The 259,679-nt window shown below is 40.5% G+C and overlaps 14 protein-coding genes and 1 long non-coding RNA gene across 25 annotated transcripts; 9 read left to right on the top strand and 6 right to left on the bottom strand.

Moving 5' to 3' along the window:
- The first annotated feature begins 17,143 nt into the window (after positions 1 to 17,143).
- si:ch1073-15f19.2 (T-cell surface protein tactile) lies at positions 17,144 to 25,016 on the top strand. The gene is given in 9 exon segments (XM_051400596.1): positions 17,144 to 17,408; positions 17,638 to 17,979; positions 18,239 to 18,580; positions 21,050 to 21,162; positions 21,337 to 21,493; positions 23,191 to 23,625; positions 24,275 to 24,383; positions 24,594 to 24,711; positions 24,713 to 25,016. Coding segments are annotated over 9 exon segments (1,725 nt in total). The 5' UTR covers positions 17,144 to 17,326; the 3' UTR covers positions 24,740 to 25,016.
- A 1,200-nt stretch (positions 25,017 to 26,216) lies between these two features.
- Positions 26,217 to 32,007, top strand: LOC127363748 (uncharacterized). 2 transcript variants are annotated; one of them, XM_051400594.1, is made up of 6 exons: positions 26,217 to 26,337; positions 27,292 to 27,399; positions 27,540 to 27,582; positions 27,753 to 27,877; positions 28,610 to 28,668; positions 29,354 to 32,007. In XM_051400594.1, exons 1-6 carry the CDS (start codon positions 26,331 to 26,333, stop codon positions 29,855 to 29,857), a joined length of 846 nt encoding a protein of 281 aa, XP_051256554.1. In that variant the 5' UTR covers positions 26,217 to 26,330; the 3' UTR covers positions 29,858 to 32,007. The 2 variants fall into 2 exon arrangements, with proteins under 2 accessions (XP_051256554.1, XP_051256553.1); XM_051400593.1 differs by having other exon boundaries at positions 29,351 to 32,007.
- Positions 32,008 to 33,427: 1,420 nt separating this feature from the next.
- timm10b (translocase of inner mitochondrial membrane 10 homolog B (yeast)) lies at positions 33,428 to 35,720 on the top strand. Its single transcript, XM_051400595.1, has 3 exons — positions 33,428 to 33,739; positions 33,833 to 33,928; positions 34,289 to 35,720. The coding sequence occupies exons 1-3, from the start codon at positions 33,713 to 33,715 to the stop codon at positions 34,940 to 34,942; spliced, it is 777 nt and encodes a 258-aa protein (XP_051256555.1). The 5' UTR covers positions 33,428 to 33,712; the 3' UTR covers positions 34,943 to 35,720.
- A 1,381-nt stretch (positions 35,721 to 37,101) lies between these two features.
- Positions 37,102 to 44,285, top strand: ilk (integrin-linked kinase). 2 transcript variants are annotated; one of them, XM_051400591.1, is made up of 13 exons: positions 37,102 to 37,270; positions 37,867 to 38,054; positions 40,097 to 40,262; positions 40,380 to 40,475; positions 40,671 to 40,767; positions 40,895 to 40,978; positions 41,070 to 41,155; positions 41,228 to 41,337; positions 42,555 to 42,682; positions 42,841 to 42,962; positions 43,118 to 43,217; positions 43,462 to 43,592; positions 43,750 to 44,285. In XM_051400591.1, the coding sequence occupies exons 2-13, from the start codon at positions 37,966 to 37,968 to the stop codon at positions 43,897 to 43,899; spliced, it is 1,359 nt and encodes a 452-aa protein (XP_051256551.1). In that variant the 5' UTR covers positions 37,102 to 37,270; positions 37,867 to 37,965; the 3' UTR covers positions 43,900 to 44,285. The 2 variants fall into 2 exon arrangements, with proteins under 2 accessions (XP_051256551.1, XP_051256552.1); XM_051400592.1 differs by having other exon boundaries at positions 37,118 to 37,270; positions 37,920 to 38,054.
- A 734-nt stretch (positions 44,286 to 45,019) lies between these two features.
- smpd1 (sphingomyelin phosphodiesterase 1) lies at positions 45,020 to 50,819 on the top strand. The gene is made up of 9 exons (XM_051400889.1): positions 45,020 to 45,212; positions 45,386 to 45,649; positions 46,507 to 46,827; positions 47,176 to 47,456; positions 47,799 to 47,972; positions 48,297 to 48,468; positions 48,667 to 48,743; positions 49,137 to 49,282; positions 49,364 to 50,819. The coding sequence occupies exons 2-9, from the start codon at positions 45,431 to 45,433 to the stop codon at positions 49,780 to 49,782; spliced, it is 1,809 nt and encodes a 602-aa protein (XP_051256849.1). The 5' UTR covers positions 45,020 to 45,212; positions 45,386 to 45,430; the 3' UTR covers positions 49,783 to 50,819.
- A 596-nt stretch (positions 50,820 to 51,415) lies between these two features.
- Positions 51,416 to 57,666, bottom strand: tpte (transmembrane phosphatase with tensin homology). Of its 2 annotated transcripts, none has more exons than XM_051400890.1 (19): positions 57,517 to 57,666; positions 56,909 to 56,999; positions 56,737 to 56,817; positions 56,597 to 56,644; positions 56,322 to 56,483; positions 55,512 to 55,631; positions 54,542 to 54,641; positions 54,375 to 54,438; positions 54,177 to 54,241; positions 53,939 to 53,999; positions 53,766 to 53,847; positions 53,310 to 53,398; positions 53,095 to 53,156; positions 52,911 to 52,991; positions 52,454 to 52,559; positions 52,255 to 52,352; positions 52,072 to 52,167; positions 51,897 to 51,967; positions 51,416 to 51,813 (listed from the first exon to the last, which is right to left on the bottom strand). In XM_051400890.1, the coding sequence occupies exons 2-19, from the start codon at positions 56,953 to 56,955 to the stop codon at positions 51,711 to 51,713; spliced, it is 1,536 nt and encodes a 511-aa protein (XP_051256850.1). In that variant the 5' UTR covers positions 56,956 to 56,999; positions 57,517 to 57,666; the 3' UTR covers positions 51,416 to 51,710. The 2 variants fall into 2 exon arrangements, with proteins under 2 accessions (XP_051256850.1, XP_051256852.1); XM_051400892.1 differs by having other exon boundaries at positions 57,370 to 57,517.
- Positions 56,643 to 61,588, top strand: fgl1b (fibrinogen like 1B). 2 transcript variants are annotated; one of them, XM_051400894.1, is made up of 9 exons: positions 56,643 to 56,663; positions 59,214 to 59,312; positions 59,544 to 59,811; positions 60,037 to 60,196; positions 60,327 to 60,424; positions 60,574 to 60,662; positions 60,751 to 60,876; positions 60,996 to 61,060; positions 61,231 to 61,588. In XM_051400894.1, exons 2-9 carry the CDS (start codon positions 59,250 to 59,252, stop codon positions 61,409 to 61,411), a joined length of 1,050 nt encoding a protein of 349 aa, XP_051256854.1. In that variant the 5' UTR covers positions 56,643 to 56,663; positions 59,214 to 59,249; the 3' UTR covers positions 61,412 to 61,588. The 2 variants fall into 2 exon arrangements, with proteins under 2 accessions (XP_051256854.1, XP_051256853.1); XM_051400893.1 differs by lacking the exon at positions 56,643 to 56,663 and adding an exon at positions 58,880 to 59,139.
- On the bottom strand, positions 61,454 to 67,742 carry LOC127363929 (thrombospondin type-1 domain-containing protein 1). The gene is made up of 8 exons (XM_051400888.1): positions 67,625 to 67,742; positions 66,848 to 66,964; positions 65,629 to 66,023; positions 64,879 to 65,539; positions 64,075 to 64,236; positions 63,573 to 63,984; positions 62,938 to 63,478; positions 61,454 to 62,838 (listed from the first exon to the last, which is right to left on the bottom strand). The coding sequence occupies exons 2-8, from the start codon at positions 66,897 to 66,899 to the stop codon at positions 62,200 to 62,202; spliced, it is 2,862 nt and encodes a 953-aa protein (XP_051256848.1). The 5' UTR covers positions 66,900 to 66,964; positions 67,625 to 67,742; the 3' UTR covers positions 61,454 to 62,199.
- Positions 67,743 to 70,110: 2,368 nt separating this feature from the next.
- On the bottom strand, positions 70,111 to 75,797 carry vps36 (vacuolar protein sorting 36 homolog). Of its 3 annotated transcripts, none has more exons than XM_051401229.1 (14): positions 75,692 to 75,797; positions 74,887 to 74,955; positions 74,710 to 74,780; positions 74,150 to 74,264; positions 73,946 to 74,035; positions 73,345 to 73,431; positions 72,613 to 72,645; positions 72,396 to 72,473; positions 72,133 to 72,267; positions 71,742 to 71,807; positions 71,586 to 71,650; positions 71,075 to 71,159; positions 70,889 to 70,965; positions 70,111 to 70,680 (listed from the first exon to the last, which is right to left on the bottom strand). In XM_051401229.1, the coding sequence occupies exons 3-14, from the start codon at positions 74,763 to 74,765 to the stop codon at positions 70,599 to 70,601; spliced, it is 969 nt and encodes a 322-aa protein (XP_051257189.1). In that variant the 5' UTR covers positions 74,766 to 74,780; positions 74,887 to 74,955; positions 75,692 to 75,797; the 3' UTR covers positions 70,111 to 70,598. The 3 variants fall into 3 exon arrangements, with proteins under 3 accessions (XP_051257189.1, XP_051257188.1, XP_051257187.1); XM_051401228.1 differs by lacking the exon at positions 75,692 to 75,797 and adding an exon at positions 75,449 to 75,471; XM_051401227.1 differs by lacking the exon at positions 75,692 to 75,797 and adding an exon at positions 75,193 to 75,424.
- Positions 75,798 to 75,836: 39 nt separating this feature from the next.
- proser1 (proline and serine rich 1) lies at positions 75,837 to 86,170 on the top strand. Of its 2 annotated transcripts, XM_051401225.1 has the most exons (12): positions 75,837 to 76,214; positions 76,294 to 76,359; positions 78,644 to 78,712; positions 78,866 to 78,960; positions 79,127 to 79,220; positions 79,481 to 79,591; positions 80,045 to 80,146; positions 80,767 to 80,845; positions 81,120 to 81,212; positions 82,377 to 83,739; positions 84,748 to 84,892; positions 85,026 to 86,170. In XM_051401225.1, exons 1-12 carry the CDS (start codon positions 76,170 to 76,172, stop codon positions 85,149 to 85,151), a joined length of 2,388 nt encoding a protein of 795 aa, XP_051257185.1. In that variant the 5' UTR covers positions 75,837 to 76,169; the 3' UTR covers positions 85,152 to 86,170. The 2 variants fall into 2 exon arrangements, with proteins under 2 accessions (XP_051257185.1, XP_051257186.1); XM_051401226.1 differs by lacking the exon at positions 81,120 to 81,212.
- Positions 86,171 to 87,497: 1,327 nt separating this feature from the next.
- Positions 87,498 to 90,974, top strand: stoml3b (stomatin (EPB72)-like 3b). Its single transcript, XM_051400788.1, has 7 exons — positions 87,498 to 87,664; positions 89,230 to 89,333; positions 89,427 to 89,499; positions 89,600 to 89,682; positions 89,795 to 89,998; positions 90,134 to 90,268; positions 90,438 to 90,974. Exons 1-7 carry the CDS (start codon positions 87,601 to 87,603, stop codon positions 90,624 to 90,626), a joined length of 852 nt encoding a protein of 283 aa, XP_051256748.1. The 5' UTR covers positions 87,498 to 87,600; the 3' UTR covers positions 90,627 to 90,974.
- A 622-nt stretch (positions 90,975 to 91,596) lies between these two features.
- On the bottom strand, positions 91,597 to 137,308 carry mtus2a (microtubule associated tumor suppressor candidate 2a). Of its 2 annotated transcripts, none has more exons than XM_051400783.1 (16): positions 136,999 to 137,308; positions 122,493 to 124,821; positions 120,975 to 121,230; positions 117,346 to 117,591; positions 104,907 to 105,071; positions 100,981 to 101,079; positions 98,233 to 98,420; positions 98,010 to 98,135; positions 97,254 to 97,320; positions 96,613 to 96,827; positions 96,414 to 96,519; positions 96,237 to 96,310; positions 96,044 to 96,142; positions 95,730 to 95,849; positions 95,488 to 95,588; positions 91,597 to 95,358 (listed from the first exon to the last, which is right to left on the bottom strand). In XM_051400783.1, exons 2-16 carry the CDS (start codon positions 124,563 to 124,565, stop codon positions 94,929 to 94,931), a joined length of 4,365 nt encoding a protein of 1,454 aa, XP_051256743.1. In that variant the 5' UTR covers positions 124,566 to 124,821; positions 136,999 to 137,308; the 3' UTR covers positions 91,597 to 94,928. The 2 variants fall into 2 exon arrangements, with proteins under 2 accessions (XP_051256743.1, XP_051256744.1); XM_051400784.1 differs by having other exon boundaries at positions 95,488 to 95,585; positions 136,999 to 137,307.
- An 826-nt stretch (positions 137,309 to 138,134) lies between these two features.
- Positions 138,135 to 156,711, bottom strand: slc7a1a (solute carrier family 7 member 1a). 3 transcript variants are annotated; one of them, XM_051400785.1, is made up of 13 exons: positions 156,515 to 156,711; positions 148,581 to 148,861; positions 148,310 to 148,492; positions 148,011 to 148,169; positions 147,644 to 147,821; positions 147,277 to 147,410; positions 145,352 to 145,574; positions 144,579 to 144,718; positions 143,071 to 143,173; positions 142,471 to 142,685; positions 142,146 to 142,297; positions 141,892 to 142,000; positions 138,135 to 141,301 (listed from the first exon to the last, which is right to left on the bottom strand). In XM_051400785.1, exons 2-13 carry the CDS (start codon positions 148,765 to 148,767, stop codon positions 141,132 to 141,134), a joined length of 1,953 nt encoding a protein of 650 aa, XP_051256745.1. In that variant the 5' UTR covers positions 148,768 to 148,861; positions 156,515 to 156,711; the 3' UTR covers positions 138,135 to 141,131. The 3 variants fall into 3 exon arrangements, with proteins under 3 accessions (XP_051256745.1, XP_051256747.1, XP_051256746.1); XM_051400787.1 differs by lacking the exon at positions 144,579 to 144,718 and adding an exon at positions 143,733 to 143,869 and having other exon boundaries at positions 156,515 to 156,710; XM_051400786.1 differs by lacking the exon at positions 156,515 to 156,711 and adding an exon at positions 152,157 to 152,261.
- A 271-nt stretch (positions 156,712 to 156,982) lies between these two features.
- paxbp1 (PAX3 and PAX7 binding protein 1) lies at positions 156,983 to 167,079 on the bottom strand. The gene is made up of 18 exons (XM_051401373.1): positions 166,632 to 167,079; positions 166,273 to 166,395; positions 165,411 to 165,623; positions 164,948 to 165,169; positions 164,748 to 164,848; positions 164,007 to 164,230; positions 163,444 to 163,633; positions 162,169 to 162,292; positions 161,480 to 161,582; positions 161,019 to 161,134; positions 160,686 to 160,885; positions 160,438 to 160,585; positions 160,218 to 160,339; positions 160,031 to 160,107; positions 159,872 to 159,938; positions 159,377 to 159,523; positions 157,950 to 158,104; positions 156,983 to 157,790 (listed from the first exon to the last, which is right to left on the bottom strand). Exons 1-18 carry the CDS (start codon positions 166,942 to 166,944, stop codon positions 157,670 to 157,672), a joined length of 2,766 nt encoding a protein of 921 aa, XP_051257333.1. The 5' UTR covers positions 166,945 to 167,079; the 3' UTR covers positions 156,983 to 157,669.
- A 22,392-nt stretch (positions 167,080 to 189,471) lies between these two features.
- On the top strand, positions 189,472 to 192,270 carry LOC127364498 (uncharacterized). Its single transcript, XR_007885031.1, has 2 exons — positions 189,472 to 189,589; positions 190,538 to 192,270. It is a non-coding gene; the product is annotated as an uncharacterized LOC127364498 (long non-coding RNA).
- The last annotated feature ends 67,409 nt before the right edge of the window (positions 192,271 to 259,679 follow it).

Raw genomic sequence — 259,679 nt, 5'->3', positions numbered from 1 at the left:
TGTAATATGAGTTTGGAGGTTGTTTGAAATCTAAGAATTCATTACCTCGGGCCCATGACCATGTTTGTATCAAAATCTGGCTATTCCTTTAGACCAAAGTTTGTAAGAGTAAGTTTTCCCAGGTAACAGTAAATGAAACATCAGGGGTTCACTAAAATTGTGCTGAATCAACCTCGGGGATTTTTGCTGAATCTATCTTTGGGAACAATGGGAGGCATTATGCAGCAGTGAAATCGACATATTTAGTCCAGTGTTAGGGTATGATTTTATGGGGCCCCTATTTTCCTCTTTTATTATGAATTTAATATTATTGTTTCCCACGACTCACCTCTAGGGTGCTCTTCCAGTGGAAAAAAGGTGATAAAAGTGTAATCTAGGGTGTGCTTCCAATGATGTCCTATAGAGCAGTGATTCCCAATCAGGGCTCCCTCTGCTGATGCCAGGGGTTATGTGGAGAGATCGTGGAGAAGCTCAACTAATTGATTCAAAAATACATCCGCATATTTGAGTCAGCTATAATGATTCATTTAGGTGTTACTGAAATTAAAAAAGTTAGCAAGTGAGTAGAAGAGAAACTGTTAACGTAAAGTAATGGATAAATGGATATCCAGCTTTTGCCACTCAATGTGGTTATAGGAAGAATGCAAACTTGACCAAACTGAACTAAACATTAACAGCTCAATTGTAAGAAAATATTGTAACATCCTCTTTTTTATTTATTTAACTATTTCATATGATTAATAGTTAAATAACATCCATCTTAAAATGATTTTAAATGTGCACATTTGGAACATAAATGGCCGTGTTGATGAAAGGGTACTTGAGAGCTTGCTGACTGGCCTTTTTTGTTATTATTATTGCCAGTATTGTACAGATGTATATTTACGACTCACATTTCCACCCCTTTCCTCTTGGAATTTAATGTGTTCTACATATAATGTGTACAATATAAGGAACAAGCCTCTTATATCATGAATCAGAAATAGCTCTGCAGCTGGCTGTGACCGACATTTAACAGCCATGGGGGAAAATTTACACACGTATGCATGCTCACTGTACATAAACATACAAAAAGACAAGAAATACAATACCGGGATGCATACGTGTGTCCCGGTATTGTATTTCTTGTAATGGTGTCACTGTCAATGTGGTCTAGCTCAAATTCAGTCTCAGCTATAATCTTCAGAATACATTTCAGTTCTGTTCAACAAACTATACTATGAAAATGGCAAAATAATAATTCACTGATGACCCTCTTTTGTGTAAGATACAGTAACACTAATTGAAAACCAGAGTCAATTACTTGCTGACCTAAATTCTAACAAATGCATGGTCTTATCGTCCATCCAAGCTTCGGTGAAAAAGAGAAAGATATGAGAAAAAGACATCAACAATAGTGGCCAGATTGCCAAATTGGGTATTCATGGTCTCCAGAGGATGAATTCAAATGCTTTTGGTTGACACCGTAACTCTTGTGGCACCATCTGGACAAATTCATGTAGACAAGAAATATCAAAATATAGCTGGCATAAAATCTGAGTAAAGGCATTGTGGAAACTCAGCAATCAGTTGGTCTGTTGTGTACTCATGATATTGAAAACCTAATCTCCAGATTTTCAGGACATTTATTGTTGACATACGGTGGGCTCAGGCATTGAATCCTAATACATGTCTTTCCTCTGCTGCAACATTCAACCCAAAGTGTATGATATTCAACATATATATACATATATATATATATATATGTCTATATATAGACAGAACAAAATTTTTTTTTCTTCCTAAAGTAGTATTATATTCCTTGAAATGACAAGTATTCAAAACTGTAATTAGGTGTTTGGACAAAAGCAGCTTTTTATTCCTTGCCCCTGACTACTACAATCGTTGTCTGAGCCATCCATGACAGTCGGAGGGCAGTTCTGATTTTTCCAATAGCATTCAGGTGTTTCTTAGCCATATCTGATCTGGGTGTTTTCAGGGAGAATAGCAAGAGACAGAGGGCTACATAAATGCCCACACATGAAACTGGAACATGTGTAACTTAATTAAAAGTGTTGAAAATGTCATTCAGTGTCTCTGTTTTTAAAAAGTCAGTAATTAAGAACATTGATTAAATTCTGGCCATCTCCTACAAGACCACATACCGCATTTAAAACATTTGCCAGTTTAACTGTGGAATCTAATTAAAATGAATGACTTGTGGATCAAGTCCAACTCCGTCTGCCATGCTGCATTCACAATAACGGAAATAGAGGATGAGGAGATTGGGCGGATCAAGTGAAGAGGGAAGAGAGAGAAGGGCCTTTGAACAAGTGAAAGAGATGCGTGTGTTGGACCATATCAAAGCTCTTGGTTTATGTGTCTGTCTGGCTCTCTTGTATTTCACTCACTTCACTTTGGTATAATATTCTGTCGCTGTTTCCTCGCCTGTGTCAGTCAGACAGTTAAGCAATTCAGTATGAAATTATACCTTATATTGCAACAATAAAATCTTTTTTTAGACAAAATCTTACCAAATAACTCTATTAGGAGTTTCTTAATGTGAAAATATGTGGTGACATCTGAGTTGGAGAGCAGACAGGTACATGTAAGCAAACAATTTAAGGAAGAGAATTGCAGGAGAGGAATTGGGATGAAATAGACTGTGAAAAAAATCAACATTTCATCTGAAAAACCCCCAAAACAGGAGAGTGAGAATGACAGAATATGTGCGTGTGTGAGTGTGAGTGTGTGTGAGAGAGAGAGAGAGAGAGAGAGAGAGAGAGAGAGAGAGAGAGAGAGAGAGAGAGAGAGAGAGAAACAAGTACAAATACAAGTGGCAGAAAAATCAGGCATCATAGCTCACCCTCTGATCTAAGGGAGGGTCACTGTGACACTGAACATCAACTAACCTCTGCTAATGTGCAGAGTCTCCTAGTGGATTTCTAACAACATAAAAAAGAGACAGCTGGCTTGTCTCCAAACTGCTTATCATTCTGATTCTAACAAGAAAGTTAAGAACTGTGCAATCGATGAGGACATTATCATTTTTACAGCTCAGACCAGAGTACATCTTCTCCTCAATAGATTCAATCTTTATCTTTGTTTTGTTAAAATCTTGACTCCTCATTATTTGAACTCTGTAACTGAATCTGTTGCATAATATAAAGGGTTTCTATGTGTATAATTGATGTAGCGAGACATGATAGAAGCGCCGACCTGTTATTTAACTACATTAGATATATGCATCTTTATTAATCAGGAAGTGCAAACATTTATAGCTTGTGGCTTCAATGCTCGAGGCATGAAACAGTAACTGTGATGTGTTTTCACACCTTATAGCTACAGCAGCAGAACAGGAAGTGGGCTTTACTGTTGACCATAGCTGGGAGGAGGTGTTCCACACTATCAGCCTCTATTTGATGCTGTCTCGCAGCTTGTTCTGAGGGCTGACTAATCATGTTTATTTTTTGCACTCTCAGTAATATCCATAAATTGGTAGTTAAGGGCTTGCAGATGTCAGGGATACGTATGAAAAAGGCTAAAATACGTGCAAGGTACTGCTCTGTGTCTGCGGTAATTGGCAGCCGCCATACTTTAGGTGGCGCTGCTTCCTAGGCCCCTGAATGTATCTCATGTTTCTCACTGTAGACACAACCTCCTAATGTGTCAGAGTTTGTGCCCTCCAGTATTTATGCTCCAAACAGAATGTGAACATAAATAAAAGTAATAAAGCATGAGTGTTTTCACATAAAGGTGACAGAAAAAGAGAGTCACTTCTGTGGAAAGCAGAGTCAAGCAAGGTAAGGGTATAATCAAATCTTGAGTACATGAGAAGTGAAGTACACTGAGCTGAAAAGAGTTTTCTGTTCAGGAACTAACTTGAGCAGTAACATAGCAGTCGCAGAGGAACCACAGATAGAAACAGAGCTGAGCGAAGCAGATCAACAATCATCCCAGCTACACAGTTCATTAAGACTTGTTGTGTTGCACACAGTTAGCCCAGTACTTCATTGAGGGGGACAGCTAGATCATGCCCTTGTGGAATAGCATCACTGAGTGCATTTGGGACTGCAGTGCAACAGCAAGCTCCTGTCACAATAAGACATGTCACATGATGCTTCCAGGGACTACAAAACCAAAACACAACTGCACATTACGGGGTCTCTGCAGAGGCTTGAGGTTGACAATGTAAAGGAGACTTCTCTGTGGATCCAAATGAGACTACATAGTCAATTGTGTCAGACTGAATGCAGTTGAGCTCTCAAAGTCCGACTGGATATAAATATATTTAGGAATCGACCCCATCTCATAGAAATAATGTTTACTGTAAATGCAGCTAGTTTATTTTGCTAGGAACGTTTCAAGCAACTATTAACATTATGTTCCATAGTAATGTTTTCTTTTGCATGAAGTTGCAATTCAGGAAGGGACTATTTTGGGACTTCCTTATTATGTTAATAAAAAAAACTAATTCAGGTGGCATCACATTTCTTTCATGCATGGAAAAAAGGAAATTGCTGTTAGGAATATATTTAGAAGTTGTTATTTTTCCTATTTTGAGCAGTGTTTGTTTTGGTTATTTTTCACTTTTTTTGCTGTAAAGACTGTTTTAGGGGTTACCTAGTTGGTTGTTTACCAGCGTTACCTACTTTCGAATGCTTATATGACAAAACTGTCCCATATTTCTCTCATCATTTGTCGTTTCATATTTTGTTTCATGTACAAAAACAACTGCAAGAGGTCGCTTGTCAGGAAAACACAGACACAGTTTAAGCTATAGTTTTTGTGATGGGGACAGACGGGAAATTGCATTGCTTTATCATTTGTTGAAGGTTTCATGAACGTTGCAAATATTCCTCTGCCTGGACCATCATCTTGTCCTGTAATTATAAAAAGCAAGAGGGCAGATGATTAGGGAGTGAAAGCAACCTTGAAACATTCGTCCATACCTTTTTAATCAAGGCAAGAGAGGGAGGAGGTCTGGGGACGTCATTGTTTTTAAATCACTCGTAGTAGGTATTTTTTATATGCAATCTTTCTTTTTTATGTGTGAATACACTCTCCTTTTGTCCAAATGCTGCATTGGCATAGAGCCTACAGTTCAAATGGAGCAGCCAGCCAACCAGCTGGGTGTCAGGATGCACATACCATGACCATGCTATTTCTCAGTATGTGAATACTGGAACTGCTGTTGCTGCTGTGCTCTACAAGCTAACTAACTGGCTGTTTGCCTGAGCAAGAACAGTGGTAGTTGCATAAGCAGGCTTGATGTGGGTAGAGGAGCCAGACACAGATCCTGCTTTGTAATACTGAGATGTCTAATGTGTAATCGTCTTTGACATCCCATTTGCTGCCTCTGCTGGCTTTCTGAAGATGAAGAGCACTCCTATTTAACTTGTTTGTATTTGTGACATTGTGTAGATCTGCATGCAGAAGGTTATATAATCATCAACACATGAGATGTGTTCTGTTGTGTTTATGTGTATTGGTGTGCACCATTCTAAATATCATAAATGACAAGGAAGAGAAGTGAATAACATTGGTAAAGAAAATGCGCCATAATTGACTTTGCGGCAGCTCAGTCATTACAAATTTGCTGAAACTTATCAGACACAACAAGAACAAGAATCTAATAAAAGAAGAACAGGATCACATCAAGGTTTGTGAGCAAATCACTTATTTTTCCACTCCTTTGCCATCTCCTTCTCAACCTAAAAAGGACCTCACTGGTGGTTTTGGCCAATTAAAACTGTACATGCATTACATTACTGCCAGCTATTTTTCCAACATTTACTACACTACAATTTACACTTCAATTTTTAGATTGATTTCCTACTCTCTCCTCTCCTGGAAGGAAAATCAGGTCAGTGACCCTTTCCTGGTGGAGATTGTTTTCCTATAGAGTGGTTAGCAGTCTGAGAGTACACAAACCATGTAAAGTAGCAATTACCAAACATGAGAGAAATGATGCTGTCACAGTCTAAAAAGCATAAAGGCGCAAATCCTCTCAGCCTTGCTCACTTTCTTTCTGGTCCATGCACAGTAAACTGTAATTGTGTAATGCACAGGCAAATTTGAAGTCTTCTGCCTGAAGCTCCTCAGTGATGTGGCATGTGTGCAGGAACCTACAGTGAGAAGAACATCCTCTCTGGTAAACAAAGTCACAAGGGATACAGTGTCATTACAGCAACATCTTGGCCCTGATGAAGGCAGGATCCTTGGCAGTGCACTCCTTGGCCGGAATGGAGGTGGAATAGAGCATTATGCACACATACCTTTCATGTCTCTTCTGATAGAAGTGTTTTTGTGGCCCTTTTATCAACCACCCATGAGCAAATGGTCCCTTTGAGAACACTTACACAAAGGTCCAGCGAGCAAAGCAATACCAGGCATGAAATTTAGCTATCCAAACGGTAAAGGGACTGTTCTTATAAAGCACCTTTCTAGTCTCTCTGGCCACTCAAAGCCCTTTACACTACATGTTATATTCACCCAGTCACACACTGAAGAAGCAGCATTGGGAGCTGTTTGGGGTTCAGTATCTTGCACAAGGACACTTCGACATGTAGCTGGAAGAGCCGCACATGGATCCAGGAGTCTTTGACACAGAAGATCAAGAACTGAACACTGCCACTTTAGTGGAGAGGTTATTGCGGAAGAGCAGGAAATTCAAATTTTGAGACACTATGTGACATTTCTTGATGTATTTATCTTCAAATGTATTTTTAAAGGGTAATTAGGTGCACTTTATGAAGCATTCTAGTATTTTAGTCAGTGCCAAAGCTCTAGGGATGGCAATGTCTGTCTTTCTTGGGGCTTTTCCGCCACATTGCTCTTTATTGGTTTTCCATTGTGGAAATTACCTGTTACCTTGTATTTTTTTTTTCTTTTTTGTATAACCTCAAGGTTACAAGCGAGCTGAGTGGAAACTAAAAGGTGATTTGAAAACATCACAGATTGGTCAGAGGGAATTGTCACTCACGCAACATGAGACATCCAGTACAAACCCAGCCAAGCCACCATCAATAGCAACCAACTGACAAAGTGCAGACATATCACCACCCCTTTGTATCCTCTGTTATACGAGTTTTTGTGTGTATAGTCAGTGTGCGGTTGAGCAAGAGAGGAAGAGAAAGCAGCAGAGAGTTACGATGAATGCGAGCTGAGCAAAGCAAAAGGTAAGCAGTAAAGCTGCCAATCTGGCAGTAAATGTACAGTGTAAGTTACAGCTTGTCAGTGAATAAAGGCTGCAGCGGCTCAAGACCACAGTAAAGCTCCCGTGTGTTGTTTCGACGATCAACTCAGCCTACGTTGATGGGCATCTCTCTGCGGTGGAAAACAAAGTTGAGGTACCTTCTTTTCACCTCTTTGGGCCAAACTGATCTATCTCAACAAATTAGATATATTTCCTTGAAATTCATTTTCACTTTTCCTCTAGTGTCAATCCATTTTTGGTTCAGTATAAAATGTCTCAGCTATTGGATGGATTGCCATGGAATTTCTCCTCTTCAGGATGAATTGTAATAACGCTGGTAATCCCTTAAAGTTCCTTCTAATGCCATCATCAGGTCAAAATTATTATTAATTTGTCCAATACTCAACCAGAATACCTGCAAACCTAATTATTCCCACCAGCATCAGCTATCAATTGTCTTATGATGCTAAACTAAAGTGGTGAATATGGTAAATATCTGCTAAACATTGACACATTGTGACTGTAAGGCTGTTTTGGTCTAGATTTTTCATTTATGCCTACTTTCTAGGGGTGTGCATCTAGATACATAGGCTATGATACGATTCAGGAACAATGCATTTTAATATGGACCAATACAGTTCAATTTGATGCAATACAATGCAGTCTGATACAATTCTTAACATTTGTTCCCACTCTTGTCGCAACCTTTCACCTTTTCACGAAGGAGGAGTGTTTGCAGCAAAGCTTCAGTCAACCAGTTCATAACTTTAGAATCAGACCATCGACCAGTTCATGGTACATTTAGATTGATCGAGGGGTCTGCGTACTGATGAAGTCGCATCTTACGTTAAAACCGATTTCCTACATGTATCGGTAAATCTTTACACGCTCACTACTTACAGCAGTGAAGAAGGTTTGTTTCTGCCTTTCACTCTAATTATCATGTTGCTTTCTGAGGTTGTGTGAGATGTCACTGGCTTTCCAGCATAATTGGTGATTAAGAATATCTTTATGCAAGAGTAAGAACATGGGTCATATTTGAGCTGGTTTTGGAATCAGGACAGCATGCAAAGAATATACATATATAATAATCAGGTAGCGTAATACTGTGACTTTTTACATTAACATTAACAGACAGCTTGATATTTAAAATCAAACTTAATGGAATCTGTGATCATGATGAGATGCTAATTGCTGCTCTTAAAACTGCTCATATTATGAGCGGTTGTGAAGACTGGTATTACAAGAGCCGATCTGTCAGTCAGAGGGAGCTGAAGTGGAGATAATCATGTCGACTAATAGGAGGGGATGGTTGAAGAAGTGAAAGTGAAATTAGCCACAGGATAATGAGTCATGTCTCAATGTGACTCCGTTACGCCATGCCGGCACAGTAGCACCTTATGTCACTCCAAACACTGCTGCCTAGTTTGCATCTCTCTGCTTACTTCCGTAAGTCAGAGTGGACCACAGAAACCTCTGAGTGCTTTGTCAGCAGTTTTTCCATAAAACAAGGAAGCTATGATTTGTTACGTGGTCATAACAACTGACCTTCATCGCTCTCAGAAAGTGACACACTGATTATATGCTTTTCTTACACTGGGCACATCATCAATTGTGTATATTTGATGGCTATAAAATGCAGCAATATAACTGAGTAGAAAAGGGGGTGAGCAGAATAAGCTTGACCCACAGCTGCTGACCTAAGGTCATGTGAGCAATGTGATCTGAGCCGATTTGTTATGGTTTAATTTTATTTGGGAGGATCAAATTGGCACCAATCTTCAGCAAAAACCTAAAATTATTATTATTAAAAAAAAAGATCCCTGGCTCCTCCTGCCACATGTCAAAGTATCCTTGAGCAAGAAACTGAACCCCAAATTGCTCCCAATGCTGTGTGTCATCGGTGTGTGGATTTGAATTAATGAGCTAGTCTCTGTTCGATGGGCTTTGCCATCACGGTGTGAATGTGTGTGAAAGAGTGAATGTGGCATGCAGTGTAAAAGCCATTTATAAGTGTGTATGATATCCATGTGGGAGGATGTTGTAGGTAATGGCCTTTACTTAAGCAGCATTTTGAAGCCATTTGCTCTTATCTTTCATTGCTGAACTGCTTTACAAACTGTATTACTTTAGTAAAATTGGGTGCGCAGAATGTGACAAAAAACAAACAACACGGATTTCTGTGTTTAAAGCTCACATCATAATGCTTAGATGAGTGTGTGTGATCTGGTTACCTGATAACACATGTGATGTAGCAGTGGAATGGATTAAGAGAACAATTCCATCACAGACTACTGTTTTCTTTACAAAAATGACACATTTCTTGACAGTGGCCTATTATTACAAGACTGTCTGTAAAGAGCTGTTGTTGTTGTTGTCATGTTGCTGTTTTGTTCAGTGTAAAAAGAACCACTGCTCTCTTCCATTATAACACTTTGCTAAAACACATGCTGCTGCTAATGCCACTACGCACCGAATACCAACTGGGACACATCAAGAGACAATCAAATATAAGTAGTGCACAGTAGGAGCCAATATGGCTGTCCAAATATTGCCTCTATGATTATATTGAATTGGACTGGATGGAAGGAAAAAAACTGGAGGAGAGTTGTTTACTTGTCCCCTGCCCTAAAATAAGGTAGTACGCACACAAAAGCACACAGACATGTACTGTGCACACACATTTCTGAGCAAGATTACAGTTTTCTTTGTCACCATTCCAGTCAAATGATGGGCATAAATGCACCCTACTCTGCTAATCTTGACCCACAGTGAACGCGCTCAGGTTCCCTAGACAGGTTGTCAAATTCTTAAACCCTCTCAAATGTTATTATAGATATTAGCAGACAAAATACTTCAGTGAAAACTGTCAGACACAAGCTGCGTGTGTGTGTGTGTGTGTGTGGGTGCAATTGCATGAGGAACCATGCCTTAGCATGCGGAAGTGTTACTAGCTTGATAGAATGACCTAGGGGCTTCTTCCAAGAAGTTATGTGTAACTTTGTTGAGAAAAACTCAGAAAAGATCTTTTTACATCAGTTCAAATGTTCTATATTCAAGGTCCAGGGCTTTACTGACATGTTTTGTTTCCCCCCAGAAAAAACTACTGCATGTGCAGACATGGGACAAAAAAAAAAAAAAAATATATATATTATATATATATATATATTAGGCACAATTTGCTACAAAACAATAAAAGTATGTTTCTTACAAGTACATTTGTACTGTACTTGTCCTGACTTTTCTCAAATATTTTACAGCATGTGTCACAAGCTGATAGAAAAGTGGCAATTCTCTCAGCAAGATGACATAATCAAATGAGCGCCAGTAAACCTCCAAATAATGAAAAAAAACATGATGGAAATGTGACATTTCTGTTTGTTTCATATATTAATTTCATGAACATTACAGACTCCTCATCCCTCCACACAGATCTGATGTTTTAATAGATTTTTGGTCTCTTCAGTGGAGCAGAGGGTTCAATACATGCAAGTCACATTTCCACTTAGGTTTATTATGTGCAAATTGAAAATGCGCATAAAAATGTGTGCATGGAAACCCATCCAGTGTGACAGCATTTCTTAGGAGTTGTGATTCTGACCACTCTGAATGTAAGTCCAATATTCACTCACCTTTTAGCTGTGTTTTTTTCCACCAACTCACATAACATTACCTGGGTCTTTAGCTTCCTTACTTTATTTACTGGCTAATCACTACCTTTGTTTGTCTGCTGTTGTGTACTGAGCAGGCAGTGTAAACTGGATTTAACTGATTGTGTACACTGGAGATTTTTCTGTCAAAAACAGCTTCCTGTTGCTGCTGGAAATGAATTTAATGAGCGTGGTGTGATTGAATTATGCAGTAAATCTTCTGTCGGTAAAATCGAAGCAATGAGCTAAAAGAGCCTCTGTAGAGTCGCAGAGTTGAGAAATAAGGTTTGTGGATTCAACACAACTGTATGAATGACTTATTCACATTACACATTAGTGGTCGACCAATATGGGGTTTTCAATGGCTGATACTGATATTTAGAGAGCTGCGCTGCCAATGGCCAATGTCCACACCAAGAAGACTAGTGTACAATTCTTTTTTATAGCAAATTCAGGCATATGTTTACAGCAGGATGCTTAAAAGTTATAGTACAGTGCATAAAACTAACTCAGTCTATACAAAGCATATTCAACACTAATCAGTGGACGATATTCAAGAGAGAGACAGAAACAGACTCCTGAAGGGAAAGACATTGAAAAGTACAAGTTGGAGTATAGGGTAGAACACGGGATGGAGCAAGAGTATACCATAATGGGAATAAGCTAACAGTTGGAGCCTGAGGTTTTCATCTGTTGGGTTAGTTCTTCTTCAGTGGACTAAATCAGATCCCCAGGGGACTTGTATTCAAGCAAGAAGCCCTAAGACATCAGGGTAGAGATTCTGTACTAAAGCAAAAAATTAAGAAACTCCATTACTTCCAACCCAACAAATTTGCAAAACCTATTTGTGCTGTCAGAGACATCAGTGTAATTGCATGAGACAGTAAAAAGGGAAGTATGTCTCCCAACCCGTGTGATTCAGAGGAAAAAATGAGAATTAAGATTATATTAATTAAAATTTAACGGCTTTCACATAGAGGAAATCTGACTTGAAGTCATTGTTTTAGTGGCTTCATAAGCTCAAAAAACAATTTTAGATATAACAAATAAACTCCTCTTCACCACTGGAGGAAAGTGGCTGGATGCCATTTCTTTTGTCATGCAGAATTGCAAGTGGGAAAAAAAAACATTTTTAAAATCCTACATTGCCATCACATCCACTTTTATTCACCCTCTATGCTTTGTTTGATAGAGATATTTTATTCATATCCAGGGGATAATTGGGGATTATCGGCTCTAAGCTGGCATTTTGATGGCTTTTAAAGAACACTGATTTGCTCTGAGACAACCAATAGTGCATTTCTAACTATAGTTTTATTATGAGCTTTTCTGGAAGAGAGGGAACCATTGTGAAAACATGAGAGTTGTAATAAAGGGAATGACCTGAAACTAAAACTAAGTTGCACACCCAATTAAATCCATCTATTTAAACAGCCATTGTCTTAAAAGTGGCAGAGATTTTGCTGCAGTTTGTCATCAGTGACTCAAAGGTCTACAGGTGTCAGACCAAGGGGTGAAAGGAGCTCATATGATTGGCCATAATATCCCCCAACAGACCAATAGATGATGTATTGTACTGTATAATGTATTATCCAGCACCATACAGTATTAGGTTCAATATTTTTAGTCTCACTGAATAATTAGAGGCTGACTAAATATTCAGAAAAGTGCAACCATGCGTAAAATAGTTTGACTAGCATGTCCCCTCATTGGTTATAATTAGTTCAGTTGTTATGTTATTGTTCAGCTCATTGCAGTTTCCTGTGTTGCTTCTCATTGTGTCGTTCTTTTTACGAGGTGAGTGTGTGTGTGATTGAGTAATGAATAAATTGTAACATTTCTGTTTTTCCCACCTTACACCCCCATACACTATTCACCATTTAAACCACTAATTCTGTAGCCCATTGTGTATAGTCCTGACAAGCTATTAAACTCATTTTTATCCACCACAATGGCTCTCTCAATTTCTCCCTCCCTCCCTCACTCAGGCTCCCACTCCCGACAGTCTCCAAAATGTCATACTTTCATAAAGTTGTTCGGAGTTTTAAGTTGCTCAGTCATGGTTGTGCTTGTTATTTGTACCTATCCATTTATTCTTCAAAAGAAAAACTGAACTTTTTCCCAAATATTGGAGGTCATGAGGAAAACAGGAGACACATGAAAAGAACAATTGATGAAAGGGGAAAGAGGTAAAGACAGTCATCATAAATGTGTCATTTTCTGGATGGGTCAATGCCTGTCCGCAAAATAAGGGCAGCAATAAAAGACTGATGACGTGATGTTGGTCTTTCTGTCAGTCTATTCATGGTTCCTTGAACATGATTTTGGTAACCTCCCTACAATTTTGTGTAGCATCGCTGGTCAACCTGTCAACTTCACCCTACCTGAGGGTAATTCTTATGCACTGGGCTAACTTAGTAGTGAAATTAAAACATTCCCCATTGTTTCTGGGGTCCCCATGATGCTGCTTGTTAGCATGATGATGTTAGCATTTAACTCACCGCACCATTTTGCTATATACAGTATAGCCTCAAAGCATGGGTGTAGGATCTTAGTGTTGTTCAGTAACAGTTTAAAACATCACCATTACATGAATGAATGAGAGCCACTATATCCTCCACCGTATAGATTGAAGACAAAGGGTGCTGCGATTACATGATGAGAACCTCTGCGATGACTGCATCCAGAAAACCACTCAAGGAGGTGGTGGCTCAGTTATGGTATGGGCCGGTATTTATCATGGAGGAAAAACGCCATTGGTAGTGCTGGATGGAAACATCAACGCCGTTGTGTACCGGGACGTCCTGGAGAACCATTGCCTCCCACATGCAAGAAGGATCTATGGGAACAACTTTAGGCTGCAAGACGACAACGCAGGAGCACATAGGGCAGCTGTAGTGACAGAATTTCTTGATGCAGAGGAGGTGCCATGGCCTGCTTGCTCCCCGATATGAACCCTATCGAGCATGCCTGCGATGTCTTAGGCTGAGCCCTTAATGAGAGGGACAATATTCCTCAGAGTCGACAGGAATTAGCCCCGGGATCTGACCCATTGATGACATCAACAAGCTTGTGGACAGTATGCCACGATGTCTTAACGCATTGATCCATGTCAGGGGTGGCCATACTACATATTAGTGACTGAGTGACATTTAAAAGAGTAATATTGGACATTCTTATGCATGAAATACCCTCAAATATGTGTTTCCTGTTAAATTGATCGAGGTTGAAAAAGCCCCTTAACCCTTTTGTTCAATACCCCCAATTTTGTTTAAGCCTGAAAGCACAGTTTGCAAAGGTTGATTGTGGTTTAATTTTCACTGTGGTGTGTTTGGAAGAGATTGATCAATAAAGTTTTGAGAAGATATACACTTTATCTACCAAGAATAAATCACATTGTCACAATCATTTCATGAGAAGAGGTAAAAAATATTTTATTCCAACCTTATGGACAACAGTGTATATATAAGTTACACATAATTTACACCAGATCATGTGTGAACCATGATCAGTATCAGATATGATGTTTAAAATTGGAACAAGTTACACTCACTGTTATATTTAGCAGTAGAACATTAAAAGTCTCTCAGTTTCTATCTGGTTTGTAGTCAGACAATCTGTACAACATGCCCAGATTTTAATAATACATTGCCTCTAAAAATCAAACTCGTTCACAGAAGTAGCACTGTGCTCACAGCTAAACTGAGCAGTGAATGTGGCTAAGTGAGGGGTGCAGCATGTGTAAATGAATATTAACACCGGTCACATACCCCCTTGAGGTCAGCAGACACGCAAAATACACCTCACACACACACACACACACACACACACACACACACAGATAGAAATAACACACAGAGTTCACAATTAGTGTTCTCGTGCAATGTGCTGCTGCAAAAGTGCAATTCGCTGCAGGTCACAGGGGTATCCAGGAGCCCTAGAGACCCTCAGAGCAAGGCGTAACCTCAGTGTGTAACTATTAATGTGTGCAGGGGGTGCATGGGGTGCAGGGCACAGGACTTTCTGTCCTTCTCATTACATGAAAAAAAGCAGAAGAAAAGTAGAGCCTTTCAAAGTCAGTAAATCACTTCATTTTTTTTTTAATGTTTTTGTCTGGAACATTGTGAAGTGATGACAAACTAAAATACTGCTTATCAGCCAAACGCCTCACATTTTGTTCTCATCGTTCTTCTTGGACCACTGAATGAAGTCGTCACAGTGATGTTACATTCTGACAGAAATCCTTGAGACTTCCATGACACCCCCGGGGAAGTGATGCTGCCCTTATCAAGTGGAGTAATGCAGCAAGGTCCCCTTACACTTGATAAAACACTGACAGAATACTGATAGACATCTCCCTTTGGATAGCAGTCACTCTTCTAAGCCCTAATTTAAGTTCTAAAGGTCATACACAGAATATGACTGTAAAATTATCAATCATCTAAATGCATTGAGGGGTCTACAGGGAGTATTAATAATAAATGAAAGCGGATAGCTCATAATATGTGAAGGAGAGAGGAAAAGACAGAAAGCTGTTTGGATAACATGATTTTGTGATACTAATAATAGTTAATATCGCTTTCTTTCTGATTAGCTAATGAAATTAGATACCAAGACATTGCCACCCTAACCGCTGGAAATTGCCACCAATTCATATCAACAGGTTTATTCCGAATCCCTGAATGTTTTTTTTTGATAAGACATTTGCCTTATAATCAGCATTTTCTTATGCTATCAGTATGCACAAAGATTTAGCCTTTGGTTAGAAGATTCAAACAGATTTCCCAGTTTGTTCTTATGATCTGTGTTAATTAAGTGTAGTCATATGAGGCCATCCCTCTCAAAGCTGCAGACAGATTCAATTCTTTGAAGAATGAAATCATGCAATAGAAATCCAGTGTTGTGGCATAATGTCTTACAGGAATAATATTGCTTGTCTCTAAAGAATAGGGTAAACAAATTATTTAATTAGAGTAATAAAATTACATTTCCAGAATTGCCCATTATTTCCTTTTATCTCTTTATCCCAGCAGCAAGTGTGACAAGCTAAGTTCCACTCTGAGACATTAACAAGCACCGGAGGAGAAACAAGTCTGTAATGTGAAGGCCAAACAATACAAAGTAATCAACTTATCAAATTTTTAAGTCATATTATCTTTATAAGTGAGTAAAATAACGCTATAATGCATGATCTTCCTTCTGTTTAGTGGCTCACCATGAAAAGAAGACAAACAGAATATTGACCAACAGATGGAGCTAAAAGGAATGTTTGCTCATAAAGACACTGTATTACATCAAACTTTGAGTTAATTACAAAATGTAGTCCACATATACACTTGCATAAACTCAATTTAACCTCAAGTGATGTATAATTGTTAAACCTGAACATGTTTGGACTTCCAAAGAACATTAATTCATCTTTTAGTCCTGACTGTGTTTGTGTGCTCCCTTGGTATCTTTCTTCCTGGATGATTTAGATCATCAGTGATGTAATCTAAAACCAAATGAGTCAGTTCTCCACAACCTGACAATACGAATAAATAATAATTTCTGTAAATAAATCACTGTGTCTGTTGCAAATGGAGGTTTTCACCACAATGCTATAGCACTAGGGATGGGCGATACCACACTTTTAGGATTCGATACAATACCCATACTTTTTCTTGCAATTTTTTCTGCACACCGATACTGATCATTTCCTATTGGCAATTTTTTTTCAGTCAAAATATTATTACACTTAAGGCAAATCACATGACAAATACTGGCCATGTATCCCAAATGTATTATGTGCAATACATAATAAAACAAAAAGTTAAATAACATAACGTAAATATGAATGAAATAAATTAAATATGAACAAAAACATGCACACTTTCCTCACTTATTTCTAAAAAAAACAAAAAACTGTATGTTGAAGTAAATATGTAACAGTGTACCCTTTCACTGAAGTAACAAAAAGCAGAAACAAGAGAGGTGTTTGACATTAACTTTGTAAAGCACAAAACAGATGACAGAACAGTAATAACAGAGTTAGTAGAAATTTGTTACATTTATTTATTTATTTTTAAGTATTTTGGGGGGCTTTTTATTGCCTTTATGATAGTGACAGCTGAAGACCGGGCCGGCTGAGTCGCACGTTTGACGCTCATATTGTTCCCTTGTCACGTGACACGGGCCAGCTCAATACGTCGCCAGGTACGGGGGTGACTCGGCACATAGTAATTGAAGTAAGCTATGCAAAACAGCTGAAAGTGATGCATGCACCCCGGTTCTTATTTGTTAGTTGACATCGATATTTGTTTAAGGAAATCGATGCCACACGAGTAGCGTGTGAGTATCGATATATCGATACCACAGGATCGATACGCCCATCCCTATCGTATGTATCTGTGTGGCTTCCTGTAGAGATAGGTCATCCACCTCACGGTTATGCCCGACTCTTTAACCTCAGTCAACAGTCTCTACTGTTTCTGTCGTTGGTGAATCCTGATTGATCGTAATGAGTTTGGGGAGCTCAGACATGACTGGAAGTGCATTGGGAACTGTCTTTTCCCTCCTGCTCCTTGCCTCTAATATACAAGGTAATCCTGGACCACATGTTCTGTTGCTCATATTATATAGCTGCAAAGATATTCGCCATGGGTTTGAAATGTGTATCGGCTTCTGGTGTGACAAGCTGCCTCAGTATAATGCTCTGATGTTATCTGCCTGCATCCCAGTGGACTGCAGTCTGTAATATCAACTTAAAAGTATAGGTTATTTTGTCTCCTCACTTTTCTTGTTTCCAATGTTATCTGATGTGCTTGACAGGTCGCTGGGAAGTTGAGGTGTTCCATAATGAAAAGATGGAGGCAGTAGAGGGCCAGGACGTTACCTTACCCTGTACTGTAAAAAACAGTGCTGGTATGCAGATTGTCTCTATTGAATGGAGTAAGAGTAATAACAACAACAACGAAAAGCTGGTTGTGTTTAATCCAATCTTCGGAGTCCACACATTTTGGCCTAATGTCACCATCCAAATTGAGAACAAGTCAATGGGCTCCAATCTAAAACTTTCTGGGGTGACAAAATGGGACAGTGGTATCTATATTTGTGACCTTTCAATGTTTCCTATGGGTTTCATCAGGAGAGAAACAGAGCTAACGGTCAAAGGTAAGACGAAGGCAGATACATGCCAAGCCGTACTCACATACCTCAAACAGACTCAAACAGTATTCACAAGATTTAATATTTGAATGATAATGCAGTAACTTTCTATCTAATTATCCATTGCATATATTTAATGTTACTCCTGATTACATCAGAACGCTGCTCCTCTGCCAATCTCAGCGGTTATTTACTTCTGAGCAAATGTATGTAATAATTGCAAGAACACTTTTCTTGTTTCCAATGTTATCTGATTGCTTGACAGGTCGCTGGGATGTTGAGGTGTTCCATAATGAAAAGATGGAGGCAGTAGAGGGCCAGGACGTTACCTTACCCTGTACTGTAAAAAACAGTACTGATAGCCAGATTGTCGGTATTGAATGGAGTAAGAGTAATAACAACAGCAACGAAAAGCTGGTTGTGTTTAATCCAATCTTCGGAGTCCACACATTTTGGCCTAATGTCACCATCCAAATTGAGAACAAGTCAATGGGCTCCAATCTAAAACTTTCTGGGGTGACAAAATGGGACAGTGGTATCTATATTTGTGACCTTACAACATTTCCTATAAGTTCCATCAGGAGAGAAACAGAGCTAACGATCAAAGGTAAGACAAAGGCAAACACATGCAAAGCCGTACTCACATACCTCAAACAGACTCTGCAGTATTCACAAGATTTAATATTTGAATGATAATGCAGTAACTTTCTATCTAATTATCCATTGCATATATTTAATGTTACTCCTGATTACATCAGAACGCTGCTCCTCTGCCAATCTCAGTGGTTATTTACTTCTGAGCAAATGTATGTAATAATTGCAAGAACACTTCTGCAGTAAGAGCTTACTTTCAGTTCATTTTCATCCAGCGGACACTCCAGGAAGTTACTACTACTGGGGAAGAAACAGTTCCAGCATTTAACTCCCCATGAAACCACAACTTGTTGGTTTCTTATTTTGGTTTGTTCGGATTAAACAATCAAGGTATAAGATGTAAATTAGGGACCTTTAGAGGTTGGTGGGCAGATTTTGATAACTTTAGAACCAGGGTAACTGTTTGCCCCTAATTCTAAGCTAACTGGCAACATTTTTACCGTACAGATATGAGTGGCATTGATTTTCTCATTTAACTCAAGCAAGAAAGCGATTAAGTATATTTACCAACAGGTGAAAATATGCTATTAACTTGAATGCTGTTAACATGTACAAACAGATTTTCTATATCAGATATTTCTTATGTTACAAGTATGCGCTATGGAGCTCCGAGAAATGATGTTTCTGATACTGCAGATACAAAATCAAAACAGTACTGTGCATTGTTGGTGACAGGATGTTTAATATAGATTTCCCTGCTTTGCTTCTTTCAGATGTTGCAGAATATTGACCAACAGATGGAGCTAAAAGGAACAATTGCTCATAAAGACACTGTATTACATCAAACTTTGAGTTAATTACAAAATGTAGTCCACATATACACTTGCATAAACTCAATTTAACCTCAAGTGACGTATAATCGTTAAACCTGAACATGTGAAGACTTAATTAATAAAAGTTAAGTTTGTTCCAAAGAACATTAATTAATCTTTTAGTCTTGATTGTGTTTGTGTGCTCCCTTGGTATCTTTCTTCCTGGATGATTTAGATCATCAGTGATGTAATCTAAAACCAAATGAGTCAGTTCTCCACAGCCTGACAATAAGAATAAATAATGTCTGTAAATAAAGCACTGTGTCTGTTGCAAATCTGCTTTGCACCAGAGGTTTCCACCACAACGCTTCAGCACTACACAAATGACTCACTCGTACGACTCTGTGTGGCTTCCTGTAAAGATAGGTCATCCTGTTCTCTGTCTCACGTCTGTGCCCGACTCTTTAACCTCAGTCTACAGTCTCTACTGTTTCTGTCGTTGCTGAATCCCTCAATGGCTTCAGCCTGATTGATCGTAATGAGTTTGGGGAGCTCAGACATGACTGGAAGTGCATTGGGAACTGTCTTTTCCCTCCTGCTCCTTGCCTCTAATATACAAGGTAATCCTGGACCACATGTTCTGTTGCTCATATTATATAGCTGCAAAGATATTCGCCATGGGTTTGAAATGTGTATCGGCTTCTGGTGTGACAAGCTGCCTCAGTATAATGCTCTGATGTTATCTGCCTGCATCCCAGTGGACTGCAGTCTGTAATATCAACTTAAAAGTATAGGTTATTTTGTCTCCTCACTTTTCTTGTTTCCAATGTTATCTGATGTGCTTGACAGGTCGCTGGGAAGTTGAGGTGTTCCATAATGAAAAGATGGAGGCAGTAGAGGGCCAGGACGTTACCTTACCCTGTACTGTAAAAAACAGTACTGGTATCCAGATTGTCTCTATTGAATGGAGTAAGAGTAATAACAACAACAACGAAAAGCTGGTTGTGTTTAATCCAATCTTCGGAGTCCACACATTTTGGCCTAATGTCACCATCCAAATTGAGAACAAGTCAATGGGCTCCAATCTAAAACTTTCTGGGGTGACAAAATGGGACAGTGGTATCTATATTTGTGACCTTTCAATGTTTCCTATGGGTTCCATCAAGAGAGAAACAGAGCTAACGGTCAAAGGTAAGACAAAGGCAGATACATGCAAAGCCGTACTCACATACCTCAAACAGACTCTGCAGTATTCACAAGATTTAATATTTGAATGATAATGCAGTAACTTTCTATCTAATTATCCATTGCATATATTTAATGTTACTCCTGATTACATCAGAACGCTGCTCCTCTGCCAATCTCAGTGGTTATTTACTTCTGAGCAAATGTATGTAATAATTGCAAGAACACTTCTGCAGTAAGAGCTTACTTTCAGTTTATTTTCATGCCTCTGGCCTATTGTTTTTCCCTCATCAGTCGTATAGTTGTCGTGGGCACAATACACCTTTACATTCTTTTCAGCTGCAAGTGACCTGAAGGTATATTATGATCCAGACAGAGGCAGAGGACAGTTACAGAAGGTGTTGTTTATGTGTACTGCATCAGACTTTATATTTATTATTTTTGTGTTGTCAATCCAAAATAATCTCATATTTTTTCTCTATTAGATGCTGATGTTAAATTAATGTGTGATAACAATAGCACAGTTGAGGTCCATGCTGGAGGAAATGTGACCATTCACTGCACAGCGTCCCCTAATGCACAGTTCTGGTGGATCAAGGTAACGGGAAATCAGTTAATCAGCCCATTTCTGCCATTCCAGTGAATTTCACTTTATTCAATGTACGTCAAGATGATCTGATTACCTCTGACATCAAAACCTACAACACAAAAACATCTTTTCAGTGTGACAGGTATTCATACTCTATGCTTCATAATCTTGTTTTGCGGCCAGAACAAGATGCTGGTGTCAGAGAATGAATATCTGGAGCTCTTGTGGGTGACTGATGCTCACGCGGGGGTTTACACACTGACTGTCGAAACAGGAAGCAAATATCTGCACACAGAGTTTATCATCACAGTGGTAACAGCAACCACAAGCTTAAAGACAGGTGAGCTTCATTTCTTTTCTGCTATTTTTCTCTTTGTGTCGTATTCAATTTCAGCATTTCCTCAGGGCTGGATTAACAATCTAGCAGAGGGCCCAAGAGACTGAATGACTTAATAAACTGCACTGGACCAGAGAGCTGATACTTGACTTTTGTTATTATAGTTCAGCTCATTCAATTTTAATTTTAATTAGCTGAAAGGAAAGGGAGAGATTCAAAGGATTTTGAAGCTGCCAGCCATGTTATGAGAACATACCAGTAACTGTGAATAAAATGAGAACTACAGAACTTTTAGAGTGAAACTCTCAATTATTTGGTGCAAATCAATTCCCCCGTGTGATTTAGGGTTAATACTGAACTAAGTTGAACTAAAACAGCATTCAGTTTCCAATTGTAAAACAACCAAACTGCATGTCGTCGTCCCCCCACTGGGGATATGGTTTAGTATAACACTGTGATGGGCTCTGCTTAAGCAGGAAAGTAATGTCTACTTCTCATCCTGTATACGTGTGTCTCATGAGAATTTGAATACGAAACAAAAGAGAGAGCACAAGCCACACAGACGTGAGAAGTTCACTTCCTGCTCTCTCTACTTTCAAACCACATGAGCAAACACACTCAACAGAGCCTCAGCAGCGTCTCTAAATAATGACATGGGGTGAGAGCACAATCTATTGGACACACTGGAGTAGTACAGCCCAAATGAAGGGTTGAAATGATGCTAGTAAATAAGAACAATTTGGCACAATTTCAATCTCAGCTGTGTCTCAAAGGGGATGTCAGCTGAGATAAAAAAAAATTGATCTGTACAGGTGTCTTTATGGGGCTATGCAAGGTAGCAGAGAAGAATTGACACAAAATGGATTAACTGAACTCATTACTTAGGAATACATATACAACGTACCATTGAATTTGCAATTCATGCCCACTCCGTTGCCTCAGGAATCGGTGCCTACAGCTTCACGGTCCAGGTTCTTGAATGAGCTCTTTGACTTACTTTACCTATTGATTATGCACAAAGTGCACATAAATAACAACCCTGTCACTGTTTTAATGAAGTATCACTGCGCTGGGTATTTTAAAGTTCTTTGGTGAATAACTGATTCTGACTTTCTACTCTTTTTTTTAGTTTTCCAATGTGAAGCTCGTTAAAGGAACAGTTCCACATTTTGTGTAAAAAGACAACTTGCTATTTCTTAGCTGGGAGCAGTTGCCAGGCAACCAGCGGACACTCCAGGAAGTTACTACTCCTGGGGAGGAAATAGTTTTAGCATTTAACTCCCCATGAAACCACAACTTGTTGGTTTCTTATTTTGGTTTGTTCGGATTAAACAATCAAGGTATAAGATGTAAATTAAGAACCTTTAGAGGTTTGTGGGCAGATTTAAAAAAAACTTTAATTCTAAACTGGCTACTGGTTCCTGCTACATTTTTACCGTACAAGCATTGATTTTCTCATTTAACTCAAGCAAGAAAGTGATTAAGTATATTTCCCAACAGGTCAAACTATGCTATTAACTTGAATGCGGTTAACATGTACAAACAGATTTTCCATATCAGATATTTCTTATGTAACAAGTGTGCGCTATTGAGCTCCGAGAAATGATGTTTCTGATACTGCAGATACAAAATCAAAACAGCACTGTGCATTGTTGGTGACAGGATGTTTAACATAGATTTCTCTGCTTTGCTTCTTTCAGATTTTGCGACAGTGTCACCACAGCCTAATGTTACTCAGGACGGTTTGACCGAATCAGCAGACAGTGGCCTTACCACATCACAGAGCAATGGGCTTTCAACCATTGACACCAACGTAACCTGGACCATGAGTACGGACACTGACGTAACAGATGGAGAGCATAAAGTCTCTTATACAAGTCATACACATATCAGTGACACATCATCCCCTGCCACGCACACTGACCCCTATCACTTCAACTACTCCACTGATCAGGAGATAAACACATCCACCACTTCTGACCAAGCAGTGGCCAGCAATCTATCCACAACACATAGTTATGGTAGTACATTGTCCACATCCACGCAGGAGACGTTGCTTCCAGGAGTCAATTCTTCAACTAGCCCAGATGAATCCAGCACCCTGAGAAACATTACAGAAAACTCTGACAACTGTGGTGCAAACAGAACTGGAAATATACTAGTCACTGAGGATGGAGGTAATAATTGCTTAATATTTCACAGTTAATTGGTCCATGTTGGCAATACCCTCCCATGAATGCTACTTTTCAAGGATAGAATCTGTGATCGAAAAATGATCAACAATGTGTTATACTGTGCATCTCCAGTCTTGAGTGTCAGAGTCCCAGAATCATCCAACATCCCTTTGTTTGCCTGAAATTGGCTTTTTAGAGCTCTTAGATTGTTTTGGGCACATAATTTGTTCTTCTGCCAACGTGGTTAGCATTGTTTGTGGTTTACGAGGTGAGCCAAAGTAACAAAGCTAAATGCTCAACAGGCAAGGCCCATTAAAAAGTACAGATGAATATTAGCCATAGTTTATTTGCCTTCCCCATCTGCATCTTCATCACTTATGGAGGCTAACTTCTGGGGTTGGAGTCTGACCAGCGGAGAGGGAGGACTGCAGGACACACATTTCTGCCTCAAGGCAAAAGGTTTCATATTGTAGCTTTACATTTATTATCAATATTTGTTGGAGTCTGCTAGGTTTCACCAGAGCAAGCTGGTCAATATCTTACAAGCACATGTTTAGCTGCTGTTGTTCTCCAAAATGACACTTTCTCCCTCTCTGAATATGCTTCCTAGATACTGATCGTGTACGGAGTCATCTTTTGTTGGTGTTAACCCTCATTCCACTGCTGGTATTGATCGCTGTGTTTGGCTTCCTCTACAGGAAACGAATTATAAAGGAGAGGTAAAATTCTTGTTACCTATCCATTCAAGCATCCTCTACACCTGCTTGCATTTATTCAGGGTCATGCACTGGGTGACCCTGAAAGACATGAAAAATCAATGGATCCAATAGATGAACATGACCTATAACAACTCCATGCTTCTTGGACGGAGCTAACTTTCTAGTTATGCCACCAGTCAATATCTGTGCTCTCTCTCTCTCTCTCTGTAGGATGGATCTACCGCCTCCGTTCAAACCCCCTCCTCCTCCAGTCAAGTATACATCTGCAAGACACTGTGAGATTTCAACACAGCCTTTCCCCACTTCAAGGTGTAACTCTATATCAGAACCGATATGACGCAAAAGTTTGTATATGATGTTTGATATATTGCACAATGACAGTTGATAAATTGCATGCAGTAATTGTGGGGGTGCAGTGTAAGCTGTATCCAGTTTTGATTACATGTAGAATTACAAAATGTATTTTCCATAGTAGTTGCAGGCAAAGGTACAAATGTGGGTTGTGTGTGTATCTGCGTTGGGTGGGGCCTTTGGTATTGTGTATAAAATGTGTTTATGGTTCTTATTTTTTGTATCAAATGTATTAAAATTAAAGCAATGCAATAATAATAATAAATAAATAAATAAATAAAAGCTGGTTTAATTTCACTCTGAAATGACTGTGAACACTACAGGTGCTTGTGTTAATTACTTTTTCTTCTCACATTCTTGCAATATTATATTCACTGTATCTTTCTAATACATTCATTTGGATTTCCCAGCTATTGTATCTTATGCAGCAGTAAACAAGCACTCTATTTGCATATAAACAGAGCTGTATATGGCTGATCTATGTACTGCGTTATTTACAGATCTGCCTTTCATCTGTGATTTAGGATTTCCTGCCCAGGAGCCCAATGACTTCTTATAACATCACTATAACACAGCTGTTTAGTGCTGATGTTGTGAACTGAGTGGTGGGTCTATATCAAAGACCAGTGTTGTCCACATGTACCACAGAGTGACACTTGAGTTTACAAAGCGGGGCCTAAGCCACAAACCACAGGGGCCAAATGGCTAACAAATGCAACAACCACTAGATACCATCATACACACACAGAAGAAATTAGTGTTAATATAAATAAAATATAGCTTTGCATGTTTTTGAGTAACTACTGTTTTTATTCTTATTTTGTAGTCCTGTGTTGATTATCTCTTTGATGATTTCGGCTACTTTAAAAATTGCAGACCACACTTAGTGGACTCTCATTTTGTTTCTCTGTAACCCTTTTTTTTATCCCCCACTGTACATACACACATTCACACACACTTGCGCATTTAGCTGTACTTAGAATCCTTCACAAGTGCATTTTGTCATCTGATTTTCCGACCACAGTAGCAAAACCACAACGTAATGTGCGTATGCACAATATAGATTCTTGTTATACATGGAGCTAGCAAAATAGTCATACAGCATTTGTGGTTTATACTTTAGTGTTGGTTTTAGGTCAAGCTCATTATCAGGTTTAGTAAATTAAAAGGTAAAAAAAGTTAATTTGAAATCAAAATTCTCCTGAAAATGTTTTGTCTTTTTAGAGTGAAATGGTTTTTTTGCTGGTTTATTTGTTTCTGTGCTGACGTTTTAAAGTTCACACATTTTTAAATAAATACTAAGGTTGCTAACAAATGTTTATAAACCATTGTCATCTTTAGATAGTAAAATGGTGATCTAAGTGACATTGTAATGTATCTCCCAATGGTATTGAGACTACGTGCCTCAGAATGAGGTTACATTGTTTCCTGTTTGTAACTGAAGAGCAGCCAGTTTTCAAAGCACAGTGATAAGAGAGAGGTAACTAGGCGAGGTAAAAATAGACTACAGTGTAGCACACCTCACTGACTAAACACTGTGATGCCCTGTAGCCTGAGAGCAGACAGACAACACGTTTTGTTCAAGACGGCTGGAATATGGGAGGTAGGATCCTAACAACTTTCAGAACTTTTTAAATTATATTTAGATTTCCAAACTTGTATCTAACATTGCTACATTGTACATGTTCATGTAAATATTTAATGTTTCCGTTGTTTTTACCACAAAAACTGAAAAAGTTGAATCATTCCTAAAGCATAATTTTACAGAATACGGCAGAACTAAAGGTGAAAGTAAAGATTATAGATTATAACATCAACCCAATGAGCTGATAATTGTGTATGTATAACGGTACACCGCTGTTGTTTATTGCAGTTCAGTATCCACACAGAACCTAGTTTTGTTGTTGTCATAGTACGTACGTGAATCATGTGCAGCACACTTCCGAAAACATTTTTTAACCAAATTATTTATTTGACTTAAAAAGTCAAGAAGTTAAGATATGTAAAACTGTAGTTACAGCAGGAAGAATTAATTTCCTGTGAAATGTGTCAGTATTGTTAAGTTGAAATTGGTACAGTACGCATTTACATATAACCAAGCAAAAAATTACGGTTTAACCTCTAGACTATTTTTTTTGGAAAAGCCACACTCAGATGTTCCATTTGCAGTAGCACATGGTTTATACACTTGTAGAATTCACTAATAATTTTAGAATGGCCGTAACATGCATAACATGGTTACAACCTTCTCAGTTTTTCCTCAGTTTTCTTCTCTTAACTAACCTTAACAGGAATTGACAGTTAGGCTACTGCTGAAGAACTTTAATGCATGTTGTTTGTCACCGGCACAAAAGTGATGACACATCCTAAAAAGGTTTCATCTATTCTGTTTGTTATTGAGATGAGATAGAGGGAAATTCCAAACAATATTAGTAATAGCTGATAAAAAGTCTGAAATTCTACACACTGATTTAGAAATCTCATCACTTTTTGATTCACCACGGAGAGAAGTTTGAAGGTTTGCGTTGTTAATGGTCAGTTTGTGTTTGTTTTTTAGAGTGTAAACTTGAACTGATTGGTCTGGCGCTGTTATCTCCGGCCCTGTTGATCTCTTTGTGTCTCAATATCATCTTCTGGATCCGACGAAGAGCCATTTTGTGTGGAGGTATAATTATATGTAAAGTAATTTTTTCTGGCATATTGTTTTGCTTTTCTAAATGTGGCCACCGTTGATTATAAACCTCTCTCAGCTTTTACAAGGACAACAGGGTATTCTATAAATTGTTAAATATTTTATTTATACAGACAGAGATGACTGCTGCAATCCACACATTTATGAAGGAGAAAGGTATGCTTTTTATTTATTTTCTTAAATGCGTGTCCATGTCAGCCCATCATTATTTAGCCCAATACATCTTATTTTGTAATAGGTAATAATTGGTATTCCAATATTTCCACAAATGACATCTGATCGTTAAAAAATAAACTGTGGAATTGTGCGTCTATATCTTGTTTTAGCCTGTCACAGGATGCAGGGCATTATTTTCATAACCTCAATCATCATGAGGAGCAGGAAAATCCCCACAATCATCATGAGCAACAGGAAAATCCAATCTATGGCAACATCAACACAGACAGACGAGGTGAGCGCAGGCCTGCTTTCTGTCACCTTGAAAAAAATGAATACCGGGAAATGATTGCATATTTAAGTGTATCGCTCAGTCTATCACAAAAAAAAATATTTTTGAGCCATGCATAGTCTGTCTACACATTTTATTTTTTTTGAAAATAATTATAATATAACTGTTTCCTTTTTTCTGTATTTGTAGACAGTATATTTTCTTCAACCACCATGTGGCCACATTTTAGGAGCATTAAAGTTGTGTATTAAAACAAGCTGAAACTTCATTTGGATCACGCCAGTTATAATTTAAATAAATGCATACATAAATGCATTTAGATAAAACTGTACAGATTTCCTTTTTACCCACTGTTTAAATCCTTTTAGATCTTCCATATTTAGATGCATTGTTTATAGTTAATTTGTCAGTAGAGCTAGATGAGCTTTTAAAAATCTAGATTTTTGTTTTCCTTCATTTATGTGATTCATGGGGCGCCCGGTAGCTTACCCGGTTGAGCGCTCCCCATGTACTAAGGCTGAGTCCTTACTGCAGTGGCCCAAGTTCGATTCCAACCTGCAAACCCTTTGCTGCATGACCCCCCCCCCCCACTCTCTCTCTTTCTCTCTCTCCACTTTCCTAAAAAAAAAAAAACTTTCCTAAAATAACGGTATAAAAAGCCCAAAATATGCAAATGATGTGTGTCAACTGTAGAATGTACAATAAATGACCAAATCATGTGTTTTACTTGCTCAGGTTCGCTAGAAGTTTGTTACGAGATGATGACCATGCAACACACAAGAGATCGTATGAAGGTAATTGCTGTGACTGTATGTTCAGAATAGTAATCTCTCTGGAGGATCATTACATGTAGGGACTGACAGCATTATCGCAGCATGAAAACAAAAAGGAAAAAACTTTAACGTTTTCCTGTGCGATGTGGTGAAGGGTTCATTTTTCACATGCTTGATGTCACTGATTTCCACTGACATGTGCATTTTGCCTGGGGTGCATGCTAGAGATCATGAAATTGTTAAGCCTCTCTAAAGCTTTGTCTCTCCAATACAAAAGATGAAATATAGTGAATGTAACACGCACTAAAGGTAACAAGCAAAAATGCATTTGTGAGTTGTTTACAAAGTATAATCACAATCTAAACAATCACAATTTGTTATCATATCTGATATTGTGTATTTGTTGCTGAATCTAAATATTTGATAAGAAGCATTTCATTTAAACACAGACATGTAGTTTAAACCCATGCTGACATATTTGCTTTCAAAACGGAAGGCAGCTTGTCACTATAGACATTGTGGTCAATGCAACTCTGAACCAGTGAACACAATTAAGCACACAATGTTCTAAAAATAAACCCGATGTACAGAAATACATGAGAAGATACTGCCACAAGATTCCACCTTGAATATAGTAGTGCTGAAGCATTTTTGTCTAACAGCATTTTACAAACCAACACGTTTTGTCTCCACTGTCTGAAAGCAGTCATTAGAGCCTGACCTGAATTATGCCTCGCTGGATCTGAAGGTGGCAAATAAACACAAGAAGAAGCACCGCCATCAGCAGGGCCACACTCAGGGACGAAACAAACCGCACGATCAGCTGCCAGTCGACCTCACGCCCCCTGGGAATGCTTTCTTGGAGGTGGAAGCGGATATGGATGCTCAACTTCCTTCCAGAGACACCAGCACCATGGTCTCACACAGTAGCATCTACCTGAACAGCCAACAGATAGCCCAAGAGACAGAGGTGATGGAAAGAGAAAGGGGCATAGACATGGAGAGGGAGAATGTGGGTTGGGAGGGAAAGAGAAGGCGGGAGGATGGCGGGAGTAGAAAATGGACAGGAGAGCAAGAGAGTGAGGAAAGAAGAGACAGACAAGATTGTAATGGAAGTATATGTACACAGCTTTCAGAGGTAGAGGCTATTCAAAGTGGCACAGATCATTTCATCAGCAGCTTTAGCCATGATAGTGTCCAACAAGATTAGGCATACATCATACTAAGACTGTTCATTTCAAGCTGTTCAGAACTGAATAGGCCACCTGAAAAAGCCAATAACAGCCATTACTGTGTCTGCCAGAATGAAAATATCCTCTTCAATACTCAACAAGCTTCATGCAGTTAAGCAATTTCCTCTCTGGTGCGAGCAAACTACCTCTAGAACTCTTGGGCAACTGGGAAACAAAGGTGTGTACCTTTCTGTGCAGAGGATGTAATAAACGTAGAGGATGCAAATAGAAAAGGAAACTCTGTGTTTGACATTTAGAGGTCAAGAGTCACGTGGAAATTTTCTAATTTGTTGCGAAAGACAAGGAAAACATCAAAACATCAGAGGACACGGAAGATCTTGCACTGTTGTGATGTCTCATAATCAGACATCAACAGATGTCTCACAGAAAGGTGTGAAGGGGGGAAAAAAAAAAATCTTTACATTTGTTTTCCATGCTGTAGGCGTTGGCCAAGTCTTGAGAGGTGACACTTTTCTTGAATAAATGTACTTCCTTAAGCAATAAGCAAATCTGCTTTTCAGCCATGTTATGACTGAAGATATAATTAACATGAAGATCAAATTAAAGCCAAGAAAGTAAAAAAGAGGGGAAACCTACAAGTAATGTAATTTTTGTTTCCCTGTGGGCATATTGTTATGTAAATGTCACCCACAAAGGATTTTCCACGTCAGAGTTATGATAATGGTCATTAGCTCTATAATCTATTGCATTTATGGGCTAAAGCACCATCTGCTTAAATGATTATTCCCCTCTTTTTAATCCCCTCTTGGGAAGGATAATTTACTGCCCTGCTTTCTGCTGCGGGAACCGAGCTTTGAAATGAACTTAGCAGTCGGAGGCCTGCAGCCACAAACCGTCTGTTGACAGTTTTTCAATAGCTGACCATGGCCTACTTCCCTTCTATGGATTAATATTTGGCCTCAGGCGTTCTGGATCTAACTGTTGCAGATATACAGTACAGTGAAAGCAACAGAAAAGGACACACACAAATAACAGAGCAATATTAGTCAAATCTTTGTATGAAAAAACCTGGAAATATTTTTCTTTCAAAATATATAGTGTATCCATAGAGATCGACCCTTTGTCACTGTGAAGCTATAATTAATAGGATGTTATAAGTAAATTAATATCAGCTAGATTCTAAAAGCATAGGTATAAGTGATTGACACCATTGCCAAGAATCCTTACACTTTGTATCAGTCTCTGCATTACATTTTACACCGTATGCCCATCAGCTGAATTTCAGGATGTTTCCTTGGCTTGCTTTGGGTGACATAATGACAGGTACTCTTTTTTTATCTGGCTCAACCAGAGCAAAGGTTTTTAAGGTGTCTTGCAATAGCAGATGGTGGAATGATGAAAAGGAAAACTGTGTGTGTGTGTGTGTGTGTGTGTGTGTGTGTGTGTGTGTGTGTGTGTGTGTGTGTGTGTGTGTGTGTGTGTGTGTGTGTGTGTGTCTTTGTGTGTCAGGAAGGAGTTACACAGAAATGATGCTACGGTAAAACTGTGATATCTTAAAAGATGGCTTCACAATTTTGGATGGCTGTCTCAAACAACAGTCTGATGCCCATATGAACATTGAAACAGGTTTTTACATACTGGAATTATTCATCTGTCCTGTTTATAAAAATCCCTTCCAAATGTGCTTTCAATAGAACAAATCAAGTCCTCCAAAGTTAGTCTTTTTAAGGTATAGCTCGCTCTTTATGTTTCCTTGGACAGTGTTTCATAGCTGAGCTGCAGTGGAGGGATACTAACACAAAAGGGGAACTCTGTACTAAAAATACTTTCTCTAAGTTAGACTGCTGAATCTTCATTTTAGCTTCAGATAAACTTTGGAATCAATTTTCACACTTCCATTGCCTCCCATCACTTACACTGAAAATGTATGAGGAAGGGATCTTATGAACAGGAGGAATGAATTGTTTGACTTGACTTGTGGCTCAGAAAGAATATTTTAATGTGCTGAGGTAGATGAATCAAGTGCTAAAGCTACACTTTTATGCCTCTATACGTTGTGTATTATTCAACTGTAGATTTGATGAATTAAACTATTTTTTTTCACCTTATAACAATGATCTCTTAAAATAATTGTTATTCACAGTTTGCATTAAATATCCATGCTACATCCTCTTTCTCCTTGCAGCCTAGCACGTGTGTATGTATGTTAGCTATGTAAAGTTTATTAGGATTGGCTATTGGCTTGCAGGCCCTCTAGTGGCCAGAAGGAATAGTGTTATTTTTTTAATTTTTTTTATTTTAATAATTGTATTTTGGGCCCATAGGGTGTCGCAGTAATTGGTGTTACTGTAACCATAACACCTGTCTGAACTATATGTGTGTTTCCTGATCTGCCACCCCAAAGGTTAATAAGATTAAGTTCAGGGGCAATATAAGTTGCTTGACATAAAAGTCGCAAGCTTTGCATCGACCCAACATCCTTCCTTTCTGGGCCCACTGGCAACATAAAATCATGAAGTCTGTTTGGAAGTTATTGTTTTCAAGTCTTAATATCATACAAAGCAGTCCATTGGGACTTTTTCCATCAATACAACATCACAGTGTTTGTGCCTTTGATACTGAGACAGATTATCATTTTCTTGTCTGCAAGAGGTCACGTGAGGAGAACATAAATTACCAATGTTGTCATCTTCTTCTACATATATGCCTAAATAACCCAGGTTTATTTAAAAAAAAAAAACCATTTCAGGTGTGTACTCTCTACTTTGTTCTACTGGTCACTCACCTGTTGGCTCCAGGAAGATGATAGCAAACTAGCTGTTCGGCTCTTTGACTGAATGTGACAACAGCAGCCGCCAGGGTTATCAAATGCTAGCAAAATACTTGTTTTATATTAATAAATAATGTAAGTTTGTAATTCTACTTGGAAAATGGACGGCAACACTCAAAAGTGCATGTCAACTTTTCAACCATTGATGCTTATGGGACACATGCTAGTTCGGTGAGGAGGTGGGTCTCCTTGTAACATCTTCTATCTCCTTTTTTTACTAAGAATTCAACTATTAGGATGAATATGGACGTATTATCAGGACAATGACATACCGGCTATTGCCACACAGTCCACATTTGGGAAAATACAATTTTTTTTCCAGAAATATCTTCAAAACAGTGGTTAGAGCTGTAAAAGTGTAATTATAATGTGATATAAATAATATAATATTTGTATATATCTTTCAGGAAAAAAGGAATAGGTAGCCTATCTAAAGATACCCAATGTAACCGCAACTAACTCCTCTCCTTCTTTTGGGTTGCAACCATCACTTATAAGGTGCATACCGCCACCTAGTGTAGCGGAGTATGTGGCATGAGTTATGGTTATACGAGACAATTTTACAGAATAATAATTAAAAACTAAATTAAATATATATATATATCCTTCAAATATTCCACAACAGCTTTCTGTGGTGTCCTTTAACCCCTCTGCTGTTCTGCAACTATCAACACCAGTGACAATAACACATACGAAAAGACGGCCAGATTTTGAAACCGGAAATGGAAGTTGCTTTTTCCTTTTTTTTTTTTTTTTTAATACGACCGAGTGAAGCGTCTTCCAGGGCGGAGACGATCTTCGCTACCAACATGGCAGCGCGCATGTGAATGTCATGCGATCTCAGTCCATTACGTGTATCCGCATGTGTTTGCGTGCTATCAGTGATAACGTTAAAGCTGACATGTACATGAAGCTTTGATCCACCTCAGACAGCAGACAGCTGAGCATCGGGGGAACCATCACTTACTCGGCCAACATCAGCTGACCGGCTCTTGATGTTAGCATTTTAGCTAAGCAGTAATCAACTACAGACGGACTCACGATGGATCCCGACCAACAACTGAGGAATGTAAGTCACACTCATATGATTTGGCAGCTACATGTGGCTTTACTTGCAAAATGCTTGATGCTGAGTTTGAGGGGTTAATTCTGTCTCTTGCAGCTGCGGGATTTCCTTCTGGTTTACAACCGCATGACTGAAATTTGCTTCCAGCGATGCAGCAGCAACTTCAACTACAGGAACCTCACCATGGACGAGGTAAGACTACTGGAAAGATCTGAAATACCGTGAGAAATACCGCGATAATAGAAATACCGTGGCAACTAGAAGCGTAGACACATCTACATACAGTTGCAACTCTGAGTGTGATTGTTCTGCAGTGTGTCGGTGTCTTTTCTTAAGCATATAAGGACATGGTTATAAGTATGCAGACACATGCACATTAAACATATATATGTTTGTGTTGAATATCTAGAATATCATTGCAGGCTGTAGTTTTTTAAGTTCCTCATTGACTGAAACCAAACCCTGACCGTTTGTGGATGGCGGAGCTGGACTTTTTAGCCATATCCTGTAGTTATCTGCTCATTGCCTCTCTGATTGCTGTTGTCTGTCTAGGAACGCTGTGTGGACAGCTGTGCGGGGAAGCTGATTCGCTCTAACCACCGCCTGATGGGCACCTACGTGCAACTCATGCCTCGAATGGTGCAGCGTCGGATGGAGGAGATGGAGAGCAAGGCTGCAGAAAACGCCAAGGCAGCGGAGGCGGCTGCTTCTGCGTACGTGGAGCCTCCCGCCGCCGAAGCCTCAGTGGCGTCTCAGACCCCCGTCTTCTCATCTCTGCCCCCACAAGTACCTCCGCTGTTAACTCCCTTGGTGACTGATGTTGGACCAGAGGCCCACGGTTCAGTCTCAAAGCCAGCAGGATTAGATATTCCAGTTGAGCTCAACGCTGCTGTGTCCACAACAGCTGCAGAGGTCAAATTATCAGCTGCCACAGCGCTTACACCTGCAGCTGAGGCTGTAAGGCCCTCAGTGTTTAATGATGCTGGCAACGGACCATCTTATACAGCAGGCTTTTCTCAACCACCGATAGCTGGTGCACAAATTGCGTTTGAGAACTCAGCACCTGTGTTTATGCCATCTAACCCAGCATCCATGTCAGCAGACGTGCCTGTGTCTACAGTAGCCGCACCTACAGTGTCTAAATCCACAGAGAGCCCGTCAGGCCGAGAGAGAGCCCCAGAGGTTCCCCCGCCGTCAGGCCAGTAATGATTGCCAGTCTGGGTCTGTCTAAGGTGGGCAAACTGTTAGATATGTCCCTGACTCCCACCAAAAACAACCAACTCAACACTGGCAGTCCCAGATGTGAAATTCTCTGTATTGCTGATGAGTTGATGAATAAATGATCAATATAGTGATATAGATTATAAAATAACATAAAGGACTATTCATATGTATCATCATGTATTATAACCTTTTCTGGCCACAGTCTCTCCAATGTGAGCATTTGTTGTTTCTTCTGTTTTCATATTGTAAACCTGTCTGAGGTTTCTTACTATTTTACAAATTTAGCAACTTGAAGACGTCACTTCAGACTCGTAACTCTTGCAGGCATCACTCAATTATGAAAATAATCTGAAATTTAGCTTTAGTGCCCTGACATCTCCTATGATGAGAATAGCAATTATTCGCTAACTATTTGTTATGATAATAACAAAACCAAATATGCAGACATTAAATTGGTGTAACTGTTATTGTTTGTTATTAAGTTGTTATAACTGTGTGTGTGTGTGTGTGATGGCAGTGATATTGCCGGTGAAAGTGAAGATTTCTGCACACTTAGATCCATGCAGTGATATCTAAGATCTTTAAGGATCAATCCTCGGCCTGCAGCTTTAGGACTACAGTTTCATGAGCCAGGAGGGCTACCTACACACACTCAGTCCCGATAATAATTGTTTTGTAAGGTGACACAGTGAATGCAGAAATTGACAACAATAAAAATTAGAGTATTCATTACTATTCTTTGAATGCTCCATTGACAACCTCTTGTATTTGTTGTTTGAAAACATGAATGGTCCTCCTGCCACCGGATGTCCTAAGGCAGCAGTGGGTTGGGGCGTATGCAGTGTTGTGGGTGGGTGTGAATTCTGTTTGTGACCTTTGTCTCACATCACCTCTCTCCTCCCATAATTTCCTGTCTTTGCACTAAACACACTCAGCTGTGATAAGCAATCTCAAAACAGCTTTCCCAGTGGCTTTTCTTCTCAACCACAACGTTTGTGACGTTCTTCAGCATAGCAATCTGCCAACACCTGTGGCAGTTAAGGATTGTAGAAGAAAATAAAGGTTTCTTGAGGTTAAGTATGACTAATTATGTTATGGTTAGTTTAAAATGTCAATGTTCCTGTTATGTGGTCATACAATAGTCAGGCTGTAGCATTCTTAAATAAACAAGTGTAAGGGATCCTCATCAAACACGTACTATCTTCTTATATTAACTAATTGATCATATGAATGCATTCTCTCTCATGGCAAATTACTTTGAAAGATGAAAGATTAATAAACAGTGGTGGAAGAAATGTTTACTTTACTTAACCTTTACCTAAGTAGCTACCCCATGCTACACAACAAGCACAAGTCCTGCAATGAAAACCTTATTTAAGTAAAAGTGTGTAAGTATTATCAGCAAAATGTACCCAAATTATCAAAAGTAAATACTATTTTTGCAGAGGTCCTTATCAGTGTTTTATATGTATGATTTTTTTAGTAATATTACTGCTGCATTAATATGTATGCTGCATTTCATTGCTGTAGTTGTTTAATGTTGAGCTAATTCGAAGCCCTTTATTTACTGTTGTGTAGTTTAATCTACAGCAATGTATTGTATAAGATCATTGTGTGTGTGACATTGCTGCCTCCTGTGGGAACCGTGTATCTGTAAAATGAGCTCAGAAAAGCAGTTTCTGAGTGCAGCTGTTTGACGATGCATGTTCTGGCTAATACAAGAATATAAAGCTGTGGGACACTCTATAGCTCACCTGGTAGAGCTGCTCCAGGTACCAAAGCTGAGTCCTTGCTGCAGCGGCCATGGGTTCGAGACTGACCTGTGGCCCCTTGCTGTGTGTTAGCCCCTCTCTCTATTTCCCATCAATTCTCAACGGTCCCCCTAAACAAACATATGTAATCTGAAAAGTGACTAGAAACTAAAGCTGTCTGACAAATGTAGTAAAGTAAAAGTACAGCACTTGAGTAAATCCATGAAGTTACGTTGCGCTATTTTATATAAATACAATTTAAAAACTGCCCATATCCCCTGTGCCACGGTGCCACCTCACCTGACCTCGTCATTTTCGTTGTAAGCGTCAGTGCAATAGCTCCAGCAAGGGGCGCTGTTTTGTGAGTGTCCCGGGACAGTGCTGCCAGTAGCAGAGCTCCTCTAACTTCTCACCAGTAGCCCACATCAGCTCGGAGGAGCGGGGCGTGGACTCAGACCGACTATTCTCTGCTCTTAACTTGGAGGAGACGGCCGACTTTCGGTGGGGGAAAAAAAAAAGAAAAAAGAAACAAGACGAGAAATCGATCGATTAGCAGCTGGTAAGCGGCTTTTTGAGACCGTTTTGTATGTTTAACAGTGTTGTTTCCATTGTGGCTGGGGAGTTCTTGTTGTGGATGTCCAACTTCACTTTGACTTTTTTTTAACAATAGATTTGATCCAATAGGCCAGCCCATCCGATTCAACGCAGGAAGATAAAGCCAAAGGGAAATGGGGGAATGTGGAGCTATTTGTGTACTTTAATTTTATTTAGACTCTGGCCGGCTGTTTGTGTGTCTTTGTGCAGCACATTGTGTACATTGTGTACAGTATTTCTCAAACTAAGGGCTTAAAGATTGGTCTACAGTTAAAATGAATGTTTAGGAATATACTTCTACCATAAAAGAAGTCCTGAGGGAATAGTGTTTTTCACATCACACATTCATTTCTCATTATGGACATTTACCTTTTACCCTGTTTCTGTTTCTAAATTATAATCCTTTTTCTTTCTATTACTCTTTTTACTTCGTGTGTTTATTTATTAACACACCTTAATCTGTTTTATCATTTTGTTTAGGTATTTGAACATCAGTTTTATTTCACGTATCCTTTTCTTACTCTTAGTTTTCATCTTTTTTTTATCTAATTCTGCCTCCAGTGTTTCCTCACTGCAACTTGATGAGATAGGCTACATGTTCCTGATCTCAACAGAGACTGAAAGAGCAACCAGTCTAGAGAGGCAGCCCTCAGTATAACCATGGATGACATCTTCACACAGTGTCGAGAAGGGAACTCTGTGGCCGTTCGTCTGTGGTTGGACAACACAGAGAATGACCTCAACTTGGGGTGAGCGGATATATCTGCACACACTTTCGCTCAGATACATAAAGCTTTGAAGGGGACTGCCTTTATCTTCTGTGCAATAACAAATTGAGTACGGCCTTCTAATGATTGGAATGAACCTTGTAGCGAGTGTACCACATTTGGTATAGGAGGTGATTCTGCTGCTCTGTGTGTGTGTGTCTGCATACAAAGCAATCCTTGGCACATTAGAGGTGGTCAAATAGTTTCCATATTGTGCTCTCCCTGCAACTCCACATGTTGCTGAGCATGACCCAGCTTTGGTAATTCCAGTCCAGTTTAAGCTTTTTTCCCCCATTTTCTTCTTGGATTTCTCTCTTTATGATGTCATCCCCCAAAATTGTGTGTGTGTGTGTGTGTGTGTGTGTGTGTGTGTGTGTGTGTGTGTGTGTATAAAAGCAGTGGGTGATTTAGGGAGGTTGTGCAGTGACATAAATGACTCAGACTTCAGAATATAGTCTACAACTCATCCTCCACTAGACTGAAAAGCACAGACTGACTTTAGGTTATAGTAGTGAGACTGACAGACAATTTAATCAATAGCACATGTGATAATCACAGTTAAACTGAATATTTGGGGATCTATACTGTTGGTCAGCCAAAAGATGTCACCCTGTTCTCTGGGAACAATTTGTGACATGTTAATGCTGATGTTTTTAATTAAAAAAATAACAAATGTATCTAAAATATAAGCAGTAGATGAGTTTATAATGGTCATGAGTCGCATCCCTGTTAGATTCCTAGAGGACATACAGATGACTTCAGCCGGTTTACATAGTTTCCTTGCTAGAAAGGAGCCAGAAGACCTCACTGCTAAAGACCTTGGTTATCTCATTCTTGGGCCAGGCCATATATGTGCAGTTTGTTGACGTTGACTTTGAGGGCTGCAGAGCTGCTGGCCAACCACGCAACAGACAAGGCCATTTCCTCTGTTCAACTCCATACAGGGCCAGGCCCTCGCTGACAGAGCTTCTCAGGCAGCTAGCTGCAGCCCTGCATAAACATCTGAGAGACCAGTCATTAAGCTGGAGGCCTTTTTTCTTTTGGCTGTTACTCTGAAGAAGCTCAACTGTGTGTGAACCAGCTTTGTTTTTTTCTTATAAAGTGACATATGTTGTTGGGAAAATGTGTTGTTAATGTGAACTGAAATACTTTTCACCCTCCCATTTTTTTAAATGCAAAAATTAAGCGAGACTTACATTAAATGCAATTACAGATCTCCCCCAGGGCCCCGGGTGTGTTTGAGTGAGTGACACAGGAAGAGACAAGGGAAAACAGTGAGAGAGACTTGAAGAGAATGTGTAGCTGAGGATTCCACTGTGTATTTTCCGCTCTGTCATTCCTGAGTCGTCCCCCCCCCCCGTTACTTTTTATAGTACACAGGGCTGGTCAAACTATGAACTGTCTGTCCACATTGCTGGGCCAGAATTGACAGAGAATGTGATTAACTGTTATTTCACCTCAGTGTAAGCTAGTACTGCAGCTATTTCCTACAGGCTATACAAGCCCTCCTGAGGTTTATTGTTAAATGGAGTGCAGAGTTTGTGGCTTTGCATGGAGTTGCGAGAAGCCCTGGCAGCTGCCTTTGGGTAAAGGGAGTTGCTCGGGTGAAGGGGCCAGTCACACGTAGGTGATAGGTTGGCTCCTGGTAACAGCAGCAGTGCTATGTGTGCTGTCTGTGTGTTTTGCGTCTTCGCGTATGTTAGCAGGCATTCCAGCTTGTGCAGACATATTTATCACTAGGTCAGCCGTCATATGGGTTTAGGCTGCCGACAGCACGGGGAAGCATGTGCTTAAGTCTAAATAAAGACTGGTAGGTAGCGGGTGTAAGAACCTGGGTGGCTATGTGTCAAAGAGAAAATCACATAGAAAGTGTTTTGTCAGCTGGTGTATGCTCAGAGTTGTTAGGAGCGCATCAGCACCCTCCTACACATGCTTCAAGGGAACAAGTATGTCTTTATCTGATAAAAAAACATTCTAATTAGACTTTTTAGTTATCACAGCTTAAATATGTATTGTTGTTTTAGTGACGACCACGGCTTCAGCCCCCTCCACTGGGCATGCAGGGAAGGGAGGAGCGGTGTTGTTGACATGCTCATCATGAGAGGCGCACGTATTAATGTGATGAACCGCGGAGATGATACCCCACTGCATCTTGCCTCCAGTCATGGGCATAGAGACATTGTGGCTAAGGTACACACACTCAGATATAATGTGGCTACAACTGGACCTGTTCCATGCGTTGTTTACACTGAATACTTGTTTACTTTTGTTATTCAATTCTGACACGTTCTGACTTGTGAATGCTAGCTGATTCAGTGCAAAGCAGACCCCAATACAGTCAACGAGCATGGAAACACACCACTCCATTACGCCTGCTTCTGGGGCCAAGACGAAGTGGCAGAGGTACAGTACAATACACCCACAGACACTCCACTTCTTCTGGCACAATGTGTTGGCTGAAAATACCTCTTCTGGGGAGAAACTGCCTCTACAGTGCTTTTTTTGTTAAGCACCGGAGAGCCAACTGCTCCAAGTGTCTGTGCTTTTAAATTTGCTTAAAATCTAATCTGTGCATAACCTAGTTTCACCCTTCCTTAGGACTTGGTGACCAGTGGTGCTCAGGTGTGTGTATGTAACAGATATGGACAGACACCCCTGGACAAGGCCAAGCCTCACCTAAGACAGCTGCTTCAAGGTCAGAGGTCATTTGTGGACATTTACCACACTAACAGGTTATTTCCTATGTAAAGAAAATCATTATGTTTGCAAAATAAAAAGGCACCACCAATTTATTTTTGCGTTGTTGCTTTTTTTTTTTATAGAAAAGGCAGAGAAAATGGGCCAGAGTATGACCAAAGTCCCCTATAAGGAAACTTTCTGGAAAGGCACCATGCGTACACGACCTCGTGAGTTCATTTCATAAAAAGAGTTCATTTCATCATATCAAAATCATCAATCCGGACGTTTGTTTGATTATTCATGTTTTGGCTCTTTCAGGTAATGGTACCCTCAACAAGCAGGCTGGTATTGATTACAAGCAGCTTTCGCTTCTGGCAAAGATCAATGAGAACCAGTCTGGAGAGGTCAGTTGCACTTAATACTTCATATTTTTTCAGCTCTCCAGACGTTTAATAGACTATGTGCTGTGTCTGCAGTTATGGCAGGGTCGGTGGCAAGGGGATGAGATTATAGTGAAGGTGCTGCAGGTGAGAGACTGGACCACCAGGAAGAGCAGAGACTTCAACGAGGAGCACCCGAAACTCAGGTAATCCACACAACACTGAAAAAGTAACAACAGTATTTCTAGTGGTGTCTGGTCAGATTTCATTTAGTTAATTGGTCTCTGAGCTATTGGATTGGTAAAGGCAGTGCTAACGTGAGGATGGATGTGATTGATTGGTTGGCGATTGAGGTCAGTGGTTGCAGAAAACTTCTGGTGCAGGGATTCTTGTGCAACAGTAAGATGAGTTTTTATTTTTAGAGGTCATGGAAATGGGTTTTGGTTAGTGTGGTGGTGAAGTAGTTGTTGGCAGCTTTTTACTAAGTGATGTGTTCCGTTCTACAATATGAAAAACTAATTCCACAAACCTCCCTCCATCACAGTAAACATGAAATCCATTATAAAGAGAAATTTGAAGTATGTACGGATTTCGAGAGGATTTCGGTGAGCCAGTACAAACGTGTTAAGACAGGTTGAGCAGGGCCCCTGAAGAGGACCTCTGCATTCAGAATATGTCATTACTGACATATTTATGGCTGTTTATCCTAAGGGAACAACTCAAAAGCAGGAATTTACACAGAAATAACCTACATAGATCTAATTAATCAAAATAAATCAGAGAATAAAATTACATAATACCAAAAAGTGTAAATCAAGCAAGCAAAATCCAACATTAATGAAGGCATATTTGTATGTTCCCTAACCTTTATTATTACCACCAACTTCAGACACTCAGGTGACAGAAAAACTCACAACAAAACCATAATAGGACAAAAGTGAGGAAAACCTTTGAGCAGGCCAATTTAAAGAATGTGAGTGAGTGTGTGCAATTGGAAGAGCTTGGCAGCCTGCTTTCATGTTGGCTTCAGTTCTTGCCCTATTTCAAAGAACTGAAGCACACATAAAAGTACTTGGGACAAGTATGCTGAAAAATTCTGAGGCAACTTATCATCTGGCATGTACTGCAAAAATGAAAAGAGCTTCGGATAATGAAATAGTAAAAACTATAGCTCAGCTTAACCTTTAAAGGGCCACAGATGATGCAGTTGTGTATAAGAACATGGATTTGTGAGGTGTTTTCTTCAGGCAGAACAAGCTTTTAGGACATTCCCAACTGTGAATTTAGTAATTCCTTATCATCTGAGAAAAGAAAAGACCTCCCTGTTCAAAGAATATATCATTATTTATTTTTTATCCTTCTTTTAAAAAAAAAAAAAAAAAGGGCATTTAGACACCTCTCTCTTTCTGTCGTGTCTCCATAGGATCTTTTCTCATCCAAACATTCTGCCTGTTCTTGGGGCCTGTCAGTCACCTCCATCCCCTCAGCCCATCATCATTACCCACTACATGCCATACGGATCCCTGTTCAACATACTCCACCAGGGCACTAGTAAGTCATTTAGGTTTATGTACATGTATAAGATGGAAAGCCCCGAAGCACTATGTCTGAGGATTGCTTCTGTACCTGTAGATGGAGGACATCGCACAGACATCATTACTTTTGCCTCCTTGTCTCCTATTCTCCTCTTTCTTCTTACGCTTCCTCAGCTCTGGTGGTCGACCAAAGCCAAGCGGTGAAGTTTGCGTTGGACATTGCCAGTGGCATGGCTTTCCTCCATACCTTGGAACCAATGGTTTCACGGCTTTACCTCAACAGTAAGCATGTCATGGTAAGACACTGTTCTACTCTCTTTGACCACTAGTGTATAAGAAACCACAATTATAAACTAAAAGAGTCTATTGTCACCACTATGATCGCACAAAATTAGGGTGATGCTGTGACTCACTGACCCCCCAGATGCTTGATGATGTGATTAATTTGTAGATTGATGAGGACATGACAGCCAGAGTAAGCATGGCGGATGCTAAGTTCTCCTTCCAGTGTCCTGGTCGTATGTACTCTCCAGCATGGATGGCCCCTGAAGGTATTTGTTCCTTTTTTCACTCCTTGTTATGCTCCATTCCGCTGCCTACTTCCTCCTCCCATAATGCCTCTTTATACTTTATGAGTCATTCAGCAAGGAACACACTGTACTGTATAATTTAATCCCAGTTTAGTGGTAGTCATACTGTTTATCTGCTATGTTGCCCATGGCACAGAATACAAACAAACCCCATGAGTAATCTGGTGTTGTTAACGGTTTTTCCTTGTCCCTGTTTTGCTGCCAGCCCTGCAGAAGAGGCCTGAAGACATCAACCGAAGATCTGCCGACATGTGGAGCTTCGCTGTGTTACTGTGGGAGCTGGTTACCAGAGAGGTCCCCTTTGCTGACCTCTCACAAATGGAGATAGGCATGAAGGTAAGTATTTATCTACCCACAGGCTTATACTGTAGGTTCACGTCCGCATCCCTGTATCTCTTGGAAATGTGGCACCACGCCTCTAAGACATACAGAGGCTTTGACAGGTTTCTATAGCAACCTCTACCAACCAATATATTGCTCCCTCCACGCTCAGGTGGCTCTCGAAGGTCTTCGGCCAACCATTCCACCAGGGATATCGCCTCATATTTGTAAGCTGATGAGGCTGTGTATGAACGAAGACCCGGCCAAGAGACCTAAGTTCGACATGATCGTCCCCATCCTGGAGAAGATGCAAGACAAGTGAACGCCTTCTCAGCAATAGTCCTGTTACTATGTTTGTTTGTTTTTTAATCATCAAACCACTCTGTATCTTCACTTCAATCATGTATCTGCTAAACCACTGTAAATAATGTCAGAGACCACTTCAGCTACACAATTCAAACAATAAGTATTATATTGCTTTTCTTGTATAATTTAAATTTGAGGTATAAATGTTCTTTTGCCTGACTGTGTTGCTCTTTTATTATGGCTGAAACTTCACTGAAATATTGGCAAAACTTTTGAATCCAGTATGGATTATGTTCAGTGATGAGTCAGACAGAAACCCATCCAAAGAAATGTGTACAGAAACAATGCTTTTATACACACTAGCGATTACAGATGCAATAAATGTTTTATATTTATGACAAACCCTTGGTTTTTTTTTTTTATTCCATCTTCCTTTAATGTTCACATTAGTTTACCAAACAGTCCTAGAATGAGGTCTGCTTGCTGATGAGAGTATTCAACCAAATGCTGTGGCTTTCTTTAGCAGACTAGTTGTCATGGAGATGATCCAGATGTGAGTTAGTTGTTGCCCCAGCTCTCGACTGATGAAGGCCACAAGATGGGGCTGAAAGCTCCAGCAAGATGTTTTATTTTTTTTTAGCTACTACTGTCAATAGCGACCCCTGTAGCTCAGCTCACATGCCATGGTTTCAGATTTCTGCATGAACATGTATAATTTAATATCTTTGCAACTTAAATTCATTAGTAAGAGTCAGCTATGTATAAACTTGTTTAACTATACAGTCTGTGATTATAACAGGACATTTCTCTGATGGATTTATATTAATCTGGGTGTTTATGGGAGTGGGCATAACTTTATCATGGTTCATTTGACTGAGCAGCATTAAGGTAGTCCCTGCTGTGAAACCATGAGAGCAGAAGTACCATGGTCACAATCATAGACTGGCAACATGGGAAAACAAAACAAAAAAACACCTCTAAAGTCAATGCATTCTCCTTGTGCAATCACCACTCGACTAAGTGATAGACAGCTGCAGTTTGAGTAACAATCATTGAAGGTATATATACAGGGTTACAACTTGCTCGCAAGAAAGAAAGAAAGAAAGAAAGGGGGGGAAAGCTCTGGCACGTGACGAGTCAGCTGACTTTTTGTTCACACCATAACAAGCTGTGAACTGCAGACCGACGAGCACTCAGACGGAAGGGCTCGTCGACCTTGTTTCACTACACTTTGTGGAAGTTGAAGCAGGACTGCGTTGAAGCCCCTGATCCGCCTGTGTTCACCACACCCGGAAGACGACGACGACCCTCCGGACTGCATCTTTAGAGGTACCGCGCCTAAGAGAAGCTAGCTAGCCATTTTGTTAGCCGGCTGTTGTCTGGTTTAAAGTCGAAGTTTGTTCCCTCTTGCTGAAATGTGTTTGTGGGTGTGAGGCATTTATTCTGAAGTTGAACAGCACTGAGTGTTACTTCCTTGTCTGTTTGTTCGTGTCCCCTCACAGAGGCTGCCATTAAACAGTCCTCGGAGGACACCTGCTGCCAGAACAATGAGGCTCCCCATCCTCCTGCCCTCCCTTGGGCTGATAACCTGCACTCTGGTTCTGATGTGGCCGCTGTTAGGGTCCTGCCACCCAGCACAGACCCCAGAGCAGCCCAAGCTGGTGTTCATGAAGCATTTCAGTCGTCCAGGGGTCGGATTCAACTGGAGAAATATCACCTGTCCCCTCTGCAAAGCTGTCTTCACCATCCTCGATATCGCCCTTCTGGTAATGTTTGAAACTGTCAGGCTAGAGAGGATACTGGTGCAGTGTCCCCTAAACTGTACATTATATAGAGATCCACGTTTTAAATGATTAAGTTGAGACAAGCTGTAACCAACCAGTTGGACCACATTTCAGTCCAGGAAGGAACTGGTTATAAGCAGAACAGAAATATAATTAGTGGACAAACAGGGGAAATGAAGTCTCCACAGACTACAGCCACAACACAGCCTTTTAAAATTAAACTGTTTAAACACAAACTAAAAATTTTAACCTTCATGAGTGTCTTCTCTCAATTTGAAAATGTTGAATTTAAAATGTGTTTGAAATTGTGATACGGGTACAGTTAGGTTACTGGTAAGTTTACTCAAGTTTGCAAAAACAATTTGAGGCATGTGACACTAAGGCCCAGTTCTTGTTCTGCCCCTTGACAACTTCTTCTCTATTTTTAAATGTCCTGGTGTTTATAGCTGAATTGGCACAAAAACATGCTCGAGACATGTTCATCTCTTTTTTGTTTGACCTCAGTTGCTCTTGCCATCCAATAGCTACAGCTGTTGACTTCATAAATACGTTTTCTAAACTGGCCAGATTTACTTTTATTGTTCAAATCCAAAATGAAAATGTCACACTTCAGTGCTGCACCCACCCAAGACTGTGTGACTTGTGCATAACAAGTGTTATATTATCTAGTAAGTTTAAAATCTTAGACAGATTTCCGATAGATTTCAGTCTCACTGGTTTTTCAGGAAGTTTGAGGTTGTGACAGTCATTGAAGCATCATGCCTAAAGCCTCTGAAGGTCAATCTTTACATTGAATTGTATTTATTCTAATCCTGTTATGTCTTTGTTGTCTCTCCTAGAGTGATGCAAATGAGGAGCGAGTGGCACGTGCAGTACGTGAGGCGTGTATCCGTCTCCATCTGGCTGATGAGCAGGTGTGTCGAGATATAACGGAGTTGTTCAGGGATGACTTCATCCGAGCTCTGCAGGAGTCCTTGCTGTGGCCCACTGAAGCGTGTGCCCTGCTGGTGGGCGCTTCTTGCGGCAAATTTGACATCTACGCTCCCTGGAACATCACCTTGCCAAAGATCCCTAAGCCCCCTGTTACACCACCCTCTCCTCCCAAACCCGGTTCTCCGCAGAGCAGGGTCCTGTTTCTAACAGATATCCACTGGGACCAGGTATGTGTGTGCCGTTGCAGAACTGAACCAAAATAATCACCCTGCAGCAAGTTCTGGTACCCAGTTTGATGTGAGAAAATCTAACTATATCCCTCTCTTTTTCAGTTTTTGTAGTGCCTCAAAGTTTTGTCTATCAAAATTTCATATTGACAGTGGACAGTGTTCCAGTTCAAGGATTGCAATCTCGTGTTGAGGTCATGCCCTCCACACAAGGTTGAAGTTAATGATTTATTTAAAAGATGTTCTAGTTTCCACAGGAAATTTGGAATGACTAAGCAGAAAAAAGTACGATGCTGCTTTTAAACTGCTTTTTTAACTGCTTTTAAAAATGATTTTCTCCCCCAACAGGAGTATGTAGCCGGCAGTGCCGCCGACTGCAAGGACCCCTTGTGTTGTCGCAAAGACTCGAACTCTCCCAGTTGGAGGCGGCGGGAGGCTGGGTACTGGGGAACCTACAGTAAGTGTGACCTGCCTCTCCGGACAGTGGAGAACCTCCTGGAAAATGCAGCCAAAGCTGGACCATGGGACTGGGTCTACTGGACCGGAGACATACCAGCACACAATGTTTGGTCTCAGACCAGGAAACAACAGCTGTCAGAGCTTACAGTAATCTCCAGGCTCATTCACAAGTAATTTTTCTTTTTAACTTTGAGTTTGTTTTGACATAAAGATAAAACCATAATTGCTCCTTTGACACATAAAAGTGTGGATGCATAGTCTAGCTATTATTTTACCAGCAACCACTTAGCTGTCAGAGTAGTTGCAGTAGAATAGCTTGACAGCTGCTATTGGATCTGAATAATGCAGTTGCTCTAATTTAAGCTCAAATTGACCTTGTACTCTGACCAAAGCAGTAGGAAAAACACCCTGAGTGTTATCAACATGGTAGGAGTCAGATGTTTGTCATGTGTTACCTGGATATGGTCCAAACAGCTATTGACTCTCACCTCTTCCTCCTGTCTTCTGTCCAGACACCTGGGACCTAATGTGACAGTTTACCCTGCTGTGGGGAACCACGAGAGTACGCCAGTGAACAGCTTCCCACCACCCTTTGTTCATGGCAACCGATCCTGCGCCTGGCTGTACGATACAATGGCAGAGGAATGGGCACCATGGTTACCAGAGCAAGCTTTGAAGACTTTGAGGTTCTTGATATTGATGTTTTTTATTATATCTGAATGTGTATTTTGTGTTGACATTGTTTTGCAGGTCAGGCCAAACTGTAGATAAGATACCAGTGCTATTGTTAAATAAAAGTTAAGCAAAGAGTTTGTTTTAGATCTTAAAGTAGGAACTGTGTTTGTGCTTGCAGTTTCACCTTGTATTTCACATCCCTCTGTTTGTGAACAGAAGTGGTCACATTTGCCATAAGACTGTTCCCCATGTAGAGTTTGGACATTTTGATGGGTACCTCAGAGCTGAATTTCACTTTCTTAAATCTTCAACTATGTCTTTGGGTGTAATTTCAGATATGGAGGATTCTACACAATGGAAATTCAGCCTGGCCTAAGGTTGGTATCCCTCAACATGAACTTCTGTGCTCGAGAAAACTTCTGGCTGATGGTGAACTCTACCGATCCTGCTAACCAGCTACAGTGGCTGGTCCATATTCTTCAGGCCAGCGAGGACAAGGGAGAAAAGGTGAGTACAGCAGTTAAAATAAAAGATGACCGAAGACGTTGGGTCCAGTTAACGTCCCACCTTAGCCCTTTGCTTTTTGCTAAATCTGGATAATGACTATGGCTTTCTTATGTTACTTCTCTCTAGCAACTGGTACTGAGCATAAGGCAGCAATAAAAAAAATATATTTTGATTGGTGTCATTTCCTCCTTTATTTAGGTACATATCATTGGTCACATTCCACCTGGCCTATGTCTTGGCAGCTGGAGCTGGAACTACTATCACATTGTCAACAGGTAGCTACACTCATCATTTAAACCAGGCCTGCCCAAAGTGGGGCCTGCAGGGCAAAGTCAGCCCACCAGATGTTTCTAATGGCTGTTTATGCTGTTTCTCTGCTCTTTAAATATGTAGGATCCCTAATTATTAAACAAGATTCATAATATGAATCTAGTGTGTGGCTGACTTATTATTGGCAACACTTGTGTTTTCCTTTTTTATTTTTTATTTTTTTTGCAGGGTCAGATTGATGTTGTGTCTGCTCTAGTTAATGAATATGCAGACTGTTGTTGCTTTATGTGTCAGCCTGAGTTTTTGCAATCTACCAACTGGGGGAGCAATATGACCAGTTATAAAATGTTCTGTTTTTTTTTTTTTTTTTAAAACGTCCTCTGTTTTGTTTTTCCCAGATATGAAAGTACAATTACTGGACAGTTTTTTGGCCATACACATCTGGATGAGTTCCAAATGTTTTATGATGAGGCAACCATGGCCCGTCCACTGGGAGTGGCTTTCATTGCGCCCAGTGTTACTACTTATGTTAATCTTAACCCAGGTGAGTTCATAAACTTGGTCTCCCAGCAATTCAGAAGCAACACACATCTTCAATAAAAATTCACTATTTTTCTCTTTCCAGGTTACCGTGTCTACTATGTGGATGGGAATTACCAAGGCAGCTCTCGGCTGGTGCTCGACCACGAAACCTACGTGCTCAATCTCACAGAGGTCAACCACAGTCCAGGAGTGTCAAGTAAGCCAGAACAGAACCCCAAATGGACACTGTTATACCGTGCCACCAAGGCCTATGGTCTTACCAGTCTGTTCCCTTCTGACTGTGACGGGCTGATGCGGACCTTTGTCAATGATGACCGGGTCTTCCAGAAGTTCTGGTACTTCAGACATAAGGGACACGTGTCGGAGCCCTGCAAGGAGACGTGCAAAACCACAGTGCTCTGCTTTCTGCGAAGCGGGCGGTATGACGAGCTGGAGCAGTGCGACCTCCTCAATGGTTTTGGAGGTAACTTGGCCCGGGCGGCCAGAAAAACCCTTTGTTGACCTGAAGTGTGGACTGAGTTTCTGGGTGTGGGGGTGTGGGGTGGGAGAAAAGCAATATGACCAAATCTGAAATTGAGCCGAAAAGTTTATTTTTCCTGTTGCTGTTTGCACAGCATGTATCGTATTTGTTCGTTAACAGGAAGTCACTTGAGCTATTGCTCGCTACTTGGACAGTCTATGTAGATTGTGTAAACCTGCATTAAGACTGAAGAGTTCTCAGTTATGCCTTGTGTTATCATGTCATGTTTTACAAAGACATCTGATTGTGATTTGCAACACACCTTGGGTTTGTCAACTGCTGTTTTGCAATGATAGTTGTGTAAAGACTGCTCGACATTGTCCTGAAAGATGTTTTTGCAGTTTGTCGTACTGGGTGCCTTTTATCCGGGAGAATAATGTTAAACGTATCCATCCTTAACAGCAGTGTTTTAAAGCTGCTTCCATTCTGTTTTACTGCAGAATAGCTTGCACCCAATATCAAATTGCTGTTGTCTTATTGTCTGTCCTTTTGACCTGTCCCACAATGCAGTGAGAATATAACATTTGCTGGGATTTACAAATTCTAAAACGATTCAACAGGCCATTTACTTTATTGAATCTGGTGGATTAATGGACCTCACCCATCACTTCTCAGGTTGGAGCTTTGTTGAGTTGCTACACGGCACACAGGATCTTAACTCAATAATTTCAACAGCGCCTCGTCAGCTCCATTGTGGGGATTTAGGTCAGTTTGTAAAGTATCTGCTTTGATGCACTGCATCATCTGCCTCAGCAAATGGATCTTCAATCATGAACAGTATTTCTAACTGAGAGTTCACTTGTGTCTGCACTTTAATTCTTTCCTTGCTAGCTAACGTTTTAGGTTTAATAGAGAACATGTTTGATAGACCCAAAGTGTGACATAAGAAGGTTTTCAGATGTTGGTCTATGCAACCTGCGGCGTAACATTGGCATGACAATTAATGCAACTTGTAAAATGAAAAAATAATTTAAAGATTGTATAAATTATGGATAAAAAAATAAAAATCTGATATTTATGTCCACTTGTTCTGTTTGCTGCGAGTGAAAAATATTGACTGAATATTGGTCTTTCTCTAAAGTATTTTATTCTACAATAAATTGAATTAACTGTGTAGCAACAAGGGACTGCAAACAACTTTGTGTTGTATCATACATTTCCTTGATCCTTTAAAAATGTACTTTTAAGTGCTTTTCATGTTGGATTATGAATTAATAGTTACCTGCTTTCTAATCTCAACTGGCAAATAGCAATAAATCCTTAAGTCAAAGTGATCCCTCACAGAAATGTATGCCTAATAAACATATGTAGCATATTTACAGACAAAGAAGCCACTACTTTTTTTTTTTTTTTTTTTAAATTATGAACAAAGCCAGTAAAACTAACTTAACCTCAAGGTGGAGCTCTGTGACACCTGTTCTACGAGCACATTTGGATGTTTTTGTTTCTCATGCGTCATCCTGTGTTCTGGTAAACTGCTCTGTGGTTTCTGCTGTTGCCTCAGAGTACATTCCTGTCCGATTACCTTCACTAGCAAACCACTTGTAGTAGCTAGACACAGTACATTAGAAAAATAGCATTATAATTTCATCTGGTGCAAAGTTTTTCTGACGCTTTTCCAGATTTCTACACTTTATTTTAGGACACTCAAAAGAGTCACGGTGCATACATACATATATCAACTGATTCCCTGGAAGACAAGTTAGTTCATGGTATTTCTTCACATATCCCTCATAAATTTCAGTTTAAGTGCCAAGACTCGTCAGAGCAACACTGCAGTCTACATGATTTGACTGAGTGGAGGAGCCCACTGCATACAACATTTTATGCCTCATTTTTCTTGAGTTAGTGTTCAATCTACCATCCATCATTAAAAGTACAACTGTAACAACCCGTTGTATCCTGTTTATTATGGTTCTGAGAAGAACATAGTGACACCAAAGTCCTCCTTGTACAGGTCCCAGGTCTTCGGTTTGTGTGGGTTGTCCAGCTCTTCCCTGGGTAGAAACAGCCTGTGGAGGGTTTGGAGGTCAGGACTGATGTCAAAGCAGAGATAGAGAAAACAATTGCATCAAAGCAAGCAGCAGAAACATACTTGTTATCCTCTATAAAGGAGGTATTGAACCAGAAGTAGAAGGGAACATCTTCGTATCCTTTTGGAAGACCCTAAGGGGAAAAGATGAAAACAACAGAGCATGAATCATAGGACAGGTTAGACACCAGCTTTCCTTGCATATGTAGCTAAAAAGGTGTAAAATGCAAGCACTCACAGCGCTCGATTCAAACATGACCTTCACATCCCCCTCAACCACAGGCCCATTCTGTAGACTGATGACAGCTGCGTTGCTGCCCACATCGGGGAATACCTCAAAAACACCAGAGATGTGTTAGTCAGCCGCTCATTAAATGAATCCGCACCGATGGGGAGCGTGTGCCGAGGGTGTGACACTTACTGTGCAGTTCTCCTGTTTGGCACAAACGCATTGAAATACCAGCTCTTTCTTCACAATTATCTTCACCTTGAGATCGCTGCCATCACCTTTACCCACACCTGGGTAAGAGCAATAAGAAAAGAGCAGATAATAGGCACAAAGGGATTTGTAAGAGATGAAGTTCTGTATTAGATCGACCTGCTGGTTTGCTGGGTTTTACCTGCTATGGAGTGGATGCGGATGCTCTTGATCCCGAGGCTTTTAGGAGGAGGCAGCTGTCTGTCGAACTTGGTCTTCATGATCTCGTAGTACCCCACGTACCGGCTCTGTGGTTCACACAGACAGAACAGCGTATAAGCAGTATGTGTAGAATGGGTATATGAAACATACTGTATGTACATGTATATAAATAAATATATATTGTGTATAAATAAATATATATTGTATATATGGTAACTTTCTTATTCTCGATGTTAAAAAAGAAAAAGATATGCAGTAATATAAAAATATTCCATGCTCCACTGCCACAGCTTAATTTTTTAACCACTGGGAGGCACCAGTCAGACTTTTTCCAAATTCTACACAAAGAGGCTTTAAGTCTAATCCACATTTCTAAATAAATGCCTCTATTAAAAACGTGTCTTTGTAAGTTTGGCCCCTGAGTGGCTTGTTCTTACCTGAGAAGGAGTCTCCACTCCCTGGAACTTGGAGCTTCGACTCTTGTCAGTCCTCCTCTCACCGAAATACTCCAAACTGTCCTGGTGGTCAAACAAATGAACGTAAGCAAGTAGTCTTGTTTCAAAATGTTTCACCAATTCATTAACCACTGCTTGAATTAATCTCAGACTTAAAGGGACGTACCTGTGCACTCTCAAACTGATCACTGTCAATAAACCAGGTGCACACCATAGTACCTGTGCGGCCTGTAAAACACAGAATGGAATATTGAATAAAGTATTTGAGTTTATGAGAGTTTTAGTTGACATTTTCAACAACTGCACACCAAACTAACGTCCTTGTTTCATTCTCATTTAGTGAATAATTTGAGTTGAACAAGTTGAGATCTTTGGCATCACCTTTCCCTCCTTTACAGTGAATTGCAATGATGTTTTTGGAATCAGCAGACATCCACTCCCTCACGCTCGCTGTGTATTTCAGCATGTCCCTGAGACAGATACACACACACAATGATAAAGATGAGCTGAGACAAGCTGGCAAAATATTATACACCCTGTAACGGCGGTAAGTGATACATCTCGTTTTTTTGTATTTGCTTAGAGAAATATTTGCCGTCAGTCCACATGCCTTGAAAAATGGTGCAAATGTGGTGAAGTTTATCTTAAAATAAGATAAGATAAACTTCACTAACACTACACAGAGGAATTTACAGTCATTATGGTTATGTCAGTGATGTATTTGTTTAACAAGAAAAGGCCTTTGTGTGGCTGTAATCCAAAGTGCATCAGTGTAATAACAAGCAAAACGTAGAGGTGAAACAAAAATGACACATGACTACAGAAAGTGCTACTCACTCCAGGGAGGGGACGTTGTGGTCATCAATGAACACCCGTTCAACCCTGTAGTGGAAGAACTGCGGGTCGTAGCCTTTCTCACCTGGAAGCAAAAGATGATATTTGACGTGGTTTATGTAGTTCTACATTAAAAAGGAATGCAGCACATGTGATGAGAGGTGGTGCCAACTTACTGCACAAGTTGTAAACTTTATAGTGGCCTTCGTGTTTAGTGTCCAGGAACCTCGCCACTTCCTGCACACAGACAGACAGTGTGTGTATACTTAGAGGCGTGTGCGTCTACTGTATTTTGTTTTTAGTTCCTCGTAACAACCTATCAATGGATTTATTTTTAAATTGGTGAGTGTAATTAGATTTAATCCATGTAAAGCGAGTGATAGAAGTGCACTTTAAGGTTTGTGTCAGACTTACCTTGATGGGATTCCTGTAGAATGACTGCTTCCCAGAGGAGGGGAAAGACATGGCGATGACACGGTCTAGAAAAGTGGATAAAGATTGCAAACAAATGTGCAACTTCTTAAAGGGCTGAATTTCTAGTCATTCATTCAATATATATTTTCTGACATGCATGTATGGCCTTTCTTGCGTTATACAGCGTGCAACAACTACCTGTGACATAGGTAAGGTCGAGGTCAAATCCATCTTTTTGATAACGCCGCTTGTTCTCAGAAACCTGAGAAAAGTAAGAAATAAATGATCAGGAGGTTGTAGACAACCTTAATTCTACACAGTTGCACTCCTCCGGTGAACTTTACTACATTAGGTGATGACCATACCATCCTCCTGGTGACCTTCTCCAGCTCTTTCCTTTGAGATGCCAATCTGAAAACCCTCACCAGGATTATTATTCTCAGGAAACGAAAGAACGTCACCACCCTGATGAAGAACAAATGGAAAAATGTATACTTATAAATCAATGAACAAACATTAACATCTTGATGGCATTGACTTTAATTTACCTATAATAAAAGGTATTTCTCAAATATGATAAAACATTAAAAAGGTCAATGGCACTCTACGTACTGTAGGGTGACGTTGGGATTAGGGATTATTACTATAGTATTTTAAGATATCAGTATATTCTCAATATGACTCTAGAATGAAAAATGTTCACCGAGTTAATTGTTGATTGTTCAGCCTGAGGTTAAAACTGAAATATTTAATTAAATACTCCTTAAAATTGTGTTCTTGATATTAAAACTGAAGCAACAGCGTCATTATTGCTGTGCCATTTGCAAAACATTTACAGTAAACAGAGCTCCCAAAGGAAAAGGCATATTCTTTTTTTTTTTTTTTTTTTTTACAGTGTTTTGCAGCATTTAAAAGGGTCCCCAAATTTTTGGAGTGCTACTGTACAGCCGGATTCTCCATCCAAGCAGAGCCACACCTTTTTTTTAAATTAAATAATAAAAAAAGGACCTATGAAAGCCATGCACACCTAAAGAGGTGTTTTCAATTACGCTGGCTGATTAGACCTCAGGTGGATCTAATCCGGGAATTACATGGTGTCTAACTCTATGGACTAATAAGAATGACACAGGTGTAAATTTTCCCACCCTAACAGGTGCAACAACACTAACAGCAGAGAGTGTTAATTAATCACACTTTGTACACAATCCTGAGAGGAAGTCTAATCAGGCAACAGAAGTAAAAACAGCTGTGTGGTGTGTCTAACACAACTGTATGAGCCATGTTTGTGTTAACATTACATGTCCGTTAGCTGGGAATGCTGGGGAAAGCGGGTACCTGGGGATGAGGCTGGCTCCTGACAGGTCACTGAAGGTGTAGATCATGGTGACCACCAGCGTGATTACCACAACACAGGCGTCTATGATGTTCAGTTTGGAGCTGAAGTACACTTTGAACCTAGAAGGTGGTTAGTTAAAACCCAACATGAGACGATTCACACGGTGCGGGGAAAACTGCTCAGATCATGCAACTAACAGAATGTGCTTATTAGAGAGTATTTATTCAGTGACACTGCACTAGTGCTCTGAAACGTTATGTTTCCCAAGAACCAATCCAGTACATGCCATACATTTCCTGTCCAGCTTCCTCTTCATAATTTCCTGTTTAACAGCCAATCACACTGGATTTCTGCTGACACAGCACTCTGGGATTGTTTGCATCACTCTTTTAAACTTTTCACACTCACAAGCAAGCAGTTGTTGCAGTGGTAACTGGAGATGTGGGTAAACTACCTTCAAATATTGGGAGCCGTTTACAATACAGGGCAAGAATTATTAGGAATACCACATATGAGTGCCTGAAATAATGCCCTTCTAACACAGTGTTAGCAAATAACATAACAAGCTCTGCAAAGATAAGATTTATCGGAAGGCTGTAAGAAATATATGGGGAAACATTTGTTTGCACAAGTGTAGATTGCATATATAACAATAAGCACAAAGAGTACAAAGACTGGGAGAGGAATTCAAATATAAGGCTACCATGTATGACTTCCTAATCAGGACAGGGGTGCTGACTATCATGAAGACAATGAAAAAGAAGTCTGTGGCAACACTGCTGCCTGCAAAGCCTTCCTTTCTCACTCACCCCTCCACATAGACCCGCAAGAGAACATCAAGGAGGAAGAAGAAGGAGATGGTGAGGGACACAGCCTCTAAAGCGTTTCCGACCTCTCTGCTCTTCTCCGACAGGGAGAGGTCCACAATCACCAGCACAAAGTCCACTAGGATCAGGATCACTCCGAAAATACTGGATGAAAAGACAGACGGCATCATTTATCACTACCAGGCAAAGGGAATAACCATTATTGGCAATCATCACTCCAGATGATCTCTCCAAAAGAGCACCCAAATCACACTCACCGAAATCCAAAGGACGTAACAAAAGGTGTTATCTTCTTCCGGATATTGCTGCAAAGGATGAAAGAATGTAATGCTTGCAAGTACATGAAGTGTTTTATATATATATAAAACTGTCTGGAGTGCAGGGTGTATTAACTTACTGATACATCGTGTCTGGTACGACACTCTCCTCCTTTCCATCGTCAATCTCCACTTTGGCATCTTCCATCTTTGCAATGTTTCTAATAGATATTAAAGTTTAAATCTTCACTAAAACTAGGCTAAAAGAAAAAAAAGCATGCACAGACAGAATAAAGGTTCAATCTTCCTCACCCATTTACACCTGAATCTGACCCTGGGTTGAAGTAGACAGAGGACATGGCGTGTGTGTCTTCCTCCTCGCTTTGTTCTGAACTTGTAGTCTCTGCATTGGAAGAACAAAGAGTGTAACAAGATTTCTTTTTAAAACTCCCTTGTTCAGCATGTTGCTCCAAAAAGATAGTGTAAAAAAAATGCAAAAAAAAGAAGAGGAAAGACAAGCTAGAGGACAAAAAGATGTCCTGTCCTGAAACACATTATCTCTTGACAGTTACAGTCTTTCACATAAATCCATTCTTTGGAAGAAAGAAACACTTTTATCAGTAAACATGCAATCAGCATCCAGGAGTTCATTAGTGCTTCCTACAACTAACTCCATAGCAACCAGACGTTGATGCAAAAGAAAAACGTAGGAGTTAGGAGCAAGACATTAGCGACCTTGTACAGAAAGTGAGGCAACCAGGATTTATTATTACCTCTACAGAATAAATGAAAACAACCAGCAAGACCACCAACAGCCCCGCTTCCCTCCCCTCTCTCCTCGGACTGTTTGTTTACCCGCTGACACCAAATTAGCTCCTCAAAAAAAAAAAGCACCAGCAAAAGTCACACCGCCTGCTTACCGTTAGGACTGTCATTCGTGAAATTAAACGGGAGTTTGTCTTGTGACTTCTTGTTAACACAAAGGAAGACGGTTCAAAGGTTAACCGGGTAACATTTTTTTCTGTCCATCCACTATCCCTCATTGGTTTCTTTTTTTTTTTTTTTTTTTTTTTTTTGCAAACGTAGCGGTTTCAGACTTCCTGGACCTCTGTGTTTAAAAAAAAAAAAAAAAAAATGGCCAGCCCTTTTCTCCTCGTTACTCTTGACTCATCTTTCCTTCTCAAACCACTTTCACACCACAGCCTGACTATAACCTTCCTCTCAAGATTACAGAGGCTTTTATTTTTTTTAAAACTAGGCTTACTTAGTATTTGCTTAAAAGGTGGTTGAGTTGAGCCAACAGGCTGCGACCGTCCTCTCACATCTCCCTCCTCTCTGTAACATCTGGTTTTAATTGAACGCGCATTCCCAAACGCAAAGTCCCGGTTTGAAAAGGTCTGCAATAACTGTGAGGAATAACGTTATCATGACATAAAGTGACAGCATTGTGTTGAACCTAGGGAAAGGATACAATAAAGCTGAGAGCACTGCAGACTGAGGCATAAAAATACCAGACTATAACACCAGTAATAAACTTTATTTACATAGCTCTTCTCACTGTTTTTAAAAACAACGTTATGGTAGAGAATCAAAGACATCAATATAATACAGCCAAAACTGATTCTAAACATAATATGTAACATCATAATATTTAATAAATATATCTTAAATGTATATGGCAATAAAAATATTAACTACTACTTGAAACATATTTTAAGCACTCACCAAAAGTTAACACCAGAGGGAGCTACAGCACACACAATGTCTCTATCAATGTGGGGATTTGCTTGTCTCTTTTGACTGTTGGTTGGATAAAATGACCAATTTCAAGTCATATTGGGCAGTATTAATTATTAAGTATTAATCTACCTGCTCCCTTGTACTCCTACTTGGTTGCTGTTGTTTTAGATGCTTGTTTTTGAGATGTTTTAGGGTTTGCCTTGCAGGGTTGTTTTGCATTTGCACTCTCTTGGCATTTGGACTAGTGTACAGTATATACTGTTAACTACAAGAACATCCACTTTCTTTAAGCTGTCGTTCTTTATTGTATTTTCTGCATCACTTGGAATTTTTTCCCACTATATTTTCTTAGTTTATGTCTGAATTTTAAAGAGTGGTTTACCCACATGTTCAACTGAACTCTCTGTATGAGGGTAAAGTTGATTTCAATGAAGACTCAATGTCCTTTGGAAGTACAATAATAAAACATAAATCAAGACTTCAAGGAAAAGAATAAACAAAGTTTTAGAATGATTAAATTCGCCAAAAATGGGGGAGGGGGATAAGAAGGAATGGAGTCCTCTCTATCCATGAGGTCAGTTGCAGGTCTGGGATCAGCTACTCTTTCCAAATACTAAAATGCTCGATCGAGAAAGGAAAAGGACAAACTGTCTTGAGTTCAGTGTTTGGCATGGTTGGTCGAGTCTGGATCGTCTAATGTGGACCATGCAGAACCGGCCCTGCCTATAAATAATACTGACAAATCTTTAGAGGAAAAGAACACTGAGGTTGGACAAAACAAGGGGAGGCGTTGTGAAATGAAGGTAGGCTTGCGGTGCAGAGATTTTTAAAAGTGAACTCTTCGATCTTTAAAATATATTGTTTTTATAATTTTTAGACTGATATTGCAGCGTGGGACTTCTTCCTAAAACTCATGCCAGTGTTGCTGTTGTTGGCTCTGGTGTGCCCAACCATGGCCTCTTCTACACAGTTGTCAGTATGTAGCTTTTCCTAGTCTTTAAAGGCTTCAGGATATCTGTCTTTGTTTTTGGAAATTGAAAATATATGGTTAAAAAAGAACTGTCATTCCTAGAAAGTCCAGAGTTCCTATAAATACAATCTGTTTCATAGCTGCCTGGAGATGCATCCCTATGCTTTTGCTGGCCCCTCTTTTGGTACCAGTAAAGTAGAAATGACATGTGACACTTAATTATTTTTCCTCATTTAGGCAACGGACTCATGCGGGCCAGAGGTTGCAGCTCTGAAGCGCAGCATAAGAAAACTGGAGAACAAACTCTTGATTGGGACTTGGCAGGTTGAGCACTTGCAGAGACACAAATACTTTCTGCCATTTCAACCTGTTGTGTCTAATATTAAACCTGAAACTGACACAGACCCCGGTGTAAACCACAACAGCAGTGGGACATTAGATAGCTCTGATGTGACAGTGATGGAACCACTTCCACCAGCAGGCAATTTAATTGTCCATGACAAAGGTAAAAAAAAGCTCACATAAAGTGTTTGGGTGTTTATTTTTTAAATAAAATTAGTTTGGGATGAAGCAGTGCGGGAAATAATTCTGAAAAATTAAATAATATTCACTGAGATTTGCACATTGTTTATGTAGATTATAGATCTTTATATAGGCAACATATGATGAGTTACAATGATAAGGATGATAATCAGCAATCTATAAGGCCTTTTCAATACCATCTTCCTAGACTGTTCTGAGCTGTTTGACAGATTGAGACCACCAAGTGGTTTCTACCGCATCAGACCCAAATCTCACCAGGAACCATTTCTGGTCTACTGTGACATGGAGGATGGAGGAGGATGGACAGTGTTTCAGAAACGTCGGCACGGAAAAGTTGACTTCAACAGGTACTTAAGCGGAGAAAGTATGTCACTTACAATGATAAATTATAAAATGAGTGCCAGTATCCTTGCACATTATAATGCAGTGGTTGATAGAGGTACAAGGTCAAATATCTGCCTAATTCTCTAATTTTAGAGACTGGGTGGACTACAGAGATGGCTTTGGTGACTTCAAACTGTGGAATGATGAGTTTTGGTTAGGGAATGAGCACATTTATTCTCTACTCTCAGAAGGTCAGAAATGATTCAAATCCCAGAATTCCTGTTTCATATCTCCTTTTATAAGCAGTGTCTTATTTTTGAATAGTCTTTTCTTACAGTAACTGTTCTTCCTGGTTGGCTGCTTTTTTCTCATTTTTTGCCTATACATCTTTACCCTGAAGGTAACAATCTGGTGAAGATAGATCTAATGGACTGGGATGGACAGAGAAATTATGCATTTTATGAGAACTTCAGGATCACTAATGAGGCCGTAAGTTAAACAACTTCACATTTCTGTTTCTTGATCTCAGAAGTAACGATTACTTTACTAACATTACTTGCTTTAATGCCTATTCCAGGATAAGTATCGTCTCCAGTATGAGCTGTATAGTGGGAAAGCTGGAGATGCTCTGACTGGTGGTGGGGGGATGGTGGAGCACTGGTCTACTTGCCTCAGTGGCATGCAGTTCAGCACCAGAGATCAGGTTGGTAATATGTCCCTTTTTACCATTCGAAGCATTTTTATGGTGCCAATAACTGTAAGATTACTGACAATGTGCAGACGATGACTGATAACACTCATGATGGGCATGGTGATTGACAGGACAATGACCGCTACCTTCAGGGCAGCTGTGCTCAAGAGAATAAGGCAGGATGGTGGTTCAACAGGTGAGACCTTTCCAATAAATCCAAGTGTGTATTACAGTTGTTGTTGCAATTCTGTCAGCTTCCTTCTGTTGGATTGTTGCACATGCATAAGATAAAGTGTGAATCACCTTAAATTGTCTTTTGGAAAATGCTTCCCTCTTGACATTGTGTACTATTACTTCTATCTACAGGTGTCATGCAGCCAACCTAAATGGGAAGTTCTACCGCACAGGGAAGTACAAGGGCCAGTATGATGACGGTGTGGTGTGGGGGACCTGGAAAGGCCTTTGGTACTCCCTTAGACACACCACCATGAAGGTGCGGCCTCTGGTTTTCTTGGACGTCACGGGCAGTGGAGCGGGGGAAATTTAAAAACACCAGGCTTCAAATTCCGTTGTTAATGAGGACAAAGACTTTAAACTCTTTGTATTTTAATTTCTCCCTTTGCTTCATTATTTGAAACTATTATCAAATGGTGATAATACAGTATCTTCTGTTTCCACTATAAAGTGTATGATATTACTCAATAAAAACAAACACAGCATCTCAGCCACAATGCCTCACTGATGTTCATATTTGACTGCTCTCAAACATAATTACAACTGTATACTATTGCTCCAACCTGTGCATTTTGCAGAAAATACATGAAAAATGTCAGACATTGCTTACATCATACATACAAATTGTCCCTAAATAGCGAGAGGGGTTCTCAGCATTGTACAGATTGACTTCACAGCATTATAAAAACAGCCCATTCACTAGTGCAGAAATGCACACTGTCATTAGGGCTTGTGTTTAACGGTGACGTAAGTACAAGGCTGTGTGGTAAAAATTACTTATTATAGTAGATAATGGACCAGTAGCTGATATACAAAGAAACCCAGTCATATTCAATTATAATGCCGATAAAAATTGAAATATTAATACAAATACAATAAAAATGCAATAGAAAACGTTTCGTTGAGACAGAAACTCTTTTAAAATATATTTTAAGAAAAAACATTTGCTCTCAAGCTCCCTAAATCTTCAAAATACAATACAATCTTCATCACTGATATGTGTGTCTGTGTTATGATGATGAGGTTAAAGTCACAGATGCAGCAGAGGAGATTTACTGTAGGTTGAGGAGGTACTGCTGTAGTGCAGCAAGCCTGTGTGATCTACTCCTCCTCTCCTACATATGTTGAGGACAGATCTAGGTCCAGCATCCTCTGCTCGGCCTCACTCAGCCTGTAGGGTGAGCTGCCACTGCTGCTGTAGTCTCCGGACATCGGCAGAGAGCGGCACCGACCTTTCCTCTGCTCCGCAGATGATACGCTAAAGGTGGAGCTGCGCTGCCGCCCCCTGACCCCAGAGTAGGACTGAGCCTCCTTTAATTTCCGGGCCAGGATGTTCCTCTGGATAGGCGATGGGCCACGGCGGTTCCAGTTCTGCTCGGCCCGCTCTGCACGATCGGCACTCAGGCTGGCGAACCCCATGGCTGGACCCCCAATCCCTGAGACTCCCTCTCCACCTCCTGTCTCACCACTCGTTTGCCTTTGCCCAGTGCCACTGAGGTCTCCCTTGGCGTGTTTTGCATATGCTGAAATGTTGTTTGTGTTGGTTCCTGTGTGTTTGAGTTCACCGGTGTGAGAGGGAACAGCTGTCTCTATCCAGGGCTTCCTTTGGTCATTTCTCTGAGTTCTGGATTTAGCCCACTCTGGGGCCCCATGCTCTGGAATGGGGTAAGAGTGGTATGGCTGCCTCTCCCATCCTCCTTTGGTCCAACAACTTCCTTCAGGAAGGGTGCGAGATCCCACCTGAAAAGAACAACGCATGATCTTTGTTGATTAAACAGACCTACGCAAATATGAGCTACAACAGATCAATAAACACATAAATAAAGCTGGATAGGTGACCTGGGTCATGCTCCTTTCTCTGAACTGTCTGGAGTATGCAGAGGATGGAGGCTGGGGTTTAGTGTCATTAAAACTGGAGGTGCGGCGGAAATTTGGATTCTTATGACAGGAGTTTCCCATTCCCGAATCTCCTCCTCCTCTGAGACCTGCTAACCCGCTCCTTTCCACCATCTCCACCCAGTCAGCCGTGCGGTCACGCCATTTTGAGCTGCCCGCACTTGCATGAGCAGAGACGAGAGGACCTAAAACCAGCTCCACTCTGGGGCTCAGTCTGTTCGGCGTGATCCTAGAAGTCTGCGCTGCTGGCTCAGACAAGGGAGCCGCAATATGAAAATTGTTGTGGTTGGTGTCGTCCTTGAGACCCAAAGGGAGTGCAGGATGAGCGAATCCAGTTGGTGTGGGGATGGGGGAGTTGGTGGGAGAAGCAGATGTCTCTAACAGGGTATCATGGACTGGGCTAGAAGAGACATGGTACAGCTGTGTGGCCTCCTTTAACCCTATCTTCTTCATTTCTTTCAACTGCTGCTGAGCCAGTCGGTACCTGGACAGACAGTTACAATTCAATTTCTAAGACTGGGGAGTGATAGAATAAGTTTGACAATAATGTGGGAAAGAAAACAATATTCTCAACATACCCAAATATTGTTGGCAGCATTTTCTGACCTGTGGGGGACAGTCTTTCTGGGTCCTGTGAGACAGGTATAGGCAAGGACTGTGAGAGAGGCTGACTGCCCAAGACAGGAGTGTCTTTCTGGGCTACGGCCACACCCAGTGGGCCATGGCCGTCTGAGAGGCTTGGTCTCTGCAGGCTGTGGCCGCAAATGGAGGCCTCATCAGAGAGCTTGCGTCCTCCAGGGGAATGCATTGAGCCTCTGCGGACAGTGCTGCATTGAGGTGTCTGGCAAAGCTTTCTCCACACAGTCACCACAACAGTAGCCAGAATCACAGCCAGGCAAAGGGAGATACCAACCACCACAACCATGTTACCACCTAGGGGTGCAACTCCAACTTGTACAGGGGGGAGGGATGGGGAAGGTGCAGCCAACACTGAGGAAAAGAGGGAGAGAATTATGTTAAAAGTGAAATTCAGCAGAAATAAAGGTACAGAGAAAAGTGAAAAAAAAGGAGGAGACTTACTGACACAATCCTCCAGTGAGCAGAGGGACTGTTCCTTCACCATGCCAGTGCACTGCTTCCCTCCCACACCTGAGGGCAGCATACACTCACGCACACGTTCCCTAACCCCCTCTCCACAGCTCACACTGCACACGCTCCATGGCTGCCACGGGCCCCATGACTCTGCAGAAAAACAAAACAACATTTTTAATTAAAAAAGAAAGAAGTATAACAAATATGACCCTTCCTCATGCAGCTGCAAGCAACTTTCTACAATAAGAATGTGACATTTGTGACTGATTTACTCCCATGTATGAATAATTATAACTGACTATTCTTAATGTGACAACAGGACCAACATTAACATGTGTTGTAAGGAATGTACGAGGGTTAATATAGTGGCCTGGCCTGGCCTGTCGATGCCTATTTTCTGTTTTGTGGCGATATGCTCTGTTGGCAATGATTTCATAGCTTTATTAATAACCTACAATAACAATTTTAGTGTAGTAGCTCTATATCTGAATATACGGACAATGTGTGATGTTGTCATGGCATTGAGACACACAAGGTCATCTTCCACCTCACTATCAAAAAAGAGAAAGATGACTATTTCAGTCTTGAATGCCCAAAAATTTGACTGAAAATACTGATGGAAAACTGACTGATTCTGGACATAGAACAGTGAACCATATGACTGTGTCATCTTTTTTATGTTCACTCTCTACAGGATACTGTATATTGCTATTTATAAATCGGAATGACTTCCGAAATAAATGTATTCTTGACAGCTGCCAAATGTGAATGGGTTGATCTATTAAATCTCACCTGCACTCCTGTGAACCACCAAACAGGTTTGTGCAGGACTAGGGGAGCGACTGAAGTTGAAAACAAAGCGAAAGCAGTACTTATTCCTCCCTGGGTAGAATACAGAGCAGTTGAATTCTGTCTCATTCTCTCCCTGCGTCAGCCAGTTGAAGGCCAACGGAGGAGAAGAGGGCCCCTCTGGTCCAAACCCCATCAGTGTTGTTCCACCTGCTCCCATCTCAGAGGAAACAGCAACCCCTCTTCCAACACCTGCTTCCTTATACAGCAACACTTTCCCATTGATGTGAGCACATGGTGGGGTTATCAGTTTAACAGTCATAGTCCCTTCACAACCACTCTTGTAAGCATTGCTGTTCTCCACCAGCAGCTTATAGGAGAAGATACGGGACAGATAGAGCGCTCCAGAGCTCTTCACATCCTGTGTTGCATGCGGAGACCGCAGAGCCACTCGTATGAAGTCTCTTTCTGTGAAGGGGAAGGCGCAGGACAGCTCAACACTCTGAGAACGGAGGGGTTTGATCGGGTGTCGTGTGCGAGCTCGGACCTTGTCGATGCTGTTTCGCCCTATCTGGTTGTACTCCATGTAGCTGACCTCTAGGAAGAGGGCAGAGTCAATGCCACTGGAGCAAGCCTGAAAGTGTTCATTAGTGGATATCCCAACCTGCAGAGAGACAGAAGAAGAAATCAATGTTAATCGCTCTGGTTGTCATCAAACTTAGTCTGTAAAGTTTGAAATCTTGTTTGTCTTGCCTGAAAAGATCCCGAGTGGTTTCCAGCCCGCTCCACAGCAATGTGAAAGGTAGGCCACTGCACCTGCAGTTCTGAACTCCACCACCAGGCAGTGCTCTCCGTGCTACTCTCATCTGTGCCATTAACATGAGAAACAGCAGAGATGCTGGTCTGCCTCAGCAGGAACCGGAAAGTTCCTGCGTACAGGAAGCAAGAGCAGTTGAACTCCACCCTACCGGCCGATTGGTTGCTGGGGAGAGTCCTGGTCAGAAGGGTGGTGTTGGTTTCCGTGTTGACCAGAGAGAGGCTAGTGCTGCGGATGGTGCTGCTGTTAGATTTAGTGCTGAAGTCCACAAATACACTGGCGTTGCTAAGGGCAACGTGGAAGGAGGGCCAGATATTGAGCCCTGCAAAAGCTGCGGGAAAGAATGCAGAGAAGTGAGATAGGGCAAAGAGAAAGAACATTTTACCTATTTTTATACATCTTCACCTATTTTTATTTCTATATCTACAATCTGCTCTTTCAATTTTTCTTGATGTGACTTGGCAAGCTGTCGGTTACTGTGCCCATAGGGCGCGTTTCTGGTTCTATTTACCGCAGTGATTCAATAACCTGACATTTTCTAGAACTGATATATCCTGATCTGTTTAGGTGTCCACAGTTATATGTAAAGATGTCTAATTCAAGTTTGGACTGTACGGAAAATCAAATGGGAACTCCTATTGTATGGGACATCAAGGTCAATTTTAATGACGGACTGTGTGCAACTAAATAATAAGTTCAGTTTTCAATACTGTGGACCAACATAAACAAATGATAAGCATCAGTAGTATTAAGGCACATATTTCATAATATGTTTAAACAATTAGTAGTTAACTGGTTAGCAGCACCTATATTATTATTAGCACAATATCAGTACATGGCAGATATGTTGCAGCACAGGTAGCATATATTTTAAGAGCTATCGTGCTGTACAGTGTGTAAATCCTGTTGCGCGAACCTCACATCCTCACAAAGCAAAGTGAGTGTGGGAAGAGGAAGAGTGACCCTCCATTACTCCCTTCACTCCTCTGCTCTTTCCTTCAGCTCAGCTTCCTTCCCTCTCCCATTTGAATACAGCTGTACAGCCCATTTGGGTTATGTTAAGTGTCAGCATGATCAGTTGAATTAAAAATCAGTGATCATGCCAACCTTTTCAGACATGTAGTTATGTTATTAAGATGGTTTCGTGACACCCACCATATCCCATGAGCGCCAGCAGGAAGGGCAGCAGTGAGAAAGCCTGTGGCATTCCGATGTCCGTGCCTCTGTTTTCTCCAACACCACATGACCGTCCTCTTCCACCACTTCTGACCTCTACAAATCAGAAGGAAAAAAAAAATTAAAAATAAAATAAAATAATCCACAAGAAGGAAGCAGGTAACAAATTGAGCTGAAAGGTGTCATGAGACAGAGATCTGAGGTATGAAAAACAGGAAGGCTAGAACTATGACAATGAGTTTTCTGGATTTACAGAGGCGTCTTCCTCTTCCTTCCATCTTCACAATGGGTATGAAGAGGGCTGCCCAAGTGCAGCAGCTAGAGGGGGGCTTTACCCGTAACAAATATGAATGGAGTAAAGCCGAATCGTTGTTGTTTGTAAATGTTTTGCACTGATTGTTTTTCTGTAATTTCTTTACAAACACACCTCACTTTCTTAGAAACAAATCCTAAAATGTAGGCACCATTTTACACCTCCATTCAAATTCTACTATTGGAGGTTGTTTTGCACCAGCCATGGATAAAGCACAATTAATACAATTAATACATACACTTATTATACAAAAACAAAAAAGTTAGGTTAATATTTACGCTCAGCTGAAGACATCTGAGTGTAAAGAGTCCACTCCAAACCAAATAACTGGCATAGCATGAATATTTTTTCTCCATCATACTCAACTCAAAATCTGGATTATCCTCAGTTAGCATACCCCAACCTTTAACCTGACTTTGGAAAATAAAACTTTTTGTACTCACATCTCTTGTTGTTCTCAGCACAGCATTATTCCTTTCCCAGTTTTCCAACACAGCGACCGCAGTAACGGCCCCAGCGTGCGTTGGTAGCACATTTCTTCTGACTGTTAAACTGCTGATCATCATCTCAGTGACCCCCCCGCCCCCCCGAGAGCGCGCGCCGGTGTACAGAGCGCGTGAAAGAGATCCGCTCACGGCCGCGCGCAGGACGCAGTGGATGTTATGAGTGTTGTTCCTGCCAAAATGTAGAGACACACAGTGAAGACAACACAGCGTACTGTGACGCAACGGTACACAAACCAATAAGCTGCTTTCTTTCTTTAAAAAAAAAAAATCAGATTAATGATATAATTGAGGAAATATTTATCATACATTTAAGTATTATGATAGATTCTACTTCTATTCATTTCAGAAGCAAATTTTGTACTTTTTTACTTCACTACATATATTTGATAGCTTTAGTTACTTAGCAGATTTGGATTATTAATTCAAAATATAAATCAACTAATGAAACATATGATTATAATTTTAAGCTACCCAGATATAGCCACACAAGCTGCAATATTAAAGTGATCTAAACATCAATGCATCACCAATCATAATCCAGTAATAGGCTATAGGCCTATATATTATCTGAAATGGGTCATTCTGCATAATAACTATACCTTCGTATTCGTACCGTATTTTGATGCTAATACTTTACTTAAGTAAGAGTATAAAGGCAAGACCTTTACTTGTAAAAGAGTATTTTTTACACTGAAGTATTGTTACTTATGCTTAAGTAAAATATCTGAATATTTCTTCCACTGCCCTTTACATTCCTCTCTGGGAGGATTAACAGGCAAAATGAAGCAAAACTATTCACTGGTTTGGAAGTGTCTCTCACAACTTGCTTCTGGACGCCTGTGATAAAATTGAGATTCATAATAATTAAAAGAAATATTGGTTCTTAAAAAAACAGAAGTGCCTATGCAGTACTTTTACATTCAGGTTAATTTGTACAAGATTAAGTTTAATTGACTAACAAGTAAATGGCATTATTTAAAGCTAAGTTATATACAATATAAAGTAAATCATTCAAGAGATTGTTATCAGTTTGAACAGGCACAAAAGACTTCAGCACAGGTGCCTGAGGAAAGTGACTAAATGGAGAAATATGTGAGATCCAACAGATGGCTCCACACCTTTAAGTGGCAGTTACACATAAATCTTTTCTTGGGAAGGGATGTTAAAAGATTACATTTAAAAAGAAACTCTTGATATTCAGACAAAAAAAACCACTGTGTGTCCTAATTGGCCCAGGAGGCAGGGTAAAAAAAAAAAAAAAACATTTTATACAATGCAGTCACGGTAGTAAACTATTCATCTCACACAATCACATTACCTTCCCCCCACATAAAAAGACTGACAACTCATTCTTCTATAAACCACTGATGGAAAAAAAAACCAAAAAAAAAAACATTACACTCAAGCTATTCAAGATAGGGATTAACTTAAAATGCACCATTGAGTAAATCAGTCCATTTTAGCATGCAAGAACAGGAGCTATTTTGTATAGGAAAAAAAAACATTCACCAAAAGTTCAGTGTTGTGCATGAACCCATCATTATTAGACTTAGATTTCACTTTATTGATCCCTTTGGGATGACTCCCTCAAGGAAATTGGATTATTATGGTCAGACCTGCCTCAGTTCAGCTCTCAAGACTTCATGAAGCAACTGAGTTCATTTATTATCAATAAGTGAACCACATGGATGGCAGGGTAATCTAATCAGCTGTAGAGCACGGCAGACCTTCGTTTTCCCTCCAGGGAGAGAGCCAGCAGAAAACAGGAAGCTTCTCTGGAGATGAAACACCCTGTAACTGCTCAGCTCAGATCACAATGGAAACAAAGAACTTTTTTATTCTGTGCGTAAAAAAGCCCTACAGGGACTCACATGAGATTAAAATAAAAAGTACATTGTACAGCACAACACTCCCAGCAGCGAGTATAACATCTAGACACGAAGCTACTTAGACTAATATGCTCATATTTCACACATTTGGTACTACTTCTGCAGTTACTTTTTATGTGATATACTGTGAGTAGATATGGTGATGTGGATTTACAAGCACTTCACTGTGCCAATTAATACAGTCCTCACCTTTCACTTTGGCTTCAAAACAGTCACAACTGGAATTTCTATAACACAACCTCTGCAATGAAGGGATTAATTGCCTGAAGAATGACATTTGGCAATGTGCCCTATATTTTATACGCTGTGAACCAAACTCAGATATGCGGTATTTTATTTTATCTTGGTCTTTTTTTTTTTTAAATCTGTCCCAGACACAGGCTATCACATTCAAAGACAGTTTGACTGAAGATTGGACAAAAATCTCATTTTGATAGACAGGGCTAAGAGAGCAAAACAAGATAAAAAGGTAATGCATTTAATTAATCTGTCCATGATCTCTCCCTCCTCAGAAGATAAGACACCATGACAAGCTTCTTTCCTTAATCATTTATTACATAAATGTATTTTTTACTTAAGAAAACATGGTCAGTAGCTTTGGGCTTTCCATAACCGTCCACTTGGAAAAAGAAACTCTATCCCATTAAGTCAGTTTTCCCAAAGCCACTTATTACCTTACACACATGATGATCACTATACCGAGAAGTGAACACTTTGCTGCATGTACAGTATTCTGAACAGTTTTGTCTGTTTTAGCTTCTTTGTTTCTCTTAGACCTAGATAGGAAATAGTTGGTGGCACCTACAGTGGATTTGCAGAGATCTACCACCAACAGAATAATCATAACCAGATCGGATAGGTACACTACTGTACTCAAAGTACAGCAGACAGTGCGCTGTTGTACATCAGTATGTATGTGTAGTGGTAAGAGGATTGTTTTTAATGCATCCCTCTATCAGTAGAGACAATGTAGAACAGTAAAGTTTTTTTTTGTATCTCAACAATAATGACTGTAAACAGGTTTAAAAGAGGTTTGGGTAGAATCTCAAACCCTCCACGGAGTCGTCTCTACACAGGTGGCCCATCTTCTCAGCCAGCAGCAACCTGGAGAAGAAGAAGGAACAGAAAAGAGGAGAAAAAGAAATTAAGAAGAAACACAGCAATAAAATAAGAAAGACAACTGGGAATATTCTAATTGTTGTAAAAATATTGTATAGTAATATCATAAATATTGTGTGGTAAAACTGAATGACATGATGTGTCTTGGTAAAATGGTTTACTGTCGTTCATCTGAATCTATGAGATAACTTACCGCTCTTTAGACAGAAGAACAGAGAGACCCAGGAGCTTCGCAAACTCCTCTGCTGTCAAAGAGCCTTTATCTGACACCTGCAGAAGAAGAAGAATAAGATCAAAACTTTCTGTTTGAAACATATGTATCCCAGCATGATCTTAACCATGTCACTGTCAGTATAATGTTTGTAATGGTAACGCTTACACTGTCCAGCGCTGAGGCTATCATTTCCTCTTCGCTGTGAGATTGCAGCTGGACCACCATCACACCACTGTCAAACACACGCAGCCTACAAACAGGGCAAGACAGATGAAGGAAACTGTGTGTGTGTGTGTGTGTGTGTGTGTGTGTGTGTGTGTGTGTCTGCGTCAGGTCTATACGTTTATGCTGAAGAGATCTTTTATTAAGCTATAATAGGGAGATGGCTAAAGAACAGCAACCAGTTTGAGTGTAATAGGACCAGCGTGGTACGGAAACAGGTCAGTATTTCTTTTTGAAACCCTGGGAAGTGACAGGAAATGACAGTCGTAGAGGGCTGGAAACGACTTCCAACAACAGGAAGCTGGGCAGGAAGAGCCTGGCCTCTGTGAAGCAGGCGCCACCCCTGCCCTATATATTCCTTTAATAAACACATAGCATGGCCTATACACAGATGAAAGTATGAAAGCCCGCACAAAAACAACAGAATTCGAAGACAAACAAAACTCAAACTCACCTCAATGGGAGCTTCAACGACTCAAACATCTTGCATGCATTTACCAAATCTTCTGGAGATAAAAGCTGTGGAAAAATAGGAGCTTTAGTATGTGACGGCTACCAATGACATTTGTCGGTACCATGAACGTTGTGTGCACACTTCTGTGAGCATTACCTCCATCCCTCTAGCACGGTTGACGAGACAGTACACCTCAGTGAGAGCCATCATACCCCCACGCTCCTAAGAGAGTAGGGAAGGATAAGAGAAACAGAGTAAGTAAGAGATTAAAATGGAAAAGTTAGTGCCAGTTAATGGCTATTTCTCTATTTTTATTATTGATCTATTTTTGTATTTCTACATAGTCATTTATTTATTTATTTATATATTTCTTCATTTAATCATTTATATATGTATTTCTGTATTTCCATATTTATTTATGTTTGTATTTTTGTGTCTGAATGTTGATTGTGTGGGTGGTCCCAACATCAGTCTGAAGCAGGATTGGTCAGGGAGAGACTAGTGACTTTAAAAAAAAAAAACATGACACGCAAAAAGCCAAACCTACCTCTAGAGGGGCCTGTAGCATATCTCCCAGTTGCTTAGCCAGCTGCAGATGGTAATGTGTACCTGATCCATGCGTTTCCCTGGTAACAGGGTTGGCGATACCCATGCTTAGTAGGTAGGACTTAAACCGGATGGTCTATAAAGCAGAACATAACTTCAATAAAAAGCGAACTACTTAAAAACAAAATTGCATGGTGAAGCAGCTGCATGTACAGCAATTTTAAACCACGTCTTCCTGTTTCTGTTTGCTGGTCGAGTTCTTACCTCATCTTCTGTTATGTCTCCCTGTTTGTCTTTGATCTTGTTGGCTATGGATCTGGACAGCTCCACCATCTCTTTAGCCTGTTAGATTAAACAATGTGGGTAACACAGGCATAATATCCAAGATTATGATGTTTAAACAATCATACAGTATAATTGTCAATAGATACTTCAATGTGAAAAAGTTCAGTGTGAACATACAAAGGGGAGCATTCTTTACCTTCACCATCAGCTTACTGAGGTCCTCAAAGGCCTAAAAAAAGAGAATAAATATGTAATAGTGCTAAAAAATGTTCAGAATTAAATAAACCACAAAACTTCATGGCTACAGATATAATTTAAATATCATTCCACAGCACTCGCACCCCTCCCCTGGCTGATGATACAAGACTTTCTAGCCCTAAAGCTCTCCATTTGTCAGACCGTCCAAAAAGATTGTATATATATATATATGTATATATATATATACACACATACACACACACATATATCTTTTTTATTGAATTTACTTCATATTAAAGATGTACATAGAGTCTGTCCAACAGCGGTTGTATAAACGCATAACTTCATGGTTGCCTAACGAGTGTCAAAGCAGCTGTGGTCAGCTTGAATTCATGTTACAATACATTCCGATAGTGAGTACATTTTTATGGCAGGAAAAAAACCCATCAACACATTTATTAAAAAAACACCAAACCACACTGTATTCTCAGCATATTCACATTCATGTTTGTCAAATTATATAAAATATTTATTATATAAGCGATAATATATTATACACTATAAAACTTTGCAACTTTAAAGGGGGATTGACACATGGACAGTTACTTTTATTACACTATATTTTCACTTTATCTTATTTTATATTCAAATAAATATTCTATTTAAATCTACAGAGTTACACTGCAATTCCAACTCTGACACATTTCTCAGTATTTACTCTTTAAAGTACCTCAGAAATGTTTTTGTCTGTTTCTTTCCTCTTCTCTTCAATCTTCCTCTCAATGCCAACAATCCCCACTGCACGAGTCCTTCCTGCCTACATGACCACAAAGGAAAGAAACACACAAGCAGTTTAAAAAGTTGGTAAGAAGCAGTGAAGGACAAGAAAAGACAAACAGCTGATTTTAGTGATTATGATTTCATCATGTTTACAAAAAAAACTAAGATTAATGTAATTTCATTTGGAGACACATGATGCAAGTGAAATGACAGAGCAGAGTACAGCAGTAGTAGTAGTACACACTTTCTACACAAAAGCATATTTTCAATTAAGTGCAAATCCTGTTGTGGGATACTACCTGATTTCATATATCAATGAGGAGGAAAGCAGCAAATAAATAACATGCATACTGATGTTGCTTTTAAAAAGTAAATTATTAAAAAATAATCAGAGGCAGAATTTCTGATTCTTTTAACTGTCAAGTCCAAGAATATAGTGACAACACTGCCATCCTGTGGAACATAATTTGAATTGACAGAAGTGTCATTCACATGTACATCACCCTAGAGATTCTAGTTGGATGAGAATGAATATCTGTGCAGCTTCTCACCTGAGAGCCAGTTCCTGTGGGGATGGGTTGTGAAACTGGTGTGTTCTCCCATCTCTTCTGAGTCATTTCCTCTGTTAGCCTCCTGTAAAACTGCAAGTAAATGACAACATATCAGATCCAGGTAATAAAGAATCAAACGCAGAGTTTCTCTAAAGAAGGCCGATTATAGGGTGAACAATAAGTACAAAAACTTCAAACAACTACCTCAATCTGACCATGTTCTTTGAAGGACAGCTTGATGAAGGAGTACTTGCTGTGTTGGTAGGGGCCTGGCTCCTTGTTGGTCAGTGTAGGGTGCAGGTGGATAACTATCTTTGCACTACAGGATGATAATAATGATGAAAACATTGTCTTCTTATAAGCTGTAATTATTTTTGTTATCAACGGTTCATTCTTGAATGTGGAAATAACAGTTTGAGAAACATTTTTTTTTCACTCAAACTCCATTTATTAGTGTTTTCTGAAGCTCGTAACCACAGGGTACTATAATATTCTTCCTAAATACAACCACCAGTTATCAAGCGACCAAAGTTCCACACTAAATTCACAAGATGACAACTGAGCCACCTCCACGACAACTGAACAAACTACATCTGATGATGACAATGAGATGCAGTTGCAAACCAACTTCTTCAGGAGTTGTGGGTCAAATTACACATTTCCATATAAAAACACACATACTATTATCGTTAACGCAATACTGACACACTAGACCTCATTCACATTGTCAAAAAACCACAAGACATTAATGCACTGACACTCACCTCTTTCCTATTCCTGCAGCCTGCTCCTCAAAGAAGAGTATCTGTGACAGGGGCATGGCTATGCAGCACTCCTACATCATCATGAGAGCCAACACACAAAGGACAATTCAGTGAGCAACAGCACCCAGTTCTCACACAATCAGTGCAGTCAGTATGCAGCGTTTACTGCTGTCTTACATGGTTTTTAACGTCCCTCCAGATCAAACGATGGGTGCTCAACAAGACAACTCCAACATCCAACTTAGCCTGGTACAATGACAGGAGAAGACATCAAGCTATTGTTTGAGTTTCTCAGAGTTTCTATGTCTATACCCACCTCCCACTACACATTTAAGAACTTTAACCCATAATGATCTACTTGAACTCCATCGGCACCACCAGTGTTGCTGCGTTATTCTACCATTTAATCATTGTTGTGTAGAAGTTCTAGCTGCTGTGTTGTTGTCAGCCAGTAAACTGAGCAAACAGAAAACAAAGCTGTACCTTATCATCACCGTCATACAGTCGGACACCTCGCTGCTGGATCACTAAAGTTTCGTTTATTTCTAAGAGCCCATTTGACCACGAAAAGCGGTCCATTTTTCCTAACTAATTATTGCAATTCCCTTTTCTACTCCGCTACCGAGATCCAGTTCATGTTTACTTCCTGTACTCTGTCTAATATCGGCCTGGTACTGCCTGCAGACAAACACTAAAAAGCACAAAAATACACGTTAGAGTAAATTAAACAAATAATTACGTTGACTATAAATCATTTCGTTGTACTGCTAATATTACTCAAACTAACTCTAATGTTGTGTATTTTCTGTGTAGACTGCCTCAGAGGGGTCCTTTCCGGTGTTGACGTTACTAGCGCCAGCTGTCAGAGGAAGCTAGCTACCGCTGCTATCTCTCGTAGCGCATTATTTTTAAGATTTTGAATGCTTTTTTTACATTTTCCAGTCTCTATTGTAATCATCGCCAGCATCGGATTCAAACTAACCTCGAACGAACAGATGCACACACCATTTTTTATCGCATTTTCTCCTCTTTTTATTTAGCTCTGCTGCAGAATTAAGTTAGCTGTATCTGGCTAGCTTGTTGTTAGCTGCGGACAATTGTGGTGCAGACAGGTTTTTGCACTGCAGATGCAGCTTCTCCTGTTTCGAAGTCATTGTTCACGGGCAGAAAGTTGTATCGCAAAATAAGGACTGTAAAGACCATGCAGCTTTATTACCGAGCAAATCTTTTACTGCGAATATTCATTGCTGTGTATTATGCTTTTGCTGCATTATGAATTTAAATCAGTAGCGTTGCATCTTTAAACGTAGTTGTTGGACTTCAAGTAATCTGAATGCATTTTATCTGACATGGTCTTATCTGTTGTACTGTAGAAAAAAAAAGAAAAGTGTATTAACTAGCTGCGTAGTGTAATAACTGTTTATTGACAAAGAGGCGAACATTTGTTTGAATCTACAAACATGGATAAGAAGTCATTTGATATCGTCTTGGATGAGATAAGAAAGGTAAGAAGTGTCTAATCCCAAATTGTACGTTTGATTAAAGATAGGAAATCGTTTGGTAATTCTTCACTCTGTGTTTTAGTGCGTCCTGACCGATCAGCGGATCAAAGCCATAGAGCAGGTGCATGGATATTTCTCCAGTGAGCAGGTAAGTGTCCAAACAGCAGCACTTCCATGTAATGTTTACCTTTCAGCTTATCCGCATTGAGGAAAACCCTGTTCACCACATACTGTATTTTTTTTTTTTTTTTACAACACTAGACAAACATGGTTCCCACTAATTTGTGAAATCTTTCACAGTTTGTGCGAATCATGAAGCTTTTTAGGGGACATGAGATAGAAATATAGTCTCAAAACCTTGCACCTAATGCTGCACATGGGTAGATTTTCTGGGACTAAGGACGTTTTGGCATGTGTATAAACTGATATAATCACAAAAACTTTGTTAGATCTAATGCATTCTGAGGATAAATGTTCAGTTTAGTTTAGCAGAGGCTTTCCAGTGAGCCAACATGCACAACAGCAGCACCCTAAAGTCTGTTTGACCTAAAGAGAATTAACCTTCATTAGTATCACTGATAACATCTGAGTGTGTTTACCCTGCTATTTCATGTAAAAGTGGCTGCTGCTTAACTTATCTTACTTACTTCCCATTTATCAGTAAAGTTGATAGTCAAATTGTCTTGGTCTTTCATACTACTATCATACGGTGGCCGACAAGGGCAAACGCGCCGCAAGCACAGGAATGCTGCAAACTTTTTTCAAATTAAAATTAAAAACACTACTTCCCATTATGATGAATCGTATAGTAAAACTGACAAGAGTAATTTCAACGTGGTCTTTAGGCTACCATTACTTCAAACATCTTAATCTTTCCTGTGTTCCTTTAGTTTATGTACAGAGGTGGATATTAGAGCCTACACGTTTTCCTTTTATTACATAGATGCAACCAATAACAAAAAAGTGTGTTCATTAGATCAGGTTCAGCCTACTTTTTAAAGATCCAGAGGATCATCAAGGGAACTGCACATCAGAGAATCAAATGATGGAATTTTGTGTTAAATAAATGTACCCGCCAGACATTGACCAATCAGACAATTTAAGTCTAATATCTCATGAAAACCCAGATTTATAGGGAAAAAAGTCACAAAAGGACCTTCGTGCCCATGTATATCATTTCTATAAAAAAAGAAAAAAAAAGATAATATAAATAACGAAAGAACCAATTGTTTGGTCTATACTATAAAACCCTCGCTCACTCAGTCGGATGTGTAATTTCTCACAAAAATTCACATGCTGTGTAAGAACTTATCCCTCTGCAGAAGAAAAATAAAACTATTTGAGACCAGAACTGCTCATCTTTATTAAATATATATCCTTAAAGGTACAGTAAGAACTTGCATTTAGCAACAACAACAAAAATTTACAATCGCTTCGGAAATGTGTCTGATTGGATATAAGTGTCTCCATTATTTGGCATGGAATATTGGAGTGACAGCGAGTATCCTCAAATTCCCGTGTATCCTCAAAAAAACGTAATTTCTGGTATTCTACGTCACTTCCGTCATGCCAGGGGCTTGTGTCACATCAGGGGCTTCCGCTCCAGGGCTTGAAAGTTGGCTAAGTTTTGGAGAGGAGAGTAAAAAGGTACGTTTTCCTTTCTGTCTTTTTTAAACACCGTAATCTTTTATAATAATATAATATTATATCATCCATCATATTAAATCATATTAAATAATATGATTTAATACTATTTAATGTGATTTAATATTATAGAAGAATATTATAAGTATTATAATATCCTTTTGTAATAATTATATTATTATAAAAATATAATATAATTCTTATAGGATTATAAAAAATATATATAATATATTATAGTTTTATAATATTATATTTTATAATATTATAAAAATATAATAATTCATTTTATTTTATAATATTATATTATAATATTAAATAGTATTAAATAATATTGTTTAATACTGTTTAATATGATTTAATATGATGGATGATATAATATTATAAAAGATTACGACCAAGTGTTTAAAAAAGACATAAAGGAAAACGTACCTTTTTACTCTCCTCTCCAAAACTTAGCCAACTTTCTTCTTCTTCTTCTTCATGTCTTTTGGGTCTGGTCCCACAGGACTGGTCCATCCCTCAGGTTGGGTCCTCCTAGTGGCCTGGCGCACTTTCATTTTGTCGAGTGAATTTGCATTGTTTATATCTTGCAGTTGTTTTGGGGTTTTGTGTGTTTTTGAAATTTGCGGCATTTTTCTGTTGCATTTGTTTTGTGGGTTTGTAAGTTTGTGCTTCTGCTTTCTTTCTGTGATTGCAGCATTTTTCCGTTGCTGCGTTTTTCTAATGCATTTGTTTTATGTGTTTGTGTGTTTTATTGCAAGTTGTAACGTTGTCTTGAACATCTGCAGGTGATGGAGATACTGAAGTACTTCTCATGGGCAGAGCCACAGATTAAAGCAGTTAAAGCTCTGCAGCATGTGAGTAACACGTGTTTTAAGTCAACCCGGCACCAAAGTTCATGGTTTGCATTTGTAAATATTTTTGTATATTTAGCTAAAAATAGATAGAAAAGGCCAACTCTCCCTGTCATTAGTATGTTCATAGTGTTAATTAATAATGTCTCTCCTTAGAAAATGGTTGCAATCCCTACAACCAAAGTTGCAAATATCCTGAATTGCTTCACCTTCTCCAAGGACAGACTGATTGTCCTGGAACTAATAGCTTTGTGAGTACATTTTGAAAATGCATTTAAGCATCCTGAACACACTTTAAAACAATGTTTGTCAAATGTTGTATTATCATATCAGCCTGTTTCACACTGATTCAGTCAGTTGTGGAGCTGTTAGATTAACTGGTTGGTCATTAAATATTGGATTTCTGTTCCCACACAGGAATATTTCAGATGCTCAGAATTATCATCCTGTGGAGGAGCTGTTTCGCATACACTTGTCAGAGAAGAAGCGTGCTCGCCGGATACTGGAGCAGGTAAGTTCACCTTTGCCTAGCTTACCATAGACAGACTACTTGCTAATCTTATGTGTTTGTCTTTGTATCAAAAGTTAATTTTAAGAAAATAGAAAAGCAATCTAGAGTTAAGTTTTTAAAATAGGGGACTGCATGTTTTAATGCATTATCTTCGATATCCATAATAATAGGTATGTGAGCTAAATACCTTTAAATGCATGCAGCACACACAAACATAAACACACACAATTTCTAAAATAATACAACTTCTGTCTCACTAGGTGTGTAAGGTTGGCTGCAAGGCTCCTGTAGCCATGATCTCCTCCTGTGGTATAATACCAGGAAACCCATACCCTAAAGGCAGACCCAGCCTGGTCAGTGGCACATTTCCTGTAAGTATGTGTAGGTCTCTATGTCTGTGGTATTTAGGTACCTGTAGTTTAACCTGTTCCATCTCCATGTTTTTGGATATTAGTAAACAGAACTAAGTTCAGATTCTGTAGACAAAATACAAAAGGGGACTTCGCTTAAACAGTGTTTGATATTTCACTTTGAATACTATATACTATGTTTTTATAATTTACAAAGTGATTAGTATAAAGTTAGTATAAAAACATTGTGTAAATAACAAATTAAATCTGAATGCTATTAAAAAAGATTACTGGTGATTTCTCACTGGTTGAAATAATAAAATTGGGTTGAAATAGAGCACTGAGTTTATTTCTTTGTCTTATGATTTTAATTAAAAAGTAAAAATGTGGCGTGTATTCAGCCCTCTAGAGGGTTTTCTGGATTTTTTTTATCTGCTCAAAACAAGCCTGACCATGGAATTTTTCAAATCACAGGGAATCCCTCCAGTAAAGAAGGAAGGCGAGAAGAAAGATGACACATCTAACAATATGGAGATGAAAGGAATTGCTTCTCGGATAACTGGACCTTTCAAACCTGTAAGCACTAGAGTGGTGCAATAGCAATAGTGCCAGGATGCCCCAGAGAAATCTCATGACTGAGTGATGAAGCCTCACATGACTAATTAAATTACCTAGACATGATAAAAAAAAACCTACATGTCAAGTTATATAAGCTAATGATCGACCAAGGTGGAGTAAAGACTGTACAGCGTACAGGGCGTAAGCAGGATAATGGAAATGCATACATAAGCAAATATATGAGTAAGAACACACCCTTCATATTTAGATGTAAGACATCTGTTGTTGAAATTGTGCAAACTGTACTCCAGCTATTTATATATAATGCAAATCTTCTGGTGGACTTATGAGGTGTTGAAAGATGTTTGACTTTTGGTATTCATTAAAATCTTCCACTATTTTTTATTTACTATTACAAAAACTGTACCAATTGCTGCACAGAAATACCTCATTTGGTTTTTACATCACCGTACAGAGTCGTGTTTCCTCCATATTTGTCTTTTTAGGTTTTCACACACAGTTCAGTGTCACCCTCAATGAATTCAACATGTTAGCCTATATAAAAAAAACTTACATTACAGATTCTAAATAGACAAATTTGGATGATCAGTGTGCTTTATGTCTTTGTTTTTTCAAAGTTTCCTTCAAGCTACAACCCTCATCGGCCTGTGCCCTACCCTATACCACCGTGTCGACCCCATGCTACCATCGCACCAAGTAAGAAACAATCCACTTACACACACACTCATCCTTACAGTACCTTCCCTGCCTCCTACAGTAATAAAACTGCATATGACTTCAATGATAAGAAAACACATATGAAAGATAGACAATTGAGGAATGAATAATTTCTACTTTGACTGCTTTTCGGTACAGTCAAGCATGTTTTTTACTTCAATTTGGGACTGGTTGAGATATGGTTAGTGGTGGGGTGATTCTTACGTTTGTGTGCATGTATGAATGTGTGGTAATATTTGCAACTGCTACTCAGGTGCGTACAACAACGCAGGCCTTGTTTCTATGGGAGGGGTTATAACAGCCAACGTGCCCCCTCCCCCCTACAGCTCCACCCACAAAGTAGCAGGTATGATTCGAGTGTGCGCACGTGTGTTTGTGACAGCAAATAGATACTCCTTGAAGCTTGCTGCCTAACTACCTGCTTACTCGTGCTTCTCAAGCTTAAAGCCTTTATCAGGTAAAGAATGTGCTTCTTACCTTGGTTGGAGTACACTGAGTGACCAGAAACATGCACACCCCCCTCCCAAATAGAACAGCTGTGTGTTTGATCGCTTTCATTTAGTTGGAGTTGGAGAGATGTCGATTCAACAATTCTGTGATCATTCTTAAATTGCATTATATCCAATGCAACCACATTTCTGTTATATTTGATTTAGTACAGTATTTTTACTATTTTCTTCCTCCTGTATATGTAGATGAAGTAGACAAAATGGAAAATTCTATTGAAACACAGCCAAAAACGTGTGTTTTTTCAAGGCTGTTGTATCGTATTGCAATACAATGTGCTGGTACTTCTGTTTTCTGGTCAGTCATTGTAGAGGTATGTTTTGGTGAATTGTGAGGACGGGTCTTTGATTGACTGGACTTGGAATAGCCTCAAACTAATTAATTAATCTTTTTCTTTCTAGAATCATGCTATGTGCTGGCATTTAACATGCATCGCTTAAGATAACTTGTTTTTTGAACGCACTGTCTCATCCGTTTTCACAGTTGAAATACATCTTTTAGGGCCTTTGGGGAGATGCTGTATGTGGTCGTAAGCACAAAGATGGCTCAAGTTTTTATTAAATTAAATTAAATTGACAAATGTCCAAAGCAGTCTTGAGAAGGGAAAAGTGTACGATGACAGTTAATTTGAGGTTATCAACCCAAAAAAAGGTACTTAAACATTTCCCCAAAGGTAAAAAGAAAACATATTCCAATCTTGAAAATTGTTGGAATTTACCAAGTGATAAGTTGCACGCAGGGATGCTCTCTGGCTATTTCTCCTCTCCTTTTTTTTTTTTTAGATGTGAGTGGTTAACTTCTTCTACAATAGTTTGTTGGGTTTTAACCTGTACTGTCTGTGTCCTGGAATTTAAACTTGTATTGAACAATAACACTACTTATCAGAAAAAAGCAAAAAATGAATCATTTAATGTAACCACTGGTGCTATTTAAAACATAAGTTAATAGTAGTCTTGATTTCAAATGACCTTTTTCACCAACGATGATCTTTTTCTGCCTCCAGGTTACGCCAAACCAGGCAATCCACAGAACACCACACCTGGAGTCAACAGCGGGCCCCTCCTCATTCCTCATGGGTCCACGCCTTCTACCCCTGTCCCACCCCACGCTTCTCCCGCTCAGCCGACTCCCACAACCCCTATCACACCGGTTTTCCCCGGCATGGTGCCCTCTCACAACCCCAATGCCCCCTCTCCATCCCCTGCTCCATCCCCCTCTGTGATCAAAGCAGGTCCACACACCCCCAGTGGCCATGCTACACCTACACCCTCATCTGTCATTAAAGCCCACACCCCTTCAGGCACTCCTTGTGGAACTCCTGTCCCAGGTAGCTTCTCCTCTTCCCCCTTCCATGTCGTTTCCCGACCAGGCACCCCTGCTACCTCCCGCGGCATCACAGACAACTTAAGTCAGACCACGACCTCCATGGGCCCAATTCAGCAGAAGGTTTTTTCCACAGACCACCAGTCAGGACACACCCACCCTGGCATACACCCACAAGCAGGTAACCCCCCTGGGTCAGTGATCCGAAGTTACACCCCATCTGGACCACCATGTCTCACTCCTGGATCATCCACTCCAGTTATTCCGAGCTGTTCCACCCCAGGTCTCAGTCCCAAACCCTCCCCAGTTCATTCTGCGCAGGTTCAGGCCGCCATGGCCGCAGCTGGAGTCCTGAACAGACACACTGGGGGTTGTAACAGTGGCAGTAACAGCCCTGTGCCCTCTGCCTTTAAGGGCACCTCCCGCTCTGGAACACCGTCTGTTAGCTCTCTGGTGGTGCCGGGGTCTGCCCAGGCTGCTCTGGCACGTTCCTTCGCCCTGGCACACCCCTCAGGTTCTCCTCAAGTCTCTCTCTCTAGTCCTGTTGGAATCCCTGGCCTCCAAGCTCTGTCCTCTAGCCCAGCACCCTCTCATTATCCTGGTCTGTCCCCCTTTTCCTCCCTTTCTTCCTCTCTCCCTCCTTCCACAATGCCTGCATCCATGCCCGCAATGCCTCCTACCAGCAACATTTCTAACCATCCACAAACCTCCATCTACCAAGGCCTGGCTCCCAATGCTGCCGTCAGTGCAGCCTCCCCTTTCGGTCTGGGCCTCACCTCTGCCTCCTCTATATTCTCAGGCCTTCAGCCAGGTCATAGCCCCGGTGCCTTCCCGGGATTGGGAGTTTCAGGAGGGCACGGTGCTGGGAGCCCTGTGTTGTCTTCATTCATGGGTCTGCCAGGGGCCACTCCATCGTCAGTAGCGTCGGTGGCACCACTGCAGGCAGCCGCAGCAGCAGCAGCTGCAGCTGCAGCTGGAGTTCCATCATCATCGCCAGTTTTACCAGGCTTTGCATCTGCCTTCAGCTCCAACTTCCAGCCTGGGTATGTGAACTCTTAATATTTCGACTGCTCATTATAAAGAAGCCATGTCATATGGATACTCTAAAATAAACCTAATGATTATATATCGATTTTCTAATATTATTTACTGTATGTCTACATGAAAAGACCATAGCAGTAAATTAATTTGAATGTTCTATTTCAATTCTGGTAAGCACAGTATTTTATAAAGAATTGGGTATGGGGTAATTAGACCTTGACATTTATTCCCATTCCCCTGAAAATGGCATCATAAATCACGTCTATCAATTTTCCACTTTGGTTTTTATGTGCTAAGTGGAAACATTGCACCAACAAAGTGCAAAGTCCCCTCTTAGTCCTGCTCTGGAGTTTCAGGCCTAGACTTTGTGCTTTGTGTTCAGCTCTACTTGGTGATAAATGTCAGCCATATATTTGACATGCTATCTTGTCAGTGAACAAGTTTTGCAAGCACAAGGCCCACCTTCTATTGACATTTAATGCACTTGAGGCAGGTTATATCCTTGCAAGAGCTATTAAATGAGGAAGCAAGTTATACTTTTAATGTTTATACATGGGGAATTAAATGCATATTAAATAAACAAAATATAACTTATAAATTAGTGAGCTTTACAGGTGTTGGTAGGTTTCCGCTGGACCGAGCCAGGCTAGCTGTTTTTAGTTTTTATGCTAAGCTAGACAAACAGCATGCCAACTCGAGCATTGTTTTTAAATGGACAAATACGAGAGTGACATCGAGCTTTTCAACTCACTTTCTGTCACGCGTATTTCCCCAAATGTTGAACAATTCCTTTAAAGAACAACAGAAACAATAGTTATTAAGAGTCCCATAGTCGCCTACTATGTTCCTTGATCAGAGTAATACTTCACTGCATTCAAAAACAAAATCTGTAAGGACTGTTAGTAGCATTTTGTTGTAAAAGCCAGTAGGATACGTAGTGATGGGGAACAGTATAGTATTATCATGAAGATAACGTTGTCTGTAGTCTGACAGTAGTTATTCTGTTACAGGTTGAGCAGTGGACTTCAGGGCCCAGGAGGCAGCGCGTTCCCCAGCTTGCTGTCCTTCCCTGGGGTACCAGGCTTCTCTCCCTCAGCCTCCCCTGCGGCGCTTGGAGGCCTACACAACCCAACCATGCAGTCTGCTCTGCTGCAGGTAGACACACACACACACACACACACACACACACACACACACACACACACAGACACACACAGACAAAGTAAAAATAATTAAATGTCAGTTTGATAAAGCCTCAAAAACACTGCTCCTCTTTCTCTTATTCCAGGCTCATCCCTCATCTGCTTTGGAGAACTTTCCTCCTCAGCCCAACAGCTTCACCAACTACGCTCCAGGCCCCGGAAACCCCTTCCCCCTCCAACCAGGCCTGCACCCCCAGTTGGGTTGGCAGTGAAACCCCACATAACACTTGGAAACACATTGAAACACAGAGAACGCATATGCCGACACCTATAATACCCTACCCCTCAGCAGTAAACACATTTCACTTTTTGCCTTGAACCCCGAGGAGCACAGGGCTGATTGCAGAGATTCAGTAATGTGTATGATACAGCCAAGTTAGGAGGAACACTATTGTAAAAACAGTTGAAATAGTGTGTGTGTGGGGGGGGCGGAAATGGTGGATGGCTTATATTATTCATAGTGAACAGTTGTAAATATCAGTTGTCAAAGTTGTTAGATTTTACAAGTAGACTGTGACTGGTTTTAATGTTAGCTGGACTTGGCTGTTTTTAATCAAGTTTATCAACATTTATTAGTAAATAATGAATTATAGAAAATTTTAAAAATGTACATGATATCATGTAATGACTTGACGGTATCCTCATGTAGTATTTCATGTCCAGTCTCTGGAAAGGGCATGCTTATGATACTGATTGATTGTCTTGAATTGAATATTGTATTATGACATGAAATATTTTTAAGCAGGCACACCATGAATATTTTGAATCCTTGTGCTGCGTCAAGGGTTGGAGTGTTGTACACATAAACTTGCATACGGCAGTTCTGCTCCTGTTTGTGTTATTTTCAGTGAATGCACACTTGTGGCTGTCAGCAGTTTACATTTTGTATGTTTACAAAGCTCTTTTTGACAGATGTCACCCTGCTTGTACCGTTATTACCGTATTCGACCAAACATACTGTATGCAGATGTTGCTGAGAACAACATGAAGCATTTGTTGATTTGATATGTGGACTGTAAAATGTCTGTTTTCTTCAGTAAGGCTTAGCAACATAGTGAAAACTGTAGTTTTACTTCATTTACTGTACACCTCAGTACACTCAGAAAGATTTACATTATTGTTTAGGAAGTAATAGACTCGTTGTTACACTGTGTTGTTTTCGTCATTTTTGCCCCTTTTTTGTATTTGCAGCTGTTTTATTATTTTGTCAGTAAACTGCTGGTTGCTGTAACTCTATCTCTATTCTTTCTGATGCCATGGCTGGAAACAATGCATGGAAATTAATTTTACTCACTCACAATTAAAAATAGTTGAAGGGTGTAAAAAGGTGTAACAATCATAACCTGTGTCAAAGATGCAAGGTTATTTTATTGTCATTACAAGGCAGGGCTGTATTGTATGTGACTTGGGGAAAATATGTCAAGATCAAAAGTGGCCTAACAGTCTTCTCATTGAGATACTTTATTGTATCAGCAAAGAAAAGTAAAGGTTCATGGTCAAAAAAAAAGATAAATGAGGATAGTTAATTATTACAAATGACAGTCTAAAATGTGACCAGATAATCAAATCTGTACTGAAGGCTGTGGTCACCATACGGTTTTACAGTCACAATGCTTATCATGAGTAATGATAATGTTGCAAAATACACAGTCATGTGTCAATTAGTCATGATACTTCCAACGCCCAGTTATGGTATCTCATATAAAGAACAATTTCCGTTTTCCATTTTTCCTATCAAGTCATTCTTTGATTACTATTTTCTGCTAAACCAAACAAATGCATCCAATACGCTGAATGTTTTACTGATAATGCGTATAAACAAAGTGTAAGTAATAAGTAAAAATCTTACAATGCGGCAAATTTAATTTCAAGGCACATTTAGTCAGCAGAATTGGTCACGTCTTTCCCAAAGCCAATTTCTATAATTTTGGTAAGTAATGTTAAGAATGAGTTTAGTCTTCCAACTACTCAAAGAGCCATAAACTATGTCACATTCACACACACTCACACACTGATGGAACAGCATCAGGAGCAGTTTGGGGTATAATACATTTTGTTCATCACAATCAGCACATGATGGCTTCTCTGAAAGCCATAAAAGTAAAGAGAAAAAAAAGAATGTTGAATTTCAAGTATCTGTTCTTTCTTTTCTTTTGTTCCTTCTATGGTCTTTACATATGTTATGTAAAGTATTACATTTGACTCAGTTCTGCAGACATCATAAAACACTGATAACCATGATAGGTTCCTTACACAAAGGGTATGAAAAAAAGTAAAGAGTAAAATAAGCTCCTGTGAAGATACCCACAAATATAAGCATTTAAAATGTTGTAGTAGGAAGTGAGGGAACGTTTATTATGCAACTTCCTCAAGAATTACCACCGATACATTTTTATTTAATGTTAAACTGGAATCCATTAATGCTAGTGTATGATTTAAAAAAAATAAATAAATGCAATTAAAATTATATTACTAGTGTTTTGGGTTACGTGTTGATAATAATAAAAGTACTTTGTTTATGATCAACTCGCCACACCTACACCACCTCTGAGCTGCATTACATTGTAGCATTGCAGCTTTAAAAGGCTGGGTGACTCCCTCCTCATTAGACTCACTTCAACAAACTCTCAACACACTTCCCCTCTCAGTTGTAACCAGCCCATGGAAATGGAGAACCAGATGGAGAGCCAGAAGAGAAGAGGAATGAGCCAAGATGATTTAATATGTAAGATAAACTACATTTCCTTTACTGTCTTTTCTTCTGAGCTTTAATGCGTTTTTAAAAAAAGTAAAATATTAACAAGAAGTCTCTGATTATTGACCGTAACACCTGGCATGGCTTAAGGCTTAAATCAACAGTGTTGTTTACTCTTCCTTGAGTTCCATGTTGAATGTACACTGGCATTACATTATCAGTTGTGTAGGCAGGAGTGTGTTATATATGCCATGTATACAACAGAGCTCACCTGTGCAGGTGGAAAGCAGCCACAGAGGCCGGGGCAAAGTAGAACTCCATTGTCATGGAGACAGAAATCACATGTCACTGAGATAAAGAGTCCCACAGGCATGTGACTGAATGTTTGTGTGTTACTCCCTTCGTGTGTGTGTGTGTGTGTGTGTGTGTGTGTGTGTGTGTGTGTGTCAGTATTCATGCTCAGTGAAGTCAGGTGAACTAGGGAATGTTATGGGAACTGTCCTGTTACACAGTTGGATTTGTCTTGTGTGAATACTCCTTAATTTGGTTGCAGATAATGGCTTGTTTTCATATCAGTGGGTCTGCAGCATAATCGTTTTCCAGGTGGCCAACCTGTTGAACAGGATCTCACTGTGTACTCATCATTTACATGCATCCACAGTATTTTAAGTCAATAAAACATAACTTGGATGCACAGATTATGAAGAATTAATGAATTTGTTTCTTAAAATGCCTCTGTGAAGTTCTTCCTTCCAAACGAACCAAATTTTGGTCCAAAATTTATATTATATATAGTATTAAAAAAGAAAATACAGATATAATAAGTATTGGGACAGTGTAGGCTATGATTATATCGTAACAATCCTCATAAACTCTTAACCAACATATAAATGTCATAAATCATGACAAACAGTGCAAGTGAATTTCAAACATTGTGAAATGCGCAATAATGCTACTTTACGTTTTTTTTAAACAGTAAACGTTCCTTTATTTCAACAACAGGAAACTGCATTTCCTGTGGTTTGACCTAGAAAGAGAAAACAATGGGGTTTTTTTTTTAATGATACCAAGACAAAGGAAATTATAATCAAAGCAGGACAATGGCCAGGAAGTCAGCCTTTTTGATAATATACTTATTGTTCTCTGACAGTAATGCAGCATGGGGCTCAATGTATTGGCTATCTTGCACAGATAAAGGCTGCAATACAGCAATTAGAGCTGGAAAATATGACACGGCATGACATGCAGACCCTACTCTCACTTAATGACTTTCTTTTATTGCTGTAGTGGTACTCCAGAGATCATGTTGCATGAGTAAATATTTTACTGTTTGCACTGCGTGTAAGAGAGTCTTTGTGTGTAAACAGTGAGTTTCTGTTAGATCTAAGCTGCGAAACAGAGGTGCAATCTATTAAAAAGAATTATAAATGATGTTATGTTATGATTCAGAAATGAGCCCCACTGGATGGTTTCTTCTCAATGCAAAACGTTTCACATCTCTAACTTTTCTTTAACAAGGAGGCTTTCCTCTCTACTTCAAATGGGCTATATGTGGTCAAATACACTCTTATCTCTCTCCGTCTCTCTCTCTCTAGCTGAACGGACAGGGTCTTTGGGATGCATTGGTTGGGTCATAGTCATAATCTCTGGCCTCTTCACAACTCTCCTCTTCCCCATCACTATCTGGTTTTGTCTCAAGGTGAGTGAATAAATCAGCACAGAAACCGAGTCCTTTGACTCACATTTGAATGTGAACTGAGCTTGCGCTGTGGTCTTCCTGCTCGTATTGCAGATTGTTCAGGAGTATGAGCGCGCCGTCATCTTCAGACTGGGCCGTATTACAGACAGGAAGGCGAAAGGACCAGGTAAACACACTTCAATGTTCATGTTTTTTTTACTTAAAATAAATCCTGGATTGTGGTAAAATAAATAAATGAATTATGATTTTTTTCTGTTTGTCCACAGGAATTTTCTTCATTTTGCCATGCACTGATTCCTTTGTGAAAGTTGATCTGCGTACAGTTTCATTTGACATCCCACCACAAGAGGTAGAACAACCCAAACTGTCTGGGGAAAATGCTCTTTTTGCAGCATTGGGCAAGGATTTCAATTCAAATCTATGGACATGCACACGCAAACTGTCATGTATTTCTTTTCTAGATTCTGACCAAGGACTCAGTCACAGTTTCTGTGGATGGAGTGGTGTACTTCCGGGTCAGTGACCCGATTGCCTCCGTGGCCAACGTGTCTAATGCTGACTTCTCCACCCGTCTGCTGGCTCAAACTACCCTCAGAAATGTCCTGGGAACTAAGAACCTGTCTGAGCTCTTGTCTGACCGTGAGGGCATCGCTCACAGCATGCAGGTACAGAATCTGAAGCCTATTTAAAGATTTTTTTAAAAAAACTTTAAAAGTAGGGCACATTTCACACAAAAAAAGAGAAACTGGAGAATAAATTACAATATTGTGGACAATGTAACCTCTTTCTGTCTTTTCCAGTCCAACCTGGATGAAGCCACAGACAACTGGGGCATCAAGGTGGAGCGTGTGGAGATTAAAGATGTGAAGCTGCCACATCAGCTGCAGAGAGCCATGGCTGCTGAAGCAGAGGCTTCACGAGAGGCCAGAGCCAAGGTCAGGACATGTAACACAACACATACAGTACATGCATACAGTGTTAAATAACAATCCACTGTCAAGCACAATGCGCACACACAAGCATTGCTATTAATGACTGTTCTCCTGTGCTTACTTTCAGGCTAGTTATAGTGTACTATCCTAACCTCTCTTATATTACTTATAGGTGATTGCAGCTGAGGGCGAGATGAATGCATCCCGTGCACTGAAGGAGGCATCCCTTGTGATCGCAGAGTCCCCGTCAGCTCTGCAGCTTCGCTACCTGCAGACCCTCAACACCATTGCAGCAGAGAAGAACTCCACCATCATCTTCCCCCTTCCCATGGATATCATATCTCACTTCATGCGGAAGTGATGCCTCAGTTTGCTTTTCATCTGAAGTTAAATAAAACATGAGTCAGGTGGGGGTCAGGATTCATTTCTGTGACTCCTTGTGAAATAATCTGCCAGGATGCAAGATAATGCTATATATGGTCAACATTTTTTCAGACTGATCATAAAAACACCTTTATGGTTCATGTAGTCAAGCTGTGATCAGGCCAGTCCTGCTAACCAATGTGACTTAGATTAAATTCAGTAGTCTGCATAGTTTACATGTGTTTGACAAAAGTTATATATCTATAAATAGAATAGTGTCTCATTTGTGATATCATATGATGTAATGTTGTGTACTTTACATTAAATGTTGAATGTTAAAACTAAACTCCTGTCACCTCATGTCTAAACTCTTAAATTCCTTATATGAAGTCAGGGATAGTAGTAGTTTATGGGTTTTTTTAAATGTTTTTTATTGAACAGTTCTCTTAAAAACTCTGAGGGACTATGAGGGATATTTTTGCAATAAGCAGCCTCTGTGGCAAAAAGAAAAAAAACATTTTCAGTCTACATGTACTAAGATTTATTACGGTTTTAAAAATAAAAATGATCGAACAGTTATCAATTTTCAGTGTATATAAATAGAACTGTATGTGTTAGGTCGGCTGTTTTGTTGAATTGAATTCTGAAACCCAAAGTGTTGTTGCTGGATATGGATAGAGAGCAATATGACGGATGTAATCAGGATATCTGATGTCAAAAAAGGCCAATACAAGTAATTTCAAAATTTGGTAGTTCTGTCCATGTATACTCTGATGCTTTTTAAATAGTTTATTTAGCTCAAGAAGTAATACAATGCAATATTTGCCTCTGTGGATTTGAAGTATAAAGTAGTATGAAATGAAAAATACTCAAGTAAAGTACAAGTACCTTGAATTTACAGGAGTAGAGTAAATGGTACATTCTACCTCTGAGCAGGACTTATCTTTAAATGAAACATGGACATCACGTGACTTTTCTTGAATATTTTTTAATACTGTGTTCTCCCCAAAAAGTACAAATAAAAGCATCAACATACCTTGTATACATTACATGTTGAACTATCTCATTCTCCATCCTCTAGGCCTCCTACGCTACAGTTACATTTTGACCATCACAGATGCGGAGAGGTAAAAGAAGAGAAAGGGAGAGCAAGAAACAGCAAAGACAGAAAAAACATGCGTCTAATACTTTTCTGGTGCACTAAGACACAACCCATGTTGTAAATGTATTTACATTCAGACATACAATCAGTGCCAGAACAAACAAATTCAGTAAACTTTGTCTCTGGACCAAATCCATAAGGGGTAATTGTATAGCTTACCTCCACAAATTCAAATTCTAGAGCTCAAAGTTGACTAGCCATGGAAACATTTGCTACAACAGCATTTAAACATCAACATGGACGTTTCAATCCCTAATGAATTAGATAAATTACCCATGTTTGTTGTGGGGAGGCTCAACCAAGTGCTACATATTAAATGGCTGCTACATAATGGTCAGACAAGAGGTCCTTCTATATTAAACAAAATCACATTGAATGACTTGTATAAAATGCAGTCATTACATTTTTGACATTCAGCGCATAGTGAGACACAGATGTCCACAGGACACATTGAAGGGTCATGACAATACCAGTTCATTGTTTAGAAATCATAGTCCATTCAAAGGTGAAATATTAATTTATGATGAAGTCGGTAACTTTACGTCGTTTGTAAACAATAGATTTTGTTGCATCTTTGTAGACTGTATTTTTTGCACCTGAAGTGACCTTTAGGAGGACCCTGAAGAATCATTCAATGACGTAGGTGAACTGTAATCCTAAACATTTTAAAACACAGTGACTTTCTGACTGGTAAATTCTTACAATTAATCGTTATGCAAAGACATTCTCAAAATCGTCAGTGTATGTATAAAATAAGCGGGAATTGAGATACATTTCTCAAATCCGATGCTGTACTTGACATTCTTTTGTTTAAGAGCATTTAACCCTGTGTACGTATCATACAAAAAATCGTGAAGATCTGTGAAAGAATCATTTTTACTTTTTTCACGACCATCAAAAGTGCTGGTATCGCAATTAAAGATCTACTTAAAAGTCTATTACTGAAAAACTGGCAACCCAGAAACGTCGTCCTTTACATGCTGGTAAAAGGTTTTATTTACTCAACCTGTAAATTAATGGAAGGAACGACCAGGAGCGCTGCAAGGAATTTCAAGGCCTCGATACTGCCCCCCCACGACCCCACCCCATGCATCTACTTAACAATATTACACGCTAACCCCTGCGCTCATTAGCAATGTTGCCGCCAACACAGACTTACCCTTGTCCCTTCTCACTGACCTCGCTTATTTACAGTGGCACATTTTCATGTGGAATCCGAACTGCTTTAGCTTTGTTTGTTAACGTACGAGTATATCACTGAGATTACACGATGATATTGTAGCTTTCTATGTCGTCTTGTTCAAAGCCAGATGAAAGATTAGGACCCTGAGGGTAAGTAAGTCAGTAGAGTACAGCACAGGAGGCAGCTATGACGTACTGTATGCTATAAAATAATTTTCATTTTTATATACCAAAGGTTGGTTTCTCTATCGTATTCTATATAAGTGGAAAATTATCTCGGGAAACATCTTGAGAGTGTATAATGTTCTGTAGAGAAGCTATACAAAATTATAACTGAAAGTATTTTAAATCTAAATTTAGAAAATAATTCCCTGAACAATATATTCTTGCACACTAAGAGTTCAGTGTTGTCTGCAAAAGTCTGAACATAATACTCGAAGGATAAAAAGTGTCATTCAGATAAACAAACCAGAAGCATCTGAAGAGGTTATGAAGAGGTTAACACAGGTTCAGACAGGGTTACGCTAATCTTTGTGACACTATTCACAAAGCGGTAAACAGAGGGTTAACCTGTATTTTTTTTAACCTACATAGCTTATAGATCCATATCATATCATAAGACAGTCCCCTGAACACCACCTATGTGTGTGAGACGACATCAAGTCAGAGAAATATGCACTATATCTCATTTCACATACTCCACTTGTGTCCTATAGGTGATATTAAAAGTTACAAACACTCATTTCTATCACACCTCAAGCTTAATAAATAGACAGATCACAGCAATAATAAGTTTCACATTAAGACTGGAAGACTTTCACAGTACATGCTTGCTTAAGTAGCAAAATACATGTAACAAATAAATTAGATATCACGTTTTAAAGGAATCCACAACATTTAAAACAGAGATTCATGTGTCGAGTCTCCCCCCTTAGCTCTGAGCTCCCTGGTAGCTGTGTGTTTTTGTTGATGTTGTTGTTGTTTTTGTTGTTGTCATTGCTGTTGAGCTACAAACACAACAGACTGCACATTCCCGCTGAGGTAAATACAAAATGGCAGACGTAGTTTTTGCAAGTTGACCTGAGGGATCCCAAAAGTGAAGAGTAGCTTGTGTGGCGAGACGCTGTAGGAAGACCTGGCATGGTTTGAACGTGTAAGTTCTCTGTATTTTGGTAAAATGGCTGGGGTTTCCAGGTAGGGTTGTCCCACACAAGTAAAATTATCAGCAGTGAACTAATTACAAAATGTTAAATACACCTTAAGGAGGCTGAAAAACAGGATTTACTTTGCTTTACAAACCAATTCTTTATCCAAAGTCCTTTATGAAAGAAAATGTTGCTTGTTCTCTGCTGGTGAGACGGCAGGACTGAGTATAAGGCGCTTTGTTAGGGATTTTTCCAGAAGAAAAACGAAACAGAAAAACATTTCTGCTGAAAGCTGATTTTAAAACAGAATTGACTATGAGAAACTAATCTCCATGAGAGAGAATATAGCTTATTGTATCAAGGATGTGACTGTGTTTTAACACACCAGAGTATTGTGTTCTGGTGACAAGAGTGTGCTACTTTCCATCTGTACTGATTCCATCTGTGCGGGACTCCTGACTACCCATGCAGGGAGGTTTCACTACATGTCAACACTATTTGTGTCACTATCATACAGTATTTACAGTCTACATTTCAAGACTTCCATATTTATACAAGTTGGGATTGGGGACAGAGAACTGAGCTGCAGTCATCTGCATCAGTTGTGTTTCACATGATGGACACCACCAGCTGTAGAGACTTGAGAAAGTTCAAGACTCTTTTTTTTCTGTCCACCTTGTCCTGTGATGACTGGAGGCAACTGCCCTCTGTATCTCAATGCCATTCACATTCAAAAAGCAAAGGAGGAGAGCAGAGAATGAAGGAAATGAAAGAGAATGTTCAGAAAAAGAGGAGAGAGAGATATGTGAGTTTATCTCTGCAAAGAGCTGATGCAAGCAGCTGAATTACAGCGATTGGCTGACACTCTGTGTGTGGGCGTGGCTGGGCCGGGGGAGTAATTCTGATTGCTTGCTGCCCTGTGAGTGGGTGTGGCTGGTCCCGGGGAGATATTCTGATTGGCAGCGGCTCTGTGGGAGGGGGAGCAGTACTGAGCCTGCTGGGGGCAGCCGTAGCAGTGAGTGGGGGAGTCACACCCTGCTACAGGTGAGGAGGAGAAGAATGGGGATGAGGGGGCAGGGGAGGTGGAGAAGGAGCGGTGCAGCGGGGAGGAGGCGGGGGACATGAGGGGGCTGGTCTGGAGACGCCACAGAAGCTCCTCGTTGTTCCGACTCAGCCGCTTCTTCTCGGTGCTCTCCTTTTCGACTGACTCGTGGAGATTGGCGTTCTCCTCTGACAGTTGCCTGCAGGGAAAAAACAAGCACAGAGGAAGCTAACCTTAGCATGAAGCAGGAAAGACATAGCATCACATACTGTATCAGTGTCCACAGTGAGGAAAAAGATGGTGATGATCGTGACTGAATGTGTCTTACCTGGACAGGGTGAGGTTCATTTGAATACGAGCCTTCAGATCTTCATTCTGCTGCTGCAGCACCTGGACCTTCTCCTCAAGGAACACGTTCTTTTGAGCCTGCTCAAAAGTAGAATACAACCACAGCGCAATATTTCATTCACCGTACATGACCATCATGTGTATCCAGACCACTGTGTGTGTGTGTGTGTGTGTGTGTGTGTGTGGTGCTTGAGCTGAGGTGATTAGCTTATTTGAGCCTACCACTTTCTCTAGATCAGAGATCTTCTTCTCTTGCTGGTGTATCTGCTGGTTCTTCATTTCCACAACCTCCTTCAAGCTCTTCAGATCTTGCTCAATGTGCTGGTATGGAGCCAAAGCATCCTGTTACACATGTGCGCACATTCACATGCAAAAAGACAAGAACAAGCGAAAAGACAGATAGAGAGCGATGATGATGGGGTTTAGAAAGATTTGATTCAATATTTACTGTTTATTATTAATACGTTTGGGTATCTACAATATTTCCAGTGACTCATTGTTATTATTTGCTGGAGAGTATCAGTAGGCAAACTCACAACTATCTGTTCATCTGTACTCCTCCTCAAAGCCTCCTCAAAGCGTTTGGCTTTGTCCCTCAGACTCTGGTTTTGAAATGTGAGAGTATCCACTTGATCCTGCACAAGCATCCAAACACATTAACATACAATGCATCAGTAAATGTTTCTGTGAATCAACAAAAAAAAGGATCTTTTTTAAATGGAATCATACCTGTAGAGAAAGCCTGAGTTTCTCAAAATCCTCCTCCAGAAGGATCTTCTGTTGCTCATGAGCTTTCCTTAAGTCTACACACAGATTCAGAAGCACAAAAGAGAGATGATGTTGTTTCAAGCAGTGGTGGTGTTATATTGTCATATTGTGTTTTTTAAATGAGGTCTAAAATCATACCTCTCATGGTACGGGCATGCTCCTCATGCAATGTTGCCATGGTGATGTTATGCATGTCTCTGAGCTCCTGAATGGCTGCCTGGTGGTTGACTGTCATCTCCTCCACCTAACACACCCACACACACAAACACACACACACTGATCAGATTTCATGTTAACAATCATCGTAGCAAACATAAAACAGACGCCTGGCTCTCACCTGTTCCTGTTGCTGAGTCCTCAGCTCCTCCATCTCTGACAGATGCTCCGCCTTCAGGTGCTCTGCCTCCGCTGAGTGACACTTCCTAAGCCCCTCCTCCACAGCAGCCAGCTCTGCCTCCTGCTGCCGCTGCAGCTCCTGCAGCTCACGTTCAAACGCCACCTCCAGCGCTGTCTTTTCCCGGTGGAGTCTCTCCCATCGTGCTGAGTTGGATGCTGTGGATGAAGTATAGTTGTTATCTTATTAGAGAGTGCAGAATATTCAAAGTTTTACTGTGAATTTATGACCATAGAAAAGGGTTAATTCACTATAATATATAATTATAGTAAACAATAAACAAAGCAGAATGATAGGGTGCTCCATCAACCTTTCAAACTCAGAAGACATTTTGACATATCACAGGTAGATTTTCACAGATGTGAATAATAAAATACTGATGCCTGAATTTCATTTAGCAGCTTCAGTTTCAGGGTCATTTTGCATACTGGCTCATTGACACGCTGCCACAACATACTGGGACACTTGAATATAACCATTGATAATGTCACTGGTAACACTTTGCTTTTCCTACTATGGGTAGTCAAAATGTCTGTTGTGAAAAATACCTTTTTGGTCAAATTTTGTTACTCATCTTTACTCACCCATTTCCTCTCTGATCTTTTGGATTTCCAAGGACAATGTCCTTTGATTCTCCTCTGTAGTTTTATTCTGAAATTTAGGAAATAAACAACATTTTCAGATTCAAATCACACACATGCTTGAACCATATTGTAGCTGTTGTGTTTACTGATGCCAGCAGAGGGAGCTCAAACCTACTCAAATAGGCCCACACTTTAACTGTTCCTGTCTTCTGCTGTATATCAGCACTGTGGACCAGTGACTGCAGCACCCAGTGACCATAAAGAAGTCAGACAGTCTCTCAACAACCTGACAGCAGTATTACAGCTATAGCACCTTGGAGGCTAAATCATTCCATCAGACACACAGACAGCAGGATGAAACCAGCTCAATGGCACACTGAACTCTGCAGGACCCTTCCCACAGTCGCAATCACTCTTCCTCATCGCGCTGTTCATGGACCATGCTGTGAATCTCACCTCATGGTGTTGAATATTGTATGTGTTCTTGATTTCACGTGTGTGAGCATGTGGTTTTCTCAACCCTGGCTCGGAGTGAATTAAAGGTTGAGGCATCGTGTTTATCTACACAAGAGCATAGATTAACCTTTAGACCATCTCAAGTTATTCAGATGTGGGATTGTGGGGGATATAGACATGATGATGAAAATGATAACACTAAAGCTCTGTATAAGCCTGTCCTGTAATGCAAGACAGAATTATTATGGGGTAAGACTATTAATATTATTATTGTATGGATTGTATATTCAAGCGGGCTACCTTGAGGCAGTAATGCTGAGTAGTGATAATGAAGGCTTCCAGACCCAAGGAAGTCTTCCTCAGTTCATCTCTTAGGGCTTTCAGCTGCCTCTCTTGCTGCTCACATCGTCCCTGCAGCCTCTGAACCTAAGTGACAAAAGAATGAAATAGAATTGAAAAAAAACCCCAAACAATAGAATAATGCAGACCCAAAGTGGTGCTACAGATTTTCCCAAAAACTCACCTCCTCCCTTTGCTCTTCTTTTTCTGTTTCCTCTGCTTTCCTTTCTCTGTCTTTCTGTTGAGACTCCTCTTTCTCTCTCTGCAGGCTCTCCTGCTGTTCCTGCTGCAGCCTCAGGGGGGCCACACGGCGAGGGGACCCCGGGGGAGCTGACCCTCGCACTGCTGCTGCGGGCCGCTGCCCACTCTGGACTGCAGGGAGGGAAAAAAAAACAAATATAGAAAATTAATTGAAATTACTTTGCATGAGCATGTGTTCTTTCTGAAAACGACTATAAATACATATAATATAGAAAAATATTGAAATTATATATACAGTATCTTCAATATGGCATTAAGGAGTCATGTACTAATCTTAAATCTAACCAGGACATATCTGTCTATAATATTGGAATTGATGAGTATTAAATCAGAGGAGATTTGACCTGACCTATTGCTAATGACTGTGTTCACATGATAAATGATAGTAAGTTAATTGAATCTTTTCTACAGAGGAAGCCTTGGGGTAATTCCCAGTCTGGTGTTCCTCATGATGGACCGTCTAATCTTATGATGAAAGTGATCAGTATCAAGACATGATTGAGCTGCAACATGCAATAACATAAGTACACTGTTACATTATATTTATATGAGTATATTATTTGTTGTACTTGTATTGTAAGGTAAAGGCTCTATTAATGATAAAGGCAATTTAAAGGCCAGACGAACATGTGACAGCCATTTTCCGGCTGGGGGGGGGGGCACAACCATTAAGCACTTGACATACAGGCAGTCATATTAGCCTCTGTGTGAGTCACCTTGTGATGTCACATACAAGCCTGTGGAGACACACAGCATCAGAACAGAGCATTACTCAGATAAATTCTTTTAAATTCTTTTAAATTCTTTTAAAATGTACATTCTGTGTGTTCACACACACTTAATGTGTACACACACACGAACACACACACAAAATCACTGCAGCTCCACATTACCTGCCTCAACCATATCATTCAGGCCTACTGAAGCGTGAGGAGTGGTCTCCATGACAACGTGTGGCTGGGCTTGGGGTGCAGGGTCCCAGGTAATGAGTGAAAGATCGGTTAGAGGGAGGTGGGGGAATAAAATAAGGGGAGCACTCTGGGCCACGGGTAAAGGAGAGAAGAGAGTGGAAGGACAAAGAATTCAGTAAGAGAGGGGTAACTGAAGGCGTTGAATGATTGTTATGGTGATAGATGTTTAAGGCCAATTTAGAGAAAATATATACTTGCCAGTGTATGTGTGCAAATAAAACCTGAAATCGGGGAATGTAAGAGCTAAACATAAACATATTTTTAAAAAATAGGGAGCTGTATATTCATGGCATCTAATAATCCGGGCCTTTCTTCTAAAAATGTGAAAACTGCACATATCAGCAAATGTTTCAATATTACATCTTCATCAGTGTCTTTACCTTGAAGGCACATTAGGATTCCCCGTCTTTGAAGACGACTAGAAGTCTTATGTAAATTATGTCTTTTGCACGCACACGCGCACACACAAACACACACACACATACACACACACACACACACACACATACTTCTGTAGGCTCTACCTGAAAGGTTAGGGAGAGTTGAATGAATACCAAATGAGTTTATGTGACTGAGTGTGAAGGCAGCATGCAGATGATAGCAGTGGGGTTTATGGAGGAGGAATAATAATGTGAAAAACAATGAGAGAAGGTAATGGCAGACCGTGTGGGATGCAGAGACTAGTGTGTGTGTGTGTGTGTGTGTGTGTGTGTGTGTGTCTGTTCTTGCTAGGGTGTGGTTAAAGGTGGTGAGGCTGGGTTATTTATTTCATTTCCATTTGACATTTTTATGGCACAGTCCAGAAGATTTTCAGGAGGAGCAACAAACTGATAATATCTGTAAACAACAGAAAAGCTAAAATGCTGAGAATCAGAGAGAATGAAAAGGAAATGTTCTTATTTTGCGACTGTGTGGGAGGAGGCAAGGTCCAGCAAAAGATGCAGTAAAGAGAAGGATGAACAATATCAGCAGCATTTTTACTGAAAAATAGTCAAGTGAGCACAGAGAGAGGTGTAGCCTGAGGAGATATGTGTCAACTCTGCAAGGAAAGATGAGGCCTTCTGCAATCCTGTAGGAAACATGTTGTACCTCTGCAGAGCCAAGAGAAAGAAATGCCCAGACTGTATGGATTGAATCACAACATAGAAGAAAGCACCTTGAGTCTCTCTTTGAAGCAGTGTATGACCAGCCCTCGATATTTGAAATGGATGCAAGCTGCTTCTTTCGATGAGTGGATTACAGAAGAGGTCATAAATATGAGGACTATTTCTGGAAAAGGTTTGGGAAGGTGACATTAATGGTGACACCATTCTATTCAGTAGAATTCAGTGTCTAGACTGCAGCCATAATTTATGTCATTAATTGCACCTGTGATTTTCCTGCTATGACAAGTCAAAATGTCTGCAGTGAAAAGGCCTATTGTGCATGCTTTTAATGAGTCAAATATCCGCTGTGAAAATCAAAAATCGCTGCTTTTACAGAAGACAGTTCAGGGTATTTGTGCAGGATGGCTCACTCACATATAGAGACAGTTAGTTAGAATGGGGTCTTAATTAATGTTATTAGTCACACAAGTCAAAATGTCTGCTGTGAAAAAGTTGAAAAGAACTTTGCATTGTCATTGGGTGCAGGAGGTTAAAGACGGCTGTCGGTAACTTTGCGTATGTGCATTTTGTATGCTGTGTTTTTGTAAGACTCACCTGGGGACTGAGGTTTGGGAGGAACCACCGCCAGCCTCTTTGGGGAGGACGGGAGAGAACGTGTGACCTCTGAACTCCGCTGAAACTCCTTCCTGCCAACTGTCAATCAACAAGGAGAAACCGATCAGTGAAGTGTTATTTTGCTTACTTTGAACAAAAAAACACACAATGACATTCAGATAATAGATGACAAAGCAGTAATATGCTGAAAAGCTACCTGAAGTATTACGTCAATCAGACTTCACACACCCACACACACACACACACACACACACACACACAGGCATCAAACCAACCATCCTTCAATGTTGACTCCTCTGTCTCTCCCTCCCCTTTTGCTTTTTTCCATTTCTTTGCTGATTTTTCTCCTCTCCTAACTTTTTTCAATCTTGCTGTTACCCTCCTGCTTTCATCTTCCACCCACCTCCCACTGCGCAGTATAACTATGTCCCATGGGACTCTGGGTCAAAGTGAAGCAGAGCATACTGGGAGAGATGTGCCCATCACTTCCCCGCTCTCGGTGACATTACACACTTTTGCAGCCAAGACAGACAGCAATCAGGAACTCTTGTCGTGTAGTGTGTGAGGTTAATGTGGGAGCAAGGAAAGCAGCTGGAATTGAAACAGTGAATGTGAGATGCTTCATCCAGGGAGCTCAGAATGGTTAAAGTGGGGAGGTGGTAAAAAAAACAGATGATAGTGAATAAGAAAGTAGGTTTCAGGAGGTTAGCAGGGAATTTATTGTGAAGCAGAGAGGAGAGAAGGAGAGAGGCCTTGAAAAGAAACTAATTAGACCTGTAATGGGAGGGAAGCCTCTGATCCTGAACAAATCCCCCAAATAACCCTGGAGAGATACTTCAGGTCTGCAGAGACAATGTGTGTGTGTGTGTGTATGTGTGTGTGTGTGTGTGTGTGTGTGTGTGTGTGTGTGTGTGTGTGTGTGTGTGTGTGTGTGTGTGTGTGTGTATGGTTGTGGTCATGCAAACGTGGCTCTCAGTGTGCCTCATTAACGCCAAGTGAACCCCAGACTCACACAAACACGTACACAAACACACACAGCTGCTGTGCCACTGTACTTTTACTAAAACCAGTGTTACTGCCATGAACTTGAATTTACAGTAACAATTTCATAAATATTCTTAACAGGGGTTAGGTGAGAACATCAATATAAATGTTCTCTCTGTGTTCAATACAGAGGTAGCTGGAAGCAAGAGTAGAATAAAGCATGCATAAAGATTTGCTATTTTACAGCTGAGGCTGAATGCCAAGTACACAATTTGGTGGTAATTCATCTAACAGTTGTAAAGACATGTCACCCAAGAGTAGTAGGCTGACCGACCAACGGAGAGACCAACACTGCCAGAGCACGTTTAATCCCTGTATTCAAAGACTCTCAATTTGAGAGTGATAGTAAGTTCAAATAATATTTTTTTTTAATTTTGAGGCCACTTCTTGAGTTTATATTTGGATCATGGATTGTGCTTTTAAAGGGACATTGTGTAGTGTTTTAAGTATTTTATTAGCTAAAATCAATGTCTTCATTCATAAATGTGTCCTCATTGGTGTAAAATTACCTCTGCCAATGATCTGACTTATCCTCGTAAGCGAAGAATTTCTTATCTGTATATACATTGGACGGGCAAGTCCATGGAGGCTTCCATGTCGTTCCGCCATTTTGAAAAACTATAATCGCCGAGAGGGACATAATGCACTAGCCTACCTGTCTAGCTAATCCACAACATGTTTTCGTTCAGAGCCAGCGTCACGTGACTGAAACCAGCTATAACGGAGAAGGAGATCAGTGAGAGGCGCTTGTCACTGCCCTGGCACATTTGAAAGTCTGCACTGCACTTTAGTTAATAATGGAGGATCATACTTGTGTCGAGCCACAGGAGAAGGAATCCTCAACGCCAAAAAAGCGAAAAAGGGATTTGAAAACGCAAGGCAGTAGAGAGCACTATTCGCTTGAATGCAAAATACAATTTCACTGCTAGATGGGAGAAATTCCTGCACAATGTCCCTTTAAGGCAGTGGTTCTCAACCTGGGGGTCAGGTTCCTCATTGGGGGTCCCCAAAGCTTGAAAAGTATACACAGCAGGCCTATATCTTAAATCGTAAATTGTCTGATAGAACAGTGATAGAACAATGATCAAGCGTCAAAAACAAGAAAGCTGAATTTGTCAAGAAAGGAGCCTAGTAAGTATGTGTGATTGTTAAAAATTATAAAAGATAATACAGACAGAGAATTGCTCCCTAAACAGAAAATAAAATGCTCGAAATGTATGCAAATTTCTCCTATACACGAACATCTTGCAGTTACTGAGTTCTCTATTTAGGTTAATTGTACAGTTTTTAATACAATATGGGATATCCATAAAGTATGTCACCTACGCAGGGGTCACTGGTTTACTAAATTATAGGAAAGGGGCCCCTTAAGGAAAAAGCTGCAGAAGCACCGTTTTAAGCTAAACTATCCTACATTTTATGTGAAAAGGCTAACGCAATCACAGATTTTTTCTTTTTATCTGGCAAGCACATAAACGTTGTGGATTCCAGAATTAATTTCTCATGAAATGAAAAAGTTGTTATGATTGTGTAACTATCAGGAATGTCAGCATGTTTGCATTGTCATTGAATCTGAGCATTATGCCCAAAGGTTTCTGTCTGAAACTTTCAGGGGCTGGTAAGATGTGTGTGTGTGTGTGTGTGTGTGTGTGTGCGTGCGTGTGAGTGTGTGTGAGTGTGTGTCTAACAAAATGTGTGAGTACTGTATTGAGACAGACAAAACTTGAATACACTACACAGATAAAAAGTGGTGTCTGTGTATGACTTGCAGGTTGACAGGGACCCCTCAGGAACTTCTTCATCAATAATTTACAGCACATTTAAAATCAGCTCAGGGCAACAGAAACACAGGGTGAGAGACACACAGCCACTACACTGTCTGCATACAAACCCTGGCTGTGGGGGAAAAAAACTGTAGGCAACGATACAACAGTTCATGTCTACATTGTTTTGCTGTCTAAAATGCCTTTTGCCCAGATATGTTGTGTGTGTGTTTTTAGATATTCGGGTTACACAGCAAAGATGGATCAGCCACTGTAAAAGTTTAAAGACATTCAGTAAGTGTGAGTGAGAGAAGTGTGATACTACAGGGCTTCTGGTGTTAATTTCTACGTGTGAAAAACACAACGGTGTGTGAAAAGTATCGCTGCCGGTGCGCTTCCTTGCTTCTGAACAGACTGTATCGGCACAGTCAACCAGGACAGGTTCATAAAAATTTATTAACGGTAGACTGTGAAGAACATGCTAAATGTGTGGTGTTTGTGTTTTATGGTACATTAAGGGGGTGAAAGGGTATTTTAAGCCCTTTGATTGCGGTATTTTAACATGAACAGAAGTACACTGGAATAAATGGTTGAAACGAACGCTTCAAAGGCAGGTCCACTCTTGGATATCCCTAACACAGCCTAATACATTATGTGAATGATTTTGTAATTAGAAGTGAGGTGGCCAAGTGTTACTTTATTGGCTTCAGGCATTTCCCAAAATGTCTCTCAACAACCCTTGAAGGAGGTGGTTGTGCTTAGATAGTTCCTACACTGTATATGGAGGCAGGGGAAATCCTTTTAAATAAAAGTTTAGAGTTTGACAGCATTGAATTATTCCAAGGAGAAGACTGTGTGACTCTTATACCACTGATGTCTTGCTATATAAATATTTAACATTTGTGCGAAGTATATAGAACATAAGCTCTTGCTCTATGATTCCCAAGTACTGACTATAAAGCCTGTTCTTTACTGACATTTAGCTGAATATTCCTCTGCTTTTAAACCACCTGATACTGTCAGGTTTTTTTTGTATCTCTGTCTATTAAGTTGAAGCAAAAATCATGCTCCTGTTCTCCTACTAAAACCTCGACTGACCTCCAGGGGAGCTTCTTGGCTGGGCAGGCAGGTAGCGCCGGGGCAGGGCTGGGGTAGAGGGGGGCTGGAGGCTGTTGCTGCGACATGGTGCCCCTCTCTGGTGATCTGTTGATGGAGGGCCGGTGGTCACTCTGTGAAGAGGAGGGTCCTCGCTCACGCTCAGACCTGGAATGCACAGAATTAGATTTTGATTATATGACATATACTTTTATATCTCTTCTGAGTTCTCTGTCTGATTTTTCTATTATCTCAAGTGCCTTCTTTTCTTCCTTTTTCCAATCACATACAGTCCTTTCTACAATCCAACAGGGCTGTGTTATGTCTGAATTTGAAATGGTTTGTAACCTCTGGGTCTTATGCTGCTGCTCTCAATCATTCTTTTGTTAACCTGGAAACTTATCTTGCACACCCACACACACACACACACACACACACACACACACACACACACACACATGTTTGCACAGGGACACTTCAGCATTTCCACATGAGCACATACACACAGGAAAACTCACACATAAGCACCCTGATTATTGCCTATACAGTGCAGCTATAATCTATCAAATGACTAGTGAGTAGTACACACTTGCAAGCACACACTCTCACACACTGCGTATATCCTGCTCATCTCCTCATCCCCGATCAATAATGACACAACAGATTGCCTGCACTTGTCCACCTTCTTCATGTGACAAGCGGGGATAAACAGTTTAATGTAAAGCTGCCCGTAAGAAGCATTGAGATGATGATTAAGCCATGCAGCACGACTTTCCTCCCTCCGCATCCGCAGAGATCAGTGTGCTTGGCAAAACGTGACGGCAAAAAATAAACAAACTAACAAGCAGTTGCTGTGAACATTTAGATATCAAGAGTTTCTTTTGCTCTGCGTTGTTTTATGTTGGAGCAAAGTCCCTCAGGCGCTCGGGATTAGAATAGTACACTGCACGGAGTCTCATTTATTCAGAGGAGCAGCTTTTCCATTAGCGTGGATTGTTTTAGTGACCAAAGTATTCCACTTCCCTGTGCACACACAAACAATTGCACAAACACAACACACACACTGAGCTACTTATTAACACACACCTTCATTTGCTCCCTCCAGCATTTGCCGCATTGTACCGGCATTGTTCTAAATAGTGAGTGGGAAGCTGGTTTGACATTGAGTCATAGGGTCCCTTAACATTAAAATTAGCAACCACTGCAGAATTGATAGTTGATCAGTTTCTTAATTTTATTTAAATAAAACACATCAACATCCCCTTGTTAGTGCTCTGTTACTTGAGAAGAAATAAATATTTAAGTAAGTAAAACACAATACAAACATGAAGATACAGACTGTATGTATGCATATGAACCCATATTTTGGGTCTTTAGAGACAAGTTTTTTCTATTCCTCAAACTATTTGTTTTTAGCACTTTTCTGGTTTCAAAAGTCAAAAAGTAGCCTCACTGGTTTTTTCTTTTTATTATGTTTTTCTCTGTGGTATATGAATGAGCATTTTTTAAGGAGGGTGTCAGGAAATAGCCAGTATTGTTGTGTTCATATTTTGTATCACTGATACTAATGTGTCAAGTAAGTTCATTACGTTCTTTGATGTCAGTAAATGGATTGCATGGCACATTTATTCAAAGTACTTTAAAATGTTCCTGATGAACGATGCCGGTGGGCTACCTGGCCTTGATCATTAGAAGACATTTTCAACATGTGGATCAGCGGATGATCACTTGAGCCTCGGGTGGGTTTTGATGATAGTAACTTTGAAAATGAAGATGAGCCTGAAGCAACTGATGATGATGTTTGTGACAGGTGATCAGCCACATATTTCAGATTGGAGCAAGCGTATTACAGTGCTTGCTCAGAGGTCATAAACTTGACAGCAAAATAGCAGACTGTGTGCAGTGAACACAATCACATTGCAATGAGAACAAGACACAGACTGTGATTTGTGATCACAGTGTGGAAAAAATGTGTTCGGTCAGTGCTAGTTACCATGCAGTTATAATAATAACGCTGTGTGTATATGAACATAGAATACACATGGATTAAAGGGACACACACGCAGTATTTGCTTTAGATATTCCTTCAATTAATTGAATTCACATCACATTTGACTGGTAAAAATGTAAAAATCAAAATAAAATGCTTACATAGTACATATGCCTTATCTATTATTTCTCACTGCTGTGTGTATGTGCTGCTCACATTGCTACATCACCACATACTAGGAATGCATGTTACATTCCCAAAGCATTCATTCTTCGTCCCAGAGCTCTTGCAGGAGTTGATTAGCGAGGCTGTTAGCAGTATTTCCTCCTCATTAACCAGTCAAGGGCATGGGCAGCGCATCCAGGCCAGATATGATCTTGGACACTCTGCTCTTCAATTACTGCTGTCAACATCCTCTATATATGTAAGGACTTCTACGGGTTAGAGTCTTAACAATATAAACTGAATTTCTACACTACAAATACAATTATTTATAGTTTTAAATAAAAAAAAAAATCTTCAGCATTAACATCGAATGCTTTGACTGGTGCTTCATTTTCTGGGCTGACTCGGATCCACTGACTGGTTGATATGAACAGAGGTGTGCTCATCAGTCATAGGTCAGGCATTCATTAAGAAATTCCCAGAGTGCAGAGCAGAGACAGGAAGAGTAAATGATGATGTTGAAAGATTGAGGAATGCTGTGAATCATAAAATGGAGAGTGGAATTCAGGGACTTGGAGAAAGAGAGAAATAGGGATGTATTTCATTAACAGTAAAAGCAAGCTGATATGCATCACTGATTGGCAAAGTGCCAGCCAATGACGGATAACAAAGCGTGAGGAGGATAGGGAAGAAAGAAGGAAGAAACTGTATGGGATCAAGATAAGCAGACAAAAGAGAGATACAAATAATGGTGCCGTGATGGAGCCTGTAGCAAGCTTAAAGCCTATTTTGATGATGGATGGAAAATACCAAAGATATTAAAAAGGGAATATGAGCAGGTAGAAACAGCTGAGAACAAAAGACGGCAGGTTTTTCCAGCACAGCGGGAAGCCATTTTATTGGAACAGCTTGCACCTCATAGCAAAACTAATGCCAGTAGAATAACGCTGACTCTTGTATCTCAGTCCTATACACTGACTGAAGGGGAAACAGATATTGAAACATACGCTGTGCATTGTCAGATCTTTCTGTGTTCATTCCCAGAGCCGTCCCTTAGTGTATTGTGTTGACAATGTCACTTGCATAAGTTCCCAATTTAATTTGATTGTAAAAATTCCACCTCGGAGGTGTTTCATTTCACTGCACTTCACCTTTTTTTGCTTGTCAGCTAAATCAGCACATTCACATTCTGCAAAAGAAACTCTCCTGCTGTCCTAAAGGATTTGATCATGGTGTAGTCTGTCCAGGTTGATTGCAGCACAAGTGGCACACACCCAGGTGCACAGCTTGCAGTGCTGACATGCCAAAGAAATAACTCTTGTTCTTCAAAAACAGACACCCCTGGGAAATAAGTGAATACTTTAAATTGTATTGTACGCTTAAAAAAACACCCCAGCAGCATCTAGTAAGAATGGACTGGGATGGATTAGGGTATTTTTGGGGATGAACTGGGTGGTGGGTTTGATGAGGAAGGATGGGGAAGTTAAGTTCCTAATGTTTTATGAGCATTTCTATGTGTTATACAATAGTGTAGTGGAAGAGGTACTCAGATCCTTTACTTACATAAAAGTAGCAATTCCACAATTTAAATACTTCATTACAAGTCCTGCAATGAAAACTGTACTTAAGTGAAAATCAGCTAAATGTACTTGAAGTATCAAACGTAAAAATAAGTACTACAGAAGTTGGCTTCTTTAAGAGTGATAATATTACATATAATATTAATGGATTATTATTCATTTTGGTGCATTAACACGTAAAAAACATTTTAATAATGTAGCTGGTCAAGATGGAGCTTGTGTTAATTTATGTATATGTACTGGGTGATTCAATTGATAAATTTAAATGTTATGGAGGTAAAATCATAATCTACAAAGAAACAAGTGACTATACTGTAACTAATAGTCTCACTGAAATGTGTGGAGTAGACATATAAAGTAGCTACATTGCTTGAGTAAATGTACTGAGCTGCTGCATTTGTGTGTGTATTGTGTCTATTGTAGATGCTGGTGCAAAATGAAAAACTAGACTAAATAAAAACACATGACTTGAAACTTATCGTAAAATATGTCATGTGTTTTAAGATGTTTCTTGAATCAGTGTCATTTGAGTGATATACATTTTCTTACATATTATATGGATATTAACCAAGTGTGTATGGATACAACTGGAACATGAAAATAAGCTGATTGAAACAATTCAATAACACAGAGAAATGTTCAGTTGTTTAAAAAAGATCATGTTTACACACTAATTTTATAGTTTTAGTTGATTTTGAAGTCTTACCTGAAATGTGCCTGTTTGATTAGACTACATGTTCTCACTGACTGGTGTCAGCTTCATTCAGCACTGTTTAATGCAGAAGACACTGTGTGTAATTCAGCTTGAAGATTGTATTCATCAGAGCCTATGATTTGTCCTGCCTATTAATGATTGCTTCCTGTCAGTCGTTTGACGCTGCGTTAAAATGTCTGTCACTCTTCATCCATCATAAAATACAGGGGACTTTGTTCCCTATTAATTGGGTTTCCTGTGATCTTTTCTATCTTTGCTGAGCTCACAGCATATGCACACATCATACTGTCTGCAAGATGTTTAATGCTGTCATATGATAAATATGGAAACTTATCTAAACACTTGGGCAACATGTTGCTTAACATTTTGTCAAATTGTATCTCTAGGCAAGCAATGTTTTGGTTTAAGCTAAAATTGAAACAACATTCAGTCTTAATGTATGATGCTGGAAACAAACAATAAAAACAAGCTGCTTCATCCATCCTGATTTCATTGAAATTATACTGGAGATTAAAATGTTGGATTTCAGTTACAGTAACTTGGTGACTAGACTGAGTCATTTGAAATCAGAAACTGTGATCTTTAAAGTCCAGGTGAAACAGACAGTGCTATTTACATATTAATGTAGTTCCTTCATCAACAACTGTCAAACTGTGCACAACTGTGTGTTTCCACCAATTAACTCCCCCCAGCAACAAAAAGTCCGCAAACACAATGTACACAACTATGCATCTGCAGTGATGTGTGTGAAAGTCAAGGTTAAAGCTGTATAAATAAAGCACAAAGTAATGACCCTGCAGAGACTAGACCTGGGCCGCAGACTGAAAGATAGATTAGTTGATAACACTGGGGCTGACAGCAGCATCCACAGGCCTCCTGTCCTCTGTCAGGACCCAGATGTAAGGAGATTAAAGGTTCAGTCCAACCAGAAGGATATGTGAAATATTTATCTTTCTCCGTGGCAGACCAACATTTACAAATGGCATTGTAGGTATATGATAACTAAATAAATCACAGACTTTCTCCTCTCCAAATGTTATTTTAGTATTCATAGTATAATCTCCAAAGCATGCTTAGAGATCTTCTCTAGCTGAAGATCCAACAGTGCTGGCCAGAATCTGCTGGGCACAATAGTACTGAAAGACTTATAAGAACAAGAACAAAAGTTACGAAATAATTAAAACTGAAAAATGAGCAACCTACAGTTAGTTGAAGTTCTGGGAATGAAAAAGAGACCAGACAGCCTGGGTTCAAACCCCACTGACAGCTACAATCATTCAAGTGTCCTGGAACAAGGCCAGCTTTACATGGAAGTTCACCTGCTTTTTCTGTTGTTGTGCTTCACATTTGTCCCCAAGATATCTATAGAAAGTGAATTTAATTTTCTTTTCCATCACAATGATCCTTCATCCTGTGCACATCTGCACTTGCTTTTTAGAAGCAGAGATCTCCACACAAATATGACCCTTATAAACTTTGTGAAGGTTTTTGTAGTAACTTCAGCAGAGTGCACAATCCCCAAGAATTTTGGCATAACATTAAGAAACAATTCAAGTGGATGTCTAGAAAAGAGAATAAATCAAATATTAATTTACAAAATCTCCAAAAGCTTTTATTTCGTGTTTTAAGGCCACAGATACTCCAGTTTTAGTATTTGCTATCCAAGGTTACTGTGACAATATGTTTGCATTTGAAGTTTTTTAACAATTTTCTAAATAGGACTAAAAGCATTCATGTTTTCTTCTCAATACACTTAAACGTAAGGTACATCTATTGTGTGTTAGCAAGTTATGTAAAATTACTGTCAAAACTGCCAAAACCTTTTTAACTTAGAAAATGAATTATCCTGGAAAAACTGTATTTTCCACCTGTAAGTCATAAACACAGTAGGGAAAACACTTCAGATCTGAATTAGAAAATGGATTTCCAGAATGTTTTTTTCCTCCTTTGCCTCTTGGGGCTTCCATACCATGTCAACAGAAATGAGGGGATGCCAAGTCGATGCTGTTGTGTTTTTTATTTGGCAAAATTAGATGACCCAAGGCTTTTTCAGCATTAATGTAGAATCATTTTTTTTCAAAACCTAATATAATTATCAGATACAGCGCTTGATAAGTTTTAGAATAATTCAGTTTTACTAATACTTACGTACACAACAAGACACATGTGAGTACATATAATCAGTGTCTTCTACCTCTGAGTGAGTTGAAGAGCAGGTTTACACCTTTATCTGATTCTAATGCTCCTGTTTTCACATTCCAGTGTTTTTGTCAGTCTGGACCATCAGTTAAGCTCATAAACAGTGATTAACATGGAGCTGGATAAAATACGCTGGGAGTTTATCAGTTAATGAACAGGCCCCATTGAGCCCATCCTCACGCTGCTTCAGTAAGCTTCTGCCATGTTAGTTTTTCCTCTCCTCAGCCGCAGAATGGCAGCCATATCTAATAGGCCCATCTAATTTGCTGCTCTACTAGTGTGTGCTTGCCTGTGTGTGTGTGTGTGTGTGTGTGTGTGTGTGTGTGTGTGTGTGTGTGCGTGTAGACACGTTTGTGAATATCGGTGTGCATACATGCACCATAGAAACCATCTGTTCACAGTGAGCTAGCATGAGTCACAGACCAGATCTGAGCCATGGCATCTGGGGTATGGCATCCTACTCTCCTCCCCGCGCCAATCCCTCCATGCTTCTCTCTTTCCGCTCTTTTTTTCCTCTCACATTCTCCCTTCCTTCCTCTCTCTAAACTCTGCTCATTTCATTGAATTTTGCTTTTATCTGTGCATCTCCCTTCAGCTCTACGCCTCCCATCAGCTGTCTGCTCAGTTTTCCCTTTCATTCAGAAGACAAATGGAGATAATAATACTCTAATAAGACAAAGTTTGTTTTGGCGATTGAGTTGTAATGGAGTCTGTCAATCACAGTGGAATTAACGACATATGTGCTCGGTGTTTTTGTATGCACAGACGCACACACGCACAACCCTGAAACACCTTAGGGGATGTCAGCGACTGGGCTAAAGGGAGGATTGGGTTAATGGCTAATCAATGTCATATAGAGTAACCTATAGTCCCCGAAATGCTAGACAAACACATATATACACACTTGCATGCATACTTATATGCAAACGCACAGTTGCATGCATACATATATGCAAACAGGCCATTAGAATCAATCAAGGCCGTTTGAGTTTAGCTCAGTGTCACCTGACCAAGGTGGCATTGAACTACCTTAGTGTGAAGGTTTGTGAGTAATTGTGTGTTTCCATTTTAGGGCTCCTGTATTTGTAATTCACAGTATATATTACTTCACAATAAAATACTGCAACTATATTAAAAGGTTGGTACACCCAAAATACAAAAAGGTGTATTACCTCTAGTGGTATCTAAGTTATAGTTTAGGTCTTACTTCACTAGTTTTTATTTAGATATAAACTTCGAATGGAATGGAATTGAATTTTGTTTGTATTTTTTTAAGCATTGAAAATCAACAGAAGAAGATGGCAACAGTCTGTATTAGAACTTCTTTCTACCAGACAAAACTATTGATATAACAATGTGTTCAGTGAGGGGGCATTGTATCTGGGAAAAGATTACGCTGTTGAATTTTTAAAATGTAATTTTTCAATGCTGTGAGCACCACAAACAATTACAATTACATTTAAAGGTCCTGTGTGTAACATTAAGGAGGATTTACAGGCTGAAATGGAATATAACATTTATAGGCATAGTGTACAATCAGTATAGGAATTGGTATGAACGGACTAACCAAACACTGCCTGTAGACAGGAGCGTTTATGTTACTTGCACTTTTTGTGGCCACCATAGTTTCTCCTTTGTGCTTGGAAGTGAAGGATGAAGCAAGCTGCGATCTGCAATCACACCACTAGAGGCCACTAAATCCAGGCTCAGTGGGTAGAGCTTGCGACCCATGTACTGAGGCGGAGTCCTTGCTGCAGCGGCAAAGGGTTCGAATCCGACCTGTGGCCCTTTGCTGCGTGTCATCCCCACTCTCTCTACCCCCAATTCCTGTCTGTCTTCAGCTGTCCCTATCAAATAAAGGCAATAAAAAGGCCAAAAAAATAACTAAAAAAAACAAATAAATAAATAAAAGAGCCCACTAAATCCTACACACTGGACCTTTAATGCCATCAGGATCGGAAGAATACTCAAGGGTTGATTTCTCAAAAATTGCTAAAATAAAACCATGACTAAGTGCATGGCATACAAGGAATAAGGGAGTGTGTAATTTGGATGACCTAATATTGTCCGTGCAAAATTATTCCTCTTCCTCTCCATTCTCTTCTCTACAGACACACAATTGCACATGAGCACATTGATCGACGAGCTACGACAGCGGGGAGTTTAAACTCCAGGGATACTTCCTCTAACCCACTTTACTGAAGCGCAGCAATCCTTTCCTCCCCATCGCTCTATTCCTTAATGATTTCTCCAGTCTGTATCATCCAGAGCCCTAATGGAGTCCGCTTTGCTTGCTGATCAATGAGGAAAACAAGCAATTGAGCTTGGACTTCCTTCTCTCAGTTACAGAAGGAGGTACTTGGTTTTTTGCGGCTCCCCCAACATCCTTGATTGAAGGGTGTGCGAGACCTCATCTGTCAATCTCTCTGTTCGTTGATCTCAGTTTGAGGGTGGTGAGAGGGGGGAGAGATCCCAGGGTGGTAGAGGAAAATCAGGTTTCATGAAGAAACACCACATGCACACTTCCCGTACTGACACACACTCACCTGTGTGCATGCATATAATTGTAGGTTAAACAGAGCCTTTGGAAATTACAAACTGAAGATTGTTTACCAACTCGCACGACTTAACCCAACTGAACTTGTCTGTCCCCATCGGGATTTCACCATCTTGCTGCAAATCACAACATCAGTCTACAAATGGGTTTGTGTCACTCAGAAACATACTCCAGTTTCACATTCTGCCTCAGGCTACATAAGGACTTCAAAATACAGTTACTTTTGGAAATTGACAATATCTAAAATTCAAATCAGGGAAGGGCTTAACTTTGAACGAAATGTCACGCCTATTTTGTCAGCTTTTCTAAATTGCCTCTAGGACAAAAAAAAAGAATTCCTTAGCATCCAAACTGTAAGGTTTGAGATTATAGCTCTGACTTGGTTCTGCAGGGAACAGTCAAATGTATGATGAATGGATCCAGGTCCAGAAAAGACAGGACAAAGTTTTAAAGCTTTAAAAAAAAGAACCCAGTTTTCCCAATTTCCCAAAGACAAGTGTGACAAAAGGACAACAGGCAACCCTCTGGTTGAAACTCAACAAATGCTCACACACTGGGAGAGAGAAAGAGAGAGAGAGAGAGCAGTATCTACAGTCAAGCTCACTTTAGTCTCGAAGGTTCAAATAGAGCCGAGAGTTCAAATGCCTCGCAGCTAAAGGTCAAAGCATCACACAGAGTCAAAACTGGAAGTAAATGTTCGTGCTCGCTCTACTCCCACTGTCTCACACACGTACACACCCAAACACACTCACACAGGAATGAACATCAAAGGCCCTTAATCTTTTGCCTCTCATGTCTATCATCCTTGCTTTCATTTTGGTCTCACCGTGCTCTGAGCAGCAGCAGGAAGAGGAACATTCTGCTGCAGGCACTACTTTTAAAACTTCTAGTCTTTGCGTTCTGCTGGCAGGTATTCCTGTGCTTCTTGAATTTGCGTGTGTGTTTACAGGTGTAATATAAAGGGGTCAAAACGCCTATAGAGGTTTGAACTACAGGTGCTACATGACTGGAGTGAATCTGCAAATTAATATCCGCAGCTGCTTAAATATATAAGATACTAACAAACAAGAGGGCACTGTTATATTTTGTATATTTATCTTAGTGGATGCACAAGAGTCACATTAAGTTTGATGTGCGTTGCTGAGAATGTGTTCTTTGGCCAGAATGGTGCAGCAGAGACCTTTCTCTTGTCTGAATCTCATTTCATTTATTCCGGATATTGATATTAGCACAGTAATTTATTTGGAAAAGCACTGTACAAATGAAGCTATTATCTTGAAGAAAGGGAGGGGTAAATTCAATACTGCGTATCATGTTGCATATGTCTCCGACGACAAACCAAAAAAGAAACGACGGTAGTTGGTGGCAAGATGTATTGAAATTTAGTTTGAGGTAAGAGCTTAAAATCTGGACTGAAAAAATTTAGAGTAGAGTAGTGGACATTTGTGTCACCATGTACAGCTGATTCAGTTCATGTAGAGAACAATAGAAAAACCGAAAAAGAGTGTTGCATCTTGCTATAGTTACACAGTAAGGCTGCAACTAACAATCATTTTTATTATGTACTAATCTCCTGATCATTTTCTTAATCAATTGATTAGGTGTTTGGTCACAAAAGAGTAAAATTGGCCATCACGATTTCCCAAAGCTCCAGTTCAAGTTTTAACATTCTCTGATCCTCAGTCTCAATCCCATGTTTGGCATTTTTCTCCAAATTACTTAATTGTGCTCTATTGCACACACACACACATGCCAACACACTTGGTCAATACTCACAATGCAATTAGAGCACTACTCATTGATTAATAGTGGATTTGCCAGCTAATGGACGATATGGCCTTTCTTCTACAATGTTTTAAATCAAGGTCTAGGCCTTAATGAAACAGATATTAAATAAAAAATGAAAACCTCCACATTTATGCCACGTTCTTTTAAATAAACACCCAAGAAGTCATCTCTTCCCTGTTTCACAGCTGAAAAGATACCTACCCCCACACTACCGCACAGTTTGTATTCACTTTCAACCAATGGGAGAAAGAAAAGAGGGATGAAAAAGTATAAATACAAAAGGGAGGGATGGGGGAAAGGAGTGATGACATAACAGGGGGCCTGACGTGCGTGAGACTGGAGGTGCTTACGTCAACTGTAACTGGGAGAGGAAGAACAAGCATTGCTATGTAGGTCACATTAAAAACACATGCAGCTACCACAAATTCAGCCAACTAACCGACCAGCCTGCCAAGCAGCATTGAAAGCACAACTGTAAGCACACCTCCAGTTCTCCATGACTGTGAAAATTAAAGGTATCCACTCTATACTATTATCTCTTTTAATGCGGACTGAATATGCAGCACAGACCTAGTTAGTTACGAGTTATTTTTACATACATTCAAGAAAAAAACAAGCCGAGCTGTCAAATGGGGAAGTCTCATGTCTTGTTCAGCATATGAATCAATGCATTACAAGTGCTGCAGTAAATTTTTTAAAATTCACATTCAATTTGCTACTTTTCTGAATTTCTAAATTCACAACTCCCCAACAGTTATCCTGCCTTCTTGTCCGTAATATCACACCAACTTAGCACTATGTCATCCCCCTTTATTCATGAATCGAATAGAGCAAATTAGCTATTAGTAACAATGTCACAATGCTGACCTCTAGTCTTAATTTTAATAATTTGAATTAACTAATAGTGCCCCCTTTTGGGTCAATCATGTGTGACCCATGGATAAACAAATGACTGAATACAAAGTGAATGAATCTAAGTTTTAATCTAATCATTATACCCAATTATTCACTATTGGATAATTGTACTTGCTGTGTCTATTGCCAGAAATCTCATATATTGTGTATAGAAAATGTGCCTTGCAAAACTGCAGCTCTATGTTGTGATTGACTTGGAGCTTGTGTATGAAAATACCTAGTGAAAAATAAATTCAAAGCGGGGTGGAGATCAGGAAGAGAAAGCAAACTGCAACATAATGAATGTGGGAGGGGGCTGTTTATGCAAACTATATTCATGGGAGGAATACAGCAATAAAGACAGTATAGTGGTGGTAATAGTGTACTCATGATGTAGTGTTAACTAGGTGTTTTTAAGTGTACCATTGAGATTAACAAATAAACATCAGTACACAAACAAAAGACAGACGAGAACATTCAGCACATGCTGGAAAATCTGTAAGATTCAAATCTCACAAAGGGTAGCATAAACAGATTGTATTGCGTGGACTTACGGTGAGCTGTCCTGCAGGGGTCACTCTGTGTGCTGTCGGCAGAGGAGACGGAGGACACACTGGAGCTCCTGACAAAGCCAAAGGCTGCCAGGCGGCCCGCAGGGAGACGACTGGAGCTGAAGCCTGGGGGGCGCAGGCCCGACTGACTTGCTTTGGGAAGCAGAGATCTGGAGGCTGCGGCCTGAGGCTGGGCTGCTGCTGTCGCTGGAGAAGGAGCAGGATGATGATGGGTGAAGACCTGGTCGTCTGTTAGTAAAGCACAAAATAAAGAATCATGTTAAGTTGTTTTTTATTTATTATCAGACAATGTTTTTAAATCAGAAAGCTGTTCATAGGGTGTAAATCGTGTCCTTAGCAGAACCAGACAGAGAATATAGGCAACAGCCAGACACTATGAAGACAATGTTAAACAAACTCATCATTCCCTGCATTTCAACATATGCTGCAGCATGTGGTGCTGAACGGACAGCGCCACAAGAATAGGAAGTGTGTGTTTGAGTAACTACTGTAAACTCATTAATGCAGCATAGCCATGATGTTTTATTTCCCCAGCGAATCATTCATCATCCTGTGTTGACTAAGGTCTCAGTGGGCACCAGGAAGTTTTCTGTGTTATGACGACAGCTAGAGCAAGCAAATATAAGAGCTATATACACAACAACCTGCTAACAGCTGCTTTTGGCTCTGGCCGTGCTTACAGGCTGGGCTAGACGCCAGCAAATCCTTTGATGCCAACACTGTTACAACATTTAATGTGACACCCACAATTTAGGACATAGATGACACAAATTTCCAACACATACAGTGTTTTTGCATGTGTTTAGAGTCCATTATATGTTCAGGAATTCCTCGTTATTAAAGGTATTACAGTGATTCTCACTGTAGTTAACCAAAGTGCACAAAGGCTGGCTCTGCCATCCTTTGGCTAACTTAAGGCTAAGTCCAGAAAGCTAAAAAGAATGGTGGATTAAAAGAAAGAAGAAAAATAAGAGGAGAGAAAACCTCTTTACAGAGGAAGAGAAAGAAAAGACAGGGAATCAAAGAGAGACAGGGAGGATAAAAAAGTAATCATAGCTCCATAGTGGCAGCTATTGTCAGCGAGCAATGGGGGGAAATCCTCCCTTTCGGTAATCTATGGTTTCCAACAGCAAAACAGATGAAATGTGCAGGCATGAACAACCAAGGCTGCACACACACATACACACAGTGGGCAGTGGGTAAATCCCTATGCCTTGGATAGAAGACCCATCTTGGCTACCCCAGCCTGCAGCACAAGGTTTAGCTCCTGGGCAGAAGAAGAGCATTATCCCCTGCTGGCTGCAGAGATAAGGTGGGCAGCCCTTCTTTCCTCTCCATTTGGCACAGCTGTGTGCTCCAGTGCATGCTACAGGGTAACTGCCACATCAATTCAAGAGAAAACTCTAAGAGGCAGAATACAAGCACTATTGGTAGAGAGAAACAAAGTGGGACAGAAGGAGGGAGAAAAGTCTCCAGTGTAAGCCCCCTCCAGCATCTTCAGTGCCGCTGCTCACACTTATAACTTATCCTCCTTCCTCAATATCTGCCTGTGTGCCATGCGGTGTGTTTATTAGATTGGAGCTCACTCCTTATGAGTGAGAAGGTCAGTATCATTAAAGATAAATGACCTAATTTCTCTCCTGCCCCTCCACTCCATTCATCCCCTCTGAGAAACGAGGGAGAGAAGAGAGCCTGACAAACATCCACCTTAGCCTAGATACCACAGACCGATGCTCCTTCTAAATGAAAACACACATTATTCATAAGAATCTAAAAGGGGAAAGGAAGGAGATATGACTTTGACTGCCCTTCTCTCTTTCTGTATTTTTTTAGCCCCAAAATAACTTTTTTTCTCTCTTTTTGTTTCACTTACATTTGTCACTTTTTTGTTTCTGCACCTGCAAAATACACTTTACTTGATAAAGTACTAAAAAATAGGACTAAAATTCATTGAAGGGTGAATTTGAAAATGCATCATGAATCATAAAACCCTGGGTGTTTTCCTGGGCTTGCAGTTTTCTCCCTTTAGCCATTCCAAAGCTTTGAATAAAACCACTTTACTTTGCCCGTAGGTCTGAAACACCACCTGCAATTTCTTATCCCTGAGAAATGGAAACATCTTCAAAACATCCATTGGCTTTCGCTGAAGGACAGCATCCTAACTTGAGATGAATTATGTGAACTGGGCTCAGAAGAGTCAATAAGACAGGCGGCTGGGATGAGCACTATAACAACCAACCGATTTTAATTACAACCCAAGGTGAGCAGCGACAACCTGCATGGATTTTTTCCCCCAAGGCGTTAAATTGCATGTTATTAAATGTGATACTTGAGTGCATTCTGCATAAGTGCTCGAGAAAAGGCTTCATGGCTGTGAGGAAGGGAGGGTGAGCGCCTCAATATGCAGAAGTTACAGCAGCTTCAACACAAACGTGGATGATCCATATTATCATAACAATGCAGAGTTTAAAATCTACACAGTAATTATATGAGTAGATGTGAGCAGTACTTTGACTATTATAGAGAGCTATACAGTGTAATTACTATAATATGTGTGTGTGATCTCTCTTCACAAAAGCCTGAAAAGTTGTCATTTACAGTGATGAAGAATAAACATTGGCACGTTGTTAAGGGTTACGGATCAGATTTCTCCGGGACAATAAAAACAACAATGAAAAGAAACCAGAAATCCCTTATTTACATAGCTCATATACACAAGGACAGAAACTGATACACACAATGCTGACCAATGCTTCATATATGTTAGGTAGTGTTTATGCATGCAGTGCGTGTAGGGCACAGCAGGGATGAGATGAGATCCTACCAGCAGGAAGATACTGACGTTACTTAAGCGTTAATTGCTTTGCACTTCAAAGTCTGCATTTCCCAGAGGGCCAAGCAGCACTGAGACACCATACATATGTATTAATAGCGATTATGATAAGGAAACCTGGCACATCATAACACTACGCTGATCAATTCTGTATGTGCAGTTTTGGGTTATGTGTGTGTATCTGTGAGTGAACACATGCACATGTATGTCTCTATCGCACTCAGGGAGAGAGCAGATCAAATATGCATGGAAGTGATAAATGGCGTAGCCTTCCAGCAGTGTGCAGGGCGATGAGCAAATTTCATACTTCGATATTCCAGCGACAGTCGAGCTGTAATGTAAATGTGACTTCAGCAGTCAGAGGTGGTATCTGAATCATCTGAATTAGAAATTCACTGTGTGTGGAGACCAAGTGTGAGCAAGCTTTTATTTATTTATTTTGTTTTGTACATGGCAGCCTTCTGGAGCAGAAAAGTCCCCTCAGAGTATTTCTTAAAGCCCTCCAATCAGATCAGTCCAAATTAATCTCAGCGAATGCATTTTAATGAGCTGCCTTCATCTCACGCCAATTTGAGGAGGGAACAGTCCCACCACTGCTCGTTGCTGCAGAGGAGAAGAAAGATAAGGTAGCTCTCTAGTGTGTCAAATTTTGGGTTGCTGAAATAAAATCTGACATGTACTGTAGCTCAAAAGAGGCCATCTCCATCTGCCACTCTGGTGGATTTCTGTGAGGAAATGTAAACCTGCTCAAAAACATGTGAGGAAATGTTTTATTTACCTGCATCTTGGCTATTCTGACAGGTTGCTGGACTGACAGGTTGGACTGGCTGGCTGAAGACCAGTGTTGACCTCTGACCTTGACTGGGTCCTCTGCCCTTAGCTGATCCCGTAGTCGTTCGGGTGACAGCTCCAAGGCCCAGACGCAGACCTCTACCAGAGCGCAGCAGACTGCCACTCCCTCCGGCCTGAGCGGCTGTCCGGACCTGCATCGCTTCCTCAGCAGTACTCCCTTTAAAACTGGCAGATCTTCCCACCTAAAAGATCAAAAATAATGAAATGAACTTTAAAATACTAGCAGGTAATTGACTGATAACATTTCTGGAGTCATGAAGCATGCATCATTTGAAATCACACTAGACCACAGAGACCACATCAGTTGTCCTTGAGGGCGTGTTTGCTATGGCTGTGAAAACACTGTTAAGCTTTCACAGATGTAAATAGTGTGTGTCATGTAATGTCCATGAGCACCTATTGGGATTTTCTGCTGGCGTTCACTTGCATGTTAATGTGTTTACCAGCAAGGTCTGGTTGCCACGGCATGTTTAATATTGTATATATTGCCTGTGATATCGTGGACAGACTGGCCAGTAAAACATTTCATGTAACCTGTAATCTAATTATCTGTCATCATATCCATCTCTCAGTCTCTCATTTGTATCAACAAAACAAATAATTAGAATATGATATGGCTGATCATGTGCAATAGATAACAATAATCTTTACCACCTTCTGCTATCTTGGTAGCATGGCTGCAATATGTGTCCACATATCTGATTTATGCAAGATATATATTAAGTAAAAACTCAAAGGACAACGTAACACAGACCTGTAGGGAAACTGAGAACTATATATTTGAGTTGTTTAACATCACCAGCATAATTCAAGAGTAAGTGCTGTCTCTCAACGGCATTACTCTGTGTGCTGGACAAAATGCTAACGTACATGCAGTGACATACAAAGCATTGAGAATCATCTTTTCCCTGTGGGCTTTGTACTTCAAAATGCATTAACTATTTATTTCCACATGCTGGTGTTTGATGCTGTATGAATATGAATGCCAAATGAAGCAATTTAATCAGAATCAATAAGGAATGATTTTAAAGTGATAATGAGCAGCTCTTGTGAGAGTGGGAATAAAATGCAGAGGAGCTGTGATCAATTATACATGGTTTACTGTGGGATAGGAATTATGGACATCAGCTAGCAAAACTAATTTGTAGAGTCAACAAATGTAACAGAGGAGGTTTGTCTTTGTACTAAATGTGTATAACATTATATATCATAAAGAAATTCTGTCCATTATAATTACATTACATTTCCGTCCTTTCTTCACTGTTTGTGTGAATGTGCTGTGATAGTGGATTGTGCTCAATCTCAGCATGATAGAAAATATTTTGTTGAATGCTAATGAGCACTATACCAAACTATTCTTAGTTTAGTCAAGCTTCATTCTTCTAAGACAGATTTATAATAACAACCATGAAATCAAATACTAAAGACTGCACCTAATACTCACCTCTGATGGCGCCCCGTAGAAGTTATCTGCTTTGCTGCCCAATTTTGGGGGTGCCGTGTGGCTGTGTGTGTGTGCATGTGGTGCGGCATGTGTGTGCACAGGGGGGACAGTGTGTGTGTGTCCAGGGGGCCTGATACTCCTGCTCAGCATTCCTGATGGGAAGATGTTTGTCTGCATCTCTTGGCGGTACTTGTCATAAAGCAGATTGGAGGCACTGAGTACTGGGGGTCCTCTGGTTTCTGCGCTAGGCTTGGAGGGGTCTTTAGGGGTGTCTTTGAAGGAAGTGGGTGCTTGGCCGTGTCCGTATGCTGAGAGCCGGGATGGTAGAGAAGATACCTGATAAGGTCCATCAGCAGCCTGGGGCTTAAACTGAGGATTTTTTCGGACATAGGTGATGATTTTGGGACGCACTCCTTTAGGTTTTAGTTTAGGTGATGGGGAGCTCTCTTTGGGGCTGGAGTTGTGGTTAGAGCTCTGCTGGTTGTTAAGAGGCGCTTTGGGGATTCCACTTGTGCTTATATTGGTTTTGAATGGCGCTCTCATACAACTGTTGCCATAGCCCTGAGCAGAGGTCATTACAGCAGGGTTGCATCCTGATGGGATGTGTCTAACCACTCCAGAGACATTCCTGGAAACGAGGTACATGGAGGGCTGCCTGCGTGGGGAACCCTGGGGTGTCCTGAGAGGGGAGTGGGGAGGGGTAGATGACCTGGAATCAACTCCCGTCCGGTTAGGGCTGGAGCAATTCCTTCTGTATGTGAGCTGAGTCTGGGGTCTCTTCTCTAAATTGGAAGGATTGGAAGGACTTGAATTTCGCCATGCAGTTATAGCTGGCTGTTTTTCTACAGGTGGAGCCTCCCTCTGGGCTGCCTGGTTGGGCTGTCTGAGCTGTGAGAATGTGTACAGGTTGGAGAAATCTGATGGCTCACGTAAAGACGATTTTGTAAACTTTCTGTTTGACCCATTACTGTGTGAATCTGGAGAGAGGTTCATGGAACAAGGTTGCTCTGTCTCAGCTTGATGACCACTGGGCTCTAAGCTCCTTGCTCTTCCCATCTCTGCCTGACAGAGGGGCCTGACGAGCTGTTGCCGTCGTGGTGGCATCACCCTCTCCTCAAATCCAGCCCTCCTCCTTTGGCCCAGCCCCCCATCAGAAGACAATCCATTTCTATGTTGACTTCCCTCCTCCTGTCTCTGATCCTGGCTGTAGTATTGAAGACAGCCATGTTTCTCCTGAGGATGCGATGGTGGGGAGTTCTGGTTGGCATCTACAGGGGCTGCCCTTCTTCTGGCCTGGGCTGAGGTAGTGTTGTTTGTATTGGGATTAGGGTTGGTCTTGGAGTTGAGAGAGATGAAAGATTGCACTTCTTCGCTACTATTGAGAGCGCTCGACAGGCTCCCACTGAGGGAAACAGCTGACAGACTGGAGACGAACACATTTGTCTCTGACTTGGACTCTTTCAGACCTCCCTTCTGTCTCTCCCTATCCCCTGCTCTGCCTGACCTGGAGTCCCTTTTTTCTATTGAGCCTGTCACACATGTGTCTAGCTCTTCAGTGCTATGACAGGCAATCCTTTTCTGCACCTCTTTGCTCCTCTGTATTCTGCTCTCCACTTTGTTGCTGTCGTTGTCATTTCTCTTCACTCCAGTCGAAGAAGAGCTGGCAGTTGAGCTTGAAGATATAGACATGGGACCCTCGTCTTTTCCATCTCTGATACTTCCTCCATCGTCTTCTTCCTCATTCTCCTCCTGATCCCTGTTTCCCAAGAATGCATGTATCTCCTGACACTCCAAAAGTTCGAAATCTCTGAGCTCAGGCTCCACACATTGCTGCTCAGATCCCCAGATCACTAACTTGTCTGGAGATTCACTCTGAGAGACCAAAGGAGGGATGGAGCTTGTGTTGTACCCTGCATCCTCTATCAGTCCTCTTCCTTCTTGATCAGCAATCAAAGCTAATCGATTGGCATTGTCATCCCCAGATTGGGGGAACTGGATCTGGGTTTTGCTTCCAATCTTTTCCCCTCTGTCAATATTGACCCTCAGTCCCTGTAAACCAGTTGGGATGCTCATGTCGGAATGATTCTGTTAGCGAGCTCAAAAACACTTGCAGGGTGCTGAGGCCATCTATGGAATTACAAAGGTTTCTTCCCTGCGTGTTGCTCCTCTTCAGGGTCTGTGCAATGATAGCCCTTCAGCTGATTATTCCAAGGACAAAATTTCATCTCATGAAATATTTTTAATTTCAGCTTGCCACTTATTTTCCCTTTACTGTGAGTTAACAATGCTGTCTTTGATGGTTCTTCAAGGAGATGGAGGTCTGTTCAATCTGAAATTAAAGACAACAAAGGGAAACTGTAAGAAAGGGCAATGTAATGCCTGAAATTAAGCCGCTTTTGTAGAACCCCTTCTGTTTCTTTCCCTCACAGAGCCACTTAAGGTGTTTTATATTTAGTCTGGTCTGGGTAGCAGCAATTTCTGAAATCACCTATGCATAGCCCACTATCTTGTACCTTTTATTTGAGTGACTCATATAAATGGATGGTCATTTGCATCTTGCCTGCCCTCATGCTATCCCTCATTCATTCTCCCATGTGACAAAATGACACTGGAGACATAACAGGAAGTGACAGTAATCTACCATGTTCCTCTTTTAAAGGCTTTTCTTTGGCATCTTTTACAAGCAACTGCTGAATCAAAACATTCTACATTAAATGATGTTATGTGACCGGTGGCTAAATGCAATCAAAGAGTAACAATGTTCATATTATAGCTGGCAAGAGTAGTACAGCATTAATAATAGGAATGCAATTATCAAATTATGATGGATGTTCACTGGAGGGCAGAGAGAAAAGAGATAGATAGTGAAGAGAGAAGTGGGGGATAGCTGAGTCTACAGGCTGTTTGTATGTAAGTGAAGGAATCACCCTCGGGATGTCTGATGAAGACAGGAAGGAGGAAGAGAAGGAAGGGTGCGAAGTGTTTTATAATGAGCTTTGTTCCTCAGGAGACATTGAAAAAAAGAAGGCAGAATGAGGATAAGGTGACCAAATAGGCAATAAAAGTATATTCCATTTTGGTTGGAGATGCTCAAGTGCATGCATGTTCGAAACACTAAAAGCATGAAAATTGCATCTGGGTGTTGTAATAAGCAAGGTGTAAAAACACCAGTTCAGAAGGGATAAATCCACTCTGTAGGTCTTATCATTAACACTCCTCTCTCAACATGTCTTCTCTCTAACATGCCATATGGCTGACAGCACATCCTGCTTCATTTAAAGGCAACATTCCGCAGGATGTACAGAAAACTGAGATTCAGATTGTTGTGTCACTCTGAGTAGACACCATTTCAAAGTTACCGGCTGTATGTGGTGACATGTGCAGTCAATTGATGAGCAGATGGCAGGGAGGGCAAATGTCTGAAAGCTTTTGTCACACTATGTCAATGCAGGACAGATTTAATCATAGTGGTATAAAAAAGAAAAAAAGAAAAAAGAAAAAAACACAAACCAACAAACAAACAGACACATCAACCCACCCAAGAAATCTGACAACATGAAATGACTCTGTTATGTTTTTACTCTCAGAGGAAAAACATGTTTCTCTTTACATTTAAATCTCTCCATAATTATGCAAGAGCTCCATGAGGAATTCTCCTTCTGCCTTGAACCAGAAGCATTAAAACCACAGAATATTAATGGACTCAGCTTTATTTGAGTATCTTTTGTTTACTTGTTTGTCAAACACAGGCTTTTCCTACATCATACACAGAACTCAAAATAGACATTTCATGTCGTATTCTATCAAAACCTTCCAGTAAATGTTGCATTCAGTCATCTGTCTGTAATATTGTATATTTAGACCAACATGGTCATTATGTAGTTAAATGTATGTCTTCAAACCATCACACTGAATATTTGAGTAGGTTCCAAAGTTCAAATAGAACTCCCACCCTCTAATTATATGTGCAATGGGGGAGTCTGTTCTCATTAGCAGGTGCCTTCTCCATGTGTCCTGTGGCAGCGATATCAGTGAACAGAGTGAACTGCTAAGACGGCAGCTCTCACTGCCTTTGGCACCTCTTATGCTGCTCCAATAGCGTGTGGAGCTTCATTTTGTCCAAATGCACTGGGAGGGGAAACATTCAAGGATATGATTTGTATTCCTGAAGGTCGTCTTAAAAGTAATTTGGAGATATTATCATATTTTCCTGAAGAGTCTGTCAGAGTTTTGCTTCACACTTACTTCCTAACCAAATAGCAAAACTTTTCACACTCTAAAATGTTCATTTGCTCTTATATCAGATTTTATAAAATTACCAGATATTCATATCAGATGCTGGTTGAAATAAGCATTTCTAATGTGATAATATTCTGCTTGAGATCATGGATTGCTGGGAGACAGAAGGAAAATCATTGGTGGTAGACAAATAGACAAACAACATGTAGGATAATCCATACACTGTCTTCTGCACTCTGCCTCTGTGTGCTAATATTAACCCTTAGCTCGTGCACACAATCAAATAATTAGCTAATTATAAAACACACACAGACAAAATTCAAAGAGGCGGGAAGGAGAGGGATGGGGTAAGAGAAAGGAACAGAGAGTTTTATTACAGAGTGGGAGAATTCTCCGAGAGGGCATGGTGGCACATTGATTACGGCACTGATGTAGCACCGGAGGTTGTGCTGATGACAGCAGTCTTGGAATGCTGAGCGCTAAGCTTGGTCACAGTGGCTGAACCAGAATAAGCTGCACATCACCTCACAACGAGGCAGATGTAACCAATCTGCCAAAACCCTAAAAATAATAAGACAGAGAACCAAAGAAACTGTCTGACTATGTGAATAAAAGGACCTGTTGTGATGATAAAAAGCATTAAACATTAGGTGTATCTTGGGATGCTTTCTGAGATGCGTGTTTGAGAAAAGAAAATTGACAAGTCCTCCATGCTGTTGCATTGCCTCCGGTTGGTGACATACATACTTAGATGCTAAAGGTAAAGAGGATCACACGGAAGTGAGTGGATGAAGCAAGACTAGTGTTGGGGCAGACTTGATGTTTCCTTTGACTGGAATATGAATTATGCAATTACAAGTGTAACAAATGTGGATAAACATCTTTGATCATCAAGCCCCCTGCACTGTTGCCAATGGTTATCCAAGCAAATATGGAAGTTCTCTTATATTATTTCTTCACTGGTTACCTAAGGATAGTTAAGATAAATCTATATGAGAATGATATAGTTGCCTCTTTCAGAACTGAGCCTTTTTTAATTTTTCCTTGTTTCTGTGCCAAAGACACCATGTCCCTGTGGCTCTAAGGACTACAGTCTGGTGGCTATTGTCAAACTTCGCATGGACCCACTCCAGTTTGCCTACCACCCCCGACTGGGATTTGAGAACGCCATAATCTTTCCGCTAAATCGCATCTACACCCACAGGGACAAGCCAGCAATCACGGTGAGGGTCATGATCTCCAGTGCTTTCAACACCACCCAGCCAGTTCTGCTGGATGAGAAGCTGACAGCGATGGATTGTCAACTACCTGACTGGCAGGCCACAGTATGTGCGTCTACTCTGTGCCGGACAGCAACACTGGGTCCCCAAAGGGAACTGTCTTCTCTGCCTTCCTCCTCACCCTCTTCACTACAGACTTCAACTACCACACAAAGCCCTGTGATCTACAGATGTTTTCTGATGACTCTGTTGTGTTGGGGTGTATCAGCAAAGGGTGATGAGACTGAGTACAGGGCGGTGGTGGGCACCTTTGTCACATGGTGAGAGCAAAACAATCTGCAGCTCAACATGAAAAAGACAAAGGAGCTGGTTGTGGATCTGAGGAAGGCCAAGTTACCACTGACCTGTTTCCATCAAGGGGGTCAGTGTAGACACTGCAAAGGACTACACAGAGGAGTACACATTGACAAAACTGGACTGCGCCAAGAACACTCAAGCCCTCTACAGGAAGGGCCAGAGCCGTCTCTGTCTTCTGAGGAGGCTGAGATCCTTCAACATCTGCTGGACAATGCTGAGGATGTTCTATGAGTCTCTGGTGGCCAGTTCTCTCCTGTTTGCTGTTGTGTGCTGCAGGGGCAGCAGGTTGAGGGTAGCAGACACTAACAGACTTAATAAACTCTTCCGCAAGGCCACTGACATTGTGGGGGTTAAGCTGGACTCTTTTACAGCAGTGTCAGAGAGGAAGATGCTGTCCAAGCTACATGTCATCTTGGACAGGTCTTCTCCCACTCACTCCACAAGGAGCTGGTCAAACACAGGAGGTATTTCAGTGCAAGAGCAAGCGCCACAGGAAGTCATTCCTGCTTATGGCTGTCAAACTCCTCCCTCAGAGTGTCAAACACTCTGAAACACTGTCATTAAACTTCCACTTGAAATGTTACTGTGGTTAATGTGCAAAAAATAAGCTATCATTATTATTTATTCATTATTCATTACACTTCTGTCATATACTGTAGCATACATATATTTCCATCGTTTATATATTGTATCACCATGTACATACTTCAAAAGTATTTATTTTCTTTAAATATATTTTTATATTTTCTCTCTATATATAGTTGTTAGATATTGCAATACCTATTTTTAAGGTTCTAATTATTTTTTGTCTTGTGAGCACCTTGAGGAACTGTAATGCAACAAACTTCCCACTGGGGACAGAAGCTTTCTCCTTGCCTGTTCTTTGATATTCTATCTGCAAGGCTAAGTGACATCAATCATTAGCCAGCTAGTTACATCGTAAAGCTAATCTTAGCTAAATGCTAACTTACTTAGCTAATTTAAATCAACTATTAGTTGTTAGCCACTTGGCTAGCATTTTGCGAACATTAGCTAACTTAAGATGTGACTACATAATGCTATACGTCGCTTTTACCTTTAACCATCTTCAATATTTGTATGTCTCTTCAACATAAACTATAGCACTACTATACAATGTTTAAATGTGGCACTCATTTGGACCTTTGGATGGGATTCTGATATTATTCCTGCACATACTGTATGCAAGTTGAGGCCATCTGGGCTAGAATATGTCATGAAGGTGGGCTTTGTTTCACCTGATGGTGAGACCCACTAGTTGAGGTAACTACTCATTCTGAGCTCCTCTGGGAAAACAGCAGGAGGCAAAACGAAAGAAAAATTGAACTGTCCTGCTTCTGTTGTCATGGCAATGCCATATCCCTGGGAATTGGGGAGTATACATCCTGACCCCTGCGTCTACCATCAGGGAAAAAGGTCAGCGTTAGAAAGAGATGGGCTGTTCTGAAGGTTAGCTCATGCATACATTCTGCTGTGCAACACTTTCACACCCATGCACAACCATGGATAAAGACATATGCAACCACATGAACGCATAGTGCACACAAAATACACACAGTACTTGAGTAAAGACTAGGGTTTTTTCTCCCGATCAGGTAACTCATCTAGAAGCAATCATATCCCGGCAAGTGGGTGGATAGACGCATCGCTGAAGTGATGGGAGCATGAGGCAGGATAAAACGATATCTAAGCAGTGATCAAATTCAGTGAAGGACTAGCATTTGTGGTTTTCACCAGGCTCCTAACCTATCAAATGCTGCATTTAAGCTCTTGCCCGAAGGTAGGAAATTACAAGGTTAGAACATTACATGATGAGGGACCCACCATGAAAAGGAAATGGAGAGAGAAATTAAATCTAGAGTTTAGTAGGACTGGAAAAGAGGCCAGCTTCATCCTTCTTTTTTTTCTCTGAATCTGAGCAGGTCTGTGTGTGTGGGTGAAGGAATGAGAGACAGACATGAGGTGGGATAGATGAGACATGCAGATGGATCCAGAAAGGAGGAGAGTTGTCACAGGAGAGCTACAGCTTTCTAATTAGGCTGATGGAAGGGAATATATAATTTGAACCTCTATAGTACGAGCTATAGAGCCCCGTTTCTCAAGTGACTTACAGATATAAGCCCAAGAGAGCAGAGTGAAGTAATTATTGAAAATCCTTTACCATATATAATGCTAATGAGTGCTAAATTGCTCTCATTGATATTTCCATTTCATGAATTTCTGTTCTGCAGGTAGTAAATCTCTAAATAACTGTACACCCAGAACCTAACGGTTGTAAGTATACTATCCTATCCTCGTTTCTCTCCTAGGGATCTGTATGAAAATGATGAGTAGGGGAGAGGGGGTCAGAGAAAGGGGAGGCTTTGTGTTTTTTAAATTTTGCTCAAAGTAGGTATAAGCTGAATTTTTAAGGAGAACACAGGGTGCTCTTCCAACTCCCGATTCCTTCTTCTTCTTTGTGAGATTTATTGTAAAAAACAAACAAAAACAGTTAAACAGTTAAAACAGCTGCCTAGAAGAAACATAATTGAGTCAGACATATTATTTCTCATACATATCAGACTATAGCATCATCTGATTTAATTGTTTTAATTAAATGGAATCAGTGTGGGGTCAAAATACTGCCCAGTCACAGAGCTGTGCTAGGTTCAGTCATTTTGTGGCTGTAATAACTGTTTATTTAGCAGCTCTTTAATCATAAATAGAAGGTTGCTGGAATATCCACCATTTTGTTAAGTTGGCCATTAATATTATTTTGGGATAGCGGTGGGGAGAGCCTTGCTTTTTATATAACTAAATATAAGATTCAACCTGACATGTGGTTTTCTTGTTTTCAGAAACATATACGTTGTGAGACTGTATGTGCATGAGCGCATTGTGTCTCACCTGCACAGTCACACACAATCAACACATGCCCACACAATTCCCTCTCAGCGTCTTTGTTGTCCGTCCAGCAGCACATGTGGCTATTACAGAAGCCATTTGTCTTTGGCACTTTGTTTTATTCCTCTCCTCCCCCACTGGAGAGCAGACAGGTTTTATTGCTCTCTTGTCTCAGGGGAACCCCCAACGACACACACACACACACACACACACACACACACACACACACACACACACTGTGTGCCATCTCTTCTTAATCCATATAAATACACACACATACTTCTGCAGAGATGTGAATTCCAGCACACCGAAATAGAAGCAAAAAAGATTGGGGGGAACACAAATGGATAGAGCGACGACGTGCGTGTAACCATAATTTATGACTCTGGAGTGTTAGCACATGACATAATTAGATTTAGTGCAGAATTCACATTTAAATGCAGTGTAGCAGCTATCCTTAAAGATGAAACTCCTCTAATACAGTACATGCTGTCTTTGCTTGCATGTAATTAATCTCTAATGACATCATCCTTGCATGTCCTTGTACACTTTCCCGAGGCTGGATTGTGTTAGAAATGTGTGCGTGTGTGTGTGTGTGTGTGTGTGTGTGTGTGTGTGTGTGTGTGTGTGTGAACATCTACAGACATGTGGATACATTTACAGCTTTTGCACGTTCAAAAATAAATCAGTAAATGCTGAACACACACAAAGACAACAACAAAGAAATCATCCTCTTGTCCATTTGGAAAAGTAGCCCTATCTTCTTGTACTTTGTATTCTATTCACATACAATCATCCAGCAGGCTAAAGCTTAGTGAGAAAGTCTATTCAGAAATAAGCTAAGCTTTAGTCATCCATTCCTTCTCCTCCCATCTCTGTCAGCGACACAACACAGACGGAAATAGCACTGAAATAAGCTAAATGCTGCACTTCCACAGAAGACACAATAGACACCCTGTAGACAGAATTTCACAAGTGATGATTCACTAAACTGTGCCTGTGTGTTTGTATGTGTGAACCAAGCAATAACTCACTATGCACAGCAAAGGGATTACCATCACAGAGAACAGTGAGGCAGAACTGGGAAATATCCAGAAATAGTATCATCCAGTTGCTTGATTGTTGCTCTACACTTTCTGTGTAGATGTAGACAGAGCTGCTTCTTATCAACAATCTTTGCTTCCCTGACTACTGCACAAGCTCCTAGCTGTATTCAAGCTTTGTTCTTTCAGTGAATCCCATTTGTTACATCCCTTTCTCAAAAAAAAAAAAACCTTTTCATGTCTCTATCTCTTCCTCTTCTCTATTTATTCCCTCCATTCCCTCTTCCACCATAATACAATAATACAGAGTTAATGAGGGCAGGGCAAAGTGATCAATCCCATTTTCATCCATATAGATGGCACATCGGCAGACTACATCTGCCCAAATAATCTCTTCTCTCTCTCTCTCTCTCTCTCTATCCCCCTCTATCTCTCTCTTCCACTCCACTCCCACACACACACACACACACACACACACGGTCAGACTTCTTTTTGTACCCCAGGGGGAGTCATTTTGTATCACAGGGGGAACTGTAACAGGATTTCTGTAGGATCTTAGGTCAGAGTGGGTGGTCATACCTAACTGAATAAGGAGAATGAGAAAATCAGATCATCTGCAATAAAAGCTGATTTATTTCCGTATTGCGCGCAGGCAGTCGGTGTTTGCTACCTGCTATGAAATCGCAGGAAAATGACAATATGCCAATAATAGGATTTATTGGCTGAAGCGAAATGAAAGTGGAGGCCCATGATCACGCATCCATCCATCAACACATGTTCACACACGGTTTAATTGTCTCGATTGTTATTCACAGAGCTAATTAGATGACAAACTGTACCAAAAAAAGAAACCGACCATCACACAGAACATTCAAAACCTAAACTAAAAGCCAAATTAAATGTGCTTAAAGTGTGCACATGTGCATGGGAAGTTACACATGAGTACCACCTACACACGTAACTACACAGAGTCAGGCTATGACTATCACTGCAGCAGGAGCAGAGACAAAGAGACAGCTTCTTACTGGGAGAAAATGTGGCTTGCAAAATGAACGTCAGTCATGCAAAAACACACTTACTGATGAAATTTATAATCTCCTAAATTGTTTTTTTTTTCAGTGTTGCTTTTGGCAAGTACCAGGAATGAATCTCCACTAAATCAGACATGGTCCTGCTTCACTGTCTGGTTTTGCTGTGCTATGCAGCCTGTAAGGAGGGATTGTGTTTGAGATAGATAAAGGGAAGACAAATGTGCAGGAAATGAAAAGAGAAATGACAACGGGAATAAGATAAATTGGGAACAAAAAAAACAAACAGGAACTGATAGGGAGATTAGTATGATTAGAAATAAACAAACTGCTACAGTCTGGAGGAGAGACTTAGGAAACTTGTGTTTATTGGTTCATTGAGCCCTGCAGTTAAAACACAGACTAATGTAGATCCAGACAGGGGCAGCATGGAGGAGCGGAAAAAGGATGTCTGTCCACGTTGGTTGCTGGTTGCACCGCATTGTTATTAGCAAAGCCCCTCCACCCACTACTCTCACTCCTGTCGCAGAGAAAAATGTTAACTCTTGCATGGCTGGTGGGCGAAACTGTATGAGGGGACAAAGACGGGAGAGAGAGGTGAGGATTGGAGTTCACCAAAAATGTAAAGCCGTTGCAGACAAAGAATTCACAGATAATGGAATACTCTGTCCGGAAGTTGGCACATGCTCACACAATCACAGCCAGACATAAAGCTGGTAAGGTGAAACAGCTCAGACAAAGAAAAGCTGAGTGCAACTTAGACAGGCTGAGTCACTTCTGCTTATTTTAGGACAATATGATAATCGAAACAAATAATGCTGCAGAGAGTGAGGCGGGGGCTGGAAAGGAATTTGGGATGTGGGGGATTCGAGTTAGTATTGCAATGTGTAAATGTGTGTATGCATGTGTAATGTGCAAGTGGCAAACCCCTCGGGGGTGGGGGAGGGACAACTGGCAAAGGATCAGTGAGAGGTGAGCAAAGAATAGAGTGAGCTGAGGGTTCTTTTGGGGGGGGGATGATGATGTGCAAAAAGGTTTAAACTGGTGGTGTGGGTGTGTGTAACAAAAATATTGTTTTTATACACTGGACAAAGGAAGGTGAGAGAGTACAGCATGGGGCAGGGAACTCCTTTGGGAAATCAAAGAGGAATGCTGCTCAGTTTAAGGATTCACATAATGCTGCTGCTGTTCTGGCAGATTTGTTTATTTTTGGGAACATGGACATGCCTAAAGAAGAATGTGGACATACAGTGTGGAGATGTATCATAAAAAATGAATGATGAGGATTCACTGAATGTTTCTGTGGCTTTTTACAGTCAAGTTAAGTATAGCTCTTACAGTTCTGTCCTCATAAAAACACCACTGCTTGTTGACTGATATAAGTGAAAATACCTACACAACACAAAGGATAATAAAAAAAACAGAAACATCTGTAGCCCTTCTATTAAACTGACGGCACAAATCCAGAAAATGGATGCAGCCACATACACGTTCACATACAAGTGAGAAAGGTCTTTCATGTTGACTCCCCAGAGAACAGGGAAATGTGTGTGTGTGTGTGTGTGTATGTGTGTGTGTGTGTGTATGTCATCCACGGAGGCGTGCCTCTCTGTTCACCCTCTGATGCCCTGCCTGTGACTGCAGGGGAGGAGCTACAACAAGCTCATTGCCACCTTCTAGACAAAAGACAACGTGAATTTGAGAATGTGTTTGCATGATGTGTTGACACTTCATTCACACTGAATCCATGCACACAAGCACACGTGTCCTCATACTGAGCAAAGAGAAGCCTACAAATTGTTTAATTATGAGTAATCACAACACAGGTTAGTGAAATAACTGCAGCATCTTCCTCTTTCTGACATTCTCTCTTGTCTCTCCACACACACATTTAACTACTTTTACCACTGTGGTTTCAATGACCACAATACATTTGTCCCAACACAAGAGAAAACACAAGAAATACGTGTTTATAAAAATAACCCTTGGAAATACACATAACATGAAACTGAGAAGCATACTGACATACTTTTCCTCCTCATCTCCCTTATTTCACTTCATCATCTCTATTTTCTCCTTTCCTCCTCCTTCTTCTCCTCTCTTCTGTCCTATAAAATGACCTTGAAGGTCGCACCAGTGCACTACACTCACAGGCTTTGTGACAAACTGTCGTACCTGCAGAAACACACACACACACACACACACACACACACACACACACACACACACACACACACACACACACACACACTCACATACACAGCACCTGAGCCCAAGCACCAACACACACACACACACACACACACACACACACACACACACACACACACACACAACAACACCATGCTGAGAGTGGTTTTCCTGGCAGAGATGTGCTGAATTGATCGCTGTTCAGACATTGCAGAGGTCAGATGTAATGAATCAATCACACATGCATCAGCATCTGGAACAGCAGCATACCGTTTCAAGGCCACAGGCTCTGAAGCCCCACTTTGATGCATTGTGAACCTCTACATTAACATGACCAGGAGGGATTGGCAAGATTTAGCAATATGGACTGGGGGACTTATAGATGTGGGATGTCTCCGATATTGGGATCGATAATGGCAGCAGACAATTCCAATAAACACAAAAACCACACTTCCCACACATATTTTATGCACAACGTCAGAGTAGAAGCTATCGATCCTTGTGTCTGGGCTGTGCTAAACAATGTACACCACACTGAAGTTGCAAAGTTAAAAATATTACAACAATTTGTCAAGTAAACAAACTAAGTGATACACCATAACAAGGACCAAAAACAACTAAAGCACATACATTGGCTCCTCTGGCTTCACACAAGATACACAAGAATAAGAGGTGAGGTCTGTATGTGTGCGGCTGCTGAAGCAGGGAAGTCTACTTCGTTTACTGTTAAATGAAAGTGAAGAAACAGAGGGAATTAGAATGTCAGTATTAAAGGAAACCACATCTGTGGTAAATCGTACAAAAGGTTTCCTCGAAGGTTTGATCAGTCTCTGAACAAAGCTGTATTGTAACTTTGCATACAAAAACAGCTTCCATTAAATGGCTAAAGCCTGAGTCAGCATAACAGCACTATAACACTGTGACACAGATATGAAACAATACAGAAAAAACAGTTAATATTAAGGAATCTTTTGGAATATTTTATTAAATTACTACAATCATTCCTAGAAATCTGACTAGACATGGCACAAAACTAATAAATAATATAATAATCTTACAAACAAGTGTCTTTCGTTATCACCTCTCAGTACAGTGGATCATAGCTGGAGTCAGGTCTAAAGCCTGGATAATCTACATCTGATCATTAGCATCACCCACAGAGACTTGACCTGCCCCATCCATCACACCAACCTGCTCTTCCCTGTCTGACCTCACTCTCTCCATCCCGCTATTCTCTCCTGTAGCCTACTGCTCCATGTACAGTATGGTCTGCGGGTCAAGTTACGGAGAAATAGACTGTGATGTGTGACAAATCCCTCCCCCCCCAAACCTGCACCGCATCGGGCCTGCGGAAATAACAACGAGCAGATCCATATTTAGCCATGAGCGAAACCGAGTCGGCACCAAAGACCCAAAACCCCCTACAAGCAGAAATACGTGCAACACTTCTTCAAGAAACCGATACTGGCCTGCAAAGCATTGTTGCAAAATGACCCCGCAGTGTGTTTTCAGTTGTGCTGCGACTTACCTCCAGGTTTCTCTGGTGTTGATTCATTTAAGAATGTCGGTCACACGCGGGGAGTTGCAAAAACGCAACACAAGCGTGTCTTTCCACTCTCTCTGTCTGTGAAACAGTGCAAGGAGAGAGAGAGAGAGAGAGAGAGAGAGAGAGAGAGAGAGAGAGAGAGAGAGATGCTGCGGAGAGGAGGAGGGAGGAGGAGGAGGAGGAGCGGTGCTGATGCTGCGGCCGACACCTGGCAGAGCATCCTTTTTCTCAGGTTTTTGTCTCTCAACACATTTGCGCTCTCTGCCGGATCATGAGAGAACTATGATGTGCGCCCACGCTGTAGAATCAGTGGATTTGTCTATAAACACACCCAAAGAAGGAGTTTTTTTAAAAGCTCGTTTTATTCACAGGACAGATGCACTGACTTTAACAAAAAAAAGGGAAACAGAGGACAAAAAGACAAGCAAAAGCAATGCAGGCATTCCTAACTCATAGGAGTTACTGTGTATTATTAAGTTAACTACACAGTGACAATGCTATTAAAGTTAGTATATGTGGGATTATTGTGTGATTGGGCATTTTGTTGAGATCATTCTTGGTATCACTGGGTCGGATCGGTCCTGACACTACCAGCAGGTGGCCCCAAAGTAAAGATATTTTAAATCCCACAAACGGTGACTTTTAATGTGAAGTATAGCAGAATAGTGACAATAGTTTAGCATTCTAACAGAGACCTGGAAGCCATTTTAAGCTACAGGTGTCGGTATACACCTGAAAATAACATTAAACCTGAACGCACTTGACAAACTTCTCAAGGCCCACTTACTTGCTTTTTCTAGCTTTCAGTTAAATCTCATGTTCCTCCTCAGCAGTTTGTTCAATCATCATTTGTTCAGGTGGCATTTGCTCTGTTGCCCTCACCAGCAAATATGGACCACAACTTCCTAGTCCACTGATACACTGACAACTATCTCCATGACAACCTGAGCAACCCCTCTGCCGGAGAAGGCTGTGAGGAGGAGTTTTTTGCAAGGCCAATATGAACTTTCTTGCTCACTACTATGTACATCTGCTTAATTTTAACCATTTTGACACGACAATGATGTTTTTAAAAAGTTGCAGTTTTGTACGTAAATGCAGCGAGAACAAAATAACGCTTCTCTTCAGTGAGGCAATGTTGAGCCAGGAAACTTGAACCACAGTGATGAAAAACAAAATGAGAACGATGAGTGACAGACTCGAACAGACACTCTGTTTTTGTAGTTTTAAACAGACTTAAAGCAAACAACGACCAAGACAAAGTCAAGCAAAAAGGGCTACAAAAAGAAAGAGTGTAGGGAAAAAAGTGATGTAATCACAGCAAAATGACATAAACATGATGCAGCCGGTCATCAACACTGGTGATGGATTTGAAGCCTATTTATGTGACACATGTTGTAAGCAAAAGCTATGGTTAGAAGGGTTTTAAAGCAGCAGGGGGAACAAAAGGAGCTCCTTTTTTTTAAAATCTATTCATATATGTGTATACATAGTATTTATTTCAGAAGTAAACTCTGAGGTTTGACATGAAGGAACAATAAGTCGTCGACTTATTATGCCAGAAGACAGATTTTCAAATACACATGAATGCCTTTAAATTGATCAGAAAACCAAATATAAATTTCATGGAGAAAAAACAAATAATTACCACCATATTCACACCTAACAAGGAGACTTTAAGCTAAAACATTAATCAGTTAAATTACTGTTTTATTTTTATACCTGGCATAGCTAGATTTCTTTGACACAAATTATTATGGGAAATTTTAACAATTTTTCATGTGCTTTGACGATCTGTGGGACTACAAGTTTGTGAAGAACTATCAAAAAAGTAGGTAAGTAGTAACGTGTTATGTACAATAATTACCAAAACCCCCGGAAAAGGCACGCATGGTTGAAGTAGTAACGCAATGTCACAGACTATTATTACGCTTTTACTGTGAAAGGCTGCATTATGGGCAGCCTAAGAAGGATCTCAAGGAACTTGTGTCTGCCACAGTCATGCTAATATTCCGTATTTCTACTTTCATAACTGCACTTTTCTGTAAATAAGGTATTGACGGGTAAAGTAAGGTGAAGGCAGTGATTCTGCCGACCCTGAGGATAAAGTTTCAGTTGTACTGATCATGTAAACACAATATAAAGAACACAATGTTAGACACAAACAGGGTAACATAAAATAAGCCTTTTCTCCAATTTACAAATAATTTACTGCAAGAAATATAAACAATATCTTATATACACAATCTTTCTACTTTCTACTGCTTCAACTTATAGACAGCTACTTTTGAAAGGACTCCCAAAACCACAGTGAAAGCACTTACGGGTTAAAACAAATGGAAACATAACATAACATGATATGGGTTGATGAACAGGTCTGCATTTAAATGATCATTAACCTTTTAACTACCCACTGAAAGGTTATTTATAAAAATACTTTTGGGGATTTTTATTGCCTTTATTTTGAAAGAGCAGCTGATGAGTGGGGAGAGGAAAATACATGCAGCAAAGCGCTGCAGGTTGGAATCAAACCTGGGCCACTGCAGTAAGCATAGGACACACGCTTAACTAGGTGAGCTACCCGAACGTCCCAATAATTGTAAATATTAAGTTGAATCAGATATGTAATCTGAAAAACACACTGGAAATGACCATGTTCTAAAAAGACATTAATAAACATGAGTAAGGAGGTAAAATAAATTTAGAACATATACATTTATCCAAATTAAACATTTTTAGAAATAAAAGTCGGCCTGTATCTTTTTTTTTTTTTAAAAGAGAGACTTCATGTTACAAGCTACAGATGCAAAACGACACAGCAGCCAGCACTGTGAAAATCCACTATAATCTAATGTTACATGACATTAACAGACATTCTGTGCTGTCAATTAATCTCTTTGTCCTGATGTTTAACACATTTCAGATTTTTTATATTTACCAAGGGTGTTAAATAGCCCAAATAAGAGTGTATTTTAACAACACTACTTATTATTGTGAAGAGGATGTAAAATCAGGTATTTGTTAAACTAATACTAGTCACATGGTTTGATGATTTAAAAATGTATCTGGGAGCCTTTCATACTTAATAACTTCTTCTGAATCTCTGTATCTCAGAGTAAAGACCTGCCCAACAGGACATGTTGTTTAATCTCTTGTTACAGCTTTCTTTCTGCATCATCATTTGCAGCCAGATCAATGGCTTGCTCATGACTGCTTCTTGCCAAGACATACACCTGCATTAAAACTATACAGTAAGGTGCCAGACTTTCCTTCTTGCAAGAAAAAGCCTGGTACCTTAGATGGTATCAATGCCATCCTTTGGACTTGAAATTGGACTCATGAAGACTGTAAGCTACAGCTCCCTGCTGGCCCACTTACACGTGCAGCCATTGGCCCGACACCCTATTCTGCCAGTGAACAAGGGTAAATATATCAAGCCAACTGTGTATTGTGAAAGCTCTCACTTGTCAGGGAGGACTGTTAGAGCAGCATTTCAACATCGGTTGAGTTGGCAGAAAATGTAGCTATTGTATCCAATCTGTAATACTAACTGTGTCATCTGATTTTCTGAATTGTGTAGATATATACAGTAGTTATAATGCTTCACAGAAAGAAGGACAAAAAATGTACTGCTGCTGAACTTTCTGGCACGCAGATGAAAATTGTTACCACATGTGCACACAGTCCTACTACCAGCAATGTAACCCAGACACTCTCCAAAGAAGTAACTATGACCCATCATGAAGAGAGACAAATATTAGGGTCTCCCAGAATCTCTGACCCCGCCCTAAAACACTGACATGATTTGTGTCTCCAACATGCACCCTCACCCCAGCCAACACAGCCAAGCGATAAGGCCAAGCAAAAGGGGGTAACAAGCACATAACAAAATACTGAAATAACAGAACATGTCAATTATGGCTTCAGAAATCCTGTTGTTCTACCCATCAGTCAAGGGGAGAACTCACAAGTTCGTGAATTTGAGGTCAAAGTTATTTATCATTTTCCCCAAAGCACTCCCTTGGCCAGTGAGGGACTGGGTCCGGTCAAAAAACTCTTGCACAGACAGACTGGCGTTGGGGCAGGTTGAGCCACGCAGCATGGTCTGATGCTTCCTACAAATCTCCATCGTCCTCTTCCCTGGTATCCATCCCATAGTGCAGGAAGGCCTCCTTTTCTGGGGACATGGCGGCCGTGGCCGCCTTCATCTCCGTGTCTGGAGACGAGCGGGCTGTAGTTGCCTCAGTACTGTGATGAATGCCGTAGCCGAAGTAAATCACTAAACCTTAAAAAGCAGAGCAAGACACGACATCATTGTTTGTGTAATATAGTCTCTCTAAAATTAAAGTTTTTTGTTGTTGTTGTGTCAGCTCATGCAGAGTGAAAATGAACTCACAGAGACCTGAAGCTAGCTTGATATATGTTATCCCTTTAAGTTGCTTTTAAAATTTATATTTAAGGTTCTATTTGATTAATATCTGACATCTAACATTTGAGAGTCAGCTTTTATTGAGAACATCTATGTTTCATTTTGGCAGCCAACACTCACAACTGTCACATTCTTGGCTTGATATACCACCAAAGATATGTTGCAAATAAAGAAAAACAGAATGATGACACAATAAGGCTGACTTAACCATTCCTTTGTTGGAATGCCTATTTCAAGCTATTAAAGTAGGCAGTGTTCCAGCTGTAAATAATTAGTTCGAGAGCATCTGTAGTGAAGTGGATGAGTAGGAAAACAACCATCCTCTAGCCAGAGACACTCAAGTGAAAGATTGTTTCCCATTAAGGGATCAATACAATTTCTACAACTAGTAAGTCAGTTTAAACCCTGGAAATACAATTATGATGATAGAAATAGAGGCTACCTACCTATAGCCATCCAGATAGAAAATCGTATCCAAGTGCCTCTGTCCAGCTGCATCATCAGGTAAACATTAACAAACATACTGATCACTGGAATGAAGGGTAGCAGTGGGACCTAAAGAGTCAAATATCATAGAAGGGAAACATGGATTTAATAATTGTGTTAAAACATCACAACATCAAACCTTAACTGTAAAACAACAACAACAACTGCATTTAATCCATACTATCCTACATAGAATGAAATTCTGAAATCAAACCTTGAAGGAAAGTTTTGTCTTGCTCTCAGGCTGTCTCCAGATGATAAAGGTGAGGAGGAGACACACCATGAAGATGACACTGAGGGCTATGACATTCCACACAGCAATGCCTCCCTGCACTGCCAGTATGCTGAACACCAGGATCAATGTTCCTGCAGAAGTACATGTGTTTTAACATTATTTATTGTGTAACTTATTTTAACACTGAATCTTCATTTGGATTGTGAACAAATTAATACTTCTGTCAGCTTCTTTACCAAAGCACTCAATTTAATTTATTCATATTCGATCATCATTTTAAAATAGGCCTGGTATGAACGCATACCCATGACAGAAACACAGATGTTGACAGTGAAGCCGGACAGTGTGGATGGCTCAGGGTTGTCTGGGAACAGGACAGTCTTGAAGCTGAACCTCTCCTCCATACCAGGCAGGATGCCCATACTGGGGGCACTGGTGGAACTGATGCTGTCACTCATTTCTACCTCCTCCTGGGTATTTGCCATATGATACACCAGGCTGGGCTGCTCAGGCTGGTACCTGACACAATAAAACACACATACTAAGCTGTTTTACCACTGAGACTTTACTTTGTATTCACGAGACTCATAATAGCTGCTAGTCCCAGTGGATACAGTGATAAGGAACATATATCGCTACACTACACTATAATGAACCTAACCTATAAAAGTATGTCAAACATATTTTAAAATCAGCTGCAACATTTGTAACAATAACAGTTTAAGTCAGTCAAAATGTGAGTATGAAACTGCCTTCAACATGAATGCAGGGCTGCTAAACAGAGATGTAAACATATATGGTTGGACCAACTTCAACATGGAAATTACTCTGAGAAAGTATGGACAGGTGTACTGCACCCCAATGTCCTTAGTTAAACTCTATGTACTTAAGTCCCCCCACTGACCTGAGGACCAGGACACAGGCAGCCACTAATGTGTAGGCCAGCAGCGTCCCTATTGACATCAGGTCCACCAGGTCTTTCAGGTCGAACAGAAATGCCATGATAGCTATAAAGAGCAAGAAAGAGAGAAAAAAAGAGTTGGAAACATGAGAATACATTTGGTACTATAAAACATAGTTAGACAATGTGTTTTCAAGATGGTCCTCTGATCTCCCATAAACATGTATGGGGTTTAAATGTCTAGATCTTGTGTGGTAATTTTTTAAACATGCTAAACATTTGAGCACCTTGGTGGCCAAATGGTCACAGTGCATGCAAGATGGTCACAACTGTCACCGGTTCGATTCCAGCAGATGACCTCTGTTGACCTCCCCATTAAAACATATTAAACATCAGCATGTTGGAATTGTAATGGTGAGCATGTTAGCATGTTGATTTCAGCATTTTACTCAGGGCACTGTTGTGTAGCACCACCTCACTCAGCTTCTAGCATGGCTGTAGACTTTGTGTGTGCATGTTTGTCATAGGTAGGAAACAAATCAAAACATATGCAACAAGTGGTGCAGCACATAAAGAAAAGATAAAGATAAAGAAATGACAGATAGACAAATACAGGCCTTTGTTTTCCTTATCCCTCCTTATTTTACATTCCCTATTCATCTTACCAGACATAACCCCGGCCGCCACAGTAGACGTTATGGGGGATTTCCTCTCGCTGACGCGGGCCAGGAAGGAGAAGAGCAGGCCATCCCGAGCCATGGCAAAGATGATACGGGGTAGGGGGAACATGGAACCCAACAGACTGGGGGTTGGGGAGGGTGGGGAGGAAAACATCAGATTGGGATGACAGTTGTAGGTGTAAGGTAGAGGAACAAGGGGAAAGGAAGAATTGAAAGAGTTCAGTGGGGGAGGAAAGGAGGTAAATGTGGTTGGCAAGATAGAAGTTGCAGATATGGGACGGGAGAACGTGCAGCGGGATATCAGACTGGTTGCATTATAGAGCAGCTGCAGTATGATGTTGGACCAAGGTTATTCTGATGCCAGCATGCAAAATCCGCCCCCCATAAATATCAGATATGGTGCTCCACATGCTGTTGCTCAACGTTCCAATGTAAAAATCTTTGGTAACTTCAGCATGCAGATTAGTTTGGTATTTGCATTTCTTCTAACACCACCAAAATGCAGGTAGAATATTTCTGTTAAGTCTCATGAAGTTCATTAAAAAACAAAGTCTAGCCACTGACCCATGTTAAAAGAATAACAAAGTACAACCTGGACTGTCTCAACCAACTACAAAGAGATCTGGCCATGTTTTAGACAGGATTAGAGACAGTTAATGACACACTTTTCATACTGGAGTGCAGATTTATGGCAGGTTTCTTTAAAACACAGTCAAAATGGAGTCTGCAATCAGCAGGCCAGACTTTTGCAACCCGGCACAGCTCAGCTTTATAGCATGAAAAGAAAGCCTCAGTAAACGCTGTTTTGAATCATGCGTGTTAGTGTCTCACCTGCCACTACGCCAGAGGTGAGGGTTGCAGTTAGCGGGGTTTTGGTGCGGGGGCTGATCTCGGCCATGAACTTGAAAAGCAGCCCATCTTCGGACATAGCCCAGATCACACGGGGCATAGGGAACATAGCACCCAGCAGGCTACCAGGGGGGAAGACCAGGATATATAGTATCCACACTTACACCCAAGAGAATGCCGTGAAACATACATGAACAGAGACACCAGCTCACATATACAAGGAACATTATACAGTGTACATACATTACATTTACACAGCATAATATACTGTATTTTGTGCGTAACATATGTGGTAAGAATAGCAGCATGCTGGAACATGGTTAATATCAAAGCAGCCATCTGTTCACACCAATTAACCAACCTTAAATGCACTATGCACGCATAGAAAAAAGCAATAGTCATTCAAAGTATGTTCAAAATGAATTATATATGTACAATAATACCACCATTATAAAACATTAAAAAAATGATTACTAATAAAAATGCAACTTGTGGTGGCTTTTGGTGACAGGAATGAGTGTTACATAATTACATACATACACTAATGGTACAATATTCTTAGCAGTGCTGTTATTTTTAGTTGAGGGATCAAATTTCTTCCAAAGTTAAATATACACTCACAGTCTCACACCCACGCAAACACACAGAAAAAATATCTATATGTGTGCATGTCGGCATGTTTATCTGTGAGAGAGAACTAGAGTACATGAGCATGCCTTTTAAAAGTACCAATGCAGGTGTGTGTAACTGCTTACCTAGTAGACAGAGCACAAAGAGAGCCTACAGCGACAGCATATTTGGCTCCGCCCCAGCCCACATATTTAAAAGCTACAGGCAGTGGGCTGTTGCTGTCCAGCAGGTAGTATGGCATCATGAGGGTGAGGGCTGCAGAAACACCAAAGTACGCTACAAAGCAGATGAGCAGCGAGGATACAATGCCAATAGGAATGGCTCTCTGAGGGTTCTTCACCTCTTCACCTACAGACATGACAAGAACAAATACAGTTAAAGGGGCAAAAAGTACAACTTTACTTATTTATTAATAAAACATTAAACAAATATGAGCTATTGAATGAAAGATGATAATGAACATTTCATTTTTTTTTCACATATTTTAAATATTAACTGCAATAAATAGCCTTATTGACACAAATAAATAAAAAAAATAATACTTTTATTTTGAGTAGATTCTGCTGTTTGCGGTACTTTTTAATGAATTCATCCTAAATTAAACATTTAGTTGCGAGTGCAGTAACACCACTTAAAGACATACAGTACACATAGTCTCTTGGACAGACGCCAAATAATTAGATTTCATGTATATAATGACAAGTTCACCATTATCATGTTTCCCAGTGTCACATTCAGAAAAACGGCTTTGCTTGCTTTGAGAGGTGCTTATAACTTTTTTATTAAAAATAATTGAACTGGACACTAAGTTGACAATTGACTTTGAAAATAGCTGGAATGGTATATATAATTGAGATTATATCACTTTTACTTTCTTAGTTATTTGTGCAAATGTTGTTGCATCATCCTTACATCTGCCCATAAACTGCTATACCACTGTTTGTTGGTAGCTAAGTATTCTGGCTTTAGTGCAATGTAGTGTTCAGATAGAGTTGTACACACTATTCATTCTTTTAGGATCATATTGCTAGAATTCCAGTTAACGTGGAAAACTGGGCAAACAGATGTATTTAAGAAATGGGTGCTATTTTGCAACAAATTGAACATGGAGCTTATTTTCCCTGTGCACCTACAAGAGTGAAACACACAGCTATTCAGCTGCAGGTGATTACGCAACAGAGCTCCTCAGGCGAACACTCAGTTCTTGTTCTGCGGTGAAATCACATCGCGATGATGGAGTGTGTATAAAACTGCCTGGATCTTTTCTTGTACACCACTATTCATGACAGGTGACAGCTACTGATTGGCCCAGATTATTGGACGGCTGGGGGATATAAGCATAAAAGTGGTAACAGTTGTGTGGGCGTATGTGTGTGTGCATTTGGGGGGGAGGGGTAATGGCTTTATGCCAACTTAAACCTAGGTAGCCAGAATACACACACGTGCACAGACACACACACACACACACACACACACACACACACACACACACCGACGATATAATGGCTTTGGGCTGGCGGAGAGTTGTGTGTGACAGACATGCCCCCACAAGCCAAACTTAAGCAATCATTCAGGGTTAACTTCGTGCTAGCCAATTAGAATTCAGGAAAAAGAGAGGTGGGAAAAGCCAGGGGGCCGGAGAGAAGGCAAGCTGGAAGAAACTCTCTCTTTATTACAACCCAGAAGCCTTGAATTGATTAAATGGAACTACATGAAGACACACACCATTTGCAGGTGTAGATCTGCACAAACTTGGGGAACATCTTCTCCCCAAACCTCATATCATGATTTATTCCACTAACCTACATGACAGCACTTGGGATTTCGCCAAGAGCAAAATTAGGCCAAACGCACTAAACTCTCTGCCCTGCCCCTCTTATGTAACACTCGTGGATGTTTAGACAGGCTTGGGAATGAAATGGTCCCAACTCCAGATTCAGTTACACCAGCCCCTCTAAACTGAAACATACCCATGAGGCAGTGGAAGAGATACGAGAAGCAGAGAACAGCTTAACAGGGAGTGTGTTTTCTGGTTTCATCCAGCACTGACCTGTGGTGGCAATGCAGTCAAATCCGACAAATGCATAGAAGCAGGTAGCAGCTCCCGACAGGACGCCCGTGAAACCAAATGGCATGAATCCGCCCACTCCTAAACTCTCTTTGGTTGGCAGGATGTTTGTCAAACTGATCAGCAAAGAAAGGAATAATTTAAATAAATGTTTTAATAATGTAAAGGGTCTGTTCACCAAAATAAAAATAAGAAACAAAGTACTTGGATTATTCAGAGAAGACCCTTTAAGTTGAAACGTGTAGATCAGATCAAATATATCATAGGATTTTTCATAGAGCATCTTCGATACATGAAAGAAGTGTGTGTGTGTGTGTGTGTGTGTGTGTGTGTGTGTCCACGTTCTTACTTGAGGCTGGAGTTACTGGTATAATTGCCATGTAGGATCTCTTCAGGGTCTAGCTGCCAGTTCTTCAAAGTCCCTTTGACCAGACCAGAGACGACCATGAACAACAAGACCAGGACGTTGATACAGGTAAAAACCTTGTTCACCATCGCTGACTCTTTGACCCCAAATGCCAGCAGACCTTAGAAATGGAAAAGACACAGAAATGAAAATGACCATACTGGAGTGCTTTTGTACTGGTCAGCTAAATATCTGTAGTGAATATCTGCCACTGCAGCAACTTCAACTGATACGAGGGTGAGATGCTGCATACTGGGGAGGGAAAAAATGCTCTTTGTGAAACAAAAGCGATAGAAAGACGTTTTCCTACCTGTGAGGGTGAATATGATAAGAACAGCAAACATGTCAGGGTACTCTGCCAATATACCCGGTGCTTTCATGGACATGTACTCTCTGCAGAACTGCTCAATGCGCTTCCCTACCAACTCGTCGAACGTAGCGCTCCATGCACGGGCCACACTGGAGGTACCTGAGATGGAGAAAGACCAGTTGAGGGAGACTTCGTGGTGTCTTTTCAGTTTTGTCACCAAGCTTTTGTTGCCTCTCATTCTGTTTCTTTATATTTGAACACAAACAACAAAAATGAACATAGTAGCTGAGCATGTTTACCAATGATGTAGGAGAGGATGAGGTTCCATCCAGTAATGAAGGCCCAGAGTTCCCCAACAGTCACATAGGAGTAAAGATAAGCTGAGCCTGTCTTGGGAACACGGGCTCCGAACTCAGCATAGCACAGACCAGCCAACACTGAGGCTAAAGCAGCTATCAGGAAAGATAGCACAATAGCAGGACCTACGGGGGATAATGGATATCATATGATTAGAGGCTTTAAGATTGGTCTCACAAGACATTCTAATCATTTACAGTAATGCCAACTTGCCTGAATTTTCTCGTGCAACGGCGCCGGCTAGCACGTAGACGCCAGCGCCCAGCGTGCTGCCCACGCCCAGGGCAACCAGGTCAAAAGTGTTAAGGCATCGGGACAGACGGGAGTCCTCTGAGTTACAGTTCACCACTTTCACCCTCAGCAACTGCTTCCCGAAACCCAGAAGCTTCTCCAGCGCCATGATCACAGTCTGGCCTCAGGGAGGAGAGGGGAAGGGGAGATGGTCACTGGGGTTCCAGAGGTCACAGGGGAGAGGGGAAGAGGTCACACACACCCTAAAGGGAGGCAAAGGAGAAAAAAATATGAGCGACAGGGGAAGTTCCTCACTCTTAAAGTTGACCTTAGTGCTTCACAATATGCACAGAACTCTTTCTTTCTAGTGTAACAAAATGTGATGTTGAAATGTTCATAAGACAATTACCTAATATTCTCTAGCCCAATCTAAATTATAGGTGAACACGTAACAAGGGCTCTTAAACAAACAAGTCACTAGAAGAGTGCAAACTGACTCAAATATGCAGAAAGTCTATACGACGCTCTACCCACTGCCACATTTTTGCATCGTTTCTGTGTGAAAGTATGTGGAGGCCACATTTAAAATGACATACACTGGTCGCACAGCAGTTAAGTGTAACACACTGGGTTAAAAGGGGTTCAGTTGTTCTTGACAAACTTGTTGTAAGTAGAACACTGTTTCCTGGGGAGTTACATAACGCAACCCAAATCCACAATGCGTGACCGCTAGCCAAAAAACCAGGGGCCTATAGGGATAATCCATCTTATTGCTGGATACGTTGCCGACATATGTTACATAACACAAGGCAACTCATAGGACAGGAGGCAGAGCTCTTGAACAGATTGTTCAACACGCAGAGAATCGTAACTCATGACACAGAAACACTTTCTTGAAACATGCCGTGGAGGCTCATCACATTATGTTACTCCTACACACAGCAGAAGAAACAAAACGTACCACAACTGTTCTATTATTATGTCCCTCTGCTTAGGGTCATACGGTACAAACAAAGCCAAAACGAGGATAGAATTAACAGAAAGCAAACAAAATACCTAATGGGCCAAAGTAGATGGAAAAAGAAGCACTTATTTTAAATATAATATTAAACTTTCCTTTAATAATTAAAAAGAAAATCTAAATTTAAAAAAAATTAAAGGGGTGCTACTGCAATTGCATACAGCTGGGGACTCACAAGAGACAGATTTTAAAGAGGAGGGTCAAAACTGAAGCAGCAGATGTCGAGTCATCCTGACTTTTAGGCTCTAATATGGGTCATACACTAAAAACGCTGGATCCTACAATTCCCAAAATGCAAATCAATGGTGTCTTGGAATATAGTCTCCTACATTTCTTTTAAACCCCACACCAGCTTGTAACGCAAGCTTTCTATTTAAAAAAAACAAAAAAAAACATCAACCTTGAAATAAACCCTGATGATGTCATCAGGATTGTTTTCTCCAACTCAGGAAAGCTCGTCTAGAGCCACAGGAGACATTATACAACTGTATTCACAGGTGGAGTAGTACTCATGATGGGTAAACTAGATGTGAGGTGTAAAATCAGTGCAGTCACCCTTAATATCGAAGACTCTTTGGTGGCATGGTCTTTTATGACTTTAACACACACATACATAGACTTGTATATAAAATGGGAGTGTGTGTGGACATAAAAAGTCCTTAGGAAGGAATGAACAGCCAATGCAGTTTGAAACTATCTCTACCGTCTGGAGGCTAAACGCAGCTGGAAGTCTTCTTTCCTTGCTGAGAAGATTCTCTGGGTCAGTAGCCTGTCCAACATTTCATGCACATTCCCCAGTGCTGAGTTCACATACTGAGAGGTAATACTTGATACTAGCAACAAAATATAGAGGGCAGACAGAGAAATGGAAAGGGGGAAAAAAGGGGGGAGGGGGTATAAACATTGTCCTGCAGCAAAGTTAAGTTGTGCCGGTCTGGCAGAGGTCCAGTGGTATGTCCCATAGAAGGGAGACAGGGAATTGAGTGTGACATGCAGCAGCATAACACCATGACCCATATTCAGATAATGGAACCTCTCCAGAACCCACTGACATGAGGACATGAACTCAGAAAGGTCATGTGGACAGTGCAACAGTCATGTCACACCTCATGGAAACTTCCACATAAGGGTAAGCTAAGGTGATGACCTTGTAGCCTTTTTTTTTTTTAAATCCAGAAAACATCAAGGCTCACATACAACTTTCCAACCTGGCTTATCAGACCAAATATAATATATAGTCATATTATGGCCATAGTGGGAGAAGTTGTCTTAGTTTTCCTGGAAAGCCATCACATTTACAGTATTTGGCTTCTCCTCCAAACTGTCCAACATGATCAAGCTGACATTGCAACACAAGTCAGGAGGCACTAAATTCAGCCTCTCCCATTTGCAGCTGCTTTTAAGTGTTGTGGAAGCTACTATTGTTTGCATGGTGTCATTGATTGTGAATGGTGTAACATGTCAGCGGTGATGCTCGCTGGATGTTCTTTAGAAATGGTGTGGAAATAATGACACAGGCCCTCTCTTATTGTTTACCATCACGACTGCCTTCAATGGGATAATGTGCACCTCTTAATTAAAGTTGCAACGGCTGGTTGATTTATTTATAAGTGGATTGACAGAAAATCTGCAACTATTTGGATAATTGAATAATTTGGTTTGCTTTTAAGAATGAATGGCAAAAAGGGCTGGTTCCAGCTTCTCAGATGGTACCCTTAGTCTTAAGATAATAAACTAATAAACTGATAACAACACATTGTCACCTTGGGTTTTGGAAATTGTGATGTGATATGCACTTTTCACCACCTTCTGACATTTAATAGACCAAACAATGAATCGAGAAATTAATTAACCTATTAACTGATAATGAAGCCCTACTTTAAAAGCACATCTCATACTTCAAAAGTGTTGTTGTGCAGGGTTTTGTTTGTTGTGTTTTGTTACAGTATATGTATATGGTCTACTGTGCTGACATGAAAGACATTACTGCCCAGCACCTGAAATTAATTAATGGGGTTAATTTGTGGACTTAATTTAGAGAAATACGTTTTGTACGTGTCAAAAAAAAAGAACAGCTGTCACACAAATAATCTTTTCAATTACTGGACCAAACCAGCAGCAGCAAGACTGCTGAGACGATGCTTACATTATTATTTTGCCCAGATAATAAGCTGATTATTACAACGGCTTGTGTATCACGTTACCGTAAAAACCCAGGAAGTTCATTAATAAAAGCGAAAATACTATTCAAATATCCAAGGGTAATCATAAAATGCCTGCAGGAATGAACACACACATGCATGCTCGCAAATGCAGAAGAAAGTGGTCGACATGAACCACATGACCCCTGGCTGACATGGGTACACAAGATTCCAATTTTTTTGTCAATACAAACTCATGAGAGCAAACAATGCCACCGGAGGAAATCTGACAATACAAAACAACAAGAGGCATGATGAAACACTGCCGCAGATAAATGTCAAAATGACAATATCCTCTTCCCGCAGGGCAGAATAAGAAATACATGGAGTACTTACTTGAAATCACCCACAGATACGCTTCGCCTGTGGATTTGAGCGGAAAGTTTGACTGATAGAGGGATTAAAAAGGTGTATTTGTTAACTATTCTTCAAGCTACAGCGAAGAGTGCAGAGCGTTTGACAGCCGCCGTTCTGAAATAGAATCCAGAGAATCACATGACTTGGCTATTCCAAGCAGCACAGAGACACGCACACATGCACACACAAGCATGGTCAAGCAGTAGCTAGTTGACCGTGAAAACCTTAATAAATGTATTTTTACAGTAATAACTCTAAATGCCTGTAAATGCTTACATAATCGCAGAGTTGCAGTTGCATAGATGTAAAAAGCCACAGTAACCCAGTTTATCTTCAAAAGCAGCAAAATTGTGTAACAGAAATGTACCTTGGTGAGCACTAATAAGAGGTGGTTACTTGTGGCTGCATCCAGACAAGCTTTTGCATTGGTGTAAAGAAAAAATATTAATACCACGCTGTCAGAATACTCCACTACAAATAGGCCCTGCATTCAAAACCTTACAAGTCAAAGTATCTATGTATTATCAGCAAAATGTACTAAAAGTACTGATGAAAAAAGGGCCCTGTTATTGATGCTTTTGGGTGTATATGTTTCAGGTTGCGCTAATTTTAACAAATGTATACTGTTAGAGAGTTTAATCTACTGCAATGCATCATATTCTAGAAGATCATCATATGTTTGTAGCGTCGTTGTCCTGTGAGAACAATGCATGGTCTAACGAGCCTTTTCATGAGCACAGACAATAAGCCCTATTTCAGCTTTATGACAATGCATTGTCATAAAGCACAGCTAATCCAATATTTGCTTGTACTTCGATATAGTGGAGAGGAAGTATAAAGTTACATAAAACGGAACTACTCAAGTACAAGTACCTTGAATTTGCACTAGAGTAAATACTTTAACTTCATTCCACCACTGCATGCAATTGCATGCATTCATACACAATTCACTATAATGAAATGATTAGTTACATTTCCATTAAGTGTAGGGATTAAAGATACAAAAACCTTCCAAAATTCATGCTTTAGAAAGCAAGGTCCCATCTTATCTGTGCACACAAAGACACATGGACGCGACCCACTGTCAGTTTAAAAATGATTTGGCAGATGAGACGTGAAGAAAGTGGAGGCAGTGCCTGTCAGTGCGGAGGGAGTGGATGAACAGGAAAGGGGGTGTGATGCTTTTTAACCAATCGAAGTAGATCATGAATGACACACTGCTTGACATTTAGGAAGGCTAGGAGTCCTTTTTTTAACACTATTACAAAATATCAGGATTTTGTTTAGAAGTAATTTGATGATGTGGGTCAACTAAAAACAGTAAATAGTAGATGGAATACTTCTCAGAAGGTCAGTGGAGATTTGAGTTCCACTGTAAATCACTGTACAACACTGGGAAGGCTCACATTAACTTTATTCTTTACTCTGCTGACATTTCTTTTTCTTTGCTATTTTTTCTTGACATGCCTGATAGTTAAGATCATGTAAAGCTATTTTATGATCAGGTGAGACAAGAGTTACACTGCTTAAGAGGGGAAAGTCAGCGAGAATGATTTAAGCAACTGCTCACATGCATGCACTCACTATGGGTGCGCAGCTAGAAATTGCTTCTGGAGATGGAATCACTGTGGAGAAAGAATGGCATGCAACAGTGGAGTGTTGACTGCTACAATTCCCATCTGTTGCGTCCTGCTAGGTAGAAGTCGCTGTATTAAAAGCACAATGAACCCCTATGAGCCGTCTCTCAACTTTACCGATATCTGATTACTTGTTATATTTGCAATAATGTCCTGATGTGGTTTTAATTTACCCAGCTAACTTAAACAGGTTTTATCTTTTGGTGTGCACATGGAAACCAAGTGTTGCCGTGACGGTCGCAGTTTTAAGCGTGCCCCACTGGGTCACCTTGAACTTGTCTTGCAGGGATTTCAGCAATGTCCTGTCAGTCAGTCTGTCAGGAACATGGCGAAATCGTAGGCTGCATCACCTCCATGAATGAAAAAAAAGCAACAAATATGGGTAATGCTGTGGAAATAGCGTTCGACAAATGTTGCAGGTGATAATGTTTCCTAAATACAGTCAAAGAAAGAAGCTTTATTCCAAAGCATATTTGAGCATTACAAGAACAGTACATTCTTAATTTAGCATGTGTTGCTTCGGTAAACTTAAACCTGTAGCTCATGACGAGGGTACAAATGATGAGCAAAGTGCCCTCTATCTGTCTGAACAGACAACAACCCTTCTCTAATCCTGTTCCGTGACACAGACCAGAAGAATTATCGCATATTTTAGGGAACAAAAGATTGACCCTTTACCTCTTTTCGGTTTTACAGAGATAGTTAAGAACCAGTACATATACTGCTCTCGGATAAAGAGAAAACAATGTTGGCTCTTTACTTTTTAAGCAAACAAAGTGGGAGGCTACAAGTGTATCAAAGAAAGCAACATTTACTGATATCTCTGTTTAACAGTGGAGTCTCTTATTTGCTGATGATTTGGGTCGACTAACGGTCAGAAATTGATATCCAGAAGAAAATGTGACAAATAGAAGATTGGGGTTCCCGGATTTTCAAAGTGTTGAACCTATACTTACATATTATTTACATGTTAGAAATTAGATAATATTTACATTTATTTATTCAGATATTGTGTATATTTTATTCTGATAGTTCATAAGGACGCAGTGCAAATCAGTTGTATGTTTGACAAATAAAAAACTTTGTTGATTACAAAGTTCATTCTAGGAATCTCAGTCTGTTTCTATTACAGCGGCTTTTCACTTCCGTAAGCATGAATGCACCGTTGTGAGTGTATTACCGAGTAATGAGCCCCCTGATCTATGTTTTGTACACACTGAATTCTATTTACTACAGCTACAGTCGCTTACATTGTGCACAGTGCTTTGACAAGTCAAAGTCAAACACCACCGACTGCAACTTGTTTTATCCTAACTGAGAGTGTAAACAAAAGCTACACGCTGTTTAGAGAGCATACAAGGATTTTTTTCTGGTATTACTAAGCATACAGGAAACCAAACATTCAGCCTGTAGGTGAAGCAGAGAGGAAATATGAAGCCCTAGCATGCTGAAGCCATCTCCAGAATCTCAAGTGAACCGAGAGAACCTGAAAAGCTTCCGCACACACCCATCAGTGCGTTTTGTATAGGCTCCAGCTCAGCCTGCAGCCTGCAGCCAGCAGCTTGCCCACTAGTGACCCACTTTCAGACCAGCTAAAGTTAGACTGACTGGAACTGGTTTGAACTGTAGCCATTAAGATCTAAAAGGTCAACTCCTGTACTAAGTCGCACTTAAAATATGGTTAAATTTGGGAATATTAATTTAGCAATTATTTATCTCTCACACTCTTAACTGCTTTTACACAATGCTGATGGGCTGTCACTTATACTCTATTTCCAGCTGCTTTTTCAAATGCCAAACTCTGGTGAGGTTGAGTCATACCTCCATTAAACTGGATCACTGTATAACACTATGATGACTTACAATGCTCTTTTTAACTGTGTATTTTATTGAAACAGATGACTACAGTAGATCTGACCTTTCCACTCTTATTTTTCCAGCAGTGAAAACAGTTTACTGTACTAATGTCAGAGAGATTATGACGAGAGGAATTCTTCATGCTTTTGCTTTAAAATGGATGAAGGAAGAGTTTTTCCCCCATTATGATACTATTACTTTTACTGAGTGAGTACTTTTTCCACCACTTCTAAATTGCTGCTTGTTGTGCAAGTATACTGTGTGGTCACTTGCTGCTTTCACTCCAGTCCAGACGACAGTCGCCACCTTCCTCACATCATCATCAGCAGTCTTTGGAGCAGGCTACACTGCGGCTCCTGACAGTCGTTACTTATTCCAGGAACCCCCCTCTCATATTACATTGTCATAGTTACAGACAACCCGCTTTAAGTAGCCCCTAAAATGGAAAATCACCCAAAACCTTAGCTGTTGAGCGCTTAGGTGCACGAAAATGATGTTGTGCATTTGAGTTGTGAGATTTCCTCCACATGCATGCTGCAGGAAACATAAGCTATGAAGCAGTTAAAAATGGGGTCTGAGCGAAAGGAGCATGTGGTTTACAGCGTGGCTGCTTCTGCTTACATGTATCCACGCACCCATTCAACTTTACGCACGGAAATGGGTTCCTCCACGGCGCTCTAGCTGGTGTGTGTGTGTGTGTGTGTGTGTGTGTTTGTGTGTGTGTGTGTATCCCGAAAATCGTCTAGCCCGGAGTGCAGATACAACAAAGTCAGTATTTAAACATTGCATAATCATTGGCATGCATGTGGCTACGTATCCTAACGCAGCGTTGTAGAGCTTTACCTTGTTTACCCTGCGGGAGCGCATGAAGCAGCGATCCGAGAGATAGAGACGATTTCCTGAAGAGGTTTAAAAATGGAATTGGCTAAAACAAAACTGCTCTTCAGTGCACGGTGGTCCGCAAAGTAATAAGTCCCTCTTTACAGGTGGTAAGCAGGAATTTGAAGTTTCGGGTTGCTGTGTTTAACGCGTATGGAAGGAGGAGGGGGATAAAGCAAGGCCCCGCCCGCTCATTACCATTAAAAGTTGTGCAATAAAATTTATGGCTGCTCCATTCAAGCTCGTTTTCTGGTCCAAAAAAATAAAGAGTCTTCAAAATCAGTGACAGTGATTCAGCCTAGGAGGAGTAATTAAAAACCATAAAATATTCTTAAATTGAAGAACATTGGAAATAATGTTGGATTGACCCTTTCTAGAGAAACAACACCATCTCCTGAGCCTCAGTTTCTCCTTAAATACAACAAGACAGCATTCAAGTGGATATTTTATTGTCAGGCAAATAAAATTCTAAAACAAAAAAAGTTTTACAAATCTGAATACAAAGCTCTCAGCTCTGGTAGGGTCATCGGGGGCCAGTCCATAGAGTGACGCGAGTACAGTGGGATGAAGTGGGGGAAAACAACCATATCAACTGCCCCGCAGAGCACTGGGAGGCAAGCTGCTCGTCAGTCTTTGCCAGTGTGCAGTTCTGAAAGTTCTTTTGGCACATACGGAAGAAAAGGAGCATGTGAGAGAGGTAATGGTTTAGCGGTTTACAGATATCCAGGTTGAATATAGTGTGAATTCAGGGATCAGATGTTTTCCAAAACAGATGCCAGTGACCCATGTCAACAATTGTTTCCTCTTAATAAATTATGCGTTTAAAACATTGCCAGCATGTAGTATAACTTGAGTGGTAGTTTGGAGCTGACAATACAAGGCCTCGTTTAAGCATCGGCCTTGCGTTGATGGGTGCATGAGCACACATTTCTATACATTATACACAATATTTACACCAAGATTTTTTTTACCTTCTATTTTCAGTAAAATGTAACAACTGTTGAGTTTTATTCACACACACTTTTTTTTTCCTCCATGAATCCAGCTTAGTGATGCCATGTCCCCAAATGTGCTGAACACACACCAAAAAAAAAAAAAAAAAAGTGTTGTTGTCCTCCTTTACGACTTGGCTTCCAAAAATTGCTTAATGTCTTTAATACCATGCTCTGCTGCCACGGTGATAATGTGGTCCAGGGCGTTCAAGTGGCCCAACATCTTCACAACCTCTTTGACTTGGTCCCTGTTGGCAGATGTGGATTATATTAGAAACAGTATGGACAAAACTCACAGCATTACAACATAGCTCATTGATGGAGCTAAAACTGAATTTGAGTTCCCCAATTTAGCTGAAGAAACTGTATATTTAATTATATATGCAAAGCCTAGCAGAGCCTCTTACTTGGCAGCACGTCGTTCCACGTCAGACGCTCCCAAACTGCTGCGGTGCACTGAGTTGGCCAGGTGAGTGAGGTAGCGACATAATGGCTCCAACTGAGGCAACGTCTGCTGGCCCTTCAGCCCAGAGAACCACTGCACGGGTAAACACTCCACCACCTGAAAAAGGAGACAGGGTGGTGTTAAACACTAGCTCTGTGCCACCGTGTTTAGTGATCACAAGAGTTGACCAACTAAGCAGGCATGTTTGTCGAGGTAAGGCTGCTAGCAGTAAAAAAAAAAAAAAAGTTAATAAGATAGTAGTTTCCACTGCTCAGGTGGCTAAAGAAATCTTTATTATTAGCTGGCACACAATGTACTATTAAATACTGTAAGATGTCTTTGGAATAATTTGGAATCCTAAATAAAAAAAAAAAAAAAAAAGAGGTTTTATTACAAATTAAAATTGTCTCTTATCTCAGACTAAACCTATAAACCTATTGGGAAGATTTGTTTGCATTGAACGGCTCCCTTCCTTGTGCTTTTGATGGTGTGCATCTTGACAAATCCAAAAACACTGCCTCTTAAGTTTCAATGGCTTTCATGCAAACCAAACCAATGACAGTTAACTAAACTGATGGAATCAGGCATCAAATACTTGAAAATCTGCCAACAGTGTGGGCTGCTTCATCTGATAAAAATGGCCCTCATGCAATCTGTGCCACTTTTTCAAAATGTAATTAAACACGAGACACCCTACATATTCAGTCTCTGGCCAGGGACAAAGCTGAGGGAATAACAGGAGTCAAAATAGCAGACAAAAGAGGCCAATCTGTCCAATTAAAACACGTTTCCATTGTACCTGCTCATAATGATGTTGCTGTCTGTCAAAAGAGTGAGATCACTAAACAAAAGCTAAAAAGGTATTCACATGGTTGTAAATAGCTAAATGCAAGGTGAAGACATCCTTCTTTTCCAATGACTTGCTCTCATTTTACATGGGTTGCCATATCCGAGCGAAAAAGGGGTTGTGTCAGATTTTATGATGAGAATGTACCAGGATGTACACGTTTCACAACTCTTGGATAACACACCAACTGTAAAGACAACCCATCTCTTTCTACATAGACTGAAATATGACAAATTGACTTCATTAACGTGAAGATGTTAAGTTGACTCTGTTCCAAAGGGTGTGGAACATCTTTGCCTTTGGCTTTAATATCCACAAGATCTACTCAGGCAAGATGAACTTGTTTGTTACATAGCATAATAAGAACCAACCATAGTTTTTACTTCACTATCTGTTTAACTAAAATAAATGAAGTAAGTTATCTGTTGACAAACTTATAATTTCAGTTAATCTGAACAAGCATTCTGAATATTTGAGCTCTGCTGTATCTATTTTCACATGAAACACAAAGCTATGAAACAACTGCTGTGTGCGTCTCCTACCTTCTGGCACTTTGGAACGTTGTCTTCCCCAGTATCTGTGGTCTGCAGTGCAGAGAGGATGTATCTGTTCAGAGTGCTGTCCAAAGCCAGATCCCGCAGACACGAACTGGATAAGATACCTTCCCACTGCAGGATGTTTCCCAGCAGCTACGCACAGAGGGAACAACGGAGTCAGACTGTGCACATATGCAGACCAGGACAGTGACACAATGGCACATTAACATCAATATCCAAGTAGTTCTATTAGCTGCCACAACAGCACGTTACCACCAGTGGTTAGTAGCCGAGCTATATCAAGCACACACATTCAGTCTGTAGTATTGTAGAGAAGAGGCAAACAGTTCCTCAAGTGCTCTTTTCTCTTCAAGTATAAACCTTTAAAAATCATACAAAATCACCTCTTTTCTATATGTGGCATGACCTTTATTTGAACATAAGTATAATTAATTAATTATTCTAAAAGCAATGCTATCTTGACTCCACTTTTGTACATACCTTCACACAAGACCAGAACTGCCTCTGGTAGAATAAGTAGGGACCGCTATTCTTGTTCTCCAAAACACTAAACAAAAGCAGAAAACACACTTAATGACATATCAACTTTCAACATGCAGATTGAAGACTACCACCAATGTTTAAAATGGGGTAACATACTTTTTGGGGTAGAGTGGAAGGAACACATCTTCATCCAGAGTCCGCCTGGTCCTAAAGACAATAGTTTTCAAAAGCTCCTGATAGAAGGAAAGAAAATAAAGGAATTAAAGATGACATTTCTAGCAGATGAGCCAAAGCAATCTCTTAATTCGCAGTTAAAGTACATTATGTTTAAGTAGGACAGTACCTGTGTGTATCGATTGTCCCCATGCAGCACAGTGGGGTAACCTTTCATTAGTCTGTGAATGAAGCCCACCAGATTGGCCGTCTGACTGCTCGAGAGCGGGTCCCACACTTGCTCTGCCAACACTGATACAAAAAATGCACAAGATATATTTTGCACTGGACTGCATTGTTATGCCAAGCAAATCTTAGTATGCTAGGTGCAGCTGTGTGGGTTTCTCTACCTGTCAGTTTGGAGAGGATGACCTTCTCCACGATGGCAGGCAGCAAGCTGATATCTCCATCTCCTCTCTGCAAAGTGCTGTGCTCCTCAAAGCCGTAAAACAAAAGCGACTCAAACCAGAGCATGTACTCGAAGTTCGCACACTGCCCCTGGACAGGAAAAAAACAAAAAGAAAAGGATTTCAGAATTCACCCCATTTGATTAAAAAAAACAAACAAACATTATACTAAAAACACACACACGCCTTACCTCGAGAGGGTTCCATGTAATCAGCTGCAGACGGACTAAAGGATTAAAGAGTTTGGGCAGACAGAGGCCTATGTAAGCATCTCTGTAGCAATCTGCGTAGTCTCTTCTCCAGACTTCAAAATGGGATTTGATGCAGTCGAGAGAATGAAAGTCCTCCACCACATCTTCAAATATTTTCTTACATTCCCTGGTGATACGATCTGGATGAGACGAAGGCTTTTGTTAGGCATGAGCTGCAGAACGTCCGAGTTAAATCACCTTTAAATCAACACATTTACCAGTTCTCCTCATTACGGTCAATACTGCAAGTTTTCCAACAATTTAATGATGTACCTCTCTCCATGTTGAAGCTGGTAACGTCAGTAGAGGTTTCCTCATCATCAGACGATAAGCCTTCTTTATGCTCAGCCCTCTTTCCATTCTGCTCTCTAGCTTGTCGCCGGCGAGTTCTGCACCAACCCAAAAGCACGAAGACAATTAAAACCAAGGACAGAATCTGCGATAAACTGTAACCAGCTTGGTAATAAACCCACTCCCTCAAAGTCAGAACTAAGGATCTTACTTTCAGCTCTGGAGAGACTACAGCCTAAAGAAAACTATGCTTTACAAACCAAGCTACACGGCTGTATTCTTATGAATAAAAGCGCAATAAGTGTTTTTTAGCATTTCATGGTCTAAGGCAAGCACAAAAACACAGCCTACAGGGGCAACAGAGAACTGTTTAGCCTAGAAACATGTCACAAAAATTAAGCCTTAATCTTTGAAGCATGTCTTTGAGTACATTAGTTTCATACCGTCGTGCTTCTCTTTCTGCTATCCTCCTCTGACGACTGTTCTCTTGGTATGCTGCGCGGTCTCGACCAAATGAGTCTAGATTAGGTGCCATGACAGCTTTATCTGCAAGAGACAGGAGACATGTTAGAACCAGTAATGAAAAGCTGAGACAACCCATTCTTATTCTGGGCACTATCTGACACAACAGTGTACTCAAATTTAGAATAATACAAAATGCTTCCGAATAAATTAGATGAGCTAGACAGGAGATAGGCAGAAGGACTGAACAAGTATTGACCTAATCTACAGACGATACAATGACACATTATATTTGTTACAAATAATTTTGGTATCATTCATTTTCTAGTCACTTACCTGGATGCAACTTCCTATATGTCACAGTGAAAGTGACAGGTGACAAGTCACTAACAGATTTTTATCTTTACTTAGTGACTCATTGCTTGAGCTGAGTTACAACCACCCAGCTGACTGTGAGACTCGGCCATTTAAGAGTAGCCGAAAGAGCTCCTCCAATAAAACATTTCACGTGTACATACATGCTCACTCACTCAAAATCACACCTCAATTAACCTTAATCACACTCGTGAGGGGGAAAATAATGGATAACATAACACACACGCACACAGACACACAGAGAACTAACGAGGTCTGTTCAAATAAATCATAAAAACCTTCAAGATGGACTGACTTGAAAGGCTTGCAAACTCCGACGATTCATCTTTAATATCATCCTGTCTTCTCTGGACAAGTCGTGAGGCCCGTTGCCTTAGTAACTGGTGCATGGCAGCTTCCAGCTCCAGGACAGCAGGCACCTGAAAGATATGATGCCTTTTGTGACCTCTGACCCAAACAAAAGCGGGGCTCCGAGTCACAGGGATGTCTTGCTGGAGGGACAAGAGGAGCATGACGGACAACATAATACTGGAACCAAAATATCACTAGTGTTGGGTGAAAACTTGTCTATTAAGTGTAATTTTTCCATGAAGGAAAGCTTGAACACAACAATTTTATGCCCAGCCAATTGTTTAAGCTGAATATATAGACAACCCAAGTTAAAAGCATAGTTAAATGCCTTGTGAACTCAATGCATTCAAATCATAAAGAGTTAAAGATTTTTACCCAACGTTGACAATATACAGTTCCAGTCTTAATGTTCATGCTGTATTAAAAGGACTCCATACTGAGTCATAATGACAAAGGTTGGTTAGTGTCCCGTTTCCATCACAATGTTCTGTGCACTGAGAGTCACCTAACAGGGTTAAGACAGACATTAGTGTGGATGGGGAAACACTGGTTGGCAGCTGGCAGGCCAGTTCTCTCTCTGTTCCACACAGTTGCTGCTCTGCTGCTGCAGGATCGAGACTCAATTATTCTGTTTAGACATGCGTTTAAGTAAGTAGCTATATATAGCTGTACAAAAACATAGCTTGCATCAGAGACATCGTTACATTCGTTTTAACGAACTGGACTTGTCCTCTTTGCATACACCAATATATTTGGTTCAAACTCATCTTATCATAACTTTGTTTAGTAATGACTAGTACAGGGTAATTATATTCAAGTAGCTGAAGACATTACACAGTCTGATTCATTGCAAAGTGAGAACATTTCCTTTCTATACAAAAGACATATTAAAAAGTAAATCACTGAGATAACAGATCAAAGTCATATTTCACACTAAAATGAGAGCGGCTTGTGAAGCTACTGGGAAATTAATGGAGTATGCTCCAAGTGACAGTCACATTGGCTTGTCAGCACTGTTATCTAGCCTCAATAACAGTATCTAAATGAACGACTAAATCAAAACAATATAAATAGGTTTTTTGATGACTCTCACTTAATATTTCACAATACAAAATCTTTATTGGATTAAATCCCTTTAAAATCCACATTAAGTGGCCAGAGATCACACAGACACAAAACAGAAAACAGCTAATCAGACAGCAGATAAATTCTCCCTTACCTTTTCACTGAAACACTCAAGCAAGTCTCCAACATACCCTCGCATCTCTTGCAAGAATTTATATTGATCTGCATTGTCATTGGATGAGCCCTCCAGCTGCTGTATGGTGCTCTCAGAGGCAGCTAGGTCTTCTTCGATCTGTTTGTATCGCTTGATGTTTGCATTGTTGCCTGCGTGCATTTGGCTGAGCCTACAGACATGTGACATACAGGGAAAGACAGTAAGGATGAATTAGATGGGGCACAGGATAAACCAAACTAGTCTAATCTTAATTACTGACATACACTAAGCAGAAAGCTGCTTTAGTGCACCCATCAAACGCGCACAGAGACTTTATGAAATTTTTTTAACAGGAGACAGCAAGCTACAATCATGTACTTCTGGTCAAACAGGAGTTGTAATTAGGGGGACTAATGCAACCCCCCCTCCAGACCCCCAGATTCTTTCTCTGGCCCTTAGATCTGTGGGTAGCTTTGCTGGATCAGGACCACAGCACACAGAAATGGCAGCAGCTGAGCTGAAGATTGGCATTAGACGTTGCTGCAGTCTTCCACTGAACCTACCTATCTCGCAGGCGTTTCTTTACCAGATCAATGGATACTGGAGTCAGATCACTAATAGGGACCCCGTAGTGAACAGAGCCATTGTCTGCTCGGCCAGCCGGCTTGCCAGTCTGTGGTGCCACTGTGCTGTAGGTGAATGGCATGCTGTAGGAAGCGCCGTAGGGCTGGCTCTCATAGCTGTTCTGGTAGTAGACAGTGTTGTCCTCTGGCTGGTTGCTTTGGACCTAGTCATTGGAAACAAGGAAAACACAATGTTTTACCACCACGACCAAAAGTACTGCTGCTGTCCACTACCAGTTAATTAGGGCTGCAACTTTGCATTAGAAATTAATCTACTGATATTTTTTTGGATTCATTTAGTCTATAAAGTGCCAAGAATTTAGCAAAAAAGCTTTCCGGAGCTGTGACATCCTCAAATTGCTTGTGTTGTCCAAGTAACACCCCAAAACCAAAAGATATTGAGTATACAATGATGTAAAAGAAATTTTTTGCTTGATAAATTATTAAATTGATATGAATGAATTACTTTCTGTCAATTTACTAATTGTTTAGTCAACCCACTACAGAACTAGAACTAATAGGAATCTGTTAAACCTAAATCCAATCCAGCCTTTAATAAAATAATTGTATCACAGGATGAAACAATAAGACAATTGGAGAAAAACACACACCATTCATTGTCAGAAGTCATACAGGAAGGCAAAATATTTTACAGCTGTTTGGAGGTTTAGTGCAGCCTACCTGGGGTATGCTGATTCCTTTCCGAATCTGCTCCTGCTCCCAACGGCTCACCTCCTCATCCTGACCTGTGTCCAGTGCCTCGTCATCACTACCCTCAATACCTGTACATTGGAAGGACATGTTCATGTCTTAGAGACAACTGATTGAAAAGAGCAGTATTTAATCAACAAACTTGTCAGTTCAGCATTTTCTCACGGTACCTATCTCCTCAGCTATCTTTTGTCTCTGGCTTTTGTTCTTGACTCCGCTGAAGCGGATCCTTTTCTCTTCCTCGTCTTCATCGTCACTGGCATCTTGATCTTCTCCGACTAGACGTTTCTTGGGAGCCTCTGTCTCTACCAGAGGGGCATCACCCCCAAGCTCTCTAGCCAGCTGCCGGCGCTTTCTGGCAGCATGGATGAATGCAGCATCAGGGATCTCCCCTAGAGTAAAAGAGAAACAGCTCTTGATCCAATACTTGTGTAATTGTGTGTACAAATACCAGAAAGACTTTCAGGGTATGTATTCCAAGGTTAGTGGCAGAATTTTGTTATGTAAACAAGACCAAGAGTTAGCCCATTCTTTACAATGGTGCTCATATAGCAGTTATACTGGTTGTGCCAGTGATGATAGTCAAAATATTGAACAAGCATTTCAATTTCAGTGTGGGTTTGTGTATATTACCTGGTCTCAGGCTGCCTAGGGAGGAAAGCGTGTTGAACGTTGCTCCAGTGTCGTTGCTCTTGGAGACTTGACTATGTGTCTGACCACCTTGATTTTTTGCCTCTTCCTCCTGCTCATCAGCACTGTCCACCTCCATTTCTTCCTCCCCCTGTTCACTACCCGCTCTGCTAGTAACTTCCTCTTTGATGGCAACCACAGGCTGAAGTAGAGCATCTAGGGAAAAAAGGATGTGGAAAAAAAGATGAGCCACAAAGATAACAGATCTAACAAACTTCCATTACATTTACATCATAGCCCTTTAGCTAATGCTACGGGGTGACAGATATAATGCTTCCCGCTACTGGGCAGTCTCTGAAAGCACTCAGATACCCTGATAGCATTGGTATATATGTAATTTTAGGTGGGACAACTGATTTCTAACTATTTCATTATTATATCTGTAGATAAGATTAAAATGTCTTTAATCTCAGAAAATAATCTTATAAATTAGATTTAATTTAGGAGACAAATTCTGACTAATAATTCTGATATACCACTTACCATATAGATGGTTATGCAATATGAGAATGCAAAGACAAACTTCTACCTAAAGGGGCATCAACTTGAATGCATATTTAAAATGAAGACCACCCCTTTCCTCAGAGATCTAACCCCATCTTGTGGTACAAATACATATTTTACTCTCAAAGGGATTTTCATAGCAATGGTCTACTGTCGCAGTTTAAGGTTTTATTATCTCTAAATGAAGTCTCGTGTTTGGTGATAAAGCAAGTCAGCTAGGTAGGTTAAGGTATTCCTTATACTGCTCATGTGAAGGCAGAGACGACAGATAATGTATGTAACGGACAGTGGGTTATCACACCTGATCTGCAGTCCGATCTGACAGATCCAGACTTCTCCAGATCCTCCTTGTATTCCTTCTTCAGCTGTTTGACAATCTTCTTGCTGTGATTGGATTTCTTCACTCTGAACACCTCCGAGCCTTCTGTTTACAAAGTCAGGGGAGAAACTGAGTCAAGTTAACCGTGCACATCGTTAACAGGTTGAGCTGGGGGGTCACAGAAATTACTAATTTAAATAATGGTTTATAAAATTATGAAGAAAGAAAGATCCCCACATCATGCGCAGAAACAAACAGTAATATTTAAAACCTGTCAGGACAACACGTTTTCAGCTAGCGAGCTACCGGCTAGCTGAGTTAGCATCGGTGGACCAAGTTACCTTCTTCATCGTCGAAACTCAACAAGCTGGCTTTTGTGGGTACGGGCACCACAGTGGGTATTTCTTTGACTTTCTTTTCTTTCTTGACAGCTCTTATACTGTTAACGTTAGCCTGAAAGCCGTTGCTATGATAGCTGTCCGTACAGCTAGGCGCTCCGGTAACGCTGTTATTGGAGGTCTCCATAAACGGGATTTCCTCCACGACAGGCCCAAACGATGTCGGCTGCAGCGGCGGCTGTCTGCCCTCCTCCTGTTCCTCCTCGTCGGACTCATTCCTCCGTCGGAAGTTAGCTCGTTTCGCCTTTTTAAACATAGTGTTTCTCTGCTAAATGCAACAGTGCATGCTCAGGACTCGGGACGCCTTAAAACTGTGCTTGGAGCCAAACGTAATTATTCCCACACTCAGTCAGCCATTTTCTGTCAGGTATTGAGCCTCTTCTTCTTCACAATTTGAAGCTGAGTACGTGCGTCACCGGGACAATACTGCCCCCACTGGACAAAACTGGTACACATGACGCATCAGGCATGTAGACAACAATTACAACAGTTACATGCATCCATTCATAAATGATTAATACATACAAAACACAAGCAGAAAGTTGTGTAAAATTATGAAATGTAATAATTAATGGTGACATTAATTGATGTGAAAGTGTAAATCAAATTGGAGACTAATTAGGGAAATCTGCTGTTTATTAGGTGTGTTTTCCAAAGGCTATAGTACATATACAACTATTGTATCTTTATGCTTATGTTCATTATTTGGTTTCATTTATAAATGTAAATACAAATGCACCCCATTACTTAATGCAAAATAAACTTGAACCACTGGATAATGCAATCAGCCTTTATAGATAGATAGATAGATAGATAGATAGATAGATAGATAGATAGATAGATAGATAGATAGATAGATAGATAGATAGACTTTATTAATCCCCAAAGGGAAATTGGTATATCTTTATAAAGCTTTAATATCTTAAAGATGTTAAGTAGTTATTTGTTTGAGATTACAATAATGAAACGGTTCTTTTTGAGTTTCTTTGCCTGATCATTTTCAGCTCAACATAAGCCTGACCACTGAAATTGCCTTTAACCTATAAGCTCAGTCCTGAGTCTGCATTTAGGTCCGAGCTATTGCAATCATTGTGACAACTCATAATACTGACATAAGAGCCTGTGACAGCGTAAAAACACTTAACTATATTTTTCTAAGCCTTCAGAGCTTAACTATTCGACTCAAGGTCAAGGGTATTATTAATGACACAGTCAATCTGACAGTTTCCAATAATGCAATCTCAGTGTATCACATGAGAGTCTAAACAGCATGTCCCCTTGTCTAACATGAAATAACTATGACAGAGATCTCCAGGGAAGTGGCAACTTTGCAGTGAAAGTGACACTTTCAACTAAATGACTGTTGAGATCTGTCATAAATATCAATAAAACCACCTCCACCCTAAATCTTGACCCAAGTATTTGAATATGGCATTACTAGACCTTCCACAGGCCACAGGAGTACAGGTATAAATTGGTCGTAATTTAGTTGCTTTGGTTTGCTTTTGCTCTGGTTGTTCACACTGTCATGGCTTACTGGGACACTTGAATACAACAGAGCCATCATTAATGTTATTAGTTTGTTTAAACAACATTTCCTGCTCTTTTGGCTGTCACAAGAGTCTATAGTGCACACAGTGAAGTCAGCTTAAGACATATGCATGGGAGTTAGTGACTTGTTGACAGCTGAGTTTGAGTATTCATCACTTATTCACATAAACCTTTATTTAGAGAAAGAGGCTAAATAAAATATGGATAGATAAATACACAGATAGATTGATAGACAGACAGACAGACAGACAGACAGACAAACAGACAGATAGATCATATAATTGAAATGATACCTGAGTTGAAAAGACTTTCAACCGTATGACCTTCCCACACCTCTTTTCTCACAAATTCCCTTTCCTCGAAAATGTTTTCCTTTAATTTTATCTCACTTTCATTCACCCCTCATTATGCATTATCTATGTCTTTCACATACCTACTTACCTGATGACAGCTTTTTACAAAAGTAGTCTGGAGAAGATGAAAGATTCAAATGCATACCTCTGAAATTGTGCCTGATGGCTGCAGTATGTATGGTGGCATGTTGAACACATTATAGACAATGGGATAGTTGAGAGGAGCATATGTCTCTCCTGATACAAACAGATAATTTACATTCTGGACTTCGACGACATCCAGCTCCTTTATTAAATGCCAGACATGTGAGCTGCAGTTAGTGAGGGTCATTACAGAGCTATTACTTGACACAGCATAGTGTACGCTGTGGTGGTGATAATAACTGCTGAAATTAAAGTGTCACCGCAGATGAAGCCGGAGTGATATGTTGTGATTAATTAACATCAAGATGACCCTTTGCCATTAAAACAATAATTGGAGATAAATATCTTCCCATTACTGGTAGCATTTCAGTTTCAAAGTCCCAGAGCCCCTTTTCTCCCCATTAAACATTCATAATTACAGCAGAAATCCTATCCTATTGTGTTGTATTAAGTAGGATTGCTTGAAACAAACGGGTAGTAACGATGGAAAATGTGCTCATGGATGTACAACTACTCTGGATATATAAGCAGTACATCCTGTGGGTATATCCCCCTGTGCTGCATCCCGTCACCATGGCTGTGAGCTTTCTGCTAACCTTGAGCTTCCCCTAACCTTAACCTATAAGGCTTTGGCTCTTGGATATACATCTTCAAAGCGACACCACTTTAGATATATCCCATTAAAGTATAGGTTCTAGTTGTTAGTGGTCCCCATTTCTTAATTCTGACATTCAGAATATCCACTAATACTCTTGCTCTGGTGACCTGAAACTTCTGGACGACCAGCAACAGTTAGACAATCTCATCAGGAGGATGAAATTAATCTAAAAACCACTTGGGGGCACTGTAGCCCCTTGTAAGGGAAAAGCTGTGTTTGTGGCCAAGGTACGCTCATAGTTCACTCATGTATAAATGCTAATGAAATACAATGACATTTCCTGATCCACTGAATGTATCTGAAATAAGCCAGCATGAATATAGATGACATCAATACTGCTACTCAAAGGTTCATAAGGCTCATCAAATTACTCCTCTCATCTCTAGGAGGAAGCTGTCGCTATGTGACCATTTCAGGTGATTATTTGTATAAGGGAAGCAATTTGATTTGTGCGAGATGTATATCATTATTTATTTGGTTGTTGTGTGTGTGCAGAGGACCATGATAAAGGGAGTGTGTCTTTCCTCTTTAAGCAGTGCAGCAGGAGTGATGCCACTTTAAATTGCCCCCGCAGGATACAGTAACTGTAAAAGCAAAGTTATAGAAGCCAAGGTTTCATTTGCACTGATGGAACAAACATCAGGGTTGAATAACCCAGCTTATGAAATACACAGTGTGCGTGTCAAGAGGTAATGAAGATGGAATGAGAATAAAAAAAAGAGGCATTGTAATGGAAGGACAAGAGGATTTACACCTTCCACCTCTTACTGAGTGCTTCTATTAATGTAAGGCTATGTACAGTATATTAGTTTAGATGAAATGAAGACATCAAAACTCATCAGTTTTTAGAACAAACATTTCATCCATTACAGAACATCTACATATGAATCAAGTGCTTTTGCCTTCGCGAGCGCAATCATTTTTTATAATAGAGGGAGTCAATTTTCTCTAAAGACAGAAATCTAATTTTGGAATTAGCTCTTCATCTGTCCTAGTGCTCTCAGGTAATAGCATCCTTTGAAGACACAAGATTAATGTTGTGATACAAGCACACATGTACAAAGCTGCACAAAAAAAAAAACAAGACTACTGTGGATAACTAATTATACTTATCTCTAACAAGGGATCGGGATTCACTGAGGTGATTTCTGTTTAGATTCTCTGTATGCTTTGTGCTAGCAGAGTACATTATTCCTCCTACAGTAGAGGAGGAATAACTTGTGTATGTGCCAGACTATACTGGTCATTCTCACTATCAATCACTAAGATGAAATCAAGTAACTAGCTGCCTCTGTTACCAGGGACACAAGCTATTTGAACACAAATGGACCCGAAAGCCCTGACAAACAGCACACATTCATGTGTGGACTGTTATTTATGGAGAGAAGAAAATGGTACCATCCATTCATACTGGTTAATGTGTTTTGTGTGCATGTGGAGGATGATCCATTTGAGCGTGTGTGTGTGTGTGTGTGTCAGTGAGAGGATCTGCTTATTTCTGCTCCGGCTGCTGGTGTCACATAGCTGAGTTTACAGTATGTGGCATCAATCTGAGTTGATTACGGTGGGTGGGGTGTGTGTTAACCCACACTGGTGAGTGCTGCAGTGACCTCCAACTGCTTCCTTCAGGCATTAGAATAAAAACTGACACTACCCCGTTTTATGCTTCTGTTCAAACCCCCTTCCCTTCGGCTGCCACCCCGCTGCCCCCCATTTTTGGTTCATCCTCTACACCCATCTTTTAAGCGAGGCGGTTGTTTTTCGTGCCGAGTTTTTGGAGTGCAGATAGAAAAGTGGCAAAGACTTACAGAAAAGGAGGAAAAAAAGTATGGAGAAGAAAGTTGTCTCAAACTACTGTGTCAGCAGCATCACCTTTCCTCTCCTCCAAACCTTCCTCCTCCTCCTCTCTCATCTATCACTCAAGGTAACATCAAAGCCTAATCACTGGGAGCCAAAGTTACACATCCTGTCCAGGTAAGGAAACTCTATCAGGATTTTGGCTCTCTCTCACACGCACACACACACACACACACACACACACACACACACACACACACACACACACACACACACACATCGCCTCCTACTTTGCATACATGCATGTCAAAGACAGCCCCTCTTCTGACAACTCATCCCTCTCCTGGGTTTGTTTGGGAGTAGACGTCAGACTCGTATTGAGGATTTAAGAGCGCACCCTGACCTGCGACCCCTGACAAGAGAAAAACAGAAACCGACAGCATTGAGAACCCACAGCACCTGCGAGCAAGGCAGATGGAGGCTGAAGTTGAATGAAGGGAGCAGTGGAGATGATGTGCCTGATTATAAAAGAACACACAGAGGAAATTATGATATTTAAACCCACTTTGAAGCTTCAAACTGGTAAATAAATGATGCGCTCAAGAAGACTCAAGAAATGGCTGCGGCTCCATACACCTGCGGCTTAAATATTCATTTCCTGTCATAGTCACACGCTCTTGAGTGCATGTATAGCTTATAAGAGTGAAACTGTGTGTGTGTGTGTGTGTTAAAGATGCATTTTGAATTAGAGATGTTGCTCACAAACTGCTGTCTTTGACAAGGGAAGAGAGGAGAAGAGAGGAGAAGAGAGAGAATTAAGGATTTATTTCCTCCTTAATGATCTACTCAAACATCCTCAAAACACCCTCATCAGCGGACAGCACAGCGGAGAAGAAGTAACAGCCCTCCCTTGCTTTTCATCCGCTCCCTTACCATTCTTTCATCCCTGCAATGCTCATAATGGTCCTGAGATTAGTGCTGGATGTGTTAACTAAACTTCTCATTTGGCAGAAAGGGAGGGTGAGAAGGCTCCTGTTTGAGAGAATTACTGCAGGAAAAAATGAAAAGAGAGAATTTTCAATGCGGATGTTTAGAAGATGAAAGGGGAGCTAATTCAGAGAGGAATTTCAACAACATTTTCGTATAAACTAAAGTAATAAGTACGTCATTGTGCCCAATTGCACACATTCAGAAACATACACACTCTCAGCAGCAGATGTTCCCACTTGAAGCTAACCAAACAGAGCACTAAATAAATGCAACAAGTACGTTTACAGACAATACATTTAAATCCAGTTTAGGTCATTGTTCTGTGACTGACAATCTATGGTACCTGAAATAACACAGAGGATTTGACTGATTTCCATGCAGTTTAAATAACTGTTTCAGTTTGGCTCTCACACACAGTTTAAACACTCTTTCTCTACACGTCTCCATTCCACTCTTCATCACCGTCTGCTGATTAATCATTGTATCTGACTGCTCATTAGACCATCTCTTTTAAAACTGCTCGACCTTGTATCGACTTTTATCCCCTCTCATCTCTTCATTTCACTTTTCTCTCTTCAGTTCGCCCCTCTTCTCGGTTTCTTCATTTCCTAGGCAGCGTACGTTTCAGACAGTCCTTCAGGGGCTTTTCTCTTCCGTCAGCCTGAGTATAGATATTTCAGCACCTTGATTTCAGAGTAATTACGAAGGGATAAATGATGACTCCCTGAATGCACTTCTCCACTCTTTCTGTCACTGCATCAGGAACAGGACCTGGAGCACAGCAATCACTCCCTACTACTCTGCAGGAGGGAGTTAGAATTTCCCAAAAGTTTACATGTAAAGACAGAAAGACTTATTTTTTTCCCCCCAAAGTAATTACATAAAAATAACTCTCCCTGAACGCATTCCCCCGTTCATTCTGTCAAGCAGACAGGAACAGGACCTGGGGCACAGCAATCACTCGCTGGTGCTCTGCAGGAGGGAGTCATAATCTTTAAAATGTTTACACGTTAAATTCATTTTTTCTTAGCGTTTAACTTTTTGAATCTTTATTTATGCAGGGGCTTTGGCTGAGCATGCAGGCTATTTTTCAGCACCATACTGTCACATTCATACAGTTATATAGATTCCCACCAGGGAGTTGCCAAGGGCAACCGCATTCTGCTGTTTGCCAGTGAGCAGCTCTACAAGAACAACAGGGGATTGCTCATAGGTACTTCAATAATAGCTGTAGAGGGACAGCTCATTTACACCTGACCCAGATTTTCTCACCTGCTCCTCAGTTTCAGTCCTGAAGTCTTGTACTCAAAGTGCACTTTTCTAAGCTTTAGGGTACTTTTAATAATTTCCAAGGCTCCTTGGTCTCTATAAAATTGAGGTTAAAACAGATGATTTCTTAATCAAATCTGCTGTGTGTCCGTGCGTGCGACCACAGAATACTAATCGAAGGGCTTTCACACCGGCCCTTTGCCTTGAGAATACCTTTTTGTGATTCCTATCACCTTTACAGAGTGCCCCTTTGTTGGCACATAGTAGGAAGAAAAAGAGGCCTGTGAGAGAAGTAGAATGACAATAAATTTAGAAATGAAATAACAGGCACTTTGTAACATCTCTTCTCAGAGACACATCCAGGTTCACCGGGATAGAAGCCCACTTCTGCCCCAGCAGAAGGCCTCACACCAGGGCCTTGATTTAATCACTGCCCAGCAAGGGGAGAGGCCAAGCAGGCAACAAAGCTGCCCTCCAGCCTTCTATCCTCCTGCCATCAATGCTCCCTGTAGGTTGACCCAGGAGAGGCCATCCCTCACCCTCCACCCTCCACTCGGGTCGTTTGAAGATAAGAGGAACTGGGTGTGAGGGGAGGCACGGCCGAGAGGAGGAGAGGTAGATGAAACCCCGGTTGTTCTCTTTGAACTGCTAATCACTGTGTTTAAAGCTGACCTCGCTTCCTGTCTCCCTTTCTGTGTTTGGCTCATTAAAATATGTACCCTGATAAAGGGTCCAGATGGGATTTCACCGTGAACCACAAATCCTCCCTCAGTTCCAGTCAAACACATACACCTCATTTTCCCCCAAAAGATAAAATAATAAATAATTAAGGGTAAACTGCACATGAGTCATTGGTACTTGAATGGGGGATCCACACCCATGCTAATGAGCTTTTTCATCAATACTCTATAAATAAGGAGACACGTGAAAGCTGTTGCTCAACCTTAATACTTGAGGAAACTGTAGGTTATAATAGGAAGGTTGAGAGGGTTAACAATGAGTGGCCATACAATGCAGATTTCCTGCTTAGCTCTAACTCAAACAGGGAAGTGGTCTCAGAAGTTGGACTATATCTGCTCTAAGCCCGCTTAATCTGTTTTGTGTTGAAACGTTTGTCCACGCTAGCATTTTCAGGTTGTTTTTGTAAACATCTCCATCCACACCGTAGCACCAAAACAATAGGAGAGTAGCCAGATCTCCTCTTCTTCCTACTCTTTCTGTATGCAGACAAACTGTGCATCACAGCTAACACGTAGGCTAAGAATATTGGGAAATCCAATGCTGGTTAAACCTCTGTTCTATCCCATCCTGCTTTGTATGATCACTTGAGTTTTAATACAGCTGAACTATCAAGTTAGTTGTTGTTTTTTTCTGTCTTACAGGATGTTTTATGATTTCAACGAGATTAATGAAAAAAACCCATACTGTGTGATCGGCTGCCCTGACTTTAGTGACAACACACTGTTGTCTTACATAATTTCTATTGAGTGTGAGGATGGGTTCATCCAGTCTGCAGAGTGTCTCTGGAAAAGCAACATTTTTGCTTGTGGCTTAGTGTGGATGGAAGGCTAAAACTGAGTGAAAAATGTGTTTTTTCAGATTTAGCTGGCCTAGTGTGTGGACCTGGTGAGATTCATTGTAATGCCAGGTGTGAACGGCAATCCATGTCTACTGGATCTTGATCCAATTTGGATAAATTTGCACTGAAGTTACGAGGTCTGAACAAGCCCACAGAGACTGCAGGGAGAGGGAAGGTGGGGCATGGAAGGAGGGCATGATGAGGCGGCGGAGAGAAGGAGAGTAGGGTAGCAGGGGATCAATCAATCATCGCTCCTGTTGGTTTATATTGACTCTGCAGTCCCACTGGGCTACCACGGTCAATGTGCTTTCAGGCATTTTGTGTGGGTCGATGAAGGAGCGTGCCTGGCTTAACACTCACCTTTTATAGGGATACGTGCGTGCGTGTGTGTAATATATTAGATGGTTTTATGCGGCGGGTATTGACAGATTTTCACAAATGTATGTCATGTTGAAAGCGTGGCCATTAGTGGATGATAAGTAAATGCGTGTTTTAGAAATTACAATACATAAATCTAAAATATCCACATAACTATGCCACAGTGAAGCCACTGGGCATCCGACCTTGCGATGAGCTGAAGACTGAGCTCTTTTAAAATTAGTTGACCTTGCTACCAAGCTACATTGTGCCCAGTGGCAGCCTCCCAAAAACCAACAGCATCAAGGTTGGCTTCAGCCCATTGACTATGTTTGGCATTCATTCTGTCATATAAATGGGTGATGAAAACTCTCAACACCACACGGTACAAATATCTATGTAACCTACCTACGCTGATGTCAATCTACAACAATGACTCAGTTTGAACTATAATAATTGCAATGATTAAAATAAGGATTTATTGTTCCAAGCAGCTTATCAGTTAATTGGATGTCAGCAGATTCAATGGACAGGGCCTTTATAGTTTTAGCAATGATGGCAAACTGTGCTTTTTGGTGTTCATATGTTGTAATAATATTGATATATTTTCAAATAGGGGTGAGTAATATGGATAAAATCCTCTATCATGATAGTAGTACATATATAATGACTGGTAATAAACATCAAGTGTTTATCGGGTGCAGCTTGAATGGTGAGTCACTGACACTGACGCCTGTGAGTTTACTCTTGTCACTCAAACTCAGTTGATGAGAGATTTAATTAATCCCAAATGCATACTGTGTTCGTACAACACATATGTAAGTGACGTGAACAGATGCACAAAATGTGTCCGTAGCTTTTTTCCCCCTTCATTTTCTTTCATATACCAGCAGACATGAGAGCTCTGTAAATGAATAAAGAAGGTGGACCTTACAGTGAGCTCTGATGTGTTCACAAGAGAAAAATAAGCAAAGAGAAGTCGGTTACTGTTTATCTTCCATCCTTCAGCAATGCATTCTTACTTACTGACAGTACATGTTTTGTATTACGTGAATTTATGTAATTCCTCATTTAGCTAGAATCAAAACTTAATTTAACTTCAAAAGTTCAAAACTGATCAAATCTTACATAAGTTTGTGAAATCAACAGTGCCTGCTTACTCGATAATTACTGAATTTTCTGCTGGGGAAACTCAATTTACAGATGTCACCATCAGTCACCATAACTCTCAGTGACTGATCTATTAAAAGCATTTTGACTGAATTAAAGTCAGCAATGCTGTAAAATAAGCACAGTAGGGCTGATTTGCAGAACAGGTGTTTATTCGACTTAACAGACGAGGTCCTTTAATTGGGATTACATTGCTGTCTGTGCTGTGCATAGTTATCAGGCAGTCGCTTGCGTTATACTTTACTGAGTTGCTTTGAGTGGCCTAACATGCCAAACAAACAATTTTAAAAACCATTATATTTAGATGCACAACCGACTTAAGAATTGTAGAAGAAATGAACTGATACTCAGAAGGCAAACCACAGTGAAAAGGAAGAGAGAAGTGCAGGAGAGTATTGTAAAGAGAGAAATGTGCCTTTAGATGTAGAGTTTTTCCAATGAAATGAAAAAAAAAGCTCCTTTTGTTGACGGTCTCTCTGCTTGGGAGAACATTTTCTTCTGTTTGCTAAAGACAGACAAAACAGCTTATCCTTCCTGCACAGTATTTGTTCTCATCCAGCCATCTCCTTACATAAATGATAAATGAGAGAAGACTGTGGACCCACCGGTTTAATTAATGCCTAATTGTGTCACAGTGGTGAGTAATAGCAGGATACATGTGTTACTATACAGCAGGTTATTTTCACGCGTGAGTGTGTTTGCGCGTGTGAGAAATCCACAGTATTTGTTAGAAATAGATTGTGGAAGACTACTGTTTTTTTAACCCAACTGGTCATCAATCATCTAAATGATGTGATGCCATGAGCATGTACTGACAGGCTCAGAGTGATGGATGATTGACAGCTGATGATTACCTGAGGAGAGGGGTGTTTCTGGTCCTGAGGGTAAACCTCTCTGGGGCTTTTACCTTGTTGGTTCAGATTGCAAGATGACTCGAGATGGACTGAGAGGAAATAAATTGACGATAAATAAATCAAAATCAGTTGTCAAAAATGATCAACTGTGTCCATCCCCCTAGACTAGGTACATCTGCAAATAACAACGCTTGTGGCATTTAATAGATCTTGTTATTAACTGTTTACCCTGAATGAGCAAGAAGTAGTAGCAAAGTCACACAATTTTCTCTTTCTGAAAATCCAAAGCTATTTTTAAAAGACTAGAGATAGGGATTTGTTTTACTTAAATTTATTTTTTCACATGCATTAAACCCACAATTTTGACACTCATTAAAACACTAAAATCTTTAATATTTGAACACATTACCTCCTTTTTCCTGAAGAAGAAACCCTTGCAGCTGTGATTTACTGTAAAAACTGTAAGTCCTTTAAGAGCTCAGACAATCAATTTTAAAGTGACAAAATCTCTTCAGTCCACAGAATCAAAAGCCAGCAGTGCGGCAAATGTCGGGAGGAAGTGGCACACTTGAGAGGCAGGAGTGGAGGTTTGGTTTTACAGGAGTAACTTCATACTCTGTAATGTGAGGTTTTTCCACCATCCAATTTGCTGAGCATCTCTGACACCGTGACCCTTCTTTTATTAAGAGTCTGAGCAGTGTAAGAGGGGACAATGTTTCTTTGAGCTGGCAGGCTCACTCAATAGAGTCAAGGTAATAAAACGAGTTTGAGAGAAAGGCTGAAAACAAGTAGGGAGCTGGATTGAGTTGAGTTGAGCAGCAGCGGGTGGACAGGCCAAAAAGTGAAAAGGCTTTCTATCTGACAGGTTATTGATTGGCTCAAACTTCCCAAAAGGATCCTGGAAGACATTTAAAGGGAGAAACGGATGCTACTCGCTCAAGCAACTCCTCCCATTCAATCTAGCCTTCCCCATCTTTCCTATTAACACTTGACATTGTTTGAAATGAATGAACAAGAAAGAACTGGCACAGGAACAGTTTCACGCTTATTGGTTATTAATGTTCTATTTAATCCCTATACTGTAACTGTAACATCCTCTCCACAACATATCACAATAGAATCCCCCCACATTTCTGACCTAATTTTTCCCTAGCCTAATAATTGCATCTAAATTGCACTGAATGCCCAGTCTTTGGATAGGAGATGCTTGCGGAAATTCCAAAGCCTTGTCGTGATGTGAACTTTCCTCAGGAGGCTGATGATTGTGGCTTCTGACAAGACCAATGAGAATGACCATATTTGACCTTTAGGATTCTGACAGAGTCATGAAACTTTATTTCCCAAGAAGAATAGAGAGGATTCGAAACTGTCAAGAGCTATGGTTTGTCTTGGTAGAGATGACTTAACATAGTTGAAGCAATTTGTAGAAAAACACAAACAAATGAAAAGCTGGCAACCAGCATTAGAACACCTGCTTCTTTTTAAGTGTACAGCGCCAACATGCAGGAAAGGGCCGCAGGTTGGTATTGAACTCGGACTGCTGCAGTAAGGACTCGGGGGAGCGTGCTCTACTAGGTGAGCATAATTTTCGAAACAATTACCACCTCAACAAGCACACACATAGAGGCTCGGATTGAATAGTTTGAAAAACATGCAGTACATACTGCTGTATTTAAGGTATTCCTCATCGAATGATTGTCGATTGACAAACCTACACACATACTGTACATGCTGCAAGTCCAGTAAAAAGATATTACAACCTTTCCTGCAGTCCCCAGCCATTTTTTAGAAAACCTGTTTTCCTCATGGCATATTTCAGTGAATCTGCCTACAGTATGATTGTGGATGGGTGTGTGTCTTAAGCATGTGCAATATGTATTTTTATGTTTTTTTTTAAAAAAAAATCTGAGACAGCACAAAGTTCTGAAATTGGAAACATTTTCAATTTCTAGTTTTCTAGTTTTGAAAGTCAAATGTGAACATTAGAAGCCTGTTACAAGCCTACATGCTTATTAATGAAATAAGCGAGACCACTGGTCCTGTCTTTCAGACTGACGCTGAAATCTAATGGAAATCTTCCATCTTCCACTTATTTTTTAGTTTTACATTAACATAACAGACAAGCAAAAAAGATCAAAGTAACGACTTTTCAGAAATGTTATTTGAAGTTCAGTTGTCAGTTCCTACATGCAAAACAGTGGAAAAGTTGGTCAGCAGACACAGAAGGCAGGAAGCCGTTCACTGAAAGTAGAAATGAAATTTCTCCTCAGTTTGTGCTCACAATAAAAAAAAGGCTTAATCTTGGTTCTCTCCCTGTGACGTCATTGTTACATCAAACCCAGACAGACATAAAGGCACGTTTTGTATTTATGCCTTTTTCTTTCTCGCCACAGAACTTTAAGTGCCCACTGTCATATCCCCACACACCCTGGTCCCTGACAAACTCTCAGGTGGAGTCCCAGCGGGAACGGTGGGGAAAAAAAACACAACAGAGGAGGCTTGAGTACAGAGTAATATATAAAAGGCTTATCACTGAATGAGAAATCTGAAGACCAGCAGCTTCTTTTTTAGACTGAGCAGTCTATTGGCGCAAATCCCAGGCCACTGAGGTACTTTCATTCCTGAGACCTCAGACACAAATCCCAGCCCTTGTTTATTATTGCGCTAAACTACAGAATATGATTAAACGTACAATTTCTGATACAGCTTGGTTTTTGAGCTGCTGAGTGGTTTAAAGTCGAAAAGGTCAGCCTTCCCTTTAGCCTATGATTAATGGTGCAGTTTGTTTTCTGAACAGCTAACAGGACCAACGTGTTGAAAAGCATTGGATGAAATTATGTGAGGTAGATATAAGCCTATAGGTTTAATGTTGTTTTGAGAGCCTAATGTACTTTTTGTTGATGTTGAAAGTGGGTGTGTGGTGGCTTGTTTTTGAGGCTCCTGTGATAAATCAATAAAACATTTGCTGAAAATCCTAATGGTGCATCTGAGCCAGGTTTTAACATAAGGGGTATTTGTCTATCTGTGAATGAAATGTTTGCAGTGGTAAATTATGTTAACATACATTATGAGTACCTTCTTTGATTGCTTCTAAAAACAAATCTAAAAACATCATCCATCTCTGATTAGAGCTTTGTGTGGCAGACATGCACGGTGTGTATTCACACACAAACCTCACACACGTCAACGTAAACTCACACACGTACACACCCAATTCTTTCCGCCACACAAAAACATGTCCTAACTCAACTTATCTCACAACTCATCCATAATCAAAACTGACACTTCTTGCCTCCCCCCCCATCCCACCTACCCTCCTTCTGCTCTCACAACCCAAAATACCAGGCTGCTGAACACCAGACTCTCCCTGTAAGCCTCAGGCCAATTAGTGTGGTGTTGCAGCATTGTTATCTGCCTGTCATGGTGGGTTTCTCCTGCCTGCTCTCTGTTTGTGGCAACACAAACTGCTGCTGCAGGGCCACAGGCAGCATGAGAGCCGGAGAGGAGATGGATGAGGAGGAGAGGAGGAAAGAGAAAAGGTTGCGTGAGGAGTGGGAAAAATCATCCCATTTAAGAAAGAGTGACTTTTGAAAATGACTCGTCATTTTTTGACTAATATTGTGCATCCAGCCGTGCTTTCTTTCTCCGCAGGCAAATCATGAAAAAGGGGACAACACGGAGCAAAGGAAAAGGTTGCTGACCAGATGAGGGGCTGAAAACAAACATCAGGCCATTAAAATATTTTCTTTCTCTCTATCATCATTACATCACACAAGATAGATAATCATCCTGCTGCTGAGAAAAGGTTGGGTAAATCCTTACCGTGGTTACTTTGTTGCTTCATGGATGGAAATATGGACCATGGATCAGTCAATATATCACGAAAAACGAATGTGAAATGCATTTGTTTGAACTTAAAACAGCTTCACTTGTAGAAGAAAAAATGCCTTTTGTGTTTCTCAACTAACCATGAAGTATAGGCCAATTTTACTGCCGTGTTTGCAAACATTACTAATGTACAAAAACTAGATACAATACTGATTACTTTTTTTTTTCTTTTAAATCTTGATTTAGTTGCATCGTCTTTACTTCTCTCATATTTCATTTAATCTCTTTCTTCACTCCAGTGAAATAACTAATTTAAAATCAGAAAGAGCCACGAGCAGCGCTACTTAAACTCACATAGTGTTAATTACTGCAATTGTGGATTAAAAACATAATGGCAAAATGTTGTGAAAATATAAACTATGGAGTCCACATTTAACTTGAACTATCAAGATACATTACTGTACAGTAGCAGCAAGCTCAGTATGACTATAACTACAAGATTAGCTTCATTTAGGCATAAATGCAATTTCAGAATTTGAACGGTGGGTAATCAGAATTTACAGCCCTGCGTGTCCCTGTACAAACAAAACAATTACATATTTGACTCATTGCTTTAATCAAATGTCCCCCACTGTGTATAAGCAATCAACATCATGTCACAGACACAAGTTAGCTTTAAATACTTTTAAAAAAGCACTGCAGCACCAACATGCTAGTTACCCTATATAGGCCCATTGTTGCAAAAGTCCTCACTGTATCCTGACCTGACCCAAGAATGAGGTTGTCATTGTCAAAAATTCTCTCCCCAGCTCTCATACTTCAGCTCAGAAAGTTGCTTCGAGCCAGCCATGAGGAAGAGCTACAGTGGCTAATGTTAGTGACAAAGCCACAACTCGTGAGGAGGAAGATGATGATGCATTCAGCATTGTGCTGACAACTGCCTACCAATAGCTTCAGTTATCATGATCTGTGTGTGTGTGTGTGTGTGTATGCCATTGTAATAACTTTTATTTCACCTTCCACTCTGAAGACAACTACATGAATACGAAAAAGGGGAAGCATGTCACAGTGTGGTACCATTTGTGTCTGGGAAAACTGTAACGACACTGACAACATAAGGACGTTTTGAGAAAGAAAAACGATTTGTTCTTCTTTTATAGTAAAAGGCATGTGCCACTGATGCCTTTCTAAATGTGTAAATCATTTTTCCTAAATATATTTCTTTCAGGCTATTATGCCTTTGATGGATAGTGACAGCAGAGGGTAGACAGGAAAGGGGTGAGAGAGAGAGGGGGGATGACATGCAGCAAAGGGCCACAGCCTGGACTTGAACCCTGCGGTAAGGACTCAGCCTTAGTAAATGGGGCGCACGCTCTACTGAGTTACTAGGGCGCCCCCCGTGTCCAGTATATTACACTAAAATTCAGCATACATGTAATTTTCATTGAGAGTGACATCCTGTCATTCAGAGAGTGATTCAAACATGGCAGACTTTCAGAAATTATTTATTTATTTGCATTGTGCATGCAACCTGCACAGGCACAGGGCCTTAACACAAATTCTTACTGAATAATTTTAACAGTGTAACAGAGCCCATGGTAGCCTTCTAATAAAGTAATAACAAATGTCATGCTCCTGTCAGTTAACCACTGTACCTTGTAGGGTGAATAAGAAGGCTGTCGACAAGTTATTATCTAAATACTGCATACTTGTAGCGGTTGATGTAGGGAAATGGCATTAAGTTGAGATGTAAAAATGGGAACATGAATTAATCTATAATTACTACATGTTTACATGGATGCTACACATACAGTAGCTTCATTCTCAGCCTACTTTATCTGACAGAAACATAGGGCAGGAGAGGCCAAGAGCCAGACTAAAAGAAAGGCTGTTCAGTTCTTCATGCCATTAACTTGCAATTCTTTTTTCCCCTTATATTTAGCACTAATGCCCCATGACAAAATTTGGACTACCAGGAGAATTCTCCACTTTGAATAATTTGAATCACTAGAAAAAAAAAAATAGAAGAACTTTGAGTCCCACAGCTCTCGCTTGAACTTTGCTTTGTCGAGAGACATTTATGCTGCTTAAATTTCACACCCAGACAACATGCAACAGAGAGAAGAAGAATACAGATGATCATTTGCCACATGGATCTGAAGAAACTATATCTGTTATGGTTTTTAAGATGTGGAGAAAAAGCTTTCATGTTTGTAGATGGGATGAGGGTTGGTAAATGAGAGCTGGGACTTTCTGTTGTCATTGGTGTGAATTGGTGAAGTGGGTACTTCCCAATTAAGATACTTTCATCTTTTGTACTTTTGTTTTTCTGTTTTAGGCATTGCCCACACAAACTCCAAGAGACTTTGTTAAACAGAGCCCCACTTCTTCACATCCACCATCAATGCTGATCAGACTTGTAATCATCTACAATAGAGGCTGACATTAAATGAGTATCCTGCGGGACGCATGGGATTGCCTCGGACAGGAGTATTGCGGCGTCGTGTGGTTGGGATCTGGACGAGAGGAGACTTAGTTTGAGTCTGGGGAGTGGATGAAAGTTAAGAGAACATTTGCATGTAATTATATATAATATGTATTTATAATATCAGCTATTTCACACACAGAATGCATAATCATTTGCTCAACATGAGTTCACAAAAGCTCTAATACAGGCCTATTTTTGAGAATTGCAACACCATATCATAACTTACCGGATGTTCTAGTGGTGAAATTTATTTCCATATTTTTGACTGAATTTTATTTTTTTCTTTCAGTCAGAGCCACTGGTTGCCCTTTCTGGCCCCATCGACATCCCTAAACTCATATACATGGGGCTTGCAAATCCACAAAGGGTACTCTGCCCTCATCTACCATTCCTCTCACACCAGGGTAAGCTCTAGCAAGTAAACAGACGGCTGAGTGTTGGACTGTAATTCAGATTCAGACCTCAGACTGCTGCTGACAATCTCTGGTGGGATTGCAAGTTGCTTTCATTTGTCTGCTTGAATCTTCCAGTCCCTTTTCTCCCTCAGCTGTCTTAACATGCCACCTACTCAAGAATAAATTCTTCCTGACTTCAGCAGCGAGTTTCCACTCCTACCACTGCCTCCTGTATGTACTGTCCACTATTATGACTAATAGCTACAGAAACTCATTTGTGCTGATTCCTATTGGTGTCCTGAACATGAAGAGCAGTATGTGGGTTGGTGTTTTCCATAATGGAACCAAGGGTTGTGATGGGTGTGATGTCCACTATTGTCTGTTGTTAGCATTGTGTATGCATTTTAATGTTCTATGTATGCGTCCTCATGCTTGATGCTTTTAATGTGCCATATTCCTAGGCATTATTATCTTATTACCGGTATGTTTTCTTTGATGTGCCATATGTGCTGTTTTTATCTCGGTATTTTTATGTGCACCTAAAATTGCCCTCTTGGGTAAAAAATGAACTTGAACTTGTTCATGTTGTTCTCTAAGATGAAAAGCTTTTATCTGAAGTTCAAGCAGGAAGACAATTATCACTCTAATTTCCTCATCACGCCTCGTCTCCACCTCTTAATTATTATCTAGTCCATTATGTTATGTGCACAAGCTTTTCTGTCAACCAGTTGCCAGCTGAGGGGTGTTTGTGCTAGTTTAAATGTCAGTGTCTGCAGTGCAGTGTACAGTGACCCTCTACCTCGCCACCTCCACTTATGTCAAGGGCCCATCAATAGTTCCACAGGAGGAAGCTGCTCCAGAATGGATGCAAACAATTGTTGTTGATTGTTATCAGTCCCAACAGTAAAAGATTTGTGTTTACTGTGAGCTGCATGGCAAAACTGCATCCTAGCAGGATAAGTCAGAGAAAGTAGGCCTTATGGAAACAGGTGGGATCTCAGCAATCTACAATTACTGCAGTCTTTCAGGTAACACTAATCTTCCTCTCTGTGCTTTCGATGCTCATTTATTGGGGCTGCACAGCTTGTGAATCCTCTTTGGCACACATTGTTGCTTCCCTCAGGTTATGTATTTGCTCTACTACATCTTTTCAGTGGTGGCTGTTTTGTTACACATAGATGTGCTTGTGTGGCGTCCAAGACTGCCATAGCGTTGTTGCTCTTGCCCCGCAACAGCCCTGTTGTTCCTTTAGGACTAATTTTGCCTTGGAAGCGTGCTAAATTGCAGTCAATTCCAGTTTCATTTTGTGCTATAGGAATAATTCGACTAAGGTTGAGCCAAAGTCAACAAAAAAACTTTTCTTCACTGTGTGTGGGAGAAAGTGGGGGAGCATTCAGCTTTTTTAAAGCGGAGGAGTAAGAGATCCATGAATAGTAGTAAGCCTCATTACTTTGGTAAATGGGTAAATGCCCCATGGCCTGTACCACCTACAGTATGCCAGCTGCAGGAGCAAATTGGTCTCTAGGGACTCATAGACAGCTGTGTGTCTGCGTGTCAGAGAGAGTGTGAGAGTGAGAGAAATAACGATTGGCACAGAAGCAACTACAAAAGACTGAAGTCAAATAAACGAACAAATGTATTAAGTTGATAACGTCAAAGCAAGAGAACACTGACTGCCTGCGTGACTTCTTCCATCTCTATATCGAACAAACAGCAGCTCAGTACAAAAATGTAAAAAAGTAATTTTTTCTCTACCTTTAAACGTCTTTGAAACCCTTCAAACTTTCTGCAGAGCTGTCAGGAACAGTGTTGGGAGAGGACAAATGTAAACTGAAGTAGCCTAACCTTCTGCATACACATCACAGGTATTACATGTTCTAGGTCACTAAATTTTTTTTACCTGGCCCCCTTCAATGCCATCCAACTTTTAAAGGTTCCTATTTTTTTATTTAAATGTTTTATGATAGTAACATTTAAGGTAGATAGACAGATAACGTTTTTCTAAATATTTTTCTGAAAGTTACATATAGAACCTTCAAGGAGTTAAATGCTGCAATATTAGCATTTTGGTTGATATAACACAAATGTGTCATCATCGATTTTTTTTGTTTGTCTTGACCACGATATATCAAACGTTGACGGCTTGAACGGCATAATATTTGGAGTGCACATTGACCCTCCCAGCAGGAACAAGAGGACCCTTTCATTCAGATGTCAGTGCAAAGATATTCCCTCCTGTTACTTTATTAGTCATAATTTCTTAGAAATTATACAAAATAGATTGCAAAATAGTTATCTAAGGCTAAAGCAGACATCATCACTGCCAGCATCAACTGATGACAACATGGCTAGAATATATAAGACTGTAGATTAATCATTCAGTGAGCATCAGTGTCCAAAATGAATGTCTAAGGTTTTTTGACAGAGGGTTCAATACGAATTGAACTGTGGGCATGATGGTGGATAGGGCATTGAGTCACTAGTGTTTTGTGTGCCAGCACAAATAATGTGCAGTGTATTAAATATGCTTGTCAGAGACAAACAGGAGGGTGTTACTACCACTATCTCAGTTGACATGTAAAAATATTTAGTCTTACATTTTCTTACACATGGTACTCATGGTCAGTTACAAAGTAAGCTCCCTGTGGGGAAATCATACATCCTAACCCCGAATATAAGCCTTTTGCTCTTCAATTGGCACATGTATATGTCAGTCCTCTGTCCCCGTTGGTTTAAAAAAATATTCCTTCCCTGCTCAAATAGAGCTTGGAACGTACTAAATGGTGTATGAGTAAAGCTTTTATCATCATAATATCTACTGTATCTATGGTAACATCTCACTAGTCACTCTGATGAGCCCCTACAGGCTCAAATCTTATTAAATGTGACAGCATCACTAGTTGAACCAATCCCAGTGTGTTGGAACATTACTAACTGATCCACTAACAATCTGACAGCATGTAGCGTTCATGTTGATATCATGTTAACACCTCTTTTTTCATGTTTAGTAAACTACAGATGACAAGTATGGACTTGACATGCCCCGTCGTTTACCAGGTTTATCTTCCCAAAGCAGTGAGCAGTGCCATTGTTGTGTAGGGCTCTAGTTTAGATCATAGCTATCTATTCTAGTGTATGTTCCTGCGACCAAGGAAATGTTTTTTTATATGTTTATTTGTGTGCTGTATTAAGTGCTTGTTGGATTATTGCAGAGAGAGAGAGCGACTGGAAAAACTTGCCCTGGTTAAATGTGCACAGCTCAGTATTCGGCTGCTTTTTGCTTCCCCTTTTCCGCAGCCACCTCTAATTCTCAGTCAGTGCTAGAGAGTTCACCATCAAGGTCAGGCAGGTACAGTCAGACTGAACAGATATTTACAGAGACCAACAAAAAGGGATGTGAGAGAGAGGGGGAGAGAGAAAGAGAGAGAGCTTGAACCAAAGAGAGACTTTCTTGGTGTTGTGTGTTTAGGGAGACCTTAGCACGACCCCCCCACACCTAAAAAAACCTTTTCAGTTCTGTGAGCCAGACAGATCAGACACACAAAAACAAAGCAGAACCACCCAAACAGACACTAAGTCTGGGCTCTTGTAAGCGATGAAAGGTGGAAGTAGTCACACAAAGTAAAGCACAAATAAATACTTACCCACCAGGAACATAAACATGCACACAAATTCTGACTCACCCATGAAGCTGAGGTAGCACTCCCTCCCCCCACCTGAAGTGTGTCTGATGAGTTGAATCATTTTGTGAAGCTGAAGGCTGCACTCAATGGCAGGAGGCAGCAAGATCAGACAGCTCAGGTTTGTGTGCATTTCTTTTTCCATCCAACAAAAGGCTGGGGCCTACACATTTTTTCCATTTCCAGGATTAAATGGCAAAGATGTTTTAACATCAAAACGCTTCTTTAGTTAAAGAACCAGTGTGAGGATTTAGTGACGTCTAGTGGTGTAGTTGCAGTTGTAGATTGCAACTCCCTCACACCACCCTTCCCCTCCAAGCGTAAAGGAGAAACTATGGCAAATCGCCCTATCTAGAGTCAGTGCTTAGGTTGGCTTTACTGGGCTACTCCCGTGACGTCTGTAGATAAAACCGACTCATTCTAAGGTAACAAAAATGCGATGATTCTTACTTTCAGGGGATTTTGTTGTGCATATTATATTCCATTTCTGATAATAGATTCAGTGTTATACACTGGGCCTTTAAATACTGATTCTGTATACTGATGGTGCATCTTTGAATAGATGATTGAAATGTTTTAGGATTTGTTTTGGCAAACCCTACAGTATATCTTTCATAGAGGTGAGGAACTAATATGAAGCAATTATATGGCTAATTAGAGGCTAACATCTTATTAAGTGAAAATTTCTGATGTTTATCTTGATGATATTTGATAATTTCTTGAGTTAATTGTGATGATTATGCTTTTGAAATGCTTATAATCATTTTGTAATGCACCACAATTCATTACAAGTACTGCCAATTAATGTAATGAGGGATTTTTTTTAGCAGTTATTATTTCCTTCAGTGGTGATTACATCTATCAGCAGTCAAGCATGACAAATACATGAAGTGTGAACAGAGAACTTACAGCAACTGCTGACAAAAATGAGAAATGCTCCGTCTCCTGTCGGTCAACATATAGACAACATTCCCATGTCCCATAGCTGTCCTTTCATCCCTTTGAATCTGTGCACAAGCCGGGGGTGATCAAGGGTGACAAATTAATGGATTTGAGGATTTGAGTTAAATACCTAATTTTACAGCATTCCCAAACAAAATAGATGACAGACGGAATATTAAATGAAAATCATATATTTTGACAGTGAGTTACCAAACTACTTTGTCTCTGTTTCCGCATCATTTCACAGGTTAGCATGCATGCATATATTGCTACTATAGGTGGAAAACTCTATATGTATGAATGTGGATGATCTGCTGGGGATAAAAGGTGGTTGCCCTGATGGCCTAGGGGTTAAGGTGCCAACCATTAACAGCAGCGTTCCTGGTTTGCAGTCAGCCAGAGACCTTTGTTGCATTTCATCCCCCATCTCTCTCTTCCCTCATTTCAGCTCCACTTTGACACTGTTACAATGAAACTGCTTGAATCCTGTCTACACGGATGTAGTCCATATGTCCCCATACAGTTTCGGTTTGCCACAGGGAAGTAAAACATAAACATGTATTGCTCTGCACAGTGGTGTACCAACAGTGCAGTCGGTCCACCGGGACCCAGCTGATTATAAGGGCCCACAAGGGACAGTGATTGCCTAGTGTCTGTGGGTGGGCCTTTTTGCACCTTTACATACTGCTTTCAGCTGTGACTAGTAGTGTGAGCAGCATGGGACAAGAAAGACTCAGTGGATTGGTTAAACTCTCAGTAGAGAACAGTAGAGCAAGGAATTTGGACTTGAGCAGTGTTGTTAATGACTTTGCTGAGCGAAAGGCCCGTAGGATGAACTTCTAATGGGTGAGTACAGGTGTTTCTTTGTTATGCAGTGTGATCAGGGATTTAAATTATATCTCAAATTTCAGAAAATATGCACTAACTGTAATCTGTGTCTGTGAGAACATTTGGCCGCTGTGTCACTGATGATGAATGATGATTAATGAATTGTTTATGAAGGCAATTGTGTGATCAGACGCCTTCATCCATTCATTCATACTGCGTAGGCCTGTAATGAGTTGCTGTGCTTTTCTTGGTCGCTATTTGTTCTGTGGTTATTGACATACTATGTAAGGCTACTTTGTGTTGATTTGTTACTGTAGGCTGGCTAAAGCTATTTCAGTTTGTTGAGTCCAGGGCAGGCTGTTAGATGTGCGTCGCTGTTCGAAGACTGCAGGTCTGCAATTGCGTGGAGTTGTTGTGTGGTGCCCGTGTGTACAGGAGCGTGCTTTCTGGGGCCAGGTGGTGGGGGGCACAAGAAAAATATTTGCGCCGGGGCCAATCACAGATATGTTACGCTTCTGGTTCTGCGTCTATATGAATTACCTTCCAACAGAGATGATTAAGTGCCAAATCAATACAGACGATAAAACAGGCCTTACTCTCAAAGACCTTATAAACACTGAAGAACTAGCAAATGCGAACAGAGAGTAACTCTACTGACAGAGGTCTTTAAGTCACATTGCTGATCAGTGTTTGTGTCCTGTGTGAAAAAAAAAACTTAACACTGACTTATGTTAAGTTAATGTAAGTAAACTAAGTTAACATTCGCAACTTACGTCACATATCTAACATAAATGCAGTTATGTAACACTTATTTTAACCCAAACAATAACAAATAAAGTTATGTTGCCTAAAACCTAACCAAGGTAGCAAAAACATAAAGAGGATTATTCGAACATCATATCATGATATTAAAGGGACCGTGTTTTTAAGGGTATTGTCACTTTCATTAAGGTTTGTTTTTTGCAGATTCCTCCCTCAGTCGGCTCTTCTCTCTCTGGTTGTGTTTTGTTCATCACCAGGGCTGAAAATAGCCTCTGGAGTCCCACAAGTGAGAGGAAATGTGGAACTGGATCCCTGCAGAGTCAAAGGAAGTCTAAAACACACAAGGATGAGTGAAAGAGGTATCTAACCCATGATAATGTGTGGGATTAAATGATGGAAAACAAAAAAATATCTAGCATACACAGGTAATTGCATTTATATAAATAATAAATAAATGTTGTCAGAACAATCCAACCACTGTCCAGGGGGTTGATTCTGAAGCTGTCCTGGGTGAGGTACAAGAGATGCAGCATTGTAAATGCAGCTGACATCAAAACCATTTAGCATCCATGAGGCATGTGTCAGAGCTGATTTGCTGGTATATTGCACGATCTGAAGGGTGCAGGTAAGTGTTCCTTGGTTAATTGTAATTGGGTTGTGTGTTTTTTTGTTTACAGTGCAGCTTTGTTGAGTTTAAATATGCAAATGGAGGGTATCTCAGGGAGAGTCCCTTTGACACATGCACTGCAACCCTGAACTTATCTTGACATTATGCAGAGGAGCTGTATGTAAAAAAGTAAATGTCCGAATAAGTTGGAACGGACATTAAACAGACTTTACCGTCATCATTATGGATGAGTCCTCCTCCTCCTTCCCACTCTACCCATGAGCCCCCCTCACTTGAGCTAAACGGAGTAGTGGCTGAGAATGCGTCTGACATGGACAATGTCCTGTTACGTGCTACATGTGTGACTTGAGGTGACGAGTGACGTGACAGGAAGGTAAAAACGGGCTTTTCATTTCCTTCAGTTGTGTGAATGGAAAGTTTGCGTTGGTCTGTACTAGTTAGACATGATCAGCAAGTAGGGAGCAGTTCTGTAATGGAAACAATTAAGGAGCAAGATTTCCCCAAGCAGTAAACTCAAACCTAATCAATAGCTAATGCCCAAGGTAAAACTGCCCCGTTTCTTTAATTCTGGCTGACAATTATTTATTTATTTTTTTTAAGTTGGCCTCTCTGTTTGTTAATGTCTTATTGAAAGGATCTCTTTGGACTGACTGAATCCAACACGGTTTATGTCTGAATTTGAAGTCCAACACAAACAAATTGTGATGACAACTGATCATTTCAATTTGCATTACCTTGGACTGCTGACATCAGTGGGTTTATTGCTGCGTTTGCCAGCTGACAAGCTTTTTGCAATTTGTGATGCCAAGTGGGAGATATTGGAGCCAACAAAAATTCCCACACATCCTGCTTGTAATTAGCACTAGGAGGCTGACATGCCCATTTTTTCCCTGTTGGCTGCTCATATTTATGGTAAATTCGATATGATGTGAACATGGTATGAACATCAGAGTGAAAATGTCAGCAGAGGGGCTAGTCTTATGCCAAGTTGCTTCAATTCTATTCAATTCAGTTCTTAATGGGATTTTTAGGCTGTAATCATCTTCAGATTTCTTGAGCACTGACATACCTCTGTCAATTATGGATGCCATTTTAGTCGGCTCCTGGGGTTTAAAAAGAACTTACATCATAATTTGCTAAAGAAAAATTGCTTTATTTCTAGATTGTGTCTCCATCCAACTTCTACTTTAACTATTGTCAGTTACAAGTTTCAACCTGCATCTTTACAATAAGAGCGTGATGTGACAGAAATTGCTGTTATTGCTGTAACCCTAATTATTCAAAATTAAATTAACACAGGTTATTGAAAGTGTGGTATTTGTGTTATCCTGAGCACCTGTCACTAAATCTTTGTGAGATGCAAGAATGTTTATCAATGTTTTACCTAGAATGAATGCTACGGCAGAAGAATACACATCGCAAAGCAGTTTATTTCAATATATACTTGAATAAGCACAGCAAATAGTCCAGTGAAGCAATTTAGAGGACAAATATTTGAAAAATCTAGTCAAGTAGCTGGAACGGAGTAATGGTGGCATGTCTCTGCCTACCTCTGCAAATGATACATTTCAGTGTTTACGCGTATTCAGCTGGGTGATTTAACAGGAGCAGCCTTTGTTGCAGGGCATTAGATAGTGGCCTCTCTCTCTTCCCCCCTCTCTCATACAAAACTCTCCCTTCACAAGCACACACACACACATCTTCACAAACACACTTTACTAGCTAGTTGTCCTTGATGTGTCTCATAAAGACAGGCTGAGGAGGCCAGGGTAGTTTCAGGCAGTAAAAGCAGCCTGTGAAATCACATCGCATGTGAAGTCACAACAGATGGCTACGTCCTCACTGAATATGACACTGGAAAGACACTCTGAATGTGAGCAGCACATTCTGCAGCTACGCTTCCCTGAATGAGGACATGAAATCTTGTTAAAGACAAGGTTGCATATTGAAAGCTATACCTAACAGCTGCTTATTGTGCTGTAAAGTAAAAAATTAGAATAATATTGAATAAATAAAAGAACAAAGGACTAGACCCAGTAGGGGGCAGAATTAGTCAAGGAAAAGAGGGAGAGAGGAATGGGTGGAAAATAAATGTACCTGGCTACATAATAAGGTGTTTTTTTTTTTTTTGCAATGCAGGAATGTCACATGGTATTCTACACAATGTGATTTCCAGGACATATGGATGTTATAGATGCAGCCTTAATCTCCATGGTAACCTCCTAAGTTTTCTTCAGACATTCAAAAAGCATCATCCAAAACATAAATTTTTTCCCATTAAGAGGCAGGAAGGGGAAGGGGGGGGGACGCTGTCTGTGTTGTTCAGTGGATCACCAGCCTAATTGGTCCTCCGGAAGGTTCGCCAAAACAAAAAAAAAAAGAAAAAACGCGGCATGGAGAAGACAAGGGATGGCTGAAATGACAACACAATCCACTTCACTTAATTATCTTAAGTGAATCAGCCCAGTCATTGCTATTCTGTAGCTGAATATGCATCGGGCAAATACCGGTTGTGGAGACGATGAAAGCACCTTAATGGCCCTGTCTGTTTTCAAGTGCCAGCGCCTTTCAACAGTCTATACAGACCACAGAGGAAGAACAGCACTTAAACCCTTTAACTAAATAGGCATGCTGGGTAGGAAAATTTTGAGGCAAAACAGAGAAACCTTGATTCTCTACCTTTTCTATAACTAATCTAACTAAATAATACTTCCAGATTTTATTAAATGAAATATGGATAATGGGCACAAATATCAAATATATAGGATTACTGAAAAAGGAGTCAATTTTCTGATGTTTTGCTAAAGGAGGCAGTTGCCTTCAGATTTTTCTGCTTCTTTCATACAAACACACACACACACACACACACACACACACACACACACACACACACACACACACGTTGGTAGTCAAAATCCATTCCTCCTCTACTGATGAGTTTACACAGTCCTGGCATGTCAATCACAAAATGGAGAAAGAAAAAAAATCTGAATCAAAGCGAAGAGACAAAAGCAGTAGAATTATTTCTGTGTTGGCACATCTTTCCAGTTTCCTGCACCCAAGTACTGAGTGAGCTCTAAATAATATATGTAAATGTGAAAATGGTGATATAAAAGGTGATATAAAAATAGTGTAAAGTGTTAGTGAGAGGTTAAGGAGTGAGAGAAATGATCCTGGACCTTGTCATAAAAAGAAACAAAAATAGCTGTAATGGATGAGATCAGGTGTCCCTCCGGAAAGGTTGAGGAAAAAAGGTAGTGTTCTTTTAGAGGTGAGAGAGTTAGGTTGAATGTGAGAACTTTTGAGGATAGATGAATAAAGCAGAGGAACTCCTGCGGACCTCCGTCTCTCGTACAAGACCTCATATACCCATTATTACCTGCGTTTGATTACCACCTCTCTTATCCTGCTTCTCTCTCCTCTCCTGTTAACTCAGTAACTCTCAGGGAGCTTAGCGCAAGGTTCAGTACAGGGGGAAGCAGAGAAAAAAGTAGAATGGTAAAAAAAAAAAAAATTAACTCTTTTGTAAACACTACAGTTGTTATTTCCTGTGAAATCAGATTTTCACTTATTATGAGCCATTTAGATAGATAGATAGATAGATAGATAGATAGATAGATAGATAGATAGATAGATAGATAGATAGATAGATAGATAGATAGATAGATAGACTGTTATAATCCCCGAAGGGAAATTTTTGGTCGTCACAGCAGCCAGGTACACTTAAATACAATAAAATACAATAGAATAAAACACAACAATAGAATAAAATAAAATAAATAAAAAAATAAATTCGATGAGTGCATTTCCAGCTCAAGACAGCCGGGAGATTGAGACAAGGACACATGTCATGTAGGAAACTGGAATAGTACCCTTGCTTTAATGAAATGTTTGTAATCCCAGCTCACTTTTTCTGTTTCATTATTGGTCTCAAGGTCTCTTTCATGGTGCCACCATCATTCCCTCTTTTGTTTGCTTTCCTTCCTGATTCTGCGTCTTGTTGCTCTGCAGCACGTGTCAATGAGACATGAAAGAAAGAAAGTGAAATACTCCCCTGCAGCTTTGTAATGCACCCATGCCATCTCTGTGATATAGCGTGGAGGTGACCCTTTCAAATCTGAACCCATTGATGGAATGGGCTTCCAAACAGCAGTTCAGGTTTGACAGCAGGAGGCGCAACTCTTGGCGAAAAAAGAAACAAGAAGACACAGAGAGAAAACACACTACCCTTACAGTTTGTCAGGAAGCGTCCACCCTCCTAAAGCGTCCTTGTGCTAAACACCACATCCCCACCATCCCCAAGGTCTTGCTTTATTGTAGGCCATAGTGGCATCTACCCTGCAGAGGGACACATTTATAAACCAATAAACCATTACTATACTATACTATACTATAAGTATTATACTTATAAAACCATGACAGAGGATGTTTATGCAATAACCTGCCTGCCTTGCCACATTTCTTTTGTGGAAAGTCGCCATGTGACCACTTTAGAAAGAACATCATTGGATGTTGAATTTTTAAGACAGTAAAAGCAACCAAAGAATTTTCAGTCCACATTTGTTTTTTGCAAACTCGCTGAGTGTTTTTGATGCAGTTTGTGCATTTCTAGGTGATTAGCCTGGAGGCATTTTGGTTTTAATTGCACAATCCTCCGAGCTGTGATCCCCCAAAACTGACATAATGTGTCAACAAAAGATTAACTTGTTTTGATGGAGCTAAGTAGTAGCAGGAATTTTACTTTGAGATGGCAAACACAAAGTAAAATGCTGTGGACTGACTGTTACGTGTGTACTTTTGCATGCTTTAAGATCCCTGATATGGGCAAAGCATATCATAGGGCATGCATTTGCCTTATTGCCATTACACACAGCAGTATAAAATATATTTCCCAGTTGTTGTAATAATTTCTAAGCATGATAAATCAATTCTAGTGATTCTCCAAATTAAGAAACACAGTCTGAATCAACTCTGGGAATCTAGGAGTTGTAGAGCACTATATCAATCTACAATGTTAATTTCCTACACATTACTTCATCTTGCAATTCATGCATGGTCTAGTCACAGTTAACAGTTTTACACCGCTTGGTTCTATGTAGATAAAATCAGTAGTAGTAATTTTAATGTGACACAGCGAGAAGGCAGTTTAACAAGATTAATTTTAATCAAATAGACCCTTTCTATATGTAGGGCTTTTCACACTACATTGTACCGTTCCATCTCTGTCACTCTAGACATTGTGAACCCCAAAAGACGAAAGCCTTGCTGCCTTGGGGCAACGTGTCTTCAAGTTTCTCTTGTTTACAAAATCTTTCTGAGAGAGAAATATCTTGCAGCCAGAGAAGGATATTACACTGCAGCTACAAGACAAAAACACTGCATGCCCACAGACACATGCATGTGCTCTCTGTCTCTCTTTCTCTCTCTCTCACACACACACACACACACACACACACACACACACACACACACACACACAAACACACATAAAGCAACCAAAGGCTGACTTCACAGACTTCTGCCTGTTGGGATTCAATTAAAGAAACTTAAATGATACTGAGATGAATGCTTCATAGCCTAATGGGCTGAGCTAAACATCTCCTCTTCTTGCCTATTATATATCATTACAGTACACGTTGCCTTAAGAGGGGGGATGGGGGAGGCACAAAGGAACAATAAAAACAGAAAAATGGGGGTGGGGGTGTGAGGGCAAACATGCTGAAAACGAATGTTGGAGAAGATAATTAACTCGCTCATATCAAAAACACTACACACTTGGTTGTTGGTTGCATCATGAACATCTCAAGCTTCCCAGAGGCAACTGAAGCTGCCATCATTGCAAAAATACACAGAAAAAAGGTAACATATTCTGCATACATTCACAGCTTTCTCTTGTCTCTTATACACAAACTGTGAATACCCACCATGACAAAATAGCTTCCAGTTTTAATCACTTTTTTAAACATCACTATCTAAAGCAGTGAACTGAGATTTCTGTCATTGTGGTACCCTTGAGAAGGTGAGTGTCTCCTAATTTAATGTCAAATGATCTCTCTATTAGTGAAGGACAAGAGCAGGGAGATGAGATGAAGGCATAAAAGGAAGACAGCTTCATAACACTGCTACGTATCTCTCCCATCTCTCTTTCTCCCCTCTTCCTCTCTTTCAACCTCCCTCGATTCCCCTGGTTGTTTTGTAATGAAGTTATCCCACAGCAGAATTCTTCTCAGCGCGAGCTGTCTTAAGACAGAGGAGGGATGGAGGGAGCAACAGAATCACAGGGAGGAATAAGTATCAAAGACAACAACCAGAAGAAAAAAAAAAACCTGGGAAGAAGTGAAGGGGGTGGGGGAATAAGGGAGGAGGCAGAGATGGAAGGAGAGATGTGACAATGTGCAATCATTTAAAACACACACTCCAGCTGCTTAACTGTATTTCCTGACATATTCAACAATTGCAGTTATATTATTATTAACTAAAGCGCAAAAATACACGTACTCAGAAATTAGCACAATTATTGGCATACATTTTTTACTTATTAATATGGAAATGTATTCAACAGTGCGCTCAGACATCATTTTCTCTACAAGGGGATGGGTTTTTTTTTATTGTACTTTTGTTAAAAAAAAAAATCTGTAGTGTTGTGTGAGGTAAAATAAATGGTTTTTGAGTGCAAATAATGGACATGATGAATAAAATGTAATAAAATGACTGTATCTCTGTGCTGGAGGGTAAAGTATTAATGGATAGGGTTCTGTTCAACCAAGGAAAAAAATACCCACGTGTTGTTACATTTTCCTCTTGAGTTTGCACTTCACAATGAAAGGACCAGTATGTAGGACTTAGTGGCATCTAGCAGTAGTAGTTGTAAACAAAACTCTCTCACCTCATCAAGCATATAGGAGAAACTACAGTGTGTGGTTTTTCTGTTCTGGGCTACTGGACAAACATGGCAGTTCAACATGGCAGACTCCATGGAAGGTGACCCGCTGCATATATAGTTAAATGGCTCATTCTAAGGTAACAAAAACACAACTTCCTATAATAATTCCTATATTCAGATGATTGTACACTAATGAAAACATACATGAATAATAATAATCAATTACTGCCAACAGATCCTCCTAAACACCCTGGACCTTTAAAGCAGTGTTAAGAAAGAATGTTGTGGGCAGTATTCAGGATTGGTAACCCTCGCTGAAGGTAGGTCAGGGTTGTCCTGGGGTTCCCCAATACCGTTTCTTTTAACCTGTTTTTGAGGAAGCAGTAATATTAGCTAGTAAATACAATGCATTGCTTTGCCCTGTCTGCTATTTGTCATACCGGTAAACATTTATGTAGTACTACTGGGTATAGTAATTGAATGGAAGATACAGTCCATGTTAAACAATCCCAGCCAGAAAGGTAAATGAAAGGAACATTGTTAGTGCTTAGAAAGGCTGGGCTGAGGCAAAACGTTGAGTATCTTGGCCTAATGTCAATTTACCATCACAGAAAGGGAAAAAAGTTAATAAGGTATGAGCCCTTGTGGGGAAAACGAGGAACCTTGCTTCACATTCTACCACAGGGTGTAACTGTAACATGAGGCAGGTGACGCGAGCCGCAGAGTGTCATTGATTCTGCACTCAGCGACAAGTCAATCACGAAACCATGAAGGAACTACACACTTTGTTAGATCGCGATGTGACAGCAGTTGTAGAGGTAATCATGACGTCTGTCAATCACTGTGAAACAGATACACAAATACAGTAGTAAAGGAAATGAAGACTGTCGTAAGTAGAAAAAGAGTAGTACTCAGAAATCATTTACAATTCCTCCATACTGTACAGTCACTCAAAATCACATTTTCAAAATGTTTGAATGATATTAGAAAAAGATGAAATTCTGGAATTTTTTTACAGTATATTTTATAAACATTTAGTCTTGGCCTATTTAATACTTTTACTCATGATTGCACACACTATTCCATAGCTGAGGATTACACTATGCTGCCGCAAAGCCTTTGTCAAGTGCCACATGACATAATTAAAATAATACCCCTAATGTCTACCTCAACATTGTTCAAGTCAACAGACCCTGTTCATGTGTCAGGAATCTGTAATTAAGATAACCTTCTCCTCTAACACTGTCTGTTCATTACACAAAGACAAAGCAGTAAACTGAAGGCCCCTTTATGGAAAGCAAAAGAGCAAACACTTGGTACGGCTATCCACGAAATATTCAACACTCAAACTGGGAGCTATGACCACTTTCTACTGTTCACACAGGATGTGCTGGAGAGGCAAAGGGGTATTTGTGTGTAGAAATTTGGTCATGCTTGGGAGACAACAACGCCTTATGGGAATGTATCCTTAAACTGAACATGACAGTTGGATCATTGCTGTAAACAGATGCCCCTCTCCACTTACTCCTGGAGCTAGAAGTAGCGAGGTTTGTTCCTCTTGGCAGCTGAGACATTGTGGCGACAGGGGGGTGAACCAAGAGACAGGGAGTCCAAACTCACAGATGGAGCCGACGTCTTTGGGGGTGTTAGAGGGGCGACGGGCTTATGGTCACACATACATCCTGCTTTCGGAGTGATGCTATGTAGAGACTGCTACTCCTTCTTCTGGCTTCAAGTGTCTGCTGAAATACACCCTCAGGAGAGACCGGCTCATCCAAGTAAGTGACTTTGTCCCTATCCATTGTTGGGCCACCACTGTTCACCCCCCGCTGAGGGAGACTTAAACACAGCAGGGTATGTTGAGAATGTAATCAGTAGCGAACCTGACCTCGTCCAGTAGGGCAGTCAAGGGACTCTCAGGGGGCATCTGTTTCCCAAAATCAACAATAACTTGAGATATCTGCAAGAACTTTTGTTGTGTGAGAAAACTTATGTTCTACTCTTCTACTGCTCACTTCTGCTTTTCTGCCACCTCCTACACCTCATGGGCAAAGTTTTGGCTGTCATCAGATGAAGCACCAGAAAAGCCAGAGTTAAGTTCCAAAGAGAAGAGAGCTCAGTAAGTCACAAAGCCTACATACTGCCTGAGACTATTTTTCCTCAATGTTGCTTACCTTTATGTTAATGCTTTGCTGTCACCATATACCTTGGATCCTTATTTTCCTTGGGTTTTTTTTGTGTAATTCCCTGTTGTATGTTCTCTCTTTTCACTCAAAGTCTGTGGTTAAAGTACAACCACCTCAGAATGCATTTACACATTCCCATGCAGGATGAATAAGGGAAAGAGTACAATACATATTGTCGGCTGCTTCTCATAAGGCGGAGAAAAGCGCAAACAAACATACACGCAATACACACGGTGTGAGCAGTCAGAAGTGATTAAAGTCTCTCTAATTGCGCTATAATATTGCTTTGCTTTGCCACAAAGCCTTTTTACTGTTATTGCTGAAGAGGCAAGTTCTGCCCCAAGGTGTTTGATTCCCTCTCTCTTTTTATGCTTGCCTTTAAAAAGCAATGGAACAAAACAGTTGTACAAAACAGTTGTTTTTAAGGCAGCTCTGTGAAACAATGCAATTAGGCCACTGCTAATGCAATTTTGTATCCAACAGTAACAACACCTTATCGCAACATGAAACTTTAGAAGGCAAAATCTAAGCCGGCAGCTCCTTTGCAATTTTAAACTTCATGACAAAACAAGGACAAATTCAAAGTGAAGTAGAAAGTTGAAGTCAAAACAAAAGAACAAGCCCCAAGTATGTGGAAGCACCAGTCTTCTATTACTTTGTCTGGTTCTCACAAAATATGAATTACCATTGACTGTTAAAGATATGGTAACCTGTGTTAGCTGCGCACAAAGATGTCAAGGTTTATCAAAAAAAATGCACTGAAAAATGAAGACACACATAGATTTAACTACTACACATGGTATCTGCACATACACAGATACATACATGTGCAATTACCTTTGTACAAGTAATGTGAAAAAAACCTGCAGAAACCCAAAGGTGCGATTGCAGAGAGAAAATGTTTGACTGACAGATTCATTGTGGTCCTATTCTCTCCCTCTGAGGCAGTTATTTAGAAAGCCCAAGTCTGTGAAAGGCTCAAGGTTGCTACAGTGATGCTACAATGGGTGGTGATTGATCGAAATGGCTGCTCTAAATTGTATAATGAGTGTGAGGTGATGGGATCATGATCATTGTAAAGAGACCAGACAGCACTTGATTTTCTACTCTGGGAGCTTATAACTTCAAGTCATATCATCTACAGAGCAAAATCCATCCACTTACATCAGAGCTGCTCAGACTGATGGAGACAGGAGAGAGAGAGAGAGAGAGAGAGAGAGAGAGAGAGAGAGAGAGATGCGATTGTACATCTGCATAATGTGTGTATACCAAAGACACACTAACATAGTAACACTGTATGATTTTCCATCAGAACATTTATAAAACTATAGAGCATATTTAGAGCTTTATATAGTACCACTCAATTTTTTTCCTATTTCATATTGTCTTGTCCTACTTTGTAATACCATAGTCTGTAATTATTTCTTTTTTCCAAAAGGTACTGGCTTTGCCTTTTTCAAAAAACTCAGATAAAGATTAGTAAATTTAATTTAAATATTTTACCCCACAGAGTAACTGTATTTATTTTCTGAGGAAACTTTTTCAGGACACAAGATACAATATAAAATATTCAAGACTCACACAAGCTCAGACAAATCCACATATTTCTTTCAACACACATTCGCTTTGTTTTGTGTGCCGACACGTTGTTGAAACCAATCTGTTGCAATGAGGGTTGTACAAGCTTTGCCACTAATTCACATTTCCAATGGAGTCATTTTCACAGGATCTGCTCTGTTGTTTGAAAAATTCAAAAAATCACCTATTAGACATGGCCATGACAGGACATGACATGACAACTGACTTGTGCAAAATCTGAAGTTAATATGTGACAATTACCCCGTTGCACAATGTCTTAAACAATAGTCTTTGCCTTCTATATCCTGCCATTTTGGCAAGTGTGATTTTGAATTAACATGATCTGATAGACAATGAAAGAGACAGGTAGAGATGGAACCTGAGTAAGTACATGGAGAAAGAGTGAGTGAATAAGAGATTTAAAGGGATTCTGAGTGAATGTTAGTGAAATAAAAATAGACAGAATAATACAAAACAACCAAAGGTAGAAACTGAGAGTGAATAGGTAGACAGACAAAGGAGTGGCAGACTGAGATAGAAGGTTTAATGCAAAGATAGGAGGCGAAGGAAGATATAGGGAGAGTATTGGACAAACGAGACAGAAAACGATAACAACAGAATGCTCTGAACATATGTGAGTAAGCAGAGGGAGAAAAAGAAAGGAAGGAAACAGAGAGGCAACCGACGCATGAGGCGCCCTCCCTCCCCTGTTGGGTGAAGAGACCAGTGTAAATGAGATCGACTCATTTCCAACACACAACCACCCACCCCCATCTGTTTTTGACAAACACGCCCTCATACACACACACACACACACACACACACACACACACACACACACACACAAGCACATGCGCGCACGCAAAAACACGCGCACTAGCAACAGCAACCAGAGATGAAAGGAATCAATAGATTATAAGCAGACATCTGAGGAGTCCAGTCTACTCCCGGGAGGATCAACCATAATTGGTCCAGACAAACAGCCAAAGGACAACAACAATAACAAAGCCTCCACGTACACCGAATGCGGCAATTAATAAATCAGAACAGGAATAGCAAATTAAATCTATGAACAAATATCGACAGGGCTTTGAACACATCTCCATTATTTGTGGTCTATTGTTGTTGTCTGCCGGTTTCAGAGGCTGTGTTTGCTCCAACATTTGCATATCTAAATGAGTGACCAGCACATCTGCATGTCGGGCAGGTTTTAGTATTTGTGTTCATTGCTTTTGCTGGTTTGTAGCTCGTTAGAAGTTGGCTGATAAACAATTCCATGGCTTAGCTTTCATATCAGGCTGGAAGGGGGCGGTGATTGAGTGAAAAACTGTGGGACTCAGAATACTTAAACATGGGCTTTAACTCTGTAGAATCTTGTTATTCACATCAGACACTCTATGGCAATGCTTATGTGTAGCACTGTTTGTGTGTGAGTCACCACAATGGAGAAATGGAAACCCCACTGTGCCCCTCTGGGTCCAGGGTGGAAGAAACACGTATCTGGTCCATCTAATTGATTTAGTCCATGAGCAGTGTTACTGGAGGCGCGACTGAGGACTATGTCCAACAGCAGAGTGATCCCTTAAGGTAGAGTAGCTACAATCAATCTCTTTAGATCTTCATGAGCGCCAAATCCAGTAAATTAAGGAAATGGGAAAGAAAAACGGAGGGTGCTGGTGTGTGTGTGTATGTGTGAGATTTCATGTCAGTAGATGGGACAAATGGGTGAGGCTGGGAGAAGAGACACTTTCATTTTTTAGTGGGAACCATGCTGCAGAAGCAATCTACAATGAGAAAAATGTGTCCAGTTCTCATAATTAGGGTTCAGCGAGTACTCGGCTCAAAAGAGTATCCTGTACAGCTAATGTGCTTTGTACGAGTACCAAATAAGTAAAAAGTGTTAATGTGCATTCACATAAATACAGCAACTTTAATAAAAAACAAAAAACAAAAGGTGTTATGTAAATAGTTCTCTTACTCTCAAAAGTATCAAAAAACAAATATCTTTAAATATTTTTCTAATAAAGTTAGCTAACATTACCTGAACTTGAAAATGAGTTCATTTCTTTGCTTAATAATTAAACTTTTTATTTGTATGAGGGATAATATTTGAAATTAAATAATTTAGTGTCATAGGAATGGTGAGAAGGTGAAAGAGGAATGGAAAAGAGAACGATAAACTACAGAGACAAAAAAACAAAACAGGAAGACAGAGCAAAGTTTAGACAAGTGTATTGCGTGTCCAAAAAGTCAGACCTTCATTCATTTTCAATGGAGGTGCTCAAGGCTGTGCTTTGATATGACATTACAGATTAGACTCCTCTGTTTTTGGCCCACGTTCTGCCTTCGCGAGAGAGCTGTTCACATTCACATATGATGTCTTAAGTTGAGGGAATGACTCACAATGAACCCCTCAGTTATTATACTGTCAGTAAATGTGACTAATTCTCCCAAAGAGAAGTCAGTTTCCTAAAGTCTATGCCTTTTTTCTCATTGTGCCTGCGCAAAGTGGCAAACAGAGCGTTAGGATTGGGTGATGTGTTGTAGTTTTCCAACCAGTCACGTCAGCCCAGCAACCGGCGACTGCTGATGTATTCACGCATGTGTGTGCTGACCCACTCAGAGTTTCAGCTTGCTACATGCCATATGCTCTCTTAGCTTTAATAAGAAAAATAAACTCACAAAATATCAAGGAAGGAAATATTCTAACTCCTACATTCCTTATTAAACAGCCAAAATACAGCCGTGCATATTCTGAATTTAAGTTTCTCTCTTTTACCAAACTACTACCAGCCTAATTGCCTTATTAAGTCATCATGAAACCTGACAGAAACAAAATCACCAAAAGCGTCTTACAATCACCAACTTTGGTGTCTAACCATCTAACTAAAAATATTCTGGCTCTACACACTATCTGTCTGAAGCCCAACCCCTCTCTCACTCCCCTTCCGCTTCACATAACTTTTCACCATGTCTTCACCTCCTGGTCAAAGCCACTAAATCACCTGTGTAGCGCATTCCCTATCATCAGACTGGTCAAAATAAACCCATAATTCACAGAATTAGATGTGAAAATATTCTGGCTCTCTCCCTTGAGGATAGGACCATACATTGCAAACATTTTTGGTTTTATTTGACAGAGGACGCTCTGCTGCCCAATGTGTCCAGGCAAGATTCAGCAACAGAATCACATTTTACTTAGATATGGGATACACAAAATGCACAAAGCAAGATGGGCCATTAACAAGTATGGTACTACAAAATAGGGCTAACAGGTTCAGTGGCACATGGAGTAATAAACTGACATAGCCCCTAAAGTGGCATGTTCCAGGTTCCATTGTGTATAACTGGCAGCAGTGTAATTAAGAGTCCACTTAGTGAATTCTTTAAATGATTGATTAACTTTAATGTCGTAATGAAAAGTTAAAACCAGCAAGATTAGATAAACCAAAAAAAAAAAAAAATGATCAGAACAATGTAACTTTGAACATCTATAATTCTAATTTAAGTGGGCACTCCATTTGCTGATGACTATGTAATGTGATTGAAAGCTCCAGAACAGCTACTAAATGGACCTTGTGGTCACATTAGTTTTCTCATCTAGATAAACATGACTTTATGACTGAAAATTGGACAAGATTCTGAAAGTGATCTTGTAGTCTGTTAATGATGGAAATATGATCACAGTTTGCCTCCCACGACTGTAATGTGTAAATTATTTATTAAATGTGTGATGCAGAGTTCTTTCACAGTTGGTTATAATTTCCCCAAGAGTGTTCACCATCGTCAGCCTGCTGTGTGTCACCAAGCACCACGGTGAATTAATTCAATGAGAGAAAGACAGAAGGGCAAGCTGGTACAGGAGTCAGGTTCAGAAAAAGTGTTAAGTGCTAGAGCATCATCACAAAGTTGGAACAGTTATGTAGCGCCATTATTGTAGGATCTATAAGTGAGATGTTCTCCTTTACTGGCTTACAAGAACAGCAAGTGTTTTTTTTTTAAATACTGTATCATTGTGCCATTACTTATTGATCAATATTCTGCCTTCAGATTGCTTGGTTTTGTCCATGTCATGGCTCTGCTCCCCTCCTGCTCCCTTTGCTCCTCCCCCTTCCCTGTGTGTCTGAGGGTGCGGCCTCCATTCTCCTCACCTGCTGCCTGCTGTCTCACCTGCTCTCAATCATTCATCATGCCTCAGTCTTCAAGAACCCCGGTCTTCCTCCCATTCATCGCCAGATTGTTTCAGCCTATGTGGTGGTAACTCTCGTGGCTCCTCTCAGTATTGAGTTAGGCAACTTCAAGCTCTCTTGTGTTTTCCCTGTGCGAGTCCCCTTGTCTAACCGTTTCTCTCCCGTGCCCCAGGGTCCCTTGTGCAGTTTGGCTTCCTGTGTCCGCTCTCCTGTGCCTCTGTGTCTCCGGTCTCTTCCGCCATCTCACCCACCCGTTCCTGCTGTGGCCGCCCCTCATCCCCCCCTGTGTGTGTGTGTGTGCGTGGAATAAAACCCCCTTTAAACCTTCCATACTGTCTGGGTGTCTGCTCCTGGGTCCAGTCCTAACACCAGCCCTGTCAGAACAATCTGGCCAGCATGGACCCAGCGGACCCAGACTCCGTCCGAAGCGCACTGGCCTACCAGGGACAACGAGTGGGCCAACACGAGAAGGTCCTCGACGGGATCGTGGCAGCCATCCAAGACCTTCGCTGTAGTGTGGCCGCCCTTGGATCCAAGCTCGATCAGGTCTCCACTCCTCCCACAGCTCCTACCACCGCCACTGAAGCAGCTACTCCCTCTGCCTCCCCAGCCATGCCGCATGCAGCCTCTCCTCCCCCCCCGCCCGGGAACCACACGTTCCTACACCTGAACGGTATGCTGGGGATTTGGGGGCTTGTGGGCGGTTTCTGCTTCAGTGCTCACTAGTTTTCCAACAACAGCCGTTGACCTACAGTTCTAATAGCGCCCGAGTGGCTTTTGTGATTAGCTTATTGTCAGGGAAAGCAGCTCAGTGGGCAACCGCCCTGTGGGAGAAGCACTCCCCTATTTGTGAAACCTTCCAGCGATTTTCTGACGAATTAAGAAAAGTTTTTGATCATCCAGTGCAAGGCAGAGAGGCAGCTAAACGCTTACTGAATCTTCGTCAGGGCTCTGGTTCAGTAGCTGAGTTCTCAGTCGAGTTTAGAGTTTTAGCGGCAGAGAGTGGTTGGGATGAAGAGGCGTTGCAGACTGTTTTCGTGCATGGGCTGTCGGAGGTTATGAAGGACGAGTTAGCGGCTAGGGATAGCGCTGCTAGCCTTGACGAGCTAATCTCACTAGCGATTAGGCTTGACAATCGTCTTCGTGAGAGACGGCGTGAGAAGTGGGGGCGCTCACAAGCCTCTCCTTTCCATGCCTTACCCAGAGCCACCATCTCAGTAGATCCCCAGTTAGCAGCCCCATGCAAACGCCCCTCGAGCCAGGTACCCCCCGAGCCCGTAGAAGAGCCTATGCAATTGGGTCGCACCCGCCTCACTCAGGCAGAACGCCAACGCCGGATGAGGTCCGGGTTATGCATTTATTGTGGCCAGCACGGTCACTTCTTGGCTGCCTGCCCCCAGCTGCCAAAGAAAGAAACGGAGAATGGTGTTGCTCCTGTGAGCCAAGTCCCCGCTTCCTCCTCTGCCCCTCTTAGTCGCTTGCAATTAAAAGCGTCCCTTCACTGGCAGTTAAATTCCCTTCCCCTCACAGCACTAGTCGACTCAGGTGCCGAGGAGAGTTTCATTGACTCGGCATTCGTGCTTCAGGCAAACATTCCCACTATCAAACTCCCTGACAACCAACCCGTTAACGCCTTAGACGGGAAACATTTAGCCAACATTACTCGGCAAACCGTTCCCCTCACACTTATCCTTTCTGGTAATCACCGTGAGGAGATTAGCTTACTGGTTATTTCATCACCCAACACTCCTGTTGTATTAGGTTACCCCTGGCTAAAACTCCACAATCCCCAATTCGACTGGTCTACTGGCTCACTCATTAGCTGGAGTGCTCACTGTCATTCACATTGTCTCCAGTCCGCTAGTGTAACACATCCCACTGTTCCCAAACCTCCCGAGCCCCCTGATCTATCTGCCGTCCCTGTAGAATACCACAACCTAGGGGAGGTTTTTAGTAAACATCGTGCCATCTCATTACCTCCTCATAGGCCATATGATTGCGCTATAGAGCTGCTCCCTGGTTCCACTCTGCCGTCTAGTCGCCTGTATAACCTTTCCAGACCTGAGCGCGAAGCCATGGAGAAATATATAGGTGACTCACTAGCGGCAGGGCTTATTCGACCCTCTTCGTCTCCGGTAGGGGCAGGTTTCTTTTTGTAACAAAGAAAGACCAGTCCCTCCGCCCTTGCATTGATTATCGAGGGCTTAATGACATCACCATTAAGAATAAGTACCCTCTCCCTCTCATTGACCCGGCATTTGAACCCCTTCATAAGGCTAAAGTGTTCTCGAAATTAGACCTCCGGAACGCATACCATCTAGTCAGGATCAGAGAGGGAGATGAGTGGAAGACTGCCTTTAACACCCCTTTAGGCCACTTCGAATATTTGGTGATGCCCTTTGGATTGACCAATGCGCCAGCTGTGTTCCAGGCCATGGTCAATGATGTGCTGAGAGACATGCTGAACAGGTTCCTGTTCGTCTATTTAGATGACATACTCATCTTTTCGCAGTCCCAGGAGGAACATGTTCAGCATGTCCGGCAGGTACTCCAGAGACTCCTGGAGAACAAGCTTTACGTGAAAGCCGAGAAATGCGAGTTCAATGTGACATCCGTGTCTTTTCTGGGGTTTATTATTGAGCGGGGGGCAGGTTAAGGCTGACCCAGCCAAGATTCAGGCCGTGGCTGATTGGCCGAGACCCACCACTCGCAAACAGTTGCAGCGCTTCTTGGGGTTTGCTAACTTTTACCGCCGCTTTATTAGGGATTATAGTAAGGTAGCAGCCCCCTGACTAAGCTCACCTCGGTGAAAGCACCGTTCGCTTGGTCCCCTGAAGCAGAAACAGCCTTTCTAGCCCTGAAGGAACTGTTTACTTCTGCCCCTGTGCTGCGGCATCCTGACCCCTCCCTCCAGTTCGTGGTGGAGGTGGATGCCTCTGACACTGGCATTGGGGCAGTACTCTCCCAGCGATCCCCCAAGGACCAGAAGCTGCACCCCTGTGCCTTCCTCTCCAGACGCCTGTCCCCAGCGGAGAGGAACTATGACGTTGGGAACAGAGAGCTGCTGGCGGTGGTGGTAGCCCTTCAGGAGTGGAGGCATTGGTTGGAGGGCGCTGCTCTCCCGTTCATCGTGTGGACGGACCACAAGAACCTGGCGTACCTCCGCTCAGCCAAGAGGCTCAACTCCCGTCAGGCCCGGTGGGCTTTGTTCCTTGACCGTTTTGTTTTCACCCTCACCTACCGACCTGGGTCCCGCAATGCCAAGCCAGATGCCCTATCACGCCAAGCCGACCCCGAGACGCCGGGGACTGAACCAGAGACCATCCTCCCGGCTTCTTGTGTGGTGGCTGCAGTGAACTGGCGGATAGAGGCTCTGGTGAAGCAAGCACAACGCTCACAACCCGACCCAGGTAACGGCCCCCTAACCGACTCTTTGTTCCAGACTCAACCAGGTCCCAGGTCCTCCAGTGGGCTCACTCTTCCAGGATCTCTTGCCATCCTGGTTACCAGCGAACACTGGATTTCCTACGGCGGAAGTTTTGGTGGCCATCCATGGCGAGAGACACGAGAGCCTTTGTAGCCGCCTGTTCTGTCTGTGCCCGCGGAAAATCCTCCCACCAGCTGCCAGCTGGACAATTACACCCCTTGCCCGTTCCAAGTCGCCCCTGGTCCCATATCGCCCTGGACTTTGTTACTGGACTGCCTACCTCTGAAGGTAATGACACCATTCTCACTATTGTTGACCGTTTTTCTAAGTCTGTCCATTTCGTGCCTCTGCCCAAGCTCCCCTCGTCCCTAGAGACTGCCAAACTCCTGGTCACCCATGTGTTCCGCCTACATGGAATCCCTCAAGACCTAGTTTCAGACCGTGGTCCACAATTCGCCTCCCAGGTTTGGCGAGCCTTCTGCCAGGCCTTGGGCGCTTCTGTCAGTCTATCCTCAGGTTACCACCCACAATCCAACGGCCAGACAGAACGGGCTAACCAGCAACTGGAGGCTGCCTTGCGCTGCGTCGCCGCCCGACATCCGGTCTCCTGGTGCACATTTCTTCCGTGGATCGAATATGCTCACAACTCCCTCACCTGCGCTGCCACAGGTATGTCCCCATTCATGGCAGCTTATGGTTTTCAACCTCCATTGTTCCCATCTCAGGAAGGGGAGGTGGCGGTCCCGTCAGTACAGGACCACCTGCGCCGCTGTCGCCGGATTTGGACTGAGGCTCGTGCAGCCCTGCTACGGACAGCGGCTAGAAACCAACGCCTGGCGGACCGCCACCGACTCCCTGCCCCCGATTACACACCTGGTCAGAAGGTATGGCTGTCTTCTCGAGACCTGCCATTGCAGGTAGAGTCTCGAAAGCTGGCTCCACGATTTATTGGACCTTTTGAAGTGGACAAAATCATCAATCCTGTGGCGGTGAGGTTAAAACTCCCTCCGTCACTACATGTGCATCCTGTGTTTCACGTATCTCTCCTGAAGCCTGTCTCCTCCAGCCCTCTGTGCCCTCCGGCCGACCCCCCTCCGCCCCCCCGGCTCATTGACGACCACCCAGCCTACACAGTTCGCCAGATCCTGGACGTCCGACGGCGGGGCCGGGGTTTCCAGTACCTGGTGGACTGGGAAGGGTACGGGCCGGAGGAGCGTTCTTGGGTTCCCCGGCACTTCATCCTGGATTCCTCCCTTCTTTCGGACTTCTACCGATCCCATCCTGACAAGCCCGGTAGGCCGCCAGGAGGCGTCCGTTGAGGGGGGGTACTGTCATGGCTCTGCTCCCCTCCTGCTCCCTTTGCTCCTCCCCCTTCCCTGTGTGTCTGAGGGTGCGGCCTCCATTCTCCTCACCTGCTGCCTGCTGTCTCACCTGCTCTCAATCATTCATCATGCCTCAGTCTTCAAGAACCCCGGTCTTCCTCCCATTCATCGCCAGATTGTTTCAGCCTATGTGGTGGTAACTCTCGTGGCTCCTCTCAGTATTGAGTTAGGCAACTTCAAGCTCTCTTGTGTTTTCCCTGTGCGAGTCCCCTTGTCTAACCGTTTCTCTCCCGTGCCCCAGGGTCCCTTGTGCAGTTTGGCTTCCTGTGTCCGCTCTCCTGTGCCTCTGTGTCTCCGGTCTCTTCCGCCATCTCACCCACCCGTTCCTGCTGTGGCCGCCCCTCATCCCCCCTGTGTGTGTGTGTGTGCGTGGAATAAAACCCCCTTTAAACCTTCCATACTGTCTGGGTGTCTGCTCCTGGGTCCAGTCCTAACACCAGCCCTGTCAGTCCAGCCATTATCAGCAATTAACAAAATTGTAAAAAAAAAAAATGCTTCTTTCTGTCTGAAGAAGACTCAAAAGATTAAAAATAACCCAACCCAAGGTTCAGTGTTGTCAGGCAGGCCTACTCATGTCATTTGTTTTTTAAGGACCAACACCTTTGTGGAAGGACTGTTAACACAACACTTTCTGAAGACATTCAAATGGGTGTCTCAGGTCCTTGGAGTAGTTTTGCACACCCATTTGCTACATATCTCAGATCTCTCTCAGATCTTACAGTACTTCCTCATTTATTTTGCATACATCCTGGTAGATCTGTGTGCTCTCCATCATGTTGGACGATGATTTCCATGACCATTTCTCTCCTTGCAGCAGGATCAATATCCTCAAAATGGAAGAAGATTTATGTTTATGGGAACTAGGCTTGTCACTTGATATTCTGATAGATCTCTTCAGACGTCTTGTTTGAAAGACATTTCTTGATATAAACTTGAACAATATAAAATAGCAGCCAATCACTGGGAAACTGACTATTCAAATGAATCAACTAATCATTTCACTGCTACTTACAGATACAATATCATGAACACCTGTGCAATCCAATACAGCAGTCCCTCTTTAAAACAATATGAACAACATGACGTTTTTAATTTAAAAAAAATAATATAAAAGATTATGATAGATATATATTAATTTTCTGATTAGTCACATTTACAGAATAGTTACAGCCCCTGTTAGTAAACTCCAAACCCAGCCCAATCTTTCTAAGAAGATGAGGAAAAACTCCAACAAGTGTTGTCGAACAAGACTGACACAGCGACAATGGCTCAGTTGAAGCCGGCAGCTCTTTTAACCAGATCAGCTGCCGGCTTCAACATGGACATTGTGGCCATTCAGCCTCAGTTCTACTGCTTCAAAGAGGAGCCATATATGGGAACCACAGCAGCATTGATCATGGATGACGGGGAGCTGGAGGTCCATCTGTGGTCCTGAGAGGTCCGGTCTGGATCATATCAGCCAGGAGTGACGTTTAAGGGTCTCCAGGGTGGGCCGATCCTCTGGGCACTTCTCCAGGCAGCTCAGCAGAAAATCCTGGCAGTCTGGATAGAAAAACAGGAATCACATTTAATACAAAGACTGTGGTCTACGTGTGCTTTACCGTATGTGTGTGTTTATTACTTACCATAGGACAGACCATGTCTGATTTCTGGCTCCTCATTGACGATGCCACACCGTAGTGGGTTCAGCCCTGTAGCTCTGAGAGAGGAACCACTCGCGCTGGTGTAGTCGAAGGTCCCTACAGTACACATAACACACAGAGACAAGGTTTAGTGGTGAGGAATGGAGGTGGAGCCCTGAGACAGTACAGATGCTGGTTTGGCTTCTTTAGCATGACTATAAGAAGACAGCCTACCTTGTTTTGTTGTGTACACTTCTTCTGACAGAAATGTGCCAAAGTCAATAATTCTGACTTGTGGGACCTCAGAGCCGGTTTCAATCAGAATGTTGTCCAGCTTGATGTCCCTGTGGAACACACCACTGGACTTGACTTCAATCAGAGCATCCACCATCTGTTTGGTTATGGTCTGAGGGAGAGAGAAAGAGACAACAAACTGCGTTACATGGTGGGCGTGGACACATACAGAAACATGGAAGTACATATGGCACTAGCTACTCACTTTAGCCTTTCTCCTGCAGGTGGGACCCTCTAGTATTTATAAAGTCTATGAGGTCCATGCCGGGTACTGGTCTCTCCAGAATGAGGATCAGCTTGTGGTTCAGATCGTACCAGTCCAGTAGGGCCAGGGCTACACTGGTCCCAGTGCCACCTCCACAGGGACCTTGCACATTCTGCCATCCAGAAGCTTTATAAGTCAAGTGAAAGAGAAGGAAACACCAATAATGAAACCTTCATGTATACATACATCCAAAAGTAAGAAGTGTTCTGACTTTTTAGTCGGTTTAAAAGGAGAAATGTCAAGAATTGTTATGTGTTGATACGTGACGAAGAGCAAATCACTTACCACTGGTGTGCGCTTAATGCCAAACTGGGTGATATGTTTAATGGCCATCTACAGAGCAGAAACAGAGACATTTGATTAGCTTATACCATGTACAGATACATGAATCATAGATTGTGTGTGTGTGTGTGTGTGTTGTATGGCAAGTGTTGAGTCTTACAGGCATATTGTCCCCTTTGCAGTAGCCAGCAAAGACTGATCCAAAGCCTACTTCACCCAGCAGTTCCCCTTCCTCGTACTTGTCCACAAAGGCAGCTGCAGAAGCAAAATACAAACACAGTTTAATTAAACTTTCACTCATTACACTTATAATCTAACTCCACACATTAACTTTCTTCAAAATTAAATCCTTTTTGCAACATGAATCCAAAATATTCAAGGCTGAACCCTAAAAGAAAAGTTTGAACATTTGGGCCAGCAGTCGAATAGCCTAGTTGGGGTCAGCCCTGTGTTCCCACAGCCCAATGGTCCCACAGCCCTGTTCCCACATTTCTAAGAATTTTTTTTCCCACTAAAAATTAGGCCCTATGTTCCCACAACCCTATATTCCCACATTTAGGGACTAGGTTGGGTGTAATTGGCTACCAAATTGGGCGAAAGGGGGATAAAATCTGATACAAATTTATGTGGGAACATAGGGCTGTGGGAACATAGGCATGTGTAGTTTAGTGTAACACCCAGCCTGAACAAAATCCACCTTAAGCTCACTAATTATCATATTAAATCGGAACAAAAACACAAGTGTAAAAATGTTGTCTCATCTGTCTACTCATTTAAAGCGGTACTTCAACATTTGTCATTTTTTTCATCAAGTTGTGGAACTTTAAAGAGTCACATCAAAACAAGAATGGTACTAGGTGAGACAGCAGTGAAAAAGATGTCCAGGATTTTAGTACCTAGTATGGGTTTTGCTGCCAAACATTGGATCCTACACTTCCCATAGTGCATAGTGCTCACTAGCTTCTTTCATTAGACTTCCACCTCCTAAATGCCCATTTCTTTTAAATCCCATTGATCAGGGTTATTTTGTCAGACTTTGGTCAGAATACATTATGCAATAGTCTTCACAGGCTGAATAGTACTCCTCAAGTATTTCTATGCCATCTTACCACTGCTATCAAGGTAGGCAGGATATGCTGACGAGGAGGTGCCAGGTTCGTTGTAGAAGGAGGCCTCAGGGGGACTGGGGCTCCTTCTGCTCCTCTTCCCGGGTCCCTCTGTTTTCTTGGACTTCCTCTTTCTGTTCATCACCCATTCAAGTTCTGAACTGATGGTGATAATGCTGGATGTAGAGATCCTAGTATCCTCAGTGGACAACTAAGCTGTATTGAGAATGTGAGGAGTTAATAGTTTATCAAACATGTTAAAGTTTTTAGGTGACCTCTGTAGCCTGATATCACATGACTTTGCAATATACGTTTTGACTTAACTGAGAATAAAGTAAATATATAAGATATAGAATAAAGATTCAACTTAACTTGCTGATTCTCAATATAGGCTTTGGTGAATGGGTTCAACTTAAAATACATAGGTTTTACTTCTACTATTTAATAGTTCACAGATACAATGAATCTTTCTTTTATTTCTGTCTCATCTAACCTGTGCTGTCAGTGTATGTTGAGGTGGCAGAGTCACTGGATGAAGGTCTACTAAATGTCTGGCTCCAGCCCTTAGAGGGACTTTGACTTGTCCTGCTCCTCTTGCTGGCTCTTTCAAGATTCTCGTCAGAGTTTCTTTGGAGGTCATCCTGCTTCCATCTGATCTGCAGTCTCTCATTTCATCGATGATGGGGTCAGTGTGCTGTCCTGCAAGAACAGAAAAGATAATTTTGTTGGCTGCATGTGCTGAATGTAATCTGCGACAATGTCTACTGTCTGACTTAAATATACCAGCATTATTAACCACTGGCCTACCGGCTAAATCATATGGGTTAACAAGAGAGAGAGGTTAGAGTGTTTGCCAGGAATTTGTTCTCACTGTTACTCACCGAGTAGTAGACTGGAGTCCTGGCGCTGAACGGTACTTGTTGTTGTCCACAATTTGGAATCCATGACTCTCAAAAAGTATTTGATCAACGTTGAAATGACACAAACCTGGATTTGTCTCAGATGTGGCTTATCTTCCTGTCCTTCCTGTTCATATCAAAACATGGTTGGGGGCCAACTCCCTGGATCTATCTACAAACATTATAATGGCCAATAAACTAGTTCCACATTGCCAGTACCACTTTAACTGTTCATCCTGTCTTTTACATTATACAGCAAATGCAAGCAGGTTGTGCGCACTAAACTATGTTACATGTTATTTTACATATGATGTGACATGTCTTTGAGCTCATTTAGCAGAAAATTGACACTAGCAAAGTAGAAAATGTAGAGCTCATATACTATTTGCAGTTCCAATTCCAGTAATCAGAGCCATCACACATATACAGTAGCACACACTGATAACCCCATCAGTCCTCTTATTTTAATTCATTTACAATTATGTGCTTTCTGGTCGCAGATATTGAACTTTGAAATGGTAGGGCAAATGGGACCGGCTTTAGCTGCACTGTGAATAACATTAGTACTGCTTGACTTTGCTGGAGGGCCCCTGTAGGCAGGGGTAAGAAGGGAACTTGAGAAGTTTGAAAATCCGCCACAGCTTTAGGTGGCAGATTTAGGGACTTTACACACCGGGGACGTGATGAATAAATCACATGAAAATGCAAAATTCCCGCCTGCAAATATGTTGCATCAAAACTATTCACACCACCAGAGGTGAATTAGCGACATATTAAAATAAAAAATTAATTCACACTTATGGCAATCCAAGCAGGACAGGGACTGGCAGAAAAATGGCAGCAACTTGCAGAGTTCCCAGTGGTCCCGGGGTTGCACTGCAGCACATATTCACCAGGCTTATCTCAGCTTCCCATCTCAGGGCTCTAGTCCAGTCCATTAAGTAAGGGATAATCACCGAGAGGCAGGGCAATAAACAGTTTGATATGCCTTGAGGTGATTATCCCGTTTATTCTACTTCTTGCTTGCCAACATAATAAAACAATTCAAATACTTTAATAATTATGCTTTTTCTTATTCGTATTGCATGCTTATTAAATGTATACTCTGTTTGAGTTCATCTCCCTCAAAAAGTAGTCCCCTTTAGAACTACGGTGAATAACGTTAGCTCAGCTGTAGCTAATTAGTTTCTATAGCACCCACACAAGGCTGCATCTGATCACTAGTTTAATAACGTAGTTGCTACATTGTATCAAGTCAGCGTTAATTACCGTGGATCAAACATGCATTCCTTATTCCAAATCATTTTTATTTGCAATAAATGTATAACAAAATTATTGCGATTCAGGCAATTCATTTATGTGTATTAAACTGGACATTCCCATTGATGGTAAAATGAGACATAGAAAAGGGCATAGGGAAATGGTTTGTGAAGTATTGTTTTGAAGCCATGAGTTTGGCGCCATGACAGTCAGACGGAGCCAGCATTAACGCAGTTTTGACTCGTCTTATAGCAGGAAAGAATGGCAGCAGCCTGGTCAGCTATAAAATACACTAAAATATGTTTCTGAAACGATTTTAAGTGACAAATGGGCAATGCAGCAACATAATCTTGATTCCTTTTTCATCAGCACTGTCTATTTGACAGTTTGATCTGAGTTTTGTGTGGTGTGCTGGATGGACTCACTGAGAATGATTTGTCATAAGGTAGACAAGCCCAAAAGCATATGCGGCTTTATTTTACTATTTTTCTATTTTACTCACACATTTTACCTTTATCAAAAACATTGCAGCTTCCTGTGATTTGCATATTGCACTTGGCTATATTTTGCTGTTTCAATAATATTGTGATTTACTAATTTACCTAAATTGGACCATAATTTACAAAATAAACATGCTGTATGGAAGACTTTAAACTAGCGATTGATAACATAAACCCATTAGGAAACAGTTGAAATTAAGTGAGAAATTGGGTAATTTCTCCATCAGACTGGACGGTATCGGCTTTTATTTCAACCAATTACTTTTCTAATATTTTGATCTCCCTCTTGCCTCTCAAAAATAGAGGAGGAACAACCTCCCCTGCCTCTATGGACCAGCCTCCTCTGCTCTGTAACTATATGTAACAAGGGTGGAACTACCACCGCATATATGTCTAACTTACTCTGTAGCTACAGATAACAATATGAGAACAGTGTGTTTCAATTGTACTTGCCTCAAAACATGGATGGACCAACAATTACCTGCACAGTTTGTTGTCATTGTTGAGTAGCTGCATTAAACATAAACAGCATGGGTTGCACTTCATAGCTTGTGTTTTATCTTGCTATGTTTGTATTTATTTGCTGGGATGAAAGAAGGACGTGCATGGCACTGAAAAAAGTAAGGAAACACCTTCCAGTCGAACATAACTATGAGGCAGAAGACATTTGAACGACTTCATAATTGTCAACATGCGGTTGCACGAAACACACAGGGACAAAACCCTGACACTGATCTTCTTGTCTGTTAATGATGGAAATATGAACACAGTTGGCCTCCCACGACTGTAATGTGTAAATTATTTATTAAATGTGTGATGTAGAGTTTTTTCACAGTTGGTTAGAATTTCCCCAAGAGTGTTCACCATCGTCAGCCTGCTTATGTGTCACCAAGCACCACGGTGAATTAATTCAATGAGAGAAAGACAAAAGGGCAAACTGGTACAGAGTCAGGTCTGTATATTCCATGTCACTTATGTAAAGGAAAAGTGTTATGTGCTAGAGCATCGAGTTGGAACAGTTATGTAGCGCCATGGATGTAGGATCTATAAGTGAGATGTTCTTCTTTACTGACCTACAAGAACAGCAGGTGTTTTTTTTAATATACTGTATCTTGCCATTAATTAAAAAAATGAATTATAAAACTTGAGCGGTGGTCATAGTTTCTGTAAAATGACCTGAATGGTTTAATTGTGGAGAATCTAAGTGATCTAACTTTGTGCAGCATATCCATATTGATGGACCATGCTGTCATGTTGGCTATGTTGTTATGTTAGCGATGAGATTAGCAGCAAGTTATCACTCGGTTTAATTTTCCGTCTGACATCGCAGTCTAGGGTCATGTTGCAGCCATGCAGCCGCAATACTATTTCAGGTGGAGCTGTATGTAAGAATGGGGAGGACCGGGCAGCATGCAAGGACATCAGAAGAATGAGAGACCGACAAACAGAGTTAGGGAGATCAACTTCCAGAGGCCTAAAAGCCATTTGACAGCAGCAGTCCCAGCCAAAGTCAGGAGGTTCAGTCGCAGTGCTAGAGGCATGTACCAGTACAGATCAAGCTCCGTTTCTTTGTCAAGAAGTGAATCAAGATATTAAGAAGAGTTAAGAATGAATTTGTTATTACTTCCAGACAAGATCAGAGTTATCCTGCCAGGTGTGTGTTCACTCTCAGGCCAAGTGTCTAGTCAAATTTTAAAGTGCATTAGTTGAGTCTCAACACATTTTACATCCAACAAAATGATCAGATGTGAGACAGTAAAGAAAGCAATACAATGTATAATATGTATACATACACACATTAAAAACTGTGATGCATGCACGAGAGAGAGACACGAGAGAAGACAGAGAGAAAGAGAGAGAGACAGAGAGAGAGAGACACAGAGAAGAGACAACGAGAGAGGAGAGAGACAGTTCCAAAGTCCGCTAGAGAAGGCTGCATGAAAAATGTGCTCCTGAATTCATCTCAAACATGGACCTAAACAGTGGGACATTTTGCAAAAAAAAAAACCCACAGAATTTTCTTCAAAAAGGACTAAAGAAAAGGTAAATACTTTATCAGCAAAACAGAAGAAAGAAAATACTATCTTTGGATATATTTTTTAAATGAAAACAAGCAGCTGACTGTCAAAAGCTCCAAAAGCTAGCTGGCAACTGTGAATCAACTGCTGTAAGCTGCCACCTGCCACAGTGTAGAACATTTCTAAGGAGGAACCAGACTAAATAAGATAACAGAAGAGGTGTTTTATGAAGATAAGGAGGAGAAGAAAAGAACAAACCAAAAATCATAACATTAATAACTGTGTTTAAAGGCTAAAAAAGCTAGCCACAGTAAAGAGTTAGCCCACTAGTAAACAAACAAAGTAGTCGCCATGGAAACAGCCAAGCAGAGAACAGAGAGCAGGGAGGTTAAATTCATACTTTGCACGTGACTGCTAGCTGCCGGGCAAGAACATCGTTCTCCAGCAACAAAACCCAGTAAACTACTCAAGGATCTTGCCAGGACGTCGCCAGTTTTACTATACAAAAGTGTGTAAGTGTATATATATATATATATATATATATATGTGATTTGATATGATATGATGAGAAGAAGAATACGTTACAGTACACACGTTACTGTAGTACTGCGTCTACTTACTTACTTAGCATACACACTATCGTACAGTTATTACTACTACATTAACGTTACAACCTAACAGATTGCTAACAGGATTAAAGGCATTTCGCTTGTTCTGATGATAAGCAGGTAGGCTACAATGTTGATATATATGATACAGCCTAGTTGGCATAAGGTTTTTTTTAAACTAACGTTACTTATCAAGATGTCATTCGCCAGCAGGCAGGGTGTACATACTCAGATGAAGACTTCATCACACGATGGAACAGATGTCACTTTGTGTATAGCTACAAACATGCAAATATTAGCAAACGTTAGCGGGTAACGTTAGCTAGCTAACGAGTAACACTCACGTTTGCTTTCATTATGAAGATATTCCTGTTTTTCACCTCCCATACGACAGCGTTGTTAATCCATCCACTCTTGAAAAAAAGATAGCTATCCATACTTTTGTAGGCTTTCATTTTTTGTGGTTGTAAAGTGACGGATATATGTAACTATATATGTTTCTTGCCCGCCAGGTAACCATGGTAATCACGTGACTGCAAAGTATGAATTGTCAGTCGGTAGTCTTTAGAATGTTCATAAAACCAACTGCCAGTCCACACTGCCCAGACAGTAACAGACAAGACTGACTTTTGTCACCTAGTCCTACCTTTTCTTATTTGAGTTTTGGTTTAATAAAACATGGATGAAGTGGAGACCTTGTTGAATGTGGCCAAAGTAGTTATGGTCTACCTGGCCTGTAAAGCTGCTAGCCGTGTACAGGAGAGACGGCAATCAAAACGAGCCAGGAGGAGACTGGTGTAAACCTTGGATATTGCGACATGCAAAACAGGGTGTCTATCCTAACTTGTGTCAAGAACTTCACTCAGAAGATACTCCAGCTTTTGCGAATTTTGCCCGTTTTGCTCCTCAAGCTTTTGAGGAAATACTCACTATGGTTACTCCACTGATTGCCAGAAAAAACACCAATTTTAGAGACAGTATTTCTCCTGGCAAACGCCTCATTGTGACATTAAGATTCTTGGCAACAGGTGAGATGCTACAATCATCAATGTCTTCTCTATTCATTTGTAATACATTTTAGATAGCCACATTATTGCTTAACCTGTGTTGTTTTACAGGTGAAACCTTCCAGAGCCTTTCTTACCAATTTCAAATTGGTTTCTCAGCAATCCGTGCTATTATTCCTGAAACCTGTGTTGCTATTCATCAAGTTCTCTGTGAAAAGTATCTCAAGGCATGCATTTTTAACCATTATCTCATATAGGCTGGGTCTAAGTAGGAAGTACTGCTTTCAATCACAGCAAAATGTGTAATTACAATAGCAAATGTGAAATGATGTAAAAACACACTAGGCAATTGAATACTGGTATGTTTAATAACAGGAGAATCATTGAATCAACAGCAACACCTCAAGATCAATAACTATAGGCTTAATTCATAATATCAATTATATCCAAAGGGGTTTTCATATGGACGGTCGTGTGGACTAGGAACATTATAGATGAGCTGACCTATCTGACTTTGCACATAGCAGAAATACCGTGCATCTGACTTTTCCATTGCTCGGAATTCATACTCTAAATACAGTAAGATGTTATGTTGTCTGACCGTTTCTCAGATACACTCTTAGTGAGAGAATGCAGTGTAGTAGTAACTGCCTCCAGCATTTATATGTCTCTCTCTTCAGTGTCTCGGGGCTTCCTTTTGCATCTAGAGAGTGGTGTAGGGAGTGGGGGCGTGACATCACATGGGTTAACTGGTTCTTCCTCCTCTCCCCCATCGGTCACAGGCACATCTTCTGGGCAGTTGTCAGTCTCAGCAACAGTGATAGAGCAGTTCTCCTGTCCATTTACCTCAGATGGCACGTCCTGTTAAAAGAAAATATTAACATTACCAATGTCAGTTTTCTCCTTTTAGTGCCCAAACACAACATCCGAGTGGCTGAAGGTTGCTGAAGGGTTTCAGAAGAACTGTAAGTTCCCCCATTGTCTTGGTGCTTTGGATGGAAAACACATTGCAATTCGACCTCCACCAAAGAGTGGTTCAGTTTATTATAACTATCACTATTTCATTCCATCGTACTCATGGCCCCTGTTGACAGCGACTAAAAATTCCTATACATTGACTTGGATGCAATGGCAGGGTGTCAGATGGAGGTGTATTCAGGGGATGTACACTTCAGGAATCATTGGAGTGGCAAACAGCCAAAATCCCCTTACCTTCTCCCCTGCCTGGATCACAAAGTGAGGTACCATTCTACATGGTGGCAGATGAGGCATTCCCCCTAAAACCATACATCATGAAACCCTATGCAAGGAGAGGCCTTACCGATGGACAAAGGGTGTTCAATAATCGGCTTTCCAGTGCAAGACGTGTCGTTGAAAATGCCTTTGGCATACTGGCCAACCAGTGGCGTGTGTTGTTCACTACCATCAATCAACAACCACAGGTGGTAGAAAACATGATTCTCGCCTGCTGTGCAATGCACAACTTCCTCCAAGAGGAACACAGTACGATGTACGCCGTTCCAGACACAACCCCAGTTCCCTTGAGTCAGGATCCTTCTCTACCACAGGCTGCTCTACCTGGGTCTACAAATCCCACTCAGCAGGCTAAGATGACCAGGGAGCTCCTAACAGAGTGTTTCAACTCTGAGAACAGAGATGTTGTGTAATGGAATTGTTTGTGAATGCACTGATAGGCCATAGAATATATACATAAATTCTTACATTTAGAGACAAGTTTTGCCTTTTCCTCATATGGATCTCAAGAAATTTCATCCTCTGCAACATTCAGGACTTGGGGGGGTGTGATAAAGCCATCACTGCCCGATAGCTTTGCCTTCAGGTAGCGGCTGTACTGAGTCCTCATACTCTCCATCTTTGCTTTCACTGCAGCTTCTGTAAAAAGCAGTAGATTCAGCCTACATTAGTAACAGCTACGCTCAGATTTTAAACCAGAAGGATAACGGCACTATTATGGAAGAACATGGAGACCTTCTGCTGGGATGTGGATAAAGGAAGTGGCAGCCTGCATAATTCTGAATGATTTGAAACTGTCTGAAACTATACACTGTTGTAATTTATTAAATTATTATTCTATTTTATACATTTATTTTCTATATTTTATACATTTATTTTCTATACTTAAGTTGTCAATGTTTATTTTTTATGTGTTAAATTGAATAAATAAAGGGGGAAAAAAACACCCAACACTTAAACAATTTATTGTAACAGCTCATGATGACATAAACAAATCATGAACAAGGGGAGACTGTTATACAAAACACTAAAACACCAACTCTGCACCAACTCTAGGGTACTTTAAAGCATAATACATCCAGTTTACAGTATGAGCTTATCATATCCCAGCCCTTTTCCTTACACTACTTCAAGTTAAAATAATTAGAGTCAATTGCGAACACTATGTGTAGCTGTTATTACTAATTATTCATACCAGTACAGCCATGACATTCGTAGAATACCGTTAACGTTGCTTAGCCTAAAATAAAATAACGGTGTTAGAAGCTAGGCTAACAGTAACAAAGTTAGGTAGGCTACTCACCAGAGGTTTCAGTTTCTCCGCGATGTCTTTAATCGCTTGCATTTTGCTGTCGCGGTTGGAGTATGCCTGGGTCCTCATATCATAAAGTTGAGGTTTCTCTTCCCATAGTTCAATTAGCGATTCTTCGCGTTCCTGGGTCCAGAAACCAGCCATTTCCAAACGTTCAACGCAAAAACTACTAGTGTGAGTGATACACAGCTGGATACAAGGTTGCTGTGCTCGCGGAAGTTCTGCACGCGAAGCATCCAACAAATGCCAACAAACACAGACGGCTGGCCCACACTGACCCAACTGTTGGTGTTTGTTGGAGTTTGTTGGCTTTTGTTGGTATTTGTTGGAGCAGTGTGCAAGCTCCTTAAGAGTGCAGCAGCCAGGGAGAAGTTTAAGGAAAAGACACTTCAGGAGAACAAAGAAGTCTTGTTCATTGACTCAATATTAAATCAAAGTGGCAGGGCCTTAGGCCTGTACATAGTTAATGGTAGGTTCAGAGGGGACTTTTTAGGGGAGGTTCACATACTCCTCAGCTCTTGGGTCTAGTGTTGCAGACAATGCAATCACTGATATGGACCCCTCAACCATCAGTGCATTCACTGTCAGACAGCAATCCCCCCTTTCAGACCACAACCAAATTAATGTGTTCTTTAAATTGTCAGGTCAAATTAGTGACATAGAAAAATATTCACCTGCTTTACTGATTTCAAGAAAGCTTTCGACTCTATTTGGCATGAAGGGCTCTATTACAGACTTTTAAACTGTGGTATAGGTGGCAAAATGTATGTTCTGGTTAAATCAATGTATTTGGAAAACATGTGTGCTGTTAAAATTAGAGACAAACTAACTGATTTCTTGCCCCAGAAAAGAGGCGCTCGGCAGGGTTGCAATCTAAGTCCGACTTTATTTAATGTGTATATAAATGAACTGGCTGTTGACTTAGATAAATGTGCTGCTCCGGGCCTCTCCCTCCTAGATAGAGAGATGAAGTCTCTGTTTTATGCTGATGACCTTGTTCTACTGTCTCCTACTGAACAAGGGCTACAGCTACACCTGGACGTAGTAGAAAAGTACTGTCAGAACTGGGCCCTGGCAGTAAACATGAAGAAAACCAATGTCATGATCTTTCAAAAACGCCCCAGGTGTCATGAGAACAAACACCAATTTACCATCAATAATCATGTCATTGAAAACAGCATGAGTTATACCTATCTTGGTATAACCATAACAGCACCAGGGAGTTTCAAGATGGCAGTGAATGCACTAAAAGAAAAAGCTCGAAGAGCTCTATTTGCAATTAAGAGAACATTTTATAATTTCTATATTCCAATAAAAATCTGGCTTTAAATATTTGATAGTGTCATCCAGCTCATTGCGCTGTACAGTAGTGAAGTATGGGGTCCACTCAGTCATCAGAGCTTTACCCGTTGGGACAAACATCCAACAGAATCTCTACATGCAGAATTCTGCAGATACGTTTTTACACGTACACAGAAACACACCAACAAATGCATGTAGAGCAGAATTAGGCAGATACCCACTGATAATTAACATTCAGAAGAGAACGCTCGACTTTTTTAACCACCTGAAATCCAGCCCCAGAGACACCCTCCACTCCAAAGCCTTCCAAACCCAAGAGCTGAGCCCAGAAAAGAGTCCCCTATGTCAGTTGGTACTTAGGCTAACTGCCCCTTCTCAGACACACTTTGACCAGCCTCACAACAACACTGCTCTACAAACAGTAATCAGAGTAAAGCAAATTATAGCACAATGTAAAGAAAGCTATCTGGACCATTGGGAAGAAACAACTAAAAGCCAAAGTAGACTGGAATGTTATCTTGCCCTTAAAAGAGATTATGAATTAGCAGAATATCTCTCTACTGTCAGAGATAGAAAGCAGAGACCAAGTACAGGCTCAGTGACCACAAACTGGCAATCGAAACAGGAAGACACAAAAAATCATGGCAGCCAAAAGAAAACAGGAAATGCGGTCACTGTTCAACAGGTGAGGTTGAGACAGAGATGCACTTTCTCCTACAATGTACAAAATTAAATGATACGAGAAAAATTCATTTGAACAAGTTCAGCTCTTTGGTACAAGATTTCAAAGAGCTGAACGACCTCTCCAAATTAAAAATACTGCCCAGTATGTATTAACATGCCACAACCTGAGGGACAGTGAGTGATCGAGGCACACACACACACACACACACTGTATATAACTAATATAATGTACATAATGTATATATCTTTCATATTGTGTATTGTCTGAATATTTCGACTTATTGTATTATATTTTGATGCTTTGCTTTGGCCCGACGCCCTCTACGGGAAGTCACCGGCAGGGTACATGGACAGTCAGCTGTTAAGGAAGTGGTTTGTCGGACATTTCCTGAAGCTTGCCGCGCAGGAGCGCCTGCTGCTGCTTGTTATGGATGGACACAAATCCCACCTGGATCCAGAGCTGGTCCGAGTGGCACAGAGGGAGGAGGTCATTCTCCTGTGCCTTCCACCACACACGTCTCACATCCTGCAGCCTCTGGATTTGAGTTTCTTTGGACCCTTGAAGGCAGATTTCTCTGGAATTACAGTAGATCTGTCGGTAATGAGCCAGTTTTCAAGGGTCCTAAGAGACTCATATCAGAAGGTGAAGGATTGGGGAGTGGTGGTGGCTGGGTTCAAGAGGTGTGGCCTCTACCCTCTGGACCCGGAAGCCATTGATTGGTCACGGGTCATGCCATCCGGGCCGCGGTGTGGGACCTCCTTGCCACCTCCGCCAACCCCATCAGCATCTTCCTGGGCAATGCCTGATGTTACCCACCCATATTTTTTCTATGAGTAGGTCACACCAATATGGAAGATCTGTGTGGCCAGTGCAGGGAACCTGGCCCTCCGGGTGTCTGCTCAGAGGGATTGGTGCTGTGGGTGCAGTGCTTCAAATGTGACAAATGGTTTCACACCATTTGTGTCGGCTGGGAGGAGCTGGACAACGACGAGTTTTGGTGTTTTTGGTGTCTAAATATGTTTGACAAGTTTGATTTTGTAGTTTGATTATTCTGTTTATATTTGTTTGTTTTTAGTCCTGTCAAGATGTGTGTTATTTAATAAAGTATTTTTTGTCATATCATTTGTCTTTTGATTAAATAATATAATTGTATGCATGAACATTTGTTTGTTATATTATGCTACATACTAACTCTGCACTGAGTCTCTATTACAGGTAATTGTTATATGTGCATACAGCATATGTGTCTGCAATTGTAAGTCACCTTACATGAAACAAAGGGGACACACAGGCGATAAAGAGTTGAAGCAGGCTCATTTTTGAATAATATCGTGAGGAAATCCAGTGAAGAATAAGCTGGTATTGGTACTAAGTCTCTGTCCGGTTGCAATTCGCCATAGAAGAAGGTGAAGCGGTAAAATATTGCTGCTGAAATTGGCTACGCAAGTAAGTACGTAGTGCGCATAGTGTACTACATAGAAGTGGACAAACGGAAGTATTTGAATTGAGACACTTTGATGGCCGTTTGTGAAGGTTTCTGTGTGGTACCTGCGTTGTATCTAAGCTAACGGCACTGTTGAAGCTAAGCTAACGGCTGTGTTGTAACTAAGCTAACGGCTCAGAGAGGCTAACTCTCCAGTATGTGTGTGTGGGGCTGTCGGTGCGTGGAATCGAGGTAAAGATTTCTGTCCGGTGGTGTTCCTGCAACGTCTAAAGCACAAGTCTGAATCACTGCACCAGAATAGAAAATACCAAGTTATAAACTAAGAAAAACAAAAACTAGTTTCTTGGAATGGCGCCGGCGACAACGGCAGCCTGTTATGGCAGTTCCTGTCTAGTTTTAGTGTGTTTTCAGTGTGTTTTTTGCTATTTTTAACTGTTTTCTTACTTTTTTTTACTTTCTTACTACTTTGTTCACGTTGCCTAAAAACTTTTTTGGTGTTTTTAAGCACTTTTTATTTTTGTTTGCACGGATCTCCATGGCGACGGGGAGTCACATTGTTTAAACCCGTGACCAGATGATCGCCCTGAGGTACCCTAGCATCCTGACTGGAGAGAGACCCTCCATACCGGAGGAGCTGAGGAGACGGCGAGGCTGCAGAGCGGGGGTTAAATGGAGGATGAAGAAGAGGAGGTTTAAACCCTACACACGTGGCTACACGAGCAAATACCGGACTCCAACGTCACCATTCCCGGCTTCCAGACGGTTCGAGCCGACAGGGACACCACCGTGACCGGCATGAAGAAAGGAGGGGGACTGTCCGTGCTCATAAACAACAGGTGGTGTAACCCCGGGCACGTCTGTGTGAAAGAGTGTGTCTGCAGCCCGGACATCGAGCTCATCGCCGTCAGACTTTGTCCATGTTATCTGCCACGGGAACTTTCCAGTGTTATCGCCATCACTGTCTATATTCCTCACAGTGGTCTTCATCATCACCGTCACTGTTTACATTTATGATGTCTTATTTATTCTCCTGTACAGCACTTTGGTCAACTTTGGTTGTTTTTAAAGTGCTTAAGAAATAAAGTTGGATTGGATTGGATAGTATAAACTCTTATGAATGATGCATCTTGATCTGTTTACATTTGAAAATGAACAAAGCAGTTTGAGATACTCCCACTCTAAGTGGAGGGGGATGTAGGCTGCCCTCCTCTGTTTAGAGGGAATTAACACAGATTTTTATATAAATGTTGTGACGTAGAGTCACCCCAAACGGTCAACTCTATCTCAGCATTTGATTAAAACATGATTTTATGCAGTAGAGGGCGTGTTGAGCCATTTTTAACCCACGAAACGCAGATTTGATTTGATCAATTTGGTAATGTCAATTTTTTTTCAACATTAATGTGTTTCATCACAGTATAGTCATATAATTCCAGAGGCAAGCCTCCTAGAGGACTGAAAAAAGAAGGATTTATGTACGTTAAAGAAATATTTTTTTGTGTATGCACACATACAGTTTCTCTCAGAAGAATAAGTTGTTTTGTATTATTATTCCGTATTAATATATGTGATTTCTAGTGCCTTACATGTAGTATAGTCTAACACCTCATTCAGTTTGCCTGAGCAGTCTGTGCGCGTGACAGCTGAAATTTTCACATCATTTAATTTACAATGCCATATGTAGTTTAAACCTAAATGTGAAGTGGTAACCAGAAAGCAGTCACATGTACTTTGTTTACCCGAGAGAGTGCAGTGGAAAGATACTGCCCTTCAGCTGGCTCACTTCCAGAAATTCTTTCACAAGTGAAGTCTAGTTAAATAAAATATTACTACAGTTCTTTTACATTGAAAAGGGAGTTTAAACTGTTCTAAAATATGTGGGTATGACTACCAATAGACCCTTACACTGGCCTCTTTTGCTGGGAGAGCCGTTGCAGTAAAATAGGCAAGATCTCAACTCTCTAGTTAAGTGTCACAGCAGCCCCAATTTCATGCCTAAAAGTTTGATGTATCCCAATATGTTTTTGCAAATGGGAGTTAGAGAGAGTACTGCTGAGCCTAACTTCTACTTACAGATACAATATCATGAACACCTGTGCAATCTCAGGCAATCCAATACAGCAGTCCCTCCTTAAAACAATAATATGTACAAATAAATGAGCATTGTGTTGAGTTTTTATTTAAAAAATATTATATTAAAGATTATTATAGATATATTGATTTTCTGATTAGTCACATTTACTGAATAGTTACAGCCCCTGTAAGTAAGCTCCAAACCCAGCCCAATCTTTCTAAGAAGACGAGGAAAAACTCTTGAAAATCCTACGCACACAAGGACAACAGGAGAAACCTTGGAAGCAGCAATTCAAAGAGAGATCCTCTCTCCACTGACGGCTGGGTGTTTGAAGCAGTAGTGTCAAACACAAACAAAGAAGACTGACACAACGACAGTGGCTCAGTTGAAGTCCATGGTAAGGTTTCCATGTATGGCTCCTCTTTGAAGCAGTAGAACTGAGGCTGAATAGCCACAATGTCCATGTTGAAGCCAGCAGCTCATTTAACCATATCAGCTGCTGGCTTTAACATGGACATTGTGGCCATTCAGCCTCAGTTCTACTGCCTCAAAGAGGAGCCATATATGGGAACCACAGCAGCATTAATCATGAGACGGGGAGCTGGAGGTCCATCTGTGGTCCTGAGAGGTCCGGTCTGGATCATATCAGCCAGGAGTGATGTTTAAGGGTCTCCAGGATGGGCCGATCCTCTAGGCACTTCTCCAGGCAGCTCAGCAGAAAATCCTGGCAGTCTGGATAGAAAAACAGGAATCACATTTAATACAAACACTGTGGTCTATGTGTGCTTCTGTGTGTGCTTTACTGTATGTGTGTGTTTATTACTTACCATATGACAGACCATGTCTGATTTCTGGCTCCTCATTGGCGATGTAGTGGGTTCAGCCCTGTAGCTCTGAGAGAGGAACCACTCGCGCTGGTGTAGTCAAAGGTCCCTACAGTACACATAACACACGGAGACAAGGTTTAGTGGTGAGGAATGGAGGTGGAGCCCTGAGACAGTACAGATGCTGGTTTGGCTTCTTTAGCATGACTATAAGAAGACAGCCTACCTTGTTTTGTTGTGTACACTTCTTCTGACAGAAATGTGCCAAAGTCAATAATTCTGACTTGTGGGACATCAGAGCCGGTTTCAATCAGAATGTTGTCCAGCTTGATGTTCCTGTGGAACACACCACTAGACTGGACTTCAATCAGAGCATCCACCATCTGTTTGGTTATGGTCTGAGGGAGAGAGAAAGAGACATACAAACTGCGTTACATGGTGGGCGTGGACACATACAGAAACATGGAAGTACATATGGCACTAGCTACTCACTTTAGCCTTTCTCCTGCAGGTGGGACCCTCTAGTATTTATAAAGTCTATGAGGTCCATGCCAGGTACTGGTCTCTCCAGAATGAGGATCAGCTTGTGGTTCAGATCGTACCAGTCCAGTAGGGCCAGGGCTACACTGGTCCCAGTGCCACCTCCACAGGGACCTTGGAGGTGGCAGCAGCAACATGGTTGTCTCTGCTAGTCATGGCCTGAGCAGAGTAGCCTTATGAGTGAGTGAATTACAGGGAGGTGTATACAACGTAGGGCTGTGATTGAAACATTTAGTGTTGCATGGTACTCGCGGTGCCAAAACAGCAGCGGTAGTTTAGTAATCCACGGTAGTACTGTTGTGTAGGAACCGTGACGTTTTGGCACCGTGTTGCTGCTAATCAGTGTGCTTGCAGCAGCAGGGCATTATAATACATTACTTGTGTTGTTGTTGTTGTTGTTGTTGTGAATGTACGGCAGGCTGTAGCCAACGATATATAGCGCAATTCATTACTTATGGGAAACGTTTCAAGAGCAGTAGGCTTCTCCAAGCAGCACAGCACAGGGAGAAGTGGGTGTAATGCGGAAGACGTAGCCAGGTCAAACCAACCAATAGAAACTCTTCTCTCGTCCAACAGCGTAGGCCCCGCCCATCAAGTGCAGTTGAATTCGCAAGCAAAACTTTTGAATTTGCAAGCAAAGAGGACTGATTTGCAAACAAAACTTTAGAACTTGCAAGCAAAGAGGACGCAAAATGGTCGTATATTTTTACTTACAAACATTAGTTTTGATTGAAGTTGAAGAAATATGTTCTCTCATATTTTTTTTTTCAATTGCAACCTGTTCTGTTTTGATCTCAAAAAAAATGTTTGATTGCCACTTACTCTTTTTTGCTCTCAAATCTCTTTTTCGGTTTCAAATCTATTCTATTTGATTGAATAATAAAGGAACAAAATTCTCTCCGTAAAAAGGAGAAATGTCAAGAATTGTTACTCAAATTATTTAAATAATGCTGATACGTGATGAAGATTTGATTAGCTTATAGGTACTATGTACAGATACATGAATCATAGATTGTGTGTGTGTTGTATGGCAAGTGTATGAGTCTTACAGGCATATTGTCGACTTTGCAGTAGCCAGCAAAGACTGATCCAAAGCCTACTTCACCCAGCAGTTCCCCCTCCTCGTACTTGTTCACAAAGGCAGCTGCAGAAGCAAAATACAAACACAGTATTTATTAAACTTGTTCACAACTTTCACTCATTTCACTTTTAATCTAACTTCAAATATTAACTTTCTTCAAAATGAAATCCTTTTTCCGATATGAATCCAAAATATTCAACGCTGAACCTTAAAAGAAAAGTTAGAACATTTGGGCCAGCAGTTGAATAGCGTAGTTTAGTGTAAAAACTGGAAACAGGGAAAACAGCCAGCCTGAATCTGTCTGAAGGTAACAAAATCCACCTTAAGCTCACTAATTATTATTATTATTATTATTATCATCACTGTAAAAATGTTGTCTCATCTGCCTACTCATTTAAAGCGGTACTTCAACATTTGTCATATTTCTTTTTTTTCATCAAGTTGTGGAACTTTAAAGAGTCACATTAAAACAAGAATGGTACTAAGTGAGACAGCAGTGGAAAAGATATCCAGGATTTTAGTACCTAGTATAGGTTTTGCTCCAAAAACACTGGATCCTTCACTTCCCATAGTGCATAGTGCTCACTAGCTTCTTTCATTTGACTCCCACCTCCTAAATGCCCATTTCTTTTAAATCCCATTGATCAGGGTTATTTTGTCAGACTTTGGTCAGAATACATTATGCAATAGTCTTCACAGGCTGAATAGTACTCCTCAAGTATTTCTATCCCATCTTACCACTGCTATCAAGGTAGGCAGGGTTTGCTGACGAGGAGGTGCCAGGTTCGTTGTAGAAGGAGGCCTCAGACGGGCCTGCAGCTCTTTCTGCTCCTCTTCCCGGGTCCCTCTGTCTCCTCGGACTTCCTCTTTCTGTTCATCACCCATTCAACTTCTGAACTGATGGTGATGATACTGGATGTAGAGATCCTAGTATCCTTAGTGAACGATTCAGCTGGATTCAGAATGTGAGGAGTTAATAGCTTATCAAACAGATGTTAAAGTTTTTAGGTGACCTCTGTAGTCTGATATCACATGACTTTGCAATATACATTTTGACTTAACTGAGAATAAAGTTTGAGGATTCAACTTAACTTACTGATTCTCAATATAGGCTTTGGTGAATGGGTTCAACTTAAAATGCTTATAATAATAATTACTTCCACTATTTAATAGTGCACAGATACAATGAAACTTTCTTTTATTTCTATCTCATCTAACCTGTGCTGTCAGTGTATGTTGAGGTGGCAGAGTCACTGGATGAAGGTCTACTAAATGTCTGGCTCCAGCCCTCAGAGGGACTTTGACTTGTCCTGCTCCTCTTGCTGGCTCTTTCAAGATTCTCGTCAGAGTTTCTCTTGGAGGTCATCCTGCTTCCATCTGATCTGCAGTCTCTCATTGCATCGATGATGGGGTCAGTGTGGTGTCCTGCAAGAACAGAAAAGATAATTTTGTTGGCTGCATGTGCTGAATGTAATAAACTAGTTCCACATTGCCAGTACCACTTTAACTGTTCATCCTGTCTTTTACATTATACAGCGAATGCAAGCAGGTTGTGCGCACTAAACTATGTTACATGTTATTTGACATATGATGTGACATGTCTTTGAGCTCATTTAGCCCAAAAGTGACACTAGCAAGGTAGAAAATGTCAAGCTCATATACTATTTACAATGCTAGTCCCAGTAATCGGAGCCATCACACATATACAGTAGCACTCATTCATAACAGGTGACACCGATAACCCCATCAGCCCTTATTTCCATTCATTTCCATTATTTGCTGCCTGGTCACAGATTTGGAACTTTCAAATGGAAGAGCAAGTGGGACCGGCTTTAGCTGCACTTTGAATAACTATGAATAACATTAGTACTGCTTGATGTTGTTGGAGGGTTCCTGTAGGAGGCCTACTCTAACAAGAAAGGAACTTGAAAAGTTTATAAAATCCACCACAGCTTTAGGTGGCAGATTTAAGGCATTTACACACAGAGGATGTGATGAATACATGTATAATATTTGTGTCCTTTGTCATTCAATACGCAATGATGAGAAACTTAAACAATGAACCAAAGTCCACAAGGATTTGTGATGTAACGTGTTCCACACAATGTGACTGGTTCATTGATTTAATTAGGGTGTGAAAGCTCAGAAAAATCAACGTCGATATGAAAAATAATTACATCACTTTTTCATTGCGTAATATTCACGTTCATAGTTGACCCGTTTTACAGAATTTGATTATTTTCAATCCTCTGGGGACCGACCATCAAACCGCCCAGCTCCCATTCCCTGGAGCGGACAGCAGCTCAGCGGAGCTAACTCCAGAGCTGTCGGAGAATCGCTAAGCTTAGCCCTCAGACGCACTTGTATTTATTTCTGTTTTCCAATGGTTGTATGTCTCACAGTGAGTATTTTTGTTTTCTTCCTTGGATCTCGAACAGAACCTTTCTGAAATAAGGACTCATCCATTGTTAGTTGAACTGTGGGTTTCGTATTGAGCACAGTCTTTGTGTAATTACTCTCACTGCCAGAGGGGGAGACAAGTTGCAGCTTTAGGTCCCATTAATTGACTGAAAGACAGATGTTGACAAATGTACTTTGAGTACTTTATTTTGACATTGCTAATAAAAAACACGTAGTACTCCATGACTTTGTTGCAGCCAAATGCATTTTTCAGGACTTTACTGTTGGTGCAGAAGCAACTCTGGGACCTGTAACATGAATTACTTACAGCCTACCAAAAGTCGCTTTTAGTTTTGAAACAGCAGAGCCAGCAGGAAACTTTATCTTTCCCCAATATTGTTGCCGCTGTACATCAACATGACATGACTGACATGGCACAATGTACAATAAAATGTGGCCTCTCTTTCCACTTTCCAGTGGAGAAAATTGTGCCCTGTGCCTGACTTCCTTTCTAGAGCCAAATTCCACACTAGTAGATAACTTTAATAAGAGATAATTGAATGTAAATGCATTTAAAGGTTAGGGCTTTGTAGTTAGAGGAAGTGTCCCTTCATTCTGATATCACTGCCTTGATTCCCCGGAAAGAGTGTGTTTTTTTGTCCTCCGGAGGCTTTTGTGAACAAAATGCTGAACCTCTGCTCACACTGAACCCTCACATGAATTCAAAAATGAGAATACACACTTCAGCTTACTGAAGTTGTTTTGTTGCTATAACATAGATCATACATAGACGGAACAGGCACACTCTAAACATCTTTACCTCTCAACTGTTTAAGACAAACAACCCAAAATAATATTAGACTGTAAATTTCTTTCTTGTAGTCTGTGATCATTTGGGAGTGAGAAAACTGTACAGTTGTCTGCCACATTGGAGGACATGAATACTATTTACTGGCTGAACATTTTACTGTTTCCTGAGAGAGTTTTTCTCCTGTTTGCATGGTTAAACAAATGCCCAAACACAACATTCGACCTTTACTTTGATTCACTCTCAACTTGATCCGAAGGTCAGGGAGGCTAATCACAGAGACTAACTGACACCATTTCAGTGATCCGGAAATATTACTTTGATGCTGTTTGAATATAGGGTTTATACACCCTGTCATTACGGCTTTGATATTTGCTATGATTTGTCCGGTCAGGATAATAGTAAATGCATCCTATGTAATGGAAAAGAGAGGTTAGCTAATCCTGATCCTTTTAACCTTTCTCATCTCTGGCAAATGACATTGATCAAAGGAAAATACTGCGTGCTTGTGCATTTGAAAAGAAACAGGTAGAGAAAGATTAATATAGACAGAGCTATTTACTCATTACCTTGCAGTTCTAAGACCCTGCAAGCCATTTCAGGCTGTAACTGCCCTTAATACCTCCTTTTTCCTGTCCACTTCAATCCTCCACCTCCCCTGGTTTACTTGCTCAGTCGCCCATCCCTCCTACAACCCTGCCCTCTATTCATTCTTTTCTCAGGGAGACGTTTAAAGAACTCCTCTGAAATACTAAGCACCCTACTTAAAAGAGCCACGTTTATAGGCTCCTTATTTAGTCTAGTCCTTAAGGCGTTTTTTATTCTTGCATGATGGCTTGGACAGGACTCATTATTGTTCCTTTCTTACTCTCCAACAATAGTTTGTAGTATGTAAGGCACAACACTTACTCGAATAGAATAGGTCTCCTTTTTTAGTGTGCTTTTATTTTTTTTTTCACCCAAGAAAGATCAATTCTAGATCCAAACTTGTCTGCTAATGGTGAATAAAAAATTGACTTGTGTTTAACTGTAAATTGTGTGTGACTTTTTTTTAACAGCATTGCACCGACTGTACAGTAATGTGTGTGCACTTTTACTAACAACTCTGTATCTACTCAGTGGGGTGGTAATAGAGGTGTAGACAACTAAACATGCAACTTTGAGTGTTTGTATGTATTTGCAAGTTTAAACGCGAGTTTTTGTTTTTTTTAAATTAAGCTGAACATCCATTCTCTCACCTCAAACTCTCTGTCTCTCCAGAGATGAATTTGTTTTTTGGTTGTTGTTTTTTTCCTTCCTATTACTATTATGTACTTTCTAAGGGCCTTTTCTGTTTCAGGATTAACTGCAAATGTGTTTACAGTTAGATTAGCTATCCTGTCACATTTGCTCTCTGTGATTTAGTGGCTTAGTCTGTGTGTGTATGTGCGTACTGGGCTGTTGTGTGTGTTTGTTCTTAGGAGAGGGTTAAGGTGATTTAGTGGCAGTCGAGTAGAATGCAGACCAGCCGGGGCTCAGACTATTCTGTAGCAGTGACACAAAACGATAACCATTTAGTTATTGTCATGTCCCCCGGTATTGCACAGCTTTTCAAAAGAACTACGACAAATTAAACAGCGCTTTGGTTTGGGTCTGCACACGCAAGGGGAGTGAGGGAAGAAGTAAAGCTCCCTCTTTTCCTGGAAAAGGAGTAAGGGGCAAAGCAGAGAGGCTGGTGCGATTGAGAGATAACAGCAGTGACCCTGAGTTAATTGCCAATTAGAGAGCTGCCAGCAATATTGTTAAAGGCTATAATTAGGATTGTCTCACATAAATGTGTGTGTTTTTGCATGTGCCAGGTCTGTATCCATGACATGTTCACATATAGGAGGTCAGTTTTCAGTTTCTTACATGACCTTGTTTGTTTTCCTTCATCTGTGTACCCAACTGGTTCCCTCTATTATTTTTTCACTATTTTTCTCTGTCATGGCAACACTACAGAAATGTTGGTAAACTGCACTCAAACACCAGGGTGCTCACACCACCAACTTTACGAAAATATGTTGTGTTAGCGGGATACACTGTATTTCCTTACTTTCCGTGTACTATGTGTGGACAACGTGATTGCTGAAACTGGCATAGCAGTTATGTCTGATAATAGCCATTAACTGGATGGATGCAGAGGGAAAGAACATGTGAGTATCCACTTCCTGCATGTTGTGAATGTATGTGTCTATGCATACGTGTGTGTAGCTGACACTTTTTTCCTGATTGCAGTGGGTCATTTTTTCACCTTGCAGTGCTGAGAGAGGGATGAAGAAAGAGGAGGAGATAAGGAAGAGAAGGGCAGAGAGAGCGAGGTGCCTCTACTTTGAAATCCATCTTTCCAAGGATGGATTCCCTACTGAGACCCTCAGGCTTTGTCCTCCTTTCAGACCCTTTTGTGTGTGCATATGTGTGTGTTTGTGTGTGTGTATGTCAGGTAGGGAGTCTGTGGTTTTAGCCCTGCTATCAGCCCCTGGTGTCGGTCTAGTCTGCTATCAACCTCCCCTCCCCCCACTCCCTCTACTCCCCACATACTGTCAGAGGGCCCCTCAGGACAGTCCCTGAACCTCTCAGCATCGTGTTTTAGAGTACTGGGCTTGAAGCCACAGCTTAGCCTGTGCCAAAAATGGACAAGGTGCCACAGGTTAAAGCACAGCTGCCACGTCCAAATTTGAAGCTGAGTCCAGCAAAGAGATGAAACTGCACAGCATGGACACTGTATCTGTGATTAGCCTACTGTATCCACCTCATCCACCTCTTTTCTTTCACTGAAGACACACACACACACACACACACACACACACACACACATAATCTTTCAGGCACAATGATGTAACTACCTCAGCTGCACTGCATGCTTTGGTAGGTGGGTTAGACGATAATGTTGTTTATTTAACATTTAATGGCTCAGTTCTCCTTGGTGCACTTGTCTGCTTTCATATCACTGACAGTTTTAGAGGTCTTTACGGCAGCTGCCACTGTAATTGCTGGGAGGATATCTCAAGAATACGCTGAACATGCCTAGATTGGCTTCATTTTCATATTCAGCGCCTTAACGGGGATTTACTACGGATACTGTCATGCTATTTCATAGCTTATCTTATTTCAAAGAGTGCTATTTCAGAGTCATTTCATAATTCTAAGGTCTGGTTTATGTAATAGCAGCTATCCCCAGTTACTACTGAAAACTCTCCCGATAAATGAAAGGATTTTCAGGTTTATTTTTTCTATAATCTAGAATCTAAATTAATAACTAAATCAAGTCTTATCACACAATATAACGTATTTCCATAAAAAAAACTGAATTATTGCCCTGCGGTTGTTTTCCTCCACCAGCCAGTGAAGCAGTTTACATCCATGTTTGTCCAGGCTTATAATATATGTACTGAATACTTGGAAGGAACTGAATAAAAGGTATACAGTGTATTTTTTGACTAAATGGAAGTTATCACTATATTGTGGGGGTCATTGGATTTTATGCCCCCCTAATCCTGATGCAAAGCAGAAAAAAACGGTCTTGTAAATCTGTCAAACATAATGGCATTTGAAAAATTTCTCTCACATGCACATACATACATTGTGCACACAAACAATGCGTCCTTCATCTTAACAGTGAATTTTCTTTAAATAGTACCCTGCATGTGGAGGTCTGTGTTGTTTTTTAGGCTACTGCTTGGCTGCGCTGTAGAGAAGGTCCACAGTTACATGCATGATTTAACCCCAGTTAAGCATGATACTCCAAGCAAACCTCATTTACCCATAGTTTAAGTACCATACAGTAATTTCTAGGCTTAAGTCTGTTGAGAAAAGAGGGTTGAAATGCAGTGAGATTTCAAACTATGCAGACACATATTATTACTAGATGTTTCAATGTGGTATGAACAATTCATTAGTGACTACCCTAAAGGTAACTGCAGATTCATTTGTACAGTTTTTGGCTCAGTTGTTGTTAAAAAAAAAAAATGTGTAAAATCTGGAATCGGCCAAATAATTCAAAATTATGGTTAAAAACCTACTTTTAGGTCACAATGACCAATTCAGTGTCAGACCAGCTATGAAATATGGTCATAATCTTGCCTTTTATGTTAGTTATGATTTTAAATACTAATAATATATAATATATAATAATATATAATAAAATATTTTTTTCCAGGGCATTATGATGTCACAGTGAAGTAGATCTTTGACCTTCTGGTCAAAAAGTTTTATCACTTCATTGTTGTATCTAAATAAACATTGTATCCTAAACATTTTGTCATCAATTCTATGACCTTTTTAATGACATTTTGAGGTCATAGTGGCCTTTGAGCCAAAAGTGACACCAATTCATGGTCTGACCAGGCAAAACTTAACATAACATCGACCTTGTGCTAAATTTGAAGCACTCCTGAGATATCACGTTCACAAGAATGGGACATACAGATGGACAGATAACCCGAAAACATAATGCCTCTGTCCACGGCTGTTGCTGGAGTAGAAGCATAACAGGTCGCATGTCAAAAATTCAGAGACAAACAATTTCTGCTTACACTGATCAGCATTTCCTTTTTAATTGAATGTGCTGTCCCTGGGTTATATCTTCACTGATATTTTAGCTTTATCTGAGTCTGATACGCCCCAGGCCACAGTCATTAGAGTTATTAGGAATCCAAAGACCAACTTGCTTGGAGAACCTTTTGGCATACAAAATAAAAGAATCCCTGGCGTCGCATAAATACTGTGTAAAACACACTTTTACAGTCTTGTTTTTGAGTATTAATTTTAATGTGCTTGCCTTGTTCTTTTGTATTATTTCTTATTTTTTTATTTTTTTCCACAGTCTTTTGTACTTCAGTTCCATTTCTTTTATTTAGTAGATATAATGTTTGGCCTCCCTTTTATGGTGTATCTATAAAGCATTTTGAAAACTCTTTGAAAAGTGCCTACAAAGTATCCAATCGCAAGTGCCCACCCATGCATACACACTCAAGCACGATACAAAGGCACGCTATAAGCACATGAATAGGATATAATCTATGCTGTATTGTTAGTGCACAGGGTAATACAAAGAAAACAACAGAAAAATGTCTTTACCATCTCTAAAGGTCCTGCTGAGTGCACTGAGAATATTAATTAATTTTTCTATTTCTCTTTACACCTTCATTCATGTTTCCTAAGCACCTTACTTTCCACAGTATGCCCTTACACGGCCTTACATTAAGTCAATTTGTACACTATAAAGATTTGGAAATGTGGAAAAACCAGCCAGGAAGTTTAAGATCCTTTGAAGTGGTCGACGGTTGGGTAGTGAAGATTCCCAATCCTCGGCTTCTACCCTTCAGGAAACTGTTCTCTACCTTCAGATCCCACCCTTCTTTCCCACAGAGTGTTTTGTCAGCTAGTTTGAAGAGAAGGTTGATGACATCCCAAGCATTTATTCCCAACCATGACCCTTCTTCATCTCCCACACACTTTTGTAACCTCACTGATTATACTCGGTCTCTCCAGGCCAGGTTTTGAAACTGGTGTCCTCCAGCTAACCTCACCAGAGACTTGATTGTAGTCTACACAGCCCCTAGTTCAAATCCATGTCTTTTCTCAGCTACTGCAATGTTTTATGGTTGATTTGCTTCCCCAAACTCTCTCTTCTGCTCTTTATCTTATCAAGAATCTTCCAGCTGTTTCCATCCTCTGCTCCTGTCTACTTGCACCAGGAAACTGTCCACATTCAATACAATGTAAAAACAAGGTGATACTTTATTGATCTTGCAGGGAACAAAGGGAGGTCAGAGCACAGCAGGCCACAGAGCACAAAAGTTGTTGGTGATTTCATGTCTTTGTAAAGGACACTGGAGAAAAATGGAAGCTGGGTTTTTGGACAGGGCAGTCTCTCTCTTTCTCCCTCTCTCTCTCAACTTAATTCAATTCACTTTTCTTTATTGACATGAGTGTAACAAAGACAATATTGTCAAATGATTAATAAATTATAAGGTAAAAAGAAAAACAAACAAACATGAGAACTCATAAACAAACACTTTACCCCGTGTGTGTTGGTGTGTGTTGGACAGAGATTGTGGAAGTGTGTGTTGAATTTGTTAGTTACGTATGTGTTAAAGTTAATGTGTGTGTGTGTGTGTGTGTGTGTGCGCGTGCATGTGTTGCTGCTGTTTGTGTGTGTTCAGGCGTGGTGCAATTATTTACAGATTTGCTAAATATATAAACAAAAATTACAATTAAATGAAAAACAAATGAACATTATAATTATAATATTAATTTAAATGTAGAAATTAAGAAATAACTCAATAGTTGTGTTGTGTTTCTCAGGTTCCAATGGTTGTCGTCAGGTCATTACAGGATTTCATACATTTTGCAGCATTTCCCCAAGTAAACATGGCAGGTTTCTCTATGTCTGTTTTTATTATAAAGAAAATGTTAATTTCTCAGAGCCTGGTATTTTGAGCATGAGGTGAATAAGTATAGCTCTGTCTCTTCCTGTCCTCTGTCACGCTGGGAGCAGAGTCTCTCCTCCTCTGGTAGTCAGCTCTGTTTATGGCGACCCTGCTCTACAGCGAGGCTGTGCTTGCTGAGTCTGGACGTAGTCAAAGCTTTTCTTAATTTAGGATTTTTCACTATGGTCAGATCATTTGCAAATAGGAATTCTCTCTCTCTGTCTCTCTTTGTCTTTCTCTCTCTGAGAGTCTATTGCCCTAAACCTTCAGATGTATCCCACAAGGCTTAAAAGCAGCTTCATATACTCACAAGTTTAAGTACAAGTAAGTAAGTTCAAGTACAACCCAAGAGGGCTTGTTTTCCTTCCTTTCTGTATTTAATTTAGAGGAAGCAAAAGTCTAAATTCAGTGTCAGTTGTACTCTTTCTGCACCATAGTTGTAGCACATGAGAAAGTGGCAGTATGTAAATGAGTTTGGGATTTTATACTGTTCTTACTAGAAAGATAGCACAGCTTGTGAGCTGTCAGCAAAAAGGTACGAATTAAAATGTTTTCTTTGTGAACATAATTTAACATAAGCATAAAATCTACTCTTTTTTTTATTTTAATAATCTACCTTTGATTTATTTTTCATATACTAATTATATTTGGTGGCTGTGGAACTGCTATCAATACTTTTTTTTTTTTTTTTTTACTTTTGTCCTATTATGGCTGTCATTCTCACAGTTATCAGTCCTGACTGATTCACCAAGACACTTTTTAATTTTGAAGGAAGTACAGCTTAATCCATTTTGACAATAATGCATCCAATTTACCTTGGGCCTAAAATTTATGAATCACTTTGGAACCGCCAAGCCTCTAGAGAGAATCCTTGAGGCAGAATAGGCCATGTACAGTGTCTTTCCTCCAAACCCTTAAAATCTCACGTCTGGCGAAAATGTAAAGATATGGTGTCAGCATTTTTTAGTGCTGTAGTTGCTTGCCCAGCTCTCACTACATTTGTTTTTGCAAGACACAATTGTTGGTTGAGTATCAGTTCACAAGAAAAATCTGTTTAAGTACGGTGTTATACAACTGCCAATGTCCCCAAAGTGTTACAATGACAGAATGATATTGCCATAGTCTCTGGTATATGAATTAATTCTGATGCATTGTGACAATTCTGGCACAGATTTAAAATTAACAGTATATTTCGACTGTATAATTATCTAATATTGACTGTTTACCAGCAGTGACCACACAGTTTTAATTAGTTCAAGCCAAAAGATGAGTTGTGGGAACATCCTACCCAAAAATTCATCATTTCCAAACTTTCACCTCCGTCTAACCACAGAAATACACGTCTCCTACTGTACCACTGTGTGCTGCTTTACTTATGGCATAGTGAGTTTGTGTCTTTCCTGTCACTCTTCACTAACAATATTCAGTGAAGTAGAGGTGCCATGAGAATAATCTCTGCTCTCGCCCCCCCCCCCACTCTCAATATATACACATACTCACCCACATCCTTAACGCATGGTAAGACATTGATGGTGAAGTTCTTGTAGGTGGCAATCTTTGCCTCAGGAGAGGCAGGGAAATCTATGAGGCCAATGTGGGCCTCATAGATTTTCAGGGACAGAAAAGGCTCTGGATGAGTGTGCTCACGATTTTAAGAAAGTTGGAGGTGGGGAAAAGACTTGAGATTCTTTGGGGAGAGAGTGGGAAAGGCTATTAAATATTCAGAACTCATGAGTCAGAGTTTGCAGACATGAACAGGAGGGCAAAAAAGGGGAAGGCTAGCCTCACTAAACCATCATAGGCCTACTAAGCTGAACAACCTGGATATACAAGCAAAGAGAACCCTGGAAGAAATGATGATAATGTCTTTGGTTTGGTTTGTTTGTCTCTCTCAGCCCCCCAAAGACAATGTGTTACACACCTGCAGCAATCTTACATCATTTGAATGGGATCATCAGTCAGGCTGGAGAGAAAACAGCAAGACAAGAAGGTATTATCTAACTAGAGGAGAAAGAATGCAAAGCAGGGGTGAAGTTAGGCGAGTGTGTGGAGAAAATTAGGCGCAGGGGAGAGAGTTAGGTTTGCTGGAGGATTAAAGAAGAAGAGCCTGAGGGGGAAAAAGTTAACGTTAGAATGAAAGAGGGGAGACACAGCAGAAACTGAGAGGGAGAGTTGGTAAAAAAGCATGAGCAGTTAGCAATACGCAAGGTATGTGCGCCTTCAGCCATGACAGGCAACTGTGAGCTCAACTTGTGTTTTGCTTGGGAACCAGATCCTCAATCTCTTTCACACTAAATCTTGCATAAAGTTCAGCTCTTTAAATCAAAATAAAATAAAATAGTACAAATGATGACATCAATACATTAGGAAAAAAAAAACTGAATATACACCTCACAGAAACATATATATATATATATATATATATATATATATATATGAATATCTGGAAAAATGAGCGTTGCATTTTGCGTCATCCGGATATTCCCAAACAGAAAGAAACTGCTCGTGTCATTGTGTTTTTCTCAGAAACCATTTGATCTAATTAGGTGACTCATGTCTGTCTGTGCCCACACACTTACCACCAAAAGAAATGCATGTATGTGTCTGTGTGTAAAGGAAATTTAAAAAACTAAGACAGAAAGAAAATCTGTGAAAGTGAGGGGCATTGGAGACTCTTGTTAATGTGGCCAAGCGTCTCTGGAGACACATTTAACAAGGGGAAAACAAAGGTCCAACATCTGTCTCCTCTCTGCCACCTGCAAGCCCAGGCAATCATATACAGTACATATGCAGCCAAACATTGGATAAGTACCAAGAACGGTTTGGAGAAGGTCCCAGAGTGTTGGAGTCCGCTGCCTTGTTAACATATCTGGCCTTGGTAGAGAAACAGAGCAGCTCTTCCCTCTGTGTGGTCAACATGGAGAGAGTACACACACAGGAAATCTTAGACAAAGCATCAGATCATACAGTCAAAAGGATTTATTTATTATAGGAATATTCTTTTTCCCTGTGAAATTAGAGTAAACTTCTAACTGTGGCATTACACAGCAAGTGAAGGTGATGCGATTGAGAAAATATGAGGTTGTTTCATTTTTTGCGAAGTTACACACACTCACTCCACCTCCAGCCTAATTTCATTGGTCGAAATTGATGTCGACAGCACTGATGTTTCAAAATGGCCAGGTGAGAAAAGTTTGCCTTCAGGCCCTTCTGCCAGAAACCATGGTGACAAGACTAATTTATGAGGTTGAGAAGCGGCACATCTGATATGATCCACAGCAGCCTTTTTATGAGGATATCTTTAAAAAGGACGAGGTTTGGAAGCAAATTGGGGAGCTGTTGGGACTTACAAGTCAGTAAACTGTCCAACTATATAGAAACAAGGCTGACAAAAGGTTGTTGCTGTGACCGCTCGTAGTGTATTGGGAATTTTTTTTGTGCTCCATCTGCTAGTTTGGTTAGGAAGAGGTGTCACGGGTCAAAATCACTCTAAAGTACCTTTGGTGTCCTCATCAGAATAACTCATTATGAACATATTGCAAAATAATGGAAACTTTAGAGGCCTCTGTAATTTTGGCATGTCTTACTTCAATGACTGTAATAAGTGGTTAAATGACACAAAATGAAAATACTTTTTATGTACTCTTAAAGTCATTTTGGTCATTTATATTTTATTTTCATAATAATATAAAACATTGTGTCCCTGAATTGCTGTCATCAGTGTTATTATGGGGTAACTGTCCCTTTAGGAAACCAGTCGATGTAATCAATCAGTCAATTACCATCACTATTTCGTCTTTCCTTAATGGAGGATGAGAAACCTGTAGTACAGTTACGTGTCATAGTGAAATATTATTTAATATAAAAACTTCTAAATATATTTGTTCAACAGCACACTGTCACTATCAACAATAAATCACTCGGCTAACTGAAGGTCCACAATGTGTTCATCAAATGCCTTCCATAACAGGATCGACAGTTTTACACTGATACAGACTTACAGGAATACAGAAGCAAACGGTAAGATGGAAATTAAAAGGGGGCTAAAGAAAAGGTCAGAAGAGACCAGGGTGTCAAGCCAAAAGGCAGATGAATACATCATATATAAGCTTCTTGAATCTAAATGGGTGAGTATAAAGTTCACAATGTATTCCAACTATATGTTTCCTTACAATGTATACTGAAAAGTACATTGATTATCGATCAATTATGGATGGGCTTCTAAGCTTCAACAGTATTCCAACTTTATACATTTCAGATGTGGCAGGCCAGGTTAGACGCCACATGAACACATAAACAGAACAAAGCAGAAATTCTTCCATCCCCATGATGGCCTGTGCACCATAAAATCAAAACATAGAAGCAGCTGTGGAAAAGAAACTAGAGTTGGACTTTGAGTGGGTTTATATGGACAGAAAAAATATCAGTTCACTGCATCACATCCTATGACCAAAGCAAATCAGAGATTTTGCACTGTATGACAGGTTCCATCAAAAATCAACAACAATGTAAACCAAGGGAAAAACTGAGGAAGTTGAACATCTGCCCCTCTTTAGGCTCAGAGGTCAATTCCTCTGTGGCAGAACAATTCAGTCGAAAGCTGGTAAAGTTTTTGCTATTCTGTCTAGCAAGAGGCTATGTAAGAGGCTAACTTTAAAAACACTGTTAAGAGATCTTGTTGAAAAATCTGGTCAGCACTGACACTTGCATGATCAGAACAGCAAGTCAGAGAAATACTTTGCTCTTTAAGTATTCATATTAACACGACATCTGAAATACAGATAGAAAATCTGTAATGGATAACTGAAAACAAGATAATGCTATAAAACAGAGTGGTAATATTGAGTCAACAAAAATGCAAAGTAAATAAGTTTATTAGATGTTAATTTTCAACAAATCTGAGTTGAAAGATTTGCTGTTTTATATACAGATGGCCCTTGCTGCATGACTTCTATGTAAAAAGCACTCATAACTAATTGATGGAGACTTTCCAGTTTATGTTATCAACAAAGCCAAGAAAAAAGTTAAATAATGGAAGGGAAATTCATTAGGTTGGTTAAATCCCATTAGTCTCCATTAGTCTCCATTAGTCTGTGTTTCTAATGCACTAATTGAACCTTATGAGGGGCTATCATCCACTTGCTTTACTAACACATTTTAAATGTTGCTTGCTGCTAAAGTGTGCACTGAGTGGGTGCTTAAAGTTTGTGGTCATGTCTGGTGCCTCACTGAATTTGCCCTAATTGATAAATGCTTTTGAAATTTGCAAACAGCATGGGAACATTCATCTGTTTTTTTTTTTACCCAAGACTTCCACTACAAAAGAAATGGCTTTTTTTTTTTTGACTTTATGATTTGAAGTGACAGTCACCATGTCCCGTCAGCATGGTTCTCTGAGTCCCTGGCTAACTCTGAGGTGGCTGCCTGTCTGATTGGCTAGCCAATGTATCGAGGAGAGTGGGCCAGAGGCAGAGCAGGGAGGCACAGATAACAGGCTTATCACCAGGTGAAAAACAGTGAGACCAGGAGTCTTTCTCAGACACTGGGAAAATTGGCAGCTCGTTTACTGAAACTGTCCACAACATTACTGTACCTGGCGCTTCACAAAACATTTTACCAAATATGATTGATTTTCACAATTTTAATCTACATTATTTTAACATTATTTAATATCATAGCTACTCCGACTTGTTTTCTAGCAACCCCACGTAAATCCTAAATGCTGTGAAAAGGCTACACCAATAAAACACTTATTGTAGAAGCCTTTCCATGCTTTCAAATGCATCATGAAATCCCTCACCAATTTTGGCAGTTATTATAGGTAAGGGAGTTTCAGGTGGTTTGCTGTAAACAACAGATAAGCAGTTGTCTCACAGTTAAATAGATCAAATAGTCTGTTCTCTTTTCTAGACCCAGTCCAAAACCAATGCAGTAGCTGTCACTTCTGTTTAGTCTTATTGCAAATTTTTGCTCCAGTTTCCAGTCTTGTCTACACCTATACATATTTTTTGAAAACTAGTATTTTCTCTATATGCTGTCTGAATGACTATTGTTGTAAAAACATATCTCCGTACCACTAGGTACCACTATGTGGCGATTACGTCTATGTCAACGATATGTCAAATAGAACATTATGAGCATGCATAGTGAGCTTATTTTCCTTTGGCGGTAATAACACAAACAATTGCAGCTAATAGCTAGCTTATTTACTTATAGTTATTAAACACCTATATCTTCACCTTTATTTATTTAACATCATTCTAACACATGGCCTAGCAGTAACCAACCATCCACCATTGTTGTTTCAGGCGCATGCTCTGGTCACAAGTACACACGGATTCACAGAAACTGCACCTTAACAAGGTGTTTTCATAAACCTGTGATCCAAAACGTAGAGTAAAATATTTGTTTTTAAAAAATATCTGTGTACGTGTCGACAAGACCTCAGTTCCCTCACCCACCAGCCCACCTGTTCTCCATTCCCTCATGAGCTCTGTTGCTTGCAGCCTCTCTCTCCAGTCATTTGCCATTCGTGTTATTCTACCCAGTGTTACCATCATCCCTGTTTCTTGCCTGCCTGCCTGGCCCTTGCCTTCTTCGTTTTGTCCACAGTCACTGACTGATAACCCATTGCCGAACTCTGCTTTGAACTCTTAGTAAATTTCATTTCAGTAAAATTCAACTGCTTTCAGCTGCTCTGCCTCTGAGTCCTGCATGTGAGCACACAGCTCAGAACAGTTGAGCAGAAGTGTTACAGTATTACATTAGCAGCAGAAGGAGAAGCTCACAAACACATTGTTAAAAACTAGAGGTCAACTGATTATGAGGCCGATTAAACAATAAATGTCTGCAATGAGTCTGGAGACACATCTGCAGGCAGCCTTGTCAGTGTGGCTGCTGCTGTTAGCGCTCCCCCTTCTGTCAATGTCGCCATTCTACAGGCAGACATCAGTGAGTGCTGTGAAGTTGTGGGCAACATGCCAACGCTGGATGTGACGTTGCGTTACCTGAGAGTAAACGTAATACTTAAATTCCTAACTTTCAATGCTCATCATATCAATTGGTCGCTCTTAACAACTAATACAATGACTGTCTGTGTAATTAGATCGATTCCAGACTTTTAGTGTGCGAATAACTTCAACCAGCTAAATTAAGTTAGCTTAAAGAGTCTCTCTCTGTGCGTGTGTCTCTGTGTTTCAGTGCACCAAGATAACTTGGCACTGTGTTTAATAAGAGATATAGCGTTAGTAGACGTAACTCCAGTTCTATGATCATGTGCATAGATTGTACGCTTGTAACCAAGTCTGTCAATAAATAACAAATGGTGGTTACTATAATTCTTGTGCATCCTGCTGTAAACATTTGTCTAAATTTCTAAAAAAACACTTTTCTCCCATACTAAATAAAATCAAATCTTATCTAAAACCGTTACTAGCTAGTGTATTATGTTATACTGTACAGAATAAGGCAGTTGGTATCTCTAATCTGACATACTCTACCCTGCTCTCCCTTAAATATCAGTCACGTTCTGTAATCTACAGCATAAACAAATGCAGTTTTCTGTTTCATTAATTAATAGAAAATCCCCTCTTACACATTATGTCACTGGCTAAGATAACCATATATGTTTGATTGCAATGTGCATCGAATAATGGAATTATACACGACTTTTCTTTGTTTTGTTGTTTTTTATTTTTTACTCAAATACTGACCATTTATTCTTTCTGTTTGAATAATTACAGATGGCTGCTGGAAAGAGATCTAGTCCCTTAAGGCACTGTTTTACTGAGCCAACAGCAGGGAAGGCCGAGTGCAATATCCGCAGCGAATTGGTGAGCATGGGGGCTGAAACAGGGAAGAAAAAAAAACCACCACAAACATCTGGAAGCACCTGAAGTCTCACCACCTCGATGCATATAAAGAGGCACAGACAGGGAAAAAAAGCACAGAGACAGTTATTGGTCAACCACAATTAAAAACTGTATTTGTTAATGTCATTTATGCCATGACAAAGTGTATACCAAAATAAAATTAAACAGACTAGATACCGCTGCCAATAACATACACTCACTACGGTCTTGATTCAGTATATGTCATGTTTAAAGCATATTCTTGTAGACAGTGAGCCACATAAATAACAAACAGGTGTAACAAAAGATTGAAGAAAAAAAAAAACATATCAAGGTTAGAAGTTCAGTACAAAATGGATCATTAATGATGGCTAGGTTGAGCCTTCCAAACCTTCTGTCAAAAGCAATACTTTCAGCTCAAATACAGTGTGCACTGTTGTGTCAAGATGGTGCATTATCCAGTATTCTATACTGAGCATTTATATTGAAAAAGAGAGGGTTATAGCTTTGCAATTGGGAACATAAAGGTCAATACTTAAAACATGTGTTTTGAAATCCGAGTGAAAGCTCTTAGCACATCTATTCAAGGATGATATACTCAGAAGTGCACTTTGCTTGACCACGAAGACGTTTGCAATGGAAATAGCATCAGTACAACTCTTCTTTATCTTCATCTTTGTAAACACTTTCCAGGCATTTTTAAAAGGCAATGTCTCCATAATGAAGGGCTGAGATGGGGCTGGGATTACATACCTATGGTTACTGACATTCACAAAGGTCAGCACTTCATCCATCAACCTCTCTATACACCTACCCATCAGCCTAGGTGTCCCTTCCTGTATCGTTCAATCCATCAGCCTTCCCAACACCACAAGTTCACACTTTTGTTCCTCAAGTGCTGCCACAATTACGGTAATACAAATTAGAACAATAAAATGCATAATATCTACCTTCTCAGAACAAGCTGACAAAATCAAAAATGCTACGGCTGTACAACCCCCAAAAAGAAGAAAGTAAAATAAGTTTAATTCACCAATATTTGTGGTAAAACAGCCAAGTATCTGCGGGCATGATTTTCCCAGCCGCTCATTTCTTTGAACATTTCATTAAAAATATGAGAAATTAAACCACATATACACAGCTGTAATAATATTGTACCCTGAAAACAAAAGCTCTGAATTAATAAGCAAAATTGCTGGCAGAAGTCTTAACAAATTCATATACAGAGTTACTCTGCTCGCAAATCAGTTTTCAGTATGATTTGTTTAGAGAGATTCATGTTTGCCACATGATAACAGCTGTGGTTACCAGGTGTAGGTTAACAAGTGTCTCCTATACACATGTACCTATATGGATACTGTTATGATCAGTATACGCATTGTTAAGTTCAGTGCCTTTCAAGTATTTTGTGTTGAAATGTAGGGTTTGTTGTCCCCAGTTTCCCCTCAACCTGCCTTTTCTACTTCTTCTTCAGCTGGTTTGCGATTTCTTATGTTTTCCAGAATTATGTTTGTAAGCTTAGATCAGGAGATGGATTTTGTTGCTTCCAATCAATATACATGCATGTCTCAAGCTATGTATCCAGTTATGTGCTAACTAGGGATGTCCCTATCCAACCTCAATGCTTGGTATCCGCGCCGATCAAGGCATTTTTTAACTGATCGCTATCGGCTATGTTGAGCTTTATTGATCCGATCTGATCTTTTGTTTTCTGCCAACTCTCTCGCTGTTTCTTTTCCTCCATTCTGCTCCGTGTGTGTGCGACAGAGAGCAGGTGCAGCCTCTGTGATGCCTGTGCTGGGAGGAGAGAGAGTAGCGAACTGGCACAACCACACTCAACACGCCACTGCAATTGGAACAAAAGCCCTGCCAACAAAAGCCAATAAGAGTAACTCATTAATGTAATCCGCGCAAAAGATGTAGACACAACAGCAATAAATACTCAACAGAATACAGACAGTTCATTCAGGTAACTCAGGTAAAGGCTGCGCCAAAGCACCAAACACTCCCTCCAGACAGCAACAAGGCAAAAAGATTACAGAGGGTTTGTTGTTTAAAACATGAAAGAACAGCTTCGGTGCGGGCATTTTGTTTCTTAATGCAATGCAGAGCTATTCAATTGTCAAGCATTGGATTGATTTTAGTAACTTTAAAGTGTGCAATGTGCACTATATTATCTAAATAAATGGTAAGTCTGAAGATGTTCTGCTTCACATGCTCAGTCTCATTACTTCTCAGAAACAAAAAACAAAACCGGACCAATGATACAGTACTTGTTTATCTCTTATATTTTAGATTAGATTTAGAATTGTATGTAAGTTGGAAATATCTTGATGGTAAGCAATCTTCGTTTGACTTGTTCTCCGATCCACTGGAAAAAAAAACAAAAAAACATCACCCAAACATAAATGTCAGCCCAGAAAGGCATTGAGATGCATTGGGATTCGATTTTTCCACATAAGAGATAAGTGAAAAAGATGGCAACAGTGATAATGACAGTGCACACGATGATTTTGGACAAGAGTACATTTCCTTGTGAAGATCAGATAGCATCACCCTCATGTACAGTAAAGGTCAACAGATGTATAAGTTCAGATAAAAAAGATCAGAGAGATGGCCCGTCAGGAAGAACCCTTGTGAGGCTGAACATATTGATACAATTTGTTAACACTCTTACATAATAACAAAGGTGTCTGATTTTTATTCAGAGCAAAACCCTGAAACTGTCACTATTTAATTCAAAACTGAATTTAAAACCCAAAACCTTTAAAGATCTGGCTGCTTTGTACTAAATCATTTATTTATTAACTTAGAGATTCAACACATTCAAAGAGTAAAATTTCCCATAAAGCCATCAAACCATTTTTAAAGTTAAAGAGATATTTTAGTGGTTATACAGTACAAAACTCAAATACATGCACACACTGCACGTAGACAATATTGAATTAAGCAAAGGAGCATTTCACTGTAAATGTGTTTTTATTTTAAAGCATCATCAGGGCTGTTAAAGACTGTTGGCATATAAGAGTTTCCTCTTGATACCACAAGAGTTCCTGATGGAAAAAAAGGAAGTCAGGTAACATCCTAAAACAGTGTCTCATTTTCTCCATGATACTTCCTACACTTTAAGCAGCCTTAAAGTCCCATGGTGTAATGCTTGGGAGAATCTATTGCCAGAAATGGCACATAATATTCATAGTTTCCATTAGTGTATAATCACCTAAGGTGGGAGCAGGTCGTCTTCCACATAGGCATTCATGTTGAACCACTATGTTTCTACAGTAGCCCAGAACGGACAAACCAAAGACTCATTCTAGAGAGGGTGTTTTTAGCGAATATCGCAGCCACCGTAGTTTCTCCTACACGCTTGAAAGTCTGAGCTGTATTAAAATGGTTGAATTCTGCAACTTCACTGCTAGATGCCAATACATGTTTTAAGAAATAAATTACTTGATGAATGCTAAATGACCCTGATTCAGTTTTAGAGATAGACAACCCGACATACTGATGGAGGTTTCATCCTCTGATGTAATCTGGAACAGAATGGCAGTCAAATGAAGACTAACTCCATCCTTCGTTTGATATTCCTTCTTTTGACAGCAGTGTAAGACAAATCGAAGACTGTAAGCCAAAAGTAGAGGGAGTGATGGACAACTGCTTGGGAAGATTTTTTCACAAAACATTTTAATAATTTACTTTCTTTCCCACAGGCATGCTCGATACCTGTCCTACAGGCAGTTACTAAGCTGTTGCTGCTACTTTGGATGATGTAACAGGGTGATTTGCCCCCTGGTGCAATGCTGAAAGTCCAGTGAGAGTAAGATGATCACACCTTTTTCACACAAGCCTTAAGCGTCTAGGGTTGGATGCATAGCAGATTCACCACTAAAACTGTGTGTACGCACAACACATTCGCCATGTTTCCAACCGTAAATGTAAATTTGAAAAGACATTCAAGAAAATCTGCATTTAGTTTCTTTTGCAGATTTTCTTGAATTTCTTTAAAAATTTCGGCTACATTCCATTTACTACCAATATGCAAATATTACACGAGATATGCAGTGGGTGGAGCTAAATTTCCATTTTGGTGTCATTAAACCATTGCAGAGGAGCAGGGTGCAACCAGATTCTCTCTTCAGAGGAGCAGAAGCTTTAGTGGATGTTGGAAGTTGCATGCCTTATGTATGTCATGATTTATTTGCCAAGTCTGTTTCAATTGCACTTTGTCGTATTCTCCATTTCAACCAAGTGTGAATTTGTAAAGCCATACAAATGCACGGTACTGGTATAAATCTCTATCTCTGTGGAATTAGCTGCATTTGCACAACCCTCATTTCAAGTCCTGCAGTTAGCTGTACAACCTAAACATCTATTTATGCACACTCTACCACTCATTAGACCTGTCGATGAGAAAAACGGCAAAGAAGAAGTGCAATTTCACCAAAAGTGTCACATCGACGATGGCTTGACATCAGCTGTCATTACGTGTGACAATTAAATACAGCTGTGGCTTTTTATAGAACTCATACTACTAATTAATCACATGTACCTATAAACCATCATCCCAAAGGAGTATATAACACTTGCACTGAGACAGATGTTACAAAGTGCTTCATAATTAGGAAGAAAATGAAAAGATCATTAATACATTATTGATTGATCGATTTTATTTATCCTGCACCATTTGGTGCCCAGCAAGTACAGGTTTACAAGACAAAGACGGCATGGCCACATGACAAATCATAATGTACAGTTCCACGACAGAAATATCATATTATGTTGGATACAGTGTTCTCTGTCTTAATACAAGCAAAGAAGGGCTCAAATGCATGTTAAAAGATTGATAAAATTCATCACACATAATTTAAAATTAAGTTTATAAATATGATCTAATAATAACAGTTATGGGGTTTCATGAATTAAGCGATTCCACTCTGCGTCCTCCGCCCTCATGCTGCTCGGACGTGTTAGTCACCCTGCTGAATGTTGCTCCAGGTCGGACACTCAATTAATACTCGTTCCCACTGGCAAGACTGATCCACTCGTGGTCCATCTGTCATTCAGATCTGTATTTGGACAGCCTCTTTCCATTTACTGGCGGAATTCAGCTGGAGGTATCCGCCTGAAACAACCCACATCTGAGTCACCTTTACCAGGGCAACAGTGACGTTCTAGGTGTCATTCTCTTCAGCAAATTCTGATTAAATACTTTACCATTATGTATTGTGAAACTATTTTGTTTTTTATTATTTTTCATCTAATTCCAAGCACGTGAAAGCGTAGGGTATGCATTAGAGTATGGTGTACATGAAAATATGGGACATATGACGTCCCATATTGATGCAGTAAGGGACCATGCATTTCATTTTTCAGTACAGGAAGGGAAGCAACCCTTATGAGAACGTTGGGCAGTTGAATATAGTGTTTTTTCTAAGGGAGGGCTTTTTACATATATTATATTTTTATATTTTATACATGTAAATTATTTAGTTTTCTTTGTCATCATAACCAAACAAGTCCCATGCATCACAGTGAATAAGTAATGTAGCCTTTGTTAAGGTTAGAATGATGGTGGCCTTGGTTTAAAGGAACCATTGTTTATAGTCAGTAGGCCGCGGGAAGCAAACAGAAATCTCCAGTGTCACACTCCAACGTTTTGTTGACTTATCCATCTACCCCAACCCCAATCTCTGTGGACTTTGTTGCTCTACAGTACACAATATGTCCTCCTTTGCTCCTGACAGTCTCCTGCAACCACTACAGGGCTTTGTCACTTGAATGTAAACAAGTGTCATAACTGTTGCTTTTCTTGGGAAGACAGCCTCATGATGTCACTTTTTGCTACTGCTGCCACTGCTGCTGCTGTATTATTGTCACTCCCTGTTTCGCGGACCTTGGTCCTTGCCTGTGGGGAGTGATGTGGTCAGAGCCTGGAAGTATCAACACTGTTCATATTCTATATTCAATTGATAAACCATTCAGTTAGTTGGCAGACTGAAAGCAGTACAAAAAATGGAACTGGCTTAGTTGTAAACAACAAATGGACTGCACTTATATAGTGCCTTTCTAGTATTTTGACCACTCAAAGCGCTTTACACTTCATGTTACATTCACACAGTGATGGCAGAGGCTGCCATGGAAGGTGCCAGCTGTTCATCAGAAACTAACTAATCCCATTTATTCATACACCGATGGCACAGCATCGGGACCAATTTGAGTTCCAATATCTTACCCGGGGACAGTTTATTGTGCAGAGGGACAAGTCAGGGATCGAACCACAAACAGTCTGATTAGTAGACGACCTGCTCTACCTCCTGAGCTACAGCCACCCTCAGAGGATGTTGTATGCCATTGTTTGCCTTTGAGTTGGCAAACTGTATCAATCAATTTGTATTTATTACTGAAGTCGATCAAAGGAATTCATTGAATTGAAATGTAGTAAAAACACAGAAACTTTATCGATATACAATTTCCTGCACCAATTTTCAGCATGGAATTTAGATATTTCATATTTCATTTTCTCAACTGTACAAAACCTCAACCTGTATTAAACATATAAGAAATACATAAGATGTACACGAACATGCATAAAACAAAAGTTCATGCTGGATAGATAATTCATGAAATGAATTATGCAATTCACTGTAGACCTGGCTGCAGCCACTTGAATGATCTGTGGACACTCAATGCAGGCACTCAGGGGATCACCGTGTACTATGTGGCTGGATATTCAAATGTTCAAAAATATGGTCAAGCTTCTCCACTGTAGTCTCTTCCCCACTTGTAAAGTTTGTAGCTGACACACACTGGATGTTGTTTCATTCTTGCCAGTCACTTCATCACTGTTCACATTTCTTCTCTCTGTCAATTCTTGGAAAACATTGTCAGCAAACTTGCCAATCAAAAGAAAGGTCTGTGAATCCTTTCCAGGTGTATTTAAAGAATCTCCTCTTTTTTCTGTCTTTTTTCCTTTCTCTGCCCTCTATACTCTTTAAATCCGGACGTTATTATTATTATTATTATTATTATTATTTCAGTTATGAGACCTTTACACTGCTTCAACCATCTGTACTTGAGAGGGGAAATGTGCACAACCAGAAAACCAATGTATAAAAATTTAACCGACAGTCAAGTAAAGAGAGGAAAGAGCTGAGTGAGATTTTTGTGCCATAGAAGGAAGGTGGAAAAGAAGAATCACAATCAAAGATGATAGACCAGCAAGGTTGTTAACATATGGAAACCTACACAAACGGTGGGTGCCCATTTTTCTGACAGCCGAGGCGACTATTCCGAAACCCTAATAGTCCAAAAAAATGCCCCATTGGACTGAAAACCCATTTGTCTGACAGGCCATTATCACCAAAAACAAAAGCTCACCTCACCAAAAGCCTTTTGTCCCGAAAATACACACTCTCCCTGGAGTTTTTGCCCTAATTTCTTTTTATTTTGATGTGCGAACGCAAGGTGACCGCTCATCACGGTAACAACAGTCATGTGACCTTCAACATCATTGTAACAATAATGAACACGTGGTTAGTGTTATGTTATTTGGTAAGGTTTAGGCAACAAAACTACCATGGTAAGGTGTAGTAAAAGATTGTGGTTTGGGTTACAATAAGTATGTTAAGTTCCGTACATAAGTCAAGCAACTTAAATTTTTTTCGGAATAATGGGCCGTCGAACAATGGCAGGGCACCTTTGAAACTACACTCTCCTTATCTCAGTTTTTCCTTTGCAACAACTATAAGCACACTGTAGGATTTTATTTTCTCTCAGGGATGAGACCAGCTCTCCCAAGACCCTGCATGCACACCCTGAACAACTGCTGAGGATGATGTTCTTTTGCTGAAAAACCATAGAAAAAGAAGAGTTTATATCCAGCTCTGGCAGAGACACAATTCCTTGGAGCCTTGGTGCTTGCGGGCTGACAGTTCCACGTTAGCAATTGAGGTCTCCTGGCACTCCTCACACTCACCTACAGTGTGATCCGCAAACGCTACCACATTCACATGCCTCTTATTAATTATTAATGTTTTAACCTTTTGCATTTTGAGGGTTCCTCAAGTTATAGGTATAGTGGATGTCAAGTCAAATCTCCACTTCGAACAAATACACTTACTGTATGTGTGCACACGTGTATTCGTTTGCACATTGTCGAAGATATGTGCATTCACTTCCAATTACACCAAGAGAGCATACTGGGATCTAACACTATCACACTTTATACAATTCTATCTTTCAGTGTTCCTCCCTCCTTCTCATTTTCTTTAATTCCTCTTCCCTCAGTCTCTCACTCTGCAGTCACACCTGTGCCTGGTGCTCTCTCCTCTGAGCAATTCTTTATTTGAGACTAGTAAACATGATTTGTACACTTCCTCGACACAATGCACCACACTTATTTCAGAGAAATGTAGAACCAGAGGTTGTGAAAACATGTGAGGCAGAGCGTAGTGGGCAAAGTTGCATTAGGTTATCTCACACTTGAGCACTGTGCTTCAGTTTGGGTGCATTCATGTTTCCTGAACAGCCTCGGGCTAAAGGATTCCCATATGGACACAGTCTACTGATGGCTCCTTTGGTGTTACCTATCTATCGCCTAGCCATTTAAGGTCTTGGCTTGATCACAGAAGTAAATGTGTTTTACTGTGGAGCTAAAAAAAATAATGCTTTTCGACATCAGAGACAAATAAAAGGGTGCTGCATAAAATGCAACAAAGCACAATTGTAATTAGAGCTCCTGGTATTTAGTTTTGCAAAATTTGATGAAAATGGACATTTTAATAGTGGTCTGGTTTGACTTTAATTGTTATCATCAATTATAGGGCTTCAGTAATCTTGGAAAATAAACATCTTAAAACCACAGATATGAACTCTGACCACTTTATCACTTAAAACATGTGTCTACTGCAGACACATTTTCCAGATATGCAATTTGTCTAACTTTCTCTGCAGAATTCATGTTAAGTGCTATCTGCTCTCAAAAAGAAAATACACCCATAACCTCAGGTGGTGGTACTCCTGGGTGCTTTCACAGTCACCTTTCCCAAAAAACTAATACCTGAAGCTGTATTGTTATCAAGATGTAAAATCTGAAGCCCCTCCACAGAGAAGATCAGGAAAGCTGCCAGTTCATTCTCTTTGGAACAGAATGATTTATTTACTGGCTCAAGTTTTAGTACTGTTTGTTCTGGCTTTAGTCTGGTTTAGTTTGGTTTTTCATTCTCACAAACACTGCTAAATCTGTTCTTAACAAATTGATAATAAAAGAGCTCTTGATCATTAATTATTAACCTGTTACTATGAATTATTTTAAAATTGTATGTCATGTTATTTTGTATGGTGGGCTGATATGATTATTGTGTCCTGCAGGGGCAGTCTCAAATGTTTTGTTGTTGCTGTTTTTTTGTCACCCTGAGGAGTTACCTAGCCAAGTAAATAAAGGTTAAATATAAAATAAAGTCCTTTTGTACTTGCCCATGTGAAGCGACGGGTGTATGAAGTGTTTCTGAAAGCTACTGAGACATATTTCACACCATTTCAGATTTTTGTCACACTATCCCATTGACACAACCTTTAATCATCTTTAGTCTTTATCCATGAAACCTTATTTTTACTGCCCTGAAGCAGCAGATAGTCTACCAGTCTGGACACAGGAGCTGTGTGAAAATCAAAAGAGATTTTGCTCTTATCCTGTCTGGACACCAAAGTGTGAGGAAAGTGGGAGGGGGTGATTTGCTGAGAAAATTCAACACAACAGAATGAGCAGAGCTGCATGAAATCCAATCACAACTAACTGCAGCTGGCTTTTCGTTGCCTAGGAAAGTCCCAGAACTCGTGTGGATCTACAAGGGATCTCTACGTGATGGTGATGCTACCAGTAGGAACGCAGTTGTAAGACACAATAGCCTCTAGATTAATGGGGGTAGATATCATGTTTATCATCACCACAAAAGTTTGATTTGAAGCTTTGACACAAATGAAATCCAGGAGGCACTGGACTTTTTAATTTCTTCACGGATAAGATAAGCTATCAAAAGCTGTTCCTCTATCCCATATATTCAAAATGGTTTACATTTCTTCTTATGAGGAATATTTTGCAGTTGGAGGAAAGATGACTGTCAGCACTTATCGTTTTTTGAATCATTTTTATTTATTGAAGTGACATAGCGAAATAGACGTAGCGAAAGACGGAAGAAGCGTGTATTGTTATACCGAAAACTTAGCGAGGAGGTCATGGGGATGATCATTTAGGGATGGCAACTTGTTGCATTATTAACAAAAGGACAAGTAATTGTATAGTTTGAAAAAGTTTACAGCCAATACATTATTATTGAAATATCACAAAAACATCATGTTTTAATTTCCTTGAAATTTCCACAGCATTATTAGAGTATTCAACTATTTATCGTATTATATTCTTGTTGTAATGTAAAGCACTACCATTATTCCTATAGGGACTAATTAAGTGTCCACAGAGTGCCATAGAGTCTCATGTACCAAAGGTAGTAAAGCTTTAAAATGTACACAGCTCAAAGATGAATATGTCAATCTACTGCCTCAAACTACAAGCTGATGGATAATATCATCATTTTGCTGATGACACTTGACTATAGATATTCTTGTCCCTTGGTAGTCTGAGCCCTAGTTGATCACTAATTAACGGCATCAAAAACTGGACCTCCTGTAATTTTCTAAAACTGAATAATTATAAAACAGATTCTTGTTGTTGGAGCGAAGCCTCAGGCAAGCAATGTGAACTTATTAAAAATCTTCATCTCTGAGGAGCACCACACAGGATGGGAACTTAAGAGTGATTCTTGATGCTTTTCAGAGTCATGTCTCAGCCTCAGCAGCCTTTATTACTTAAAAATCCCCTCGAATGCATGAGACTGGATGTCACAAGTTAATGCTCTAAACGTGCATACATTTAGGTTATACGAAAGCACTGCTCTTCTCTCTTTGGCCTTCCTGTCTTAATTATGAGTTTGCTCATACTTTTTTTATATTGTGTGTGCATTTATTAAATAAATGTTTTTCTTTTCTTGATGTAGCGTTCAAACTCAGTACCTCTCATGCTGCAAGCATGCAACATATATAACCGACACTACTGACAACCACTTTTATACTTTTGCTTGAACATTTTCCAGTTCAAATTCTGCATACAAAACCAACATGTACAGGTTCA

This window comes from Dicentrarchus labrax, unplaced genomic scaffold (assembly GCF_905237075.1).
Source record: "Dicentrarchus labrax unplaced genomic scaffold, dlabrax2021, whole genome shotgun sequence".
NCBI classification, from domain to species: Eukaryota; Metazoa; Chordata; class Actinopteri; family Moronidae; genus Dicentrarchus; species Dicentrarchus labrax.
This window is presented reverse-complemented; position numbering and strand designations above follow the sequence as displayed.

What these genes read in the sequence shown, in the direction of transcription:
- fgl1b (XM_051400893.1), top strand. An exon ending in AGTTCAGCACCAGAGATCAG is followed by an intron (nt 60,877 to 60,995) that starts GTTGGTAATATG and finishes GGTGATTGACAG; the next exon opens with GACAATGACCGCTACCTTCA. An exon ending in GCAGGATGGTGGTTCAACAG is followed by an intron (nt 61,061 to 61,230) that starts GTGAGACCTTTC and finishes TTCTATCTACAG; the next exon opens with GTGTCATGCAGCCAACCTAA.
- LOC127363929 (XM_051400888.1), bottom strand. Translation starts at nt 66,899, where the DNA reads ATGCCACAGGCTTTCTCACTGCTGCCCTTCCTGCTGGCGCTCATGGGA. An exon ending in CTCACTGGAGGATTGTGTCA is followed by an intron (nt 63,985 to 64,074) that starts GTAAGTCTCCTC and finishes TCTTTTCCTCAG; the next exon opens with TGTTGGCTGCACCTTCCCCA. An exon ending in ATGCTGCCAACAATATTTGG is followed by an intron (nt 63,479 to 63,572) that starts GTATGTTGAGAA and finishes CTGTCTGTCCAG; the next exon opens with GTACCGACTGGCTCAGCAGC.
- vps36 (XM_051401227.1), bottom strand. Translation starts at nt 75,288, where the DNA reads ATGGACCGCTTTTCGTGGTCAAATGGGCTCTTAGAAATAAACGAAACT. An exon ending in TGCTACAGGCCCCTCTAGAG is followed by an intron (nt 71,808 to 72,132) that starts GTAGGTTTGGCT and finishes CTACTCTCTTAG; the next exon opens with GAGCGTGGGGGTATGATGGC. An exon ending in TAGCCTCAGCGCTGGACAGT is followed by an intron (nt 70,966 to 71,074) that starts GTAAGCGTTACC and finishes CTTCTTCTGCAG; the next exon opens with GTGTCAGATAAAGGCTCTTT.
- ilk (XM_051400591.1), top strand. Translation starts at nt 37,966, where the DNA reads ATGGATGACATCTTCACACAGTGTCGAGAAGGGAACTCTGTGGCCGTT. An exon ending in ATGAGAACCAGTCTGGAGAG is followed by an intron (nt 41,156 to 41,227) that starts GTCAGTTGCACT and finishes CTGTGTCTGCAG; the next exon opens with TTATGGCAGGGTCGGTGGCA. An exon ending in AGCATGGATGGCCCCTGAAG is followed by an intron (nt 43,218 to 43,461) that starts GTATTTGTTCCT and finishes TTTTGCTGCCAG; the next exon opens with CCCTGCAGAAGAGGCCTGAA.
- proser1 (XM_051401225.1), top strand. Translation starts at nt 76,170, where the DNA reads ATGGATAAGAAGTCATTTGATATCGTCTTGGATGAGATAAGAAAG. An exon ending in GTCCTGGAACTAATAGCTTT is followed by an intron (nt 78,961 to 79,126) that starts GTGAGTACATTT and finishes GTTCCCACACAG; the next exon opens with GAATATTTCAGATGCTCAGA. An exon ending in TGGTCAGTGGCACATTTCCT is followed by an intron (nt 79,592 to 80,044) that starts GTAAGTATGTGT and finishes TTCAAATCACAG; the next exon opens with GGAATCCCTCCAGTAAAGAA.
- timm10b (XM_051400595.1), top strand. Translation starts at nt 33,713, where the DNA reads ATGGATCCCGACCAACAACTGAGGAAT. An exon ending in CCGACCAACAACTGAGGAAT is followed by an intron (nt 33,740 to 33,832) that starts GTAAGTCACACT and finishes TGTCTCTTGCAG; the next exon opens with CTGCGGGATTTCCTTCTGGT. An exon ending in GGAACCTCACCATGGACGAG is followed by an intron (nt 33,929 to 34,288) that starts GTAAGACTACTG and finishes TTGTCTGTCTAG; the next exon opens with GAACGCTGTGTGGACAGCTG.
- stoml3b (XM_051400788.1), top strand. Translation starts at nt 87,601, where the DNA reads ATGGAAATGGAGAACCAGATGGAGAGCCAGAAGAGAAGAGGAATGAGC. An exon ending in CTATCTGGTTTTGTCTCAAG is followed by an intron (nt 89,334 to 89,426) that starts GTGAGTGAATAA and finishes CTCGTATTGCAG; the next exon opens with ATTGTTCAGGAGTATGAGCG. An exon ending in CAGGAAGGCGAAAGGACCAG is followed by an intron (nt 89,500 to 89,599) that starts GTAAACACACTT and finishes GTTTGTCCACAG; the next exon opens with GAATTTTCTTCATTTTGCCA.
- mtus2a (XM_051400783.1), bottom strand. Translation starts at nt 124,565, where the DNA reads ATGAGCATCCCAACTGGTTTACAGGGACTGAGGGTCAATATTGACAGA. An exon ending in TCTACGGGGCGCCATCAGAG is followed by an intron (nt 121,231 to 122,492) that starts GTGAGTATTAGG and finishes TTGATCTTTTAG; the next exon opens with GTGGGAAGATCTGCCAGTTT. An exon ending in TCCCAAACCTCAGTCCCCAG is followed by an intron (nt 98,421 to 100,980) that starts GTGAGTCTTACA and finishes CCCTCCCTGCAG; the next exon opens with TCCAGAGTGGGCAGCGGCCC.
- slc7a1a (XM_051400785.1), bottom strand. Translation starts at nt 148,767, where the DNA reads ATGGCGCTGGAGAAGCTTCTGGGTTTCGGGAAGCAGTTGCTGAGGGTG. An exon ending in CATCCTCTCCTACATCATTG is followed by an intron (nt 148,170 to 148,309) that starts GTAAACATGCTC and finishes TCTCCATCTCAG; the next exon opens with GTACCTCCAGTGTGGCCCGT. An exon ending in CTTTGTGCTCTGTCTACTAG is followed by an intron (nt 144,719 to 145,351) that starts GTAAGCAGTTAC and finishes CCCCCCTGGTAG; the next exon opens with CCTGCTGGGTGCTATGTTCC.
- tpte (XM_051400890.1), bottom strand. Translation starts at nt 56,955, where the DNA reads ATGTCCTCTGTCTACTTCAACCCAGGGTCAGATTCAGGTGTAAATGG. An exon ending in TCAGATTCAGGTGTAAATGG is followed by an intron (nt 56,818 to 56,908) that starts GTGAGGAAGATT and finishes AATATCTATTAG; the next exon opens with AAACATTGCAAAGATGGAAG. An exon ending in CCAAACAGGAGAACTGCACA is followed by an intron (nt 52,168 to 52,254) that starts GTAAGTGTCACA and finishes GGTGTTTTTGAG; the next exon opens with GTATTCCCCGATGTGGGCAG.
- smpd1 (XM_051400889.1), top strand. Translation starts at nt 45,431, where the DNA reads ATGAGGCTCCCCATCCTCCTGCCCTCCCTTGGGCTGATAACCTGCACT. An exon ending in TCCTCGATATCGCCCTTCTG is followed by an intron (nt 45,650 to 46,506) that starts GTAATGTTTGAA and finishes TGTCTCTCCTAG; the next exon opens with AGTGATGCAAATGAGGAGCG. An exon ending in GCGAGGACAAGGGAGAAAAG is followed by an intron (nt 48,469 to 48,666) that starts GTGAGTACAGCA and finishes TCCTTTATTTAG; the next exon opens with GTACATATCATTGGTCACAT.
- LOC127363748 (XM_051400593.1), top strand. An exon ending in AAGAGCCATTTTGTGTGGAG is followed by an intron (nt 27,400 to 27,539) that starts GTATAATTATAT and finishes TTATTTATACAG; the next exon opens with ACAGAGATGACTGCTGCAAT. An exon ending in CACATTTATGAAGGAGAAAG is followed by an intron (nt 27,583 to 27,752) that starts GTATGCTTTTTA and finishes ATCTTGTTTTAG; the next exon opens with CCTGTCACAGGATGCAGGGC.
- paxbp1 (XM_051401373.1), bottom strand. Translation starts at nt 166,944, where the DNA reads ATGTTTAAAAAGGCGAAACGAGCTAACTTCCGACGGAGGAATGAGTCC. An exon ending in GAGTTTCGACGATGAAGAAG is followed by an intron (nt 166,396 to 166,631) that starts GTAACTTGGTCC and finishes CTTTGTAAACAG; the next exon opens with AAGGCTCGGAGGTGTTCAGA. An exon ending in GGAGTTTGCAAGCCTTTCAA is followed by an intron (nt 161,583 to 162,168) that starts GTCAGTCCATCT and finishes TGTCTCTTGCAG; the next exon opens with ATAAAGCTGTCATGGCACCT.